Source organism: Prionailurus viverrinus, chromosome A1 (assembly GCF_022837055.1).
Source record: "Prionailurus viverrinus isolate Anna chromosome A1, UM_Priviv_1.0, whole genome shotgun sequence".
NCBI classification, from domain to species: Eukaryota; Metazoa; Chordata; class Mammalia; order Carnivora; family Felidae; genus Prionailurus; species Prionailurus viverrinus.
Window position 1 is genome coordinate 6,507,695 of NC_062561.1, and position 263,352 is coordinate 6,771,046.

Genomic DNA, 263,352 nt, shown 5'->3' on the forward strand with positions numbered 1-263,352 from the left:
CACCACGAAGACTTTAAACTTTCCTCCCAATTCTAGGTTTATTTGTGCATTTGTTAGGACTTGTGTTGCCAAAGGGCCGAAATCCAATTCAAAGTAACTGAGTTACAAATGGAAATTGTTGTCTGACATGGCTGGGAAAGATTCTGGAGTGGCTCTTGGAAAAGCAGAAGCTGCGGGAACAGAATTCTGTGTGCCAAGGCTCGCCGTCAGTCCCCGTCTCTGGCTTATTCCTTGTCTTTGTTTCTCTGTGTTTGGCCGCCTCAAACTGACTTTCCCCAGACAAGCATCTCTCATGCGGCCATGCAAGCGGCCCCGGGCAGCCCTCCCCACCCCCCACCCCCACCCCCACCGCCCCACTTACATGCTGAGACCATCTTCCAAGCTGGGACCAGGGGTTCCCATGGAGAGCGCTGGCCCCGCCTGGTGTGTGCCCAGCCCTGCACCAACCCAAGGCTGACGGGATGGGATGAATTAGTTGGCAAGGCCCGGATCACGCATAGAGTCCTGCGGTGGGGTTTCCACATGTACTTTGCCGAACGGGCATTTCCCCACAAGAAAAGTGAGCTGGGACCCCAGATGGCCTCTGCAGCTCGGAATCCGGTGGGCTGATCGGGAGGTTTTGCGTGGCCCTCAGTGACGTGGGTCGTAGAGCTGCAGTCTGCAAGGCTGCCTCGTCAATTCGTTCACCACTCGTTACAGGACACTGGAGCGGATGCCTTCCGGACGTGACATTTCTTGCCTTTTCATCGCTTACCGTTTTGGTCACCTCTCTCTATAGCTCTGGCAAGAAACGGTGAGCCTGAAGCACAGCCTGGCACCTTCACAACCTATACGAACAAGTACTGTTTAGCGAGAGAAAGACTGTGCCCGTGTTAATCACACACAGCATCTTGGCTACCTTCAGCCCCGTACCTACATTTCCTGGCCCTTCCTCGTCATTGACTTTGTAGACCGTGGGGCCGTCCCCACAGCGGGATTATTATTGGCGGGAGCAAGTCGTAAACTGAGCCAGTACTGTGGGGAGGGCACGGTGCCTACGTTACAACGCGACTAATCAGCTTCTTTGCTGCCCGTGTTAATGACTGCGAGTCAATTTCTGTATGTTTGATTAATTGGTGCACTGATCTGACCCAGATTGTTAGCCACGCTTCGCGCTGCCTAGCCAAGGGTCGTATCACACCTGAGAATAAGACGCGACTCCAAATTAACGTTTCATTTTTATTCTTTTTTATTTGACGGTCCTTTTTTTTTTTTTTTTTTTTGGCTGGGTGACCTACATACAGAAAGCGTGTATTTCCCAAGCACACGGTTTGATGCAGAGATGCCCAGTGGATATGCCAACGTCCTCTCTAGCCATCCTGAGAAAGAGAACATCGCCAGCGCCCCAGCTGTCCTCTGGCCCCACGCCAGTTAGTACCCCCACTAGGAAAAGAAAACCACTCTTCTCAATTCTCACCCCGTCGATTGGATTTGCCTGTTTTTGAGCTTTACAGGAACGGAATCCTACATTCTGTATCGTGCTGTGCCTGGCTCCTTTCAGTCGACATTATTTCCATGAGATTTACTGACTCGTTGCATGGAGCAGTAGCGCACTCTTTTTCATCGCTGCGTAGTATTCTATTGCATAATATGCCGCTTGTTTTCTAATACATTCTCCTACAGGTCCTGAGCACGTTGGGTGATTGTCTCGTTTCGGCTATCGTGAAGAAAGCCATGATGAACCTCCTAGAACATGTCATTTAATGCACATATGTTTGTATTTCTATCAGGTATACTCCTAATCCTCCATTGAAACCAACCCTGACTTCTCTTTAAAGGCAGTGAAGGGCCCATGACAAATCATAACACATCCCTCCTTTTCCCTTTCCCAGGCCCTCTACCCTTCTCATTTTAATGGAGAAGGAACCTGTTTCAGGGGACTATCAGGAGATAGAGAAAGGAAGGACGCATCACACAAAGACGACATTCGGGCTGAGATTCTGCGTGAGAAAGAATTCTGTCGTCCGTGCTAACATTGCCTTCTGTACAAATTTTTGTGTTTTCAAAAATGTGTTACTTAAAAACAATTTAAAAAGTCTTTTTCTGATTCTAAAACAATACATATTCATTACAGAAATCTTGCTGCCTGCGACTAAAATTAAAAAGTAAAATTACCCGTACTCTCAATTCCAGAAAGAGAGACATTGGGAACTTCTTTTTGTTGTTATATATACTTTTTAATGTTTATTTATTTTTGAGAAAGAGAGAGAGAGACAGAGTGTGAGCAGGGGAGGGGCAGAGAGAGAGGGAGACACAGAATCCGAAGCAGGCTCCGGGCTCCGAGCTGTCGGCACAGAGCCTGATGCGGGGCTCGAACCCACGAACCGTGAGATCATGACCTGAGCTGGAGTCAGACACTGACCTGCTGAGCCACCCAGGTGTCCCGTGTTGATACATATTTTTAATGCATTTGCTGGAGTGTTCTTTGTTTTTTGTTTTTTGTTTTTCCCCAGAGTAACTTGAGGAATTACAGTAAAACCTTGGTTTGCAAGCATACTTTGTTCTGGGCGCGGGCTTGTAATCCAAAGCACTTGTATATCAAAGTGAATCTCAAGAACCTTTGGCCCAGTTGTGATCATGTGACATTCGGTGTCACGTACTGCTCGTGTTGCAAGGCATCGCACGTTTATCAAGTTAAAGTTTATTACAAATGTTTGCTCACCTTGGGGAACTCTCGCAGAGCACGTTACTTGCAATCCAAGATTTTACTGTATTTTATTGTCATTACTGCACGGAAACATACCCTTCCTGCACCGCCTCCTGCTGTCTCTGTCCCGGTGGTAGCTGAATGATGAACGGCCCCCAAAGATATCCTCGCCTTAATCCCTGGAACCTGGGAGTATTACCTTATACGGCGAAATGGATTTTGTGACGAAGATGTAATTACACATCTCCGGATGGGCAGATTTCTCTGGATTAGGCAGGGGAGCCCTAAGCATAACCCAAAGGTCTTTTCCAAGGATTGAAGACAGAGGAAGCGGGGCCAGGAGCCAAGGGGTGTAGGCAGACTGGGAGCTGGAAAGGGCAATGAAATGGATTCTCCCTGGAGCCTCTGAAAGGAATACAGTTCTAGGGACCCACTTGTGATTTCTTGCCTCCCGAATACATTGATGGGTTTTTTTTTGCTGATACATACAATTACTAACTAAAGTCCATAGTTTCCGTTAGTGTTCACACATAGTGTTGTACGTTCTGCGGGTTTTGGCAAATTTATAATGCCGTGTCTCCATCATCATGGGTCATACAGAGCAGTTCCCCCTCCCGAAACTGCCTTTGCTGCACCTGTCCTCCCTCCCCACCCCCAATCTCTGTTCACCACTGTGTGGTTTGCCTTTTCCAGAATGTCATGTGGTTGGAGTCACACTGTACGGAACCTTTCTGAGCTAGCTTCTTTCCCTTAGTAACGTGGGCGCGGGCATTGGCCACGGGGTGGGGGGGGGGGCCGAGCCTTCACCTCGAGTCCGCACTCCATCAGAAGCATAGAGTGGCAGGAGCCGGGCACTGTGCCCATCCCAGGGCCGCCCCCTGATGGGCAGGGCCAGCGTTTCCTCCCGAGGTAGATGGGCAGGTGATGCGAAGGAAGCCGAACCTGAGGCACCTCTCTGGGGACTCCCCACATCACTAGAGGATGCTCGGCGCACGTCTAACTTTTCGCCATCAAGCCAGCGAAGGCCCGGGCCGCCACTGCTTGGGTATAAAGAGGAAGCATTCACCTGGACCTTCATTCAGCTTGTAAACAAGAGAGATGGCTCTCGCCCAGCTTTGTAACAAGGACCCCCGCCCCCCCATCCCGAGCTGGGCATCGTAGCTGTGAACTGTAGCAGGCTGCTGGCTCGAGCATGCCATGCTCCCCTGGGCAGAGAGCCTGGACAGTTAGCTTCTTGGGCCGTGGCCCCCTGCTGCATTTGTGCAAGAAACACAAGGCGAGAAGCGGGGTGATCAGGCTTGCTGTTGATTCTTCGAGCCACTAAGGAGCGAGCACCGTTCACACAACCTAAATGCTTTGTATTTGAGATGAAGAATTCAACGTCTTTGCAGGCCAGCTTGACAACACATACCCTCTCTGCAAAGAAGCCTTCCTCGGGGATCTATCACTTGGTGCAACATGAATCACGCGTTCTCCATCTCTCTCTTTCGTTGTGACCTACATTTCATCGTATCTGATGGATGTCCCTGTGAGGTTGGGAGGAAATGTGCACGGTGAGCAAAGATACAGCCTTCCCTGCTGATGTGGTTTTAGAATCGTGGCATGCGCCTCCTGGTTGTGCCTTCTTACTTTAAACGAGGAAAGGGAAGGATGCTCCGGGGCTAGCTGGAAGGAGGAAAACTGTGTGTTTGGATGATGTGTTACTTTTCTTCCAATTCTTCCTTTACTATGTCAGGAGGCCCAGGCGGACGATTATAATCAATAAATTTTAGCCAAAACGTGATTGTTGGACATGTCCCCCCTCCTGTGGTTCTTGAAATGCTGGTTTAAAGTGCTGGTGGATAAATGGGGCACCTGGGTGGCTCAGTCGGTTAGGCATCCAACTTCGTCTCCGGTCATGATCCCCTGAGGGTCAAGCCCCGCGTCGGGCTCTGTGCTGACAGCTCGGAGCCTGGAGGCTGCCTCGAATTCTGCGTCTCCTTCTCTCTCTGTCTCTCCCCACTCCCTCTCTCAAAAATAAATAAACATTAAAAAAAATTTTTTTTAATAAAAAATAAAAAAAATAAAGTGCTGGGGAATGAAATGAGAGAAGGAGAGGGGGCGAGAAGGAGTAACCCCCTAGGGTGCCGGCCCCGTGCGCTGCCCTAGGCTCGTGTAGAACACACTGTATCTTCCCCTCCATGACACAAACAGGTTGGGGACGGTAAATACACAGCCAGACTCCTGCAGGGTGTGTGCACAAGGTGTGACGCTGTGTGACGAGAAAAGCTTTGGCAGTGGTCTTGGTTAACAGGGAAGGAGAATTACTAGTTCTGTGCATGATGCGTACCTGCTCCGGGTAACGTGCGCTGGGCAGTTAATGCACGCTCTGCTCGGTCCCGAAGCTGAGCTGTCCTAGCTCTTGATCGTTCTCCCTGGAGGCTCACATCTCTGATCGCTTTACGGTCAACTGAGTTTATATCGCTCATGTGAGAGCAGGGGCCCCCAGAAATTTGGATTTCTTGGGTTGGTAAACTCCGCCAGCGGCAGCAACAGCAACAACAAAATGGAGAGACCGACATGGGGTTTCCAAGCTTTTATTTTGTCAAATAAGTTCATTTAAGCAAGCCAACTTCAAATTACCTTTATTATTCTTTTAATTTTTGTTAATGTTTATTTATTTTTGAGACAGAGAGAGACAGAGCGTGAGCAGGGGAGGGGCAGAGAGAGAGAATCTGAAACGGGCTCCGGGCTCCGAGCTGTCAGCACAGAGCCCGACGCGGGGCTCGACCCTCACGGGATCATGACCTGAGACGAAGTCGGACGCTCAACCGACTAAGCCACCCAGGCGCCCTGACCTTTATTATTATTTTATATGGCATTTTTAACACGCATGTGTGTGCACACTCACACATGGGTGTATGTCAAGCAAAAGGAGAGTGCTTTAAATGAAATACATCTGGTTCTATGAAGACCTCACTGCATTTTTCTGACTTTTCTAGAACACTCATGTTCAAGACGGATGGAAACTGTTGCAGCCCAGACTAGTCAGAGGATGCCTCTCCACTGATGGACGTGATGATCTTATAGCTACTCAAAGGAATCCTAGAAGACATTTAATACTTTCTGTCACATCAACAGAGAAAATGTACACAGTTTCCAATTATCCACAGTTTTCTTTTAGGCGCTCAGGAACATTCTCCGCCTCTCCAGACTCACAGCCCGCGTTTATGGACCCCTCACCTGTGCCATGAGCTCCACGTTTTATGGGAATTAGAAAATACTCAGTCAGGGCCGCAATGTTGTATGTTGTCATTGGGGAAATGGCCAGGCTTCCCCTGAAGGCCTACATAGTGACATTAATTTCTCTGCGAATTTACCCTGGTCTGGGGAGCTTTCCCTTAACCAGATTGATACGTTCCTGTCAAAAGCTATCACAGGATAAATATTTATTGTCTCGGGTGCCAAGTATGAGCAGACCTGTGTGGCCTTGAGCAAATAAACCCTTCACCTATTTGTAAAATGAGACGGGTAACAGCATCCACTTCCTAGGGCTGGTGTGACGCAGGATGAAGCACCCAGTCCGCTTATCCCAGCCCGGCACAATACACAATAGTTGTGATCACTGCCGTAGCCATTGTCAGTGCGTCATCTCCCCGTGCCCTGTGTGAGTGGGGATCCAGGTGGCTCCCATTCTCTCAGTCGCACTGGCCAAGGGCCTAGCCATCGTCCTTGGAGTCATCGCCCACAGACCATCCAAACTGTCAGGACATCCTGTGGACCCCACCCTCCGCATACATCCAGAATCGCTAAGTGTCGAAACTCAGAAGCAGCCAAGATGTCCTCCAGGAGGTGAATGGATAAATAAACCGGGTCGGGCACCTCCAGACACTGGAATATTACCCAGCTCTAAAAAAGCCCCACGCCCAAAACACTCTCGAGTCACAAAAAGACATCAAGGAGACCTAAATGCATATCACCAAGTGAAAGAAGCCAGTGTGAAAAGGCTACACGCAACCACATGACATTCAGGAAAAGGCAAGACTTGGGGGAAAATAGAAAGATCAGTGGTCGCCAGGCATCGCGGGGAGGGAGGGATGAGTAGGTTGAGCTCAGAGGATTTTTAGGGCAGCGAAACTATGCTTTATGGTGCTGTCATGGTGGATAGCCCATTATACACTTGTCAAAACCCATACAAGGTACAACACCAAGAGCGAATTCTAAGGTATATTATGGACTTTGGGTGATAACGACTGGTCCGTGCGGGTTCATCGATGGTAACAAAGGCACTGTCTGGTGAGGGATGTTGATAATGGAGAGGCTCTGTGCGTGTGGGGGAGGAGGCATACGGAACCTTTCTGTACTTCCTGTTCGATTTTGCTGTTAACCTAAGATCGCTCTACAAGATAGTCTATTAAAAAAAAAGTGAATAAAGAAACATCGTAAGAGATTAATGCAAACAATGCATCAAATATTCATCAAGCAAAAATCGTAAAAGGAAAAAAGATGCCACTTCTTACCTCCTCCTCCGCTGCTGTCACCCTGATGCAAATGACAGTCATCCCTCACCTGGATTATTCCAAGGATTTCCCAGCTGGTTTCCTACACGTGCTCTCGTTCTCATCCAGCCTGTTCTTGATGCACGTCTGTGAGGTCGTGTTTGTCCTCACCAAAGCCCTCAGTGTGGTCCCAGCTCACCCAGAGGGAAGCCAAGTCCTTCTGCTGTCCCCAACCACCCAGCCCTCCTGCCACTGTCCTTCCCACCAGCACCAGGCTCCTCCCGATGCCCTGTGACTGGCCCCTGCCTCCCCAGGTCTTCCCTTGAATGTCATGTTTCAGTGAGGTTTCAGCCACCCTGTCCGCACCACACGCCCCCAACACCCAATGACCCTCCTCCCGCTTTATTTCTCTCCTTAGCCCTGATCACCGCTGATGCGCCTGGAGTTTCATTTCTCTCCCTTGTTGTTTATCTGTGTCCTCCCTGCAACACTACCCCCTCCGTTTGGTTCCTTGTTGTAGCTCCAGTGCCTAGAATGTGGCCTGGTGCAGAGGAGGGCCTTCTTTCTGATGATTGGGTCGTGGAATTGAGACAGGAAGTTAGGGAGATTGGACGTTGCAAGGTTGGGCTGAGACCCTGCATCTCACTGTGGGGCACATCTTCCCAACGTATTGGGGACGTCAAGTGACTAATGACCAAGTGAGCCTCTCCCTCGGCAACGTTGGGTGGGCCTCAGCTGACCGAGGAAAACTCTCTGTCAGAGTGGGATGTTCTTTCCGACACACAGATCTTGTTCAAGTGACCTGCCTCGATGCCAATGGCAGATGGTGCTCTGGCTGGGACTGTGTCCCTCCAAAAGCCATCTGTTGCTGCCCTGACCTCCAGTGCTTCCAGAATGGGGCTGCCTTTGGAGACAGGGTCCTTGCCGAGATGACTAAGTCAAAGGGACGTCATGTGGGTGGCCCGAATCCAGTCTGCCTGGCCTCCTAAACGAAGAGGAGGTTAGAGCCCAGGACGCACAGAAAGGGGGGAGCCCAGGTGAAGACAGGGAGAAGACAACCATCTATGAGCCAAGGAGAGAGGTCTCAGAGGGATCCAGCCCTGCTGACCACCTGGACCTCGGACTTCCAGCCTTCAGGATGGTGAGACAATAAGTTTCCGTTGCTTCAGCCACCCAATCTGTGGCACTTTGCTATGGCGGCCCATGCAGAGGAGTCTGAGAAGATGGACAGATTCTGACAGGAAGTCAGGTTTTTCTGGAGGGCTCGAAATTGGTCTGGGGCACCGCCTTCCACACTGTGTCAAGGAACGTAATTCCACAGATGCTCTTACATGTTTGGAAAGGGTACCAGGTGCTGTGGGGGCCCGGACGGTCCCCTTGCCCCTCAGGGCACACTAGCTAACTCCCAACCAACCAGCACCTACATCTCTTTGCTGAGGACTTCCTCTGGTGACACCTGCACTGCAGATGGGAAGTGCCAGGAAGCGTATGCCCTTGGAGCAGCCATGTGCCCGTGACCGATGGGGACCGGGGTATCCGTACCCTGGCTCCCGCCTCCCTGGATCTCGGGGAACTGGACTAATCGCCATAATCTTCTCACACTGAAGGAGCCACCACAGCCGGGATGACGGGCAAACGGCCGTGGTTGTGTTGCCCACTCAGGTTCAGGGATGCCAGGGACTCCAGCTTGGACAGCTTGCCCTGGGTCCTATTCTCGTTTGGAGCCTTCAAAGTCAAGCTGTGCGGCTCGTTTCCCGGTGGGTGAACCATGTCCCTGGTGCACGTTTTTCTCTGACCCTTGGAAGGTCTAAGCTCCAGTCACTGGCGGTGGGATGGCCTTCGTCAGCTGGGGCTGTCACAGCGACATGCCACAGACCGGACGGCTGAAACAGAAGTTTATTTTCTCGCAGTTCTGGAGGCTGCAAGTCCAAGTGTAAGGTTCTGGCTAAGTTTGGTTTCTGGTGAGAATCCTCTTTGTGGGTCGCAGATGGCTGTCCTCGCACGGCCTCTCTTTGGGGCATGTGTGCAAGTGGAAAGAGCGAGCGAGCTCTCGGTGTCTCTTCTTAAAAGGACGCTAATCCTATTGGACCAAGGCCCCACCCTTATGACCTCATTTAACCTTGACTGCACTACAAAGGCTCTTTCTCCAGATTCAGCCACGCTGAGGAGCTGGGCCTTCAAATTACGAATTTTGCATTATGAATTTATTCAGTCCATGACAGGTAATGTGATATAAAATTTTTTTTAATGTTTATTTATTTTTGAGAGAAAGAGAGACAGAGACAGAGCACAAGGTGGGGAGGGGCAGAGAGAGAGGGAGACACAGAATCTGAAGCAAAGCTCCAGGCTCTGAGATGTCAACATAGAACCCGACACGGGCCTTGAGCTCACGAACCATGAGATAGTGACCTGAGCTGAAGTCAGATACTCAACTGACTGAGCCACCCAGGAGCCCCAAGGTAATGTGCTTTTAAAAACCTGCTTACTGGGGCCCCTGGGTGGCTCAGTCGGTTAAGCATCCGACTTCGGCTCAGGTCACGATCTCACGGTTCATGAGTTTGAGCCCCGTGCCAGGCAGGCTCTCTGCTGAATGCTAGGAGCTCGCTTCGGATCCTCTGTCCCCCTCTGTTTCTGCCCCTCCCTGGCTCCCACTCTCTCTCTCTCTCTCTCTCAAAAATAAACTTTTTTTAAAATTTAAATCTGAGTATTGCCTGGTTTCTCTTTCTTTCCTGCCTCACTTCTCTACCCTTACCAGTATTTCCTGGGCATATACCCAAAACGCATTACTTATACTAAATCTTTGTCTCAGAGTCTGCTTCCTGGGAAACCCAAACTGAGACAGAAAAGCTGAATGTTGCGTGCCCTTCTAGGAATATTGCAACACTTGGTAGCATATTGAGGCTGTAAGAAATCTTCCATAAAGAAACATTTCTTTGAGTTTTATCCAGAGTTTCGCAAACGTTCTAAGCCAGGAAACCCCTTGGAATGTTCTTGCATTTAGTTGGAAATGGTGCTGTAGGGTTGGCAGAGTGCACGTAGTCGGTCATGATCGTTGCTGGGTGAGCAGGGTGAGGTCCAGGAGGACCCACGGGCCACTGAAGACGTTTCGGGTGGAGGGAGAAAACAATATCTTCAGTCCAACATCGAATTGCACGTATTCATATTCCGACTATTTAACAGTGTTATTTGGGGGCTGATATTCTTCCTATTAAAATTAAATGGCATGAAATTTGAATTAGCTCAATTGAATTCATTTCCTTCTCTAACGTATTTATCCGTGACTCAGAGGAGTTCAGGAAAAGGCCGTCTTGGGCTCGTTCAATAATATACAGCTCCGTGCTCCCTAATCTGGACTCTGAAAGTACCCCCGGGGCCAGGAGGAGATGGAAACACCACAATTGCCACCCTTTGTCTACTCGGCTTGGAAACAGGGGTAAAAATGACACCAGCTTCATTGGGGTTGTATTTTGAGATTAAATTAATGCACGTGAAACTCTTGGAGCAGGGCCCGGCCAGAATAGAAAGGAGCTCATGAAATGCTCAGTGTCGTCATTCCTGAGAGTGTCCTTCCACTCAGGCCCAAGGAGTAAGTACTAGAGGGTTGGACTGGGATCCTAACTCCAGGGTAACCTAGGCCTCTTCCTTTTCTGTGAGTTTTAATTTTCCAATCCATGAAGGAGCCGTGCCTTTCCAGGTTGGGGGAAGTGACAGGCACGGCTGACACCCCGCGGTGTGAACCGGGCCGTGGGTCTCGCTTTTCAACCCCAGCACTGCTGAAGCTTGCTTAGGCCCCCCAGAGATAAGGACAGTGAGCTAGCAGATTTTCATATCATACACTTGCTCGAAGGTCTCAAAGACAAGGTCTCTGCTGGCTTTCTGTGGTTCAGCCCAGTCACCGAGCCATCCACGTTTCTGGTCGCGCTGCACTGACAGGAAGGTTCATTGTCCAGGGTGGGTGTAAAGAGGTCGGGAGCTCTCACCCGACGAACAGAACATTCTCACCTTGCTCTGCTGACACCCATGGGGCTCCAGACCCTTGATGATGCCAGGTCTCGGGGATTTCAGACCTAAGGGTTGTAGACACAGCAATTTCCTCATAGAAATTTGCGAGTGGAAGGAACCATGGCAGCCACCACTTCAACTTCATTAAGTCACAGAAGAGGTGACCCAGAGCTGAGGAAAGGGTTCATTTCCTCAATCCCCTCTGTATTCTCTCTTCGCTGACCACGCCTTTGACTTTGATTATGTACCACTGAGTGCCCACCCCTCATTGCCCTTGAGGTAAATCTTATGGTACCTTGGGGGAGGGGGGTTAAGTTAACCTTAATGAACTAGAATGACCACCATTCTAGAATTTTCTCTCAGTCAGAAAGTGGGAGGTTTTCCTGAGTTTTTTGAAGAATGAGTCAAATGACAAAGATAACATGACACTTAGTTTTCAAAACAAATAAATCCTGCACGTGCATGTTAAAGGTTTACCCTTACTCAGCCAGTTCTTTGTTGAGAATCAACAAATCTGGGGTGGGGGTGGGGACGGGGGTTTTCAAACTGCCCTTGCAATCCATTAGCAGATTATGAAATCAGCGAGCAAAATTTCTTAGAAAATAAAATTGGAAAAATGCATACAAAAGAGTAATTTTTTTTTATATAAAACTTTTGCATCAATTCTATATAAACATACGTATATATGTGTACTCTTGGGGTAGCAATTAACTCAACTGTGGGGTGTGGTCAAAATAATGTGACAAACACTGATGGGGTCCATTGCCACCATTTTTCAGGTGAAGGCATAACAGGCCCCCACGGATTAATCGCCCTGCTCTTGCTCACCAGCTGGATTTGTCCTAAGCTCACTGATCCGGAGTGTTCTCTGCTGGGTACCTGACTTTCTCCACTTCACCGTTAAAGCACTAGGTCGTCAGAACGGTCACCTCGGGTCCCCACAAGATTCTGTCATTACTAAACGATTAGATTTTGCTTAGCAAATCATATTTCCTTTTGCAGGAAAACGGACTAACCCATCTTAAAAAGATTTATTGTGAGGGTTGACATGCAAGAGGTTTTCTAGCAAGTATTTCCTCAGTTAGGAATGATCATCTATTAGAACCATCCCATCTCAGTCTCTGAGGATTCCAGTTGACTATATACACTTTCATAGCCTCCTGTCCCCCTGCCCCAACCCTTCCCAGTCCCATTTCTTAGCATCATGTTGAGCATACATGTCCACTTGAGTCTGTCTTAGAATTGTCTTGACTGGGGCTCCTGGCTGGCTCAGCTGGTAGAGAATGCAACTCTTATTCTCAGTGTCATGAGTTCAAGCCCCGAGCCCACTTAAAAAAAAAAAAGAATTGCCTGGGTGGGTGGAGGGAAAATTACTATTTCCCTGCTGCTGCTGTTCTGGAAAGGTCCCAATGAAGCCTGGGTGTTACAGGAGCCCATGCTTTAGTCTAGTTTTGGGGAAGCATTCTTACATGTGCACACCACGTTTTGTTTATTGCTTCCATTTTGTTTTCAAATTTCTTTTTTTTTTTTTTTTTTTTTTCAACGTTTATTTATTTTTGGGACAGAGAGAGACAGAGCATGAACAGGGGAGGGGCAGAGAGAGAGGGAGACACAGAATCTGAAACAGGCTCCAGGCTCTGAGCCATCAGCCCAGAGCCTGACGCGGGGCTCGAACTCACGGACCGTGAGATCGTGACCTGGCTGAAGTCGGACGCTTAACCGACTGCGCCACCCAGGCGCCCCTCAAATTTCTGTAATACATACACCCAATGTGGGGCTCACACTCATGACCCTGAGATCAAGAGTTGAACGCACTGTTGACTGAGCCAGCCAGGCATCCCCTGGGGCACCTTTCTTGAGCCCTGGTGCATACTGGCTTAAGCCAGATGTTACTGACCAATTAGATGGGGCAGCCTACCCAACTTCAGTCAGCAAATTATGATGTGTTTTGACCTTTGGAGTCAAACGTATGTGGGCTCACATCTCAGCTCTTCAACACATTGACTTATAACCTTGGGAAGTTCTGTAACCTCATTGAGCTTCAATATTTTCATCATTCATTCGGCAAATATTTCTCGAGAGTCGACTATGTGCCAGGCATTGTGCTAGGAGTGAGAACAGAACAAAGCAGTGCCTGCATTGATGGAACTCAAAGTATACAAGGAGATTCATTGCACAAATAGTCATTTAATTGTAATTGTGGAGAATCATCAAAGCAATGTTATAAATAGAAATATTAAATATCATAGAAATGTTAATAAAACATATTAAATATTGTAGAAATGTTAATAAAACAGAAATATTAAATATCATAGAAATGTTAATAACATAGAAATATTAAATATCATAGTCATTCAATAAAAGAATAAAAGACTTCATAAAAATATTTTAAGACATATCAAGATAGTAAATATTTAAGATAGTTCTTTGAGACCAGGAGACCCCAACCTGTTAACCCTGGGAAGACAGGAGAAACCACATTGAAGAAGCAATTTTTGAGGCCATCCCTAAAGAAGGTGACAGCCATTTACATTCAGAGAGGTAAATGTGGGGGCCAGGGGAAGAGCACTCTAAGTGGAGGAGAGCACATACCAAGGGCCTGAGGTTACTGAGGTCACAGAGTGGTGCAGGCAAAGAAGTGGAGAAAGCCAGTGCAGCTTTCGAGCTGGAGGAAGAGAATGGTGAGATGTGGAATGGGGGGGGGGGGGGGGGGTTGCTCTCAAGAACAGGAAAATAAAGCCTCGGTAAGGGCTTCTGTGAAAATTATTGAGTTAAGGTAGCCAATGCACCTAAACTACTTAGAACATGAAAAACGAACAGCTAGGATTAGGGGAGTATTTAATAATTTACAAACCAGAGTTGGAAGCCCTTATTTTGAAACACACCAGAATTTCTGTGGCCAGTGTTGCTCCCCACCTGAAGCTCAGAAAATAGCATCGGTGTCACCCCCTCAGGCCCCACCCCCAGGAGGCACCCCCAATTCCTCTTTTCCTTGGAGCTCGCATTTGATCCATAGCTCTACAGCCCACAGACCTCTTTAACCACTCCACCTCGCCCGTCTCCACTACTAACACCCTAGTATCCATCCCAGACTTGGGGCAACTTTCTAAGATGAGGGTTTACATGCCGGACATTTGTCACGTTCAACACATCCAAGGGTGGGGACAAGGAACGCAGTCCTGGGCAGAGGGGGAGCTGAGGTTCAGGGGTACCAGAAGCCTCTGCCAATGCCATGGGGAGCTCTGGATGGCTCTGGATGGCTCCAAATTGAGGCAAGGAGACCAGGCTTTTGCATTCTACTCATCAGAGATCAGTCACTGGCTGCAGGCCGTCACGGAGTGAGACAGCCCCCCAAGAGGGGGCAGCCGGCCCTCTTTCCAGCTGGAAGGATGAATGTTCGGGCCAAATGCCTCCTCTAGAAGGTGAGCTCCCAGGGGTCTGGCAAGTCGTCTTTTTTCCCAATGTGTCTCCAGGGTCCAGAATATTAGGTGCTTAAAAATATATGCTCACCGAAAGCTAATTATTAGTGTATAATTCCACCGATCATTTTGAGAAGTGGGAGTGGGATATGAGTTTCTCACGGGATTATTGGCGGGATTATAAAAGGAAAGAGCATAAGAGAGGACAGAAAACAGAGGATATATATATGTATATATGGATATATTTTTGGATATATAATATATATAATATAACATGTTATATTATATAACATATATATACATATTATATAACATATATATATATATATATACAAGTTTATTTCTATTTATTTTAAGAGAGATAGCAAGCAGGGAGAGACAGAGAGAGAGGGAAACAGAATCCCAAGGATTCTGTCAGTGCAGAGCCTCACGCGGGGCTCGAACTCACCAACAGTAAGATCATGACCTGAGCCGAAATCAAGAGTCGGACACTTGACTGACTGAGCCACCCAGGTCGCCCTAGAGGATGTATTTTTAAGGAGAAAACCTATATAGTTTTATTACTCTTGCAGACATCATATGAAGGATTAATTTTTTAAGATTCATTTATTTCTTTTGAGCGAGAGAGAAAAGGAGCTGGGGAGGCACAGAGGATCCAAAGCAGGCTCTACACTGACAGCAGGGAGCCCAATGCAGGGCTCAAACCCAATGAATGTGAGATCAGGACCTAAGCGGAAGTCAGCTGCTTAACCGACTGAGCCACCCAGGTGCCCCGACAGAGTTACTTTAAAATAGTCGTCTCAACTGTGGGTCTCAGCCTGGAGGACGGGGCATTTGGCTTTAATAAGTCTCCCAGCTGATTCTGTGTGGCCAAGATTGAGAACCGGTGCTAGAAAAGGTGAGAAGGGTAGACAATTGACTCTGACTCAGCAGAGATCCAACCGAGGAATAATCAGGAATAATCACGCGCCTTGTGAAGCATCACTTCCGTCTGGCCACAGAGGGGCTGCAGACGCCAGAACCAGCAGCATCCACGGGGCCAAGAGGCCAGGGTGCACAGACATTTGAGGTAGATTTGATCTTCATGGAATTTAGCAGTTCAGCGGCAGTGACCCACGTTCCCTGGTCCATTTGGCACGGTGTCTGCTTTTATTTACCCTGAAGAGAGTTGAGAAAAAAAATCACAAAGGAAATCAGTTGCACCTGTTTCTATAAATGATGACTGTGTCCTAGTTTTCCCGAGGCTGAGATTCACTTGCTGTTCCTTTTTCAGAGTCATCGCTGCTGTGAGTGCAAAGTGTTTACACCCAAAAACAAACTGGACAAGATCGTTTTGAAGGTTTTCTTCGTGGAGGCACTTGGTTCCTTTTTTTTTTTTTTTTTTTTTTTTTCCTCTTGCTTTCTAATTTTAGGTATGTTCTGTCGTGTGGGGCTCAGGTCCGAACTGGAAGCAGAATGCATTCCTGCCCAACAGGAGTTGTCTTTTTTTTTTTTTTTTTAAATTTTTTTTTTGAACGTTTATTTATTTTTGGGACAGAGAGAGACAGAGCATGAACGGGGGAGGGGCAGAGAGAGAGGGAGACACAGAATCAGAAACAGGCTCCAGGCTCCGAGCCATCAGCCCAGAGCCTGACGCGGGGCTCGAACTCACGGACCTCGAGATCGTGACCTGGCTGAAGTCGGACGCTTAACCGACTGCGCCACCCAGGCGCCCCATGGAGTTGTCTTTGTTAGTGTTAGAAATTCTTGGGAGAGCTGGGTGGCTCAGTTGGTGGAACGTTCAACTCTTGACTGCGGCTCAGGTCGAGGTCTCGTGCTTCGTGGGATCGAGCCTCATGTCGGGCTCTGCGCTGATTTAGGGGAGCCTGCTTGGGATTCTCTCTCTCCCTCTCTCCCCCTTCCTCCCTCCCCTGCCCTCTGGCTCTCTCAAAATAGGGAAATCAACTTAGAAAAGAAGAAATGATTTTTTTTTTTATCGTGGTAGACATACAGAATCTAAACTGTACCATTTTATCTATTTTTAAGTGTGCGTCCTATACATTCGCTTTATTGGGCAGCCATACACCATCCACCTCCAGAACCCCTTCATCTTCCCAAACAGAAATCCCTCAGACGAGTGCAATCGTGCAGTATTGGTCCTTCTGTGTCCGGTTTATTTAGCACAATGTCCTCAAGTTCTTCCTTTTTTTTTTTTTTTTTTGGTCAGTAGCTCTTTTTTAGTTTTTATTTTTAGTTGTGGTAAGACACACGTAACGTAAGTTTTACCATCTTCACCCTTTCTAAGTGTGTAGCTCACTAGCGTTAAGTAAATTCTCATTGGTGTGCAACATGTCTCCAGAACTTTCTCACCTTGAAAAGCTGCAACTCTCTGTCCGTGTGAAACCACCGCGCCTCCCGCCCCTCCCCCCAGCCCCTGGCAGCCACCTGCCTTTGGACTTCTTGTCTCTGGGGATTTGAGTGCTTTAGAGACCTCAAGTAAGAGGCATCCTACGGTATTCGTCATTTTGTGACTGGTTTATTTCACTTAGCATTGTGTCCTGAAGGTTCATTCATGTTGTAGAATGTGTCACAACTTCCTTTTTTTAAAAAAAATTTTTTTTAAATGTTTACTTATTTCTGAGACAGAGAGAGACAGAGCATGAGCGTGGGAGGGGCAGAGAGAGAGGGGGACACAGAATCCGAAGCAGGCTCTGGGTTCCGAGCTGTCGGCACAGAGCCCAACGCGGGGCTCGAACTCACAGACTGCGAGATCATGATCTGAGCCGAAGTTGGACGCTCAACCAACTGAGCCACCCTGGCGCCCCAGAACTTCCTTTTTCTAAGGCTGAATAACGTTCCCTCGTATGCACGCACCCCTGCGCACATCAGCGGACACCGGGCGGTTTCCACCTCTCGGCGGTTGCGAGTGAGGCTGCTTATTTGGTTGCACAAAAAGGTTAGTAACTCTTGAGTGGATGGCATGAGACCCGGAGCCACGATCCACGGCCGAGGCCACTCGAGAGGCGTCAAATCAGCATTTGCTGTTGGAAGCAGCCGATCACGTTCTGCGGGACTGTGATTTGAAGACTTCGGATCCTGGCCTAAACAGTCGGCTGTAACTCCGGGCTACTTCGGAAAGTCACCTGCAACCAGAACGCAGTTCTCGTGGAGTCTTGTGAGATCGGTTGCTTAGGAACCGTTTGACAATCTTCACTGATTTAACCAATAAATGAGGGGCGAGGGAGTTGGAGCACCTATCCTTTTTAGCGTTAGCTCATCAAACACCGGAGGCCCTATATATTTTTTTGCAGGTCGCTCAGGTTGTGTCTGCAAAGCTGCGCGAGACAGAAACCTGTTGTGAGAAGCCTCCGGTCCGAGTCTAGGCCACTTCCCTCCGTGCCGGAATGTTCTCTGTGCACAAAGGGCGTTGCAGCTATAAGACTCCAAAGTAAAAACCAGTTTGGCGGTTATACCTGAGGCACTCAAGAATGGTAAGACGGGGGAAGGAGAGGGGAAAAAATCCAAGGTCAGACCAAGGGCACGCACAAAGGAAGACATGAGCCAAAAGGGGAACAAAGACGCAATGATCGATTTTTATGGAGCGAGCCGAAAACATTGGGAATACCAACTCCTGAGGCCTTATCTACAATTCCAGTGTCCCCAGACTGAGGACTTGTTATTATTATTTCTTCTTTCTCTCATTTGCTGGCACCTGACCCGAAATGGGGCGAGGCAAATTAGGATCCCTCTGCATGACGCTTTGGGTGGCTGTTCACAGTCTTGGCCACAGAAACGTTAATGAGTTTCATTAGGGGGTACAGTCCTAGACCCCGGGAGCTGGTGCACTACATGTATCTTTGCACGCTATTACCTTCCCCAAATCTGCAGACTTCTGATGCCTGGAACACATCTGGCCTTACAGGCTGTGTGTGAGAGACCGTGGGTCTGTTCAGCACACCCAAGGGGCAGAGAAAAAAAGAGCTACCGAAAATGACTTAGCAAAGGAGGGCGCTTGGATTGCTCTCGGCAGGCTGTGTTATCTGCCTGGTTCCCTCTTTGGGAAAGGAAACAACCTAGTGATAACTAGATACGCTGCCTTGCTTATTTTCGGGAGGAAAAGGCGTCAGATGGGAGTTGTTTTCCTGTGGCACCGAGCCCTGAGCAGAAGCGTTGAAGGAAGGGAAAGAGCAAGGAAACGGAGCTGGCCCCGGAGTCCTTGTGTGTGTGGCCCCGCAGGGACCCACCGTGGTCCTTCCAGCCCCGCGGCACCTGTGCCCACCCACGCCCGCGTGTGCGCGCCCTCCTGTGTGTGAGCGTGCACGCGTGTGTGCACGGGGGCTGGCGAGTCCTGTCCTTTGGGGATGGGGAACAGAGCAGGCGCTGTGGACATGGAGGTGGGAGAGAGAGGGGAGGACCCGTGACTCATGTCTGTTCTGGTGAGCCATAAAAGCGTGGCAGGCGGACGCAGAAAAAGGGAAGTGCTGAGTGTGTGTGCACCTGTCGGTCGCCGTGTACCCTCCGCTTGCGGACACGGTCAGCGTCTGAAGCCAGACGCGAGGAATGCCCAATACGCGCCCCACACACAGACTAATTGTGTTTCAGCTCCGTTCTTTCACCGTCTGCATCGGTTTCCGACGACAAACCAGGGCGCTGCCTGTCTCAGAACCCAGGCGAAAGTTTCAAAGCTGAGGACCACGAACGACGAGAGCTCTGTATTCTGAAGGAAAGTTCTAGGGGCGCGAGGGTGGCGCCGTCGGTTCAGCATCGGACTCTTGATCTCGACTCAGGCCATGATGTCACGGTTCGTGGGTTCGAGCCCCGTGTGGGGCTCTGAGCTGACAGAGCACGGAGCCCTGCTTGGGATTCTGTCTCCCCCTGCCTCTATCCCTTCCCCGCTGGCCCTCTCTCTTGCTTTCTCTAAATAAATAAATTAACTTAAAAAAAAAAAAGAAAGAAAGAAAGTTCTAGACTCATCCATGTGGTTAAAATATGGCTAGGTCGGTCCGATAACCACGACCCCAGGCTTAACGAGGGGGCTGGAGTTTTCTTGAGGAGAGGTCTTTGAAAGGAATTCATGGGCACAGAGTAGAGCGGTGGCCCCTCTCCATGGCACAGCAGAGCGGAGACAGTGCCTCCCCCTGCGCCCCTGCCCCCCACCTCCTCAAGCCAGGCAGGGGAGCCCCCAGACAAGGCGTCATAGACTGCCAAACAGTCACCGAGCTGGGGAAACAACCCCTATGCCCAGCCCATGCCGCTTCCAGGGCAGACAGCTCTTGAGAGTGTGCGGCCTGTGTCCCTGGGAGTTTGGGGTACTCCTGAAGAGGGAGACTGGAACCAGGTAAGAGAGGAATCAGGCCCACGTCACCCTGAAGGATCCCACCCAAGAGACATTTTAACCAAGGCTGTAGGTGCATCGTAGGTCCAGAAGCTAAAGGAAAGGTCACAACAGACTAGCCCAGCAGTACAGCTCACACAAGGGAAAAGCAAGGATTCGAAAGTCTTTCAAAACCGAAGCCCTTTGCCAGACAAGTGGGAGCACGAATGGCACCTCGAAGCTTAAAGGCCCTTTGCCTCTTGTCTTGTGCCCCTCTCCCATCCCATCCCAAACCTGGAGGAGGCAGAGGGTGTGGGGAGGGGCTGAAGTTAAGGATCAGACCAAGCTCCCCCTCCTCTCCTTAATTCCCACCCCACCCCACCCCCTGGCCAGGCTGTGGGCGGGGCCCGAAGGAGAGGGAGACCGAGGTCGCTGGTTGCCCCTGCTGAAGGCTGTCCCTCTAATGGTCTTTCCCGGTTGGGGTACGGAGTGCTCCCTGGATCTGTGGATTCACGTTTTCCATCCATCCTGGGAGAAGAAAATTATCTCTTTCTTCTCTCTGTTCTTTCCTCCTGGAATTCTGACTAGATGTCTCATCCGTGTCTGTTATCTCTTTCATATTTTCCACATCCTTAACTTCCGGGTGATTTCTTTGGGTAAAAACCTTAGCGTCTGACTCTTTCTCCAGCTCTGTCTAATCTGCTATTTGACACTTTTGCTGAGTTTTTATTTCAGTTGTGATGGCACTTTTTTCATTCGAGAATTCTGATTTTTTTTTAACTTTTTAAATGTTTATTTATTTTTGCAGAGAGAGAGAGAGACAGAGCATGAGTAGGGGAGGGGCAGAGAGAGGGAGACAGAACCTGAAACAGGCTCCAAGCTCTGAGCTGTCAGCACAGAGCCCGACACGGGGCTCGAACTCACGAACCGCAAGATCATGACCTGAGCCGAAGTCGGACGCTCAACCGACTGAGCCACCCAGGCCCCCATCTCGAATTCTGATTCTTAACATCCCCTCTTATTATTCCTGATCATCCCTTGCTGATTGAGCTTTGTGGTTGAATTTATTCCCCTTATCACTCGTACGTAGCTCGTCTCGTCTGTATTCTCTGACAACTCCAATGTCTACGGTCCTTGGCCAGCTAAATCGGCTGCCTCTTGTTCCTGTTGACTGTCTGACTCCCAGTGCCTTGCTCTCTTGTGTCTGGTTATCTTGGGCCATGAGCCCATCGCTTGATCTTAATCTGCGTCGATACTGTGGGCCCACACTGGGGCGTATGGAAGCTCTCCTGCGGTGAGTGTTTGCTTTGTCTTTGCTCAGTCTACACGGAGAGCTTCAGAGATCTCTCTGATCTTCTGTGAGACAAGAGTATGTCTGTCATGTCTTTTCCAGGCTTCTGTTGTCTCCCAAGAGGAGACTTCTTCGCCCTCCTAGGCTGTTGGCCCAATTGACCTTTTTAGCCACTATTTACAGTCACAGAGAAGTGTTTTACATGTACGTATACATCTTAGCACAAAATCTTAGCAACAAAATCATGTTGTTTGCTATTGTTTCTTGCTGCTACTTCCCGTGATTTGGGGCCAAGTGACTTAACTTTTGGAAGCCAGAGGTTCCTCATCGGTAAGTGGGAATGTCCATACCCATTTTGTAGAATAAATAATAAAACAGCCCGAGTAAAGCAGCTGGCTCGATGCCTGGTTGGTTGAGCGTCCAATCTTGACTTTCGCTCAGGTCATGGTCCCAGGGTCGTGGGATCGAGCCCCGTGTCGGGCTCCGAATTAAGCATGGAGCCTGCTTATGATTCTCCCTCTCTCTCTCTCAAAACAAAAAACGGGGGCACGTGGGTGGCTCAGTGGGTTAAGCGTCCAACTCTTGGTTTTGGCTCAGGTCGTGATCTCACGGTTTGTGAGTCTGAGCCCCGCATCAGGCTCCATGCTGACAGCACGGATCCTGCCTGGGATTCTCTCCCACCCTGTCTCTCTGGCCCTCATCTGCTCTGTCTCTTAAAATAAACTTAAAACAAAACAAAACAACTATGCAGAGTCTAGTGTCATGGAGCAGGAAGCAGGGCTGTAGGGAGGCAGGGCATGAGTCTGAAGACCGGGTTGGGCGTGAAGGTCACCAAGGAGGCGTTGGGGGCGTTGTCCCTGGCTGCACAGCCTGCAGTCTCCGTCATGTGTGCTGTGCTGTTTTTCCCACCACCTGGCCAGGTCCCCAGCTCAGCGTTGCTGGGGCATGGGCGCCAGTAGGGCTGGGTCAGGAGCCAGGAAGCAGAGCAGACGCCAGGGAGGCTCCTGTGGTAAGGAGGGCACTGGGTATGCTCCGGGGGTCAAGTAAGCTCAAAGAACCAGGAATGTCAAATGTCAAGGCAGCGGAAGTCCACAGCCCAGACTGCTGAAGGTCGGCATCCAGGGAAGAGACCCCAGAGCCTCTGGTTTTTGGGCCAATATTCTCTGCACCGCTGGTGTATCTCACGGTGGGGTCGACCCTGTGACCGCCAAGGTGCAGAGCTGGGCAAGGTCTGCTCCTGCCGGGGCCAAGCTGTAGGAAGCCGCGTGCACGCCCGCCGCCTCTCTGGGTCCTGCCCTGCTCGGGCGAGCCCTGCTGTGTTGGCCTCACAGTATCCTGGGCAGACGGCACTGTCAGAGACTTGCACACGTGACCCAGGGGAGGCGACAGGGCTTGGAGACTCCAGGGCTGATGGATTCTCTTTGTCACCCAAGCAGGTCCACACCAAGTGTGGACACCTCGGCTCTGGAATCGAGGTCTGAAAACTGGCAACAAGAGCGAGACCGAAAGCATGGTATGGACTTTAAGTATGGCCGGTGGGCAATCGGAAAGAGAGAAAATGCATGAGCATATTTGGAAATATAGTTTCCTTGCATTATGACAGAGGCACGTGAACCCCCAGCTCCGACAACAGGGGGGTCAGCTCTCTGGCTTTAACAAACTCAGATGAGCAGAGGCCAGGAGAGTAGAAATCCTGGGAATTAAAAATGCAAGAGCCAGCCACTCAAAAGCATCTCTCTAAACAGCTGGGTTTTAGCTGATTTTGTATATATTAGTATGTCTAGTTTCCATTTACTGTTGCTTGCATAAAACATTGAGGCCTTTTTTTTTTTTTTTCTTATGAAGGCTCTAAACTAATTTTCCGAAGACAATTCTAAAAGCCTTGTTCCCAAATGCTTAGGGGGAAACTGCCGACCAAGGTAGTTATTTTGCAGAAAACAAGGTTCCTTTAGACACGTATTGTGCCTAAGTAGATGTTAAGCACCGTGGAGCTGAGGGGTGCAATGAAGGGGCCCCCTGTCCTCTTAAAGCTCATTATTTGGTGAAGGGACTGAGCATAAAGCAAATAAACACACAATCATTGCAATTGTATACAAGTGCTATTGAAGGAATTTTTTTTTTTTTTCTTAGAAGGAAAATTCTGTTAGAACAGAAGCTTGAGGTTGTTCCTGGGTGGCTCCGTCGGTTGAGTGTCCGACTTTGATTTCGGCTCAGGTCACGATCTCACGGCTCCTAGGATCGAGCTCTTCGCTAACAGTGGGGAGCCTGCGTGGGATCCTCTGTCTCCCTCTCTCTCTCTCTGCCCCTCCACAGCTCGAGCTCTTAGCCTCCCTCTCAGAATAAGTCAGCAAACATTAAAAACCAAAAGGAACAGAAGCTTGAGGATTCCAGAAGCCCTACCTCTTCCGTATGTCAGGTGCCTTATACCCGCTCCGTCTCCCGGAGCCGTGACCCTGGTGGTAGGGCGGGCCGGTGAGTGGAGGAGAGATGGAAAGCAGAGTTGAGAAGCCTGCATCGGAGTCCGGGACCTAAGACCGGACAGCGAAGTCAACTCGACACGGAGGCCGGTGTGGCCTGGCCTCTCGGTTGTGTGCTATGGTGGGAGTTCCTGCGTTTCTCTGGGCTTCTCTTTGGTCCATTCGCTCCCACACGCTGCGCTGGCTTCTGTGCTCCTTTGGGCCACTAGGACCAAGAAAACCCTTAGGTTGTCTGAGTGCTAGGTTTCGAGAGGGGTTAAAGGAAATGTCAACAGCCCTGTAGTGGCCTGGAGTTGCCAGGAGCCACTCAGCACTTGGCAGGGGGCTGGCGGCCACTGCCAGCTCTGAGCTCACGGGCACCCCAGGGAACAGGCACCCACTGCTCCCAACCCAGGCCCCATCTCCAGCCTAACTCGGCCATGTTGATGTCGCCACTGAGCAGCTCCCCTCCACCTTACGGCTCTGACTCACTGCCACATCTCTGTGCTCTGTCCTCGCATCAGTGTCTCTGTGTCTTTTAAGGTCCTGTGTTACAACATTCTAACTCTCCGGGACCCTCTGCCCTGCTTAGCCCTCACCGTGTATACAGGGTCAGTCTCGAGCAGAGCTTTCTGGGTCGAGTGCCCAGGGCCCCCTGCTACCGCCCGCTGTGCCTCTCTGTGAAATGGAAAAAGGTGCCCCTGCGGGGAAGACGATTACAAAGCGGACTGTCTCTGAGCGGATGAATTCAAAAAGGAGGCTCGGTCCCCAGGCTCTCGCACCTCTAGCCCGTGCATGGCTTTTTGCAGCTGAGTGTGGCCTGGATCCCAGTGCCCATTGCCCTCTGGGGATCGAGGCACGCCCGCACAGTCACTCGCGGTGGCCTTCGGGTGGGCGTCTTGGGTCCCATCAGCCTGACTCTCCTGAGGGGTGGTCAGGTGGTGATACCTGCCCTCTGGGTAAGAGAGCTGTGGGCACAGCAGGGACCCGTCCTCCCAACTGGGCTGTGGACTCTGTGACCATGGGAACTGTCTGACCTTCAAGGTATCCTCCTCAAAGGAAGGGGGGATGAGCACCCTATGGACCCAGGGAGGGCTGGATATAGTGTGACTCACCAATAAATTAATTAGCACCCTGTTTGGGGTTTTTGTTTTTGTTTTTTGGGTGTTTTTTTTTGGTTTTTTGTTTTGTTTTGTTTTGTTTTTTGCTGCAGTGGGAACGCATTTTCCATTCACCAGTAATGAAAAGAGGTATTCTTGTATTCTTTCCTCTTCCCCTGGGCTTTTGTTTTCAGAGTTGTGGGCTCCCCTGCCCTAGGGGATGTCACAGCTTTTCTGTTTCAGGCACGGTGGGGTAGGTGGCCCCCCCCCCCAATCACCCTCGCCTCAAATGGCACAGCTCTTTGTTTGAAATAAGGGTTACACAGTCAAGGGATGAAAGGTGAGGGTGTTTAGGAAAGGAGACAGGTTTTGTAAGGTCCAAGGGAGACAGAGGCTTGCCCTGTGCTTCTAGCAACGCCTGGGGAGCAGGACCCGGATGCCGGAGGCTACGGCACCCTCGTCTTGGGAGCCATGGTGAAGGTTCTTCTGCATGGCCAAGCGGGGGTGGGGGGAGGCGATCCCACCAGCAGAACTTTCCACTTCCAAATGGTGTGTGAAGGGCAAGACAGAAAACACAGACCACAGCGCCCTGGGCCGGTGGCTGTGCTGCCGAAAGGAGACCGCATGCCGAGTTGCAGGCAGGTTGTTTGGGTTTATTTTAAACACACAGAGAATGCCTTCCTCCGTCAGCAACCGTAAACGTTTATAGCAACAGAAAAGCTAGAACCTAGAAGAGCTCTAAGCTGCAAGCAATCTATTTGTGTGTGTGTGTGTGTGTGTGTGTGGCCAGATGTTCACATAAATGTTTCCAAAGGTCAGTGCCTCTTCTTACGGTTTTGACTTTTAGACAAGGACAGATGGCCAGCATTTGGGGTCATGTAGGTCCAAATTCATTTTATTTTATTTTATTTTATTTTATTTTATTTTTAAAAATTTTTTTTCAACGTTTATTTTATTTTTGGGACAGAGAGAGACAGAGCATGAACGGGCGAGGGGCAGAGAGAGAGGGAGACACAGAATCGGAAACAGGCTCCAGGCTCCGAGCCATCAGCCCAGAGCCCGACGCGGGGCTGGAACTCACGGACCGCGAGATCGTGACCTGGCTGAAGTCGGACGCTTAACCGACTGCGCCACCCAGGCGCCCCCCAAATTCATCTTAGAGTCAAGCGATTGACGCAGCTAAGTCTTTTCTAGGTGGGAAAAGACTGCAAGCCGCGAGCAAATTCTGACACCCCTGCCCCGTTTTTCCTGCCTGAGCACTAGAGTGACCCCAGGGAGGGGGAGGGGTGCCATGACATAGCATGGGGAACCACGGCGGTCAGATGAAACCTGGTCCCACGTTGTCACTCACTCCCCGCTTCAAGCGAGTGGTCACTTGAAGCCAACTATGGTTGGGTCTTTAAAAAAGAAATGGAGTATTTCCTGCCCCTAGGGGGTCATGGGGCAGTTTCTATCTGCCGCACCTGCCTCTCCACCACTGGCTCCTGGGTCCACACAGCATCGTGGTTTGCCTGAACCGCTTCCAAGAGCTCCCTTGCCAAGCCAGACATCCACACGGTGCCCATTCTCCACACTGTGGCCAGAGGGAACTTTTCAAGTTCACATGCGGTCATCTCACTAGACCCAATCTATTGGGAGCCCAATAGTGCTCCAATCTAGCATCCTTTTCCATGGCTTCCCATGGATCTGGGCATGAGGACCCAAATGCATAATCTGGCTTACAGGACCCCGCAAACCTGCCTCATTTTGCTCCACAACCTACTTCGTTCTCAGAGCTCCATCCATCATTCTCTTCCTTTCTCTAGAAAACACCAGAACTTCTCCCATCTTGAGCCATTTGCACGCACCATCCCTCTCCACGAATGCCTTCCCCACCCGTCTAATGCCCATTCCTCCTTCAGCCCTCTGGTCTAGCCCCACCTCCCCGGGCAGCCTTTCTGAACCTCCTGGACGGGGTCAGACCCTGTTTTTATCCATCACTCGTGCGAGGTGTACCTCTGCTTTACGCATGCGCCACAGCCATGAGTGTGCATCGGGGATATGGTTTCATTAATGTCCTTCCCCCACAGACTCTGAATGCCACATAGGCAGGGACCTCGGTGAGCATTCAGAGCTCTATTTTTTGCTCACTGCCGCATCTTCAATGCCTTGTGCTGTGGCTAGAATAAGTAGGTCTTCGATACCTTGTCAGAGGAATGAATGAGCATAGAACCACCGGGCATTTATCAACAGATGGCCCATGAGGCACTGACAAGAAACCTTTGGATCCTACGGTCTGAAAACAAAAAAGGCCATTGGATCTCTAAGGACCTGTCGGGTCATAAAATTCTATGACAATGAGGATTTCTAGCCCAATGACCGATGAAAGGAAAACAAAAGAAATAGGCTCTCAGCAGGGAAGAGAACAGAAAACATGGCTAAAAGGTGCTCTTTTCTCCCCAAGCTGTTTGTAGTGATTTCTGTCTTACCACTGAGGTCTAAGAGTATGTCTCATTTATCTTTATACCCCTGGTGCTCAGCATGTCACAGGCGGCAAATAGTAGGTACTCAATAAATGTTGAACGGAAAAGAGCAATTCATCACTTGGAAATGAACACAGTGACATTATTCGCCATTATTGAGTCAGATTTTACGTTCATAATTGATCGTGGTCATTGAATTCTTTTATTGTGATTTCATTAACTGTTCAGCAATCCGTGGGCTTGTATTAACCTCCCGGCCTTTTTCATGTAATTGAACATAATGGCTTGAAAGGGTTTGTGATAACAAGGTTAGGAAGGTTCCATGCCCTCGATTTGATGGTCTGCAGTTGTGGTGGGCAGTGTGGGTGGGTTTGCACATCCCTGGAAAGTTGACTCTCGATTCCCCTGCACTGCCTGTCTGCTCAGCTCCTTCCTGCTCCCTCGGCTTTTCCCTCAGCTCAGCTCCTGTCCTGACATTACGTCACGGATTGCGGCAACCGTTCCTGCCTGGATGTGCTCAGCTCCTCCCTGGGTCCTCAGCTTGGACTGTACTTCCTTCCGGAAGCCTTCTTGGACCCTCTAAGCCTGCGTGAGGCGTGGCTCCTCTGAGCTCCCAGCGCCTGTGGGTTCCCTCAGAACAGTTTTCAGCATTACTGTGTTACTTACTTCTGTATCCCCTTCCACCTCTAGTTGAGTGATGGCTGTATCTTAGCCACTGCCAAGTTCCCAGGACCTGGAAGAATGCCTGGCACACGGTAGGGACCTACAGAGGCTATTTGTTGACTCCCAGATGAACAGGCTCACTGACCTTGGGTGCAAGCCCCCCGGAACCTGGCTTTGTCTTTGGGGCCAGAAGTTCGGGACTAGCCTGGAGTCAAGGTCTGGCCTTGGAGTTCTCCCTACATGTGTATCTGCCTGGTTCAGCAGAAAGTGGCCTTTTTGTTTATTTCATTAGAAACCTCCTTTATAACAATTTTTTTTTATTTTGTCGTATACACCTTGATGACTATCTAAATGCTTATTCCTACAATCATAATAAACATAACAGAGAAAGTCAACGACGAAGACACAGAAACCAGTTAACTGTAAAATGTCATAGCAAATTTGATTACCGTAACCGTATATTCCCATAGCATTTCTTACTAGTTGTAACCAGATTTTTCTGCCTCCTTCTGCTCTTCAGGACACAGAATACACAGTGTTTCTTTCTTCTCTTTTTTTAATTTTTTAAATGTTTATTTTTGAGACAGAGTGTGAGTGGGGGAGGGGGCAGAGAGAGAAGGAGACACAGAATCCGAAGCAGGCTCCAGGCTCCGAGCTGTCAGCACAGAGCCCGACGCGGGGCTGGAACTCACGGACCGCGAGATCGTGACCTGAGCCCAAGTTGATGCTTAACCGACTGAGCCACCCAGGCGCCCCACATCGTGTTTCTAACAGTGTCCTCACCCTTTTAATGTCAAGGGATGATGACAGGATACATTTGCTTTTTTCACGTAAAAACATATTTCGTGTCATTTGTAAAAACTTTTGAAAATCAAGACGTGCATGGTTCACAGGCACATGAGCAAGAGGTAGGCCCCCTGATGAGCGAACACACTGCCTGCCGGGCCCCAGAGGACTCTCAGCCCTAGGATTCCTTCCAGCAATGCTATCCATCTTATCCCTGAGGAGGATGGAGTGGTTTTCACCGTAACAGGTAGATCTGCCAGAGAAACAGATTCAAAACTCACTCTTCCAATCTCGAAAACGTTGTTGTGGCTTCCCTGCCCTTAAGAAAAATTGACCTGTGAAAATCCACATAAAAGCATGGGGTTTGCACTACCAGAGATGAGCCTTTGAGGGCTCCTGGGGGGCTCAGTTGATTGAGCATCTGACTCGATTTCGGCTCAGGATCCTGGGATTGAGCCCCACATCAGGCTCCAGTGGAGCCTGCTTGAGATTCTCTCTCTCTCTCTCTCTCTCTCTCTCTCTGCCCCTCTCCCCAGCACTCTGTGCTCTCTCTGTCTCTGGAAAAAAAAAAAAGGAGCCTTTGCATTTTCTGAAATTCTTCAGAACTTCAGGTGCATTGCTGTGTGGGGGCCTCAGGTAAGGAGCCTTGTCACTCCCTGGGGGACAGGTACTGAGCGCAGGCCTCTGTGTGCAAAGACAGGGCCAGACACGAGGCTTTCAAGCCCTGGAAGCCCCTCTCTGCTTTCTAGGGCGGGACATGCTGATACACACTGCAGAGAACCACAGAGGGATGGGAAAATGTGAAGCTCAGATAAGGGAAGGAAGCTCCCATCGCAGGAAGCCAGGGTGAGGGGGTGTCTCACGGGTTCTCAGCGTCTTGGTGCCATCCCTGCCCCAGGCCCTCCCCTGGATGGGCCATCCCTGCCCCAGGCCCTCCCCTGGATGGGCCCTCCCCAGGCCCTCCCCTCCCCCTGCCCTTTGGATGCCACGCTCCTGCCTACCCTCAGATGTTAGCAAAAATGCCATTTCCTTAGGCATCCTTTCTCGATGACAGGCCTGGACCTAACCTAGGTCCCCTTACTGGTCCTTCCCGGTATCCACCTATCCCAGAGTTGTGCCAGGTTGACGGAAGCCCGAGCAGTGTGACTGCTACTGGGATCAACCTTCCTGGAATGTGTTTTGCACCTGTCCATTCCTTCTACCATTGTTTGGCATGCTCTTCACTTTCCCCAAGGAGTTCACCACCCTCCCCGACCCCGGCTAACACTGCCTCGTCCCTTGAGACAGGCCTTCAAGCAGCCCCATCTGTCTGTGTCACCCCGCTTAGCACAACGAAGCACAACCACAGTCTTCCGTGTATGTGTCTCCAGCCCCCTCGTCCCGTGAGCTCCGGCCTGGTCACCCAAGACCCACCACAGAGTCGGGGTTCGGTTACTATCCTTGGATGAATGACATCATCCAGTCAAAGTCCTTTTGGATCGAACGAGAGCATGAAGTGCAAGGATGGGTCCTTGAAGGTCAAACATGACCTTGACCATAGTCACGGCTAGTTTGTCGCAAAATTAAGACCAGAAGGCTGTTCCCATGCCTGTCCCACTGTGTCTGCTGGCACTTAACTTCAGCAAGTTTTAGTGTAACAACGTCGAAAGAGAGGCTTTAAATACCGTAGACGTATAATATAAATCTACAGCAGGCCCTAATGAGGACCCACACAAAGATTCATAATATGGATCTTTCTGAGCCCTAAGCCTAGCCCTACAGATTTGAGAACAGAGCGTTATTCAGGATTAGTGACTAGACTGTAAATAAAAGTGCAGAACGTCCTCTCGGGCGAATTGTGAACTTAGGGTGTGAGAAGGGGAGCGTTCGTTCTCTGCTTCGTTTATTCACTCGCTTTAGATTCATTGAGTGTCTATGATATACCCGGCACGTGTTAGGGGCGTGCGGCCCAGGGACAGAAAGTGGAGACCGGGACAGATCACGTAAGTATGCGTGGTAAGCGCCACGAGCACACGGTGAGGCGGGCACACAGATGGGGGGCACCCGGCGCTCAGTCGCTCTTTTTGAATAAACAAAACCAGCTGGAGGATCGGTTGGAGAACCAGGATGTGCGTGGCGGGTGAGTGGCGAGGAACGAGGCTGGGCAGGAAAGTGGAGACTCGAGCAGGAAAGGGCTTAATGCCAGTGAAGCTGAGGTCTGGTGACGTGGGGAATCTCTGTCACTCTGCTCCCGAAGGTTCTAATGCTGGAGGATAATCTCTCCGTGTGTGTGTGTGTGTGTGTGTGTGTGTATGTGTGTGTGTTTGCACGTGCGTGCATTTGCATGCAGGACGGAGTGGGACAGAGCGAGAATGCCAATACTGTCCCAGCTCAGTTTTACTATTCGTGATAATTAACTGTTCCTCAGCAAAGCCTTACCAAACCATAAGGCCACACTGTGGAAGAACAATTAAATGGCCGGATGGTTCCAGATGCACACCCTTCAATAGCCGGCACCTGCCGTGTTTGAACCTCATTCAGAGGGATTGAAACAGGCCTTTGCGTGGGGCAGGCACTGCATAATCCTCACAACATGTTTGTGGACATCCCAAACGTTTCTCCCTTGCTTTAGATAACTTTTTTCCTTAAACAATGAGTACTCACTTAGAAACTAGTCTAACTGGAAGCTCATGACAGAAGTCACTGTAAACCCCGGTCTTTCTAAGGCAGACAAGGCCACGTCAGTTCCCGAAATCAGCTCTTTCCAACGGCTCTGCTTAAGGGAGAAAGTGTGTGCTCCGGGCTGGTCTTGCGTCTTATGCTGTGCCTTTCATGCCTTCTGTATTTTGGTTTGCTTTTATTTTCCCAGGTCCAGGGTGTGTCATATAATTTATTTTCAAACTCTGAAAAGCTTAATTTTTAAATTGGAGCAAAATTGGGGCGCCTGGGTGGCTCAGTCGGTTGAGCATCCGACTTCGGCTCCGGTCACGCTCTCGCGGTTTGTGGGTTCAAGCCTCGCATCAGGATCTCTGCTGACAGCCCGCTTCAGATTCTCTCCCGTTCTCTTTGCCCCTTCCCCCGCTCACACTTTTTCTCTCTCTCAAAAATAAATAAACACATAAATAGGGGCGCCTGGGTGGCTCAGTCGGTTGAGCGTCCGACTTCGCTCGGGTCACGATCTCATGGTCCGTGAGTTCGAGCCCCGAATCAGGCTCCGTGCTGACAGCTCAGAGCCTGGAGCCTGCTTCCGATCCTGTGTCTCCCTCTCTCTCTGGCCCTCCCCCCATTCATGCTCTGTCTCTCTCTGTCTCAAAAATAAATAAATGTTAAAAAAAAATTGAAAAAAAATAAACACATAAATAAATTGGAACAAAATTTTCAGGCACTGATTTCTAGCTTTCTTTTAAAACTCTTTTCTTGATGTTTTATTTATTTTTGAGAGAGAGAGAGAGAGTGTGAATGGGCAGAGAGAGAGGGAGACACAGAATCCGAAGCCGGCTCCAGGCTCCGAGCTGTCAGCACAGAGCCTGACGCAGGGCTTGAACTCACGAGCTGTGAGATCGTGATCCGAGCCAAAGTCAGACGCTCAACTGACTGAGCCACCCACGTGCCTCTGATTTCTTTGCTTTCTGACAAAGGTTACCTATGTTCTCACGTCACTGTGATTATGTCTTTGGACAGTGGATGTTCTGGGTTTGCCTTTCCCTTTCATAGCCAAACAACATAACTCGCCACCCTCCCCCTTCAACTGCACAGAGCTCAGTGCCCGCCCCCTTGTTCTGCGGCTTTCCTGGGCAAGAGGCATTCACGTTGGGTGTCATCATACCTCTGATGTCCCGGCTGAGTTGGTTTGCCCCATGTCTCTGTCATTTTGCCCTAACGTGTGAAAGCTGCTTGGACCTCCTGCATTGTAACGAAGGCCCGTTAACATGTCGTCAGTTGGTGTGGCAAACTTTTATTCCAAGTTTGGAGATAATGGAGAATTATAATGAACAAACGAGTTAAACAATCAAACAAATGAGCCGAGAAGAAGGAAACAACCCGAACGAGGGAACAGTTGAGAACTCAGCCATCTTGATTGTTGGATGCTGGCTCTTCCATCCATAAGAGTAGTCTCTCAGGCCACCTAATCAGATGGTTTTGCTCTTTGACTTTAGAGAACTTTCCCCCTGGTCCTCTGAAATGATCAGAGCCCCAACCACTTCCAGGTCAGAGGGCAACTAAATACCTCTGCTAAGGATTCTATACCCACTTCCAGTGTGTTTGGGTCCCTCCCCCCGACTCACCACCCCACCCCCACCCAACAAGCAATTCTCTGGCACCAGCCAGGTATCCTAGAAGCCGACTCAATTCTGACACCATCTACCTGGAGACAACGTCAGATCCCACAGGGTAAGGGCTCAGTCCCACAAACCTGTCATCCACTTTATTTATTTTTATTCATTATTATTTTTTTTAAATATTCTGGTTTGGTGTTTTACTCATAGTGGACTCTTTTTAATGTTTTATTTTATTTTTGAGCGAGAGACAGACAGAACACAAGCGGGGGAGGGGCAGAGAGAGAGAGGGAGACCCAGAATCCGAAGCAGGCTCCGGGCTCCGAGCCGTCAGCACAGGGCCCGACGCGGGGCTCGAACTCATAAACCGTGAGATCATGATCTGAGCTGAAGTCGGACGCTTAACCAGCTGAGACACCCAGAGGCCCCAAGCCTGTCATCCACCTGAAATGCCAGTTGCACACTTCTGTGCTTCTGACGGCCATACATCAGAGACCCCCACCACCTTCTCCTGGGCTCACAAGACTCAGGAAACAAATTTACTCACTAGATTACTGGTGTATTGCAAAGGATGTGAAAAGATATGCGTCGACAGCCTGCTGAAGAGATCCGTAGGGCAAGGAACATGGGAAGGGGCTTAGAGTTTCCACGCCCTCCCTGGGTCAGCAACTCCCAAATCTCCATGTGTCAACTAACCCCAAAGCTCTCCAAACCCTGTCCTTTCGGGATTTTATGGAGGCTTCATTCCAGAGGCACAACTGATGAAGTCAGAAGTCAGGGACTTATGGAGGACACCTAAACACTTCTCTCTGGTGCTGGATGTCTGAGAAGACATGCGCATCAGACCACAATCCTCCGTGAAAACCCCAGACTCCAGGCAGAGACCAGGCTCTCTTTCCGGCTCCCTTCTGAGTCTCCCATACACTCCGCCGTATCTGCGCTCTCTCTCCCTCTTCAGTAAACTCTCCTCTCACTTCCTCCTGGCTTTTGTTTGGTTTCCATTCTGCACCAAGCCGAGGACCCTCTTGGCTGGTCCTGCGGGACCCCCTTTGGGTCCTCGGACCTGGCCAGCCTGTATCACCTCTGAGGTCTGGACAGCCCCTGCAAGCCCACCTGTGACCCCAGCCCTCCCCTTGCATAAGAAGGATTAGAGGACATTTATAGAGAGGTGCAGGGTGGCCAGACCTCCCGAATCCTAGTAGAAGAATTAAAATAAGATTTCAAGCAAAACACTAGTGACAAAGGCAATTGTCTCTCTCTTTTTTTCTTCTCTGTCAGGAACAAGTACTTGCTGATTTATCTCTACTAATGATATTTGGGGTCTGGAGGACATCCTGGGGCTGTTGACAGCCCTGGTAATGATACGGTCTGAAGGTTTTTAAGTGTCATTATTCACTTCCTGTGAAGAAAACAGTTAAGGTCAATTATTCAAAATAAAATACATCGAAAAACATTCTTACTATCAGAGCAGAGGTGTGGCTAATGAAAATGGTTCCTATCACAGAAGGATCTCTTCCTTCCTTCTTGAAGCCGTAGAGTTTGGCCAAGGGAGATGGACAAGAGGGAGGTTCAAAGCCTTGATGGAGAGACGGGTCGGGGGGCGGGGGGGGAACACCTCCTCCGGGAGGGAGGCCAGGATGGCCCTTCTTCCAGGGCTGAGAGGAGGATGTTGCCCCAAACGACCCCATCTCCCTTTGCTCCTTGGAATGGGAGTGTGTGTGTGTTGGGGGGCGGGGAGGGGGGGTTGGTCCTCAAGGAAGATGATGTTGCACCTGAGAGACAGTTGCCCCGGGACCAATGGATTCCAAAGAAGAAAACCCTTGTCAGGGACTTATGTTGCTCGCCACTCTGCTGAGGGCTTCCCGTTCCCGTCATTGCGACAAGGCGACTCTCTAGGTTAGTCTCCTCGCCACAGCAAGACACTCGTGCAACCTGTTCTAGGCAGAGTGAGCAGATACGGCGTCTGTGGGCTTGGTGCCTGCACTCTAAGACAGAAGGCAACACAGAAGAGGCCGTGAGAATATGCCATATACAACCACCCTTCCTCAGTGGCCTCATCTCTGGGTAAAGATTCTGCCTGATCTCCCCACAGGGATGGCCACAGAAATAATACTAAGTACTCTCTAAAAGGGACAGGTCCTCTCTAGTGACGCTGTGCAAAGTTTCTCCTATAAGACTTGTATGACCTGCTGTGTTCATTTGAGGCGTCCCACACAGCATTCATCCCTAGGGTCCCTGATCCCTTTTCCATGCATCTGTGAGAAATGGAAGTGTAACCTATAGGGCCTTGGGCTTGACATGATTAGACACTAAGACCTAGGAGACAGATGTCCAGGGCTCTTGCACAGAAAGGTTCATCATATATAGACTCTGGAGAGTGGGAACCTTGTCTTCGGTTCCAGCTCCAAGCAGAGGAAGGATGAGTTTTATCCCCTTCAGAGTAGAAACTGCTGGTCGTGGCCAAAGGGACCCATGGGCAGACCCAGGGCGCTTGCATGAGACTGGGACACACAACCTAGAGCATCTCTAGCCTTTGGAAGCTCGCATCCAGGCAAAACAAAGCCTTCCTTAAAATTCAATTAGGAAAGGGGCGCCTGGATGGCTCAGTCGGTTAGGCATCTGACTTCGGCTCAGGTCATGATCTCGTGGTTTGTGAGTTCGAGCCCCGCGTCGGGCTCTGTGCTGACAGCTCGGTGCCTGGAGCCTGCTTCCGATTCTGTGTCTCCGTCTCTCTCTCTCTCCGCCCCTCCCCACTCATGCTCTGTCTCCCTCTCCTTCAGATATAAAGGAACATTAAAAACATTAAAAAAAAAAAACTCAATTAGGAAAGACTCAATCAGGAAAGACTCAGTACTTCCAAATTTTACAGTAAGCGAGCATACAAGCAATTATGCAAGTTTAGTAATTAGGGCACAGACTCCAGGAGCATGTATCTTGGCATGAGAGCACCTAGAGATACAAAATCAAGGGTCCAGACTGGGTTACAACTATTTCTGCAGCCTTAGAGAGGACTGGGTACCAGAGGTGGAACGGGAAACAGTATTTACAATGCTCTGTAAGCATGTCACCTGTCAAATCTCCCTTAATGCCCACCCACATACGAGGTGGGTACTCTTTTCTTCTTAACTGAGGCAGACACAGGTTACCCAGCCCGCCCTAAATCTGGAGTCAGTCTGGATATGACAGAAACTGTCTGAAGACTATGACGCAGACAGTTTCAATGAGTCCCCTCACTCTCTCGATTAGGGAAGTGAGAGACGAGGCGGGGGACCTTCTAGGCACAGCTACAGAATGGGTCGTGGATGGAGAGACCCAGCCGCAGTATTTGAATCACGTATTTGAGCATTTGAGCTCTGGTCTGCTGGGTTTCTGCAGTAGCTTTTCCTTTCTGATGCACCACATAATGTCCAAATTATTAATGGTATTTCACCAGAATTTGGTACCAACGGGGTTTGCTTCCTCTCCCCGCTGAAGAGAAGCTTGTGAACTTCCACAGCCTGAAGCAGTTTCCGTTCGACCGGATCCTGAGTCCCTCGCTCCCTGTCCTGCACGTGACCTTCCCACGGGCGCCTGAAAGCTGTGGGTCGGTGATGTTGACAACTTCCGGCCAGGATGCATGAACGGATTCCCACCGCAATGCACACGGAAAAGTCCTCTGGGGCCTGGAGGGAATCGCCTCGCGCCATAAAGTCTCTTTTTCTAACTCAGAACAATGTAGAGAGCAATCAAGGTCTGGGGAGAAGGCCGTTAGATGCCATCCCTCCGAGGCTGGCGCGAAGGCGTCTGGTCTGACAGCAGCCGGTGTTTATCGCGAGTTTCAGGCAAGTCTGGGCTCGTGTGGCCATTTATAGCTCAGGCTGCCAGGGGCCTATTTCTGTGACAGAACAAGGGGTCTCCTGGGACAGAGCAAACCCAAGGGAAGGGGTTCCATGTGCAAGGATGAGGATGACTGCCGGGCTGTTGGGGGCACGGCGGGGCCGCTAACCCCCCTCTGTCCTCTGGCCTGGCCCCATGAACTTGTTCCACGCTGAGCCTGGGAAGCAGGTGTGGGCAAGGCCAGGAAGAAAAGCCTTCCCCCAAGTCACGGTGAATCGGGGGTACCAACACAGGAAGAACAAGGCTCCCCGAACTGGCGAAGATCCCAGTCTGATCTGATGCACTGGAGACTCCGGAACATTCTACGCAACGGCACTGGCCATCCAGAGGCTTTGTGTTCGCAGCGAAGGCGCCGATGGCAGCCCGGTGCCGACCCAAAGGACGGGGCATCCGCAGGAGCTGTGACTGTGATGGGAGGTGCCTTACCAGGTGACCTTGCAGGGGCTCTTGCTGGCCTTTTGGCGCGGGCGTAGCATCTGAGGCCCCAGCGGCAGCCACTGTAGGCACTCCCCTATGACAGGAGAAAAATGGCGTGGGGTGAGGGGAGAAGCCATGCTCTGTGTACAATTTCCGTGACCTTGATTTTGACCCCGGGCTTGGGGAAACCCACACGCTGTAGTAGTCTAAATCCACAGGTGGGGGGAGCGTTCTTTTCTCCCCTGGCTCCAAGTGAGAGTGGAAACCCCACAAAACCAAGCTACAAGGGGCGCTCACACCTCCGTAGGGTATCAGCAGTTTCAGAGACCCCTTTCTGGGGGTAACGGGGGTAAGACTAAGACACGTGCATGCCGTCAGCAAGGCTATAATTTAGCACGCCGGGGGCAGGATAACTTATCGTCCCCTCCAGCCAGCATTCTTCATGTACCTGTTCAGCATTCCCTTGGGAGAGAGAGCATCGCGTGAGGGATGAGTAAGCAGGTGTCACCGCTGGCAGGAGTCAGCACCCCTTGTGCGGGTGGGACGATTCTCCACGTTCCCAAAGGCCCCTAGGGGGGCAGTATCACCCTGTCAAGAACCAGCGGCAAACACTGCTGAGCAGAACAGAAACTCTGCAGGTGAAGAGTTTCCCCCTCTTACAGGGAAGCCTCTTAAACATCCGAAGAGGTCATAGCTTTTGGAGGTCTCGGCCCCTCCAACGTGACGTAGGAAAACACTCCTTCAGTTCATACCGAGTGCGTGCTTCAGTTAGGAGCGGGTCTGGAAAGTCAAGTTTTCTCTGTCTCATCACACTCAGTGCAGCCTCATTGAGCCTGGCTGCCTGGCGGGGCTCCCTTTAATCTAGCTCTGGGGGGTATTGCTCCCCGATCAGCCAGAAGGTGCTTTCTGGCTAATTTTCCGCTCGCTTGAATTCTACTGACTGATTTGTGAATCCGCGGCCTCACCCTCAGGTTTTGGTTGAGGACACACGTTTTTAAAGTCATCCGTTCGCCCTGTGTTCTCCTCTTCTTCCTTCAGTGCTTCCGCCGTCACCCCCGTCGATCACCTCCGTATAAAAGAGTCCCCTCGAAGTTCAGTTTCATAAGCCCATTGACTATTTGATTTTGTAGGAGATATTGATTTGATATTGATTTTGTAGGAGATATTGATTTGATAACTGTTTTTGCTGTACCTACTGCACCAATCGATTCCGAAAACAAGTTTCTAAAGTGAACACATGTCTCTCGATGCTTGTCCTCCTTTGGGGGCTCCCCGATACCTGTGTGACAGAGGTCTGAATTCTCTATCTTGATATTCAGGCCTTTTGTGACCAAACCTCACCTCTTTTTCCACCGTCCTCCCCATGATTCCCTCCCATGTACTTTGCCGTGTACCCACACTGAAAGTGATGAACATTCCAGGATGGCAATAAAAACCTCTGAGAGACAGACACCCAATTATCCAGCAGGCTCCTGAACATTGAATTTCCTGATCCATCTGGGAAAACAATGATGTGGTAGTTCTGGCCCAGCTCATAGTACTAAATACTTACCAATTCAACAGGCATCAGACCCAGTGCCCCGTTCAAACCATCCACAGTCTCCTCACGGCTCAGCTCCCTCCTATCACCATAGCAGTAACAAACAGTGAGGATCTCTGACAAGAGAATGAGGACATTACACTTCAGCGTTCGGGGCCCCCTGGGTGGCTCAGTCGGTGAAATGTCCCACTTTGGCTCCGGTCACGATCTCACGGTTCGTGGGTTCCAGCCCCGTGTCAGGCTCTGTGCTGACAGCTCAGAGCCAGGAGCCTGCTCTGGATTCTGTGTCTTCCTCTCTCTCTCTCTGCCCCTCCCCTGCTCTCTCTCTCTCTCAAAAATAAACATTAAATAAAATTTAAACTTCAGTGTTTGTACTCTACAGGCTCATGTAGCTGCCTAGTTTTTCTCTCCTCAGTCTCTTGTTACGCTGTGGTACACAACCTGTAAAAGCCCCGTCTGAGTTAGGACAGAGAAACTTCCCTGTCTTCCAAGCTGCCCTTGCTGGAGTCACAGAACCTCCCCAGGCTTAACAAGTGCAAACCTCAGCAAAATATATAACGTGAGAGTTTGTAATCATTGGCCAACAGGTAGCACGGAGCAGTAACCTCTGAGAGAAGGGAAGGAAATAAATGAGTCTTACCGTGGCCTCAGTTTATTGCCTGTAGAGTTTCCAGGCTGATGTTCAGAGATGCCGAGTCCGAACAGAGCTTGACATTTTGGCTGAGTTGAGTAGACAGAGTTCAAAGTTTAGAGAGGCCAAATTCTAGAATTTTCAGGGCAAAAGACCAGAGAGGAGGGAGCTTCACAGAGAGCTCCAAAAATCCGAAGAGGGGGCTTGTGGAGTTCGTGGATGAGGGCTTATCTGTGTATGTATGCAAGGACACTACCTGAGGCCAGGAAAAGAACCATCATAAAAGAGTGGGGGTGGGGGGCCTGGGTGGCTCAGTAGGTTAAGTGTCTGACTTCAGCTCAGGTCACGATCTCACCACGGTCTGTGGGATTGAGCCCTGGGTCAGGCTCTGTGCTGATAGCATGGAGCCTGCTTGGGATTCTCTCCCTCTTCCCCCTCCCCCTCCCCCACTCTCTCTCAAAATAAATAAACTAAAGAAGAACAAGAAGATGAAGAAGAAGAAGAAGAAGAAGAAGAAGAAGGAGGAGGAGGAAAAATGTGGGCAAAAAAAATCAATGGAGATCCCACAAGGCCAGGAATAATTTGTGTTTCCATCAGCCAGGATGGAAAGACCTCATACAGTGGGTATTGAGTAGAACCTTCAAAAGATATTGCCTTCGTGGTGGGACCAAATTAGCCCTAGATCTGCCCTCACAAAAGATGAAAGCCAGCCTTGAGAGAATTAAATCGCTCCCCAGAACAAACTCCAACAATATACAGAGGTAAACAACATAACCCATAAAATTTGTACTCTTTAGTATACAATAAAAAATTATCAGGAATGCAAAGAAGCAGGAAAATGTGACCTATAACTACAAGAAAAAAATAATAATATAAATAGTTTTGTTAACAGACACAGATATGATGGAATTTACGAAACAAAACAGATAAACATAGGGGAAGGGAAGCAAAAATGAGATAAAAACAGAGAGGGAGACAAAGCATAAAAGACAAATACGAAAAACAAACTGAGGGTTACTGGTGGGGTGTCGGGATGGACCAAATGGGTGATGGGTATTAAGGAGGGCACTTGTTGGGATGAGCACCGGGTGTTATATGTAAGTGATAAATCACTAAATTCTAGTCCTGAAATCACTATTACACTGTATGTTAACTAACTTGAATTTAAATTTTAAAAAATGATAATAAAAAGACACAGATATTAGAATTAGCACACAAGGATGTTAATCCGACTATTATAAATACATCCCTGGGGGCACCCGGGTGTCTCAGTCGGTTAAGCGTCTGACTCTTGACCTTGGCTCAGGTTATATCTCAGGTGGGTGAGATCACATAGTAGTAGAAATATTTAAAATGAAAGCAAGTAAAAAGATTACGAAAAAAAACTGAAAAAAGCATCAGTGAGCTGTGAGATCATATCAAGACTTGAACACATGTATAATTGGAGTTATATGGGGGGGGAGCAGGGAACCAGAGTGAGAAAGAAAAAAAATACTTGACTAAATAATGACCAAAAAGTGTCTACATTTGATGAAAAATATAAACCCACAGACAGTTATCTCAACAAACCCCAAGCAAGAGGAACACGAATAAAATGACACCAAGGTATATCATAATCAAACTGCTTAAAACAAATGATGAGGAGAAAGTCTTAAAAGCAGCCAGAGAAGGCCTATTACATAAAGGCCCTGAAGACTGCAGATTTCTTATTAGAGATCACGCAAAGCAGAAGACCACAGAGTGAACGTCGTTCAAACGCTGGAAGAAAAACTGCCAACATAAAATTCTATACAAATTCTATACAAATTCTAAACAAAAAACGTCTTCCACAACATGAAAGTAAGCTAAGACTTTTTCAGACACGCCAACGTTGAGAGAATTTATCCTCAGCAGACTGGGCATCGTAAGAAATGTTTAAAGGACTTTTTTAGGCAGAAGGAAAGCGATCCCAGATGGAAATTTGACATTATGCAGACGAATGAAGAGTGATGGAAATGGTCAACATGTAGGTAAACGGAAATACAGATTTCCCCCTCATCTTTCAAGTCTCTTTAAATGATAATGGACTGCTTCAAGCAGAAGTGATAACAATGTGTTATGGAGTTTATAACATATGTCGTCTTAGAATGCAGGACAATAATGAGAGCACACGGGCCCAGAGGGGGAAGTGGACGCATACCGTCTTAAGGGTCTTAAACCATACGCAAAGTGGCATAACATTATTTGCAAGTAGACTTTCAAATAACTTTGAAACGTTCAAGGAACCTTGATAAGTTAGAGATGCGTATTGTAAACCCCAGAGCAACCACTAAGACAAGACAAAACAAAGAGTTATAACGAATAAACTCGTAACAGAGATAAAATAGGGGAGGGACATGTTCAAGGTCATCAGTACTTAACATCCATATATCAGGGAGGAACAAACAGCACTCCAGAGAAAACACGGGGACCTGTGTCCACTTATGTAACTGTAGCCAGGTCATGAAATGCAAATGTCCAAGGTATTCTAAGATAAAAGATAATGTCGATGTCAGTGGCACCACCAATCTTAGATAAAGACACAAATGTTGTTAGAGAGTGCTATTATCTGTCACAAAAGGCATCATCCAAAGTCACACAAAGAGGGAAGCATCCAGGCCGAATCAGTGAGACAGGTGTAAGATATTGACTCCACGTTTTGCCCTTCAGCTGAGGACTCAATCTAATTTTTTTTAATGTTTATTTACTTTTGAGAGAGAAAGACACAGAGCATGAGCAGGGGAGGGCAGAGGGAAAGAGAGAGAGAGAGAGAGAGAGAGAGAGAGAGAGAGAGAGAGAGAATCTGAAGCAGGCTCCAGGCTCTGAGCCATCAGCACAGAGCCCGACGCGAGGCTTGAACTCAAGAACCATGAGATCGTGACCTGAGCCCAAGTTGGACACTTAACCGACCGAGCCTCCCAGGCGCCCTGTTGAGGACTCAATCTAGATCAACCCAATTCCATTTTGAGAATTCTTTTTTTGTTGTTCCCAAAGATATATCCTCTTTGTTTTGAAGGCAGAGAATTCTTTTTAAAACCTCTATACTATGACGGTCTTATACTTTCCCAAGTCAACATATTTTCACATGTTCTTGTCTTTCCTCTGCCTGCAACACCTTTCTCCATGTTGTCTTCCTGGCAAAGTCCCGATCATCCCGTAAGGTTCAGTTAATGAATCGCCTCTCCTGGGATACACTGCCTGCTCTCTGCAGGCGATTGCCACTGGGTTCCCGTAGTGCCTGGAGCACAACTCCAGTTTAGCATTTATCACACAGAACTGTGTTTTCCTATTTATTTCCTCCCTGACGAGTAGGTCTCAAACTTTATCATGCACTAGAATTACCTGCAAGTTTGACTGCCACCCCTTTCTCCAGAGTTTCAGATTAAGTCTGGGATGGGGCCCAAGAATGTGCATTTTTTAATCTAAGGGTGGGGTAGAGGCAGCGGGAGGGGGAGAGAGAATCTTAACCATGCTCTAAGCTCAGCACGGAGCCCGACGCGGGGCTCCATCCCACGACCCTGGGATCATGACCCGAGCTAAAATCACAAGTTGAACGCTCAACCGACTGAGCCACCCAAGAATGTGCGTTTGTAACAAGTTTGCAGGTGACTACCTCAATCAAGACAGTATAAAGTGTTTACAAGACACGACCAATGTTTATATTTATCTTTCCATCTCTCACACCTAGTATGGTGCTGGCACAAAGTAGACGCTTTATATACATTTTTGTAGCTGGATCTGAATACATTAATTCATTAAAATACAGTCTACTAGCACCCTTAGAAATCATTATTTGCCAAGTAACGCTGCGCGGCAGAGTACCTATGTAAAAAACAACAAAGAAATATTGAAATATTTATTATTTACACCTGGTGATATTCCTCTCCCACAAAATAACTTTGAGACCATTTTAAAAGTTAAAGCATCGGGGGCGCCTGGGTGGCTCAGTTGGTTGAGCGTCCAACTTCAGCTCAGGTCATGATCTCATGGTTCGTGAGTTCGAGCCCCGCGTCAGGCTCTGTGCTGACAGCTCAGAGCCTGGAGCCCGCTTTGGATTCTGTGTCTCCCTCTCTCTCTGCCCCTCCCCTGCTCATGCTCTCTCTCTCTCTCTCTCTCTCTCTCAAAAATAAATGAACATTAAAAAAAAATTAAAAATAAAACAAGTTAAAACACTGGTAAAACCAGACACTTAAAAATAAAAATTGAATAATAATCATAAAAGCAGTTTCAAGAAGTAGATAAGCAGAACACTGGGGTACATTTCTGAAACCAAAGACAAAAATTACCTCTGTGCTTCAGAACCTGAAGCGAAATGCTGAACACCTTGGGCGGCAAAGAGTTACAAAAAAGAAGTTAAGGGAGAAAATTGTTCCGAGCGCTTTTAATTTATCGTCTAAAGGCGGAAAATGGGAGCCTGTGGTGATGTCCTGACATGCCTCTTAGACCTTCCAAAGAGTTTTGAAGAATGCACATCCAATTATTAAACATTATTAAATATATTAAACATTATTAAGTAGATTAAATATATTAGCTCTCATATGCTGAAATTGGCCAGAGTGGTTCCTGTTTTCTACAGCTGCATCCTGTCGGGCGGACACCCACGAACAGTAAAATATAACCCATGTAGCTGTCAGGGTCCCTGGGCTTCTAGAAGCCCACCGCTCCTAGGATCTTACAGTTTTTCCCTGAGGCTGACTGGTGGGCATTGTCCCTAAGGGACTCAACAAAGTTCAGTTTTTGAAACCTTCCTGTAGGGGCCCAAATGGGGCTCTGCCGAGCTATCTCCTTAAATGACATCTTGTTCTTTCTTTAAAAAAAAAAATGTTTTTTATAACATTTATTTATTTTTGAGACAGAGAGAGACAGAGCATGAGCAGGGGAGGGTCAGAGAGAGAGACACACAGAATCCGAAGCAGGATCCGGGCTCTGAGCTGTCAGCACAGAGCCCGACGCGGGGCTCGAACTCACGGACCGCGAGATCATGACCTGAGCGGAAGTCGGACGCTTAACCGACTGAGCCACCCAGGCGCCCCAACATCTTGTTTTTTCTAACCACAAATAGTATGTGGTAGAAAACACGCTATCATGGACGATTATTTCTGTTGTTAACCCCGTTCACAGGTGAGACCACTGAAGCTGAGAGCGGTTAGTGACGCCTCCATCGTCTCAAAGTTGGTGCTTCTCCGAGTCAAGGGGGGCCCGTTGCTGCGGCCTCAGCTGTAACCCTGTAACCCAGTGTCTCTAGAAACTGTCAGCTCCAACTGGGTTTCAACAGCATTGTATTTCTTGATCTAAGAACGCTGCCTATCTATGTTTGTGTCTATATTTGCAAGCTTGACAAATGCCAGCATAAAAAAGAAAACACCCCGGGGCTCCTGGGTGGCTCAGTCGGGTAAGCGTCCGACTTCAGCTCAGGTCACGATCTCGCGGTCCGTGAGTTCAAGCCCTGCGTCGGGCTCTGGGCTGATGGCTCAGAGCCTGGAGCCTGCTTCCGATTCTGTGTCTCCCTCTCTCTCTCTGCCCCTCCCCGGTTCATGCTCTGTCTCTGTCTCAAAAATAAATAAACATTAAAAAAAAAAATTAAAAAAAAAAAGGTTTAAAAAAAAACCACCCCATAAAGAGAAGTGTATTTTTGAGAGGGAAAAAAAAAAAATACTAATCAGGGCAGAGACCGAACTTGGTAAATTTTCAATAGTGGCTCTAAATACAGTATTAAACTGCTCGGCTCCTTTGAGAACAATCCTGTGCTGGGACACGGAGAAAACCCTGTTTACCATCTGCGATGCTCTCACACCAGGCGTCTTAGGAGGTGTCACTTTTTAACAAAAGCGTCGTCATCAATATCAGGTCAGGAGAAGTGACGGGTCATTAACTCTAGCTTTCAAAGAGACTGTGCAATTTTTGCCTCTGATATTCTACTCCTAAGTGAATGGATATGTATTAGAAAGTAGAACCAAGCATTTACTTAAAAGTTGTGTTTTCCATTTCGTATAAAATATGCGCGGTATTTGGGCCTTTCTATTGTGCTTCTGTTAGGGACAAAGAACAGATCCTTTTGTCTCCTCCCGTGAAAGCAGACCTCATGCGCAGAAGCAAGCTCGGCAGCCTGGTTGGGTAAATCCAGGTTGTTCCCTGTGGCTCAGCCTGGGCCACCTCCCCAGTGATTAATGAAACTCTGCAGGGAACCAGCTCTGGGTCAGCTGGGTTGAACATTTCAGGACACAATCAATTTTCTTTGTCACTTTCTCTGGTTTATCTGATCACAGTCCCTTTCCTCTCCAAATTTCGCTTTACACAATAACCGGGCTGGAGATTCGATCATTCATCCCTCACGCCCTCTGCGGTGACTTTTATTCTGTAGTCTGTGATCCGGGTCATCGGTCCCCCTAGAACCCCTCGCTGTGTGATCTGTGAACTAATCGTCCTGCGAATGCTTGAAGCCATACTTCTAGAAAGCCCGGGAGGGTAGTGGTGGAGGTCAGCGGGAGGGCGTTCAGACCTAGACCGCGCTCGTATTTCCTTTGGCAAATAAACAGTTTGTTTCTCTCATGAATAGCTATTCTTGGTTGAGGGCCTCGTAGGTTCTAGGCCCGCTTCATATATGAAGTTGCTTTCGTCCCTTCCTGAGGTTTTGTGTTCTCTTTCTGGAGATCACCATGAACCTGCTCTCCTCAGCCAGCCCTAGGTTACCTCTGAGGGAAACTCCGAGCCCAGCAAGAGTGTCTAAACATTCATGCAGCTGCCGGACCGCAGGTCTCTGTCTCTGTCTGGCTTCTGCTCAAGGGGCCACCGTAGCCCGGACAGAAGAAGGGCCCAGGGTCGGTTACAAAGCGCTGTGAATCTCCTAGGCTGCTGAGACAAAGGACCATGAGACTGGAGGCCTCAAACAACGGAAATTTACTGTCTCGTAGCTCTGGAGGCTGGATGTCAAGGTCAAGGTGTTAGCAGGGCCCTGCTCCCTCTGAAGGCTCCGGGCCTCTCTCCTGGCTTCTGCTTCTGCAACCTTCATATGTGGTGGCCTGTGTGCCTAGCTCTGTGTCCAAATTTCCCTTTTATTATGGACACCGGGGGGAGCCCTGGGTGGCGCAGGAGGCTAAGTGTCTAACTCTTGATTTCGGTTCAGGCCATGATCTCACGGTTCACGAGATCAAGCCCCGCATTGGGCTCTGAGCTGGTGGCACAGAGCCTGCTTGGATTCTCTGTCTCTCTGTCTCTCTCTGCCCCTCCCTACCTCAAAATAAATGAATAAACATTAAAAAAAAAAAACCCAGATACCGGTTACACAGCATTCAGGGCCACCCCACTCCCATGTGACCTTATACATCTATAATAGGTTTATCTCCACGGAAGTTCCCATTCTGAGGTGCCGGGGGCTAGGAATTCAACATAGTAAGTTTGGAGGGGCACAATTCTACCCCTAACAAAGTCCACGTCTAGAGAGGACACTTTTTGAGTCCAGTGGTGAAAGTAAACTAGGGGTCAGGGCATGACATGGGCCAGGGAGATGGTTCAGGAATCAGGTGAACTTTCCAGAAGCCCCCCAGGACTCTTCCTCCGCGGCACTGGCTTCGGGACATAGCAAGATTTTAAAGAGGCAGAGAAGGGTCAAATACAGTCCTCCTGAAGGCCCGGGGTGCGCGGGCTGGCCTTGAAGTGTTCCTTCAGGTCAACGTCATTTAACACGCATGCTACGTGCGGGGAGCTCGGTCCGCTGTTTCCGCCCCCGAAAAGCTCACAGTTTTGTGGTTCAAAGAGGCAACACTCTTATCGAGTTCAAAAACAGTTGCATTATTTTTCTAACCACACGTACGTCTCAAGCTAGACAAAAAGCTAAAAAGCAGTGAAACCATCAGCTGGGTGCTAAAATCGCAGAACAAGATGTGTGAGCCTTCTGTGGGTTTCAGAACAAAGAGCAGGGGGCTAATAGGGGAGAGAGCGAGCGGGCAGGGGCCGCCTAGACATGGGAATCGGCTCTTGGGGTCCCTCTCCACAGACCATCTTACATTTAAAGAAATGCCTCTGTGCCTAGGCCCTGCAGATGCAAGTTTATGTGTCGCCTGAGGTTCAAGGCAGGGGCTTCTGCTCCAGGCTGCTCGAAGGTACAATCGTCAGCTTTATAGGAATTTACACAATACAGTCTCCAAAATGCAGTTGAGTCGAATACAGTGCATCTTGTTGCGAAAAGCATGGATTTGGGAGGCAGACACCTCCGCCTCCGGCCTGCCATCACCCCGCCACGGCGCCACCTGGTTGGGGAGGCCGAGCCTGCTCCTTCTTGGTGACAGCATGGGGGCCACATAAAGACTTCCTGGAATTACGATGACTCGAGAAGATCGTACATTAAAGACCCTCGCCCAGTCCCAGCACGTGGCAGGCACTTACCAAAATGTTCCCTGGGTTTGTACTCACAGATGCATCCGTCTCTGTTGGGGTTTCCCAAGGGTGATGGGCCGGAGCTGGGAAATGGGGGCCCAGGGCAGGAGATTGGCCAACGAGGGGTGCGGACGCAGAGAAGGGGAGCCACAGGGAACCTCCACGTGAGCAGCTCAGCAGCAGCATCGGAACCACGGTCAGAGCGAGGCCGTGAAGGCAGGGAGGCTGTGACAGGCAGGTGCGTCTGTTTCCAAAATCCCTTTTGAGTCCGTCTGTTTCTAGCCACCCCGCTGCCACCGTCTGAGGTCTGGGCACCTGGGATCCCCCAAAAGCCCGCTAACTCATTTCCCCACCTCCCCCGCCTCGGTCCATCTGGGCTCGGTCCTCCTGGGCCCACAGCCCTCACGACTGCTCACTGCCCTCAACATCAAGCCACGCTTCCTCCCGTGGCTTACAGTGCGTGCTGGATCTGATCCCTCACATCCCGCCAGCTAGCCTCCTTGCTGACAACCGTCTCGAAGACCCTCAGCGCCCCCACCTTACTTTGTACCCGGTGCTCTCCGGGCCTTTGCACGTCCTGGTTCCCACGTTTAGAACACTCCTACCCCTCAGCCTGTTTTCTGGTGCCTCCTATTTGCCTTTTCGACTCCTGATCACACATGCTTCTTCCTCTGGGAAGTCCTCCTGGCCTACCTGCCCGGGCCCAGACCGAGCCGCTAACCACTCGCGTCTCCAAGTTGCGTGAAGGCACTTCACACAGTAGAGGGCACGCGGCGGCATTCGACAAACGTTGGTTGAATAAGTAGGTTCGTGGCAGAGGAGCTGAAGGCTCACTGGCAGATAACGCTGAAAAAATTTACTAGAAGCTCTCACCGAGGTTTTTCCCACAGGATTCCAGCAGGAAACCGATGGCTCCAAAAAGACAGGGTGATCTAGACGAGTGTGACCAAGGGATTTTTTTTTTATAAAGGTATAGACAGAGTCAAGGGAATCCAACAAGGGAGGGCAAAACACCTGCCCTGGGACTAAGGACAGCGGGAAGTCACTACCCCCTCGGGCCTGATGGACAAAGGAGGAGAAGGAAGTTACGGAAACTCAGAGCTGTGAGTCGGGGGAGAGGCTTGCAGCGTATGAGCTGGGGCTCTTGGCAAAGGAATGTAGCCACTGCCCACCAGGGCCTCCCTCTACCTCCTCCCTCTCAGTAGTGCCGCCATTGGCCAAGTCCAACGGGTAGCCAAGGACAAGGAGCCCCGTCAATGTGGTCGTAGACCTGTGGGCTCCAAGCAGAGCAGAGAAAGATCGTGGGTGATTGTAGGGAGAAAAGGAATCTCCAGTTGTTCTAATAACTTACCTAATAGCCGGTCCTAAGCTTTTATAGGTAAAGGATTCCACCTGCTGTTGTTAACGTGTCTATCCCTTGGAATGGAATGATGTCAACCAGCCAATTGAGCACAGATTCAGTAGAAATGATTTTTTTTAAGATTTTTATTTATTTATGAGACAGAGAGAGACAGAGCATGAACAGGGGAGGGTCAGAGAGAGAGGGAGACACAGAATCCGAAACAGGCTCCAGGCTCTGAGCCGTCTGTCAGGACAGAGCCCGACTCGGGGCTCAAACTCATGGACAGTGAGATCATGACCTGAGCCGAAGTCGGACGCTTAACCGACTGAGCCGCCCAAGCGCTCCAAAAGACTCAGGTTTTTTTAAACTGAGTTCTGTCTTGGACTCAGTGTCTTATTTGTAATTTAACAAAAAGTTGACTTACAATTTTATTTTCAGTTTAAAAAACCTGCTTTGAGGTTTGTCCCATCCCTGAGATGCAACTCAGCTTCCAATGTGCAAGTGAACTTTTGCCCACCGCCAGATGGGCTCAGATCTGAGCAAAAGGGCCTTTTGCCTGCACCGAGAGGCATCTCTTCGTGGGGCGTGGCACATCTCAACAGGGACAGGTGTGCATTTCCCGCCCCCCCCCCCATCTGTCCATCGGTCATGGCAATTAGATGTCAGACCCAGAGAGAGCTTGCAATCTGACGATTAATGTCACATGGAAGATGTCGGTCCGGAGTCAGGACTCTTCCTGCTTGAACAGACGCATGCTTCTTCACTTGCGAATCCATAAATAGCTTCCTGTCTGCTGAACCCCGGTGTGCTGGGATAATTCAAAAGTCAGACAGCATGCAAAGGCTCACTGTGCGTACTAAGTGCTCACCACGCCGTCTGCTTTTGTCTGTGTTTGGGTGCCTTGGTTGTTAGCTCAGAGACCTAACAAGTTAAGGTTGCAGGGGCCAGAGGCTACCCAGGCATTATCCCATCTAATGGAAACCTAATATCCCAGCAGAACCAGAAAAACCACAGCTGAAAGACTTTGGCATTTGCCACCTCCTGGACTCTTCAGCAAGCTCACGGTTCTCTCCTTTGGGGACTCCAGCTTTGAATAGCCACACGTTTGGGTGACATAGCGCCTGCTCTGTTTCGGGACTGCTTTCGTAGACCGCAGACACCTCTGTGTGGGGCGGGTCACAGCTTCCCTCGCTGGGAGACGCATGCCTCGTGTGTGCGTGCTCTGGACTGCAAGTTTGCGTCTCCCCAAAGTCACAGGTCGAAGCCCTAATCCCCAGTGTGATGGTGTTAATAAGTGGGTTTTTTGGTGAGATAAGGTCATGAGACTGGAGTCCTCACGAGGGGATCGGTGCCTTTAGAAGAAAAGACCCGAGAGAGATGATCTCTCCCTTCCCGATGGGGGGACATGGCAAGATGGCAGCCATCCGCATGCAAACACTGTGAGAAATAAATGTGTGTCGTTTGAGCCAGCCAGTGTGTGGTATCTTGTTAAAGCAGCTTGAACTGATTAGAACAGTGGGCATGTGGGGTACATATATGATGGACATTAGGTTCAATTTATTTTCTTTCTAAGACTCCTCGAGTGAATTAGTTTGCATCTGCTTTGCTACCCTACGACCCTAAAGAAGCGGTGCATGTCCAGGAGAGCGGGCCCAAACATGCGTTCATGTTGGATCATCTAGTCCCCTGTTGGCTTTTCATTCCAAATGGGGCCTGTGGAAGAAAAACTTTGCATAAAGAAATGTAGGGAGCAAAGCTGGGGAAGGGAGGGGGAGGGAGAGAAGAGGGTTGTGTCAGGGCACCCACATTGGCCACGGGCGCAAGGTCCCTTTGTGTCATCGGTGCAAAGAGAGGCCAAGGCCACATGCATAGAGTCTAGAGCAAGGTGGATGTTACAGACGCAGAACAAGAGGGTGCAGTGAGCTTGGTCTCCCCAACCGACTGGGCAAGTCCAGGAACTGAGGGGCGGTGGGAGTTTGCTGTCGGGACCTACAGAGGTGCGTGGGGAGAGCGGGCACCGACAGAACCTGGGGAGCTCACAGGCAGTGTCTCTGCTGGGCTGGGGCTCCTTGTGAAGCCCCTCCCATCTGAAACTAACCAGCATGAGACAGAACTGGAAAGGGTGGGGGCGACGTGGCATTGGGGTCCTTGAAACTGGACTCCATTCCAGTTCTACACGGAACAGCTATGACGACAGCAGTTACCGATCTTTCCCGAACTTCCATTTCTTCGTAAGACAGCCTTCCTCAAAACCTTTCGGCATGGGCCAAAGGTGACCTCACAGTAGGTTCTCAGTAAACGGTAGCAGTTGCCATTATCAGTGCAGGAGTCTGTGAGCTGAGTAGGGTAGATTTTCCAGAATCCACAAGTGTTTGCTCATGCAAAAAAAAAAAAAAAAAAGTATAAAGGCTTCCAGTCGTATGTTCCAGTGACATTTATTATAAAGCATTGCCGTGTCTGGGGGGCTGTGACCTCAAGCATGACTAAGCCCCAGGCTTCCCTGGGGGAGCTCCACAGGCATGGGGAGGGTCCTGGGGGCACAGGGAAAACATCCCCGCTCCTCCCTGTCCCCAGAGTCGGGCAGAGTCTGGAGAGATAGGACAAGAAAGGCTATAAATAGCCAAGCAAATCAATAAGCAATGCACCCAATTAAAAATGGTTTTAATTATCTGAGCCTGCCTGGCCATCAGACACTCCAGTCAAACAGAGTAAATGTAATTTTCTTTAACCACCACCTCCCCTAAGGTCAAAAATGTTTACACATCATCTCTACGTGCCTCCAGAAAACGCATCTCAGATCACACGGGTCTGTCCCTGTCAATGCAGCACGCTGCTTGGTCTTATCCTGGGTCTTAGGGAAGCTCTGATTCTAGGGCAGTGGGGTTTCTGAGATGCCTTCCGCGGTGCCTTTAAGCCCACCCAGGTTTCTAGTCCTATAAGTATGGTGGGTGATGGTTTCCCACACTTGGAAAACTGCCCCCATCTGGCTCTTGAGAGTGAGAACCATGCCTCTCCATGTTTCCGTGGGGCAGGCCAAGGTAGTGCCGCTCTCGGACCTGGGCGAAAGGGGCCCCTGCCATGTGGCCCTGCTTCAGAGGGCTCTGCGTGTCACAAACATAGGGACAATCAACTCCTTAAAGAACATGACACCTCTGTCACTCAGGACCCAGTGCTCCCCCAAACCCAACCCCCATTCAGGCCCCAGCAAGACACTTTGCTCTCGTGTCCCAGGGCGCAAATACTGAGCAGATTCACATGCTGACGCCAGAGAAGGAAAGTTCCTCAGAGTTGGGGAAGCTTCTAGAGAAGAGAAAGGTTAATTAATGAACTTGGCCAATCCTTCCTCTTCGCATAAATACAATCGATACCTGCACAGCAAAATCTCATCTCCCAGGGGTGCTGATGCCCATGTCCTGGCTTCTCCTCACATTCTGATTGCTGGCTCCAGGCCACATGCTGGCTAGTACGGTGTTCACGGTAGAGGCTGTGCAGGTTCCCAGCAGGGAACATTTTGCACTCTGGAACTCTCCTAGGGCTCTCAAAGGTGTATACGCATAGGCGCAAAGTCAACATGCGCCATCTAATGGCACTGAGTCTCAACCTTGGCAATGAGATGGACCTTGAATGCTAGGATTGTAAATGGCTTTATTTTTAATATAGAATAGGGTTTAATCACTGTTTCGAAAATATAAATGAGAGTTGCAGTTTTATTTAAGTCATTTTGACTTACGCTTTTGATATTCATGAGTTGTAACCTATTTGCTTTTAAAATTCCTAGATGACTTTGCATACTTGAGGGGGAAAATGAGTGTTTTGAAGACACAAACTAATTTGAATTTACATTTTCTTATGAACTGACATTCAGATTCCAGACACTTTAAAATTTTTTTTAATGTTTATTTTTTGAGAGAGAGAGAGAGGCAGAGTGAGAGCGAGGGAGATGCAAAGAGAGGGAGACACAGAATCCAAAGCAGGTTCCAGGCTCCGAGCTGTCAGCACAGAGCCCGACGCGGGGCTTGAACTCATGAATCACGAGATCGTGACCTGAGCTGAAGTCGGACACTCAACCGACTGAACCACCGAGGCGCCCTTAAAATTCCAGACACTTTAAATACAATTCTATATATTTTTTCAGTCCTTGGAGTGAATCATTGCACATGACTGCAGTTGAGATTGAAGTAAGTAAAGTAGGTAAAGAAATACAAAAATCGGGGCACCTGGGTGACTCAGTTGGTTAAGCGTCTAACTTGGGCTCAGGTCATGATCTCACGGTTCAAGGGTTCGAGCCCCACATCAAGCTCTGCGCTAACAGCTCAGAGCCTACTTTGGGTCCTCTGTCTCCCTCTCTCTTGCCTCTCTCCCTCTCAAAATTAAATAAACATTATAAAAAAAAGAAGAAATATAAAAATAGAGCTCAAAAAAAAAAGATAAAAAATAGAAAATCTACAATCCGCTTAAATTTTTAAAAACTGGAACCAATGAAATTTAGCAGACCTCTGGTGAGCCTGCCTCACATCAAATCTACAAACAGTCTATAACCAATTCTTTATTTAATAAAGACTTAATTACTAATCAAAGCCACAAGACTGTAAATAGGCTTTCATTTCTACTCTTGTTAGGGCCAATAAATGTTCATGGTGGCCCTGGATGCTTAGATTCTCTTATTTTTTTTTTTAATTAATTACTTTATTTTGAGAGAGAGCATGGGGGAGGGGCAGCGAGAGAGAGGGAGAGAGAGAATTTTAAGCAGGCTCTGCGAGGTCCGACTCGGAGCTCGATGACCTGAGCCAAAGTCAAGAGCTGGACACTCAATGGGCTGAGCCACCCAGGCGCCCCCCTGGCTGCTTACATTCTTATCAGCAAGCCTGCCCCTGCTGGGGGGGGTCCATGGGCATAGCAACCCATGTTCTGACCCTGGGACTTAACCAGGTCACCAGGCCACCAGGCCACCACCAATTGGATCAAATCCTCCCTCGGACAGTTCCAATTCAAGCCTTACAGAGACTCGGTTGGCCAATAGAACACTCCGGTAAGAACAAGAGTGTAATATATAGTCTCAACGTTTCTGGCACAGTGGCTTGCATGAAACAGACCTTAATAATGCTTTTTAAACTTTCCTGGAAATCACCACCAGGCAGGCGATTTGCCCACTTGCACTCCATGGGCAGGCGGGACCACCCACCCTACTCTTTACATAAATGTACATGGAATGCCATTGTGGCAGGCGCTCAAAGGGACCAGAGGTGAAGACGAGGCCCTCGACTTCATGGGATGTGGTTAGTGGAGAAGGCAGATGTGATTCAAAGAATCAGGCAAGGCGACCGAAGAGAAAATGTGCGACTGTTCATCCCAGAGAGACCCATAGCGAGAGCCACCTGGAGGAGGGAGCAGGTGGTGATGGCATCCTCCGGCTGTCCCCAAGAACCTGACCTTCTTTATCCCTCCCTCCTCCTTTCTGATTGTCGCTCTCAAGGCTGGTCTGCCTTCTCCCCTCTCCTTCCCTCTGTAAGCCACCCCCGTGGTTTTCTGTGGAGCAAACGTGAAATTCTTATTAAGAAGTGTCAGTACTCAAATAAATGGAAATTCAGAGGGGGGAGATCGTATCACAGAAGCTTAGGTTAAAAAACAATAATAATAATCACGATGAATGTCCCTGTCCTCAGAGAAATTGGCTTGTGTCTCAGGGTATGAGAAGTGGCTGCCTGGGGAATCAGGGGTGTAAATGCGCTTTCCTGCAATTTTAGTCGGTGCTGTAAAAAAAACCAAGCTGTGAGAAGACAGAAAAACTCGGGGGTTGGAGCTGCAGATGGGTGGAAGTCTCACTGATTCCTATAGAAATAGAGCATTTAAAATTAGCTTGCTATAAAAATAATCAGGGAGGTGGCGTTGATTTACTATCTATATTCCCCACTGCTCGATTCAATTTCTGTTTTGAGAAATCCATCCTGTTTCCAGTTTCCCCCAAAGACTCAGTCCCAGCACTGGGCCTCAGGGACAAAGGCCGCTGTAGCTTGTGGGGGGTCTAGGGACCCTCGGACCTGGCGCCTCTGAGCCTGGCCTCCTGACCTCTGAGTCTCCCTGCTGTCTGTGCCTGTCCAGGCAAAATTCTGAGTTTCCTCCCTCCAGGCATCTTGTTACATTCCCAGAGAAGTCCAGATGCCCTCGAGCCTTTTTATTTCATTCTATTTTATTTATCTCCCAACCCCCCACCCCAAGACCAACTCCTACAGCCAGGCCCAGGTCTGGATCATCAAGAACTAGGGAGATAAATATTTCAGTACAGTTGACGGGGAGGGGCTCAGACCAGAAGGCCAATGGCCTTCCGGTAATCATGATCCCTTGTGTTTATAAAGTAATGTCGTGGGTATAAATTTGTTCCAAGAAGTGTGAACTACAAGAAATGTTTAAGTCCTTCATTTCTGGTCATCCCACACCTGGCCCAGCCCCCACCACCGGGGCTGTGACAGAGCAGACCCTGGTCACCAGGGGAACAAGAGGCTCTGCTGTCCTTTGAAGAAGTCCCTGCCCTTCCTCTGTGACTCTTGCCCGTGGCCTTGGGTACTGGCTAGGAAGGAAGGCTTGCTCAGGATCAGCGCTGAGGCTCTGGTCCCCTCGGGGGCCAGCAACCACTGCCCCAAGGGTCTGACTACCCCCAGGGGGGCGACCCTGCAGCAGAACGCAGACCCCGCTTCACCTCCCCTCCCCCAGCCTTGGAAAACCCTACTGTCCTGTCACAGGGCCTCTGCCCCTCACAACCTTCAGAGGCTTCTTTCTCTGCATTTATAAAGCCAAACTTGAAAAGAAACAAAAACAGAACCTAATGCCCACTCTAAATGCCCAACGTAGAGATGCCCAACTCCAAATCCAATGCAAAAGAATGAAGTTGGGGCAAGGGAAGAAGGCAGAGCCCAGGGTTTCCCTCCGGGGTGCCGAGGGCGAGGCTTTGCGCCCTGTTGGAGCTCCCATGACAACTTCAGTTAAGCTCAGGCATTGACTGAGTGAGACGGAGTGATACATCCTGTCTTGGCCCCTGTCACCCACCACCCAGTCACAGTCCCTCCAGAGGGGCCTCATCATGCCATGGGTCCCAGGGAGGTTCCTCAGGACCCTGGCCCTGGGGGCGGGAGTGGGTGCCTTCTGCGTGGTGGGGGAGGGGGGGTGTCCTCAGACAGTCCTAGGGACCCCACAGGGCCAGGAGGGGCTCCGAGGAACCAACGCGGGGCTTCCCTGGCCGAGCCTTGGCTCAAGCTTCAAGGTAAATGGCATCTGCCTTCTGCGGGGTCCAAGCAGGTTGTTGATGAAAATACAGGGAGTAGCGGACTTCAGAATGTTTTGTTTCTTCCCTAGAGGGAGCCGAGGGGTGTGTGTGTTTCTCCCCTAGCGGGGTGATAGGGTGTGTGTCTAGCTCTAGAGAGGAAGTGGGGGAGGGCCTGTTATCCGGGCCCAGGGCTTCGGGGTGAATAATCCGTAGCCACTGCCCTCAAGGATTGCCAGTGTGGCGAGGGTACCCCCGGCACTCAGGACAGGTGCACCAGGGCACAGCGGGCCTGGGGCAGGGGAGATGACAGGCCATGCCCGCCTCTGTCAGATGTCCAAATGGGGCGGAAGACGGGGCCCAGCTGTAGGGTCACACTCAAGCCCATGTCAAGAAACACCGAGTTGGTCATTGGCCAGGTACTTAATAAAAGTCAGCCGACGGGTAAGCAAATAACAAGCCTCACAGCTGAGCGGAGGCTGGGCCTCGTCCTAAGTTCCTTCCAACAGCCCCAGGGAGTGGGATCCAGCCCTGGCTTGCCTAAGTGATTCGGTGAATGAGGGAATAAGGCCCAGGAGCCCATGTCAGGGGGCCGGGTGGGCGGCTCACAAACAACCCCAAGGGAAGACCATTCTTTTCTTTTTCTTTCCCCTTTCAGTTTACGTTATTTCATCCTGTGTTTATTACGGTGATGGAATTCTTGCATGGAGTCGTGAAGGTTGAGAGCCAAGTCTTTGCGGATGGTGAACAGGCAAGCAAAGATGAGAGGTCAGAGGCGGGATGGACTTTGCATCAGCCTGTGGTCTGGGAAATCATAAAGGCCGTCATTCACGTAAGTCGCGATGGTGTGGTGGTCGGGTCAATAATAATATTATTGCCGTTGATAATCAGAAGGGAATGCTGCAGATGGGCTCGAGGACATCTTGGGGTCCGGGATGGCCTCCCAGGTGTGTGAAATCTGGACGTCTGGCCCAACATCCAGCTCCGAGAGAGAGAGAGAGAGAGAGAGAGAGGGCAGACGCACCCCAGGGGTCCCAACAGGCCCCAGAGGAAAGATGTAGAATAGACCGCAGGAAGCACGTGGCCAATAGCACTTCTCCCGTGGAAGTTTCTGACCTGGGCTTTTCTTTCCCAAGGCTGAGTCAGAGCTTAGGCTAGAGGGCAGGAGCCTTCCCACATCCTCGCTTTCTATCCGAATGTGTCTCTTAATGCTAGAACGTTCTTCCAACGCCTGACCGTGAGCGCTTAGAGAACGGGGGCCGAGGAACACAAATCCAATTTTGATTTCGACTGGTAAAATGGCGGGGAAAGCATTTAATCTCCCTGGGCCCAAGCTGACCCACATAACAAGGCAGAGAAAATCATAGTCACCAACAGTCTTTTCCAGGAGAACACCCTGAATTTGCGTGGAAGACGTATGTTGTCAGGTGCGAGACTTCAAGAAACTCTGTTCCAGGAAATTGCCTCCGAAAGCGAAGGGGTCTGGTTACTGGCAGCCGAGCTGTTTATGAAGCTGGGAGAGCACCTAGGCACGCCAATACCTAAGACATGTTTGGGGGGCAGGGGAAAAAATCTGGCTGGGAGAGAGCCCGGGACCTCCGCCACTCCCACCACCCCTCCCAACGGACATGGCTTCGGGGAAATTTTGTATGGAGTGTTCTGGGATGTTGGAGCGAAGTCCTCCTTCTTCAGTCGTCCCTAAGAAATCCTCAGCAAATTGTCCCTACTACTCGCTTTGCTATATGTGGATGGATTTGGTGGGGGGGGGGGGGGGATCAGGAGACCCTGAGTTCCGCGCCAAGGCTGGGGTGGAGGGAAAACTGAATTTTGTGCATATGGCTGCCGCCGATAACTAGTTACATCCATGAAACTTACAGGGTGAGTGCCCCATACATGGGGTCGATGAGCGTTTTTACCCCCACGAGAAAGGAATTGTCTTCACCCCGTTTCAGCTGCGCTGTGCTTCCTGTGCCTGTTTCTGGAGGGCTGGGAGCGGCCCCTGCACCCACGGCTCCTTGGTTAGGTCTCCCCTAACCAAGGGCCCCCTGGGGTCCCCACATTCTGCTTGCAAGGGGGGGCGAGGAACACAATGAGGGACCCGACACAATGAGGGACCCGAGTCTGGGTCCCTGCAGGGGGACTGCGCTGCGGTCCCACACGCAGCACAAATCGGTACCACACTTGGCCGGACTGCTTGCATGATGCCGCCGCCTCCAGGCAGTCTGCCCAGAGTGCCCAGACACCTGTCCGTGTTCCCTGACCTCATCACTCCTGGAGGAGCCCTAGGTTGTTCGCTGCATGTCCCGTGTGGCACTTTTTAATTTAGCTTTCGGTTACTTTTATGCGTTTGGAATTGTTATCGTTCCACTGTGTGCGGCTGCAGCTCCTCAAGGACAGGGCCCCCCGTTCATCCCCGCATCCCTCGCTGGCCTAGACGTGCCCTTCTGCCCGGACACCCTTCATATGCGCAGGCACAAAACTCCCCTCCCTAAAAGCGTCTGATAAGGGTTTTAGAAGCTTCGGTGCCCAGCCCACAGGCCTAAACAACCTAGAGCTGTTTAGGCCTCTCTGAACACACTTGGGCATGGAGGGCTAATGCGCCCTGTGCCCTGGTGGTTAGACTACATATAGCTTAGTGCCCAAACCCGGGCACCCTGAGTGTCAGATGCGGGTACTGTTCACAGCCGACCAGGACAGCAGACCTAGGATGGGGTCTTCCCAGTGCAAGGACACCTGTTCCTGTCACGCCTCGGGCCTCCAGTCTCCCCAGCACGTGCCATCACGCAGGGTTCTAATGGCAGCCCTACCCTCTCCGAATTGTTCCAGAACCACATTAGCCTCTAAAACAAAATAGTGTGCTATCCCTGGGAATCACAGAGTATTCGAAGTAGAAGGAATCTTTCAAAAGTTCTAATCTCATTCCTTTACGGATGAGGAAACTGGGGGTAAATTTGTGGGGTCAAGACCAGAACCCTATTTCCCAAAACTCCGGAGATTTTTTTTTTTAAGTTTATTTATTTATTTTGACAAAGAGAAGCGCACGAGTAGGGGAGGGGCGGAGAGAGAGACAGAGAGGATGCCAAGCAGGCTTAAACACAGAACTCTTGCGTCCGGTGGTGAGCTCTGGGAAGGTGACCGCAGAAGAGAGCAGCGGCTGCTCTCAGGGGATCCCAGCGCACAGGGGACAGGAGTGGAAGCAGAGCTGGCCGAGGCTGTGAGGAGCCGGGGCCAGGGCGCGGAGAGTGTCCCCGGAGGTGCAGGGACATTGAAGGACAATCCTGAAATGTGAGTGGCTTTTCCCCTGGCATCAGTTACAGCTTCTGGATGGATCTCAGAGCCACTCCCTCTGGAAGCATGAGGAAGGGGAGGCAGGCTAGGCGTCAGGAATTTTGGAAATCAGGGATGGTTATTTCAATTTTAAGAAACAGGAAGGGGAGACGTGGGTTCCGGTTCGTGGGTTCGAGCCCCGCCTCGGGCTTTGTGCTGACGGCTCGGTGCCTGGAGCCTGCTTCAGATTCTGTGTCTCCCTCACTCTCTGAGCCTCCCACACTTGCACTCTGTCTCTCTCTGTCTCTCTCAAAAATAAACATTAAAAAAAAAAGATTTTAAAACATAAAATAAAAATAAAACCAATATTAGGGGCACCTGGGTGGCAGACACGTTTCAAAACTATGCACCAATTAGACTCATACTGAGCTTTCTTGAAAAATCTAGAAAAATTGGGGCACCTGGGTGGCCCAGTTGGTTAAGCTTCAGACTTCAGCTCAGGTCAAGATCTCGCGGTTTGTGGGTTCGGGCCCCGCATCGGGCTCTGGGCTGACAGCTCGGAGCCTGGAGCCTGGAGCCTGCTTCGGATTCTGTGTCTCCCTCTCTCTCTTTGCCTACCCCCTGCTTGTGCTCTGCTTCCCTCTCTCAAAAATAAATAAACGTTAAAAAAATTAAAAAGAAATAAAAAATAAAAATCTAGAAAAATGTTAAAGAGCTGATTGGGATTGAATGCGGTTTTCAAAGTCAGATGGTCCCACATGCTTGTACATTTTTTTTGGTTCCACGCTCATGAGCAACTTCTTGAAGCTCAGTTTTTTGTCTGTAGACCGGAGATAGAAACATTTATCTCAAAGAGGTCATTGTGAGAATTAAGTTAAAATGTGAAAAGTCCTTTGCACAGGGTAAATATTCAATATGATGTACTATAATATAACTCATAAAATAGCACATATAATTTATAATGCAGTACGATGAACAATTAGGAGCAAATTGTGGTTCACTCACAACGTTCTACTAATTTAAAATTTTTTTTGAGGCAATTATCACTCTAGCCATAGTATATCAGAATTTTAGCAGAGACTTTGACAAAAATCTTTAGTAACATTGTTATGCTTGTGACAGGAATTCTGGTTAATGATTACAACTGGGGAGGGAGGGGGAAACAGATGAGCGACAGGCACATGGGGAACTTTGCCTCTGTCTGCAGTGCTTTATTAATTAAATAATTCTAAGGAAATACGGCAAAATGTTTGGGCGGGTGGGGAATGCTCACTTCTGGCCAATAGCATGTTTTTCTTTCAACAATGACTTTTCCCTTAGAAACTCTTAGAAACAGCCTGGATCCCGACCAAACCACCGGTCTGAGTCTGTTCCGGCTGCTCTAACACAACACCAGAGACGGGGTGGCTTATGAACGACAGAAATGTATCGCTCACGTTCTAGAAGCTAGGAAGTCCACCATCAAGGTGGCAACACGCTTGTGCTCTGGTGAGATCCTTCTTCCCGGTTTATAGCTGGCGCCTTCTCATCCACATGGGAGAAGGGGTCTCTCTGGAGCCTCTTTCATTAGAGCGCTGGTCACATTCAGGAGGACGCCACCTTCGTGAGGTCACGCCGCATCTCCAAATACCATCCCACCGGACATGAAGATTTCAACACAGGAATCTGGGGGAGGGATGCAAAAATTCTGACCTTGGCACTGCTGGTTGAAACTCCTTCCTGGGCAACCCTGGATCTTTTGTGAAAGACCATTACGTTTTGAACAACGCAGTTCAGCACGTAACGCCCTGGGGCCAGCAGTAGAGCCGGGATTGGGAGCTATGACCAGGAACCAGACGTCGCATTTTACGGCACCACCTGTGTGGCTCCTCTTGGGGGAATGAGGAGACGTCTATCAGAAGGCGACTCCTGAGCCCTGACTCGTCCAAGTCAGTTGAGATGCAGAACATTGCCTTCTCCAAATAACTGTGGGTAAAGTCTTTCCTAGAAAGCAACCAAGACTTTCAAAAAAACACTTTGTAAAATTGGACCCTGACATTTGAAAACAATTCCTTCGACAGTGAAATCAATTGTTATTGAGTATTTGTATCGCCAACCACATTAGACTGGCCCCTGGTTTTAGTTTCTTCCTTTTTATAAATAAAATGCAAGTTAAATAGACCTCAATTATATGAAAGACAGCCCTGGACTGAAATACAGTCCAAGAAGCCTTTTACTACACAGTGAGAAGATACGTTTCAAATCCAGTTTATGCCTGGTCTGACTTGATATGGCTGAGATAATACTTTTTTTTTTTTTGCAATAGGGCTGATATGAGAGGAAATAAGCTTTGTACCACGTCTGAGGGGTAAGGGTACACTTGCTGTGTGTGGAGCTGTACCAATAAGCTGTTGCTGCATAATAAACCACCCCAAAACTCAGTGGCTTAAAAAAAGAATAGGGGCGCCTGGGTGGCTCAGTCCGGTTAAGCGTCCAACTTCAGCTCAGGTCACGATCTCGCGGTCCATGAGTTCGAGCCCCGCGTCGGGCTCTGGACCGATGGCTCAGAGCCTGGAGCCTGCTTCAGATTCTGTGTCTCCTTCTCTCTCTGCCTCTCCCCCGTTCATGCTCTGTCTCTCTCTGTCTCAAAAATAAATAAAGCGTTAAAAAAAATTAAAAAAAAAAAGAATAATACTGGGGCGCCTGGGTGGCTCAATCGGTAAGCTTCCGACTTTGGCTCAGGTCATGATCTCGTGGTCCGTGACTTCGAGCCCCGCGTCGGGCTCTGGGCTGACAGCTCAGAGCCTGGAGCCCGTTTCGGATTCTGTGTCTCCCTCTGTCTCTGATCCTCCCCCGTTCATGCTCTGTCTCTCTCTGTCTCAAAAATAAATAAATGTTAAAAAAATTTTATTTTTAAAGAATAATACTTATTATCATTCGGAGTTTACGAATCAGCTGGAACGTTCTGCTCATCTAGGCTAAGCTTTGTCAACCTTGGCTGGTTCCTTCACTCTTCAGTTAGAGGGAAGTTGGACAGGGCGAATGAGTTAACCTAGAGTGACTTCATTCACGCAACGGTTGGTTAGCTGTTGCCTGGGGCATTGAGATAACTGAGGGTTTGTGCATGTGTACACATGTGTCTTGAAGGAGATAAAGAACAGGGGTCACCACCAGGGGAAAAAGGACGTCAGCAAAACAGGACTGTGGGGAGGCCACTGGGGACAAATGTGACCTGTGCTGCCTCTTTGCCCATCGCCGTGGTCTTTATCCTCAGAGGTTAAGAGGACAGACTTTGAAGTCAGAAAGCCCTGGGTTAAAGCCTCGATCTGGGGAAAGATCCTAACCCGACTGCAACTTAGTTTTCTCATCTCTACAGCGTGAATAGCGTTAACGGCCTCTCAGGGGTAGGAATAAGTGAGATAATGTGCCTGAATTCGTGAGCATGGCTCTTGGCACGTAGTAGATGCTCAACAAGTGGGTGAAAATGTCAGATTCTCAACCTTCTGGGGATGTAATTGCCCCCACGACTCTAGAGGTCCCCAGATTCTTCCTCTTCGTTTGCATATCGACACGAACAACTTGGTGTGGTCCCGGTGAGGTGGGACCCACCTTCTGTTTATACTATCATTAGCAAAAGGCAAGGGGAAAGGGGTCCTTGTTAAAGTCTTGATTGGAAAGACACTGGTGCCATCATTCGCCCGTAGATTTGCCCCTCAGAGAGAGATGGAAGGGCGGTATTAGCTGTGCCTGCTCGGTGAGATTCCAGCCCTAATTCCCTGGTGTCTTTCAGGAAACTGTCACGAATTAGGGATCCGATTGATCCCTACCGTTGTTCACCAGCTGTGCCCAGAAGAGCAGTGCAGACAGTGATGCCCAGGGTGAGTTTTGGACAGAAGCGTGTGAGGCATCTGTCCAAGGTGACGCTCCACGGGTACTGGGCCCTGTGGCCCTTGGACTCCCCCCACCACCCTTGCCTGTTGGCTTACAGGAAGCCCGCCACTGACTACCATTCCTCTACTTAAGAATGTGGCCTCTGGTTCAGTGCAACGATCCTTGGGAAAGGTCATATTGGAAGTGACAGACACGTTCCATTTGCGTAAATAAAGGACTAAAGATCTGCCCCCACAACCTCCAGGGAGCTGTGAGCACAGCTTGAAAACTGCTGGAAAAATCCATCTCTGAGATTCAGCTGAAAAACCTAGCCTCCCCTCTATCCACCTCGCTGAAGCAGATCCCAGAAGTAATGGCCCCAACGCTCACTGAAGAATATACCCAGTGTCTACCCACTACCCGAGGCCACATCCTGGCATCCATACCCATGTTGGCCAAACCTCAGCCCCTTAGAGTTTTCCTTCCCTACGGAGCACTTCCGAGTGGACCTGAAGCCATTTCATCACAGCTGGAAACAGGTGCTGGAAGCAGTCTCTCAGAGAATCCACAGTACACACACACACACACACACACACACACACACACACAGCCTGGAAACCTCCACAGTGCCATCCTGGCTGGCACATGGCCTGCCATTGAGCGGGAGCAATGCGAGTTGTGAGCACACGGCAGATTGGGGGTTATTTTTAAACACCCTTGCTGGGAGGCAGCAGTGACCTTAAAGTAGGTTGTCTCTCTTTTTCTGGCATTTCAGTTTTATTGTAAAAGCATTTATTTGCAGAAATAGAGAAGGTTAAGCTGCAAAAGCACACATGTTATGCAAATGGCAGATGTTGGATGTTTCCCATACGGGCAAAGGGAAACGGGGTGGGGAGGGGCCAGCGGTGACACCCCCTTGGGGTGAAAAAGGGGAACAAGTGGGCACCCCATCCTGAGAATGACCATCCTTATGAAACGTGTTCCTCCTCAGACCCGGGGACCCCAGGGGTACCAGGAGCTTCCTGAACACAGAAAGGATCACTTCCAGGACCTTCCAGGAAGAGAAAGCAGGTTTTTCCGGTGGGACGGCACCACCAACCCCCTCCCAGAAGTCCCCTTGTTGGTGGCGATTGCCTGAGAAATTTAGTGGCATTCCTTGCCAACCCCTGGCTGACTCCATCCCATCAAAAAAGAGAAGACATGGGGCACCTGGGTGGCGCAGTCGGTTAGGCGTCCGACTTCTGCCAGGTCACGATCTCGCGGTCCGTGAGTTCGAGCCCCGCGTCGGGCTCTGGGCTGATGGCTCAGAGCCTGGAGCCTGTTTCTGATTCTGTGTCTCCCTCTCTCTCTGCCCCTCCCCCGTTCATGCTCTGTCTCTCTCTGTCCCAAAAATAAATAAACGTTGAAAAAAAAAAATTAAAAAAAAAAAAAAAGAAAGAAAAAAAAAAAGAGAAGACATAAAAAAGAATCCACTTCTACTCAGAGAGCCAAGAAATAGGATGAATGCCTGAAGATTTGGGTTTCTTTAAACGTTTATTCATTTTTGAGAGAGAGAGAGACAGAGAGCAAGCAGGGGAGGGGCAGAGAGAGAGAGGGAGACAGAGAATCGGAAGCAGGCTCCAGGCTCTGGGCTGTCAGCCAGAGCCTGATGCGGGGCTCGAACCCACAAACCGTGAGATCGTGACCTGAGCTGAAGTCGGACGCCTAATCGACTGAGCCACCCAGGCGCCCCAACCTGAGGATTTAAGTGTTCTGCAAAGTTAGATCCCTGAATAACAATAATCATAACACAGCAGTATACTAATATATTATACTAATATATTATTACCGTACTAACTAGATAATATGTGGATTGAATATAAAGTGAAATAATAAGTTGGTATAGTGTCTAATACTATTATTAATATATTATTATCATTTCAGTAAGTAGCTCTGCAAACATTTATTAGATGCCTTTTATATACATCACCACCATACCAGACATTGGGGGTCCAAAAGCCTCGGGCCATTACCGTGTAGGGGGGAGAGATAGATGCATAAACAGATAACCAGTTAAGTATCAATGGAGCCATGGAAGTGAGTAAGACAGAGGAGGTGACCAGCCAGGGGACAGAGGCAAGGGGGTGAATTCACGGAGGAGCCTCCTATGGCCAGTGCTTGTGGGAGGTACGGGACTAGTGACGGGATGGGAGATCGTGTCAACAAAGGTCTAGCACCTGGACCGTCCTCCAAAATAGCAACTATTGGGGCGCCTGGGTGGCTCAGTCGGTTGAGTATCCGACTCTGGCCCAGGTCACGATCTCACAGTTTGTGAGTTCGAGCCCGGCATCGGGCTCCCTGCTGTCAGCACAGAGCCTGCTTTGGATCCTCTGTCCCCCTCTCTGTCTGCCCCTCCCCTGCTTGCTCTCTCTCTCTCTCTCTCTCTCGAAAATAAACAAACTTTGAAAAATAAATAAATAACACAGCAGCACCGGTTAATGCTTTGCCCTAGGCCTGGAACCTTCCTGCTGAAGGCCTTACGTGAAGACGGGCGCGACTCCCCCAGGAGAGGAGGGGCCCCTCAGCCACGTGCCCGCGGCCCTTTCCAGTCACTTCTCTTAGCACATAGCACGTTGCAACTTCCTGATCTCTTCATGCGACTCTTTCTCTCCCACTGGGCCACGGGCCCCAAACAGTGTGCTTGCCACCTCTGTGTCCCTAGAGCTGGGCAGAGTGCCTATCACACAGCCAATCATCAATAGACGTTTCTGGAATGCATGAGCAAATGACGGAATGAAAAGCATTACAGAAAGTTAGCTTGCTCCTCAATTCAACTAACTAAGGAACCTTGAGTTATAGAACAAAAACCCAGATCGCCACCCCCTCCATGCCCCGCCCCTGATTTCAGACCTAGCATCAGGCTAGAATTTTATGCTTTCAGGGGCAAAAAAAAAAAAAAAAAAAGGAGCAAAGGGAGTGAAGTGATTTGTTACGATGATGGTTACAGTTCTCCTCTCAAGTGGCAAGTCCACGAATCAGAAAAGCTCACTGGTCTCATTCCGTAACAGGAAGCGTTCCGCAGAGAGACCAAAGAAAGAGTCACCTCGAGACAGACAAACCCAGAGCATCCTCTTAACTACGGAGAACACACGGACGGTTACCGGGGGGATGGGTGAAACAGGCGATGGGGGTTAAGACGTGCACGTCCCACGATGGGCATCACCCTCTTGTACGCCTGAAACTAATATAACGCTGCATGCTAACTGGGATTTAAGCAAAAACAGCGACAACAAAAAGTTTGCCAGACGGATCTGCTCCCGCTACCACTCTCTTCCCAGCAAGAATCCCTCCCACCTCTTTCCTACCATCGATCCTACGATCGTCTTCCGACCCAGACATCCCGGGCCTGCTTTCTGGAGGCAAACCAGAAGGAGGTGATAAAAACCGAAGCGAAAACACAACACTTGCAAATAAAAAGCAGCATCGTCTCTTTATTCTCTGGAGCCGTCACGAGCCGGGATCGGCACGCAGGCTGCTAGTTTCTGAACCGTGAACTGAAGGGTCCCGGAAATGCTCCTTTTCTTCCCCTACAGAAATTTGCTAAGCGCAACATGATTCCGGCAATCTAATCCTCTCAACCCTCATTTTCTGAAGATTCCCTGAGCATTATACTGCGAAGCCAGACCATGAGTGTCGAAATCAGGGATGGACGGTTACGCTCTTTCTTCCCCATAAAGGAAAAGAGAGTAAATCAACATATTTAATTATGCTTATCTCTACATGTGACTGCGCGCTTCCCTTAAAGAGATGGGATTTGCGTGAGTCTCTGAGGATTTAAGCTAAACTTGTAAGGCTCAAGACGAGTGTGTGTTTTGCCCCCTAAAGAAGACTTGGGCACATTGGGAAAGCCCTTGTAACCCTTGTCACTTCTTCCCATTTGCTCCTTCTTAACGAAGGGCGAGGAAGGATTTAAGTAGCCGTTCGCACCGTTTTTCACTTAATTGTGTTGGGTTTTCTATCAGAGGAATAAATTGTCCACAAATATTTTTCTTCTGCCTTTCTAATATGTATACCTATTATTTCTGATACGCTGCTTTGAGCAGACGAAGTTGCCAGTAGAGGTGTTCCGAGGGGAGCTTGGTAGGCAGAACCTGACACTTGGACTGCTGGGACCCGAGTTCAAATCACAGCTTGGAACCTTCCTTGGCCGTGTGATCACCCAGGGCCCCTGTTTCCTCCATGGAAAGGGGGAGGTGATGGTGCCTTGCTCATTGTCCTGGGGCCTCGATGCAGCCTCTGGTGTGGAAGGGGGTAAGCAAATGGCAACAAATCCCGCTGTCTTCATGGTGATTGCAGTATGCACTCCCCTCTGTTCCGTTGCCCTTTGGACAACCTTTAAGATTTCACACTAATGGGGTGCCTGGGTGGCGCAGTCGGTTAAGCGTCCGACTTCAACCAGGTCACGATCTCGCGGTCCGTGAGTTCGAGCCCCGCGTCAGGCTCTGGGCTGATGGCTCGGAGCCTGGAGCCTGTTTCCGATTCTGTGTCTCCCTCTCTCTCTGCCCCTCCCCCGTTCATGCTCTGTCTCTCTCTGTCTCAAAAATAAATTAAAAAAAAAACGTTGAGGGGTGCCTGGGTGGCGCAGTCGGTTAAGCGTCCGACTTCAGCCAGGTCACGATCTCGCGGTCCGTGAGTTCGAGCCCCGCATCGGGCTCTGGGCTGATGGCTCAGAGCCTGGAGCCTGTTTCCGATTCTGTGTCTCCCTCTCTCTCTGCCCCTCCCCCGTTCATGCTCTGTCTCTCTCTGTCCCAAAAAATAAATAAACGTTGAAAAAAAAAAATTAAAAAAAAAAAAACGTTGAAAAAAAGAAAAAAGATTTCACACTAACGGTGACGGCCGTCGGGGGTTCTGTGTGGCCGAACCACTCCTCCTGTTGGCCTCCCGATTTCAAGCCAGTTGGTAACTAGACACAGATCCCAAAGGAGAGTCACATCCAATATTCATTTAATTGCTGTTACGGTTATATTGCAGAATGCAGTCTGCACCTGCTGCCAGGGTGGGTCCCCTTTCCATTTGTTCTGTCCCTGCAGTCTAGACCTTGAGACGTGCACGTCGAGGGAGCGGGGTTGGCCTACATTCACGCAGCCGAGGAGAACTGCAGCCTGACCCCTTTCTCATGGTGTCTGAATAACTAAGACTCTGAGAGCCGAGCCAAGGGGCCAAGAATGAGCAGTTACATTCAACGTATTGCCACCAATCATTTGGGAAACAGAGATAAACGAATGTCAGATTCTCACTATTTTCTCACGGGGAAGAGAGAGGGGGGGAATGAAAAGGAAACAAACAACCAAAGAAAAATAACTAATTCTTCTTCACTGAGACAAGGAACACTGACGACATCCCCAGGTTATGGACCAGGGCAGGAATATGAAGGGGAAAGAGAATGGCTTTCTTTCTACTGGCTCTTTAAGATATTCCTCTTTTTATTTATTTCAAGATACGGTCCCCCAAACAACGAACTCATAAAATTCAATTTAATACACCCGTCTTGCACATTTACTCTATGTAGGTGCACCTTGGCAGAGTTCATTGTATTGCTCATTCGCTGTGCATACAACGGTGTGGCAAAGCCTCCTTCAAACTTGGAAAAGACGGCGTGATGCCAAGGTAACTGTCACAAGACTTCTCAGAGCCTTGAATGTTCTAAAGTGCTCCGTGGGGTTCCAGTTCCCCTGAAGCGACACAAACCCATTACAGCCATCTGATTATGTCTGATCATTCGCTGGGTGGTCAGGCTGTGCCCCGGAATAGAAAGTAGAATAAGTGTGGCCAAGGTTAAAAGGCAGATAAGTGCATCCAGGGAGGAAACCGGTGCGTGATCTAACGTCGCTGAGCACAGACCGTGCTTACACCAAGCCCACGTGGGGCAGTGTTTACTTCCAGCAAGAGGAGACAGTGCCTGACATCCAGCCCCGTGCGACGCATCGGTCCCCCGCGGCTGGTGGATGGATCGGTCACACAGCCGGCACAGGCAGCGTGATTGCACGAACCCCACTTTGTCTGCCGCGGAAGGCCCCCGACTCCTTCTCTGGGGGGGGTCTGAAATACAGAAAGCTGGGGCTGTGCCTGGGGGCCACTGACACAGGTGTTCCAGCAGGGCAAAAGAGCACACACTGAGTCCGCAACAGGGAAAGGTTCCCGCTCACAAGGACAAGCCCAGCACAGGCCGTGGGAGCCTGACTATCTCACAGCACGGGCATGTTCTGATGCAGCCAAGTGGGAGTCAAGGGCCTATGCATGACCCCCTTTCCCAACAAATCACACCCGAAAATCCTGGATGGGGAAAATAAGAATAGTAATACCTGAGGACTCTGACTTCAAAAAGTAAATCAAAGCAAGAGGTTTGTGGAGAGGAGTCAAAACTTCAAGGAGGGTCCACCAAGGCGAGTCTCCATTCCTCCCTCCCTCTCATAGCTTTGCTCTGAGGATGGCCTCTAGCCACTGAGCAATGTGGCAAGCGTGGTCCTGTAGGCAGCTGAAACTCGCAGAGAAATTGTATCTTTCTGGTCGGAGGACCCAGAGACATCTCCTGAGGGCTGGAATGTGGAAGAAAGAGGGCAGAGTGGAGGAAGCCAGAAACAGGGGCTCTCCTAGGTCCGTATATAAACCTTCCCAAGTCCTAACACTACTCCCCACAAGCAATACGCACGCACAAGACAGACACACACCAGCACCGTGAAGTTTCTGAGAACTAAGCTGGGTCGTGAACTGCGGCCCACAGAACGCGAGACAGAACGTGTGGTCCGAATCGAACTGAGTTGGTTTCCTGCTAAAACAAACTCCAGCAACCTCCTTAGCGTCATGACAGGACGGAGTGTCCACAACATAATATTCACAATGTCCAGCGCACAATCCAAAATTACCCAATATGCGAAGAACCAGGACGATGTGACCAGTTCTCAAGGGGAAAGGGAAGAGCAGATGTCAATCCCAGATATTGGGATTATCAGGCCAAGGCTATCAAGCAGCATTAAAACTATGCTCCATGAAGTGAATCAAAACACACCGGAAAGGAATGAAAATACAGGGGTTCTCATCAGAGAAATAGAAACCATAAAAAAGAAACAAGTGGAGAAATTTTAAATACAATATATGAAATTTTAAATGCAACATCGATATGAAAAAAATTCAGTGGGGGGCCGAATAGCAGAATAGAGACGATGTTGGAAAGTCAGTGAAATCTTATCCCAGACGAAGACAGAGAAGAGTGAAAATAAGTGAACGCTCAGGGTTCTGTGGGACAATACCAAACGTGGCAACATGCGTTTCACAAAGTCCAAGAACGAGAGAAGAGAAAGATTAGACCAGAACATTACTTGAAAAAATTATGGCTGTCAATTTCCCTAACCTGTTGCGAGACACAAATTTACAGATTTGAGAAGCGCCGTGAGCCCCGAACAAGACAAACCCTTTCAAAAATACCTGCACACATCGGAATCAGATAGTTAAAAATCAATGATAAAGGGGCGCCTGGGTGGCGCAGTCGGTTAAGCGTCCGACTTCAGCCAGGTCACGATCTCACGGTCCGTGAGTTCGAGCCCCGCGTCAGGCTCTGGGCTGGTGGCTCAGAGCCCGGAGCCTGTTTCTGATTCTGTGTCTCCCTCTCTCTCTGCCCCTCCTCCGTTCATGCTCTGTCTCTCTCTGTCCCCCCAAAAATAAATAAACGTTGAAAAAAAATTTTTTAAAAAATCAATGATAAAGACAAAAAAACTCTTGAAAGCAGCTAGAGAAAAATGACACAGTGTGTACAGAAAACAATCATTTAAACTTGTGGATCTGTCTTCAACCACCAAGAAGACCAAAGAAATAGCATCCTCCAGGTGCTTTAAAGAAAAGAATTGTCAGCTCAGAATTCTGAATCCAGCAGAAATATCCTTCAATAATTAAAGCAAAAAAAAAAAAAAAGACATTTTCAGATGAAGAAAAACTATGGAAATTCAGCAGCAGCAGACCTGCTATAAAAGAAATGCCAGAGGAAATTCTTCCAGCTCTTCTGGAAATGATACCAGAGAGAAGCTTGGGATTGAAGGGAGAGCCTCAAAATGGCGGATATGTGAATAGTATAAAAGGCCATTCTCTGGGGCACCCGGGTGGCTTTGTCGGTTAAGCATCCGACTTCAGCTCGGGTCATGATCTCATGGTCTGTGAGTTTGAGCCCCGTATTGAGCTCTGTGCTACAGCTTAGAGCCTGGAGTCTGCTTGGGATGCTGTGTCTCCCTCTCTCTCTCTGCCCCTCCCTTGCTTGTGCTCTGTCTCTCTCTCTCTCAAAAATAAATAAATGTTAAAAAAATAATTTAAAAAATAAGATAATAAAAAAAATATGTGTGACTGTTCAAAGCAAAAATTACCAGATTATCTTTGTAGTTTACAATGTATTCAAATGTAATACAGAAGACACCGTACACACAAAGATCAGTGTGCGAAGATTAAAGCTTACCAAGTTTCTAATTTAAGTTTCAATATTAACTCTAAATAGACTTTGAAAGGTGGGTTTGTATATTTCAATACCTAGAGAAACCACTTAGGAACAAAACGTAGCTCCAAAAAAATCAAACAAATAAATTACAATGGAAGACTAAACATTTTCTTAAGTAATCCCACAAAGGCAGGAAAAGATGAAGAGAGGAATCAACAACCGAAGAGACTAAGAGAAAACAAGCGATAAAATAGTAGACTGAACCCCAATCATATTAATAACTATGCTAAATACTAATGATCTAAACTCTCCAATGAAAAAAGATAATTAACAGAGAGGATTAAAAAGCACGACCATCCTATATTCTGCCTACATGACACACACTTTAGATAGAAAGGCTCAAACAGGTTGAAAATAAAGGAGGTACCATGCAAACAGTCGGCATTAAAAGGCGAGAGGTGCTATTTTAATATCAAGTAGAATAGACTTCAAAACACAGAGTATTACCAGAGATAAGGATGGACATGCCATAGACATAAAAGGGAAAGTTCTTTAGAAAGATGTAACAATTACAAATGAGCGTGCAGCTAATAACACAGCCTCAAGGTTCATGAAACAAACATGGACACAATAAAAGGAGCGATCAATTCCAAAACGATCTCAACAACTGATAAAACGACTGGACCAAAACAGAATCAGCAGTGACGCAGAGTATCAGAACAACACTACTCACCACCTTGATCTTACTGACATTTCTGAGCTACCATATCTAACGGCTGCCAAATAACCTTTCTTTCCGAAGGCGCGTAGTATGTTCACCATAACGCAAGCTCCAATACGTCGAAGAGCATTGAAAGAACACAGAGCGTATTCTCTGAGCAGAGGCAGATTACCTTGAAAATCAGTAACAAGGTGATATCTAGGAAAACTAGTATCTGGAAAGGCAACACCACACTTGTAGATAATTCAGAGGTTAGAGCGCACCGTGGGTGTTCCAGAGGAGGTATAAAGTGTGCAGTGTTTGCTTAATTTAATCGAGCACAAAGTGTTTGCTTCAGTGGAGTGCTTCGTAAGGCTAGTGCTTTATGGAGCTCATGCTGGAAAGCTTGCCTAAGAATTCGCCCCTGAAACCATGGTATCTTTTCTTTTAGGGAGAGAGTGATGTTTTCATCTGTACGTGTAGAGAATGTTCTAGCTGTCATAAACGCTTAGCAAATTCATACTGATGGGAGATTGCCTCTGTCGTCTGTCCACGGCCATCTAAAATTGTTGACTTTTTTGTTGGTGCTTTTCCTGGGTTGAGATTCTTCTACAGAGTTGGCTTGCGTCCCAGAAAAAGCAATTCATCAAGTAATTGCTGAGGGAGCAAGCCGCGGCTGGAGCACCGGGCGCTGCAGAACCTGGTCCTTCTCGGGAATTTGTCACCGAGCTAATGACAGCGTGCACCGCGGCACGAGGGTGGAGTCCCTCTGGTGGCCCCCACCGAAGAGTGATTGTGTTGCAGATATATTAGACGAGCTCTTTCTCCTTTTTTGTTTTCTTAAAAAAAAAAAAAATTCCTTTGAGCTGCTCACCCTGGGGAGAGTGGCTTGGTCTCATTTAAAAGTAATGATTTGCTGGCGATAAGCTGTGAAAGGGGATGGTGGGCGGCACGAAGGGTTGAGAGAGGTCTGGGCGGAGGGGAGGTTGGGAGAAGGGCCCCCGCGTTCTCTGGCTGAAGCTGCAGGTTCCAAAGAGCCTCCCAACACCTCCGGTCCCCTCTGCCGCCTGGTTCCCTCAAGACCATCCCCTGCCGAGCTAGCAGTGACCTTGCGCCTCTCCACCCCAGGCATCGCGGCCCAGACAGCCGCTTTGTGTCTGCACCTGTGCTAGGTCCTGAAATCAGTCTGTGTCCCCTTAAGAGATTTCTGAAAACGAAAAGGTGGGATCTCTGGACAGATCCAGAGCTCTGGCACATTATTCCAACGGCAGTGTTTGTCAGTTAAGATCCCTCGGCCCAGAAAATAGCACCGACAGCTTGGAGGTTGCCCAGGATTTCAATATTCCTGCTTAAAGAGACACCGCCTTCCACGAGGGGACTAAGGCAGATTTCCTCCCTATTATCGCCTCAGGTCGGTGCCTGGGGACTGGAGCCATGCCACCTCAGGATCACTGTGTCCTGACACGCCTGTGATGGGTCCGGGAATCTGGGGCTTTGGCAAACTCCCCTGGGAAGCCCTGTCTGCAGCCAGGCCGAAGGAGCCCGGTTTCTTACTCTCTCCCTGCAGGGGCGTCTCATCACCAAGCCCTTCTGGCTCCTCAGGCACCTGTCCCCCGGCTGACCGGTCGTACTTCCGACAGGAGAGTGCGTCTGTGTCTCGTGTCCCCTCTGGGCTCTAACGACTTGGCCTGCAGTGCTGGGGGCTCTGTGAGCTACTGGCCACAACTCTTTGCCTCTGGCGTCCACAGGCCCTGAGGCTGCCTGCCTTTGGGGAAGGTGGTGCAGGTCCCCTCTTCCGTGGGCACCTCCTTGCTCCAGATGAACCTGTTTTCTGGTATCATGGCATCACCTGATGTGAACGGATCTCCCGGGGATCTGAGGTGAAGACTGTAGTATATTTATAATTTTTTCACTTTCGTTTTTAAAATGTATACGAACTTCGCATTCATCTACATAATAAACCTACATAAAAAACCTGCCAGCCTACCCAGTCCAATCTTAAAACATCTGATGCTTTTTTTTAATGTTTATTGATTTTTGAGAGAGAGAAGGAGAGAGATATGGCACGCACGAGCGGGGGAGGGGCAGAAGATCCAAAGCAGGCTCCGAGCTGACAGCACAGAGCCGGATGCGGGGCCCGAACTCGCGAACCGTGAGACCGTGACCTGAGCCAACGTCGGAGGCTTAACCGACTGAGCCACTCAGGCCCTCAAAACATATGATGCTTTTCATGTGGTGTTCATCTGGTGGGTTTGGGTGACCTGGGCAAAGTATCGTGTTTCTGGGGCACACGGGCCCCAGTGTGAGATGCACAAACCTAGGAGAAAGGTTTGCTCATCCTAGGCTCTGTGCTGAAGAATGTTGAAAGACTGAGCATAGGCTCCTGCTGGAACTGAGGAGGTCTACTTCAGGCCCCGAACATGGGCCCAGGATAAGCAGCTAAGGGGATATGTGGAGGAAAGGGCAAGGAGGAGCCCGGGGCCCCCAGGAGCCCGTCTGGGACTTTCTCTGACTGTCCTCGCGGGTCACTCGACGGTAAAAGCAGAGAGAGGTGTTTTGCACGATCCTCCGGACAGCCTCGCCCAGCTAACGAGGCCGCTGGTTTTCCTTCTGGTAATCGATGGTCAACGGACGGTCCAAGCACACCTTTCTCGGCGTGGTAGGACCGACGTGAGGACTTGGCATCAGTAAGCCGCTCCCCCGGGTTTTGAGAGGCTTCCGGACGATGCACGCTGTTTTCCGGTTTTGAATGGTCCTGTGTTTCCAGCAACAGGATGTCATCTGGCTTTGAACCGCATCCAGTTTCTCAGCTAGTCTGCTTTCTCCTTTAAGCAAGTGGCTCTCAATTCCCTCCCGATGGATAATTTATTACCGTGTCTTGGGTGGCCTTGCTTTTAATTGCCAGCTACTCCCCTCCGCCCCCAACCTTAAACATCTTGGGCTTTATGACCCAGCCCTCTGTCAGGGCCGGATCACGGCTTCCAGAGAAGGGCCGGAGCCGAGCTCTGCCCATCTAATTACGACAGCCCCATCCACAGAGCAGCAAAGGCCTGCGAAATAAACAGTCCCCGCTGCCCTTTTGTTGTTTATTTTAATCGCTTAGAGAAAAGTCACAGAGGAGAGTTCCTGCACTTGTCATCAGGTTCGTGCAGCCGCGTCTGCATCTGGCAGTCGTGCACGTAGACAAGATTGTTCATGTTCACCTTTTAAGACAGAGGAGTAAAGGGAGGTGACAGGCAAAGAACTATATCCAAGTGATGCAATCTGTTAAAGATGTCTTCCCTGTCTTCCATTTTCAGCAGGCTGCCCTCAAGTCTGTGAACAGCCTCCATAATTCGTTTGCTCATTCGGTTCCTCCTAATATGTGGCCCCAAAATAGATTCAGTGTTCTTGCCTTGACTATGGCGTGTTGCACCAACGGGATCCGGGGCAAATTCTCTGTGCGCTGGAGAATTATTAATGCGAAGGAAGGCTGGTTGACAAACCCTGCCTGAAAACGGAGCAGAAAAGGATTTCCAGACTCTAAAAGCAAGATTAAAATCTCTGTTTCACTCACAGGACACCAGCAGCTGAGGATGGAGGCTAGAATCTGTGGGGAGGCACTGAAAAAAATTCTTATAAAACGCTGAACATTTTGATGCAGTTGTGGTATTAGGAAATCACGGAACAAGTTCCTGAATTTTTTTTAATTGCTAAGAAATATAGAAAATTCATACCTCACCATTTCTCAGAACTCAAGAGTGAAATAAAGGGGCGCCTGGGTGGCGCAGTCGGTTAAGCGTCCGACTTCAGCCAGGTCACGATCTCGCGGTCTGTGAGTTCGAGCCCCGCGTCAGGCTCTGGGCTGATGGCTCAGAGCCTGGAGCCTGTTTCCGATTCTGTGTCTCCCTCTGTCTCTCTGCCCCTCCCCCGTTCGTACTCTGTCTCTCTCTGTCCCAAAAATAAATAAACGTTGAAAAAAAAGAGTGAAATAAAGAATTCAGTTTTGCTTCGAGGCTTACTGTGCAAAGCAGTCTGTTTGGCAAAGTGAGTTAGTTGGGATTTTTTTTTTTTTTTCCCCTGGGTTCCAAGACTAAACACCAGCCACAGGGAGTTACATCTTATGTTTTTGCTACAGGAGGCTCTGTCCTTGGTCCTTATCCAGCTCAGATGGTTCTGAGCTGGGGTGTAATAAATGCAGAGAGTTATGGTGAGGTCCCGGGCAGGGCCATTCTGGGGCCTGGGTGCAGGTGCTAACTCAGTCTCCTCACTTGTGTTAACTTGGACAAATCACTTAACATGTCTGCAGGCCTCAACACTCCCACCTGAAGTGGGTAGAAGACTCCCTCACGGGGGCGCCTGGGTGGCGCAGTCGGTTGAGCGTCCGACTTCAGCTCAGGTCACGATCTCGCGGTCCGTGAGTTCGAGCCCCGCGTCGGGCTCTGGGCTGACGGCTCGGAGCCTGGAGCCTGTTTCCGATTCTGTGTCTCCCTCTCTCTCTGCCCCTCCCCCGTTCATGCTCTGTCTCTCTCTGTCCCAAAAATAAATAAACATTGAAAAAAAAATTTTAGAAGACTCCCTCACGGTGGGAGAGAGGATTAAATGGGGGTGACCCACGATAAAGAAAGCAGGGAACTTCCGTAACCCCAACACGCCGTGACTTTTCACACGGTTACCACTCCTTCCATTTGGGGACATTTTCCTCTGAAAACTCAGGGCTTTCCACATGACACTTCTGTTCCCTTCTCTTTTTCTGCGTGATACTTTTATAGCGTGATTTGACAGCATTGTGTTGGTGGTTTACAATTTTTCTCTTCCTAAAAGAAGTAAGAGGTGGGAGGCAGAGGGAGAGGAGTCAGAAAGAATACCGCGACCTCTGGCCCCAGGCGGCGTGGGGAGGAGAACCTGAGAGTCCTGTTGTCTGGGTTAGTATCTGGTTCTGCCGCTTCCTGTCTGTGTGACTTGCAAAAAATATCTGTTTGGGGCTGAGTTTCCTCCTCTGTATGACGGTGGTTCTGGTGGTACCTGCCTCATAGAGCTTAATGCAAAGTAAACAGACGGGGCACAGAAAACACTGAGCACAATGCGTGGCTTACAGCGAGCTCTCTAGAAATGTGCACTATTCATCGCTCTGTCTACCTGTGCCCTCAATAAAGATTTGTTGAATAAGAGAACTCATCAAGTCATAAATAAAAAACCAAAATGGAGGAAATTAAAGGATGAATTCCTTCCAAACATCTTCTCCGAATCCCAATAATGCAAGTTTGCAAGGCGGTCAACAAGCCTGGATTGATCTGGCCCCAAGCAGTCTCTTAAGCCCTGTGTGTTTCTCCATCCATCCACCCCGTTCCAACCTCACCAGACTCGAGAGCCGTTCTCCAAATGCTCCGGGGCATTCCGTGCTCTGAGATTTTAGCTTAGAACCCTGCCCTCCCTTTATTTCCTGAGGGAGTCCTAATTCTTCGAGGTTCCATTCAAATGCCACCTCGCCTGCAAGTATTTCCTGAAGCATCTGGAGCCAGATGTAATTGATTTTTGAAAACAGGCCAGCAGAATTTTATTGCTGTTACTGAAGGTTGTTTGTTTTACCAACTGGGACCTGTCCTCTTGATTGCTTGTCCCTCAACAGTCCCTTTGGTCCAGCTGCGGGGAACCAGGAGATCCATATAAGCAGGAGACTTTCCCCAACACCATGAGGGGACACTTCCACATGCTCCCAGGCTTGGTTTCTTCCTTGCAGTGACGCCAACCACTGGGGGAACACATGGGTTATTTGTTGTCTTGTGTGTATAACTAAGGGGCTGGAATCGTTGGTTAAGCCTCCTCCAGCTTTAAAGTCCCATCGCTCCTGGGGTTAGACGGCCCTCACGACTATTTGTCACAATTCCGGCCCGATCTCTAGCTCTCAAAGATAGCACAAAAGACAACAAAAATTCCCACCCTCCTCCCCAACACACACAAAAACTGTGCAGTTTGTCCCCCAAGGGGATTCTTGATTGTCCCTTAGAACTGCCTGGCCTGGGGCACACACAGCAGGGTCTCAAGCGTATATAGATTCTTTGGGACCCCTGGTTATGATCTCATCTCCCATATCTTCAATGTGATCATGGGACTGAAACCAAGTGATTTATCCTAGAGAGGGGCTGTGACAGACAACAGGTAGGGGACAGACACGTGAGCTCTGTGACATCTGGAGGGGTATGTGTTTAGATGCAGTGGATTCCAAGAGTCACGCTTCGTTTGAAGGGAAGCATTTTCCATTCCCTGGTATCATCCCTCACCTCTACTCACCGTAGACAATGTGTGGAGGAATTTTCAGTCTATACTGTCCCTTCGTAGAGGTAGAGTGGGTGGTTACGGCCAAGTCCTCATTCCCCCTGTAATTCTTTGCAGGATAAAATGCCATTTTGTTACACTGTGATGGAGGTTATGATTACACGGCACGCTGAAAAAGATTGATGGCTATTGAAACTACAGAGACTGAAATCCAATCTCACGATTTTAGAGGTTCCATTATTCCAGGCCAAATGCTATTCTCAGGCGTTCGGCTTGACGGGCTATAACCATTGCCTCAGACTAATTATAACCCATTTGACTATCTAATTCTAGCGGTCTAATTTTATCATTCCGTAATTAAGCTTCTCCTGGCAGCCTGTATTTAGCCATAAAAGGGAAGTATTTCCTTCCCCGTTTTCAAAATTGGTTAAGCGAGACAAGGAACGGTAACTTTACCCACTGAGCTCCACGTTTCTTTTGAGCAATGGTTTTTCTCATTGACTTAAAGAGCTCATAGATTATCCAGGAAAAAGCTTTTCAGGTATAAATGGTTTGAAGCAATTTTTTTTTTGAAGGACAAGAGGAAATTAGTCAATATTGATCAGACGCTTTAATCACTGCTTTGCAGCCAAAGATCCAAAAGGAGAATGAACAGCAATATGTCCTACAATGGATACTTCCGTGTATCTGAGAAGCAGATGCTGTTTATTGTTTATACAATATCCAATGTACTCTGACTGCACCACCAATGGAAGGGATGCAGCTAAAGAACTACATTTCCCAGTCTTCCGTGCCGGGAAGGATGGCCACGTGACAGACACTGGCCAGTGAGATGTCGGCAGAATCGTCAGGCGGGGCTTCTGCAAAAGATTATCATAAGAAAGGTGGACTCGGCGGGAGGACTGTTTGGGGGGCAGCTTCTTTCTTTCTTCCCAGAAAAAGAACTTGATTACTGGCGCTGAAGCAACCTCCAGTGATCCAGAGGGAAAGGTCAAGAGAATTGCGGGGGACTTGGCCCTGACATCCTTAAACCAATGCCAGCACCTGCCGACCTCTGGACTTTTTATTGTGATGGAAAATAAATCCCTGTGTGTTTCCTTTAAACTATTCCGATTTGCCCATTTGGTTACATTCATGCATTTATGTATTTGTCGCCGACTTTATCGCTGTGTATAATGCCTGGAAGGGAACAAGCGCTTGGTGAGAATTTGCTGACCACTGAAGGAAGGCGGCAGATTCGTTTGCGGATACAATCTGCAAGCTGGTAAAAGCCTAATTTGTCACTGGGTCTTCTCCAAGGTACAGCCCACTCTCAGAGGGTACTAAAAAGCCAACTTGCCAAAAAAAAGCACATTTAAAATTCTTCATTTAAACCATGAAGTCTTCACGATATTTCTACGCGGGTGTAAACTTTTGGTAGCTGCCGATGACCTTTCATTAACATCGTTCCCAAATCATGGAGCAAAAGGGGCCCTTTAGAGATTCCTCCCAGAATATCCCCCTACCCGTGTCTAAGCCAGAGTCCAGTCTTGAGTCAGGTAAAGCCCTCCTGACAGTGGGAGGGGCTGATCACTGCCCTCGGGATCCTGGAAGCCAGTCCGGCCCTCTGCACGGTGACCCTTCCGGGACTTTCATAGTTGGAGAGGGTTGTCATAGTTGCTCCTGAACAACTGGCCCGGTGAGAGGCAGACACACTCGGAAGGCTTCTCTCGCCTCCTTGGCTAAAATGAAGGTGGGTGGGCCAAGGGTTAGCGCCTCAAGGTGCTTTCCCTCTTGAGAAACCATATTCCGGGGATTTGGACCGTTCCGTGCTCCTTCTTCGTAAAGTTTCTGAGTAGCGTGTGTCATGTTACTTACTCAGTAAATGTGTTTTCCTTGCTTAATTCTGCCCTTTGGGTATGTAGTCCCAACTGGAGGACCCGGCTCCCTTTGCCCTCAAATTGTCCCCCCCTCAGGACTGCTGCATCTAAATCATACTGTACGTAGGAAAAAAGAGTGGAGATTCTTTGGGATACTCCCTACTCCCACGAAAAACCTGGCTGTCCTCTAGAGACCAAGTGGCCCACGAGGATCCTTTGTTTTTTTAGAAGAGGTTTCCTTGTTGTTTGCCACCAGATGTCCGATGGGCTGTGACTGGCACTACTGGCTCCAAGCCTGGATGGGAGGGGTGGGGAGGACAGGCCTCCGCACTCCCACTCCGTGGCAGCCTCTGGACAGACCCCCGGAAAAGCCCATTAACTATTAATTTAGGTCAAATCACTGAATTATCAACTCATCTTTATACACAAAGAATGGGACTGAATAGATTTTAATAAAACAATGAGGAGCTTTCTATTGTTAGCGCATATCGTTTCCCCGGGCGATCAACGCAAGCATGTGCTGTATTGGAGGTTGTTTCACGAAAGCCAGTCAGGAGGAAAAAGCATACCTAGCGATTACGCATCGCTTTATGGATTTACAAAGCATTGTCACAAACATCACCCTTACCTCTTCACTGAACTCCTCTGTTTCTTCGTTTACTTAACTGTGAGCTGGGCTAATAAAACTTTCCCCAGGAGTCGTTCTGAGATGCTATGTCTAAAGCTCCTAGCCCAGGGCCTGGCACACAGGAGGCCCTTGGTAGGTGGAGGTTAGTGTTTTCCCATTGGATCCTCGGCTTTTCAGGGTCCACGCACTGTTCTTCCGTATCCTCTCCAGCACGCAAGCCAACGTCTCCCAGCACCCCCCGAGGAAGGGCGTTCTTCTTGCTCTGACCCTCCGATGCGGGGCCTCTGGTGGGCCTGCCCTCTCCATCATGGCCATACGTCCTCCACAGACGCCCTCGTTCACTGTGGAGTGTGGCTCACGGTTGCCATCACCCTGGCCTTGCCAACCTCCTGTGGCTTCAGGGCAGGGGCTACCAACACTTGGCTTCTCATGTCCTACTCATTCTCTCCATATCGCTTGACCCTTTGGCCGCTCTGGCTGTTCTTTCCTGGAATGGACCACGACACCTTGAGTTCAAATCTGTCACTCGTGAACCCTGACTCCTCCACCCCCGGTCCCTCAGGAAATCCCAGCCCCCACGCTGGCCCCTCGGCCCCAACTCTCTGATTTTGCCCCCTGGACACACTCCTCCTTCCCCGCATGTCCTTGCCCAGCCGGCCTGGGGTTGGGCACAGCCATCGATCTCTTGCCAATATTCTTAACTCCCCTTCTCCATCGCACGTCCGGCCCCCAGCAACCCACAGAGGGTTTCCATCCATCCAATCTGTCCGTAAACACCGCAGTGCTTTGGGGGATTGCCACCCGTGGACTTGCTCTCCCTAGAGGGAGTTTCAAGGTCTCCATCAGGGACAACATCAGCCACCCCAACGGGGCCCCCTCAACCTCACCCTCATCCCACACGCTCAGGGGTTTAGATGTCGCCTCCGCGCTTTTTAACACCTGGGATCAGGTGCCAGGGGCTGCAATGCAAGGAAGTGGCAGAACCCCAAAACAGTCTTCCTTCCACTTATTCCTCATAGAATGGGTAGCCCCCGCTACCCCCCCCCCCCCCCCGACCAGGCACTTGATGGTGATTTCCGGACGTGCTGGGACCAACTTTGTGCCGCATGCCCTGTCGCCTTCCACCAGCTGCTCCTGGGGTCATTGCACCAAGATACCATCACCCCATGTGTTGGCTGGCTTCCAGCCCCTGCCCCTCCCCAGGCATGGGGCTTCCCCCCGCCCCCCTGCACGGCCGCTTAACTGCATCCTCTCGAGCCCCACTTCATGGCGGCCTGCTTTGTGTCCACTGCTGCCCCGGAAGGGCTCTCTGTCTCCTACCCGCTTCGCCTTGCAGACCTCCACCCTTCCTCAAGCACAAGTGTAAACAGCCCCGACCTCGGGCAGCCGTCCCAAGTCAGGTGTTCCTCGTGGCTGTAGACCCTGCCAGCGGACTGTCCTTTGTGCCATCTAGGCCTCCTACTGGCGGGGCTCAGGGAAGGCGGAGACCTAGTGTCATTCATTCTACACACACGTGGAGCGCCGCTGGATGCCAGGATCTAAGGCCGTCACTAGGGGGTGGCCATGAGCATGAAGGACAGAGGTTCCTGCCCCCCGCGGAGCTGGTGGTCCAAGGAGTGGAAGACCCTGCAATCAGCAATATACTAACAGGCAGGTAAATCCTAGGGTGTTTTAGAAGGCGATCGGTGCCCTGGAAAGAAGGAAAGATTAGAACAGAGTCAAGGAAGGGGTGCCCTGGTGGCTCAGTCCATTAAGCATCGGACTGTTGGTTTCAGCTCAGGTCATGAGCTCAGGGTTTGTGAGTTCCAGCCCCCCATCAGGCTCTGCTCTGGTGGCACAAAGCCTGCTTGATTCTGTCTCCCTTTCCCTCTCCCTCTCCCCTGATCACTGTCTCTCCCTCTCAAAAATAAATAAGTAAACATTAAAAACAACAACAACAACAACAACAGGGAAGGGACACCTGGGTGGGTTAGTCGTTAAGCATCCGACTCAGGTTGTGATCACACTGTTGGTGGGTTCGAGACCCACATCAGGCTCTGTGCTGACAGCTCAGATCCCGGAGTCTGTTTCGGATTCTGTGTCTCCCTCTCTCTCTGTCCCTCCCCTGCCTGCACTCTCTCTCTCTTTCAAAAATAAATAAAACCATTAAAAAAAGAAAAAAAAAACAGAGTAAAGGAGAGTAAGAGTGCCCCAATGCAGTCCCTGCCTTAGAGTATTTGTTTTTATTTCCATTTTTTTAAGTTTATTTACTTATTTTGAGAGACAGAAAGACAGAGACAGAGAGCACTAACGGGGGAGGGGCAGAGAGAGAGGGAGAGAGAGAATCCCAAGCAGGCTCCACGTTGTCAGTATGGAACCCCACAAGGGTCTCCATCCCACGAAAGCGTGAGATCATGACCTGAGCGGAAATCAAGAGTCAGACGCTTAACCGACTGAGCCCCCAGGCGCCCCAGTTTTCATTTCCATTTTAGTCATTTTTTTTTAATTAGAAAAATGGCACATGTTCCTTATACAAACATCAGTCATTGCAGAAACCCCCCCATCACGGGCTCCAGGAGAATCTGAGCTTGTTATAGGAGCAGCGGGTCCAGGAGGGCCTTCTGGAGGTGGCGGATCTGGGGAGGAGCGGCGAGTCCCCGTGCGCACCTGGGGCTCAGTGCGCTGCCTGTCCTGGGGAGGTCTGGACAGGCAAACTGCGGCCTCAGCGGTCAGGTGGCCACCAAAGGCCACCTGCCCACTCTGCTGTATTTGGAAGAACTTTCCGTGCTTTGATGACACCTGGCAGTGTGAATGGAGAGCCTGGAATTTTCCACTTGTGAGCGTCAGTGTAATGATGGTATGGAGTTATGGGTTTGCTTCTCTGCACAGAGGCATCTGGACCTTCACCAGGATGCCAGGTGCCCAGTTATATTCAGTGTCACCTTGGGCCATGCAAGATTTGCATGGTCCAGAGACCAAACGGCTCTTTCTTTACTACATTAACTGGAAGTGGACCTTAGGGATCCTAAGGGGGACATCCTCTACACCTTAGTATCTACACTGTCCCTGAGTTGAATTCCCCGGGGCCTCACCAGCTTGCGGTATCCATGAGATCACACCAAGAGTAATGACAAGACCGTCACTGCTCCGGCCCCACCCTGTGCCCCTATTAAGGTTTTAACCACTCCTTCTAGGGCATCCCTCGGGATATCTCACTTGGCATAACCAATTCTTCATCATCCTTCATCCCAGGGCTGCTCTCTGCTGTCCCCAAGGCCTCACCCTCGACACTCCCCTGGGGTCCTCACTCCTGCATTCTGATTCTCCAACTCTAGAGGGCAGTCTGCATTCCCTGAGCCTCACTGGGCAGGAGACCTCCCTTCCATCCTTGCTGCTTGGGACAGGCCTCTCCAGAATGGCCCCTGGAAACCACTCCTTTGGTGTTATTCTGTAGCCACTTTCCCCAGAGCTTGGATCCAAGTCGCTGGGCCCTGTTGCCCCTTCTCCCCACCCTGGTTTTCTCAGGCACCCAGGCACAACCTCCTCTCGTTCGAGCGGAACATCTCCATGGTGCTGCTTCTGGGCGGTTCTTGCTTACAGCTCCACACACAGGTCTGGATCATAGTTTAGAAGCAGAGGAGGGTTTTCACTGTGTGTGTGCACGTGTGTGTTTGTGTGTGCACATGCATGGGCTGCACAGAAGAGTTCCTTGTTTCGTAAACTGTCAGATTGCCTTTCTTTGAATAAGTTCCACCTAATCATTTGTAACCATTTCACAATTAACGAAAAGAAATAAACAAGAATTCAGCTCTTTGTACTGAAGCTGGGTCACAGGCCCCTGCCTGGCCAGGCTCCTCTGGGAAGGTGTTTCATAAGCATTCTAGCACTTGGAGTCTGGTGGCTTTTTGCTTTTTCTTTTCTACTCTTTACCTATTCGCCTTAGTTCGTGTTATGGGCTGACTTGTATCCCCGCCCCATGCATATGCTTCCGAATATGACCGCATTTGGAGAGAAATTGATTATTTAAGAGGTAATTAAGTAAAAATGAGTTCATCTGGGTGGACCCTAATCCAATCTGACTGGTGTCCTTTTAAGAGGAGGCAATTTAGACATAGATGCACCCAGAGGAAAGACCGTGTGAGGACACTGGGAAAAGAAGTGACATCCAGAAGCCAAGGAGAGATGATGCATCAGGAAAAATCAAACGTGCTGACATCCTAATTGTAGACTTCCTGCTTCCAGAATGGTGAGAAAATGAATTTCTGGTGTTTAAGCCACCCAATCCGTGGTACTTGTTATGGTCACCCTAAGCAAGCTAATACGGTACTTTTAAAATGTTTTGTTTTGAATTTAATTAACAAAAAAAATCATTTTTAATTGTAAAAAAAAAAGCATAAGTTCTGTAGGTATCTTGCGAAAGGACATAGGCTACTTTGCTCAAAATTAAGGGATTTACTTATAATCGCTTCTGACTTTAAATCTCTAAGTGCCCTTTTACCTTGATTCCTTATTGAGTCTGAACCCTTAATAATAATAATATCTTCTCATTGCCTATCTGGTCTTATACTTTTATCAAGACAAGCCCCATATCTGATCTTTTCATTCAAGGTAAGTAGATTAGCCCCACTTTGCAGATAAGGAACCTGAAGGCAGAGGGTTCCCAGGGCTCATCCTGTCCCAACTCACCAGAGAGCTCTAGAGAGAACATATTCCAGAATTCTGGCCAGACCCTGACAGCTGCTTCCCTCAGCAGCCATCCGAACGTACAAACTAGACAACAAAGATCCCAGGCGTTGAGAACATAGCGAAGCTGGGTGTGGTGCCTGACGCAGAATATTGCCAATAAATACTTAGTGACTGGCTTGGCTTTTGACCCCATAAACTCTTGTGGATGATTCTCCCCACCAGACTTTTGTTCAGATAAAAAAGCAAATTTCAAGGTGGTTCCCCCCCACCCCCACCATTGAGAACGCAGCATAGCGTAGTGGTAAGACAATTAAGCTGGGCATCCGAACTAGGTTTGGATTCTGACTCTGTCATGGTCCAGTTGTGAGACCACTGACAAGTCCGTTATTTCTCTGGCCCTTGGTCTTCTTACCTGTAAAATGAAATGAAAGTGTTGGATCAGAACATTTTTAAAAGCTCTTCCAGCTCAATAATGCAGAATTCTAAGAATTTTGATAGGAGATGCTTGTAGGTTCTCAGCTTCTCTAGTCTCTGCTTCTTCCCACTTTTCGTGCATATAAAGTGAGCTTGACCTTCCACTAACAGTCAGTCGTCTCTCAATTATCCACGGGGAAGAGGGGACACTTCCTGTTGACCAGAGTTTTGCTAGCCTGAGGCCAAGGTCCTACTTCCTAGGGCAGGAAGGAGCCTCGGGGCTCCCCCGTGGTCCAGTCTGACCAGTGGGGTGGCCGAGAGACTTGGCTGGTCCTCAGCAGTCCTTTGCCTCCATTGAGGGCTCCAGACTCCCAGCCTCACCGTTCCCTGAGCCGAGCATTGTGGGGATGGCTAGTGTGCAAACCCATATCCTGGGGCCGAAATGGCTGAAAACTGGGCGCGGTCCCTTAGCACCACACACGACAGAAACTCCACACACCTGGAGCTTATCAAGGTTTCCCTTCTGGCATCTCTGTTACCGTCGCCTGTTGCACATTCGGATCCCAGGGTCCCTGAGGGAAGGCACTGTGGCTCGCGTTTGCACTCTGTATCCCTAAGGGCTCAGTGAGTGCCCCTGAACAGGGATGTTGCGAGAACACACAAATGCTCTCCAAAGGGAGAGCCGTTCCTTGTCCCTGTTTTGGCCTGTCCCCGTTTCTGTCTCCTGCTTTGGCCGTTCAGTGCTATTTCTAAACTGGATTTCTCACCAGCTAACAGATCTTGCTTTCAAGAGCGGAAATAAATGGGACTTAATTCCCCAGTCCTCTTCCAGGTGATTGGGGTTACGTGACCCTGAAGAAAGTCAACATGTGAGGAGCTTCCGGATGGCGTCCCCACTTCCTAAAGTAGGACAAATGTGAAAAGCAACAGGACTGAAGTAGCCTCCATCCGGGGGGGGAGCCGTGGCCGCTGCAAGGTGCAGGTGAGCTCAGCCTCCCCTCCCCGCTCCTGCCCACTTTACTGGAGCCGCCGAGTGTGAGGGGAGTTTTCGTGAGTTGCCTGGCCCTATAGCACAGCCCTTTGGTGGGGGCTGTGCTGCCCAGCTGATGTTCAGGTTATGGCCTCACAGACGTCAAAACAAAATGTTGGCTGGTCTGCCAGTTCGATCAAATAGCCAGAGTTTGAAAACTGACCAGACTGGTTGCTTCACTACATCACGAATCAATGGGGTCCTTTAACTACAGAAATGGCCTTGACCCTGAACCGGCCAGTTTGAAAAGGATTTATCCCTTCTTTGTTCCTTGTCCCCATTTGCCGTCTCGAGCTTAAACATCAGGCTAGCCTCTGCTTGAGAGAGTGGCTGCGTCCCTGTTCCGGACACAAACCAAAACCGCTGTGGGCCCGTGGACCAGTCGTGCTGAGGCCGGGCATGGGGCTCTGGAAGCAGAGCACGCTCGTTCACGCTCATGTGCGAGAAGGGAGAACGAGGGGGGGGGGGGGGGGAGCGTGTGGGTAGCATATGTGGAATGGGTCAGAGTGCAAATCTGTGTGGGCTAAAGACCTATTCGAGCTCAAGAAGGGTTTCGATGCCTCTCTAGATGCTTGAATTCCCACTTGTCTCGAGCCAACCCCGTTTCTAGAAGCTGGTACCGCGGCACCCTCTCCCTCACCTCCTTTGGATAGACTTCCCTGGACACGATCCAGCTCTGCGTCAGCACCCCATCACCTCTGCCCCGGATCTCTGAAGCCCGGTCCAATCTTGCTCCCTCAAGCACAGAATCTCACTTTCTGCCCAGGGCCTGACTGCGGTTGTGCGGTGCCCCATTTTGGGCTTGATTTATAATGGTAAGCCCCTTCCTAGGATGCGCCTCCTTCCTGCACCCCACCCTCAGCAAGCCCTCAGCCTCGGGCTGAAGGATGGCTTCCCTTCAGAGGGCAGGGGCCATGCCTGTATTGGTCACTGAGGTCACTGGAGACGCCAGTACCTGGCAAAAGGCAACACTCTGCACGCGTTTGCCGAATAAAGAGATGCCATTTGCCTTGTGGGAGCTATTTTTGGAAGTCATGAACCGAACACTCAAGTGGATTACTTTGGGCTGACTCAGAAAATTGCGTACGTCCTCGAATATGGAGGCCGCCTCCCTCTCTACGCAATTCGCACCGTCTCCACGCCATTGCCAGATAGCATTTCCCAAACACGTCTTTCTTTCTGCGGTTCCTCTGCAAGCAACCTTGGCTCCCCTTAGAAAGCCACACTCCTTAGCCCAGGAGCAAGGCCTCCCCGCGAAGCCTGCCTCTCTTCCTGTCCCGGCCCTTGGCTCTGCACCACCTGCCCAGCTAGCCTGGCCCTAGCTGTCTCTGAGCTCTCATGCCCATGCAACCTCTGTGTTTCTGTCACCCCTCCCAGTCATTTCCCATAAGCCAACTCCTCCCCATAACGCCAACACTGTACCCAAATGGAGACTTTATCGGTAGGTCCCCCTGGAGCATTCAGTTCACAGTATCTGTCCTTCCGTGGGCTTACGGGACTGACAGCCTCTGCTATTCATGAGACGCTACAGTTTTATGGCCTCGTGGGTGATTCACCTCCATGTGTGGAGTTCCGGCCCACACTGACTAGATTGTCAGTCCTCCTGCTGCTTCTCTGTGCCTCCCACATGCCTCTAGGGGTGCAGCCTTCTGCTTCCAAAAAGTTGGTTGAATGAATGATTGAAAGGCCAAGACTTCTCCTCCTTCTCTAGACTGACCAAGGCCTCCCAGGGCTGCTAGAAGGAAGAACTAGAAAGACATCCTCTCCCGGCATGCCTTGGGGGCAACACAGGGTGGTAGGGTGCCTGGGACTGTCCTGGGCTGAGGAGGGTGGGAGCCAGCTCACGGGCATCTGGGACGGCCCCCTGTGAGTGCTGAAGCAGGCCGCACAGGCTGGGGACCTGCGTGGGTGCCTGAGAGAGTGGTGAGTGCCCCCACGGAAGGGCCCTGGAGCCCAGCCAGTTGGCACACATGCTGTAACCGTAGCAGCCACCGGGGCTCTTTTCCATAAGAATTAGTGAATTATATTGTAGCGAGTATCTTGTTAAATGCAGATTTATCCTTCAACTCTGAAAACACGATCTGTTGCTTCTGTGTCAAACCATCTGGCTTCGTAATGTCTACGGACAACATATTTTCCACGAATGAGTCTTTAAATCTCCTTTGGAAAATATCTCTAACGGGCATTTCTCCATCGGATGTGCATCATCCCTGCATAGCAAAATTGATATGCCCTTACAAGTTGGTATGAAGGTAACTGCCACGTAGTGAGGGCACATGCGATGTGTCATGATATCCATTGTCATTAATGTGTTCACTCCTTTGGCTATTACAAAATGGACAAGGCGCAGGCTTAGTCTCGGGCCACCCAGGTGCCCCATCGGGCTCCGTCTTGAAGTATCTCTAGTAGATCATGGGCTTCCCCCCCCGCCCCGAAATTGTAACAAAGAGCTGGTTGTCCTCCAGTATCCAATCCCCGCCCTTTACTTAAGAAGACCCTTGATATTTAGCTGCACACAAAACTTCTTGGCATAGGCCACACATGTCTACCTCCTTTGGCGGTAGGTGTGCTCATGTGACTAAGCTCCGGACGATTAGATATAAATGGAAGTGTCATGTGTGACTGCAAGTAAGAAAGTGTGCCCTTGCTTCTTCCTTTTTCTTTCATCTTCTTGCTGGTTGGAATGCCAACATGATATCTGGGGCTCAAGCAGCCACCTTGCACCTTGAGGCAATACGCTAAGGAAGGGGAGTAGCTAGATAGAAGAAGCCTGGGTCCCCACTCACTGGGAGCCGACATATTAACCCTGGACAAACTTCTAAATTTACATGAGACAAACTTTTCAATTGTTTAAGCCATTGTTATCTTGGTTGCCTGTCTGTGCAGCCAATCACGATTCTGTGATGATTGTTTTATGTCTGTTCCTACCCAGATCCTATCGGACTGCATCTCTTGTCTCCCTTGCCCTCTGGCTTTTGACTACATCTAGCCAATGGGAGACACTAGCAAGAGAATGGAGGGCAAGAGTTGAGAGAGAAAGAAGGATATTTTTCTTCCATGCTTACCCCCATGCTTCCATGAAGCTTCCCTGCTTCAGTGCCTCGATACAGCAGTTTGTTCCTTCTCACACTACGCTTCTTCCCAGGGGGCCCCACCTTTCTGTCTCTGTTTTTCACTGGGCTCTAGCCATCCTGTATTTTCCTATTTTCCCTCTAGACCAGAAGTAGTGATCGTTTCTCAGTACTGCTAATCTCTGGGATGCTTAGCAACTTTAATTGTGCTTACAGCTCTCTAAATAGTTCTTTTATTAACTTTTTGGTTATACATTTGAGTAGAGTTCTCTTTCCTTCTAGGTCTCTGGCTAATGGGCCAGTGAGTCAGAGACCACGGGGACAACCGCAGTGGTGCTAGTCAGTCCCTGACTAGCAAATTAACATTTTACCCATTTACTTTACACAGACTCTTATCTGTGACCCACGAGAACCACAACTATGAGCTCACATGGGCTTACCTACTATTAGACATGGTTCTACACTCAAGGAGTTTTCGGTCCACTCAGGGACTATAAGGAACAGAGATAGGAGTTAATTTTCACATGGCAGGAGAGTGCAACGGTTGTCATCGTTGGGGTAGAGCTGATGTGTTGGATAGTAGGGAGAAACTAGGTAAAGACCTTCAAAACCAGGCAGCAAAAATTGAATTAAATTTGGAGCAATGGAAACTGATGAACATAAGGTGACATGATAAAAAGTGCTGTTTTCTCAAAATTTATTTGGCAAAAACCCGTTGGCTTATTCTCCCTGCCTTCTGTTTGCTCACTCTTCCTTTCATGCCTTGTAAGTGCTACTTGAATTAACTCCATGAGTCTAGATCTCCTCCTGTCCCCTTTGGCTCCCAGGTGCCAAAATGGATAAGTCAAGCCTACCCTCCTTTACAATGACTTAAAATGTCTTTTGCCACCCGGCTCCAGCTAATCTCCCTGGTGTCATCTCCAGCCACTTCCACCCACCTGCTTTCTGCTACAGCCCCCACGGCTAGTCATTATTTTTTGAACGTACCACATGCATGCAAGCTTCTGAACCTTTGCATGTGCTGTTTCCTCCGACCCAGCACTGTCCAAGAGAACTTTGTGCAATGATGGAAACGTTCTAGATCCACATCGTCCCACATGGTAGCCACTAGCCATATGTGGATGCTGACCACCTGAAATGTGATCAGTGACTGGGGAACTAAATTTCTAATGTTACTTAATTTTAATTAATAAAATTTAATTTTTTTTAATTTTTTTTCAACGTTTATTTATTTTTGGGGGGACAGAGAGAGACAGAGCATGAACGGGGGAGGGGCAGAGAGAGAGGGAGACACAGAATCGGAAACAGGCTCCAGGCTCTGAGCCATCAGCCCAGAGCCTGACGCGGGGCTCGAACTCATGGACTGCGAGATCGTGACTTGGCTGAAGTCGGATGCTTAACCGACTGCGCCACCCAGGCGCCCCAATAAAATTTAATTTAGATTTCAATAGGCACATGTGGCTAGCAGCTACCATATGGATAGAACAGCCCTCATCAAATTATTGTCGAATCTTCTCTCCCCTTATCCCCATGGGGAGATCCAGAAAGCTCCTACGTACTATTAAGGACAAATTTAAATGTTGCTGCCTCGCTAGAGCTTTCTGTCCCCTCATTCTCACCCCACAATAATTAATTACTCCCTCAGCTGTGTTCCTTTAAGCACCGTACACATGCCTATATCTATCACACAGCACAGGGCCTTTCTTCCTTCCTTCCTGGCACCTTATTCTTCCAACATTCTAAGTACACAGTACTAATTGCATTTCTCTAGGTGAGCCATGTCCTCTTGCCCTGAGGCTTTTGCATACGCTGTTGCCTTTGCCAAAAGCACTCTTCCTTACGTATCTCCACTGGCCAACTAATGCCTTCAGATTTCAACTTAGATGTCTCTTATTCCAGGAAGCTTTCTCTTATACCTTCCTGTATCCACTTAGGGCTTTCCTTCCTAGATACTCTCATAATGTTCTATGACTACCTATCATAGTTCTCTATATTTTACTTGTGTTGGTAGCCCGTTTCCCCCTCCCCTTCAAATCTCTTTGAATCCAAAGACCAACTGTTATTCAAACAACTATTACAGTACCTAGCACAGAGAAATATAAGCTGAATATGACCAAAAAGCTCCTTTTGGGATGAAGTGGAGGGAAGGCGGGGCAGGGATGGGAGCTGCTGTCCGTGGTGCTGAAATAGCCCAGCTGGCTAGCGTGCAAACTACTGTATGTCCAAACCTGGAAAGGTAGAAACCAAGTTATGGGGTATGTTATGGGGAGAGAAGAGAAGATATGAATAATGGGAGAAAGACGAGAGAGAGAGAGAGAGAGAGAGAGAGAGAGAGAGAGAGAGAGAGAAAGAGAGAGAGAGGCAGTGACACAGCCACTCCTCAGGAAAAAAGATTTTTTTGCTATCATAGCCAAATCATTGGTATTAGCCGAAAGAAACTACAACCCCAGATGAGCTAGTGAACCCATGAAGGGAGTAAGGATTGTGTGTGTAAGTGTCAGCTTGAACAAATACATTCACACAGGCTGGCAATGCCAGCTAGGCAGTAATAGAAAGACTGAAGTGACATTCTCAGCTATTCTTAAGTGCTAATAGTTTGTCTTTGTTTTTATTTTCTCCTTCTTAAAATATCTGTTTTTTTCCACTGCCCAAAACAAATAACAATTTATGTTCTTTATGTTTCATAATTTGGGGGGCTTATTTTCTGTGGGTGTTTTGTTTTTTGGGTTTTGGGGTGTTTTGTGGTGGTGGCGGTGGTGGTCATTTTTATCATGTCATTGACATCAAGTTATCCTAATCTCTCAGATGTTATTCTTCCCTTTTCTCATTTTTTTTTCAAATTTGCAACACTCTTTATCTACTCCGTCCTTTAACACTCTTAGGTGATGACCTCATTTCTTGTTTCACGGAGAAGTTGAAACCAGTAAGAAAAGAACTTCCTTATTCTTCCAATAAAAACAAAAGTACCAATATGAATGTCTTTTCATCCTTTCTTCCTCCTCAGGGGAAGATCTGTCCACATGACTATTAAAGACCAAATCCTCCAGGAGCCATTTCCTCCCATCTGTTTAAGGACTTTGCTCCAGCACTCACATCCTGTCTGCCTTGAATATTTTCCCTCTACTAAATCTTTCCTGTGCATACAAATGTGCTCTAATACTTCCCATCTTTTAGAAACCCTCCCTAGCCTCTATCCTATAGTGACTGCCCCAATTTGTCTGTTCTCTTTTAGAGCCAACTTGAAAAGGGTGGCTATGCTTTCCATCTCCATTCTCTTTGACCCATTCCTGCCAGGGATTTGCCTTACCACTCTACTAACATCACTATTCTAAAATTCACCGATGATCTCCACATTGCAAACCCAGTTATCAGTTTTCACTCCTCTTTTTCCTTGACTTCTCACCCATCATTTGATATAATTGGTCAATTCTGCCTCCTTGAAACCCTTTATTGACTTGAGTTTATTTGTTCTTTTTCCTGGCTTCCCTCTACCTCACTGCATGTGCCTTCTCAGTTTTCTCCACTGGATCTTCTGCTTCTTCCAAACCTCTAAGAGTAGGCTCCATTTTGGTTATTTTCTATTCACTCCATATATTCACTCCCCTGTGATCTCATCCAGGTCCATGGCTTTAAATACCATCTACATTAGAGCACCTTCCAGATTTAATTCTCTATCCCCCTCCTCTCTCCTAAACAGAAGACACAGCTCCTGACATCTCCAATCCCATGACAGAAGAGTAGGATGGCCTCATATCTATTTTTCCAGGACAGTTTTGACTTGTAACTATTGTCTCTGTTAAGTATTAATAGAACTTCTTCCATTCAAAATTGTCCCAGTTTGGACAACATATCATTTGGCCACCTGTGTTTAAGTTTCCATGGCTGCTATAACAACATGCAACTAACTTGGTGGCTTAAAACAACACAAAATTATATTTTATAGTTCTGGAGGTCAAAAGTCCAAAGTGGATCTCACTGGGCTTAAAATCAAGGTGTGTCAGAAGGCTGAATTCTTCTCTGGAGACTGTAGGGGAGAATCCATTTTGTTGACTTTTCTAGCTTCAAGAGGCTCCCCACATTCTTTGGCTCATGGACCCTTCCATCTTCAAAGCTATCAGTGGCTGGTCAGTCTTATTCATATCACATAACTTGGACACTGATTCTCCCTACCTCTTCCACATTTGGCTCCTACAGTGGACCCTACCAGATAATCCAAGATAGTTTTATTTTAAGGTCAGATGATTATCAGCCTTAATTGCATCTGCAACCTTAATTTCCCCTGGACATATCAAAATGCACACTCACAGATTCTAGAGATTAGGATGTGGACATCCATAGGGCACCATTATTCTGCCCATCACGCCATCCAATAGACTTCTCAAACTTAGCATGCCCCCAAATTGGCTCTTGGCTTTCACCAAATCTTCTCCCTCTGCAGCTTATCTCAGCAAATTGTGTACCATTCATCCATCTGCTCAGGCCAAAAGTTTTGCTGTCATTCTTGAATCTTTCTTGCTCTTAAACTATATATCCAATCCCTCAACTAATCCTGTAAGTTCTTCTTTTACCTTTAAGACATATTCAAATACATTTCATCCCCCTCCGACCCATTACCATCTTACTCCAAACCACTGTCTTCTCTCACTTAGACTATTGCTAGGCCCTGTGTGGTCTCCAGCTTCTGTTCTGCTTACGCTGTTTCCTGCCCCAGTTTATTCTCCACAAGGCAGCCAGAGGAGTCCTCTTTAAACATAAATTGTATTATGGTCACTCCTCTGCTCAAACTGCTGTGATGATTTCCCCACACTTGGAATAAAAGGTCAGCGTCCTCACCATGACCTGAAAGGTCTTTCCCAGCATGGCCTTACACCCTGTTCTGCCTCATTTGCTACTTTTGGCTCTAGGACACTGTAAATGCTAAATCTCCTACCCCTTTGCTTCCTGTGACTCTAGGGAAAACTTTAAGGTGATCGTCAGTCTAGCAAAGCCGAAGCTGGGTTAGCGTTATTATCAAAAGGGAACATATGGAACTGTTTTGTTCTTTGTTTGTATTTAAATATTTTCATGACCAAAAAGAAAATGTTACTAAGGCTTAGATCCTTTCTCTGGGCTTTGTGAAATAAACCACCAGTGACCCAATAGGGTCAGTTTTGTGCCAGACTTTTGGAGAGGATTAAAGCATGACAATAACTAGATTTAATAATAGCCTTTGCACTAGACCTTGGGGGATTTCTGGCAGCCTCAATTACTCCAGTTCTTATTTTCTTTTGCCCTGTATTATCTTTAGTCGCCCTTGAATGCAGAGAGACTTCTAGCTGGAAAATTTTAATTTCCCATTTGAAACTTGCCACAAAAAATGTCCCCCTGTTCCACCATACATTCTGTCTACATGTACAGATATTCTATAGAGGGTGTAGACTGTATTTCATCTCATGTATTTCCACTTGCTTAATTATTGTTTTCTCCTCTTAATTGCTCACAGTAATCTAACTCTACTGTGCTTGCTAATGAGCACAGCTTAGACGTTCCACATGTAACGAGCTACAAGAGTCGTTCTCTCATTATCGTCACTAAATGTTCCCATATATATTCTCACTTGACATGTGCAGAAGCAAAAATAATAAAAACTATAAAATTCTTTGGAGATATGAGGAAGTGTAATGTTCATGAACAGAAAGTTGTGGTTTTATCATATACTTATAAAATGCTACCTTTGAAAGGACCTGGAAAGATCACTTACTTAGACCCTTTGTTTTATGTATGAGGAAACTGAGGCTCAGAGATATGGCATGGCTTTGCTGGAGTCACACAATCACAAAGTGGGACCAGAACCCAGGCCTCCCAATTCCCGGTCCTGTACGGTGCCCGCTCTAGAGTCTTTGTTCTTAAGAATGCATTTGCTTAGCCTGCTATTTAAATGGACTGGCATGTCTACTGGGTTATTATTTATAAAAGTGAAAATTTGAAAACAATATAGATACCCAACAGTAAGAAAATCATAAAATAAATGGTGATATGCTTAGGTAATATTACCTAAATATTATGTAATTATTGTACTTTGCTTGTTGTAATTATATCACATTATGTAGATATTAAAAATCATTTTTAAGGATGCCTGGCTGGTTCAGTTGGTATAGCATGTGACTCTTGATCTTAAGCCCTATGCTGGGTGTAGAGATTAGTTACAATAAAATATTTAAAATAATCATTTTTAGAAACCATGTAATGACCGTTTGCGTCCTCACAGCATAATGTTGAAAACCAGGCTACCAAACTGAATAGATAGAGTGTGACAGCAATTTTGTTTTATATACACAGTAAGAATAGAACACATCAAAGAGTGGCGTTTTGAGATGACAGGATTACAAATTACTTTTGTTCCCTTTTAAAAACATTCCTGTTTCGCAGATTTTCTCCAATTTGCATGTCTTAATTAAACTTATAATTAGAACAAAATTGCGGTTTTGTAAAGAGAAGAAGATGTGATCAAGCCTTAATAACTTGAAAGAGATTTTTCTCAGACTGAGAGATGGCAATTTTAGAGGATTATGAAGAAAGTCATAGAAGCTAGAGCTGTTGGCACAACTGCCAGCCATTACATCACTAAGTGGCAAAACTTAGGCTTAGTAAAGAAGACATGTCAGCACCTGATGTTCTTACATTTCTTCCAGTTTTTTCTTTCCCCGAGCAATATCTGCTGAGGGCTCAGAGGCCATTGCTGTGAGCATGCGTTGCTGTGTGTGTTAGCAGCACTAATGAGGCAGGATGTAGCTTTCCTTCCAATGTATGTGTATGAGTATAAATGATGCGCAGGGACAGGCTACCCTAGGATGCCGAAAGAATCATGGCTCCCCACCCAGATATTCCACGGACTAGAAATAAGACAAATTTAAATTAAACCAACCTCATATTCTTTGTATATAAAATAGAAAAGAAATATTTGTTGATGCCCAAGGCTTGAAAGGATATGGTGAAAATACCATTGGACATAAAACGGTACTCTCAACTTGGAATTCAATTAGCAGTAAGTTTCAAACACCATAACTGATTTAACCTTCATTCTAATAATCTATACTATCTCCGGAATTTACACAAAAAGAAAAATAAAAAAGAAGAACACACTATATGCCTCAAGATGTGCGTTCCTAGATTATTTCAAGCAGCAGAAAATCGGGAGTAACAAAAAAGTCCCCAAATAAGAGGGTTTGCAATAAAATTAGAGCATATTTGAAATGATATTATGACGGAAAGCAAGATGAAGAAATGCCTATGATATAATACTTAAAAATCAAAACATAAAAATGTATAGTTTTTATTATTTTGAACATAATTATATAAAATATATGCAGAAAGAAAAAACCACTATCTATTCTGTTAGAATGATAGGATTGTGAGTTACGTTCTCCATTTTCCAAATATTTCTTTAATACTGAAATAAAAATGACACCCTACTCTTTTAGTGGGGTCACCTCTTGCTGGTCTTGATAGTTTAGAGTTGTCATGTGTTGCGTCTATATGTTGCAGTGGCAGAAAGGCAGTTTCTGGAGTCAGTTTGCATTCACAAGGCTAGTTCTATCAGTCCTCTAGTGGTGTGGCCTTGGGTAGCCTACTTAAGCCTCTGTTTTCTCATTTTTTAAATAAGAGATCAAGAAAGCTTCTGAGCTTTGTAAAGAATGTTTCAATTGTTTAAATCTCCCAGGGTGAACGAGACGGTTTCTGCTACAAAATTTTGTGGAGAAAGGCATTGCGCTCTATGCTGTGGGCAGAGCCAGAATATGAGGTTCAGGCAAAACTTTAAGTAGAGGCAAAATCCTAGCCAAGAAGTCAGAGAAGCAGGTCCAAAGGCCTCACCCACTCCAGGAAAAGGACTAAACCCTGTCAGAGAGCAGCAGAGAGGACCCTTAAGGAACTATAAGTTGAGAGAGGGAAAGAGTGTGTTCCTGGGGCAAGGGCCTAATGCTGATTTTTTTTTTTTACCTTTATCTATCTGTCTGTTTATCTATCTGAAATTTTTGGAAAATTCCGGACCTATCTTAAGTAGAAAGAATGATGTAACAAATCCATATATATCCATTACCGAGCTTCAACAAAATGAAGGCTTCATCTGTTATTTCACCCATTCCCCCTCTCTGGATAGTGTTGAAGTAATAATTTTATTACCACATCTGTAGGTACTTTGGTATGTGTCTCTAAAAGATACAGACTCTTTTATTTAATATAATCACAACAAGATTATCATACCTAAAAAGTTAGCAATAGTTGTTAAAGGTGTGGTTTGAGGACTTGTCCCACAGAGAAGTGAGCGGGAGGGTCTGATGCACTTGAACGGTCAAAGGGGTGACCCAGAAGCCCAGGCCCATTAGTCTGACATCACCCCTTCCTCCAGCAGGGCAGAGCAGGCTGTTCTGAGAACGACCTGGGTGACCACCAACCAGGTGGGAGGTTGGCAGATTCAGTACAGAGTTTTGCACTATGGAGGTACTGAAGACCAAAGTCAGGACTCAAACTCTGGAGGAGTCCTTCAAATAGACCCAAACAAATAACCTAGAAGGATCCTGGAGGGCGTGGTTTTCAAGCAGAGTACACAGGGTCCAGGGATCACTGACAAGGGAGGAAGAGGCAGAGGAAAGAATGAAAAATTACACACACCCCCACCCACGGCTCAACCAGTGAATCCACTTTTATCTCCTTCCTCTACTGAGGTTCTAGAACAATATCGCATGAAGAAACCATTTCATGCCTGAACAAGTTCTCTGCTAAGGACGTTCCTTTGCTGATCAGGGAGGCATCCGTGAGGAGATATGTGGAGGTGCAAGAACAGAGGATGGGGACCCCAACACCCCCACCTCCATCTGACCTCAGATCAGCCACTTATCCTCAGATGCATCATCTGCTAAAGTTACAGGACAACACAGGTCTTCTCATGAAGTAAATGAAATTAGGTACAGGACAACACCTAGCACAGACTGATTAAAATGTATTGAATACATTTTAGTTGATATGATCTAAATATATCTGCCAAACTGATAGACTAACATATTGAGAAACTGACAAGATATTATCTGTCAGGAATTTGGGGAAAATGGATTGTCATATTTCTGCATATCGGTGTATGCTAATTTACATAGATTACTTTGTGTTCTCCCAACGACCTAACTCTAAGCCTGTGGAATAGGTTAACCTCTAGCCAGAAAGTTCCAGTCCAGGACTGACAGTTGCTGCACCAGGTGGGACAGTGGCATTCTTCAGTACAGGAGGGACATCTGAGGAATTATCCTCCCGAGCATGATGTCACCAGAGGTAAGGAGACCAAATGACAAGTATCCCAGATCCTGGGACCATCTAGTGGCCCTAAGAATGAGATTCTTCCCAAACATAGATTTTTCTTTTATTGTTTTCTCTTGAGAAAATGAGACTTAGAGACATCTTGAAGGGTGATTCATAGTGGCTCCATTTGCATAAAATCAAGGCTCAGAGCTTTAGTCTCCCAGGGGAAATGTTATGTGATGTGACATTATTTGCTATGATTCACCACTGCATATCAAAGAGGAAAGATGGGCGGTGAGAGGCCCCCAATTTTGCAGGGAGCAGAAAGGGAAAGGGTGAAGAGGTCCTGTCAGGGCAGCATCGAGGAGTCAGCGGGCTGATGCAGACCGAGGTCCTGGAAGGTGAATTTGTCTTTTGCTGAAACACAAGTGAGTTCAGCTGGGGCAAACAATAACCTTTAATGTATCTGAGTGTCTTTCCCCTTTTAGCTGTCCCTGGCAAATGCAGCTTGCCTGGCGGCAGGGATGGGAGTTTCTGGATCTTTACCCAACCTTCCTGCTCCCCAGGAGGGCCATTCTTTGCTCCCCCATGGTGATGGCTGTGACTTTTGCCTGATGAAATTGCCATTGCTTTCCAGCTCACCATCCACCGCCAGTTATGAAAATAGGAATGCAATGTTTGCCTGGCACTTGTCAGCCCAGAATTGTGACTGAGTGAATTTCTGTAATCCTCTGTTGTCATGGAGACGTGGAAATAGAAGCCTCCATATTGGGTGCACCCAGGCAAAACCACAAGAATGGGGCAGTTTGAACTAATGGTTTCCTCTGGCTCCTCTGACATTAAAATTCAGGCTCAGGAAGGCTCTTGCTTCGCATAAATCACACCCGCAAGCAGGCTCAGATGTGTTGAGACCTTACCACTATGCTCACCGGCCCAAATGTGCCCATCCCAAACCATCATAAATCCTTCTTTCTCTTTCCCTCCACTCTTGCCTTCATTTCCCCCAAACACACTCTGTTGCATTCGACTGCCTTTAAGAAAGGATTGTTTTAATGGAATCCCAGTTCCCTGAGAATTCCAGGTCCCTGATATTAAAGGAGCCCCTGGATCTCTCTAACCTTTTCTCAAACAAAAGATGAAATGGGAATCCCAAGCTCCTGCACAGAAGCATCCTCTTGGACAATTGGGATAGTGGATGTAAAAAACACATTCCTGAGAGCAAGGGTTGGTGGAGGAACTCTGTCTTGGGAAAAGAAGGTACCATTTATCACCTCTTTTGTTTCTGAAGGACAACGGTGTTACAGGATACCAGGGGGAGAGTGGCAACCGTGCTCAGGTTGAGATTGGACCTGGGAAATGGAGGGGAGTAAAAAGACAAACCCCAAAGTCTGAATAAGCCAGAAATGCCCACTGGAGATAATCGGGGGGAAATGGTCTGGGGTGAAGGCGGGGAGGTGCCCATGTTCATCACAGGTAGATAATCTGACAAGTGAGAAGGTAACAATAGGAAACAAGCTGTCTGGTTCGTAATCTCCTAGCCCAACTGAATTGAAATGTAGCTTTGCTCCTATCAACTGCAAGGGGTCACAGGGACAAACTTGGAAGCCATGGGTACATACAGGCTGGTGGGCTTATCCTGGCACTCCCAGCTCTCATCCGGTGTGTTTTCCCTTCAGTGGTACTGCTCCTGAAGCTCTAAGTGACATAAGAAAGGCACCATGGCCCTCAAAAGAGCTTACAATGTAATAGGGTGGTATAGACAATCAGTATCCTGGAGGGACGGAAAGAGGGCAGGGAAATGCTGGGGATGTTTGACGTGCTGTTCTGTGTCCACACTCAACCTCGGCTCCTGGGTCTAGTCTCTGCCCTGAAGTCCTCCATCTTCTTGGAAGGATTCTTTGTCCACAGGACACCCACACCCTAAAAGTTCGGCTGAACTTCAGCAACCACTGGAGGGCCCTCCCTCCACCAGGGACCTTACCCACCAGGACCGGTCCATCTGTGAGCTGTGACTCCAGCATCCCGTCCTCCCCCTTACACCCTCCTTCTAGCCCTTTCGCTTTTGTACTGCCAATGCCTTTCTTCTTCCATCTCATCACATTGTGGGTCCTTAGACAAGCTGTGTTCTCTGTCTTCAACTGCCCCCCCCCCCGCCTGCTTCTGTTCCTTCCCTGTCAACCCAGAGTCTGTGTCCACCACTGTGACTTTCCTCTCCCCAACCCCCAGCACTCTCCTGGCCTCCCATGGCACCTGACCTGAAAAACCACAACCTTAAAGCAACCCAGCCATTGGACTCCTTCAGCCCTATGCCCTGGCCCCTGAGCCCCGCTGGAGAAAATCATGCCCCGGGCACACCCTTGCTGCCACAGATGGGTCTCAGCGCAAGCCCTGCCCACCTCCTGCGTCAGCTCCCTTCTCCACCCACCCCGACCTGCTCATTAAAGTTATCTATGTGCCCAAACCCTCCAACCCAAGTTTTCCCTCTCTTCCCTCTGAGCAGACAATTTTGCTCCCATTTCGCTGAGAAAATGATCACCAAACAAGGACTTTCCAAGCAGCCCCCTTCCAGGGAGTCTTACAGATCTGTCCCCGGTGGGCACCCGCCTCTGACTCCCTCTCCCTCTCCCCGCCCCCAGTCAGGTGGACATGATCTTCTGCTGCCAGAGTTCATCTTCCCATCGGTGTTACTTCCTCCAAGATCTTGTTCAGTTAACCACTCCCATGCTGTTTGCTGAGGCTGCACCTGTAATCCTCCCTGAAGATTCTTTCCTTAAAGCCACATAAATAGTCTTATCTCTTCCATCTTTTAGAAAAACCAAACAACCTCAATCCCCAATCCGCCACCCCCCACCGCCCCCCACCCTGCCAGCTACCATTCATTCTTGAGTGTGTTTCTTCCCAACATACTGCAAACCACTCTTCTAAAATTGCTCCTCTTAAATTTATCGATTGTTTCCATCTTTTATTTTGCTAAAGCCATTATCCACTCTCTCTCCTTTTCTTACTGGGCATTTAACACGCTCGCCTTGCATTTAGCGCTGATGATAGTTTCCTTCTTTTGAACCTACTGTATTCCTTCCTGTGGCTTCGGAGATGCCTCCCCTCTCTGGTTTTCTTATTTACTCTCTGGGCACTTATTGAAAGTGCTTTTTATGTTATCCTCTTCCTCTGTTTACCGCTTAAATATCAATGTCCATCAAGTTTTCCTTTGGCCCTTTGCTTTTCTTACTCTACACATTCTCTCAGGGTGACCTTGCCAAGCCTGTGATCCTAGCTGATATTTACATTCTTTGACGCTCCTGAGCCCTTGCCTCCACTCTGATCACTTGTCTGTGATCAGGACCTATGATTTATTCTTGAATGCCTATGTAAACCTCCACTGCTTCATAGGGCCTGGATTGGATTGTGGGAAGTGAGAGAGCTCTCCTAATTATTGGGTCAGCAATGACTGAGTTCATATTGTTTTTTGATTTTCTTTAGCCATGCTCGTCTGATATACTTTGCCATTGGTTAATGGATCCCATTTTAATTCCACTTTTTTTTTTAACAACCATGTCCCAAAAAGCAACAAGAAACCTAAAAACTATATCAGAACATGTCCTAGGTCTTCCGGAATACTGATCTTATGCCATAGGCAATGATAAACAGGCTGGCCATATTCACTGCTCTTTCCTACTGGCACTAAGGGGGCCTGACATGGGCTTGGCAAAGCCCCCCAGATTAACTAAAAGAAATCAGGATCAAACATGCCGCGTCTGAGCCCAAAGAAGAAAGTGATTCTACAGGAATCTGGACAGACATGAAACCTTGTATATCAGACTCTGAAGAGCCATTTCTCATGGAGATTATCTAAGGATCTTCTGGGAGTTTCAACTTCTGTGGTCTCTGTCTGCCCACCAAAGGCGCCAGACAGAAGAACAGTGCCTGGTTTGTAGTTCTAAGAACATGGCAGCCTGCTCCTTGACTTTGTGAAGAGAAAATGCGTTTGTGTGTGTGGGGGGGGGGGGGGGGGGGGAGGATGTGAAAAACTAATTTTGTTGCACAGAGTTTAGTCCTCAAGTACGGATAAAAAGATGAAGGCGATTTTCTAAATCCTCCTACTGGAATATTAATTTCAATCATGAAAACTAGCTCGGCACTGAAAAGACACTGTTTTAGGCGGGATTTTTCTTCCCACTGATTTTCTTTTTCAATGTCAAGCTTATGGAGAAAGGAATAAAATAGTTTGACGAACACCTGGATACCCTTCACCTAATTTCCCCAATTTTTAACAAGTTACGGTGGTCTGGGTTGTTAATATACGTGCTTTTTTTTATAGTATTGGCAGCTTTGTGTTCATTTGTGATGTACACAATTGAAAACAAAGGGTTATTGAGGACAAGCACACAGGGGCCAGACACTGCCCCAGGCAGTGGGGACACTGGGGACAAAGACACACAAAATCCCCATCCTTGTGGAACTTGGGTTCTCGAGCCCCGAGTCAGGCTCCGTGCTGACAGCTCGGAGCCTGGAGCCTGCTTTGGAATCTGTGTCTCCCTCTCTCTCCGCCCCTCCCCTGTTCATGCTCTGTCTCTCTCTGTCTACAAAATAAATAAACATTTTTTAAAAATAAAAGAAAGAAATATAGCATGAATACAATGTAATTTGAGGTAGTAAAAGCACTTAACTAGGTTTTGAATGCCTATCAGCCAATTAGCCAACCTACGAAATTTGATCATGTTATTCAAAATATGTGTGACTCCCTTTTAGAACCGGGTCAGAGGGCAGTTGGGAGCCCACGCAGGGCCAGCAAACACAGGGGCTGCAGAGCCCCAGGGCCAGTTGATACTTCCTTTGACAAGTTTGCTGAGAAGGGCAGACTGAGGGCCAGGCTGGCAGTGGAGGGGGGTTGGGGAGACTCTATCCAGCGTGGAAGTGGATCCCACATCAACACTGGGTGTTCCTGAAATGCAGTGGGGATTGCAGTGGAGAGGAAGCTATGGCGGGTGGGGGAGGAAGGGAAGAGGGAGGAGGAACAATCCAAGACCCCAGGGCCCTGAGAAAGTACAAGAGACTGGGAACCAAAGCCAAGAGAGGCAGTCAGCCTTTGTGCCCCCATGGAAGGAGGAGGAAGGGGAACCAGCTGGGAGCGCTGGCAGCTTCCCTGACTTAGGAATAAAAGCTTTGAGAGTTCCCAACTAGCTTCTCCACAGACCAGGAAGCGAAGATGTCACCCGAGGGTAGGAACAGAAGAGAAAGCCTGGGTGGTTCACCTTGAAGAATTGGAGAGCGAGGTGACAGGATTTCTGCTGGTGCTTGGGGAAACTTTTTGTGATCGAATCTGCATGTGTCATTTTAGAAACTCCCACCTGCATTTTGATGGAAGGGAATCAAAAGTGCCAAACCCCGCTCCCACCTCCCTGCAGCCTCCGTCAGAAGTTGCAATGAACTGGGTCCTGCTCTTGTCAGACATATAAATGGGTGGTTTTGCAGCCCCGGCCTGCCTTTCAGGCTCCTGGATCCCCTAGCAAGGAGGGGGCAGGGTTAGGTGGCTGGGCTCACCAGATGAGAGATCAGTGCCAGTCCCTAAACTGGGCAGTGAGTGAACATAGGGTGCCGGGTGGGGCAGGGACTGGCTTCGGTTTTCAAGTAGCGTGGTGGGGTCCCTGGGGCTTTCTCCCCTGCAGCAGTGAAAGTTGTAGCTTATTAGAAAGGGAAAGACCTGGATGAATATTGAGTACAGCCCATGCAAATGCTTAATTAGAATGAGTTTTTAAAAATCCTACTGTAGCTGGCTGATTCAAATGTAGGAGAAAAGCTATATTTATCACCCCCTCCAGTCCGAGGTAGCTCATTAAGAAGAAAACGAAAGGTTCTAAATTTTAACAATCCTTCCTTCGGCAAAGCTCTGCAGATTGATCACTAAAGATATTTCCATTTAACGTATAGCAAAGCCTTTCCTTGGAAGCCATGTGTAAGGGGCTGAGGGAGAGGGGAAGTGGGTGTATGGTAATGGATTTGCGGATGAGGAAGGGAAAGAGAAGGGAACTGGGGTTTTTTTAGTGACCTACAAGTGACATTCTAAGTTCATCCTCGTAACCACCACAGACCGCAGCAGCCTCTCCCCTACCACTGTCCTCGCCTGGGTCCCCTAGAAGTGACCTGCCTCACACGAGAGTCAGGCAGTTGGGTCAGTTGCTTGAAGATCCAGAGGTAATAAGAGAAGGGTCTTCCTGTCTCCAAAGCCAGCCTGTTTTGAACTGACTATGCCACGTGGAGCCCTGGAGTTGAAAGGACGGTCTCAAGAAAAACAGTGTATGTCTGATCTTCTGGTTCAGATTGACGTGAAATTCTGTCATGAGGTCTCTGCTAATGCCCCCAGCATCCTGCTGGGTTGGTTGGTGTTTGGGGATGAGTAAGATACGTTCCCGCCTGCAAGAGTGCAGAGAGCCCCAAATATATCTGGCCCCCACTTCGTGGAGCCAATGCTCCACGAAGGAACGAGAAGAAGAATGTGAGTCCCTGCCTTCAAGGTGCTTCCCTGGGAAGACATGCAGAATTGTCCAAGAACAAGCCAACACCTTGTATGCCTGTTAGTTTTTGTAGATGTTAGAGCATATGGGACAGGTACATGCTCCAGGGTGACAAGGGAAGTGGGCGACGGCAGAGGACCCAGCTGCTGGGACAGGGTTTCTGCAGGAATGAAGTCACAACTGGACGGTGTACCTAGTGGGGCCATGAAGGGCCCCTGCTGAAGCGGGGCTTCCCTCCGGGGCTGTTCACTTGATGTAATAGAAAAGTAAAATTGGGTGATCGAGCCCTGATTCTGCTACTCACTGCTGGATGACCTTGACTAAGTAGTTAACCCCTTTGGCCGAGGCTTTGTTATTGCTTTCTCATCTACAATGAGGAAATGGAGTGTGATAGGCCTTTTTTTAACACCATAGTTAAAGAAAATGGAGTAAGGACAAAAATAACTAAGAGGAGAATGATTTCCTGAGGGAGCGTAGGAGTTTCCACATTGAAAGGACTCACTGAAAATCAAACCATTTTAATAAGAAAAAAAAAAACACCCACATCTACCTTCATCCTGGTAAAACTCCAGGACTTCAGCAAAGAGGGATGAAAACACCTGGCTTACATAAAAACAAGACTGAAAAGATGACATCCGTCTTGTCGATGACAACAAAAACATTGCTTAGTATTCTGAAAGTCACGTGGGGCTCGAACCCACAAACCACGAGATCGTGACCTGAGCCGAGGTCAGACGCTCACCTGACTCAGCCCCCCAGGCGCCCCAAAACCACGCAACTTTTAACGCACAACCTACTGGTACACACGACAACAGGGGATAATCGCAGAGTCAATATGCTGAATGAAAGAAGGCAAACGTGGAGTAGACACTAATCGATTTTTATGACTTCAGAACAGGCAAAACAAATTTATGGCAATGGAGACCACAATAGTTTTCTGAATTGATGAGGCAATAGCATTGACCCAGAAGGGAACTTCCCGGGTAATGGAAATAAATATTCTGTATCTTAATATGGGGGGTGGTCACCTACAAAAACCCATCCTGCTGTACACTTATGATGGGTTTTCCTTACTGTATCCAAATGATACCTCACTACCCCCCCCCCAAAAAAAAAGTTAAGGCAAAAATAAATCGTCAAACAAATCGAAGTGAAAGATAGACATATGCATGGGCTCAGATAAAGTTGTACATTTTTGCAAACTATGCCAAACAAAATTATCCACCGATGCACACCAGCAAAAGAGGAAATGAACCAAAGACAGGGAAAGATACGGGAAATAAGCAGTAAACACTGAGGTAGCTATGGATTAATTAAGGAAAACCATTTTAACCTGATGCTTGGATGATTCTTCTTTGAGAGGAAAGGTTTCCGTGGCAAAAAAAAAAAAAAAATTCTATTTCCTTTCTTAGACATTCAGTAACACTCTCATTTATGAAATTGTTTTTAGCAGGCGATTAACTATTACAAAGAATCAAAGTAACCTCATCATACCAAAAATCGGGGAAGAGAGGAGATGATGAGAAGTCCTATGAGACCCAATCCCTTATCTTTCAGAGCAGGTTGTTTACGGATACTGTTCTCTATCTGTGCACAATCTGCTGTGAAAGATAAGAGAGTTATAAGTAACAATCAGAAGAGCTTTAGAAAATAAGCAAAGAGAGAATAAGGCAGTCAGCTTCCCAAGAATGAGTCCTGAGATGGAATTGTAAGGACAGAGGTATTTACCTTTGATTGTGTTTATGCCCTCCTGTGGGCTTAGTTATGTTGAGTATATCCATAGGTTATTTTGGGAAGGAAGGAAGGAAGGAAGGAAGGAAGGAAGGAAGGGAAGGAGGAGGGAGGAGGGAGGGAGGAAAGAGAGGAGAAAGAGTGGAGGCAGGGAGACAAGGAGAAAGGAAGAAAGACAGACCACATCTGTTCTGCCCAAGGAGCTCTGAGATGAAGTGTTAAGCTGGCAGAAGTGGGTCAGAGCTGGAAACTAGAGCTTCTTAGAAATGCATTTGAATGATCATTTCGGTGGAAAGGCAAAAACATACATAGTCTTCTACCTATAAGGATCCATGATGGAGAGAGTCGAAGAAATTGAGGCTCAGGAGGTTTGAGAACTGAGAGACCAGAGGAGACTGAGACCAGAGGTGGAAGGGTAAAGAACGCTGCCTTACTTCTGGGGACCAGTTTTCTGGACAGGAGGTGAATCTCTAAGGTCCTCTACGGTTCAGATGACACTTTTAGACATTAGACACCATCTGAGAGAATAAAGTCCCTCAACACCTGTCCCCCCTCCCGCCCCCCGCCCCACCATCATTCATTCTACAGAGACTTATCGAGTCCGCCCCTGGCCGGCACAGCACAGCCTTGGGATGAATAGTGAGAAAGCCCTGCAGTGGTGCTACCCTCATGGAGCATGAGCCAGGGCGATGCCAGTGAGGATGGAAAAAAGACCCAAGAGGCCTGTGCACAGGAAGGAAGAGATAGTGCGTGGCCAGGAGAGCGAGAGAGGACCTGTTTTCCAAGCCTGGCTTAGCCACGTGCAAGTTAGCTGACCTCGGTCTCCTAACTGTGAAATAGGGACAGCAGTGGTAAAGGGCTGAGAACAAGGCCAGCCAGGCTCATGGTAAGCGCTCCAAAAGAGTCAAGATATACATGACAGCTTACTTAGGACACGAGGTAGGACCACGAAGTGCCAGGTGCCACCGCCCAGGGCTTGGGGATCCAAGGAGGGAGCAATCAAGTCAGGTCTGAAACGCTCCACGGCGAGGTGGGTGGCCCTACCCTTGCTTTTAGAGAAGTCAGCTGGAGCCCGAAACTGCCCGAAGGCAGCTGGGCCAGGGCGGCAGAGGGTAAGGGATACGGAGGGAGGCCTGCTGTCCTGAGCCTCGTCCTCCTCTGGCTCATCCACGGGCGTCCCACTGCTGGTCCTTTCTCAACAACCCCCCCCCTCCTGTTTCCAGGACACAAAGACTGTGTCTCTTTCAGCCGGGCCCCCAGCTCCCCCACTGCTGCAGGCCAGGCCGGGGAAGGTGCCTGAGCTCCAAGGGGACACCCCGGGGGCTCAGAATCAGAGGAAGGGAAGGCTCTGTGATGAAGCGGTGCTGCTCTGGACAGATGGTCCCGGCTCTCCATGCAGCAAAGGCTAGCTTTTGTCAAGGTCAGGGTAGTAAGCATGCCCATCTTGCTCTGGAGGCTATATGCCTACTGATGAGTGGGGCTGGCTCGGGAGAGACCCACTTCTCCCTGTAACACCGCGTCTTCCTGTTCAGAACCATCTCTTCCGTTCCAGGAGCCTCAGTCCCAGCTCTGGGTCCTGAAGGCCTGGTGCCTGGGCGCACTGAGGACCAGACCTTCTCACCCAGACCTTCTCAGAGGCCCTTTTCACCCAGACCTTCTCAGAGGCCCTTTTCACCCAGACCTTCTCAGAGGCCCTTTTCACCCAGACCTTCTCAGAGGCCCTTTTCACCCAGACCTTCTCAGAGGCCCAAGAAACATCTTAATTCAAGAATCATCCCTTTCAGGGGCACCTGGGTGGCTCAGTTGGTTAAGCATTCCAGTCTTGATTTCAGCTCAGGTCACCATCTCATGGATCGTGAGATTGAGTCCCTCGTAGGGCTTTGTGCTGATGGTTCAAAGCTTGCTTGGGATTCTCTTTCTCTCCCTCTTTCTCTGCCCCTCCCCCATGCTCTCGTGAGCTCCCTCTCTCTCAAAATAAATAAATAAACATTTTTTAAAAAGGAGGGGGCACCTGGGTGGCTCAGTCAGTTGAGCGTCCGACTTCAGCTCAGGTCATGATCTCACAGTTCTAGGGTTCGGGCCCGCGTCAGGGTCTGTGCTGACAGCTCAGAGCCTGGAGCCTGCTTCGGATTCTGTGTCTCCCCCATCTCTCTGCCCCTCCCCTGCTTACACTCTGTCTCTCTCTCTCTCTCTCTCAAAAATGAATAAACATTTAAACATTTTTTAAAAAAAGGCTCATCTCTTTCAGACTTCTCTAAGCATTTTCAAGTGCCGGGAGGGATTTTCCCCTTCTGGGGTAGCAGGCTGTTCTCAGACACCATTTCCTGCTTCCCCATACACCATGTCTTGCAATAACACTCAACGTTGACAGGGCCAATGACCGATGGTTGTTCTTCTCATATAAATGGAAGCTTTTGAATTTGGAACTTTTCTGCATCGATGAAGTCTGGCTTTCAAGACTACTGTTTCTTTGGATTGAAGACTCTCTAATTGGAGACTCAAAATGCATAAGGATTTCTTTCTTCAAGGTGATATCCACCTTCTACCCCCACCACCACTAAATCGCATTGCTTCAATACGCGAAAAGCCACGGAAAAATACACAACACATCAGTGTAATACTTTAAGAGTGTACACACCCTCTTCCCATTACACAAACTACTTCAAAGCAGATTATTTAGCAGTTGAAATTAAAGTACCAGTTTCCAGGTCCCAGACCCAAGATGGCCGGCAAGCCCACTTAGGTATTGGCCTGTGGATCCCTTTGTCCTCTGCAAGAGGCTGAAGTCGATCTCTGCTGCCCCCTATGGCACAGGAGACCCTGCCCCAACCATATCCTGGGCTTGCTCTGTGAGGTTTCAGTCACCCGAGGTCAACCACGGTCCAGAAACAGATGATCCCTCCTCTCACTCGTGGTCAAAAGGCAGCCTAGCACTAGGTCACAATGCCCACACCATTCACCTCACTCGTAGCCTTTGTATCAAAGGAGGAAGGGTGAACGCAGTACAATAAGATATTTTGAGAGAGGGAGAGACCACATCCACATAAATTTTATTATAGTATAATATAATCGTTCTAATTAGTTCTTGTTAGTGTAGTGTTCTAGTTTAGGAATTACACTTTATCGCGGATTTGTGCTTACAGAAAAAAATGTAGTCCATATGGGGTCTGGTACTCTCCATGGTTTCAGGCATCCACTGGGGGGTCTTGGAACATGTTCCCCGTGGATCAGGAAGGACTCCTGTGTGCGGGGCCATTGTCATTGTCAAGAAAGAGCCCTGAGATGCAGTGGGGCGGGGGCGGGTAGGCAGCACACTGATGGTAAGTGAGACCCGCCACGGGGACAACAGCTAACTTAACAGCGTCCCCCCCCCCAAAGGCAGGCTGCTGCAGCAAAGCTGTCCCCTCCTGTATGACAGGGTGGGGCATTTGTACAAGATGCCAGGAAAGCTAGTAATTCTGGGGGGAGGGCCCTGGATGACGATAAGGTTGGAAACGGGTTTAGCGGTGTAAATGGAGCCCCAGTGCCTCTGCTCTGCAAGCCCGGCTGCCACCCGAGGGTCGATATTCCTCCAATGCACAGAGGCCAAGAGGAAGCAGAACCCATCAGATTTCACCAAACTGTGGACCGCAAGACTCAGAAACGCAAGTTCAGGCGGGTGGCCCAGAGGAGAGAGAGAGAGAGCCACGTAGGCATCAGCCTGAGCCAGGGCTGGGCCACTGGTTGGCAGAGGAGGGAGTCGCTCACAGGCTGGCCTCCACCCTGCCCACCAACAAGCTTTTCATTGTAGGAAAACGTTCATACCATCTAAGCCTAGACAGACGGTGCTGGGGGCCATAGTCCCTGAGCCATGGGCTACGCCCTCCAGTGTCCAAGGCTGCCGGACCTTTCCTTGTTTGGATCCTCCTGGAGGGCGGTAGGGCAGGCATCTGTAAGTTGACTGTAGAAGGGACAGAGGTTGGGGGGTCTGCGCACCCAGGGAGTGGGAGAATTAAGACCCAGACAGGGAATGTGCTGGGGACACAGTGGCCGCTGCTTGCCAAGGACCCCGGAGGTTTGAATGAAGGGCTCACACCAGGATGAGAGTAAACCCCAGTGCTCTCCTCTGCCCCAGTGCCCACCTAGTCAGCCTGGCCTGCCATTACTGCCCTGTCCACACGTTCTATGCTCATTTGCAGCATCAGACTACGCTTGCGTGGCCCACAACCGGAGGGCCTACTTACAAGTTCAGCCCATGCCTTGTGGGGTAGAAGCTTGACTTGGGGGCTCTGCCCATGATATTCCTCGTTGAGCAGGGCACTGCCCCCAAATTTCCAAGCACTTACCAACCCAGAAGCTCTCCAAACCCTATTCTTTTGGGGTTTTATGGAGGGTTCATGACATAGGCACGACTGATTAAGTCGTTGGTCGTTAGTAATTGATTCAACCTCCAGCCCCCCTCCCCTCCCAGAGATCAGGGGGAGGGACTGAAAGTCCCAGCCCTCTCATCCCTCCACCAGTTTTCCTGGGAACCAGCCCCATCCTTAGGTGTCTTCCCAAAGTGACCTCCTTAGCAAAACAGAAGACTCCTGCAGAGAGAGCTCTCTTAGGCAATTCTAAGGGTTTTTGGAGCTCTGCCAGAACTGGGGGAAGACCCAGCCTACATTTCTTATTATAAATCACAATATCACAGCTGCCTGGGTCCCTGGATCTAATCCCGCAGAAACTCCACATCCAAATATCTGAGATGTGTATGGCTTCAAACTGATGATTCTTCCAAGAAGGAACCAGAAGATCAGGCATCCCTGGCTTCTGAAACCAAAGACAGAGCTCAAAGCCTGGGGTCAGCGCTTTGGCTGTCCATGTAAAAACAGCCCGTTTATTTGCTGCCTCATGTGCTTGAACACATCACACACACTGGCCTCTTTCGCGGGGAAGGGACTGCTAGTGGTTTGTGTCACCTTCCGCCCAGGGCTGCTTGAGCAAGCTATCCAACCTTAGACGTCCCTCCTTAACACTTTTGAATTTCGTTCCATCAACTCTGCCTGCCCCCTCCCCCACCACTCGCTCATTTCTTCGCTTTCCACGGAGACAGCTGGGCAGGCTTACGACCATCCCCATGGAGGCAGGTCTGCTCTGGCTTCAGGATTAAGCACGTACAGAACAATCTTCCAAGGAGGACTCCCCCGTGTTATACTAAAAATATCTTGGTCACTTTATCTGCTCTTGAGTTGTGTTATAACGGACATTGTAGAGCCCTCTGGAAGTATTCTCCTTGGGGGAGTGGAGGAACTGGGACTCCGGCCCGGCGCCCCACCTCTGGAGCTGGCGTTCTTGGCCACGGCACCAGACTCCTCGGGGCCTGGATGGCCCTTGGGACGTGTTTGTTCACGTATTCCAAGAGCAGCCCAGAGGCAGGAAAACCAACCTACCTCTAGCGTGGAATACAAGCCAGATAGAGCTGCCCTGGGTCTTTGACAGGGACGTGGGCCCTCTCTGTGGGTGCCCGCCTTGCTCCCTTCCTCTTTTCAAAACAAACCATTTCAAGAACTACCACTACGGGCCAACTGGGGATAAGGGGCTTGGGAGATATAGTCTTGCCCCCAAGGGATGCCCTTCTTTTGCTGCAGAATGTTCAGCAGCCGACCCAGGTGAATATAAATTCTGAATGCCACATCTTCTGCTGAGCCATGGCTGGGTGTCCTCAAGCAGGCAGCATTAGGGGTCTCGCTCCTGCCATATCCTCTCCTGTAAATGCCACGAGCGTAGGTTACCTCCAAGGCCTTACACCGCAGACCAACAGGGACACGGGCTCATCTGCAGAACAGAAGTCTTCGGGACGTGGTTGTGGCGTCCTTCACCTCCAGACAAGGATGGCATTGGGTTCACCTCACGGGGCAGCTCCAAATGATTGGTAGGGTCTGCAGCAGTGAGGACATGAGGTCGCCCCAGGACCAGGACAGATTAGTCTTGTCCTCAGCGGGCAGAGAAGGGAGGCGGGTGGTACAGGGCCGTTCACGGGGGCACTACCTGCGTTGGCTAGATGCAGGCTCAGCTGTGTGCGACACACGCCCAGGAGGGCAGTGGCTCAGATAAGGAAGAAGTCTGTCACTGCGGCTCAGAAAAGCCGAAGCCGGTGTGGCAGGTGCTCTGCAGAGGGGGGCCCGGTGCCACGCCTTCCCCGGGCTCACCGCCAAGCCCACTCCTCCCGGGCGCCCCCCTCCCCGGGACCCTTGTGCAAAGCTATGGAATGCCTTCGAAGGGGCCTGCCTTTGGTGGCGGAATGTGTCTCTGATGTAAAAATCCAAGGAAAGGTGATAAACTGGCATTAATAGGCTTTGTTGAATTAGAGAGAAAGGGTTGGATAATAGGAGTCAGAATCTTTTCCGGAGCCTCAGGAAGCCGAGTGATAAGAGGGGAAATCACAAGTGTACGGACGACGCACGTTAATTCACTTTATGTTCACTTCACCCAACCGGGTCCGGAGACTGAAGGAGGAGAGACACTCCCTCATCAAGGATCCAACGGTGTAACTGGAAAGTTCAATCAGCCAGAATCTGGGTCCCTATTTCTGTTCCAGACTCTCATCAGAAAATGCTGTAATGGAGAGTATAAGAGAAGTCCCACAGGCCTAGTTTTGAATTCTGGTTCTTCGAATTGCCATCTGTTTGGGCAAATAGCAAAGTACTCACTCTCTTCGACCCCACTGCGGATTTGTGGGAGCACTCAATAAAGTGCAAGTGCCTGGTCTCACTCGGTCTAAAGTAAGTGTTCAACTAACACCCACTGCTACTTCAACCTGGGCTCAATCTCTGCATGTTCCCGCCTGTGTATCTTCTGCATGTTCCGCAGCCTTCTGGAGGGTTCCCGGCTCCTAAAAAAACGACCCAAAGAGCCCAGAGTAGCTCCTTTCTGACTCTTAAGAAAAATGTACCCGTGGTTAGTAATTTGGCAATATGTAGTTGTTACTTTATTTTCGTCACTGAAAAGCTTGAAGATTCACAAAGAAGCACATGAAGAGATGTAAGGAAACCCAAGTTCAAAACCAGAGTGCGGTATTCCCACACATTCACCAGAACAGATAAAATAAAAAATAGTGACACCACCAAATGCTGGCAAGGATGCAGAGAAACCGGACCACTCAGACGATGCCGTCAGGAATGGAAAATGGCACAGCCATTCTGGATCAGAGTTTCTTTTAAAACTTAAAATGGGGGACGCCTGGGTGGCTCAGTCGGTTGGGCGTCCGACTTGGCTCAGGTCACGATCTCGCAGTCTGTGAGTTCGAGCCCCGCATCGGGCTCTAGGCTGACAGCTCAGAGCCTGGAGCCTGTTTCGGATTCTGTGTCTCCCTCTCTCTGACCCTCTCCTGCTCATGCTCTGTCTCTCTCTGTCTCAAAAATAAATAAATGTTAAAAAAAATTTAAAAATAAAAAATAAAACTTAAAATGGATTGTCTCCCCTCTCCCCGCCTGCTTTTGCCCCTCCCCCCACCTCTCAAAAACAAATAAACATTTAAATAAAATAAAAATTAAAAGTTAAAATGGATGGCCATATGACTTAGCCATTGTGCCCTTGGGCATTTATCTCAGAGAAATGAAAACTTACGCAATAAATAACGTGTACACAAATGGTCACAGCAGCTTTATTCAAAATAGTCCCGAGCTGGTAACTACCCCAAGATGTCCTTCAACAGGGGATGATTAAACTAATTGTGGGACAGCCATGGCATGGGACACCGCACAGCAATAAAAGGCATGAAGTACTGATACACACAATAGCCGGCATGAATCCCAAGGGAACTGGCTGAGTGAAAATAGCCAATCCCAAATATCGTTCATTGGGTGATTCTATTTACATAACGTTCTTCAAACAGCAAAACCACAGAGATGGCGAACAGATTACTGGTTGCCAGAGATTAGGGATGGATGGGGTGGGGTGGGGGGGATCATTATAAGGGGAGTCATGTGGTAATTGTATAGTCCCTTATCTTGATTGTGGTGGTGGTGGTTACAATTAGCTATAGATGTGACAAAATTGCATAGTATCACACACACACACACACACACACACACACACACAAGTGCATGTATAACTGGAGAAATCTGAATCAGCTCTATAGATTGTACCCATATCAGGGGCGCCCAGGTGGCTCAGTCGGTTAAGCATCCAACTTCAGCTCAGGTCATGATCTTGTAGTTCATGAGTTCGAGCCCCGCATTGGGCTCTGGGCTGATGGCTCAGAGCCTGGAGCCTGCTTCAGATTCTGTGTCTCCCTCTCTCTCTGCCCCTCCCCAACTTGCACTCTGTCTCTCTCAAAAATAAATAAACATTAAAAAATGTTTTTAAAATAAAGAAATAAAAAATACAGATTGTATCAATATCAACTTCCTGGTTTTTATCTTGTTGGGGAAAATGTTAACTTTGGGGAAGACTGGAGAATAGATGCATGGGATTTCCTGTGCATTTCTTTGCAATTTCCTTTGATTCTATGATTATTTCAAAATAAAGAGCTAAAAGACATCTCGTAGGGTCAGAAACCAAGGACATGTTTTAAAAAGACATACACTGATGATAGCATGTCAGAGGACACAGAGGCCAACAGAAAGAGCTCTCGATGGCCAAAGCTGGAGCCATTTGAGTAACAAAATAAATAAAGTAGTGTTGGATTATGACTTGAAGTATGAAATTAATATCCATTAGTTCATATTAATATAAATAAGTGAGTGCAAAATAAATACATGGAGAGAAGAGACAAATCTCTAAATAATTTATGTAGATAGGAGAAGTCTGAGAAGCCGTCACAGCCAGGAGGAGCCTGAGGAGACATGCCAAGCGAATGTAACGTTGGGATCCCGGAACGGCAAAGGGTCATTAGGTGACAGGTAAGGCAACCTGAATGAGTCATGAACGTCGGTTAATAATAATAAATCCAGGGGCACCAGAATGAGGCAGCTGGGTGGCTCCCTCGGTTAAGCATCCAACTTTGGCTCAGCTCATGATCTCACGGTTCATGGGCTCCAGCCCTGTGTCGGGCTCTGTGCTGACAGCTCAGAGCCTGGAGGCTGCTTTGGACTCTGTGTCTCCCTCTTTCTCTGCCCCTACCCCCTCATGGTCTGTCTGTCTGTCTGTCTCTCTCTCAAAAATAAATAATAAACATTAAAACTTTTTTTCAAAATAATAACAACGGGTCTACATTGATTCATTAATTCTAACAGATGCACCACACCATTGTAAGATGTTAATAATAGGCAACACTGTGGGTTGGGGATATGGAGACTCTCTGTACTCTCTCCTCAGTTTTTTTAAATAAATCTGAAACTGTTCTAAAAACATTAATATGTATTACCAAACGCAAGCTTAAAAAAGTAAAGCTTTGATATATAGCTTTTGAGTAACTACTATGAAGCAGGCACTTTCCTAACGATTGTTTGGTCGAAATCGTCCAAACAGTGGGAATGTTAGCTTTCGCTACGTTTCACTGAAATGAGACCTTGGAGCTCCGAGAGGTTAGTTTTCTGGGATCCCCCAGTTGGGAAGTAGCTAAGCTGGAATGGGTGCTCAGGTCTTCTGACTTTCATCCCATGGCTTTTCCCATTATGCCACCCAAGGATCTGAGGAAAGGTGGTTATTCAGTTATGGTGTGGAGACCAATTACCAGAATGCTCTGTGAACCAGAACTCCCCATCCCTCAACCATGCACAGCTTTGTCTTCCCTACAGGACTCAACCTAATTCCCTAATCTTTTCATAAGCAAGTTCGAATGATCACATCCATTCAGGACGGGAGGCATCGTTTGCTCCACGCTAGGGATGGAGAAACAGACTCAGAGAGGTAAAGTAACCTGCTCACGGTCACTCAGCTAGTGGGAGGTCAGGATTCAAATACAAAGCTTGCGTTCTTCCCTGTAAGCTTGAATGGCCAGCAGGCCCCCACGGAGGAATTTCACACAATCCCAGATAGAGCCTTGATTCCTTGGTCTTTCCTCTGGCCGCCCTTTGTTTTCCAGGGACAATTAGGGAGGACGGACTCAGTTTCATCTAGTGAGGAAAATCTTCGCAATATTTTTGTAAAAGGGATGAGGAGAGTCGGTGCACTGCCATTACAGGGGGCATGATAGAATCCCTCTCATAAATCCACATTATAAACCAGTCGGCAAAATGTTACCAACAACCCCACTGTCCCCACGCCTGCTCTGACGGCAGACGTGGTTAATCAATCCCTAGCGCTTGCCATGGGAGCCTGGGCTCAGCCTGACAAGCCCTCCGGGCAGTCACCATTAATCCTCAGAGCCGATCCTGAGATGAAATCCCTCTCCCTCCCAGCGATGGGCACCGGCACACTTTTACACTGTTTTTTGACATTCGAAAAACAAGGTGAGAGCGTGCAGCTACTTGCTAATTGCATTGGCAGCTGGTGCTACAGTCACCGCACAGAATCATTTCTTTAGCCTTTCGTTAGGATGCACCATCCCGAGCACATTCCCGATCGCAGCCCCCCTGTGCGCAGGGAAGGGGCAAACCACCGAACGTCAAGCCCGCTGCGCCATGATGCCCCTGTGCCTCCTCTGGGCAAAACCAGGAGGGAGGCTGCCCGTGGGCTTTGTAGGCCAGCCACCCATGGGAAGCATCACTAAGGTTTATCCTTGCTAGAACACTCTGGCAATTGTAAGAACTGATGCCTGCAGGATGAGGCTTTCTGTTTTGTTCCGGACTGTGGCCTTGTCACAGCAGCAACCACAGAAAGCAATCACCTACAGGCTCAGGAACAAGCCAGAAAATGACCTTGTGACCCCTGCCCCCTTGCCGACCAAATCAGGCCCAGGGGATCAATAACAGTGGGAAGTCTGGGGTGTTGATCACAGACAGCACACATTCTTCTAAAATACAAAGCCAAATTACTCAAGACTAGTACTGATGGGAATTTGCCAGCCCTGATGGGAGCTAAAAAGAAAATCGTTAGTCCATAATGCTTCGAAGTAGCTCCCAAATTGTGTGGTAGCTTAACTCAAGCTTACTAACATTTTTGTTCTGCTTAGAGCCATGTTTCCTCCTTCTGTGGGTTCCCACAGCTCAAGACTGAGGCCCCACGTAACATAAATGCATAAATACAGGGACGTGCTCTTTGCTACGCAAGTAAACGTTTCCCCAGGGCAGCGGGATGGCCAAGTGTTTGGAGACATAGTGTCCCACATCTTTTCATTCGCCAAGATGTTATCGCTGTTCTGCCACAGTCCTGTGTCCCTGGGAAGCAAAGAATGGGCAGTCATTTCCCTCCCCTTCTCCACACGCGTGCGCGCGCGCACACACACGCACAGAGGCGTGCGCGCGCGCGAATACAGGGGCACTGAATTCTCTTGACCAACTGGAGAAAAGAAGCAGATGGACAGACTGGCTGGCCCCTGCCCTCCCCCACGCCCTTCTGCTGAATGCTTTGGTCCACCTAGAACTGCACAATTTTCTCTACCAGGCTGGATAAGTCCTGGAGATGCTCGTTAATGTTCCGAGAAAGTGAGCATCTCAAATCCCCTTTGACACTGGGGGTTAAGTGAAAGATACCAGAGACCTGAGCAGCGGAGAGAGGACACCGGCCCCTGTCCTGTGCTGTCCTTCTGGCTCCCTGCACTCGCCAGCCTGGGACGTACAACGGGCTTCATGGAAAGGACACGCCCGCCTCAGAGTGCACCTGACTTCCATACTTTCCAAAGACCCCGTATCGTCAGTTTGTCACCAGCCAACGTGGACCATCCGTTAGTAAAGTTTTGGTCCACCTTAGAGATCTCACATTTTTATAGCCTAGACATGGCTGCCTGGTTGAGGCACCAATTTTGGATCCATCCATTCATTTACTCATTCACTCAACAAGTATTTATTCAGCATCTACTCTGTGCTAGGTACTGGGGGTTCACCAACAATTAAGAGACACTGTTCCACTCTCACAGAGGTTGGTGGCCCAATCAGTTGCAGTCAGGGTAGCAGGACTCGTTTTGATTGACACATGGTGCATGCCATGACAAATTGGGGCTAGACACCCACCTGTGGTCACTTTCCCCAAAGGAGGTCATGGCCAAGGTGGGGATTTCAGGCTCATGAGCATCTCACCTGTACGCCAGAGAGGAAGCTCTCTACTCTCCTTTCCACCCACTCCAGAAAACTAGGATGCTGTGATGTTCTGGGGATGGTGTGGGGGGGGGGCGGATCTTTGGAATCACACAGCCTTGGCCCAAGTCCCAACTCCCCCTTCTCTATCAGTGTGCCCTTGGACAAGTCATCTGGCTGCTCTAAGTTTTAGTTTCCTTGTCTGAGATGTGGGGGTGATAACCACAGCTATTTCGTAATGTTGAGAATTAAAGACATTGATAAAGGCACTAACAGACAGTGAGAACTCTGTAAATATTAGCTTTTATTCCCACAGTCAAACGGGCAAGTGCTCAAGGCTCACATATTCCTGGATGTGAGCCATAGAAGAACAACAGGAACATTCATGGAGCGAGGGAGGAAGGCCTTGAGGTAGCAGGAGTCACCTAAAGCAGCCAGGTAGGGCTCAGAGTGTCCTGTTGTCCTTTCCTGTAGGCGGCTGGATGCCCATGGGACACAGCAGCCCAAGGGGCCTCACGCTGACATAGCGCTTACCAGAGACACAGCTGAGCGTTGAGACCACAGGAGGAAATACAGAAGCATGACTCCCCCAGACCACATCCGGGCAACTGCCAGGCGCAAAGGTTGGTATGTAAGGGCAGGCGGCCAGCAAGCAAGACCCTGGGGGCTATGTTTCTGGACAAGACCACTGATTTAATGAACATGTTTGGGGGCGCCTGGGTGGCGCAGTCGGTTAAGCGTCCGACTTCAGCCAGGTCACGATCTCGCGGTCCGGGAGTTCGAGCCCCGCGGCAGGCTCTGGGCTGATGGCTCGGAGCCTGGAGCCTGTTTCCGATTCTGTGTCTCCCTCTCTCTCTGCCCCTCCCCCATTCATGCTCTGTCTCTCTCTGTCCCAAAAATAAATAAACGTTGAAAAAAAAAATTTTTTTTTTAAATGAACATGTTTGTTCGCGTTTGGATTTTACTGGTACAGTCAGAAATGAGAATAATTCTTAGGGCACCTGGATGGGTTCATCGGTCAGCGGCCGACTCTTGATTTCAGCTCCGGTTGTGATCCTGCAGCTGGTGAGTTCGAGCCCCGCGTCGGGCTCTGCGCTGCGCTGTTGGGATTCTCTCCCTCTCTCCCTCTCTCTCTCTCTCTCTTCCCCTGCTTGCGCCCTCTCTCTCTCTCAAAATAAGTAAAGAAATAAACATTTTTTTTAAAATGAAGATAATTAGGGGCACCTGGGTGGCTCAGTCGGTTAAGCGACCGACTTTGGCTCGGGTCATGATCTCGAGGTCCGTGAGTTCAAGCCCCGCGTCAGGCTCTGTGCCGACAGCTCGGAGCCTGGAGGCTGTTTCAGATTCTGTGTCTCCCTCTCTCTCTGCCCCTCCCCCGTTCATGCTCTGTCTTTCTCTGTCTCAAAAATAAATAAACATTTAAAAAAAAAAGGTTTAAAAATGAAGATAATTAGATTCGCGTTTTATGGTGAGGGGGCAAACAACTCATTCTTACTCTGTGGAAACTCACGACTCACGTGAAACACCAAGACAGTTTCCAAATCATTTTGCCACCTCTGCCTGTGAGCCGACTCTTCCCAGGACATATCACGGCAGGCACGTGACAGAACACCCCACACCTCTAGGTCGTCGGAAGCCAAAGGGATGGACGGGCTGCCTCCCCCTCGCTGAACTGGGGTCCGTGGGGTTTAGCCCTTTGCCTGGGACCTGCCCCTCCGCTGGCGCGTTTGCATCCCTCTGCCCAGCTCTGTGCCAGGATCCCGAGCCCTTGATCTGGTCCAGCTTCCCGGGACATCCGCAGGGGACAGCCACCTCTCTCCCCTCCCCGCACTGCACCGGTGGCCGGCCTGAGCAGGTGGCCTGGCAGAGTTCCCTAACAGGTGTCTCTGTCCACGGTACTCACAGTGGCTGTGAGTGGAGCAGCCACGTCTGTTAGGGGCCTCGGCAGAGAAGGGAAAAGCAGGAGGAGAGCTGAGACTCACCCCAGATTTCAGAAGGACCATCGCGTCTCCTTCTGCCAACTGTTCCCCTCCTGCACTCTTTCTGCAGCCAGCGGGCCCCAAGGCACAGTGTGTGAAGTTCAAATCTGTTTCTGTGCTGTCAGACCAAGCCTGGGAAGCCGACGAGTGAGAGCACGCTCTGAGCTGTGTGGTGCTTTACAAAAGCACCCAGTCAAGTGTCCCCGGGGCCCCCGGGGTAGATGAAAGCCGATGTCAACCATTTGTGTGAACTGAGTCTCCGGCTGGAGACAGGAGCCGGGGTGTTAGGGACACCTGGCCAAAGCCCCGCTCTCGGAAAAGTAGGGCCAGGAGTTGAATTCGGCGCCCCACGCGGCTGCAGCAAGGGCCCTCCATCCGGGCCGCCCAGGCCGGCCACAGGGGACAGGCAGGTCCCCCATGGGTGAGTTCTCCCACCTGGTCAGGTGGGCTCCTGACGATCTCACACACACTTACTGGGAGGTGGCTGGGTTTAGTGCCACATGAGCGGTGGGCAAGAGGAAGCCGCTCAGATGTGGGGCATGAAACACGTGCGGGCTTGCAGACCCCTTAGACACGTGATTTTCCTCTGTAGCAGCCACACTGAACTGAAGAACCCTTACTATTCTTTGGAGTCACCCTTCTCATCCCGCGAGCACGTTCGAGACACAGAGGATCATTCCCAGCTGCTGATGCGACAGCCGTAGATATTCTCTAAGCCCGGTTCTTTCTTGGGCAGGACTCGGGGCCCTCCCCCTGAGTCAGCGGAGCCCTTCCCCTCCCCCCCAACAGAGAGGCCCCTCCTCCTTTTATTGTCCCACGTAGGCAGGTGTAAAACCGGGGGCTCTTCCCTCTCAGTGTTAAAAGGGCCTCCTTGGCTTGGGCCTCCTTGGCTTGGTTTAGAAGGAAGTACCCGGGTAGCCAGGCGGGTCTTTCACCACAGATAACGAATAATGAATGTTATTCAGTGTGAAAATGACAGCAATTCTTCACCTGTCAGATTCAAAGGGTTTAAAAATAGCAGCGACCCTCAGGGTGTCATGGGGACAGCTGGGACCCTGAGAGCCATCTTCGTTCAGGCAGGGAGGCGACAGGAGGGAGCCAGCCAGGCACAGCCGGAGAAGTGCTGGAGCGCCCTTGGGGTGGAAGGACTTTCTCCTTGGGGCCCTGACCTTGGAACAAGGCCTTGCTGCCTGACTTCCTTTTCAGAAGGGCACTGGCAGGCCCACCGTTACCCACTCCCGCGAGGAAGAAAAACAGAAACAGCTTCTCCACACACAGCCCGGTGGAAGTGTCTGGGTTTCGGAGAGTGTTCAGAGACCATTTGTAAAATGAAGGGCCGGAGGGAGGTTCTGGAAAGAACACGGGATCTGGAGTCAGATGGCCCGGAATTGAATTAGATGGCACCAATAATTTTCCGCACGGTCTAGGTGGTTGACCTGGCCTCTTGAAGTCTCAGCTTCCCTGTGCGCATTTGGAGGATGGGACTTCTCCCCTCATGGGGATTCGGTGAGACAATTCTACAGGAACCCCCTGTTTTCTTTACTGTTTCTCTACCTTCGACAACCACCAGCCTGTGAGAGCAGGGGCTGTTTCTCTTTAGCACCACCGTTGCCCTGCGATTGGAATGGAACCCAGTGCCTGCTCATGGCTCACTGTATGGAGTAACCAGTCTGATCTTCCCTAGGTAACTCTTGGCTTTATGAAAACAGGTACAGATTAAAAAAAAATTTTAAATGTCAGTTCAACCAATGCTTAGGCTCCTTACTCGTTGGCACCTGGAAAGACACACTCAAAATCTCTACTTTAGTGGAAACTCATAGTTGCTCCCTCTCACTGAGGACCCTGCTTCCCAACCTTGATCAGACACCTGGTCTACCCGACTGCGGCACACTTCCGGGGACCAGTGTTCCTCAATGGGCTGGTGCTCCCACCTTTGAACGTGCAGTTGAGGTGCCAAGGGAGCACTGCGGTGGCTTCCAGAAAGCCAGACCGCGACCGCCTGACCCTCAGACCCTCCCTGATGGGTCTGGCCCTTCTTCCTAGATCCCACTTCCAGAGAGGAAAAGAAGGTAATCGTCTGGTCGTGTGTAAATCACTTTGTTGACAACACATCTGGTTATTGGGATGATGAGGGCATTTAAAAATTCTCAAGAGAGCGTGTGTGGCTAGATCCCAAATCCTCAGCTCAAACTGAGACCCTTGGAGTGGAACCAAGAATGGTGACCATACAGGCCCTGACTCTGGTCCCTGAGGACTACACCCAAAGACTTGCACCCAAAGACTACAGATAGGCTTCCAGCATTTCATTGGTTCTCGACCTCATTGCCTCCTCGCCAAGCCCTCTGAGGGGCCTGGAGTAAGTCTCAGGGGGCGCTTCCTGGAAGCATCTCCACCATCAGCTACCCAGCTGAGAGATGAAAAGGTCAAAGGGCTCCCGGTACAGAGCCCGGGTAAGAAGTTCCCATTCCAAGAATTACAAGGTGGTTGGCTTTGGGGAGGAGGGCACGTGAGGAGGAAAGGTCTGTGCCTGGATTGAACGGACACTGGCAAGCCCAAGACAAAAACATCAACACCTCCAGATGGGGTTAGGAACTGTGGCTTCTACAAACTCAACCAAATTCGCACCTCTTGTGTCTCAGAGTCTTGTGTCGTTAAGGTGCAGGGAGAGCAGATTATCTCTCCCCCTGCGGTGTACCAGCTATACCTACCCCCTGCTCACCTAAGTGGGGGGCTCAGATGGACTCACGCTCTTAACCTCCACTCGAGTTTTCGGCCTCACCCCAGCAGGCTGCTTATTTGTATCCAGGGCCAACGAGTTTTCAGGGAAAAGCAATTTTCTCCCGGAAGCTACACACGTTGACCTGTAACAGGCGAGTAACACACCACAGTGTCTGGATTAAAAAATAAAACAGAGGGGGCTCCTGGGTGGCTCAGTCGGTTGAGCAGCCGACTTCGGCTCAGGTCATGATCTCACGGTTCATGGGTTCGAGCCCTGTGTCGGGCTCTGTGCGGACAGCTCGGAGCCCAGAGCCTGCTTTGGATTCTGTGTCTCCTTCTCTCTCTGCCCCTCCCCTGCTCGCACTCTGTCTCTTGCATTGTCTCAAAAATAAATAAACATTAAAAAAAATAAAAATAAAAAATAAAACAGAGAGTCACATTTCCATCTTCAGTACTGTCCTGTCAGGGTGCCAGTGATTCTTTATTACCAACCACTGAGGACGACCAGAGTCTGTCCATTATCTTTCTTTCTGGAAAAACTAGCACCGTTCAGACACAGATGGGAGCTAAAGAACAAAAACAGCTCCCCCCCAAAAAACTGATGGAGACGCTTAAAAAGCTGAAGATTTTCCGTCGATCTTTCTCAGTTTCTTTTAAAAATCAAAGCACAATCTGTTTGCTTCAAAGGCGGCGTCTCCATAGCTTTCTCAGTGTCATAATCTGAGTGTAGATGAAAGGAAGATACTAGATTTGTGCTCTGTCTCCTTCCTTTCTTGAGGTAATAGGTCACTACTGATAAACAGATGTACTCAATGATTCTGTCAAAGGTAAGATGTTGAGACTTAACATTGGTAAAATGGCGATATTTCCCAAATTACTCTTCCGATGCAAAATCCTAGCTGGCTTTTCTTGAAGAAATTGACAAACTGATCCTAGAAGTCATATGGGCCCAAAGAGCCAAAATAATCATGAAAAGAACAGCTGGTTGGGAAGACTGACATTTCCTGATTTCAAAACTTACTACAAAGCTGTCGCGATCAAGACAATGCTCTACTGGTATAAGGACAGACACATTAATAGACTAGAACTGAGAGTCCAGAAATAAGCCCTTATGTTTATGGCCAATGTGCTTTTGACAAAGATGACAAGATAATTCATTGGGGGAAAGAATAGTCTTTTCCACAATAATGCTGAAGCAACTTGGTATCCATATACAAAGGAATGACCTTGGACCCTTACCTCACACCATACACAAAGAATCAACTCAAAAAGAGATCGTTAGAGGGGCACCTGGGTGGCTCAGTCAGTTAAGCGTCTGACTTTGGCTCAAGCCATGATCTCACAGCTCATGAGTTCAAGCCCTGTGTCGGGCTCTGTGCTGACAGCTTGGATTGTTTCAGATTCCTTCTCTCTCTCTCTCTCTCTCTCTCTCTCTCTCTCTCTCTGCTTCTCCCCTGCTTGTGTGCACTCTCTCTCTGTCTCTCTTTCTCTCTCAAATATAAATAAAAAATTAAAAAAAAAAGAGGTCATAGACCTAAATGTATGAGCTAGAACTATAAAACCCTTACAAGAAAGAACAAGAGTAAGCCTTAATGACCTGGGTTTGGCAATGCTTTCCTAAATATGACACTAAAAGCACAAGAAACAAAAGAAGTAGGTACATTGGACCTCATCAAAACTAAAAACATTTATAATTCAAACAATACCAACAAGAAAGCACAAAAAGGGAAAGACGACAGAGAAAGAGCGAAGAAGCAAGATCCCTTTGGTTCTAGAAAATCTGGAAAAAAAAAAAGGAAGGCTTATCAAGCCTTCAAAGCCACTCAAGCAAAGCAGACACTTTTGAAAAAGAAGGAGCAGAAGAAGGGAAAAAGGAAAGAGGTCAAGTTTAAGTGACTGGAATTGTTGCTACACAATTCCTGGCAGCAATAACGTGACAAGGCGCACCGAAGATGACGACTAAAAGTGAAGCTTCATGTCTTCGAAGTGCCAGATAAGCATCCTGTGGCCTTTGTTGTTGCATCCAGAGGGTTAATGGGGTGATTTTACTGGTGCGGAGGCTCATTGCAAGCCTTCCCCTTGAAGAAGATTTTCAGTGATGTCTTGTCAAAGTGATCCCACAGACCATAAAAACGCTACAGATAGTGGAACCTTATGTGACCTGCGGATTTCCAAATCTGAAGTCTGTCTGAGAACTCATCTTGAAACGTAGACGGGCCAAGGTCAAGGATAAAAGCATCTCTCTGATAGATTACAGTGACCGGGGAGCACCTGGGAAAGTTTGGTGTTATTTGTTTAGAAAACCTCAGTCATGAGATTGCCTTTTCAGGGAATAGTTTCCAGGTAACCTCAGGCCTCTTGCACCCTGTCCATCTCTCAGTGGCCCATCATGCTATGGAGAACAGAGGGGGCTTCCTCAAGGGGATGGGCTCACCTGGCTCTCAAGGTGAACACATCAGTCAGCTCATTCGGCAGCTGAACTAGACCCTGATTTTCTGAAACAGTGAGTTGGAAGCATGCGTTTTTGCTTTGGGGAATTCTTACACAGTACCTTCAAAGAATATTGTTTTCTGCTATGTCTTCAGAAGCTGCAGGGAATGGGTCAGGGAAAAGACGATGACGTCCCTAGCATCTTCTTCCATCGGCTTCCCATCACAGCCCAGCTCCAAGGGAAAGTTCCAGTGTGTTTTCCATATTGGCTGCCACTGGCACCTCTGAAATCAGCAAAGGACTCCTGCCATAGAGGGGGGGGTCCTGCTTTGTCACATCTCTTCTCCTGGGGTTTAATGTTGGTGGATGAATACCCAAACATGAATTCAAGGAAGCAGTGGACCAAGCCCAGGGGTATGCTTGGAAGCTGGGGGTTCCTAGGGCCTTGTTTTGGAGAGAACTTGAAATACAATCAGAAAGAAGAGAGAGAGAGAGAAAAAAGACAGCCCATGGATTCAGAGACAATACTTGCAAATCACTTGTTAATGGACTTGTATCCAGAATATGTAAAGAATTCTTACAACTCAATAGCAAGAAGATGAATTTGTTCATCAAAATCATATGCCACTTCAAAAACGGGCAGAGGAGGGGTGCCTGGGTGGCTCAGTCGGTTGAGCGTCTGACTTTGGCTCAGGTCATGATCTGACTCGTGGGTTTGAGCCCCACGTCAGGCTCTGTACTGATGGCTCAGAGTCTGGAACCTGTTTCAGATTTTGTGTCTTCTTCTCTCTTTGCCCCTCCCCTGCTCATGCTCTGTCTCTCTCTCTCTCTCTCTCAAAATAAACAAACATTAAAAAAATTTTTTGGGGGGGCGCCTGGGTGGCGCAGTGGGTTGGGCGTCCGACTTCAGCCAGGTCACGATCTCGCGGTCCGGGAGTTCGAGCCCCGCGTCGGGCTCTGGGCTGATGGCTCAGAGCCTGGAGCCTGTTTCCAATTCTGTGTCTCCCTCTCTCTCTGCCCCTCCCCCGTTCATGGTCTGTCTCTCTCTGTCCCAAAAATAAATAAACGTTAAAAAAAAAAAATTTTTTTAAATAAAAAATAAATAAAAAAAAAATTTTTTTTTAATAAATGGGCGAAGGATATGAACAAACACGTCTCCAAAGAGATATATGAAGAAGGTCAATATATACATGAAAAGATGCATAATATTATTAATCATTAAGGAAATGCTAATCAAAACCTCAATGAGGTACCTCTTCACACTTAATAAGATGGTTATAATAAAAAAAGAGACAATAGCAAGAATGTGGAGAGATTGAAACTCTCCTACGATGCTGATGAGAATATAAAATGGTGCAGCTACTTTGGAAAACAGCAATCCCTCAATAAGTAAACATGCAGTTGCCCTGTGATATCATCATGAGAACTCACCTATGCACCTATTGAATTGTTTTTAAATTCGGGGCACCTGGGTGGCTCAGTCGGTTAAGCGTCTGACCTCGGCTCAGGTCACGATTTCTCAATTCGTGAGTTCGAGCCCTGCATTGGGCTCTCTGCTCTCAGTGCAGAGCCTGGAGCCAGCTTCTCATTCTGTGTCTCCCTCTCTCTCTGCCCCCTCCCCACTTGTGCTTTGTCTCTCTTCCTCTCTCAAAACTAAATAAACATTTAAAAAAATTTTTTTTTCATTTTTTTTTCAACGTTTATTTATTTTTGGGACAGAGAGAGACAGAGCATGAACGGGGGAGGGGCAGAGAGAGAGGGAGACACAGAATCGGAAACAGGCTCCAGGCTCTGAGCCATCAGCCCAGAGCCTGGCGCGGGGCTCGAACTCCCGGACCGCGAGATCGTGACCTGGCTGAAGTCGGAGGCTTAACCGACTGCGCCACCCAGGCGCCCCCAAAAAATTTTTAAATTATATTTTAATGAGAATAAGTTTATTTACTATGCATATGCATACATACATATATGCATATGCAACCCTTTAAAAATGCCATTTGCCAGTGTATTATACATAATCTAAAAGTAATAAGTGATTCAGAGGGTGATTTCTTATCAGTCATTATTATTCCATCCATGAATCCATTAATTCCATTAATCCACTCCAATCCGTTCCATTAATCACAGACACGTCCAGCTCTTCTCAGGCTCAGACAAGAATTGACATAGACTGACACTTAACAAAGAGTCTACTTTCTTATGCATCATCTTTTAGGAGGCTAAAACGTGACCCTTGAGTTTGAAGGATTTCTCTTAAAATTTTTGTTTTAGTCTTTATTTTTGAGAGAGAGTGCGCGCGCAAGCAGGAGAGGAACAGAGAGAGAGGGAGACACAGAATCCGAAGCAGGTTCCAGGCTGTGAGCTGTCAGCACAGAGCCCGATGCGGGGCTGGAACTCACGAACTGTGAGATCAGGACCCGAACCGAAGTCGGCGGCTTAACCGACTGAGCCACCTGGGCGCCCCTTGAAGGATTTCTCTTAAATCCTTGGTTTCCTATTTATGTTGACTTCCTGCCACCCTGATGTTCACCAATCTCAATGGCTTTCCTCATTACGGCTGCTATTTCCGTTACCTGGTCAGCCTGGGCTCATAATATCTTAGAATGATGCTCATTAAATTTCCTTATTATACCAAGGTCATCCTTTCGACTAGCCATTAGCAACCTGAACACCTGAACAAGTACTGCTCTCAGTACTTGCTCCTTGTAAGTCCCAAAGCCTACTGATGTTCCTCCAGTGATATATGAAGTTCTCTGTTCTCTTGCTGCCAGCCTCTGCCCGACCCCTGCTGTGCCTCGGCCAACGTCTTGAGCCTTCATTCAGTTCTTGAATGTCTTCTTAACACTGCTTCACTGCAACATACCTCCAGTCCTCTTGAGAGCCATGGTTTGCTCATGAGGAGATTTTGTTGCTTCGTCATGGTCTTTCAATCCTTCAACAGGGGTTGTGGCATCAGCAAAGGTCTTCTGATCTTCATTCTTTGCAGCCAGAATGGTTGGTTGGTGGACAACATGATCTATTTAACCTCCGATGGTGCAGGGACAGCCAGCATGACTCCTCTTAATGAGGGGAAAGTAAGGTGCCAAGAGGAACCACATCCAAGACTTTGAGTGGGGTTGGCTACCTAGCCCCCCTCCTGGATCCCCTTATCGTTCTTCTGTGTCCCTCCCCCTTTGCCCAACATTCTTTTGCCCAGGACCATGTGTGATAATGTGCTCTCTCCCCATAGTTAGGGTGGTTAATGATTGCCCAGTGAAACAAGGAAACAAAATGCTAATTCTTAACTCAAAACAAGATGACTCCTCCCTGAAGCAGATCTGCCTCTGCTTTTGTTTAGCGTGGGCCTATTTTTCTATTGTCCAGGAGGGCACCTGAACACATCCCTACTATTTTAATCAGCTTGGAAACCCTGGTTGTGACGAGGGAGTATTCATGGAGTATCCCACCTATACGACGTCCCTCAGGTAGAACCCCTAGGCAACCCTCCATCTTTGGAGCTTCCCTCTCAGACCACGAGGGGCCCAAGCAAAGGTGAGCCAGGATTCCAGCTGCTCCATGCCCCCAACCTCAGGTGGAAGGCTCGGGAAGGCTCTCAGCATTTCTGACAGCGTTCCAGATATGGGGCTGCCTTGGCCTGTGGAGTGTAAAATGCTTCTTGATGGGCTGAAGCTATGCATGGAGGTGCCTGCGGTTTTGTGATATATGAAGACAAACCTTTTGGGACATCCTCGGCACTCGCTCTAGACAAACATTGAGATTGGTGCACTGGAATTGATTTTCCTCCCTCCAGCTTCCATTAAACTGTAAATTCTCTTCACCCAGGATGCTGATAGGGTGCCTGAGAGTGTTCTTAAGAAAACCAAATACACCAGCCTTCATCCCCTCTCCCTAAGTCAGTATTTCTCAATGTGGGGCCACAGATCATATTTGTCACCTAATCACCTGGGGAGTTTGTTGGTTTGTCAGACACGCCTTTTCCAGGATTCATCTAGAAACATTAGTGCCTTCAAGTCTTTAGGCCCAGAGATGGGAACTTTGCATTTCAAACAAACTTTCTTTGCACGTAAGTTTAGAACTGTTCCTACGAAGCTGAAGCCTGGTCCCACAATCTTAAGCCCTGGCATCTAACTGTCCCCCATTTACTAAGTATGTGTCATGACAAAGGCTGATGGATGCAAATCGCATCATACTAAAGAAGTGTATTAGGTGACTCACAACCCAGACCCATCGCATCTGAATCTCTGTGGGGTAAGATCCAAGTACCAGTATGTTTAAAGCTGCTCAGGCAATTCCAGTGGGCAAAGCCGAAACCACAGCTCTGAGGGAACTTTGAACCCATTTCTCATAGGCTCCCAGCCCATCCACAGTTGGGCCAATGGTCCTGCCTCTGCATTCTTCACATCTGGGGGAATGCACTTTCCCATGACTCCATCCATCCCCCGGGCTCTCTCACTCCAGGAAAGACCGGCGTTGACTCTGTGCACACTTCCAGACCCTCTACCGTCAGTAAAGTTGCACCATTTGGCTCCTTGCTATGATCTGCCTGTTCTGTTCTCCCAGGCTGCCAGTTTGTTGCCTAGGGATGCCTTCCCTCTCTCACTCAGACTTGGCTTCTGCCCTGACTCAACCAAGCCACACGGATCCCCCATTAGAGTCAGACTTGAACGCCTATCACGTCAGAAACATGTACTCCTCTCTGTTAACCACTTACATCAGTTCACCTTCCTGGCCAAGCGTTGATGGCACTGTGGGCAAGAGAAGAGAGAGGCAAGATAGCCTCTGTAAACCCAGGCTCCTGGTCTGTAAGGTGAGAATAATAATGCATAGCTCCTAGACTCTGAGAGCCCGTGGATGAGGTTGCCCTGCCTCTAGGATAGCCTTGGGTATCTTCTGAGCCCTTCTGTGGACTGAGGGCAGGTCTAGAGCCCCCTGAAGAATGAACAAGATTATGTCAGAGGTTGGTTCTGCTGGGGTCCTATTCTAGAACCATGTCTTGGGCCCTCAGGTTATCCTCCAGTCTACTTGGAGCCTGGACCTTCCACCTGCTCTGTCAAGGGGTCCAAGCAACGGGCTTCCATGCTTCACACTTCTGCCAGGTCCAAGCTGGGGGAGAGGGGCAGGGCCAGACCAGACCTAGCCTACAAAACATATCTGGCAAAACTATGCTGTCGTTCTGTCCTCAAAGACCAGTCCTCCCTGGGGTACTTTCTCCACCCCCCAGCATCCATAGCCCCACCAATGTGACTGGCCACGTCACGGTCTCCCCCCATCCCCTGTCCTGGCAAAGCTTCTCGAGTGGCCTCTGCATCTCCTTGTAGACTCTGCTGCTGCCACAGTCCTTTGGGAGCCACACTAGTTCCTGTGCAAATAATAAAACCAGCCAGCAGGATGGATGTGAGGGTTAAATAGACAACATATGGAAAAGGACTTCTCACTCTAACGAACCGTGGTACCAATTTGAGGTGTATGGCTGCCAAGGAGAGAACTGCGTTCTTCTACTGAGGGCCACTCTGGACAGCGGCAGAACTGTCCCAGGACGGTGGTGTCTCCCTCTCCAGCCGTCTTCACAGCCAGACATACTCCGGGTGTAACTCCCAGCTCTAAGCTCTCTATGTATGACCTTGGCCATGCATGGCAGGTTTCTCGAGAACCAGTTTCTTGATTTGAAGTATGAGAATAGTTCAGAGTTGTTGTAAATATTACAAAGGTCATGATGATTCAAGATTGGAAGTAACAACACATACGTGTGAAACATCTGGCTTATCATACACACCTATTAAATCAGGGCTTTTACTATTAATATTGCTATGACTGAGAGCCAGGAAGTGTGGGATCTCATTTTGGGGGAAGCAATTTTAGAAGGGGACTTCATTAGTGTCCTCAGTAGCCCCCTTGAAGGGTAACTTTCCCCTCCCTCCACCTCATCTGAACCTTCTGCAATATGCCCACTTCTGCACCCCAGTTGCCTGAGAGCTCTCACACATGCAATGACCAGGGTCATGGTCTCATGCCCCTTTTAAGAAGTGAGGAAATGAGTCCCTTCTGTTCACAGGTGGCAGAGCCCAGACCTACACTCAGTAACCTCTGGCTCTAGACTCGAGGCCCATCCCTCTGCCTGCTTGGCTCTCTCTGTTTGCAAGAGTTACACTTGGTAGCGGTTACTGTGCTTTGTTTTGTTTGTATAAAATCATGATTATTGCCTCTTCTATCTATAGCACCATAGAGTATAACACAATGAAAAGAGGAATGAGAAGTTGCCAAATCCCGATTCAGAGATGGGTTTGGTGTTTTCTCATGTTGGTTCATTTCTGTTTCACTGTAGCCCTATGTCTCCTGCCGAGGGACAGCCTGGAATGGATCCAGAGTTGGCCTAGATCCCAGGTCTCCTATTCTTGGTATTCTTGATACCCAGGGTAATGAGTTTCTGTCTCCCAAGCAGAGTGACCTCCTGGACGTCTGGACATCAGCCCTTTGTCTGAAGCTGGAGTTTGATGTTTCCTCCCAGCCCATCCTGTCACAGTATTTCCCTCGTTGACTTTTGCCCTAAGGCTCCCATTCCATTCATCTGGGTCTGTTCTTATTCACAGTCCCCTCCTGCCACCCACCTGGCAAGCTGTCTGGCTCACTGGGTGGTGGGGAATGGCACCAGGTAGCGGGGGAAATGGACTAAGGTTAAATGTGGAGACCCCCAATAACTGGGAGACCCACCGCCACCACCACCATAGAGTCAACATTCGGTGGTGGTCTTTGTGGACGTAGCAGAGGCAAATACCCAACTTCAGACCATCCAAAGGATGAAATAACAGCAAGGAGATACAGGGCACTTACCACATACGCCATATTTATCAGATAATTTAGAGAGTGCGACCTGCTTGCCCTTGAGGAGACAAGACGTATTTACTTGAAATTCAGTGCAGTTGTATGTGTAATGTAGACTAGCAATATATACTCGCAGTTAAGCTACAGCATATAGACCAGAGGCATGTCAAGAAGGGTCTGAGATTTTACCTTGCTTTCCCATTAAATTAGCTGTCACGGTTCTATGGATGTGGGTAGAAGACATGAGACTCCTGGGTCAGAGACAAAGGACTTTATTAGTCATGGCACATCAATAGCATGTTCCCCTGCACACACCCTCAAGTTCATAGGGCACTGTGGAGCAGTCCAGTGGGTGGTGAATTCACAGTGGGTCTTTGTCACAGCTCAGGAGCCCTGTTAGTTAGGAAACCCTCAATCCTACAAGAGGTTCTTGACAAACCTGTTCAAACTCTTCCCTGGATAGAGACTGGTCGGGAAAATAATCTGCTTTGTGCCTCCCCCAACTTTTTCTACCTTTCAAAGTTGTTTGCTGTATAAACCTCCTTGAAAACTCATCCAGAACAAAGACCATCATTGCCTCTGCTAATAAGACACACAAAAATGCAAAAGACCGGGACATCTGGGTGGCTCAGTTGGTTGAGCATCTATCTGACCCTTGGTTTTGGCTCAGGTCATGATCTCACAGGTTCGTGAGATAGAGCCCCATTCAGGCTCTGCACTGACAACGCAGAGCCTTCCTGGGATTCTCTACCCTCCCTCCCCCCGTCCCTATCCGGCTTGTGCGCGCTCGCTCTCTCTCTCTCCCAAAATAATAAGTAAACATTTTTTAAATGCAAAAAAACCATAGAAAATTGTCTCCAAAAAGCTATAAAAATCTATAAATGAGAAGTTGCAAATTGAGAAAGACTGCATCTAACTAAAAAGATAAGAAGCATTTCCAGTTGATTAAGGACACAAACTGATTTTTTCCCCCAACATTTCTCTTGTCTGATTCTATTTAACATTATGCCAAGTGCATGGAGAGGTTTCTTGAACATACGCCTAGGAGGAAGGACCGCCCAAAGGATGCAGGTGCAAGGGGCCAATCAGCCTGGAAGGTGTTATTTTCTTGAAAGTAATCCAAAAGGCAGCCGATGCAGTGCAGGAGATGGAAATTTGGCTAGAAAACGCACTGGGGCACAGACCATGAAGGGGGCCTCCTTCAGATTTGCTCACCTAGGGAGGGAGGGGTTGCCGTGAATGCTCTTCCAGGGGCGGAAATTTTGTTCCTTCTGTTCTCTGGGAGGTCTGGGTTGCTGATGGTAATGATCATGAACCTATCCCTCAGTTATCTGAACTCCTAGAGAGGTGTGAAATCCCAAGGAGACAACAATCGGAAAGTCTTGCTTCCGTTGGCTTTGGGAAGCATTCTGTGACTCAGAAAATTCTTCTGTCTCCATAAGGAGGAGAGAAACTAACCGAGCATCATGTTCCCTTCGAGTTCCCAAGACTGTGTTTTTCTTGGGTCTGTGTACCCAGCATCGTGCCAGGAGATGCAAGATGCCACAATATTAAAAAGGTGCACTTTTCTGGAGCATCAACTTCTTAGTCATTCATTCATTCATTCATTCAATAGTGAATTTGTTCATTTGTTGAATAATTAATTTTCTCAATTTGCCATACACCAAGCATTTTCACTCCATAGGTAATTTAAAATATAGTTTTAGAGTAAAGGAACATAAATGTTCTCAAGTGGGCTGACGATTTCATGTTAAATTTTTAAAATGTGGCTACGGACATTAAAAACATCTCCCACTAGTCTTTTCCCTGATTCGTCTATCGAATAAAATTTTATCAGTGAATAGCTAGGCACCAAGCATGGTTCTAGGTGTGTGAATAAGTGAATAAGATACATTTAGGGAAAGGTAAGTGTTGTAAAGAAAATAAAATTGAGCAAAGTATAGATAGTGACCAGAAGAAGGGAGGGCAGAATTAGACAAACAGTCAGGGAAGAGGTGACATTTGAACCGAGAGCTGAATGACAACACAAAGCAACAAGATGTTAGATGACCTGTGGGTGGTGTTCCAGGCATAGAAAACAGCAAGTGCAAAGGGCCTGAGGTTTGAAGAGTTCAAAAAGTAGAAAGGAGGCCAGCGTGGCCGGAGGGTCGTGAGCAAGGAGGTAAAAGGTGCAAAATGGCAACAGAGAGGTAGAAAGAAGCCAGCCTCTACAGGCTTCTATAAAAACCCATGGCAAAGAGCACCAGGATGACAGGAAGCCTTGGAAAAGCTTTCAACAGTGGGGCTATTTGATCCGGTTTATGCTTTAAATAGCAACCTTGGGAAAGAGTGAGGTGGGGAACCTGTTGGAAGACTAATGTTGGCTTCCGTGCAGTCTCCCCTGGCCTTAAAGGTACAGGCATGGAAAAGCTGGATGAGAAGCCCAGGCTTATGTGAATACCGGGGCGCAGGCGGGAGAACGCCCCCAGCTTGCTTCTGGAGTACGTGGGGCATATGCCAGAACCTTCAAGGTATACCATCAATGTACAGACCATCCAGGAGATAGCAACCGATGTGCATGCAGCAGCCTGAAGCCAGGAACTGGCCAGATAGAAAGAAAAAGGACATCCAGCTACGAAGCCCTCCTCTCCCTGCCATCCCCAACCTCAGAACTTCGGACGGGAAGCAATATTCTGGCCTCACATGTACTCTTCCAGTTGAATCCACCTGCCCAGTAGCATGGCAATTTGTTTGTTTGTTTGTTTTAACGTTTATTTATTTTTGAGGCAGAGAGAGAGAGAGCATGAACGGGGGAGGGACAGAGAGAGAGGGAGACGCAGAATCGGAAGCAGGCTCCAGGCTCTGAGCCATCAGCCCAGAGCCCGACGCGGGGCTCGAACTCACGGACCACGAGATCGTGACCTGGCTGAAGTCAGACGCTTAACCGACTGCGCCACCCAGGCGCCCCAAGCATGGCAATTTGGAAGCAAGCGTCAGCAAAGAGGAGAAGGAGGAAGCCGATCACATCATTGCCAAAGAACATTGATTAAAACCCACCGTGCGCACGGTGTACGAAAGAGATGTAAGAATTGGCCCTGAGCTCCTGGAACTCACAGCCCGGATGGAGAGGCAGAACAGAGACATCGGCGATGAATATCGCAGTCCTCAATCCTCCCAGCAATGGGGACTGAGTTTAGCACTCTTTATGGGGTAGCCAGACAGGTGCAGGGCGGCTGAGGGTCAGGTTCAGGATCAGGAGCTGAGCCAGGTCCCCGGCTGGAGGAGCTGCCAGAACCTGGCTGCCCCGAGAACACTGATCTCCACAAAGGCGTTGGAAAAGACCCAGAGAAGCTTCCCAGGAGGGGAGGCCTTGACAGGGGGGTACTCCACGGCTTCGTCCACGGTTGCCCAGGCCAGGCTCAGTCCACCGGGCCGGCCAAGCCAGGTCGGGGCACAGGCCCAGCCTCTGTCCGTGTCAACCGTATTCCATGCATTGTTCTCTCCCTAATTTGTTTCTCATTGTTCTCTCCCTAATGAGTCCTTGCAAGCCTGTTAAAGGGCCTAAATTATTATTTTACTTTTTCAGGAAAATTGCACACAATTTAGTGAGTACCCTGAAGCATTGTTCAGCATCCGTTGTAGCCTCCCTGGGCAGGAGCCCGAATCACGCCAGGTTTCTGGGTCTGAAACACAGCCGTCTCTCAGCTGAGTCTGCAGCAGAGGAAGGAGCAGCCCCCTGGCCCCCTCAGGTTCTCAACTGCTTGGCCGCCGAATTAGTCACGACCATGACCCACGGTTGCAAACAGTAAAAACCCGATCTGGTTAGCTTACGCAGAACAGGGATGGATTGAAAGGGTGTCAGATAGGGGCGCCTGGGTGGCGCAGTCGGTTGAGCGTCCGACTTCAGCTCAGGTCACGATCTCGCGGTCCGTGAGTTCGAGCCCCGCGTCGGGCTCCGGGCTGATGGCTCAGAGCCGGGAGCCTGCTTCTGATTCTGTGTCTCCCTCTCTCTCTGTCCCTCCCCCATTCATGCTCTGTCTCTCTCTGTCCCAAAAATAAATAAACGTTTAAAAAAAAAATTGAAAGGGTGTCCGATAACTCACAGAATTGAAAGGGAACCAAAGGGCCAGGTCAGGTGACTACCAGGACCGCCGGAATCATGCACAGGGACAAATCTGGCAGGGATGCCATGGCTCCTGCTGCTGGATCAGAATCAGTGTGACCACCTCCGTCACCAGCGCTGCGATGAAGTCTGCGGGGTCCCCTACACCTCTGCCTCACTCACTCTAGATGCAAAGTCCTGGTGGGAACTGACCAAGAGTAGGTCATGTGTTTGTAAAGGGAGAAGAGCCCAGGCCCTGACTCCTGTTCTCCAAACACAGGATGGGCTTTGACATACCGAGCTGAAGAAAGATTAACCAATGCCTGCTTGAGTCACCGACTGCCGTGTGAAATTAGGCAAAACCCTTTAGCTGCCCTGTCCTTCCATTTGGCCCTTGGCAAAGATACTTCAACGTTTATTTATTTTTGACAGAGAGAGAGAGAGAGAGAGACGGAGTGTGAGCGGGGGAGGAGCAGAGAGAGAGAGAGGGAGACGCAGAATCTGAAACAGGCTCCAGGCGCCGAGCTGTCAGCGCAGAGCCTGACGTGGGGCTCGAACCTGGGACCGGAGAGATCATGACCTAGGCTGTAAGTCGGACGCCCAACCGACTGAGCCACCCAGGCGCCCCTGGCAAAGATACTTTAAATTGAAATAACAACAAGTTTTGGAAATATAAACCAATCGGAAACCATCTGAGTATAATATTAGAAGAAATTAGTGGCGGCCTAAGAGACTTGAAATTGCACAGGCAGTAAGGCCTATTGGCGCTCTGGGCTGGGGGGATAACATATCAGTCTGAGACAGACAACAGCCATGGCCTTGACCTCCACAACCAGACCACAGCAACTGACCCACAGGAGATCCAGGCGCATGGTGGAGGCTTCAAATGCGCATCTTTAAATAATCGTGATTAAATGCGCAAGGAATTAAACGCTAAGACGGTGAGTTTTAGCAGTAAACCACAAGGCTTAAAAAGAAGCGTGTGAGTTCGAGCCCCACGTTGGGTATAGAGATTACTTAAAATTAAACAACAACAACAACAACAAAAACCACCTTAAAAAAAAAATTAAGGTAACCTCAAAATAGTTCCAGACATCAAAACCTGAGAAAATTGGTTTCTGGCATACACAGACTAAAGACTATTCTTTAGACAGAAAAAATAATAATCTCAGTGGAAGCATGGAAATGCAAGGAAGAATGAAGAGCCCTGGAAAGTGTGGCTAGAATAACAGTAATCTAAGAAATCTAACATCACCCTTGCCTTTCCATGCTTCCACAATATGCCTGGAAAGAAGGCTGTTGGTCACTAAATAAAACTTATAATTCGTTATTGGGTAATGAGTGGTCATTTATCACATGGCTTTTTACACTGCCTCCTCAGGATGTTTACTTGGGAAAATGCCACATTGAAAAGTCCAAGAATCGGCATATTTACAATTTTTCCTAAAGAAAAAAAAAAACGTTTCGTTATAAAGTTTTCCTTCATAAAAAAAAAAAAAAAAAAAAAAAATTGAGTTCAGGAATCACAAAGGAAAAGAGCCTAACGGCACCTGCCCCTCACGGGGCTGCGGTAGTGAATAAAAAGTCTTTATTCCACTACCTGGCACGCGGTTATTAATTATTGGTTATTAATGACTGTTTCCCAAACCCATTTTTCCAAGCCTTCCCTGGAGGGCAGAGTACAGCAAGGGTATGAACAATTAAGACGTGAAATGAAAAGGAGACCACAGACTTGCAGGCTTTTAAAATGTGCACTAGAACAGGACAGTAGGTCACATCCTCGTGTGCGTTTACTTTCCGGGGAGAAAGTTCTTGAAACCTTGGTCTCCAGCGTGGAAGAGGGGGCCTGCGGCGAAGGAGGGGGTTGGGCGACATCAAGAGGTGGCCGTGGGGCACCCTCTAGTGGTGGATTCTGGTAACTGCTGCCTCCTCGGCGCCCGAGCCCAGAGTGGAAACCGAATGCATTGAAGGACCACTCAAGGGGGAGGGGCCGAGATGACGGCGCCGCGGGAAAGTTCTCCGCTTCTCTCCTCCCTGAAACGCAGCGAGATCAGCACCAAGCCGTTTTGCACACCTAGAAAGTTAATCTGGGGATGAGCACAAGAATCTGCGTGACTGGAGCCACAGAACTCGGCAGGAATACTCAAGGATATCACCTTCCAGAGTTGGCGGTGAGCTGTGTGGTTTGGGGGTGCGGGGGGGGGGCTCTTTTTCAAGAACCACGGGTGGCCTGCCGGCCTCTTGGGGACCACCGTCTTGCAAGACGATCCAGAGGAACACCACGTTGAGGAGAAAGGCCACAGCACTGCTGAGTGGACAGCGGGCATTTGGGGACCTACGGGGGTTTCTAATGAAATTACATTCTTTACACACATGGGGGCAAGGACACCTTTGTCATTGACCCAGGGCAAGGTCTTCATCCCCATAGACTGGCGGGCACAAGACACCAGAGGGCACAAGATACCCTCATAGGAGCTGACAGGCCATGAGGTGGCATCCGCGGGGAGGGTTACGTCCATAATAATGGTAACAAGAGGGGCAATTAGCCGCTTAGCAGGCCTTCAATATGGGCCGGACCCTGCGTCAGCACCTGACCCGGATTTGCTCACTCCCCAAGACAGTGCCAGTGCCGTATCACCGAGGTACCATTCATCATCAATGCCACTTTACAGATGAACATGCCGAGGCAGGGAGACGCTCGGTCACTTGCCCCAAGCCACGTGATCGGGGTGGCGCAGCGGGCACCTGCGTCCGGGTCACCCTGGCCGAGTGCACACTGTGTCCCTTTTAGCTGACTCTTCTTCTCCTCACCCTCATACTTCCTACTCGAAGGACCTCCAAAGAAAGGAGAGGGCCGTCCTGAAAATTTCCCTGCCGGCAGATGATGAGGCCATGGCTGGCTGCAGCAGTGGTGAACCAGCCCCTGGGGTCAGGGTTCCTGGGGCTGGGCTCTGGCTGGGGGGCCTGGGGGAGCTGGAAGCTTTCCCCCCGCTTCAATTTGTGTGGGCACAAAAGGCGGCTGACAATCGCTCCCTCAAAGGATCGATGTGAAGCGTGAATGAATTCCTGCATCGGGTTCACGGTAAAAGGTCAGTAAACAGGGTTCATTGTCCTGCCCTGGCAGCCAGTGCTGCGGGGAAAAAAAGAAAAAGACAAGGCAAGTCTGAGTTGAGAGTCAAACGACGCAATGGGCACGGGTGGACAGCTTCCCTGTCCTTAAAGACAGATTCCACAGAGGAAACAAAGAGAAATCTCAGGGGCCCAGTCTAAGCGGGCACAACAAGAACCATGAGCCATCAATCAGACTTTAACACACGGTGAACCTTAATAAAAGGACCCTCTGTTATGATATCGAGTCCTCAGGGTCTTCTAGCCAGGGCAGTAACCACTGGGGGATACAAATGTCAAATATTTTTCCATGTCAGGGCCTTGGAGCAGCAGCAGCTTTCGGGGTCGACACATACAGTTGTGCAGTCAGTGCACTGCACAGTGGCACCCAGTCGAGGGAAAATGTGAGGGCTGACATTGGACCCATGCCAGATTCCATGCCAGTCTCCTTGGCGAGAGTCTGTATCCCACTTGGAGGGAGGGGGCCCTTTATCCAGTCGTTCTGCCCAAAAGGCCATGTCTTGGAAATTCACACACACCCAAAAGACGTAGAATGATTGAGGTTCCTCATGGTTGGCATCTTAGGGATTCTTCCAGATGCGTCTGTGGGGCCTAGGTCTTGAAAGAACATCACCCCTGGGTCCTGCCCCGTCTTCATGGAAGTCTTGATGGAGGACTGCAGGACTTGGTGGGGACAGGGGCACGCCCCATCGGAGGTGCACAGGTGACCGGGAGAGGGAAGGGTGGGGGACGGTGTGGTCATGAGGAAGAGGTGGGCCGGAGACAGGGGCCCTGATAATCATGATGATTATAACACATCATGGACAGTATGAATGCCAGCAACGCCGATTCAAACAAAGCAACAACTATGAGGGAGGTCAGTCACATCTTCTTGAGCAAGTTGCCATTGCGATATGACAGCTATTATAATAAATGGGAAGATATTTTGCTTAAGCGACCCGAGAGAGAAGAAAGAAAACTGCCAGTAGGGGGTGGTAGTGCGCCACGAACCAGAAGGAAGGATGGGAGGGTTGTGCAGGACCCTCCTCTCCCGAAATCCCCAGCCCTCCCGAGAGCCCCCAGCCCCAGACCCCAGGTCTCCGGGGCGCCTCGAGAGGGAAACCCCAGCCGTGGCTGTCGGGCAGGGAGGAGTTGGCCGAGCGCATCCACCAGCAAAGGGGAGCCGAACTGTGTGGCTGGGAAGGTGGACGCTGGGACCAGCCTCGAAGCCTTGTTTCCCTGCGGGCCGGCCTTCGAGCTGCAGGTGCTAATTCCAGAAAATGAGAAAAACCCTAATAGCCACTTTAAAGGGTCATTTCAGAGACCAAAAAATAAATATCTAACACAAAGGGAACACTCGACATAGGGTAGCCATTGTTGTCATTATTTGCTCATGACATCATCCCTTAAAAATTGTAAAACATCCCCTTCTTTGGCCTGAAACCTGATAAAGTTGGGACGTCGCGGGAAACAAAGCCCAGGCAACTGCCGGTAGCCTGCCGAAGAGAACGGCGGCCTAAGATGTTGCGACAGGGCAGGAACGCAGCCAGAGGCAGTGAGCAGTCTGCTGGCTGTTGGTGCTGGGCGCCTATGTCTCCACCCTGGTGCCTCGTATTACAAAACGGGCCAGGATGGACCCTGAAGCCCGAAGGTGACGATCAGGTCAGGGGCACAGGAGCAGAGGTATAATAAGTTTATCGGTAGAGAGAAGCTTCTGGGTTCCGGGCCGGGGGCACTGCGGATTGGAGGTGAAGTTCCGGAAGGATGAGGCCGTTCCCGAGCACCAGCCTGGAGCAGGGTGGCCAGGCCCAGTTGCTGGTGGTGCTCACTCCCCACGGCAGTGCCTGTCTGTCTGAGCACAAGGAACATGACCCTGGCCTCCCCGGTCTGTCTGAGCACAAGGACCATGACCCTGGCCTCCCCACTGCTCAGAGAAAGGCCGAGAGGGACTGGGAGAAAGCCAGTCAGAGGCTGTGGACATGCAGGAATGTGGGGCTGGGGGTCAGCGGTGCAGGGGGGCACCGGGGTGTACGGGGTGGTGGGGTTCCGGTCACAGCCACTTCTGCCTCTGGTTTTAGGAGGGGTCACTTAGCAACCAAGCAGGCTCCCTCTGGGTTCTTTGGGCCTGTGCACCTGCCACACCAGGCCCCACCAGGGCCCCTTTAGAAGAACCGCTCCCCCCCCCAGGCAGCTCCCCAAAGAGAATGGCCCCAACCTTCAGTATGACACATAGGGCCACCAGGTGAGCCTTCAGCAGGCCCCAGGTTGACACCACGTAAGTCTCATCTGAAACAGCTGTCCCTGGGCCCCCTCCTGCCGTGGCTAAGCCTGCTCACCCTGCCGGGTCCTGCTCTTTTGAGCAGGATGCCCCTTGGACCCTGAGCTGCCTGAGGGCAGTGGCTCAGGATTTAGACGACAGCTTCTGCTTTCTTCCTCTGCGGCTGCTTCTGCCAGTAACGGGCCGGCGCTGAGAGCTGACGGCCATCTGACAAACGCCATCCTGTTTCCAGGCAGGTTTCCCTTCCTAAGGCGACAAGGCACGGGCTGTAAGAAGCGCGAACACGCTCTGTGACAACGGTCCCGGCTGGGGTTTCGTTCGCTCCGTCGTTCCCTGTCGTCCCACGGCACGAACTGCCACCAGGTGACCATCAGAACCATGTCTTCTCCTCGCCGCGTGACGACGTGATCTCCCGGGCTCCTTCCCGGTTAGATGTGGTCCTGGGGGGCGGGACTGAGGCACCCGCTCGGCCGGGCCCGTCAAACCATCGTGTGGACCGGCCGGCTGACACACAGGAGTACAAATCCCTGGTGCAGAAAAATGAGAAGCCACCTGACAGGAGGCTCCTGCGACCTTGAATCACCGCTTGCCGGAGGGCGCGTCCTCCAGCTGGAATAAACCATTCTGGAGGCGGAAATAAACTTCTGCGACGTTTGAGCCATAGCAGATTTGGGGGGGGGGTCACCGAGCAGACCCTTAGAGTTGCGGAGGAAGGCCACGTCACCAGAGGCAGGGAAGTAGCTCCCTCTCCTTCGTGGAGCCTGCAATGCCCTCTGGACACTGACCGCCTGCACACGAGATGCCAAGGGACTAGAAGGCAGGAGCCGCCAATGGTGTGGTCAGACCCAGCAGCCCAGAATCCCGTGAAGACACCTCAGCCCCGCACTTCACCATGGCGCCAGCCCATCCAGACACTGGTCTCCCTAGACCCGCAGAGCCGCCCCGCCGATCGAGATCCACCCTGTGAGCGCTGTTCCTGAACCATCGGCCGCACTCCTCATTCTCGTCAAATGGCCTTGTGTGTAAGCGTTTCCCCTCTTTCCTCGTTTCCTATTCACTCCGAACCTACCGCCACCTTTACTCCACCCCAAGCTCCACGAGAGTGGGAACGGCTTTCATGAGCAAAGGCCCCGGATTTGCAACCCCCCCGACTTCGGTCTCCATCCTTCTTGACCCCTTGGCAAGACAGCGGCGGGGGGAGGGGCAGCCTTGCTGTTGGACCGTTGGTCTTTTGAGGGTGTTGAACTCTGGTGTCCCTCATTCTCAGCACTGTCTGTATGACTTTCAGTCTCGGTGTATCATCTGCTTGGAAGGCTCGGAAGAATCTGCACCACGCTGGAGGGAGGCCCAGAGCAGTGGCACCAAGAATCAAGGACCCTGGGAGCCATGGTCTTTAAGAAAAAAGAGAGAAGAGATGCTGTTCAGCCCAGCTGACTAGGGTAGGAAAGAAGCAGCGATAAAGGGAAAATCGCATGACCAGGAGAAGCAAATGTGAGTCGCGCACGTAGCCGGATCATCGCAGGGCACTCTCCCTGAAAAATCTAAGCTACGTAGGTGGGTCCTAGAGACCGTTTTGGTTTTTTGTTTTGGTTTTTGAGTTGTGATGGGAACCCCTTGTGGTTGCAGGTGTTTTTGTCTTTTTCATCTTTTGAGCACACCCCTGCTTTGTTATTCTTTTAGCCTCTCTACTATCGGCTCTGTTTCTTACGTTCACGATCTTATGAAAATGGTATTTATTATTACCTACTATGGGTACCACCAAGCGGGGAAACCGTAATGCTGAAGAGGGTTGACGTGGTCCCTGCCCCTCTTCCTTCTCCCGCCGAGCTCCACTCCGGAGTCCGTCTGGTTCCATTTCTACCTGCCACCGCCCCAGCCCGTGATCCTCCCCCTAACTATCCCTCCCTGTGTCCAAAAAGCCCCTTTCGCTCACTCCGTCAGCAACAGATGACCCTTGAACGACACGGGTTTGAACAGCATGGATTGACTTCTATGTGGATTTTTTTTTTTTTATAAATACAGTATCGTACTGTCAATGTATTTTCCCGTCTTAATGATTTTCTTCATAGCATTTTCTTTTCTTTAGCTTGCTTTATTGTAAGAATATAATACACATAACATACAAAATACATATTAATCGACGGTTGATGCTGTTGGTAAGGCTTCCAGTCAACAGTAGGCTACTAGTAGTTATGTTGGGGGGAGTCAAAACTTATACACAGATTTTTGACTGAATGGGGGTCAGCATCCCTTTTTTTTAATTAATTTATTATTTTGAGAGAGAGAGAGAGAGAGAGAGAGATTGAGCAGAGGAGGGGCAGGGTGGGAGGGGGAGAGAGAGAATCCCAAGCAGGCTCCGTACTGTTAGCATGGAACCGGACGTGGGGCTCGAACTCACAAAACTGTGAAATCATGACCTGAGCCGAAACCGAGTCAGGCACTTCACCGACTGAGCCAGCCAGGCACCCCAGGGGTCCGCATCCTTAACTTCTGTGTTGTCCAAAGGTTGACTATATATAATGAGTACCATCGGTGTGGCAAACCCTCTTTGGGGTCTGGAATACAGAAATGAACAAGACTGATGAGTTCCCATCTTTCAGCGGCCTGGCATGTTAATGATCTTGAAGAACCTCAACATTCGCACCAAATACGGCGCGTTCTATATTCTGATTAATTTGGAAACTAGAATGAACAGACCTTCCGCTGAAACTGATCCAGCTTTGGGGGACTGGAGAAGGCAGAAGGGAAGAGTATGTGGGCTGTGTGTGTGTGTGTGTGTGTGAGAGAGAGAGAGAGAGAGAGAGAATTTCCTGAGAGCCTATCAAGTCACTGGGCTGGTAGACGTGAATAAATGCAGACATAATGTTTGTGGTTTTCAGGAAGATATTTGACGACATTTCATGGAGAATATTTTTGGTCAAAATGAAGGAATTCAGGATAGTGATACAGGTAGGTGTATTAATAACTGTTTCTGTCATACTCAGACTGTTGATTAAAAGTTTCATTAGGGGCGCCTGGGCGGCTTAGTCAGTTAAGCATCCAACTTCAGCTCAGGTCACGAGCTCGTGGTTTGTGACTTCGAACCCCGCGTCGGGCTCTGTGCTGACCTCTCAGAGCCTGGAGCCTGCTTCGGATTCTGTGTCTTCCTCTCTCTCTGCCTTTCCCCAGCTCGTGCTGTCTTTCTCTTTGTCTCTAAAAAATAAATAAACATTTTTTTAAAAGATTGATATACACCTCGTAAGCAAAAGCTTTGGCCATTTGACTGTTGGCCAGTCCTTGATCCTGTTCCGATCCACTCAATTCCCAAAGATGCCACATATCAACAGGCAACAAAGAGTTGGATGGGGTCACAGGTAGGCCTCAAGAAAGATTATTGTCCCATTTCTACTCAATAGCATGGGGCCACAGGTAGGCCTCAAGAAAGATTATTGTCCCATGTCTACTCAACAGCATGGGGCCACAGGTAGGCCTCAAGAAAGATTATTGTCCCATTTCTACTCAACAGCATGGGGCCACAGGTAGGCCTCAAGAAAGATTATTGTCCCATTTCTACTCAACAGGGTGCTGAAGGTTCTAGCCAGGCATTTGGACAAGACAACGAAGGCAATGTAGATTGGAGAGGAAGAACTAAAACTCTCTGGGCACAAATGACATGTCTTTTACTTATTTTTTTTTATTATTTAAAAAAAAATTTTTTTAACATTTATTTATTTTGGAGACAGAGAGAGACAGAGCATGAACAGGGGAGGGTCAGAGAGAGAGGGAGACAACAGAATCCGAAACAGGCTCCAGGCTCTGAGCAGTCAGCACGGAGCCCAACGCGGGGCTCGAACTCATGGACCGCGAGATCATGACCTGAGCCGAAGTTGGCCGCTTAACTGACTGAGCCACCCAGGCGCCCCATGACATGTCTTTTATGTAGAAAACCATACAGCGTCAGCTAAAATCTACTAAAACTAATAAACGAATTCAGCAAGGCCAACAAGGCGAATAAGCAACAAATTTAATCAAAATAGTGCAAGACTTCTATTGTAAAAACTATGAAACATTATTGGAAAACAATTAAGATATATATACCTGGGAAAACATTCCACATTCATGGATCAGAAGACCTAATATTGTTAAAAGGGCGTTAACTCCCTAAAGTGATCTATAGATTCAATAAAATCACCATCAAAATCTCAGCTGGCTTCTTTGGAGAAACTGATACACTGATCCTAAAATTTATATGGAAATTCAAGAAACCCAGAAGAGTAAAAAAAAAAAAAAAAAAAAAAAAAAAAACCACTTGAAAAAGAAGAACAAGATAGTAGAACTCACACTTTCCTATTTTGAAACTTACTACAAGGGGCGCCTGGGTGGCTCAGTCAGTTAAGCGTCCGACTTCGGCTCAGGTCATGATCTCACAGTCTGTGAGTTCGAGCCCCGCGTCGGGCTCTGTGCTGACGGCTCAGAGCCCGGATCCTGCTTCGGATTCTGTGTCTCCCTCTCTCTCTGCCCCTCCCCTGCTCACATGCTCTGTCTCTCTCTGTCTCAAAAATAAACAAAAACATTACAAAATAAATAAATAAATAAATAAACTTACTACAAAGCTGCAGTAATTAAGTTGGTGTGGTATTGGCATTGGAAAGATATATACATCAGTGGAAAAGCATTGATAGTCCAGAAATAAATCCTCACAATTATAGTCAGTTGATTTTCATCAAGGGTACAAGACGATTCAATGTGGGAAAGAACAGTCTTTTCAACAAACGGTGCTGGGACAACTAGACATCCACATGCAGAAGAATGAAGTCGGCCCTTTACCGCACACCGAACACACAAAAAATAACCCCAAAGGGGTCAAGACGCCAAATATAAGGGACAAGATTGGAGAAGTCAGCATCATGGTGGCATAGGACGTCCCTCCCTTTTGTCCCCACTTCAACACCTAAAATTCAGCATCCGTCCACGAACAAAAGTGCCTCTGGGGGACTTTGGGGGACCTAGCACCACATACCAAGGGTCCCAGGAAGGGTCTCCCCCACATGTGAATCAGGTCACAGGCAGACGGAAGAGTACAGGCTGTGGACCTGGCAGTTGCCTTTAAACTGCTTCAGCCCCTCTTGGCCGCAGATTGGGAGGAATTGGAGAAGGCTGCCTGGGGCAGGCACCCATGAACAAGAGATCCTCTGTAGAGGATCCAGGGTTCCTGTAGAACCCTGTAGACTCTGTAGAAGTCCAGGGTTTACAGAAGATGCCTTCCAGCACTCCACTGTGCAAAGAAAGAGGAAAACACATCTGGACCCACTGGAATAGGTAAGAGGAAATTTGCTAGAGCTTACAGGACAGCAGGGATCTCTCCGGTGGGGAAAAGGGGAGAGTGTGAGTGAGAATCCAGCTTCTCGGCTGTGCAGGAGAAACCCGTGTCTTTCCCAAAGTATTAACGTAGAAGCTCCGAGACGGGGGTGGGGGGTGGGGGGTGGGTAAGAGGTAGGGAAGAGACTGGGAAAGAGCCAGATACAAAGATCGGAGGGCTCTAGAGGAACACAGTTCCTGCCAACTGCATTTTGGACTCCAGCGGAAAGCCCACCCGTGAGCTGCTGAAAAACACCTCACTCGCCCGAGGATCCCCCCAACTGGCCCGTGGGCATCCCCACACCCACCCTTCCCACTCTGGAGCCAGCTGTTCGTGGGCCCTCGGGAGGGCGGCAGGGAGAGTGAGCCGGAGCAGACCAGGAGGACACCCAGGAAACAAGCCAGAACCTACGAGCAAAGAAGAAAACTACGATCTTGAGCTGTAGCGCCACCTTCTGGAGAACAAAAAAAAAAGGTTTGTCAGTAGCCAGCCCGGGGTGTTGTAAGACGCAGAGAAGACACACGAGCTGGAGAATTCAGACACAAGAGGGAACGCGTGGCGTGGAACAGGTGTACCCAGACGAGGTCAGAAAAAGCTCCAAACATCAAAAGGAGCAATGAAAAGTATCTCCCACTTGAAGGCCCTTAGTAAAGATTGGAGGAGGGGACTGCTACTTGAAATGCAAAAATCACAATGCCAAACCCCAAAGAACCTGGGAATCCAGGAAACAGGGCATCACCAAAAGATCATCCTGCAGAGGCCAGACCCAAAGACATGGAGACGTGTGCTTCACCCGATAAGAAATTCAAGATAGTTGTTCTGCAGAAGCTCGATGAACTACAAAGAGACAGAGAAAGACAATTCAACAACATCGGGGAAACCGTACAGGAACAAAAGGAGAAGTTTTAACAAAGAGATAGAAATCATAAAAGAAGAGCCAACCAGAAATTGTGGAGCTGAAAAACTGAATGAATGAAATGAAAAATGCCATAGAGAGCATTAATATCAGAACGGGCCAAATAGAAGATACGATCAGCAAGGCAGGGGATAGGAACTTTGAAATAACCTGGTGAGAGAACAAGAAAAAAAAGAATGAAAGTGGGGGCGGGGGGAGAAAAAGGATTTTAACCTCCAAAAAAAATTGCCTCATTAGGCAATTAGATTTCTCAGTAGAAACCTTCCAGGCCAGAAGAAATCGGAATGATATATTCAACGTGCCAAAAGAAAAAATATGTCAGCCAAGAATCCTCCATCTGAAGGCAAAATTATCCTTCAGAAATGAAGGAGAAATAAACACCTTCCCAGACAAAAGCTGAGGGAGTTCACCACTAGACTAGGCTGACAAGAAATGGCGAAAGGAGCTTTTCGAAATCAAACGAAAAGACACTAATTAGTCGCATAAAAACATATGAAAATATGCAACACTTTTACTTTAAAAATAAAGGTACAGTACATAGAGATATAAAAAGAAGTAAATTGCGACATCAAAAACATGAAAGTAGAGGGAGTAAAGGGGTAGAGTTTTTGTATGTGGTTGAAACTGAGCTGCTATCAGCTTAAAACGGACTGTTCTATCTATAAGATGTTTTGGGTGAGGCTCGTGGTAACCACAGAGCAAACAGCTATAGCAACGTTTCAGAGGATAAAGAGAAGGGAATTGGAGCATAAGGAAAATTACCAATTCCTGGGCAGCAAGGGGGAAAAAGGAACAATGGAACTACAAAGGAACCAGAAAGGCATTTAAAAAAATGACGTTAGGAAGTCCTTACTTATCAATAATTACTCTAAATATAAATGGATTGAATTCTCTGATCAAAAGGCACAAAGTGTCTGGATGGATTAAAAAAAAAAAAAAGACCCACCTATTCGCTGCCTACAAGACTCACTTCAGCTTTAGGGACGAACACACTCTCAACACAAAGGGATAGAAAAAGATATTCCATGCAAGTAGAAACCACAAGAATGCAGGGATAGCCATAGTTATGTCGGACTAAATAGAGTGTAACCAAAATGGTAACGAGGGAAAACGCAGATCATCGCATAATGATAAAGGGGTCAACTCATCAAGAAGATATAACAGTTGACGGGGCGCCTGGGTGGCGCAGTCGGTTAAGCGTCCGACTTCAGCCAGGTCACGATCTCGCGGTCCGGGAGTTCGAGCCCCGCGTCAGGCTCTGGGCTGATGGCTCGGAGCCTGGAGCCTGTTTCCGTTTCTGTGTCTCCCTCTCTCTCTCTGCCCCTCCCCCGTTCATGCTCTGTCTCTCTCTGTCCCAAAAATAGATAAACGTTGAAAAAAAAAATTTTTTTTAAATAAAAAAATAAAAAAATAAAATTAAATTAAAAAAAGAAGATATAACAGTTGTAAATATATGCAAGCCAAAGTCAGGGCGCCTAAATGTGTTAAGCAAATGCTAACAGATCTGAAGGGAGGAACAGAAGCAACAAAGTGGCAGAGGACTGCAACACCCCGCTTTCAGCAATGGATACATCATCCAGACAGAAAATAAACAAGGAAACATTGGGCTGGAGCCATACTTTAGACCAAAGGGACCTAACACACATGTATATAACATTTCATCCAACAGCGGCAGGATAGATACACATTCTTCTCAAGTACACACGGAACATCCTCCAGCCACAAAACAAGTCTTAGCAAATTGAAGAAAACCGAAATCATACAAATATCTTTCCTGAACGTAATAGAATGAAACCAGAAATCAACAGCGAGAGCAAAACCGGAAAATTTAGAAACTGGTAGAAACTAAACAACACAGTCCTGAACAATAAGTTGAAGAAATCAAAAGAGAAATTGAAAAATCACAAAACAGGGGCGCCTGGGTGGCTCGGTCAGTTAAGCATCCAACTTTGGTTCAGGTCATGACCTCGCGGTTTGTGAGTTCGAGCCCCGCATCAGGCTCTGTGCTGGCAGGTCAGAGCCTGAAGCTTCGTTCAGATTCTGTGTGTGTGTGTGTGTGTGTGTGTGTGTGTGTCTGCCACTCCCTCACTCACGCTCTGTCTCTCCCTCAAGAATAAATAAACATTCAAAAAATTTTTAAATCACAAAACAAATAAAAATGAAAACATAACACTCCAAAATATATGGGTTGCTGCAAAAGCAGTTCTTAGAAGTTTATAGCAATTGGGGCTCCTGGGTGGCTCAGTCGGTTGAGCATCTGACTTCGGCTCACGTCGTGATCTCATGGTTCATGAGTTCAAGCCCTGTATCAGGCTCTGTGCTGACAGCTCAGACCCTCGAGCCTGCTTCTGATTCTGCATCTCTCTCGCTAGCATTGTGTCTTTCTCTGTCTCTCTCTCAAAAGTTAAAAAAATTTTTTTTAATTACAAAAAAAGAAGTTAGGGGCACCTGGGTGGCTCAGTCTGTTAAGCAATCAACTTCGGCTCAGGTCAAGATCTCGCAGTCTGTGAGTTCGAGCCCCGCGTCGGGCTCTGGGCTGATGGCTCAGAGCCTGGAGCCTGCTTCAGATTCTGTGTCTCCCTCTCTCTGACCCTCCCCCGTTCATGCTCTGTCTCTCTCTGTCTCAAAAATAAATAAACGTTAAAAAGTTTTTTAAAAAGGAAGTTATAGTAATGAATGCATAAATTAAGAATAAAGTAAGGTCTCAAATGAAGAACCTAACTTTATACCTCAAAGAACTAGAAAAAGAAGAACAAGCTAAGCCCGAAGTTACCAAAAGGAAAGAAAGAACAAAATTCAAAGGAGAAATACGAGAAATAGAGAACGGAAAAAACAATAGACCATCAATGAAACTAATAGCTTGTTTTTTGAAAGGATACACAAAATTGACACACTTTCGGTTAGACTGACAGGAAAAAAAGGAAGACTCAAGTAAATGAATCAGAAATTTAAAAAGGAGAAACATTACAACTGATAGCCCAGAAATACATAGATAGGATCATAAGAGACTACTGTGAGCAATTATATGCCAATAAATTGAATAGCCTAGAAGAAATGGATAAATTCCTGGAAACATACAACCTACGAAGACTGAATCATGAAGAAATAGAAAATCTGAAGACACTAATAACAAGTAAGCAGGTTGAATGAGTGATCAAAATCTCCTAGCCTAGAAAAGTTCGGGACCAGAAGGTTTCACTGGTGAATTCTACCAAATATTTAAAGAAGAATTAACATCAATCCTTCTCACATTCTTTGACAACACTGAAGAAGAGGGAGTACTCCCAAACTCATTTTCTAAGGCCAGCATTACTCTGATATCAGAGCCACATAAGAACACTACAAGAAAAGAAACATACAGACCAACATCCCTGATGAATGAAAATGCAAACATTCCCGACAATACATTCGCACGCCAAATTCAACAACACGTTAAAAGAATCACTCATCGTGATCAGGTGGGATTTATCCCTGAGATGGAAAGAAATAAATATGATAGACCACATAATAGAATGAAGTTGAAAATCACGTGATCGTCTCCATAGGTGCAGAAAAAGCATTTGACAAAAATACAACATCCTTTCATAATAAAGGCCTCAGCAAACACCATAAAGCCCATATGTAACAAGCCCACAGTTCACACCACACTCAGCAGTGAAAGGTTGAAAGCTTGTCCTGTAAGATCGGGAAAAAAGCAAGGGTCTCCACACCCGTCACTTACAACTAAGAAAATGTTGTACGTCCATTGAGATCTCATTTAAAAAAAAAAAAAAGAGAAATGTAATTTGTAGGCAACCGTAGTTTTTTAGTACAAAAAGGAAAAAGAAAACCATTTAGTGGTTGGCAGGGCCTCAGAGAGACGGATCGGGGTTGGGGGGGTGGGGGGGGTAATGGCTAAAGGGTACGTATGGTGTTTCTGTTTGGGGTGATGAAACCATGGCGGTGGGCCACCCAACTCTGCGAATATGCGAGAAGCCACTGGTTTGTACGCTTGAAGTATGTGGATTGTGTGGTGTATGAATTGTATGTCAATAAAGTAGTTACGAAGAAAAGGAGGAAGGGAGGGAGGGAGGCGGGGTAGTTCTTGCTCCTTCTAGACCTTCTCAAACTAAAGACGATTGGGGTGGGCATTCCACCCGCAGATTTGTCCTCCTCGTCTGCGTGGTGGGGTGGAAGCCTGGTTCCTGGGGAGTTAGCCTTCCTCCCTCCTGGGCAGTAGAGTCTGCGAGTGGCAAAGGGAACAAGGACTAGAATCTGCCATCGTGCCATTGCCCCTGTCACTGGAGGGTATGATTCTGACTTCGGTCCTCAACAGCATGAATTACTTTTGACAGAGCATGACTTTTTCCACACACCACCGCCACCCCCTTGACTAGAAGCGGATCTAGACAATCCTGGGCACAGAAATTCTTTACTCTCACTCACTTGAGGGTGAAGTTGCTGTAGGTGTGAACAGCCACATGGTAATTGCCCACAAGATGGCAGCATTGTTATACTCTGATTCTAACGCACGGCCCTGCTCTAGGCTCTTCCCCAAGTACGGGAGATACACGCGGAATGGAGTCTGGTTTTTGGCCCCTCTGAAAACACATAAGCCTGAGTATTATTAGAATAAAGGAGGGTCTTTTTTAATGTCTATTTACTTTTGAGAGAGAGGCAGAGCGGGAACGGGACAGGGACAGACAGAGAGGGACACACAGAATCCGAAGCAGGCTCCAGGCTCTGAGCTGTCAGCACGGAGCCCGACGCGGGGCTCGAACCCAAGAACCTCGAGAACACAACCTGAGCTGAAGTCGGCCGCTTAACTGACTGAGTCACCCAACCACCCCTTGAAACTAAATGAGTTTAACTATTAAACTATCAGTTAAGAGAGAAAGAACTATGATTACTTAAAATTAAATGCTTTTCTTTATTAAACCACCTTATTTAAAAAAAAAGGGGGGGGGGAGTGACTTGTGAAATCAAGTTCCCCGCAAGAATAAAACCCAGATTTCATGCTGATAGTTGTTTTTAGATGGTATTGACCCCACGCAACCTGGAACGACCCGCCTGTCCCTTGGCACTTTGTCTTCCTGAAGAAGAAGGACCCCTCAATGAGCTCATTTAGCCAAGAGCTAAACAGCAACGTGGTGAAAGCCAGGAGCTCTGGGGACCAGAAGATCGGGACTTGAACTGCAGCCCCACCACCTCCTACCTGAGTGGTCTTCGCCTCCAGGTGCTTAATTTTCTCGTCTGTAGGAAAGAGAGAGTCTCCCGCCTCACTGAGTTGTCGTGGGGGATAAGTGGGGACTCAGAACAGTGGTGTCTAGCAGATAACATGTGGTCAACAAATAACGGACATTTACTCAGTAGATCTCCACTCTGGATGCTCACTAAACCTCCTGGGAAATGTTTACGAGTATGCATCGTTGCAACCTTATCCATAGCAGCCAAAAGATGGAAACACCCAAATGTCTATCAACAGATAAACGGATCAACAAACGGGATATAAGCATACGGCAGTATGATTCAGCCTTAAAATGGAAGGATATTTTGACACGTGCTACGCAGATGAACCTTGAAGACGTGACGCTAAGTGAAATAAGCCAGGCAGAAAAGCACAAATACCGTGTGATTCCACTCTTTTTTTTTTTTTAATTTTTTTTCATGTTTATTTACTTCTGAGAGACAGAGACAGAGCACGAGCGGGGAGGGTCAGAGAGAGAGAGGGAGACACAGCATCCGAAGCAGGTTCCAGGCTCCGAGCTGTCGGCACAGAGCCCGGCGCGGGGCTCGAACTCGTGAACCGTGAGATCGTGCCCTGAGCCGAAGCCGGGCGCTTAACCGGCGGAGCCACCCAGGCGCCCCTGTGTGATTCCACTCTTACAAGGTACCTGGAGTGGTCAAGTTCACAGAGACAGAAGGTAGAAAAGAAACAGGAGAACGAGGAATTGGAACTTAATGGAGACGGAGATCCAGCTTTGCAAGGTCAGAAGAATTCAGGAGATGGACGGACGGTGGGGATGATCCCCAACCGTGTGAATGCACGTAATGCCATAGAAGTGTACGCGTAAAAACGGTTAAAATGTAAATTTTACGTTGTCTGTGTTTCCCCACAAGGTTTTAAAAGCTAACGCTTACAAATTTTCAAGAAACATGTTTTTTAAAAAAAAGAAATTACCAAAAACAAGAGAAATCCACACTTCTGGGGTGGAACTGAGGCATCAGGGTAAAAGCTCCCCTAGGAATTCTGATGCTTTGGAAAGTCCTCAGATCGGATGGTCCTTAGTGTGAAGCAGAGAAGGGACAGCCAGGGACAGCCTCTCGGAGTGGCTAGACTCTTCTCCAAACGACTCCTCTCCGCCCTCTGCTGGCGACTCGGGTTCTGACTCCCCTGGCCTCCCCATTGCTAGGCAGCCAGGAGTCCGAGGCTGACAGGCGCTCAGGGCAAACACAAGGAGTCACCAAAATTTGGATAGTGGCCTTGAGACCACAGGTGGTGAAAGCTTCCCTTAGGACTGAAATCTGGAAATGAGCCCGTTCGCCAGGCCTCGTCTTCCCCTCTGCAAGGCCTACTGTGGATGAAAACCAGCAGGTGCCACCTAAAGGGTGGCTCGGCAGCCTGGACCTGGGAGTTTCCATGTCCCTGCGGGATGGTGCGAGCCGTCCTATGCCCCAGGGGGACACAGGCCTCCCACGGAGCTCACCCTCTTGGTCTCTAGGTCCCGGAGCCATAAACTGACGCCTCCAAGCCTAGTGGCCTCCTGGGCCCTGAAGAAGAGAGGTTAGCCCTGGGGTCAGGGTGACGTTTCTCGGCTGGGATTGCAATTACCCCAGAGTAGAGCGAGGCTCCGAGGAATGCAGAGCTGTGCGAGGAATCCTTCCGCAGGAGGTGAGCTTCGCCGCAGAACAGCCGATGGGGCGTGCAGAACGCTGGGAGGAGGGGACAGACCAGAAAGAAGTGCTTAATAATTCAAGAGTGACAGGGGCTACCCCGGGAGCCTCCCAGGGGTCTCTGCTGGGACTCTCACCTCCTGGCAAGTCTCCCTGCCACATGAACCGGGTCGGAGTTGAGGCTGATGGGCAGAGTTCAAAGTTCCCTCCCAGATCCACCAGTATGCACACACGCGCATAAACGCACACCCCTGTCCACTCGCACCCGCGCAGGCGTGTATCCACACAGACACGCTACACGAGCGGGAATCTATATTCTTAACATACGCATTTGTATTATGCATGAATATGCACCTTGGAGCAACTATGAAGCTATTCAAAACTAGCTCTGATTAGCTTGCGTTTTTATCCGGGAGCAGCAACGGTGTCACGGCCGCACAGAAACACCGCGAACGGAAGCCGTCGGGGCTGGCTGGGGGGGCGGGCCGGGGACGTCTGTACAAGATGCTCCGGGTACGTCTGGGCCCAGGCTATTGCTAATATGTAAACACCCAGCGCTGGAATTACCAGGCGGCAAAGGAGAAGGGAGCTCATTAGATAAACCCTCGTGCTTACAGCCCCATTAGTTAATTAAATTATCACTTTACTGTGCCCAAAGCGAGCTGTAAGATTAATCCAAGTGTCACCAGCTTTATGGGGTCTGCGGGATCTTTACAAGCTTCCCCGGCTCCCAAGTGTCAAATTGGGGCTGTATCGATAGATAAAGGGAAAATAAGCCTTCCAATTGCAGCCTTTCCCTCCGATATCTTTATACTGTGCTATAAAAGCCTATTATGCTTCGTTTAAAGAGTGAAAATTGTTGACATCCCTTTTAGTTGCTAATCTTTAGGAAACAATGAGTGGCGTATTATTTGAAATGAATAACGCGCTCACTTTATTGGTGAGCGGTAAAAATCTAATAGTTGGCAAAACAGGACGGTGTTTACTCTTCAAGATAGTTTATTAGCTTAAGCGTGGAGAGCATTCTCCGAGTCAACTCCAGCCCCCACCTGGGAGAGCTTGGCTTGGGTCACAGCACCCGAGGGGCCGTCTGGTCTGTTCCTGGCCGTCATTGTTCTCCTTTTTTGTTGTTGTTCTCTCGGTTCTTTCTTTCTCCCCTCCCTCCACACCCTCCCCAAAGGGCGCACATATTCATTTAACTGGAAAATATCCTGCGAGAGGCAGAAAAAGAAAAAAAAAAAAAAAACGTTTGCCAAACGCTCAATTCTTAAAAGTCATAGTTTGTCAAGGGCAAGAGGCAGGGAGTTCAGGTTTGGGAGCAAGCCTGATGGGTCCGTGTGTCCCTGCCGCATACACACACACGCACGCACGCACGCGCGCGCGCGCGCGCGCGCGCGCACAGCAGGACTGGCGAGTAGAGGCTGGCCTACTGTGTGTCCCTCTACTCAGCTGTCTCCTGGCTGTCTCCTCACTCTCCTGGGAGCGCTAGAAAGGCCAAGGGCAGGGTCTTGCTCAGTTATATCCTTGGCGCAGAAGCACTGAATAAGCACCTACAGAATGCGGTGGCAAATGACTAGACTCTGAACCAGAGAAATAATTTTTATTAGAACCTTTCGAGAACAGCCTTTTTTGTGCTCATGGCACCAGAGCCGTTTTTCTCCAGGCCTCACCTGGGTTCCCAGACTGGTGATCTCCGTGCTTCCTCCTGGCCCAGGACCTCTGTGCTTCGATCAGTATGTGCTTCACGCTGTGTGTCTATTTCTACACACTCATAGCACACACATATGACACAGCTTGTCAGAGCAAAACACTCGACTATCCAAAGCAGGGGAGCACAGCTCTGGGTTCATTCATTAGCCCCTGACCCACCCTTCCTTTGTCAAGTACAACCACCGGTTTGTTGACAGACATAAAGCTATCTTGCCCACATCAGCCTTCACCTCTGCGCATATGGTTCCTGCTTTTCACACTCCAGGGTCAAGTTCCCCAAGCTGAATGGACACAGGTCTCTGCAAGGCGGCCCCTGGGGAGCGGCCCCAGGAAACGGCATTTTAACAAGCACACCAAGGAATTCCAAGTGTTCAAAATGACTTCGTCCAAACTGAGACCACTTTTCTCCGGAAGCACCATAAACACAGGCAGGATTTATGAGCTTGCTGTTAAGTTCCGCTTCGGGCTCAGAGCTCCCGGCAGGAAGGCCTTGGACCCGAGGAAGCCTCTAGAGCCTTGGGGCCCGGCCCACAACAGGACCCTCAATACTCAGTGCCACCCTCTGGAGTGGCCCGGCCTGCCCTTGAACTCGGGGACAAAATCATGCCAGTGTTGTGACACGCTGACAGGGTCTGGCCTGTCTCGCAGCCACTGGAGATTATGAAACAGCAAAGGGGAGTCAGGTCCCGAGTTCAAAAGGTGAGGCCTCCCAAAACAAGACCCCGCTGCTGGGCCTGCTGAACACTCACGCCAAGAGAAGCTGCTTATCTCTTGAACTTTCAGCCTGCTAATTCCAACCAAGGTACATATCGCTTAGCTTTAGGCCATAAAAAGGAAAAAAAAAATCGTGTTTATCTGCTGCGGGCAAATCCAGTCTCTCCCAGATGACTCTTCTGTGGGACTATTTCCTTGTTCATGTTCCCGTTTCTGCAGTCAAGGCCAGCCAAAGATCGAGGCTCGCCCAGGGGCCCGAGAACTTGGCCTTGTCAGGCAAGGCGGTCAGAGGGCCCTGGGCCCAGTTACCCGCAGCCTCGATTCAGGGTCACTGCCAAGGTCAGGGGCGGGTACGCAGAGGAGTATTGGCCCCCAGGGTCTCTGTTCCCTACATAATGGGGTGCTGGTTCAAAAGGCATTGGAAACATCTGAGTAAGTCCCTTCTTTAGGCACCTTGGGCCTCCAGGAGGTCCAGAAGGACTAATGCCTAAAGGGACCGCCACCTGACTCTGGGTGGCACCTGGACCCCTGAGGGTAGCGGCCAGAGCCGATGCAGGCCAGGGCAAGGCCAGAGTCACAGAGCCCACCCCTGCCGCTAGCTGTTCCTCTTGGCCATGGTCACAATCCGGGTGCCAGCACTGCCTTGGAAGGGAGATGGGCTGGTGGCAAGAAGCAGATGTCACTTCATCCCAGTGGCCCCAGGGGGAAGGGACCCGATGGAGGCCGAGCCGGCTTCTGGCAGACTCGCGGACTCTACGTTCGGGAGCTCCGCCCCGGCCCAGAGTGGATCCCAGGCCCGCAGGCTCGGCCCAGGCCTTGGCTCTCAAGGATTTGTCGTTGACTGAGACTCATTAGCCGGCGGACGTGTGGGAAGGGTCCTGTTCCTCTACTTATTCCTCAGCCCGACAGCCCCAGAGGCGCATCCTCAGAGAGGGTGGGCCCCGTGGCTGTGCTGCCCCAACACCAACCCCTTGGCAAAGGCAGAAAAGACTTCTCCTGCCTCATTCCGTGAAGGGAAACTCTTTGCTGGGACTGAGCCTCTCACATTCAGGCTACGTCCAGGGACCCTCCCTTTCAGCGAGGCACCTATGAGGAGTGTATGCGTCTTTCAGCTGCCTCCACCGATTCAGTTTGGTAGTTTTATCGTCCTTAGGAGCAGCAATCTTTGGTCCCGTAAGACCGTCTCGGCAGAAAGCAGAGGCCCCGTAGGAGCTTCTTGGACAGCGTGGCATTCAAGGGCACCAGAAACGGTTTCAAAACACCCAGGGCTCCCCACTAAAGAGCTGGCAGGCCAGATCGGGCAATGGGCTGGAGGGAAGGCCCTGTTCCCTCGCACCTGCTCCTGGGTTGGGGACTTGCGTCAACAGCTGCGCACTGGCAGTCGAGAAGGGAAGGGAGGGGACGGCCCGCAGAGATTCAGGGGGTACATTTGAGATGTCGTACCGTCTCCTCACTCAGCAGATAGCAGCATCCACTTGGGGCGCTGATTCTGCCAGGGCATTAATGATGCTATAAAATAATAAGGCTTGAGACCGCCCGCACGAGAGCGAGCACTTGATAAAAGGGAGATTTACAGCCACATCCATCAATTTAATTATCTTTTACTGGGGTTTAAACTTAGTGGTAATACTAATCTCTCTTCAGTGTGGTTTACGGGATCTATGGACACTTTACAATTGTCCTCTATCCAGAAGTGTCAAGTTATAGCCATATTGATAAAACACTAGCATAAATGGGAGGTGAGACACCCCAGAACTAGTTAATACGCTTTTTACTGCCCCGTAAAAGCCTATTACTCTCTGATTTCAGGTGAAAATTTGTGGCCAATAATCTGAGTTGATAGTGTTTCGGAAACAATTCCCCAGATAATAAAAGTTGCCTCCTTTGCCTTGTTCGACACCCCCACCCCAGCCCCAAGCCCGGGCCCAGCCTCCTCCACGGACTTGACCATAAAAAGCAGGGGCCACGGGGCCGAGGTGGGGCACACGCAGCCCGTCCACAGACTCTGCTCGCTCCTGGGGCCTGGGGCCAAGCGAGGCAGGTCTGGGGGGGCCTCTGGCGGCCACACGACAAAAGGAAACCACACTGCCCACGTCCTGTGCTGCTCAGCTCACCGGTTTCCTGCAGAGGAATAATTCCTGCCTTTGCAGGATGTGCTGCTCTACACTTTTCAGACAAGAGGAGGACAGTGTTAGCCCAGGCCATTGTCCCCTAGAAACTGCCTCCTGGAACGTCCCTGGCCAACCGTGTGGCCACCGTGAAGGGATCTACGGCCAATATTGTGCTTCTGAGCCCAATACCCCCCCCCCCAAGGAACCACCTCACTCACAGAAGTACCTCCGTTTCTTTCTAATCTGCTCCCTTGTGCTCTGAGGCCCATCAGGCTTCCCTAATGCCCTTGGAGTGGTGGTCAACTTGGGTTCTCCCTACGTAGAGCACAGGGTCAAAACCTTTGGTACTTTCTCACCCAACTTGCTTGGAACTAAGACCATCGGGCATTCCAAGGCAGCCTGGGGCTCATTTCAAACAGGATCCCTGTGGGACAGGGGGACCGCATCAGAGAACCTTGCTGGTTCTGGATAGAAAGGGGAGATGGCCTGTGCCCACCTCTCAGCCCCTAGAACTCCCCCCTCCCCTCCTCAGGGCCCTGCGTCACTCAGAGGCTCCCAGGGGCTGATTCAGCCTGCACTGCCTCAAGCTCCAGGCAGGCGGCCTTGAGCCCACATGATGGTTTTGTCTCATTAGAAGAAGCACCCCTTTTCTCAAAGATTTCAGCCCTGTGCCCCATGTGCAACTCTGATTGCCAGGGCCCAGGCCGGAACTCAGCCCCAGTGGAACTGCTGACTCTAGACCGTAGACACTGAGTTTCCCAGTGTAGCAATTCTGGCTTGGAGTCCTTCCTCCAGATCTGCCTTCCCCCCCCCCCCCCACCCAAGGTCACCTGCTTCCTGGTTCTACTTCTCTGCCTCCCTCCTGATCTGAATAGGGAATTGTGGCCCCAGGGAGGCAGGGACAGAGGGATAGGGGAGGCAGGGACAGAGCACACTGCAATCCCGCCAGCCAGCCCACAGAGGACACCCCCTCCCCCCGTGTCCTGGCTCCTAAGACAACAGCACCCACTGTCACCACGGCTCCCACAAACGCTCAGTCCTGTTGTGGGCACAAAACACTTTGGTAACCATGAACCCTAATACTTTCAAAACAGGGGGACTCGATCAACACAAATGAGATACTACCGTTGTGAATCAGAGATAGCCCGGGCTTGGAGGCCGAAGAAATCAGCACTGTGACCATCGGAGTCACCGTTTTTTGATCTGCGCAGTGGAGCTGACCCCCTCCAAGAGACCTTACGAAGACCGCATGAGCGTGTAGTACCCATGGAAGCTCTTTGTAAACTGTAGAGCGCTGTAACTAAGACATCAGTAACAACTGTACCTAACAGTTACTCACCATGCTAAGCATTTCGTGTATATTAACTAATTCCTTCAAATAATCCCCCGAGCCCCACGAGGGAGGTCTTATTCTTGTCCCCGTTGTATTGATGCAGAAACGGAGGCTGGGAGAGGCTGATGGAAAAGGCAGAGGCGGCCAGCTCTAGTGTCCAGGCCCTTAACCGCGCGATGCTGTGCCTGGAGTTGTGTGGGAGGGGCCGTGCAGCTGGGAAAACAGAAGCGCCGTCAGGGTGGCCAGCTGGGCTTGTGGGTCGCAGGAACGCAGGGTCAGGCTGGCATATGACGCCATCAGGGAGAGGTGAGAGCCATTCCTCGACCAACGTGGCCTTCATAATCAAAGCACGGACACAATGCTTTTCAAAGCTTCGGCTTTCCCCAAAGCTGATCCAACAGCATGACTAGATACGAGCCCAGGCTCCCCAAGTCCTAAAGCTGGTGTCGGGGGGCGTGAGGTAGGGGCTGCGAGGACCCAGCAAGGCAAGGTAAACTTGTCCGAGGCCACGTTGCAGGTGAGAGGCACCTGAGGGACCGGAAGATGCCTCTTCTCGTCTCCCAACTCGGGACCTGTTCCTTGCACCAGATCAGCCTTTGCAAGACGCGAGCTGCGTCCTGCATCAGAACTATCTGGGTGTCTGGGTTCAAATGTAGATTCCAAGGGCACCTTCATTTGCTGCTGACCAGGAATCTGCATTTTAAACAAATCCCCCTTGTTCTCAAGGAGATGGCCTGTGCCCGATGCTATCTCTGAAGGTCTGTTTTTGCTACACAGATAGGGGGGCGGGGGGCAGAGGGGCTGGGACTCTTTTTTTTTTTTTTTTTTAGATGTCGCACAAGAAAAGAGACTGAGACACCACAGTGAGTTAAATCTACCTCCTAGGCATCACTGTTGCTTTTGAACTTCCAGATGTGACTTTTAAAACTGCCTTTCCTGGGCCGCCTGGGTGGCTCAGGCGGCTAAGCGTCCGACTCTCGGTTTCGGCTCAGGTCATGATCTCACGTTTCATGAGTTTGAGCCCCGCATCGGGCTGTGCACCGTCAGGGCAGATTCTCTCTCCTGCTCTCTCTGCCCCTCCTCTGTCTCTCAAAATCAATAAAAAATAAAAGTTTAAAAATATCAATAAAAAAATAAATAAGACCCACCTCTCCTGTTTTACGTTTTTCCCCCAAATCCTTTTCCCTGTGTCTTTTCCCCTCTCTCTCCAGGCCTAACCCCATCCAGTCCAGATTGTTCAGTCCCTGTGACAAGTCCCCACTCCCCTTGAGAAGCATCTGCAAAACTTGGGTGTGCTTTTGTCCTTCCAAATGCTAGTTGGAAGATGGAATCTGGCCGGAGCCTGGGCCCGGAGCTGGGGAGGGGGTGAGCTCTTCAGCCTGGACCCGGGAGCAAAAGCCTGAGCCAGAGGTGGCTTGAGGCATTTCATGGAGCAACGGTCTGGACCAACATGCGTGGTTGGGGGCACATGGCAGAATCCCTGACTAATGGTGGAAATACCACCACTACCACTCAATACTCCGCGAATTTACAAATTTGAGGAAGGGGCGTAGCTATAATAAATTAGACCCGCGCGACATTCTCACGTTCAGGGGAGTTAGAGAGCAAATGCACTTAGAAGAGCGGATGAATGATGAGACCCTGCCCTGAAGGAAGGCAGACTTATGGGCGAGGAGGGATGAAGGTAAGCAGATCTATCTTGACAAGTGTTCTCGGGATCTGCTGGACAACCTTCCAGAACAACGTGGATTACAAAGTAGCCCCCCTTCATGTGTCGCCGGGGCCAACCATAATGAATTCAACAGCTGTCATGAATTGCCTGGATGTGTGCCTACCATTGCCAGAACAGACAGAGGTCTCGGGGCCCACCCACGTGACCCGACACCAATGGGGCAGCAAGGATCAGACGGGCCGGGGAAGTTAGGGGGAAGGTGAGTAGCATGGATATTGCTGGAAAATCAGAGAAACTTTTGACTCGGGAAAGAACTCTCCCCTCTGTTTCCAAAAAAAAAAAAAAGAAAAGAAAGAATTTTCTAGTGTTAAAACAAGTATCCCATTTCCAGTAATAATGACTAGAGATCAAAAGAACATCCTCAAAGATTGTCAAGGCAATTATAGCAGAATGTCAACAATGGCTGGGAATCAAGTCGAGACAATTTCTCTACCTGAAAATATCAATATTCTAGCGATGATTTCTCTGGCCATAAATTATTTTCGTGCACCCAGTTTTTCTTCTTTTCCGTTGTACGTATTTTAGAGACAGAGTCGCTCGGACGAGCGCAGATCGGAGCGCTCAGATAACTTCAATCTTTAAAACATACGTTTTTTTGTCCCACCCCCAAAATAACATATACTTTTTTTTTTTTAATTCTAAAATTGTTCAAGAGAATTAGCAGTTGGCTTTCAGGGGGAGGAATGGCTTGGGAGGTCCGGATGGCTCTACAAATGGTGTGGAGGACTCCAGGCAAGGGAAGAAAACGGCGTCAGATCAAGCCCATGTTGTTTGCCCGTGTGCATGGAGGCAAGAAGTCAACTCGGGATTCCGCCCTATCTTATCCACCCAATCTCATGAGGTGGTAAATCTGTCCTTTGATCTTGTCAACAATGTGGAAAGTTGGAGACAGCTGCCACCACCCCTCGTCAGCAGGGCCTCACCATTCCCTCATAAAACATTTATGAAACCTGTAATAAATGGGCCTGATAAGGAAGAGGGCTCAAGATTTCAAAAGTCAGCAGCTCCACTGAAAATGCCCTCTCTGCCTCCAATGTTCCTTTATTTGAAGAGCAAACACAAACTATCAATTCCCACTGGCTGTAAAGTTTCTGAGTAAAGAGTTTCACCAAACCCTGAGATTAGCAGAATGTGTTTGGAGTCTTACCCATATTCAGAAACCACCTCCCTTCCCCTGCCCAAAATTCACTGCACTGATATGCGTGGGCACAGAGGGCTCGGGCAAGACAAAGGCCTGGGCCGGAGGGATAATAAAAGCCCAGTCACGGAGAAATAGAGAGTCATTTGATGCAACAAAGTAAACTCATAGTCTATAGTTGAGTTTAGAAAAAGGAGAGAAAGGAATAGCTTTTTAGTAGCACATCATAAAATATGACTTTGGAAATATTTATTTTAACCTCTGTCTTATTTTCCGGGGAAATTAATTGGGCTCTCTGAGTTTAGCAGAAGTAGACAGAGTCCTAACTCTGCCCCTACTCTCCACGAATTTTCTTCATTGACTTTCTTGGGCAAGTGTCAGATGAGTTGAGTTGCTTAGGCCAGAGGCCTTCAAAGAATCAAGAAATAAAGAGAGCCACGAGAAAGAGAGGGAAATACGCTACACGTGGAGGAAACTCTTCAGGGGAACACGATTTGCTTCGGGGCCGGGAATGTTGTTTGACCCACAGGACAGGAGGGGGAAATGTATTTGTCGGATGAGGGACAGGTGAATGAAAGAAAGACTGAGCCATGGGACTGACTTTCGAGGAGAGGGAAACAGCACACTTGAGTGCAGAGAGAGAGAGAGAGAGAGAGAGCAAGAGAGACGGAAGCCCGCATACCACTGGACACATTTGTCTACCTTGTGCCTTGCATTCAAGGTGAAACAGGTGACAGCACAAGGATATTTGAATTGATCGGATTTAAAAAACAATGTCCAGGGGCACCTGAGTAGCTCGGTCGGTTAAGCATCCGACTCTTGGTTTTGGCTCAGGTCATGATCTCACGGTTCGTGAGTTCCAGCCCCATGTCAGGCTCTGTGCCGACAGTGGGGAGCCTGCTTGGGATTCTCTCTCTCTCTCTCTGTCTCTCTGTCTCTCTCTCCCTATCTCAAAAACAAATAAGTCAATATCTTAAAACAAAAAAATTTCCGGGTCTTTCCGTTTTTCTCCCCCGTGGACCATGATGAAGTGACGAGAAAGGAGAAGAGGGGCCCTCTGGGGGGGCCTCCTGGACGAACCGCGCCGGGCTGAACAGCGCCTCAAAGAGAAGCACAGATCCCCGAGCTGGGAGAGAGAGACTTCCCCTTGGGCCCACCTCCTCAGCAGCCACCTGCTGGGAAGCTCGGCGCATTCTCCACGCTCGCTTCGTGGCTTAACGTAAATTCTTACACAACCTTACACACGGGCCCTGGAGTGGCGTGAGTGTTCTGTGTGTCCTCTACGTGGATTCCATGACACTTTCCTGTGGTCGGGAGGGTGGAGGTCACCTTGACCAACCTTGTCAAGCCCCTGCCCCATCTCCGGGCACCTGGAGCTAATGAGAACGGCAGTCCAGGGCGTAGTGCTCAAGGATTCAATCCCAGAGGCCCTCTCACCCCCAGGATCAGTGTCGGTGCCTATTTAAGCCGTCCGGAACAACAGCCAGCAGCTGGGCTCCAGGGGCGGCTTCCGTATTCCGGTCACTGGCGGGGAGGGTACCTGGGCCGGCGGAAGAAATAGAGACGAGGCTCGGCTGTAACTGAGGACCAACGATACGCAGCGGGCAGCGTCCGAAACAGCCCAGCGTGGCAGTCATCACCACCGGTCCACTGTGGTCTGGCTAACGCTCACCGAGATAGGCAGAAACGAACCGATCATTCTACCGTTCTGTTCAGGTTCGGATCTGAAGGTTCCCCAGATGCTTCCAGAACAAGGGACCAGAGCTGGATTTTCACGGAGAATTCTGCCCGAGTGAGCAGCGGTCTTTCACGAAGCCCCAGCAGACGTGTCCTCCCGTCTGCTGCTGTCTCCGGGCCCGAGAACTCCAGCGCCGTGAGCCACCACCTCGGGGAGGGGAGGGGACTGGCCTCTCAGGGAGGGCTGTGTCGGGGAGAGGGGTAAGGAGGAGGCCGCCCCGCAGAACAGGGGTGCAGGGGCCCGCAGGACAGGGGGCGGCCCCAGCACTTTCCGCGAGTCCAGAGGCAGGGAAGCGCGATGGCGAAGGGCACGTCGTTCTCTGTCACCTGCCCACGCTCCCTGGCTGGCTCCCACACTGACTACCCTTGTGACCCGGAGCGTCAAACCCTGCGCGGTTAGCCATCATCGTCGTCATTTGGCCGGTGCGTTTGCTTCCTGGTGCTCAAAATACATAGCTTCTGATTTTTATACGCTTTTCACGCCCACAAAACACATCGTGTGAAGCTGGGTTTTGCCCTGGAGGCTGGCATGTGATGCTTCTCCTGCCGATTCTCATCCACTCCCACGTCTCCCGCCTCGATGCCTCGAAAATTGCAACTCTCTTTCTTACGGTGTTGCCCATGTAATGATCACAAAAAACACATCAAGTGAGGGTACTTTTCCCTCCATTTTACAGGTGGGGCAACGGAGGCCTGGCAATGTCTAGGGTTCCAGAGCATGGCTGGTCGGGGCTAGGAGCCAGGGATGGGGAACCAGGGTGTGAACCTTGTTTCCGAGGCTCCCAGCCCTGACCCTGCTTGAATAGGACTGAGTGAGATGCACTGAGAAGGGCCGCACGATGGGAGGTCAGAGGCAGGGGCCGTGATGAGAGTAAGTAGATGCTGTTACAACGGGTTAGGCCCGGGGCTGTCCTGGGAAAACCAGAACGCAGGGATGCCTCAGTTAGGGTAACAAAGACCCCAGCCTGAGAATCCCAGGCCAAGGCCAAGGTGGGCAAAGCTGCCATGAGGTTATGGCACGTTCCTCTGTGTGGGTGAGCTGGGGACACGGAAGGGCTGCCGCCATTGACCCCCTGTGGTTTCCCGTCTTCAACCAAATACCCTACTCTGGGGCTCATTACCCAGCCCCAGTGTGTCACCCAAGGATCCCGGCACCCCCTGTCTTCCTTCCACACCCGTGTGGGAGTCCCCCATGCTGGCAAATGTTGCACCAAATGGCTTAAAAGTTGGGATGTTGGTAGGGTGCCTGGGTGGCTCGGTTGGTTAAGCATCACCTTTGGCTCAGGTCACGATCTTGTGCTCCGCGAGTTCAAACCCCACATCGGGCTCTGTGCTGACGGCTCGGAGCCTGGAGCCGGCTTCGGATTCTGTGCCTCCCTCTCTCTCTGCCCCTCACGCTCTCTCGCTCTCTCTCTCTCTCTCTCTCTCAAAAATAAATTAGCATAAAAAAATTTTTTTAAAGTTGGGACACTGGGTATTTGTGGAGTGGAAAGGTAAAAGCAACCTAAATGTCCCCTGGCAGATAAATGGGTAAACAAATGGGTAAGCCACACAATGGAATATTCTTCAGCCTGAAAAACAGAGGACACTTTGAAACAGGCTGCAGCACGGAGGAGCCGTAAGTAAAACAAGCCCGTCACGAAAAGACAAATACTGTGCGGTTCCACTGATGCGAGGTCCCTACTGAAGTCAGATTCATAGAGACAGAAGGGAGGGTGGTGGCTGCCCCGGGGGCGGTGGGCGGGGACGTGGGGAGCTGGTTTTCAATGGGTTTTGCCAAACAAAGAGTCCTGGAAATGGGTTGCACAACAGTATGGATGTCCCTCACCCTACTGGCCTGTATGCTTAAAAACGGATAGACTGGGAAAGGCTATGTTAGGTGTGGCCGTATCACAATTAAAAAAAAGTTTGAGGGTTAGGTGCCCGCACCCTCAGACACGGCAGGCTGCCATCCCCCACATGCGGGGAAGAAGCTCAGTGTGCTCCCTCCCCCCCCACACCCCTCTGCCAGGCTGTGCCCTGAGGGGTTGCCCTGGCCTCTCCGCACAGCTCAGGGGCAGGGGCAGGGCTGTGTCTGCCCAGAGGGGTGCCTTCCCCCAATCCCACGGGCTCCGCGTGGGGTCAGGGGTGCCCTGCGTGTCTATTTCTCCCCTCGCCTTGCTGGGAATGGCCCAGAGCGGGGACCGTGCTTACTTTCCTTCCTATTCCCAGCTGCTCGCTCGGGGCCCTGCACACAGTCAGTGCTTAATAAATACTTGCGGAAAGGAGGAGAGGAGGAAGGCAGGGAAAGAAGGAGAGAGAGGGAAGTGGAGGAACGTGGATGTGTCTCAATGTCTAGTTTATGTGCATCTATAGGGCCCGAGAACCAAGGGGGTTCTTCTGGGGTCTCCGAACTTGCCGTGGATTACTGGGGTTTTATTTTATTGCTTAATGTGCCCTCCCTCATCTCACAGCCCAGGATTCCGAGATCCGTGGCGGGCCGGGGGGGGGATTCCACTTGCCCGGGACACTTCAGAGTCATGCTCTGACTGCACTGGGACGCAGCTGCCCCCATGGTCAGTGTTCACGACAAACGTCCAAGCGGCCGCAAAACCCTTGTCACCCTACTCCCACCGGGGCCCTTAGAGATGGCTATTCCTCCCTTGCTTCCCAACGGCTGGTGCAAAAAACTCAAAAGGCCCCTCTCCGTGAAGATGATGCGCATTTCTCCTTCCCTCCCTCCTCCCACCCCTGCATCTCCTCCTCTCTCCCCTCCTGGGCCTCCTACATCTCTACAGCCCACCCTTGGTGGGCCCCATTATCAGCAGAAACTGTTCCCAGGCGATAAAGCAGCTCAGGTCAGGCGGAGGGGAGCTTTGTGGACCTGCTGAGGCGAGGGGATTTTCCTAGCTCCGTCACCCTGCTGTTTGCCCACCTGTCACCTCAGCTCTGTGACAAGGCTGACATGAAAGGGGGGGGGGGGAGGGCGCATTTTTGCCAGGAGAGGTAGTAGGCTGCTGGCTATAAACACGCCCATTCAGTTTTAGATTGCAGCCCAGGGCTGGCCACGGGGCCCAGTCCCCGGTTAATTCGTAACCTGTAACCTGTGAGCGCCACTCTTGAGGCAGGTGCAGAACCTTGGTTTCGCCCCGGATCTTTCCTTCCCACTCCCCCACATGGGGCCAAAAGTGAAGTCTTGGAGAGCGCCCCGGGCCAGCCGCTGTGGCCCTTGGCCTGCCCCGGAAGGGTCTGCTCCCTCAGGCCTTGGTTCTCCAGCTGTGGCTGGGAGCAGTCCCCGGGCACGGGTATGGCTCAGGGCACGTCCTCTGACTCTGCAGGAGGACGGGGCATCAGGATCGAGCCTGGTGGCTCCGCGCTGCAGAAAAGAAAGGGCACCTTGAAGATTAAGGGGCGGTGGTGGAGAGCTGAGCCCCATCAGCTCATCGGCAGCTCCACGCACAGCCCCAGACATACTTCCTGGGGGAAAGGGGGGACGCCGGTTACCAGGGCAAACGGATCACATGGCTGCAAGTCCAACTTTCGGAGTCTGTTTTCTTAGATACACAAAGAGTGAGAAGCCAAAGAAAGGAAAGCCAGGCAGATGTCTGGAAGCCAAGCGCGGCGTGCTGGGGTTGGGGTGCAGGCAATGAGAGCCACAGGGGAGGGCAGAGGGCTCTCTGATGCAATCCAGGGAGATCAGGTGCCAAGGGCTCCTCCTGGAGCGCCCACCACCCACCCAGAGGCTGTGACCAGCAGGGGGCAGCAGAGAGCCCAGGGGCAGTAGGAGGCTAGGGGAGGGGGATGCCCCTGGCTTCTTTGGATAATTCCTGCCTGTCTTTCCTCGTGTCGATGGTCCAATTTCCCCTCCTTTTCCTCCTCTTCCTTGTTCCTTGTCTTCTGGTCGTCCTCGCAGGTTGTGTTGTCAGGGTGAAAGCCAGACCCCCTAAAACCATGTGCTTAGTCATCACATCTGGGAAAACTGTCTCCCTGGAGAAGACCTCACTTGACATGGGGTCACCGAGAGCCTTTCTGAGAGCCCTGGAGGGGCCACGATCCCCGTAGACCCCAGGCTCCTCACCTCAGGGCGACCAGCCAGGCACAGGATGGCTGGAACGGCCCCGTTGGCGTGAAAGAGCCCCACGGGCCGTCGTGATGAGCATCCTGCTGTCTACCGCCTGCCCCTTGGCTCCCAACAATCAAGGAAGAAGAGAAAATTAATGCCTTTCCTGTCAATCATGCCAGTAAGTGCTGCCAGGGCTTTGGAATCACATGAAAAATCGAGAAGTTGCTACATACAATGGCGTGGGTACAGAAGCCATCGGGGGTTGTGTGTATATCACAGAGCAGTCCTCGGGAACAGTTGAAGAAATCGGCCACTTAGATGACACATAATTGGTTGAAATGACAGGTTCCTAAAGGGCAGCAGGTCCAGAGTGGACTTGGCTTGCGGGGCGGGGGGGGGGGGGGGTGGAGGGTGGGGAGGGGGGTTTCCGGGACACTGCGTCTTTGAAATATCACATGCACCCTGAAAAACGCATGAATCACAAGATTAACTCTCACCACGTGAACCTGCCCGTGTACCCTGTACCCAGACTACAGGACGGAGCGTGGCCAGCTTCCCAGAAGTCCCTCGTGCCTGTTCCAGTCATTCCCTCCCAAGGGGACCAAACACCACACGAGCTTTGCCTGCTGTTCAGTTTCATCCACACGGCGCGTTCTCTTTTGTGCCTGCCCTCTCTCGTTCAACGTAACGCGTGCGCGGTTCATCCGTGCGGTTGTATGTGCTTGTCATTCGTTCAGTCCCCAGTGCTGAATGGTATGCCACAGTGGGACCGTATCACAGCCTATGCACCCATTCCGCTGGTAGTGGGCACAAGGGTTGTTGATGGTTTGGGCCATTACAAGTAAGATGTCTGTGTCGAGACTCGTAGAGGGCGTATGTCCACACACCTGTTGGGTACACAGGGGCGTGAGGAACGAACTAGATGCGGGGGAATCTAGAAGTCTCTTTTTCTCTTTGAGTTAGGCAGGCCATGAGTATGAGAAGGGAATGTTTGTACTGGCTTTTAAGGGAAGTGGGTATAAAATCCGGGCAAGAGGGAACATGCTACTGAAATGCAGGCTGATGGCTCGTAAAGTCTCACGGCCCCCCGCTGGAGCCACGCAGGTAGCTGGCTGGCAGAAATTGTGTGGGTGCGGGAGCCCGGGGCAGCACTGACTGGGGAGGGAGAGAGGCACTGGCGTCACTGGGCTGGCAGTGGGCCACTTGCCCCCGTGGGACCCCCTCCCACGAAGCAGGAAGCACAAGGGGGTCTGAGAATGACACCAACGCCCCCAGCCCTCACCTCCTGGGTCCTGGAGGCTGCGGGCATTAGTCTGCACCTCCCTCTCTGGCCTCCCTCCCCCTTCCCAGACAACAAACGATTTCCCATTACACTCCGGCTAGCTGGCCCTTCTCCCGCAGCGCACGCCCTGGGCATCGCCGGTGAACCTGAGATCAGCCGATCCCGATGGAAAGCGTGGTCCTTTAAGACCCTCGCACCCCGTGCAAGTTCCCATAAAGGTCCTCCTCGTTCTTTGTAAATGAGAAAGGAGCTAGTCTCCGGTAGGAAGGGCGCGTCCCTATGAAGATCGGGAGTCTCGGAGGGTCAGAGGAAGGGGCTGGAGAAGAAGGAGAAAGAGGCAATGCTGGGGGCACATCGCAGACACAGCCCCCTCTGGCCACCTTAACGCTCAGCGCGAAAGACAGCAGCCAGGTTGCGGGGCGTCCACAGAGGTGGCATTCTGACACCCTGTGACAGCTGCCTGCTGGCGAAGTCAAAGCAGCTAAGGCCACTCTATCATGTCTCGTGTGTGTGAGCCCCGCGCCCAGTTGGAACCCGTCCGCTGAGCCGTAGTGGGGCATAAACACGGGGACAGCTGAGGCCACGCGCTCTCTGTTCCCAGCAGCTCCCACAAGACGTCAGCCCGTGCTCTGCAGGTGGCCCTCCTCTAGGCCACACAGTGTGGCAGCGAGGCCAGCGCGGGGAGGGAGGGAGGGATGCTGAAGGATAGACCGTTCTGGAATCTTAAAAGCCAAGTCACAGGGCAAGGTGAGTTCTGAGGAAAATTGGGGCCTGATCTCACAGTGGGGTGCTGGGTCCCCGTCCCCTGGCGCTGTCCTGAGAGATCCGTTAGTCACACGGGCTCCACCATCCCTCGGCGGAGTGTGCCCAGATCCCCCGTGGGAACGCGGGCCGTACGGCGTCTCTCGGGGAGACGCTACCCCCAGTTTCTTCCCCATCAGCTGCGACTGCATCAGAGCCCTTGGGCTGTGGAGTTTATGCGTCACAGAGGGGCCTTCTCTGCACTCACACTGCTGTAAAGCACCAGGCACGCTGTCGCAGGACCCAGACCGTCCCCGTAAACAGCCGAGGTGATGCCGAGGCAGGCTTGTACCCGGCACCCCCCTTTCTCCAGGGAGGAAAGAGACGTTATCTAGCTCATCAAAGTGGGGCCTCTCAGCAAGAGCTCAGTTATTATTTAATGAGATCCTTAGCACCGGCAACCACAGGATTAATAAAAATTGAGGGTAATAAAAGAAATCACAGAGGAGGCTAATGCTATCAACTATGTAATAAAAGGGAGGAAGCAGGCTTCATCTGCAGTGACAAATCCTCTTTGTCTCGCAAAGCTCAGAAACAAGGCCCGGGAGGAAGGGACCACTGGGCAGCTTTAGAAGAACGCTGGTCCCAGCAACCACGACTCAGGGGTGCCCTTGGCTGTGCAGGAGCTGGAAGGGCTCCCCTCCGAGTGAACTCGGCGGCGGAAGAGTCGTCTGGTCTCGTCCACGCTTAGACCTTCCACACCCCCCACCTGGAGGACGATGCTTCTGTCTCTCCAGCTGGGTTCGCGGTGCCGCAGCCAAGGCCCTGGGGGTGCCTGTTCCACGTCACCACTGCCGTGGCGCGGCCGGGGACACTGGGGCCCGGAGTCCGGCGGCCGGCCTCTCTGCGCTCAACCCCGGTCACCCTTCCTCCTATCTGCTCACAGCAGCCAGGAGGACACCCACTGCACCAAGTGGGGCCGCCCGGGAGGCTGGGCCCCAGCATCCGGCCCCGTCTCGTCAGATGTCCCAGAGCCTCCCCGGCGGGGGGCTGTCCGGCCTCTCCAGAGGTCTACACAGCGGGGCCCAAGAAGAATGACAGCAGCCAGCCGGTGGAGTGTGGGACGAGAGGCGGGGAGCTGGAGGGTACGCCCGGGACACTCTTGCCCAGATCGGCCCTGGTCCCCTCTCTTGACCTCATGCAGCAAGCCCTCGGGCCAAAGAGGTGCCAATTCCCGAACCCGGTGGTGGCACCTCCGAGTCCTGCCTCCTGCACGTGGGAGGGGGTGGGGGTGGGGAGCAGCTCCTGAAGTGCATCCAGGAGGGAAAAGAGGTCGCTGTGAAACACGATTGTCCTCTCGCCCTACACGTTACTAACCCTAATCCTAACCTGACTTCCCAGTGACACAAGTGTGGCACTGAGGCCTGCTTGGAGCTCAGTGTGACCCACTGTGGCCTCCCTGTATTGGGGAAAGAGCCCTGTGCTCCCTGGAGTGATAGAAAAAGAGGTTGGCGGGCAGGGGGGAGGGGTTTTCCCAGCCCCAGCCTGGATGAACTAACCTCAAGGGCAACCCAGTTAAGTCAGAGGAAGGAAAATGCGGGTTCGCGCAGACCCCAGATCTGGCAGGGTCTAGGAAGTGGCCAATTAGGGGAGGAGGAGGGAAAACAGACATGGGGGGAGCCGGCTGGGGGGTGGTGGGAGCAGGAGGCATGGGCAGCGGTGTCCCTGTGGCTAAGGGGCACGCATGAGATGGTTGGATGGGACAGGTGGCCAGAGAGGCATATTCACTCGGCACGTTTTGTTGAGAGTGGCCCCCCTGTAAAGCCTGGGTGGTTCTGGGGGAGACATTTGGGCAGATGACTCTGAAACCCTCCCCAACTTTATTTAATCACTAAGGACTTTCTTGTGATTATCAGAAAGCTAGAAGGTGTTTCTGGGGAAAGTCAGCTTGCTTCCAAAACAATGCATTGAACACCCCACCCCCCACCCCCGCTTGTCTCAGCTCCTATGTGGACAGAGAGAGAGAGAGAGAGAGACCACGAAGAAAGAAAGGACTTCACAACAGGATGCCCAGTCAGCCCCCTCGCCATTTGGACCCTGAGCAAAGAGTCCCCAAGGGGAGAAACACGGCCATGACTCAGCCTGGCCTCTTTGCAATTTCCGCCTCAGAGATTTCCCACTCCAGGCCTAGACTTCTGATGTCCCAATTTCATTTCGGGGCTTTCTCCAAGAGGACAGGTGGGTGCTCCGTGTCGGGGCCTCTCAGCAGCCCGAGAAGGGCGGGGGGCTAACGACCCAGATGCCCCAGTTTCCCAAGAGGGGCCCGACTCCTGTATCCAGCAAGAGATGAACTAGAGCCAGTGGACTGCCTATCAGCCCGCAGTCCAAACACCAGCCAAGGCCCCTTGGCCAGTAATAAATCCAGCCGGCTGCAGAAACAGGTCAGAGAGCCGGAGGAATACAGCCCTGCCCGGGGAATGATTAACCAGCAGCGAGGGGCCCTGGAGGTCACAGTGATAATGAGAAAGTTTCCCTGAGCTATCTCAAGTGCAGAGGACCCGGGGAGGGGCCCTGGCTGGCGCCCTGACTCCTGGGCAAACGCTTCCTGCCCCATCCAGGGCGTGCTCTTTTCAGTGGCCAAACACTGCACCTCCCCAAGGGAATAGGGGAACTGACATCACAGCCCCCAGGCACTCGGCCCCCGGTAAAGTCCATGGCGAAGACGCCAATGAGAGCGTCTTCCTGGGAGGTGGCTTTTCCCCAAACGCGAGACTTGATAAGCCCTTCCAAGAAGAGGAGGCTTTAGCGCTTATCTTTATTGCCTGGCATGTCCTAAGACATTGAGGGCCGCTCTGCTTGAGTGAAACTCAGGAAGGGTTTTCCGCGAGATTTTCTGCTCTCTTATCTTTTTCAGTATTTTGGCATCTTGCAGTGGAGTTCTCCAGCAAGCTTCTCCAAATGCGGGGCTCGCGCCTCATTTCACCGAATGAGGATTGCTAAGCCCCTGCTACGGATCTATTGTGAGGCGCAGCACAGACTCCAAAAGAATTCTTTCACTGGGGAGGCAGGACCAACATAGAGAAAGAATAGTAATAATAAGCACTGTAAGGTGAGGGCTGTAGGGAGCCTCGGTGTTCTAGAAAATTCCCAGTGTCAGCTGGGAACCAATGGAGTCTCCCAGTTTTCAGATAGAAGTGAAAACACAAAGAAGGTGTGTGGTTGTCCGTTAGCAAGATGGCGCCACGAGCTGGTATCCCGGCTCTGGCTCCTGCACGTTCACGAAGCTACGCAGTGTGTTCTCATTCTCTGCCAGGGTCCCAACTCGCAGACACTTTCACACTGTCTTTCCTTTATCTTCTCCATTTCCCTCCCTGAACTGGAGGTAATGATTAGTCATCATTTTCTTTTCTTCTCTTTTCTTTTTCTTTTCTTTTTTCTTTTTCTTTTCCTCTTATTTTCTTTTTCTTTTCTTCTCTTCTCTTTTCCTTTCCTTTTTTTTTTTTTTTTTTTTTTAGAGAGAGAGCCCATGTGCCTGGGTGTGAGAGCTGGGGAGGGGGCCGAGGTAAAAGCAGGGAGAATCTTAAGCAGGCTCCATTCTCAGCACAGAACCTGACGCGGGGCTCAGTTTCACGACCCTGGAATCATGACCTGAGCCAAAATCAAGAGTCGGATGCTCCACTGACTGAGCCACCCAGTGCCACTAGAATCGTCATTTCTACCTAACACTGAAGCCAGGAGACTCTTCCCACACTTTCCAAATTCCTCTTGTAGAAAAGAAGCCATGTATGGTTCCTTGAGAAACCTGGTACTGATTCGTAGCGACACCCCCATCCCATATTAATTAAGGCTGTCCCACGATGTTATCAAATATTGACATCCTGCCCCAGTTGAGCAGGTAGCCATCGTGAAGTAAGACCGGTACTCAGTTCTGGAATCTTCTTATTTCAAGAGGCCAATCACTGAGCAATGTTCTTATATTCTCTCATTCGTTATCGGATTTACCAATAACTTCTGTTATGACACCACCCAGAGAAAACCGTTTCCCGTTCCAGTCAGTGTCTCTTGGCTAAGTCAGTTTTCCCATTTTTCAGGGGTATATGATAATACTGATCTACTTTTAAATATAATTTAAAATGTCCACAACAGTACGTGCTCCTGGTGGAAATAACACCACCACCTGTAAAGTGAGTATTCTTAACGTTTATTTATTTTTGAGACAGAGAGAGACAGAGCATGAACGGGGGAGGGGCAGAGAGAGAGGGAGACACAGAATCCGAAGCAGGCTCCAGGCTCCGAGCCATCATCCCAGAGCCCAACGCGGGGCTCAAACTCACGGACCGCGAGATCGTAACCTGAGTTGAAGTCGGACGCCTAACCGACTGAGCCACCCAGGCGTCCCCTGTAAAGTGAGCATTCTTGACAGAGAAAGGAAGGAAAGAAATCAAGCCAAATCAAAGCTTCTAGATCTAACTACTAGTTTATAGGAAATACAGGACTCAGGGGAAAAAATGTGAACATCAGGTTTGCACTGAGCAGAATCCAGCAGTACGTCAGTTGATGCCTGGGTGATGTATACGAGGGTCGTTGTATTGTTTGCTTTGGCGAATGTGTGAAAATTTTATAGCATAGGGTTAAAAATACGTACAAGTGTTTTGCACATACACATAAGCCCTCCTTTCCCTGCGGACCATGAACCAGCACAGTTCCTGGGCACGAGCGGTGAGTCACATCAAAGGCTGTGTCATCCTTCAACTGTCCCATCAGACTCCAAACCAGAGATGTAACATTGTTCTATGGAAACGCTGAGTGTGGATAATGTGGACAGATGCAGTGGGTGATGCCAACCCGTGTTTTCAGGTCTGGGTTCTAGCTCTGACCCTGCTACTCACCAGCTTCAATGACTCAGGACAAATCACTTACCCTCTCTGAGAGCCAGTGTTTTCCTCCACCAAAAGATAACCGCTCATTCGACAAACACTTGCGGTGGACGTGAAAATGAGGTAGACCACAATCCCTACACCCAAGGCACAAGAACTGTGCACAAGGAATATATTATTCAAGGTTGGAAGGGAGAAGAAACATCCGAAATAATCCCTGCTCTCTGAATATCGGAGAAAACTCCCTGGGATTCGCCAGCTCTTTAAAATTTGTAATTTGTGTTTTAATTTTTTCTTTTTAATTTCTTTTTGAGACAGAGAGAAACAGAGCGTGAGCAGGGGAGGGGCAGAGAGAGAGGGAGACACAGAATCTGAAACAGGCTCCAGGCTCTGAGCTGTCGGCACAGAGCCCGACGCGGGGCTCGAACTCACAAACCGCGAGATCATGACCTGAGCCGAAGGGGCTCGAACTCACAAACCGCGAGATCATGACCTGAGCCGAAGTCGGACGCTCAATCGACTGAGCCACCCAGGCACCCCTTTAAAATTTGTAACTGGATGAGATCTTTCCCTTCTCGTTCTAAAAGAAATAGGAATAACGACTAAAGTAAACTCGGTATTCTTTCTCGGAACCCCCAGGCTTCTCCAAATCCTCCCCCAAATCTGAGGACTCTCTGAGAGTCCTGAATTTGCACTTTGATTGTCCCCTGGTCAAGTAAAGATGTTGAGGAGCTCTCTTCCCCGGGGCTCCCCACTCCTCGTCCCCAGCTCGGCTTGACCGCTGGCCGCGGGGCGCTGTAAACACCACCGGGCTCTCCTCCCCAGCGGGGCGCCGTGGGCATCCCTCATGCACTGTGGCAGCTCTGTACCCCAGGGCCACCAAGCCCCGCTTCCAGGAACTGCTGGACGGATGTAGAAATGCCCAAGGGAGTAGGTGAGGGACCCCCCCCCCGCCCCGGGGTCTGTGTTGCTGCTGTCCTCAGGGCAACCCAGGCCTGGCCCTCCTTGCTGGTGCTGATCCCACAGCTGCCTGCCCAGCCCTCCACACTCACGGGTCTGGCCTGCGCGCGATCCTCCCCAGTTTACCAGTTTACCAAACCCCCAGATTTGTCAGCAAAGGCGGTTTCCTATTTTTTTTAATTAAAAAAAAAAAATTTTTTTTAAAGTCCTCTCTCTTTAGAGTAACCAATTCACCCAAACAGTAGGGGACCTGGTGTAAATGTCAAGAATTTCAGGTGCGGGAGAAACCGGTGCCCTGCCCTTCGCCTTCACAAAGGTCCAGGAGCAGAAAAGCGCTCGCGGCCCTGCTGGGTAAGCGGGCTCACTGCAGGGAGGTGGCCCCCGGGAAAAGTCCATTTTGGGGGGGGAGCCTGGCCACTGCTTGGTCAGCGTCACTCCCCAGCTCTCTTCCGGGAGCCCCTGCAAGGGTCGTGTGGGCGCCCCCTGGGCAGTGAGAGTGAAGGGCAGAGGGACGGAGGAGCCCAACTCCCTTCCTAGTCCCGCCTTCCGGCACCCGCCCTCGCTCTGCACTCCGCAGTCAGGCCTCGTCCCAGGGAACTCCTGGGGTGTCTCAGACCCCCGTGGGGCCAGCTCTGTGTTTTGCAACAGGGGATAATAAATATTTGCTCGAACGGTAGCACTAAAACTCAGGGCACCTATTTACTGACAACAAGCAGCCCGGCCACGCTTCTTGGGAAGGCCCCCAGGCGCCAAGCCCAGGGGACGCTCATGCTAACTATCCTCAGGAGTGTGCCCGGAGGCCAGAAGAACAGCAAGGACTGAGCCTTCTCCCTCCCAGCCCACCCAGACGAGCCTTCTTTCCAACGGCGTCCTCACTCTGCCCGGACTCCAGATGGCACGGGGCCCTGAGTTTGCATCGACACGTGGGCATCGCCTTCGACCTGGTCTCAGAGCCACGCCTGGCATGGGGGGAGGCCAGGGCCCTGGGCCTCCGGAGAGACCTCCCGGTTTCGCACCCGGTGCGAGGAGCGGTTTTCACCTGGGTGATCGTTCAGTGGGTGCAGCAGGAACTGGCCGTTTGCTTTCATTGGGGCCTCCTGGAGCAGCTGTTCAAACGTCCCCTGATCCCCGCCTCCTTCCGACACCCTGCTCCCCAACGTTCCCCCGCTGTCCCTTGTCTTCTCATACTTCGAGAAACCCTTTTTGAAGTTCAGACGGCAGGGTTGCCTCTCTTGCCGTTGTTCGCGATCCCAGATTTCCACTCCTTGGTTTTTCCTGGGGTTTGGCCCCAGAGCCTTCATCAGTGGCCTGGAGGGCTGATGTGGGATGTGTTCCCTCTGGGGGGCCTCCGGAGCCTGGTGTCAGGCCGGGATCAGGTATCGTGGGACGGGGCCAGGAGACGAGATGCCCCAGGAGATGGAAGGGACAGAAGGGGTGCTGTTGGTACCTCACTTGACTCACCATCATTGCAGTGGGGAGAATCAGAAGTCACGGGTTCCAGGCCCACAGAACCCAAGGCAGCAGCCAAGGAGGGTGAGAGGGGAAAGCCAGGCAGACGTGGTAGCCAGGTGGTCCCTAGATGTGTGAGCCCAGGCTGGCCATGAACCTCCCGGGGCCTCAGCCTCCTCATCCATAAAATGGGATAACAATAGTCCCTATCTCGCAAGGTTGGCCCAAGAATTAAATGAGTGTCTACAAAGCACTAAGACATACAGGTTAACATAAGACTCTTAGGTTTGTTTAAAGGTATATTTCTGTTTTTAATGTTTACTTGGGGGGGGGAGGGGCAGAGAGTGAGAGAGACGCAGAATCCGAAGGCGGCTCCAGGCTCCGAGCTGTCAACACAGAGCCCGACACGGGGCTCGAACCCACAAACCGTGAGCTCGTGACCTGAGCCGAAGTCAGACGCTTAACCGACTGAGCCACCCAGGCGCCCCTGTTTAAAGGTATTTCTCAAGCTCCTCCTCCTGCCAGAGGCATGGGGTGGGGAGAGGGGAAGGGGGGAAGGGAGAGTTAATTACTGACAGTATGTGATATGTCCCACAAACCTTCAGACTCCTCCTTTAGTCCCGAGGCTCTGGGCGGGGGTAGGTCCAGATAGTGTCCTGCTGCCTATCTCGGTTTGGGTGAGCTCAGCTGATCGTCCTCAACAGGCCTCCTGCCCTCCCCTGGAAGGACATCCCTGCCCACGGGCCATGCTGACCCGCCATCCTCTCTCTTTCTCCAATGAAATCCGCCTAGATGAATAATACATATGTATTTTTTCTTCCTATCCACCAGTAAGGTCCTGAAAGCCATTTAGTGGTCGCGTCATTTTTACTTAAGTGTCTTCGGATAACAGTAGAAAGTGGAAAAGTTTATGAATTATCTGGAAATTTCCATCTTGCTGGTGGGGGTGGTGAGGGGCAGGGGAAATGACTCCTAAACCGGGTAAAGGTTTCTGCTTCTCGGCTCTTTGGATAAAAGTGTGGAGTCAGCTTATCTGACCAGCGAGGCAGGAGGAGCTTGTCCCTCTTACGGATGGAGAGGTGAAGTCCTTTGCCCACAGTCACATCCTGCCGAGCTGCTGAGGCCCCAGGTCCTGGGCTCCGGGCCACCACGGCGCCCGCCCCATCGGCCACCTCGCCGTCTCCAGTCTGCCAGGAACGTGTCCATCATGTGTAACATCTTCTCTCCTTGCTCTCCATAAATCAGCCCCTGCACCCCTCATGGTCTCCATGACAAGGCGTGACAACAGTTTGGTAGCTGGAAAACCTTGTCATCAGTCTCTTGAGCCAAGAGCTGGCAAAACTGGGTTGCGATGGCCATCCTGCCCATAGTCAGTCCTGACTCCTGGGAAGCAGGAACGACCCAGAGGCGTGAGGACTTGATCCGGAAGAGATCCCCCTATACCTGGAATGTGGAATCACCCACCTTCTGCGGGGGGCCCGGGGACTGGTGCTCAGCATGCTACAAGCTTTATTTTATGTAACTGGCACCTCAGACCCATGAGGTCGGTGCCCACGGTTCCACACCTTGTGGAGGGAGACGTCTAGATCTCATTAGAGCCCCCCGCCCCATGCCCCGAGCTGTGGTTCTTACGGTCAGCCCGAGGGCTCACTAGGGACCAAGCCCCCCGGGACCACTGACCGCATTATATCCTCACCCAACCACCCTCCATGGGGAAGGTGCAGTGACTGTCCTCATGTCAGGGAGGAAGCAGGGCTTGGGCAAGTGGCTGGCCCGAGGTCACAGGGCCAGGAAGTGGCAATGCAGGGTCCACACCACCCTGCTGCTTCCAGAGAGCCCCCGGCTACCGTGGCTCCTGCCTCTGCAGTTACCAGAACACTCTTTCCCTCCTGCTCAATGAAGGCCGTGAGGAGGGCCAGTCAGGTCCCGGCCTCTGCAGGAAGCGGAGGCCAAAGAGGCCCGGGGCACTTGGAGAGGCAGGCTGCCTCTCTCAGCCCCCATGGAACGTAGAATTCCTGGATCAGGTCTGGGAATCTGTGTTTTACAAGCTCTCCAGGCGATCCTTCTAAGCACTAGAGTTTGTGAGCTGGGCCATGGCTGTTTAAAGAGTCTTTCCGAACAGCCTCCAATGCCACCTGCTCCTGCTTGTTTGCTGCCTATCAAACATCAAAGCAGAAAAGGCCGGAGATGGGGAACAGGCAGCCAAGACGTGAACGGGCGTGACCTCCGGAGGGTCAGCTGACAGGTGACACGTGCTTCTCCGTGGCTTTCAGGACACTGTTGGGCCCTTGAACGGCTCAAGAGAAGCCTGCATCGTTAGAAGCTCTGGCTTGTAGCGGACGAAGAAAACAGCTCGAGGATCGCACGGAAGGGCGTTCACAGCCAGGGCCACAGTCGCTCATCACAACCGGGTTCACAGGGCCCTGTGCACGTGCCCAGGAAGGAACTCTGGTCTCTTTTGTGTGTGATGGTGAGAAACGCTTTTGAGGGGGCAGAACCTGGTCTGAACGCATTGGTGCGTGTTTGGATTTTCTAACAACAGAGATCGAAAGATAAGGCCCCTGTTGGTGGGTCTGCTGCTGCCACGCGAGGGCTGGGTTTGGGTCCTGAGGACTGTGGGGGTGACGAGGGACTCCGCTTTGTGGCGGGGGGGGGGGGGGGTGGGCATTTATGTTTCTTCTTCAGCAAGTCTTAAGAAAGCCTTACTTCCGCCCGCCATCATTCGAGGGCTCTCTTCACGGAGCAGGGAGTGGGTGAAGTGAAATTTGGAGGTCTGTTCCTGGCTTTAAGCCCGTGCTGTGCTGCCCCAGACCCAGAACAGGAAGACGACAGCCCTTGCTCACGAACGGGGCGACGGGCCCGGTGAGGTCATGACGTGGTGGCTCACCAGCCTTTGGGAGCTTCTCCAAGGCTGCTCGATAAGGCCGGGTCAACGTCCACGTCGACAGTTGGGGCTGTCATAAAGTGAGGTTGACTGATGGCCCAAGAACACGCGTGACCCTGGCTCCTCTGTGGCGGGCGGGGCGGGGGGGTTGTCTCTGGCCACCTCTCTGGCACAGAGAGGACCCCGGAACCACACCATTCAGAGTCTCCCTCTCAGGATCTCATGGCAACTGTTGGCTTAGACTAAGGAAGCAGAGCTCTGCAGGACTTGAGGCGACACTCATCCTGACCCTCGGCCGCGAGTGGGGTATCTGCTCACGTGGGGTGAACAGAGTCAGCGTAGATACCAGGCTCTGAAGGGAAGGGCCCTCCCCCAGGCTGTCCCCTGCAGCCCTGCTCACTGGCAGGGGGCAACTTCTCAGAGCACGCCATTGGGGGGGGGGGGGGGCTCACAATCCATTGCCCAAACTCCCTTGGCTTGCCGGTTTTTCCTATTGGCAGCCACATTCCAGTGAGGAAGTCAGCTTTCTAGAACTTTCCAACTCTGCTCCCACTCTCCTCTGCTTCCCCTCCGCGGTGCCCCACAGCAGGGAGCCTGGGGGAGGGGAGGGAAGGCAGAACAGGCCTCCTGCTTGCTCCCTAGAAGTCATCACCAGCTTTTCTTTCTTGTCGAGAAGCGGGGAGCCGGCGAGCTCAGAAGGGGTGACCAGATGGGCTGTGAGCAGCAGGCCTGGACGGGGCCCAGTCACCCCCGCTGTTGCTGCGGGCCATATGCAGCGTCTCAGAGTTACCCTGAGTTATGACAGCAGAACTCTTGCTAGGCAGGGGCCATACCGGGCGTCCTAGGCAAAGACCCTCGCCTACGCCCTGCAGCTCCTTTCCGGGGAGATCTCCTCCACCCAACTCCTAATTCGCATGATAGCCAAGGAGAAAGAGCTCGGTGCTCTGAAGCCCAGAGATAGTAATAAAACGGAGCGAGATACAAATCTGGAGGAAATGTGGTTTCCTCTGATGTGTTTTTCACCTTACAAACTGCCACATAAACAGAGCACACATAGCCCCGAGGTGTTTTATTGCGCCTCTCGTGTGTGCTTCCTGAAGATGTTTCCCTGCATATCTCAGCTTCCCTAATTTAGCTAAAGCTGCCGAGGTAAAACGTAGCTGGACCATCTGTCCTCACGCCAACCTGGGAGCCGCGTGACCGTGTCACCTGTGCTTCCGGGAATCGCAGCCCTCCGGAGCTGGCGAGGGGACTCTGGGGCCAGCGGGTGGCCGGCCAGCTCCTGTCCCTGGCTGGAGGGACGCCGCTCGTCCTGGTTTGGGCCACTGGGAGTGCATCGTTTCCACGTTGTACCTGCTGATTTTGAGGAAACGTATTCCACCCAGTGGAGTTCGGTGGCTCTCAGACTCACGTGCACATTGGAATGATCCTGCAGGATTGTGGAACCAGAACCTCTTCGGTGTGCTTTCTGAGAGCTTTAAGGGGATCTCAAAGGTAACTTTGGTCGGACGTGATCTTTACCTCTCGCGCTCATGTCAGAAATGAACCCACATGCAGATAGATGCCCCTCCCGCCCAAGGGATCCGCGGAACGGCTGAGTGTGAAGTCTCTCCTCGATCCGCTCTCCTGGCCCATACGAGGCCCCCCACGCCTGGACTGTCCATCTTGCGTTTTCTTCTACCTCCGGCGTCAAATGCAGAGGAAGGGGAGAAAAAAAAAGCAAAGGAAAGAGCAGCAGGATTCTCATGCCCTTAGATTCAGGGGATTCTTTTTCTTTCTACACCTTGCATAAATAGCTCGACGTCAAAAAATAAGACATCACTGTGCAATTTAAAAAAAGAAGAAAGAAAGAAAGGAAACCCTCGACGCGGGAACCGTGTCCTGGGCGCCACTCAGTCTGAGGCTGACCCACGTTTATCTCTGCCCTTCCGCTGGCAGTTTGAAGCATCCCAGCTTGCTGATAACCAGAAATGAGTAAGTGCAGCAGCCACTCCGAGTGTCACCCTGAAGCACCCATAAAGAGCCCAGGACTTCTGTCCCCGGCGTAGTCTCGCGGCCAGCGTGCTGACGAAGGGAAGTTTACGTTACGCGTCCTCGGGCCACAAAGTGGTCCTGCTCCGTGATCCTGCTCAGTTTAACCAGCATCCTGTCCTCCTAACTTGGGCTGCTTGGCCCTCGAGGCCAGGCCAGCCGCCAGGCCTTCCAAGTCCTGGAAAAGGGAATTCGGGAACCGACGATGTTCTCCACCCGGTTTTCCCAAAGCCCAGCCCCACAAACACCGCATCAGAAGCTAAGTTGTCGGTGTCTCGGATGATCTCGGGTTCTGAGTGGAACCCTCTCAACCTGCCCCCGTGGGGAAGGAGGGCCTGAGCACTTCCTGGGAAGTGAGAGCCCTCTAGAGAGACTCACAGCAATCAGAACCCCGGGAAGGCAGCCACAGCTAGATTAGCCCGGCCGATACGGAATCGCTGCCATTTTAAAAAGTGATGCCGTGGGGCGCCTGGGTGGCGCAGTCAGTTAAGCGTCCGACTTCAGCCAGGTCACGATCTCGTGCTCCGTGAGTTCGAGCCCCACGTCGGGCTCTGGGCTGATGGCTCAGAGCCTGGAGCCTGTTTCCGATTCTGTGTCTCCCTCTCTCTCTGCCCCTCCCCCGTTCATGCTCTGTCTCTCTCTGTCCCAAATAAATAAATAAACGTTGAAAAAAAAAAATTTAAAAAGTGATGCCGAGGCGGAGATTTTTGAAAAGTAATTTTCGAGTAAAGGACCCCAGGGGTGCCGGGGTGGCTCAGGAGGTTTAGCATCGGACTTCGGCTCTGGTCGTGATCTCACAGGTCGCGAGTTCAAGCCCCACGCTGGCCTCTGCGCTGACAGTGTGGAGCCTACTTGGGTTTGTCTCTCTCTCCCTCTCTCGCTGCCCCTTGCCTCCTTGTGCTCTCTCTCTTTCTCTCAAAAGGAAATAAACATTTCAAAAAAAAAGAGGTCAATGGTAAATCAAGAGAAGGAAGGGAAGGAGGGCAAGTCTTTCTGGTTCTCAGAATCCAGGGGAAGGAAAGGACCAGATATGATAAGTGGCTGGTAACAGGGAGAGACTCGATTTTTTTTTTTTTTTTAATTAAAAGCAATCACGGGTACTGTAGATTTGTGTGTATGTGCAAGTTAGGATACAAAAATGTAACAAACCTGTAACTACAAGTGTGACCAGTAGGTGTCAGGCTAAGCCAATCTATTCTCTGAGGCAAAGCCACCGGGCTGATTACTTCTCGAAGCCCAGACTTGCACAGCGATTCAGAGAAGGTGTGACCCCCTCCCCCCCCCCATTGTGGAATGAGGCAAATCTGTCATTACTCCAACATTCTAATGAGCAAACGGCCCTGTAGGAATCGCAGCTCCTTTTCTCAGCTTTCTACTTTTCTTCTCTTATCCCCAGCTGGATACTGGATATGGGGACAAACAGATACTGGAAACTGGGAAGGCTACAGCTAAGTTGGAATAGCAGTAATCGCTTGAGAGGTGGTGCTTTTGAGACTTAAAAAAAAAAGATGGGGCACCTGGGTGCCTCTGTCTGTTAAGCGTCCTACTCGGGATTTCAACTCAGGTCAGGATCCCCTGTTTTGTGAGTTCAAGCCTCAAACCGGGCCCTGCCCTGACAGCACGGAGCCTGCTTGGGATTCTCTCTTTCTCTCTGTCTCTGTCTCTGTCTCTGTCTCTCTCTCCCTCTCTGTCTCTGCCCCTCCCCTGCTCGTGCTCACTTTCTCTCTCTTTCAAAATAAATAAATAAACTTTAAAAGAAAAAAAAAAGCTAAGAAAAGTAAACCGTGGGACACTATCTTTGCAGCGAGAAAGTCCCAAACTGCTAAGATATTACCTTCACTGTATCATCAGGAAACATTTACTTGAGATCCCTCTGTGTCCTAGGGACTGTGCTCTGTGCTGGAGAATATGAAGTATAAAGGCCACCGGAGGCATGTTTCTGCCTTCTGGCTATGAATTCCTCACTCATGATTTCCCTGAGTGTCTGGATCACGGACATTCACGACTGGGTGGGTCCTTTGCACCCGGGACTGTGCTCAACAAATGGGTATTGTTTCTGTCATCCTGCATATGTGAGAACAGCTGGCAAGTGGGGGATACGGCCCCGAATCCAGGATTACAAGATTCACTGCCGAATTGTGCAGTTCGGGCACCCAAAGCTTTCCCCGTGCGCTAGACCCAGGCTCCCGTGACGTCTATACCTCTTCCCGAGCACATCCTCGCTCCTGGCTCTGTGATGACTAGGGCGTGCATTCCCTCTCTCGGGTTCCACAACAGTTCTGGGAGGCCGTTATTAGAATTCTCCCCATTTACAGAGTTAAAAACTGAGGCTTGAAGAGCTTCAATCTGTTCAGTTACAAAATCATTGCATCTGTCCTTTTTTTTTTTTTTTTTTAAGGAGGCTCCACACCACTCAGGGTGTGAACTCACCGGGCTTGAACTCACGACCCTGAGATCAAGACGTGAGTTGAGATCAAGAATCAGATGCTTAACTAATTGAGCCCCCCAGGCACCCCTGATTTTGTCTTATAAACAAGACCACGGCAGCAGATTCTGTCGAGTGCCTCATGTTGCATAAGGCATGGGGTCAGCGGTGACCGATGGGTCAGCCCCTCCCCTGAAACCACCGCTCTGTGTTTTGGGGAAACATCCCCGGATTGTGCACTGCTTACAATCTCGAGGATTCCCAGAGATGATCAACCGAAAAGGACACTCTTCAACCAAAGCTCTGATAACAAGCCAACGGTCAGACCTTAGGTGTCACCTAAGATCTCAGCTCAAGGCTGAAGTATTTGTAATGAAGCCCCTTTGAAATATGGGCGTTCTCTCGTATTTTCCTCCCCATCTCACATAACTGTGCTCAGCTCTTTCTTACTGTCAACCTTTGTTTTCCCTTCCTTCACCTCTTCTGAGCAAAGGTGCTCAGCGAACCCCGGGAGGTCGCCGGCAGTGACGCAGAGCTCACCCTCTGCTTTCTGAGAACTGATGATGCCCGGGACGTGAAAACGGACCCACGGGGCCAGTGGCTTTGCACAGTGGCTCATTCGATGCCTGTGGACACCACAGGCCGCCACAGTGGCTCATTCGATGCCCGTGGACACCACAGCCCCGGAGGACGGCGTGGGCACGTTCTTAGACGGCCTCTCCTGCGTGCCCCACCTGCTCCTTGAATCAGCTTGCAGTTATAAGACGAGGCCACTGAGACCTCTGAGCATCAAGTTTACATTTCATTATGAGTCACAAGGAATGCTTACAGGCAAGGAATGGGCTCTCTTCCTGTGTGGTGAAACGAAAGACGTCGCAAGGTGTTGCAGTTAAGAGCGGGACTCCAGATCCGGAACGTCTGCGACGTCTTCTCGGGTCTGCCCCCTTGAAGCTGTGTGACCTTGCACAGACCGCCCAACCTCTCTGCGTGCCTCAGCTTTCTCGACTTGAATTTTCAACCAACACCATACCTTATTCACGTAACGCCGATACAAACCTGTCGACTCCTGCTTTGAGCTCAGGAACCGTGGCTCCCGGAGAGCGACGGCTGATGGAAATACACATTTCACAGCACAGACTGAATATTGCATATTGAGCTGAACCCACTTCACTAACGCAGAGAAGGCCTTCTTTCCTTCACCTCCGAGGAGAGGAGCCGTCTTTTGTCCTCTTGGGACCCTGTCACTTCTTGGATCCGGGCTGCCTATCAGCCATCAAGGTCACTGGCCTTGTTGGCCCCATTTCTAACAATCTCCGTATTCTGGCTGCTCTTAATTTCTTCCAGTAAACGCCCTGGCCCTTGTTACAGCTTCAATTTAGTTCAAGTCAATAGACATGTATTTAGCACCTACTAGCCCAAAGCACTAAGAGTGATGCAGAGGTTCCTGTCCTCGCTCTCAGGTGACGTGCACGCCTGGCACGTCGAGTGACCACGTAAACGGACCAAGCTCTGGCTGGGACCCAAAGTTCTGTGGGTGAAAAGGTGCAGGGGAGGAATTCGAGGTGGCCTCACGGAGGAGGGGACCCTTGAGCCAAGCTGTAAGTGGTGAGAGTCCCTCGAGGAGAGGCTGTTGGGGAAGGTCGTCAAGAAGCCGTGACCGTCTGCTGACCCGTGAGCTGGACCCAGGCCATCACAGGCTCCTCACTCCGTCCCCTGTCCTTGGAATGTGGTTCCGGCTGCCTTTCTTGCTCCCAGAGGTGCCCCAAAGACGTGGCCTTGAGATAGTGATGTGACACCAAGAACACTGACGTGGCATGCATGACTGAGCCCAGGGAGGGTGTCTCTCTGGGTAAACTTTTAACATCGGCCGTGGAGTTGCTGCTGTTCGAGGCAAGCACCATACGTGAATTCCCTTCGTTCATGACAACTGTCACGTACCAATCTGGAGTGGCCTGCCTCTTTCCGCGACCTCCCCCTGCCCTCCGAGTACAGGGCCAGCTCCAGATTTGAGCCCGAGAGCTCCCAAGGGGGTGGCGGACCAACCGAGGTGCAGGCTCCAAGCTTTGAAAGTGCAAGGTGTCCATTCATTCGTTCATTCGTGCAACAATCATTCATCAAGTGCTTACCCCGTCCGGGTGTCGGGCTTGAATCCCCGCTCCGCCACCGACTAAAAAATGACCCAAGATGGTCCGCTCAACCTCTCGGTGCCCCAGTCTCCTCAAGTATAAAATGACACGGCACAATAACACCCATGTCGTAGACCTGAGTGCCCTTGGAACGGCACCTGCTGTGGTAAGTGCTCGGTAACGGCTTAGTAACACTGTTGTCATCGATACGTGTTGGCAGTTGCCTTAGATACGCTGTCTCCCATCGAGAGGCTCACGAATATTGCTAGAGCAGCAGAGACACCAACAAGCAGTTACACTCCGCATGCTCTCCCGGGAGAGACACCCAGTGACTCCTTTTGGCGTGACCCCCGCCAAAGGCTCGCAAATGAAAACGTCTTCGCGGGTTCCTGGCTTTCTCATAAAGGACATGAATGACATCTACCGGGCATTTCGGAGGCAGCCGGGGGGGGGGGGGGGCCTGCCCGCTGACCCCCCCCTCTTGCAGCACCCACAGGGATTCAAATCACCCCCTTCGTTTGCTCACTCGTCCTCCGAACACAATAGATGCCGCAGGTCCACATCCGGACGCGGGGGCCTCCACATTTATTTCTTTTTGAAGGACCCAGGGCAGAGGGTGAGAGAGGCAGATGGGAAGGGCAGTTATAATAGAGAATGGCCGAAATGGAAGCGAGGGCGCGTTAGGACAAGTTGCAGTGGCGGCTGACTCCTCGTGTGATGCCCTGCATGGGAGCGTGTGGCTGCCATTCACGCATTCGTTCCCCCGTTGAATGTTGGGCCCCGCCCTGGACCCTCTTCTCTTGTCTTCTGCCCGCCTCCCTCCCACCCCATCCATTGTCGTTGTCACTGCACTTATCATTAAGTCCAGATCCATCTGTGAAGCTCCACGGGAATATTAGGGTCACCCCCAAGGCCACATGTCCCAGATGGCGTGGCTTTGCCATGGGAGCCTGGGGCTCCTTCTCCGCTGTTCCCAGCTACCCAAGCTGGAAACCCGGGCCTCCTCCCCGCCTCGGCTACCTCTGCCTTCCTCAGGGGCCGGTCAACGTCAGCCCCTCCTTCCTGCGCCCCCACCCTCGCTGAGCGCTCCCCACTTTACCCCCCACCCCCCACCCCCAACACCCACGTTTGGCCTCCTTCGCCTTCTCTACAGGATCTTGGGCAACCACACATTCTCCCACGCTTCCCTGCCCATATTTTCCCTTCATTCCAATTGGATTTATCTGCTTTTTGTCCTGTTGCAAACACCTGTCAGTCACTTTGGGGACTGGGCACGTCCCCTTGTGCCATCACTAAGGTCCTCGATCTTCCCAGAGAGCCTGGGAGATGGTTGGGTGGGTGGTGTTAGCACCCTGTCACAGACGAGGAAACTGAGGCTGGCAGGTGGAGTAGGCCACCTACCGATGGCTCAGTAACCGAGCAGAGCAGGAAACCCGGCTGCCTGCTTGTCACTTGGGCGCGACACTCGGCACCGTGTCCCAGCCCCCTCTGGGGGAAACGGCGCCCCTGCTCTCCACTTTATTATCTGTTAAGAACAAGAGAAAGCCACCTCCTTTTCTCATAGCGTAAGTGGGGCTCGAGTGGACAAAGCGGAAATATGTAACTAGAATAAAATAACCAAGCGCCCCCACCCCAGGTCTTTCACACTGTGGGGTTTATGGGAACAATCGCTCTCCCCAAACTTGAACCTTGTTGCCGGTCCCGTTTGAACATTTCTCTGGGCTCATTCCCCCCCGTGTGACAGAGAAAAGAAACCAGGGTCTGTGGTTGAAACAAGGCCCGAGCAATAACCCAGTTACGTGAAGCAGATTAGCTGGGCTCTCCACCTCTGCCCCCTCCAGCGAGGGGGTCTGCCCTGGTCCCTCTCGGGCCAGCTGGACCCGGGCCAGCTGACAGGGACCAGCGCCCCAACACCTGGGACTCCTCTCCCGCGGTCCGTGGAGCCCAGAGGCCTGGGGACAGATTCGGGATGTCTGGGAGCTTGGGTGCAGGAAAAAACTGTGCCTTTGTATCGACTCATCTCTAACCACAACTTCACGGGTCCTTACGTGATGAGGGGAACCAGTGCCGGGCGCGCAACGACAGCAGGAACAGACGTGGCCGTGTCGCTGTCGCCGGTAGAAGTCAGTCACTTACGCGTCGCGTTATAAATGTCGCAGGTGGCTCAAAACATCATTCGCACGCAGCATCTTCCCTCAAAACTAGGATCGCCTGTAGGCCCGCTGCCAAAGTGTGCCATTTAATACGCCGATAAAGAAGCACACGTATGTGCCGTGTCATAGATTCGTTTTAAAAACATCTTTACAACTACAGCTTAATAGAATTAGCTTGCTTTGTCATCCCGCGCATTGCGTCTTCTGCATGCAAATTCGTCATCGCGGAAGGGGCCCGTGGGCATCACCGAGCTGGCAAACAGGCCTGCGGCACAAGAGTTGAGACCCCTGCTTGGAGCCCCTCCAACCTGGCATCCCGCTGGGAACCCTTCTCTGTGCCTGACTCTATCGTGCCTTGATTTGTTGGCTCTTAAAGCGTCATCATGGGCAGAATGAGGTGAACTTTCAAAAGTGGGGGGGTCCCCCTTCTGGCTGCATAACATGGCCCAGGATCTCTGGGGGAGAGCCCCCCCTTTTAAAGTTTATTTATTTATTTTGAGAGAGACAGAGACGGCGTGAGTGGGAGAGGGGCAGAGAGACAGAGAAAGAGAATCCCAAACAGGCTCCGTGCTGCCAGCACCGAGCCCGATATGGGGCTCGAACCCACGAAACCACAAGATGATGACCCAAGCCAAAACCAAAAGTCGGACGCTACACAGGCTGAGCCACCAAGGTGCCCTAGGGGACAGCCCCCTTTTTTGATTCTGCAAGAGGTGAGTTTGGTGGTGACAGGGCTCAGCATGTCGAAGTCGAGTCCTGGGGAGACTGGGCCACCTCCTGGAACCTCAGGGGTCTTCGGTGAGGTTTGGGGTCGCAAAAGACGGCTGGAAAAAGTCTCTGGAATCAGCAAAACTTCAGATAACTTTGAAGGCCTGTCCTCGTGACTTGTACCAGCCCCAAGTGTTGCCTTAAGCCTGTGGGATGCTGCGTGCCGTCCCACTGAGGGAAGAAATTCCCACCCCTAGCCCATTCGCGGGGTTGAGGAGTTAGGACAAACAGGTGCATGTTCCAACATGCATGTGTCCCTGTCCCCTCCCCTCTCCAAACAAGCACACGCCCTGCCATCTGGGAGCCCTGGCCAGCAGGCAAAGACCCTGGGTGCAGAGCCTCATCCTGTGGGCAGGCCAGACAGAGAGCCACGGCTGGCCTGCGTCCCTCAGAAAGGAGTGCTCGACATGTGCCTCAGTGGCCACTGCCAGGGTGTGCATCCCAAGATGCTAGAGCTAGCTGGTTCCCAGGGACCAATGGCTCCACCAAGGTGGGCCTTCCCAATGGACTCAAACCCCATTCCTAAAACTCATCTAGCTTCTCCTAGAGATTCTAGAGGATTCTCAATACCCTTGGGTATCATTTGTTAGTTTTAACACACGGTCAAGGGTGTAGAGGAGGGCATGGCATTCCATCGCTTCTCCATAATGTCACCAATACTCAGAGCCCGCCCACGAAGCAAGCGACCTAAGCCCCTCAAGCACGTTGTGTCAGTTAGCAACGCAGATTGCATTCTGGGCTGTGTCGGGACTTAAGACAGCAAGGATCGGAACACCAGGGAAATGTACCAGGTGAGAAAGGACTACAGAGCAGCCCTTGGTGGGTCCTTCCAGCTTTGTTCAGGTCGAAGTGACTGCACCTGTCAGCCGTCATGCCGATTCATCGGGGGGGGGGGGGGGGGCTGTTTCGAGACCTCCTGTCAACTCAGCTCAGGAAGCTTCACCTTTGCTAATTGTGAGGTTTGGATGTGGGGACAGTTTCCGACCGGGTGATATTTCCTTCCGTCTTCAGATGGATTGAATTAGACAGCCGAAGGCTGGAGCTAAGGTTCCTGGCAAATCGCCCCGTCTCTGGTGTGTTCCCAGGGCAACAGGCCCGGGGGACGTGACGCTGGCGGGAGAGCGGGCCCCACCCGCCTGTCGGGGTGGGTGTCCGGGAGACTGACTCACCTTCCGCCCCTGACTGAGGCAGGTGCACCTCCAGGAGGGCTTTGGAGGTAAGACAGGATGCCCGCGGTGGTCTTCAGACACAGAAAATGTGACTCTTCCAAAGGAGCGGCTTCGGGACTCTGGGAAATCCTGTTCAGTAACGCAGCACATACATGTGCTGAGTGCCTACTGTGTGCGAGACACCGTACAAAGCCCAGTATCATCTGGGTGATCCGAGGCGGGTTCCGCTCTAGGGACGAAGCAGCAAAGCAGACGTGGTCCTCGCTCTGGGGGATCCTACATTCTCACGGAGGAGACAGAGGAGAAGTAAAGTAACAATCACAAAACAAGGTCATCTGAACCATGGCAAACGCCATAGAGAAGGTAAACCAAGAGGGGCGGCCGGTTAAGCGTCCAACTTCAGCTCAGGTCACGATCTCGCGGTCCGTGAGTTCGAGCCCCGCGCCAGGCTCTGTGCTGACAGCTCGGAGCCTGGAACCTGCTTCAGATTCTGTGCCTCCTTCTCGCTCTCTCTGCCCCTCCCCCATTCTGCCCCTCTCTCTCTCTCTCTCTCTCTCTCTCTCTGTCTCAAAAATAAACACTTTAAAAAATCTTTTAAAAAAAAGAAATAAACCAAGAAACAGGATCAGCCTTGCCTGGTTGTGGAGGAGGGCTCCGAGTGCTGTGACATTCAATAGAGAGGCCTCTCTGAGTAGACAGTGTAGGCCGGTTCTGAATGACGAGAAAGGACCGATCCTGGGAAGACTGGGGAAAAGTCTCGGGCTGTGGGGTCAGCAAGTGCAAAGGCCCGGCGGTGGGAGGACGGAGCGGCGGCTACCAGTGCAGCTGTAAGGCAGAGAGCAAGCCAGACGAGCTCCAATACAGGCAGAGCCCAAGGCCAGGGAGACCCCGACAGGGGGCTCGCCTCGTATTCTTGATGTGATGGGAAACCACAGGAGGGTTCAAGCAACGAACTGACACCATCTGACTAGCTTTTTTGAAAAAATCCGTCCGGCTGCGGTACAGAGGCTCCAGGCACGGCCATGCTGTTGAGACTTGGCTGGGCTCCAGCCACCGCTCTTCAGTCATCGGACTGGTCGAGGTCACCGAATGGGTCCCTTGCGCCTCTGCTGTAGGGTCTTCACGTGTGAACTGCGGGGGTGAATCTGGTTGGGTCACGACGGAGAGTTGATCTTATAAACTGGGGAACCCGGCCGGAAGAGCCTGGTGATTAATGCGGACCCCGTCACCTCTGCCCCTGTGGCTCGCCCAGAGTCGGGTAGACAGTGGGCGGGACGCTGGGGGGCAATGCTTCCCTCGGGCCCCTGTGTCCTCGATGGGGGTGACAAGAACCGCGGGCCCTTGGGGCGCCTGGGTGGCGCAGTCGGTTAAGCGTCCGACTTCAGCCAGGTCACGATCTCGCGGTCCGTGAGTTCGAGCCCCGCGTCGGGCTCTGGGCTGATGGCTCGGAGCCTGGAGCTTGTTTCCCGTTCATGCTCTGTCTCTCTCTGTCCCAAAAATAAATAAACGTTGAAAAAAAAAATTAAAAAAAAAAAAAAAAAAAAAAAAAAAAGAACCGCGGGCCCACCGGCACGGTTTACCCTCAGGGGCTCCCCCTCCTCGCCAATCCCATCAACCCCTTTACCAGTGGCCTTCACGCCCTTTCCCGCTGTCCCCTCCCCCCGGAACCCCAGCCCTAGGCCCGGCTGCCTCCTCGGCTGCTCGCAGGTGGCTGAGCTGTGTTGGAAGAAGCCCACAGACTCCGAAGGTCACGGTAAATCCACGGCTGCAGGCTCAACTGGCCCTCAGCCCTGCCCCTCCCCCCAGCCATCGTCGGTTTCTCAGAGCAGAGCAGGCGTCCTCCAGCAGAGGACGAGTGTCCTCTGACCACACAGACTGTCCTTCAGGTGTGGAAAAGCTCTCCAAGGCCAGAGCTGGCCCATGTGGCCCTCACGTGGGGCTCCCTCAGCCACGGCTGGCACGACGGGCGGTCCCGCCACTCAGGGAGCAAACAACTCAAATCGAGACTTACGTGTTCCCAAGTAGAATCTGAGGGCTCGGGGAAAGCTCTTGGAGAGGTTGTTTGTCCTTCCGCGGGGACATTCTGTCTTCAGCAGACAGGGACTCTGCCCCCCCAAACTTGGGGTGTGGGGGTGGGGCCGGGGGTGGGGGGGTGGGGGGTTGGGGTAGGGCAGGGAACAGGAAGGTGGGAAATCAAAATTCACCTAGGAGCTTTCCAGCCAAAACTGCCTTCAGGCCACTGATTGTCAATATGAAATATTGTGAATCTTCCTTCTTTCGGAAATCCACATCCGAGAAAGGCCCGGGCCAGCACTTGCGATATCAATAACCCAGAAGGGGAGCCTCCTCTAGACGCTGAAGGGGCAAGGCGGACCTGAATGTTCTGAGTATGCCAGGAGCCTCTGTCCCAGAAGCTTCTTCCTCAAGACGAGCCCTTCCCTGGGCGCCCCTTACTTACCTCCGCCCCCTGGCCAACTCTCTCCCTGAGGGCCCGTCCAGTCGCCAACCTCAGGCCCCTGCCCGTGTCATTCCTCTCCCTTCCGTGTGGACCAGGGACGATATTTGCCCGCCAGACCACACACTGCACGTCCAACCACCTGGGGAGGGAACGTGCAGAAAAGACTGACCTCAGTGCCAAGCCAGACCTGGGGTCCAATTCGGGTGTCTCCAGTGGCTAGCTTTGGACGTATCACGAAACGCTTCCAAGCATCAGTTTCATCATCTATGAAATGGGTATAACCACTTCGGCCACAGATCCTTGGCTGAACGTAACAGAAATCCATTTAAACTGACTTGAGGGGACAAAAAAAAAGTAGCTTATTGAGGGGATTCGTGAAGGTGAGGGACGATCGAGGAGGGTGCCAATAATGGGCCATCACAGCACCTGGCACATGGTAAGTTTCAGTGAATATCAGCAGCGATTATTAATAATAGCTTGCACCCTATCCCAGTGTCTGTACCTGAAAAGCAAAGGTGATGAACAGAGATAGAGATGTTCTCACATTCGTGAACTTGGTACCTGTTCTGTTAGCATCCTTAATAGTTCTACTTATTCCGTAGAATTTTCCAGGCCCGGTGAGGGACTTCTATCTCATTTGTGTCATTTTTTCCAACCAGGTCTTAATTTCTTTCTTATACGCTCTGCAGCAGGGGCAGAAGACATCACGGCTGAGCTACAGAGAGAGGGGAGCTGGGTGGGGGGGAGGGAGGGTGTCCTCAAGCTCCACCCACTTCCTCCCCACCGGCCCCAGGAGACCAAGCCATGGGGTCGTGAAGCTCCATCTACGTGAGGGGAGCACAGAGGGCATGGGGACCTCCAGGACATGGCCCACGCCCCCCCCCACGTTTGCCATCCCTACGGGTTCCCGTAAGGGCTCGACAGACTTCCCAGATGTCCCCCGCTCTCTCTGCTCTGCGGGTGGTTGTTCTCCAGGGTTCTCAGGCTAGCGTGCCACAAAGCCAGCCGCCTCAACTGCAAAATATTCGATCAAGCACGATATGATCAGGCTCAGTCACACAGACAGACCCACTGCGTGGTGTTTAGTCAGAACCTTGGAATCTGCAAGAGCCAACTTGAAATCCAGACTCCGTCCTTAACTGGTTGAGTCGTGTGGCTGAGGGCCAATTGTGCACAATCCCTTTTTCCCGTCAATTTTTTTTATTATGGTAAAATACCCCTGACATAAAATTTACCACTTGAATTCTTTTTAAGGGCACAGTTCAGTGGCCTTATACACCACCCAGACATCCCCGCCGTCCATCTCCAACCACCCACCGTCCTACTCTGTGTCTCTGTGAATCTGACTACTCTCAGTCCCTTCTTTAAATGGGACACGATTGGCCCAATCTTTACACGATTGGCCCTTCCGTGCCTGGTTGAGTTTACTTCGCCTGACGTCTTCAAGGTTTATCCCTGTTGCAGCATGTGCTGGAATTTCCTTCTCCTTGAAGACTGAATAATATTCCAGGGTGTGACCCGCCACATTGGCTTCTTGGACACTTGGGTAGCTGGCACCTTCTAACTATTGCGAATAACGCTGCTGTGAATGTGAGTGTGCAAATGTCTTCCGAGATCCTGCCCGATCTTTTTGACACATATCCAGAAGTGGGAATGCTGGATCTCATGGTAAGTCTCTATTTAATTGCGTGAGGAACTACCAAGTGATTTTCCACAGTGGCTGGAGTGCGCGCCCACCAACAGCGCACCGTGTTTCAACTTCTCCACATCTTCGTCTATATTTGCTACTTTCTCTTGTCGTTGTCATTGGTTTGTTTTTGTTTTTGTTTTTTTTTTAAGTCCCTTACATTCATTTTATTTATTTATTTTTTTTTTTAACGTTTATTTATTTTTGAGACAGACAGAGACAGAGCTTGAATGGGGGAGGGGCAGAGACAGAGGGAGTCACAGAATCGGAAGCAGGCTCCAGGCTCTGAGCCGTCAGCGCAGAGCCCGACGCGGGGCTCGAACTCACGGACCGTGAGATCGTGACCTGAGCTGAAGTCGGACGCTCAACCGACTGAGCCACCCAGGCGCCCCGGTTTGTTTTTGATAATAGCCACCCCTCCCAGGTGTGAAGTGTTATCTCATTGTGGTTTTGATCTGCATTTGCTTACTGATTTGTGGTTTTGATCGTGCATCTTTTCATGTGCACAGCAGCCCTTTGAACACCCTCCTTGGAGAGACGCGTCCACACAAGTCCTTTGTCTGTTTATGACCTGGGTTGTTTGGGTTTTGTTGTTGTATTTTGGTTGCATATATGTTCTGGACACTAGTCCCTTATCAGCTATGATTTGCAAATATTTTCTCCCATTTTATGGGTTGCCTTATGACTCCGTTGAGAGTGTCTTTCGATGCACACATTTTTTTTTTTTTCATTTTCACAAAGTCCGATTTGTATGTTTCTTTAGTTACCTGTGGCTTTGGGGGTCGTGTCCAGGAACCCGTAACCAAATCCAGTGTCACGAAGCTTTTATCCTGTTTTCTTCTCAAGGTTTTATAGTTTTAGCTTTTATGTTTAGGTCCTTGATCCATTTTGAGTCAGTTTTCGTACATGGTGTTAGGTGAGGGCCCAGCTTCATTCTTTTGCAGGCGGCTGCGTTTGTTGAGAAGCTGGTCTTTTCTCCCACTGCGTGTCTCTTGGCTCCCTTGTCAAAAGTCATGTGACCAAAAATGCAAGCGTTTGTCTCTGGGCTCTCTATTCTATTGTATTGGTCGATATATCTACCTTTGGACGGTACCGTAGTGTTTTCATTACTGGAGCTTTGTAGTCCTCCAATTTTGTTCTTTTTCAAGATTGCTTCGGCTATATAGTATTTTTTTAATGTTTTTATTTATTTTAGAGAGACAGAGTGCAAGTAGGGGAGGGGCAGAGAGAGAGGGAGACACAGAATCGGAAGCAGGCTCCAGGCTCCGAGCCGTCAGCCCAGAGCCCGACGCGGGGCTCGAACTCACGAGCCGTGAGATCATGACCTGAGCCGAAGTCGGACGCTCAACCGACTGAGCCAGCCAGGCACCCCTGGCTATCCAGTATTGAAAGTCCGAACTTTGCCACTTGTAAATTGGGGGTGATACTTACATCTGCCTCACGGGATCCCGTTTGTGTGTGTGTGCGAGATAAGGCATAGAAAGCACTTAGCACTTAGCATGGAATATAGTAAATTCTATATTAACATTTTCCATTAATACAAAATGATGGAAAAATTCCTCGGATGAGTTATGGCCCCTCCCAAAGTAACGGCTGTGGGTACTTGCGTGTGCCGCCCGCATCTTCGGGAGGGAGGACTAAGCCAGGCTCTCAGTACGTGTGGGCCGTGCCTCAGCCTGAACAACTTTAGACGGGAGTCGTCAAGCCGGTGTTCAAACCACGGCTTTGCCACACAACAGCCTCCGTGACCTGGGGAAGAGACGCCCCACCTCCCTGAGAGAAGGATCCGAACTCAGAGTCTTTTAGGCTGGTGTGAAATGTACATGCTGCGTGTGAAACTCCCAGCCCCGCGCATCGCGCGCCTAGCAGGCACCAAATAAATTCTTTATTCCTGCTTCTCCATTTCTTCTCTCTCGTTTCATCCCTGCTCTGGACAGCTCGTTTCCCGGCTCTTCCTGGGAAAAGGGTACCCGCCACGGTCGCTGACACGAAGGAATTAACTATCGCTTTCAAGAAACAAGAAATACCTGTTTGCCCAAAATGGGGACAAATAATGCCAGATCCCACTGTCGGGAAAGCCCTGAGTCCACAGCCCTCGAGGTACTGTTAGGTCTGAGTCATCACGCCAGGTGGCTCTGCCAGTCCCAGAAGGCAGCGGTGCTCTATGGACGGGTGCAGCACAACCCAGGAGGTTATTTCTGTACTTTTCTGTATTCATCAGGAAATATTAACTGAACGTCCACCACCCAGGCTTGTGCCCACCACCACTGCCGGTCTCCGGGGAAGAAAGTGGAAAATTCGCAGCAGTACACGCAATGAAGATGCAGCCTCGATTCGCCTCTGTTTCCTGAACTCCCTTCAGAAACCGCACTACAGGGGCGCCTGCGTGGCTCTGTCGGTTAGGTGACCGACTTCGGCTCAGGTCACGATCTCGAGGTTCGTGGGTTCGAGCCCCGCATCGGGCTCTGGGCTGACAGCTCAGAGCCTGGAGCCTGCTTCCGATTCTGTGTCTCCCTCTCTGTCTGCCCCTCCCCTGCTTCATGCTCTGTCTCTCTCGGTCTCAAAAATAAATAAACGTAAAAAAAAAAAAAAGAAAAAGAAAAAAAAGAAAGAAAGAAACTGCACTAGAACAGAAAGAAATTCCCAGGGAATTAAGTCTAAGTGACAGAGCGACGTCTGCCAAGCACCTTCCTATCGTGTCCGGGACCCCGCTGCAGGTGCAAATTGGCAGGGAAATCGCTGAACTCCCTGCCGTAGGGCTGGGTGTGAGGTGGACGGTGGAGTGATCCCAGGACGCGGGCTGGCGTGCGGTTTCCTCCTGTCTGCTGCCCAGATGCTAGACTAGGAAAATACCATCAAAATGTGCCAGTGAGAGTTCAAGGTCAAGGGCCAGGCTCAAGGTCCTTCTTTATGTGTCCTTGTCGCTTGCTCTACCCAAGTGCTCATCTGTGTGAAAAAATGTGCGATTGCTGCTTTGGGAAACACATCTCCTGATTCTGACATCAAAGGACACGTTGGGTGCCTTGCTTGGCTTCAAAGGTGAAGCCAATAAACATGGGCGATGTATGCATCGTGGGCAGAAATAATGCTCCCCGGAGCCTCTTTGTCCTCATTGCTGGCTGGTAAACTTTGTACTACACCTTGAAAAAAGGTGAACAGAGGCGCTCTGTTAAATGGATTCAAAAGCGTCCTAAGTGTGAGATCATTGATAAGTTCTCGTATATAATATTTTAAGACAAAGCGATGAAATCATGAAGAAAAGCACTTCAAATTTCAGGCTTTCCTCTCCACGGAGATTTGTTTTCCCACTGCTGGCAACTGACATCCTTGTTTACCCTGAGTGTGGTAGGATTCATCATTCCCTGGGAATGTGACGCGAGGTTTTCCCAGCACCAGCCCTCCCTCAGACAGGAGGAGGCTGGAAAACAGAGCAGGCAAGAGTTCATTCTGAAAATCAGTCTTGAAACATGGATTAAAACCTAGACCTTCAGGGTATTCCAAATTGGTGAGGAAAAAGCTATTTACAGGCTGCAGTTAACCTCTGCTTTCCATCAGATGCTTCAAAATACAACTGATGTTTCAGATATATTGATATATCAGCACACTTAAAGTTATAAGTTTTTACCTACCAAACAGAAAAAAACAATGTTTATGAATCATTTTTGGAAGCTCTAGAGAATTCTGCAAAGTGGTAGGATTTTTAGCTGCAGGATGAGACAGCCCTGGTTCTGTTCTGCTCCTTACCTACCAGCTTCCGCCCAGACAGGACCCACAGATGTTTCATCCAGTCACACCAGCATGTGTGGAGAGTGAACATGGTCTTCACGGCCAAGAAAGACAATAAGCAACAAAGTATGAACCAGTGCGGGCACCTGGACCCTGACCATTCCGTCCCCGGAAAGAAGACCAGTCCCTTCCTGTATCTCGGTTCCTTTTCTCTCATCCTGAGTTACCAGGTCTAAGTCTGAGACCTTTCAAGATAAACAGAACCAGAGAGGTGCATGGACAATGATGTAGACAGTGGCCCAAAAATGTTTTAGGGGCGCCTGGGTGGCTCAGTCAGGTAAGCGTCGGACTGTTGGTTTCGGCTCAGGTCATGATCTCAGAGTTCACGAGGTTGAGCCCCCCTCTCAGCGTGGGGCCAGTTGGGATTCTCTCTTGCACCCTCTCTCTGCCTCTCCCCTGCTCTCGCTCTCTCAACATAAATTAACTGATTAAGAAAAAAAGACTAAAGAAATGTTTTAAAATGAAAAAGCAATTTGCATACCGTCATAGAGTGTGGGTTTCTTTCTGCACAATGCTTATATGTTGTTACTGTATGCATCTGTGTATATTTAGAGTAAATTCTGGAAGAATATTGCCATGAGGTAACACAAGATTATTGTAAGAAAGTGAATAAGAGCTTAAATTCTACTTTACTTTGATATTACATTGTTGATGATAAGTGTGTATTCTAAAGTCAGAAAAAATTATTTTACTTTTAAGGAACAAACATGCATGGCACAAAAACAGACACATAGACCAATGGAATAGAATAGAAACCCCAGAACTAGACCCACAAACGTATGGCCAACTCATCTTTGACAAAGCAGGAAAGAACATCCAATGGAAAAAAGACAGCCTCTTTAACAAAGGGTGCTGGGAGAACTGGACAGCAACATGCAGAAGGTTGAAACTAGACCACTTTCTCACACCATTCACAAAAATAAACTCAAAATGGATAAAGGACCTGAATGTGAGACAGGAAACCATCAAAACCTTAGAGGAGAAAGCAGGAAAAGACCTCTCTGACCTCAGCCGTAGCAATCTCTTACTCGACACATCCCCAAAGGCAAGGGAATTAAAAGCAAAAGTGAATTACTGGGACCTTATGAAGATAAAAAGCTTCTGCACAGCAAAGGAAACAACCAACAAAACTAAAAGGCAACCAACGGAATGGGAAAAGATATTCGCAAATGACATATCGGACAAAGGGCTAGTATCCAAAATCTATAAAGAGCTCACCAAACTCCACACCCAAAAAACAAATAACCCAGTGAAGAAATGGGCAGAAAACATGAATAGACACTTCTCTAAAGAAGACATCCGGATGGCCAACAGGCACATGAAAAGATGTTCAGCGTCGCTCCTTATCAGGGAAATACAAATCAAAACCACACTCAGGTATCACCTCACGCCAGTCAGAGTGGCCAAAATGAACAAATCAGGAGACTATAGATGCTGGAGAGGATGTGGAGAAACGGGAACCCTCTTGCACCGTTGGTGGGAATGCAAATTGGTGCAGCCACTCTGGAAAGCAGTGTGGAGGTTCCTCAGAAAATTAAAAATAGACCTACCCTATGACCCAGCAATAGCACTGCTAGGAATTTATCCAAGGGATACAGGAGTACTGATGCATAGGGGCACTTGTACCCCAATGTTCATAGCAGCACTCTCAACAATAGCCAAATGATGGAAAGAGCCTAAATGTCCATCAACTGATGAATGGATAAAGAAATTGTGGTTTATGTACACAATGGAATATTACGTGGCAATGAGAAAAAATGAAATATGGCCTTTTGTAGCAACGTGGATGGAACTGGAGAGTGTGATGCTAAGTGAAATAAGCCATACAGAGAAAGACAGATACCATATGGTTTCACTCTTATGTGGATCCTGAGAAACTTAACAGGAACCCATGGGGGAGGGGAAGGAAAAAAAAAAAAAGAGGTTAGAGTGGGAGAGAGCCAAAGCATAAGAGACTCTTAAAAACTGAGAACAAACTGAGGGTTGATGGGGGGTGGGAGGGAGGAGAGGGTGGGTGATGGGTATTGAGGAGGGCACCTTTTGGGATGAGCACTGGGTGTTGTATGGAAACTAGTTTGTCAATAAATTTCATATAAAAAAATAAAAAATAAAAAATAAATTAAAAAATAAAAATAAACTATAAGAATGTGAAAAAAAAGGAACAAACATGCAACATAAGTTCAAACCTATCATTTCTACATATAATCAGACATATTTTATTAATGGCAGAATGAGAGACTAAAAATAAGACTGTCTTTGCCCAGAGAAGTACGATCAAGGCCCCCATATCCCCATTTTTATGCCCCAAAGAATATAGGATAGTGAACAGGATCCGAACCATTTTTTTAGCTTTGACAGGAAGGCACTGAGCACATGAGGCAGAAGAGTTGAATAAATCCAATGTGGAAAATTACAAACCTGACCAGAATTCGTATCAGGGTTTCCAGTTAGTGCGAAGGTCAAGGCTGAACCCCAGCTCGTTTTCCTCTTCTTTTTCCAAATAATATTGCGTAAAGTTACATTCTACTTTGTCATTCAGTTGCAAATAGTAAGCGTTTCCCGACATTGTTAAAAATTCTCCAGCAACGAGTGTTGGGAAAGATGTGGAGAAAAAGGAACCCTTGCGTGTTGCTAGTGGGGCAGCTGCCGTGGACGAGGGTATGGAGGTTTTGCAAAATGTTAAAAATAGAAACACCATGGGATCCAGTAATTTCACCCAAAGAATGAAAACACTAACTTGAAAAGATACATGCAGGGGCGCCCGGGTGGCTCAGTCGGTTGAGCGTCTAACTTCAGCTCAGGTCATGATCGCGCGGCTCATGAGTTCGAGCCCTGCGTCGGGCTCTGTACGGACAGCTCAGGGCCTGGAGCCTGCTTCCGATTCTGTGTCTCCCTCTCTCTCTGCCCCTCCCCCATTCTCTCTCTCTCTCTCTCTCTCTCAAAGATATATACACCCCTATATCTATTGCAGCATTATTTACAATAGCCGAATTATGGAAGCAACCCAAGAGTCCATCCATAGATGAATGGATAAAGAAGATGGGGTACATATGTACAATGGAAAATTACTCAGCCATAAAAAAAAGGAGATCTTGCCATTTGCAACAACCTGGATGGATCTAGAGAGTATAACGCTGGGCGAAATAAGCCAGTCAGAGAAAGGCAAATACCATATGACTTCACTCATATGTGGAATTTAAGAAACAAAACAAACAAACAAAGAAAAAAAAAGAGACAAGAGGAAAAAAAACAGACTCTTAAACATAGAGAACAAACTGATGGTTACCAGTGGGGAGGTGGGGACAAAAAGAGGAAAATAATTCTTCAGAAACAGACTTTAGTAGCCATGTAATCAACAACCATAATAGCTATGTAATAAACTTTATCTTGGTTGATTTGGCCATGCGCCTATCGTTAGCCTTTTAGGTCTTTCATTAGCTATTAGAGAGAATCATGATTGATCAATTCATTAATTGACTAATTTAAGGAATCATCTTTGCTCACTTCCCATAGACTAGTCACTGCGCAAGGCACTGGGGACACGACATCAACAGAGCAGTCTCCTGACTGATGGAGTTCGTGGCCTGGCTGCAAAGCATTAACCGACCAAAGGCCTGCACTGCCGTCCTGACCACTTTGCTGAGGAAGCGGAGTTTGATGACAGGTTATAATTGGGAACCTGACTGCCATCAGCTGAATTGTGTCCCCCACACACACACACACACACACTCGTACGCTGACGTCCCGTCCCCTAGTCCCACAGAACGGAATTCGAATTTGGAAATAAGATCATGGCGGAGGTAATTGAGACAAGGTCGTTTCGGTGGGGCCCTGATCCAATAGGATGGGTGTGCTTATAAAAAGGGGACATTTGGATTCAGAGACACACAGGGGGAACGCCACACGAACACGAAGATGACCACTTCCAAGCCAAGGAGAGGGAACTGTAGCCGACTCTCCCTCACGGCCTTCAGAAGGAACCACCCCTTCCGGTACCTTGACTGAAGACTTCTGGCCTCCAGAACTTGAGACAGTAGGTTTCCGCTGCTCAAGCCACCAGGTCTGTGGCACTTTGTTAGGGTAGCCCTAGAGGGAGGCTTCTCGGAGGAAGTGACATTTAGCTGTGACCCGACAAGGATAGAGGAAAGGAGAATGTGCCAAAGTTAAGATGAGGGGCCTTATCGGCATTGGATGTTGGGGTGTATTATTTGGTCAACGAGCAGGGAAGTGATGTGATCAGAGTGGTCCTTTTGTAGTCCAAGGTCCATGGAAGATAAGGGAAAACACTCTGGCTGTTTTTTTTGTTTTGTTTTAATTTTTTTTTTTTAATGTTCATTTATTTCTGAGAGAGAGACAGAGTATAAGCAGGGGAAGGACAGAGAGAGAGGGAGACACAGAATCCGAAGCAGGCTCCGGGCTCCGAGCTGTCAGCACAGAGCCTGATGCAGGGCTCGAACTCACAGACGGCGAGATCACGACCTGAGCTGAAGTTGGACGCCCCACCGACTGAGCCACCCAGGTGCCCCAGCACTCTGGCTGTTTTAAGCAGAAAGGAATCTAACCCAGGGAACTAGTTGCTCACAGATTATTGGAAGGGCTGGAGGAACAGCCTGGAGACTGGGCCCAGACGAGGGATTCCTAGACCATCACCGCAGAGCTTACCTGCCAGAGGAGCCCCTGCCTGTATTGCAGTCAGGGATCTGAGGGGTCAGGAAGGTGGGGCTGCGGCTGCTGCTTTCGAACACTCCAGGGGGGCAGCAATCCCATGTTCACAGCTTCGACCGTAGCTGCAGGGTTGACATTGCACCTGCTAGACCCACGCCTGTCTCTCCCTGGCTCGCTCCGCGCTGACCCACATGGTCCACCTGCAAATTTGACTTAAGCTGAGCCTCGACTTCCTCTGGAAGCCAAGATGCATGGGGTCTGGGAAATCGGGTGTTCAACTGTCCAGCCTCTGCAGGAGAGGAACGTACGGTGGGAGGAGGGTGGGACACGTGTCAAATACGCCAAAGTACTGCATCTTCTTTAAAAGATCCTCTGGCTGTCGTGTAGAAAATGGATCGGCAGGGGCAAAGGTGGAGGCGGGAGGCCAAGAGGAGGGCAACGCCAGTGGTCAGGTGAGAGGCGACGGGCGGTCAGGTTACAAGGGCAGAGTGGGATGGCGGCACGAGGTTTGGGCCTCCTGACAGTCACATCCACGGGACATGCTCTGGTCCACTAGCCCTGCCTTCTCCTCTGGCCACATCTCTCTCTTGCCCTGATCTCTCTGTTCTTCCAGCTCCTTGAGCAGTATAAGCTTGCCCCTACCGTAGGGCCTTTGCACAAGCTGTTTCCCCCACCTGGGTTGCACTGCCTTGAGGCTTTTGCATGACTGATTCCTTCTTATCAAAGCCCAGATTGAATCCTACACCCTCAGAGAGGCCTCCTCTGACCACCCATGCTCCGGCCCGTCTACACATCACGTTGCCTGTTTGATTTTTTTTAAGCATTGAAGCCTATGTGGTATGTTCTTGTGTGTTTGCCCTCTGAGCGGAGCCCCCATATGTCCCCTCATCTCTGTGTCTTCTGTGCCCAGAACGGTGCCTGGTATACAGGTGACATTCACAGGGGGCAACGGGATACGGGAGATGAGAGAGGGAAGAGCCAGGGTTCACACTCAGGTTGCTGGGCCGGACAACTGTGCAGATGACGCTGTCACCGAGATCTGAAGCAAAACGGGGACAGTGTTTGGGGAGAAGAAGAGCACGGAATTGAAGTTTCTGATATTTAAAGTTTGAAAAGCCTACGTGGTGGACAGAGCAATGCCCCCCCCCCCCATGGTGTCCACATCCTAATCTGCAGAATCTATAACTCTGTGACCTTACACAGCAAAGATGCTCTGCAGATGTGATTAAGGGCCTAAAGGGGCGCCTGGGTGGCTCAGTGGGTTAAGCATCCGACTTCAGCTCAGGTCACGATCTCACGGTTGGTGAGTTCGAGCCCCGCGTCAGGCTCTGTGTGGGCAGCTCAGAGCCTGGAGCCTGCTTTGGATTCTGTGTCTCCCTCTCTCTCTCTCTCAAAAATAAATAAACTTTAAAAAAATTTTTTTTCAGTTAAAGACCTAGAGATGGGGATATCATCCAGGTGAGCCCAATGTAACCCAAAGATTCTTCTAAGAGGGAGGCAAGAAACTCAGGGATAAACAGGGAGCTGTGGCCACAGAAGCAGAGGTCGGAGCGACAGGAGGAAGTGGCAGGAGCCAGGAACACAGGCAGCCTCTAGAAGCTGGGAAGACAAGGAAACCGATCCTCCCCTGAAGCCGCCAGAAGGATCCCTCACTGCCAACGCCTTGATTTTAGACTTCCGACCTCCAGAACTGCAAGCTAGTAAATCTGCGTTGTTTTAAGCCACTAAATTTGTGAGAATTTGTCACAGCGGCAAGAGAAAACAAAAGCAGCCTGTAAGACATTCAATGTAGAGATGTCGAGTAGACAGTAAATAGATCTTTGTTTGCATCTCTGATTCTTTTCAGCAGTAGGAGAGTGAATCAAAGAGGTATTGTCCCATTCCGTCTTTTACATCCTCAGATACGTCATTAAACTCCTTTACCGACACGTCATGCCAATGAGCTCTCTCATCAGGTATAGACAAGAAAGCCATCTCACCACACATCATTATGTTTGCAAATCTGATAATCAAATCATAATAATAGCGTCATTCTGGTTTGCATTTCCTTTAACTGTTAGCGAAGCGAAACATTATTCATATCTTTATTAGCTGATGGTAATTTCCTCCTCTGAAAATTACCTATCTCATCTTTTATTAGTTAGGATGACTTCATCCCAAGTAACAGAATACCTAACCTAAAAGCGGCTGAAACAACATAAGGTTCTTTAAAAATCTCGCATGGCCAACAGTCCGGGGTAGGCTGTTGGAACCTGGGTTGCACTTAAAGCGACCTGTGGGCTGTGGTCGAATGTTCCGCTTTCCGTAGCCCCCTCTGGACCATCTGCAGGGATCTGCCCCCAGTTCACATTGCTTGGGCTTTTACAGCTATAGAACAGATCATCCACAGATGTGTTTATTTCACCCCGGAAATGCCTGAAGGTCCTTCCCATAGGGGCGGGCACCTCCACTAGCCTGGAAGTTCCTTGGGAATCAGGATCGCATCCCCTACTCTGGGATCTCCCAAGCACCGAATCTTGGAGAGGCTTTTCCACTGTGGCACCATTTGCTATTATGATAAAATTTCTTTGGTACCTTTTTACCCACTCACCATATCTTTGTACACACACTTTTTCATCTGTCAGTCTGTTGGGAAGCTGCCCGCAAAGCACCAGGGCCTCGAGGTCGGTTCCCAGGGCCCCACACATCACACCTGGTCCCCGTGTCAGGGCTGGAAGATTCCTACAGCCTCTTGGGAGCTGGTGCGGAACAGGAACCTGGCCCGCTCCTTCATCCCCAACCAGCACACGGATGTTTTCTCTTCTTCGTCAGTCATTTGGGGCCGGTCTGACCTTTGAGTGTTTGTGATTCCAGAATATTGGATGCCTGCCCGATCAACCTCAGATTACAAATCGGAATTCTCTGCCTCGTTGCAATTGTTCTGCTCCCAAACAGAAGCTTTCCCAGGTCCTTTGACCTGGAGGCGGTGATTTTTTAAGTGATGGTGGACAAAGAGCATCTTTGAGACCTCTGTGTCGAACACGGTAGTTCCCTAGCTGGAACATGTACGGAACATTTGTTCTCTGCCGCATGGATATTTGCAGTTCTGGGGACCAGTACCGGAAGATACATAAAACTCCTTCGGTTAGGTTTTCCGTTAAATGTTTGTGAGAAATGTTTAACAAGAACCAGTGACGAAAAGATAGATGGGTCTGACGTTGTTGTTTAAGAGGGCAAGCCTTGGATGTCGCTCTCATCTTCTGCTTTTGTCCTCTCCCCTGCGCCCTGGATCCAGAAGCCCAGTGGTCTGTGTATGGCTCCCATCAAATGGATGTTCGAGGTGGTCAACTCGGCAGTTCCAATCTTGGTAAGAAGCCACCACGGATGAATTTAGCTGCCAAAACTCATGTCCTCCCAGCCCGCATCCTCACCAAACCAGTCCCCAAACTTTGATGATTGTCTCCTCGGTGGCTCTTGGGTCTGTCCCCTCCACTCCATTCCTATCAATATGGCCCTAGGTAACTCTCCCTTCCTGTTACACTGGGATTACTACACAGGGTCCCCATCTGTCTCTCTCTCTCTCTCTCTCTCTCTCTCCTGACTGTTCTCGTGACTACTGAGGAAGGGACTGTGATATAGAACCATCTGTCTCCCAACCTCAACGGCACCCTCAGCACCCCTGGGTGCAAGGCTAGTTCTCAGCATTTTAAATGCAGGTATTATTATTATTCAGGCATTGTCAGGCCGACAGATGGGGGATGGCCGCCACCGAAAAGACATTCTGTTAGTCACAGTTTCCAAGAGCAGGGGGCATGCCACGCCACGCGGGGAGGCCCTGGGTCACTCTGGATGCAAAGGGCAAAGGCAAAATGTGGGCAGGAGACTTTACTGCGGTTTCTGGGAGAAGGAACAGTTGAGGCAGGGCAAAGGATCGGCTGGTTTGAGTCCTTTCAGCAGGCTCTGGGGGCCTAGGGCTGCCCCTACTTGTCTGGTCCCTGGCCCTGGGGGGATTAGAGCAGGTGGCTAGGGGCCTTGAGAGTGAGCACTGTTAAAAGAGGTGGTGAGGTGTGCGGGGGCTCTAGATTGGGTGGTTTGTGCGCAAAAAGTGAGCTCCTGGGCCCGTCTTTTGCTTTCCCTACGAATTAGCTAACACTGGGAGGGGTAGTCCCTCTCTGGTCAGCAGGGCTCTAGACGCCAAAACATCAGGTGCAGACACCAGAAAGTGTGGTTAGTACAGCCTGGAGTGCTCCTCCCTTCATTGCTGGCATAACTGATGGGCAGCATGTCACGGCATAAGGCTCCAGAGGTTTCCATGTGGCCTCAGGTCAGCCAGAAAGCTTCCCTGAGCCTTGGTTCCCCATCTGTGGAGGTTCATGGGACAAGATGTGGGTGACGCTGGGGCACCTGGGTGGCTCGGTCGGTTGAGCATCCGACTCTGGCTCAGGTCTTGATCTCCCGGTCCGTGAGTTCGAGCCCCGCATCAGGCTCTGTGCTGACAGCTCAGAGCCTGGAACCTGCTTTGGATTCTGTGTCTCCCTCTCTCTCTGCCCCTCCCCCACTCATGCTTCGTCTCTCTCTCTCTCTCTCTCTCTCTGTGTCAAAAATTAATAAACATTAGGGGCGCCTGGGTGGCGCAGTCGGTTGAGCGTCCGACTTCAGCCAGGTCACGATCTCGCGGTCCGTGAGTTCGAGCCCCGCGTCGGGCTCTGGGCTGATGGCTCAGAGCCTGGAGCCTGTTTCCGATTCTGTGTCTCCCTCTCTCTCTGCCCCTCCCCCACTCATGCTCCATCTCTCTCTCTCTCTCTCTCTGTGTGTCAAAAATTAATAAACATTAAAAAAAAAAAAAGATGTGGGCGACGTGGCCAGCACTCTTCTCGGTCTGTAATCGGCTCCGAGTGGATGTCAGTTTCCTCCTCTCCTGCCTTGTCTTTCCCAGAAACAGCTCAGTGTCCCTTCCCCACGACGTTCTCTGACCCCTCGGCCTGCGTTATTTGCTCCCCTCAAGCCCTGTGAGCACCCGTATTTCAGCACCTGTCCCCCTTGATCGGATGTGTCTATCCATCTGGACGGGTCACTCTCTCGGGGCAGGAACGTGTCGTCCAGATCTGAATCCCGACCACCCACCACAGGCCCCTAAGCTCCTGGTCACAAGGGCTTGCTCAGCACACGTTTGGAAGGTAATTCATCATGGCTTTGTCTGCTGCCTCCCAAAGGAATGTTCCATGCGGGTCCCTCTGCGGTCACTCGTGCTGCCGCGTACTTTCCTCTGCTCGAAGCCAGGCCAAGCCATTAGCACGCTGGCACGTCGGGCCAGGCAGGCACCAGCTGGAGGGGTGCAGCTCAGCTCAGGAGTTGATTTCCCAAGCGTACCCTCACATGTGTGCCCGCCACGTATGGCCCGAGTCTCCCGCTAATGAGGGGCAGGCATGGGCCCTGCCGTCCCCCCACCTCTGCCTCGCCCGTCGGGTCTCCCGGCTGCAGCCCGGACTCTGGCTCCGCTCGCACCCCTGGGAGCCCGCGCCTCGCCGGGGCCCCCACGCTGGGCCCAGCTTCAAGCCAGGCCGCTTCTGCTAAAAACCTCAGCTCACAAAACACGGATGGCATTGACGCTGGCAAGGGAGACGGGGCACATTTCTCATCAGTTCTTCACAGGAAAGTGCCAGGAAATGCACTGAGGCTCTCACTGCACAACTAGCAGACTGCTGTCCCGGCCCTGTCCTCATCAGGTTTTGTCACCCCTCCACTCGGCTTTCGAGAATGACAGCCGAATGACAGCGGAGCCCCGAACAGCTTGGTGGCACTCACAGGCGCGGGCAGGCCGAGCGCGTTCGGCTCCGGGAGCCCTTCTCCGTGGGGTCTTCCTCTGGCTCAGCTGCCAGCTGGTTGCCTGGCGACATTTGTTCCGGGGAAAGAGAGCAGCTGCTTCTGACGTGTGCGCTCCCTGGAGGGCGCGGGGGAGGGACAGGAGGGTGACACAGCTGCTGGGCCAGCAGGCCCCCTAATTCCCTCATCCCGCCCGGGCTGCAGGCCTTGTCAGCGCCTTGGAGCCCCGGGGGGAGCGGGACACGGTGGCGAGCAGCAGGCCAGCAAAGCACGCTTCATTCCATCTTCCAGAAACGTCTTCAGCGGTTGTGCCAGACAGAGGAGAGGTGTGGAGGGTACAAAGAGTAAAAAAAAAAAAGAGAGAGAGAGAGAGAGAGAGATTTTCCTCAAGGCTGAATTGAGGAGTCAGGTAAGCAGACACGCAAAGAAAAGGCGTGACACTAACAGCTCTAGGAAGTGCTCCTGATTCAACCCGGAGGGAGTCAGGTGGGCTTCCTGGTGGAGGTGATGCCTTTGCTGAGTCTTGAAGGAGACATGTTAGCCTGTGAATAAGTGGGAGGGGGAGAGACAGACCAGATTGTCCAAAAGAACAAGCAAGAGAGAAGGGGGCACCCCATGGCCAGAAAACCGCACGAGCCAAAGAGTCACAAACCTCAGTCAGTAGATCCCAATGAGGTCGCAGCAACTATCTTAAGTGTTCAGACGTGAGAAAAATAACACCCAGCTAAAAGTCACTCGAGCCAGGGTTTTTCAGACTGCAGTATGCATGCAAATCACCAGGGATCTCGTGAAAATGAAGATACTGATAAAAAAATAAAACATACAAAAAATGTTTTTTCAAAAAACGAAGACACTGCTTGAGAAGATCTGGGGTGGAGGCTAGTTCATTAGAAATGCAGAATATGGGGCGCCTGGGTGGCTCAGTCGGTTAAGTGTCCGACTTCGGCTCAGGTCATGATATCACGGTTTGTGAGTTCGAGCCCCGCATCGGGCTCTGTGCTGACAGCTCAGAGCCTGGAGCCTGTTTCGGATTCTGTGTCTCCCTCTCTCTCTGCCCCTATCCTGCTCATGCTCTGTCTTTCCCTGTTTCTCAAAACTAAATGAAAGAAGAAAGAAAGAAAGAAAGAAAGGGAGGGAGGGAGGAAGAAAGAAAGAAAGAAAGGAAGGAAGAAAGAAAGAAAGAAAGAAAAGGAGGAAGAAAGAAAGAGAGAAAGAAAGAGAGGAAGGAAGGAAGGAAGAAAGAGAAGAAAGAAAGAAAGAAAGAAAGAAAGAAAGAAAGAAAGAAATGCCTGAGTGGCTTAGTCAGTTGAGTATCTGACTTTGATTTCAGTTCGGGTGGTGATCTCAGGGTCGTGGAATCAAGCCCATCGCCAGGCTCCCCCTGAGTGTGGAGCCTGCTTGAGATTCTCTCTCTCTCTCTCTCTCTCTCTCTCTCTCTCTCTCTCTCTCTCCCTCTGTCCCTCTCCCCCACCCACACTCTCTCTTTCTCTCTCTCAAACCAAAAAAAGAAAAAAGAAATGCAGAATGTAATGGATAATATAATCAACATGAGCTGTGGGCCACACTTTAGGTAGCAAGAATTAAACATCAAGGGGAAATCTCATCACACAGAGCAAGATATCTGGACCGGGTGGTTCCGTGCTGGCTGTGGTGGCTCAACGAGGTCACCAAGGGCTCAGGCTTTTCTGTCTTTCTTTCATGCTGTCCTCATCTTACTTTCTGACGATCAAAAGTTGGCCGTTACAGCTCTAGACATTCATCTTCCCATAACAGACTCAAAGACGCAACAAAGGGTGTCTCTCCTCACGGGGCTTTCTTTCCACCAGGGGGAGAAAATCTCTCCCAGAATATTAATCACATCATATTAATTATATTCTATTAAGTATAGAATATTTATTCTATTTATTTATTATATTATATTTATTATATTACATTTTTCTCCCAGAATATGTATATATTATATGTACATAGAGAGAGAGAGAGAGAGATTCCCCAATCTACCTATCTAGCGAGAGCGAGAGATTGAGGGAGAGAGAGATTATAAGGAATTGGCTCAGACAATCACAGAACCTTCCCAGTGCCAACGTCTGCAGAAGCTGGAAACTCAAGAGAGCCAATGGTGTTCCAGCTCAAGTCCAAAGTCCTGAGAACCAAGAAAGTCAATGGTGCAAGTTTTGGTTCGAAGGCCAGCCGGGCTCTTAAACCCAAGAAGAGCCAATGTTGCGGTTCAAGTCGGAAAGCAGGAAAAAGCCAACGTTCAAGTTCAAGTCAGCCCTTCGTTTCCATCTGGCCTCCAGTTGATGGAATGAGGTTCGCCCGCATTAGGGAGAGCCATCTCTTTTCCTTAGTCTACGGAATTAAATGTTTATCTCTTTCAAAAACACCATTATAGAGTAACGTTTGGCCAAATACCTGGGGGCCCCATGGCCCAGGCAAGTTGACACATAAAATTAACCATCCCACCCCCTGGAAGTCCCTCTCTTTGTTTCATTGTCCAGAATGGGGTCGTGTGCCCACTCGTGAACTAGTCACGGCCAAGGGAAAATGGGGTACCATGATGTCTCAAACGAGCATGACTAATCCCCAAGGGGTTGAACTTCCGTGGGTATACTACCCCCAGCGTTGGACTGAACAAAACCAGGGTTCTTTAGCACAAAAGAAGAGAAAGAGTGGCTTCAGGTAGGCAAGCAACAGCGTCACAGAACTAAGATGCAAGCAGGCATGGCTCTCAGCTCCCACCTCCACCACTAGGCCCCTTCCGTGCTCCCATTCATTTCTGGCAGTCCCAGAGGGGTGTCTTTTGTTTCCTCATATGCGGTCCAGAGTGCCGCTCACTACCCGTACCCTGGAGCCCCCGCCCTGCTGTGTAGCCTCCACTGCTCCATGCCGTAGATCTCTGGTGATGGACCCCAGACTTCATGGGACCCCAGCGTCTTGGCAGATGCTGAGAAGCGAGAATGAGAATGGCCCCCATCAGGTTTGCTTGGCCGGGAAGTGCTGAGACCCAGGGGGTTGTTCCACAGGCCAGCACTCATGGTCTTTTCCTCCGCACCAGGGTCGGGTCCATGTGCCAGCCTCAGGCTCTTCCTAAAGACATTACCCCCCCCCCCCATTTGTCTTGTACAGATCCCCTGGTGAATTTTCTCAAATGCCTCACAGCCCTTCCTCACATTGTGACTCCCTTCCGCCAGCACAGGCTCCGCGCCCGGGTCTCAGCCTCATGACTGAACGCTCCCGAATTGTGTGGAGCCCAGTTTCAGATGTATTTTGAGCATTTTCCACAAGGAGCTTCTCTGCCCTCATTTCGATCAGCAGCCATAGATAGTTGGGGTGGGTGGGGAGAGAGATCACTTGTTCTGTGTGCTAGACCTACCTCATCTCAGCTGTCTCAAGATGATATGTGACTCTGTAGTAATTTTTAGCGTAGTTAAAAGTGGAGTGGGGGCTATGTTACGAAATGAATTTGGAGTGCTATGCAGGGGCTAGAACATCCATTCACTCAATAATTCACCAAATACTTACTGAGCACCAGCTATGTGCCTGGTGCTTTCCTGGACACTGTGAATACAATGAGATAGCCATGTTCCCTCCCCTCATGCAGTTGACAATATGGATCATAGAGGGGGTGTCTGGGTGGCTCAGTCGGTGGGGCGTCCAACTTCAGCTCAGGTCGTGATCTCGCGGTCTGTGAGTTCGAGCCCCGCATCAGGCTCTGTGCTGACAGCTCGGAGCCTGGAGCCTGCTTCAGATTCTGTGTCTCCCTTTCTCTATGTCTGCCCCTCCCTTGCTCACGCTCTGTCTCTCTCTCAAGAATAAATAAACATTAAAAAAATTTTTAAAAACACACAATATAGACTATAGAGGTCTCCGAGATACCTACTGAAGAATTCAAAGTTATCTAAAAGGTCACAGGGAGCCAAATGATACAGGATTTCATGACATAATGGTATAATTAATTAATGGCATAATATGCCTTGCATCTGTAACAGTTCCCTCTGGGACCCACGTGGAGGATAGTCGAGAGACAGCTATAACTAAAGGCAAGATGACCATTGTCCGTGCAGTAATTTAGGTGAAAAGTGATCGAGGCGTGAGCCAAAGCAATGGTCATGCGGTTGGGGAGCAGCAGCTAAGTATAAAACACATAAGGGAGACTGAGTCCATAGGGTTTTATGAGCCCACAAATGACATGACATGGACGTAGTGACAGAGGGGGAAGGGTCCATGGAGCCCCCTCCGGATAGGAACGTCAGGATGGACGCCAGGTTCAGGGAAATAGCTGTCGTTCTGATGTTGATCACACTGAATTTGGATCATCAGGGGGACATCTAGCCAGGCCCATCATTGTTAGACTACAGTTTTAGATCACGAAAGAACTTTAGGCTGCCCAAATTCCAGAATCAAGAGTCGTCACTGTGTAGTTTATTTATACGGATGAGATTCCTAGGGAAAGAGTAACAATGTAGTTTGAGGACAGAGACCTAGATAAAATATTTCAGGCCACTTAGAGAGGAATGTGTCTGGGAAGGACCCTGAGAAGGAGTAAAAAAATCAGTAAACAACAGAGACTTTCAAGAAGGAAGTAGGCAATTCATTCGGGACATTTTTATTGAGTATCTGCGACATAACACGCACCGGTCTAGGCCCCGACAGTGAGGGACAAGGCGAACCTTCATGAAGCCAGCAGTCTACCAGAGAGATGGGCATACACCAGGAGGTAGGAGTCCTGACAAGATGGTGAACCAGTGCAGGCTGCTAGCCCCTTCACCATGCGTAACCCTGGCGAGGTCAAAGACCTACAAGGAAAATGTGTAAATTTCAAGAACTAAAGACAGTGACAAGCTCTGAGGGAAGAGAGAGGGGGTGCTCATCTAGTAGGGAGTGGCCTGGGGAGAGGCAGGCATGGTGCCTCTACTGGTGAAGAAGCTACTTTGTGTTCCTTTCTCCTCCATAGGACCCAGGACCCAGGTGCTTCTTGCCTGCCATACAGCCCCTGTGATGAGGAAATACCGTAGTAAATGTGTAGCAATAGTCGCAGCCAGTGGGTTGAGTGGTGAGCAGATAACAACCAAGGAAAGCTGATTCGCCCCTGAACTTTCCCTCTCCCTCTGCCCCCGAACACCCACACTTCAAATACTGGGTAACTATAACAAGGAAGGTAGTTGTTAGAAGGTCAGGGGAGACTACAGTAAAGATCTCTCTGACACAAGAGCACTAAATGGGTGTTCTCAAGAACCGAACATGGTACCATGAGGTCTCTGTCCTGAGGCACACATCGCCACCATAAGCTAAGAGGTTTATCCCCAGAAGCACACGAACAGGGAGCAGTTACTAAACAACACCAACAGTCCTTATATTATCTTTAAAAAATTGGCTTTCAATAAAGAAAAAATTACATGCAAAAAAAAAAAACAACAACAGGAAATTATGGCCTGTACTCAAGGGAAAAAATACGGTCAATAGAAACTGACTCTGAGTGGAATCGGATGTTGAATTGAGTAAACAAAAATTTCAAAATGGCTAGTAAGAACGCAAAGACGTAAAGGAAACCATGTCAAATAATTAACAGAAAATATTCTGTCAATGACTGTTATGGACTGAATGTTTGTGTCCCCCCAAAATTCATATATTGAAGCCCTAAGCCCCAACGTGGCTGTATTTAGAGACAGTGATGGCGAGGAGGTGATAAAGGTTAAATGAGATCATAGGGGCGGCCTTGAACCCTTAAAAGAAGAGAAAGAGGTATTCGCTCTTTCTCTCCACCAGTGTGAGGACACAGCAAGAAAGCAGCTGTTTGCAAGCCACGAAGAGAGTCCTCACCAGAAACCAATCTTGCGGAACCTCGATCTGGAACATCTAGACTTCAAACTGAGGAAATAAATTTCCGTTGTTCAAACCACTTAGTCTATGGTATTGTGTTATGGCGGCCCGAACAGACTAATACAACGACTTCACAAAATCTCAGTAGAGAAGTAGAAACTATTAAAAAGATTCAAATGGAAATTTTACAGTTAAAAAACATAACTGAAATTTAATAGTCACTAGATAGGCTCGCGGAAGATTAGAGATGGCAGAAGAATCGGTGACACTGAAGATAGATCAATTGAAATGATCCAACCCGAAAAAAAAAAAAAAAACTTACCCGATCTGAAGAACAGGAAGAAACAAAGGACTCAAGAAAAATGAACAGAGGACAGTGACACAAGTGTGCCAACATACCAGCCGTGGGAGTCTACGAAAAACAGGAGAGGAAGAGAAAGAACAGAGAAAATGTTTGAAACAGCGATGGCCAACATTTTTTGCAACTATGATGAAAAATCCATCAGGGAGATACAATAGTGAAATGGCACCTGATAACAGAGCCCCAAAACACATAAAGTAAAAACTGACAGGACTGAAAGGAAATATAGACAATGTGACAATTAGACCCAGAGAATTCATTACTCCTTTCTCAGAAATTGATAGAACTTGACAGAAAATCAATAGAGATATAAAGACTTGAACAACATTCCTCCCCAAAACAGCAAGGTTACATATTCAAATACACATTAGATTCTCCAGAATAGACCATATGCTAGACTCTTAAACAAGTCTCAATAAATAGAAAAAGAATTAAATAATAGTATATATGTTTTCTAGCCACCACAGAATTAATCAGATGTCAGAAACAGAAAGAAAATTGGGAAATGGCCAACAATTTGGAAATTAAACAATACACCTCTAAGTTATCCCTGGGTCAAAGCAGAAATCACAAGAGAAATTTAAAAATATCTTGACCTGGATGGAAGTGAAAACACAAAAAATGTTTATGAAATGCAGAAAAAGCCATACTTAGAGAAAAAAATTATAGCTTTAAATACATAACATTAGAAAAATTATATATCGAAAACCAACAATCTAAGTTTCTGCCTAAAGAAACTAGGAAAACAAATCATGCCCAAAGTAATTAGACAGAAATAATAAATATCAGAGACCAATTCAATGAAATTAAAAACAGAAACACAATCGAGAAAATCAAGCAACCAAAGCTGGTTCTTTGAAAATGTCAACAAGATTGATAGACTTTGGGGACGCCTGGGTGGCTCAGTCAGTTAAGCGTCTGACATCGGCTCAGGTCATGAGCTCATGGTTTGTGAGTTGGAGCCCCGCATCAGGCTCTGTGCTGACAGCTCGGAGCCTGGAGCCTGCTTCAGATTCTGTGTCTCCCCCTCTCTCTGCCCCTCCCCAGCTCATGCTCTGTCTCTCTGTCTCTCTCTCTCTCTCTCTCTCTCCCAAAAATAAACATAAAAAAATTTTTGACAGACTTTTGTCAGACTAACCAAGGAAAAGAACAGAGTCTACAGAAATTAAAAGATGATAAGGGAAAACTATGAATAACTTTATGTCGAGTCTAGCGTGTGGTTTTTCTCCCCCATGCCACCAAGTAATTCTGTATACCAGCTGGGTATCCCACAGATTCATCTCCATTCTGACATTATCTACCTGGAGATAGCATCGGGTCCCACAGGTTAAGGATTCAGTCCTTCCAGACTGCTTAGCCCCCCAACTTCAGGCACCAACCACAAATGCAGGTTGCCACCTGTGCTTCAGAATGACATTATAGTTTGGGTTTCTTTCTTTCTTTCTTTCTTTCTTCCTTCCTTTCTTTCTTTCTTTTCTGAGAGAGAGAGAGAGAGCACGAGCAGGGCAGGGTCAGAGAGAGGGAGAGAAAGAATCCCAAGTAGGCTCTGCGCCAGTCCAAGTAGGCTCTGGCCAGTCCAGAGCCCAACACTGAACTTGATCCCACAAACCTTGAGATGGTGACCTGAGCCGAAATCAAGAGTAGGACGCTTAACCAACTGAGCCACCCAGGTGCCCCTAGAATGTCTGACTATAAATCAGAGCTTCCCAGACCCCTCCTTGGGTTTGACTAAATTGCTAGAGTGGCTCACAGAACTCAGAGAAACATGCTACTTCCTAGATGACTTATTATGAAATGGTATAAGGCAGGAACAGGAACAGGAAGAGATCCACAGGGGAAGGGGTGGGGCAAGGGGCGGGGTTTCCATGCTCCCTCCGACCTCTACTCTCCCAGGCCACTCTCCATATGTTCATCCTTTTAGGTTTTATGGAGGCCTCTCGCACAGAAGCATGATTGATTAAGTCATTGGCCATTGGTCAAACTGGGTCTCCGGCCCTTTTCCCCCTTGCCTGAGGTGGTGGTGGGGGACAGAAATTTCCAATCCTTGAATAACAGGTTGGTTCCCTGGCAACCAGTCCCCAACTTTGGGTTCTCTAGGGGCTTTCCACACGTCGCCTTATTAACATAACAAAAGACACCTTTCTCACTCTTTTTAGAAAATCTCCAGGGTTTTAAGAGTTCTGTGCCAGGAAGAAGACCAAATATAGCTCTCTTATTATAAACCAAAATATGACACCAACACATGATACACTGGAAAAATTCCCAGGGAGACACAGATTACCAAGACTGACTCAAGAACAAATAGAAAATCTGAAAAGACCTGTTCAGAAGTGAAGAAATTGAATTGTTAACTTAAAATATTCCCGCAAGGAAAACGACAAGCCCAGAGGTGGGCAATTCTGGTGGTAAATTTGGTGATTTCTATCAAATATTTAAGGAAAAAGTAACATACATTTATATAAACTCGCCCAGAAAATTGAAGAAGAGAGAACGTTTCCTATCCCATTCTAGGAGTTCAGCATTATCTGATACTAAAACCAGAAAAATTATAAGAAAATAAAGCGCAAACCAGTATACAGAATTTTACACAAAGTATGAACACATAGAATCCAACAATATATCAAATGGATGAGGCATCATGGCCTAGTGAGATGTGTCCCAGAAATGCAAAGTTGGTTTAACATGAGAAAATCAATCAGTGTAGTTCACCATGTTAGTAGAATAAAGGACAGAAACTACATGATTATCCCAATTTGCAAAAAATTTTTTACCAAACCCAACATCCATTTCTCTTAAAAAAAAGAAAAAGAAAAAAAGAAAAAAACCCAACCAGGAACAGAAGAGAATTTCCTCAATCTGCTAATAGGCACCTACAAAAATCCCTAAACTACTACCATAATTAAGAGTGAAAAGCCGGATGCTTTCAGATGAGGAACAAGGCAAAGACATTCCCCCTTACCACTTCCATTACACATGGAACTGAAGGGTCTGGCCAGAGCAGTAAGGCAAGAGAAACAAATTAAAGGCATGCTGATTAAAGACAAGAAAACATTATTATTTTTCACATTATTCTATATGTGGATCCTATATAGGAAAATTTTTTTCTATTATTTTGTATATAAGAAACCTAAGAAATCTATGAAAAACTATCAGGATGAATAAATTTAGCAGGGCTGCAGAATCCAAGATCAATATGCAAAAATCCACCACGTTTCCCTATTTTAGCTAAGAACAACCTGAAAATGAAATTAAGAAAAAAAGTTCAGGGGCACCCGGGTGGCTCAGTCAGTTGAGCGTCAGACTCTTGATATCGGCTCAGGTCATGATCTCAGGGTTGTAAGATCAAGCCCAGAGCTGGGCTCCTCACTGAGCGTGAGCCTGCTTGGGATTTTCTCTCTCTCTCCCTCTCTCTCTGCACCACCCCTCTACCCGCACTCCCTCTCTCTTTCTCTCTCAAAATAAGTAAATAAACATTTGTGAAAAGAAGAAGAGAAGAGAAGAGAAGTTCATTGACATTTTAATTGTTAGAAAAATATGAAATAGGGATAAACCTGACAAAAGATGCTCAAGGCCTGTGTATATTTTGCTAGTGCCATAGCTGCAAACTATCAGAACCTTAGCAGCCTAGAAATACACTCACAGTTTTTGTGAGTCAGGAGTCTGGGCACAGCTTATCTGAAACCTCTGCTTGGGTCACCCAGGCTGCAAGCAAGATGTCACCTGGAGCTGTGATCTCACCTGATACTTGGGGACCTCTTAAAAACTCAAAACAGGGGCGCCTGGGTGGCTCAGTCGGTTGAGCGTCCGACTTCGGCTCAGGTCACGATCTCGCGGTCCGTGAGTTCAAGCCCCGCGTCGGGCTCTGGGCTGATGGCTCGGAGCCTGGAGCCTGCTTCCGATTCTGTGTCTCCCTCTCTCTCTGCCCCTCCCCCGTTCATGCTCTGTCTCTCTCTGTCTCAAAAATAAATGTTAAAAAAAAAAATTAAAAAAAAACCTCAAAACAGCTTGCAAGCAGAATTCAGTTCACTGCACCTACAGAACTCATGGGAGCTTTTGTTCTTGAGGCCAGCAGGAAGGTCTCACCAGTGTTTCATCCTCTTTCAAGAACTTCCCTAATAAAGTCAGGCCCACGTAAGATGATATCCTTTTTTATTTGTTTTAATTTTTTTTTGACATTTATTATTTTTCAGAGAGAGAGCACTAGTCGGGGAGAGATAGAGAGAGAGGGAGACACAGAATCCGAAGCAGGCTCCAGGCTCTGAGCCATCAGCACAGAGCCCGACGCAGGGCTCGAACTCACAAACCGTGAGATCACGGCCTGAGCCAAAGTCAGATGCCCAACCGACTGAGCCACCCAGGCGCCCCTATATCTTTTTTGATTAACTCAAAATCAACGGGCTGATTGGTAACCTCATTACAGGCATGAAATCCCACGATATACTATACTCCTGGGTCCCACCCACACGCAAGGGGAGTAGATGACACAGGGCACACATCCCAGGAGGAAGGAATCTTGGGGACTATCTTTGAACTCCATCAACCACAGCGTGCACACTGAAGGCTACAAAACATGGCCAGGAGGAATTAAAGAAGACCTAAGTAAATGGAGAGATACACCATGTTCGTGAGTTGGAAGACTCAATATTCGTGAGATATGAATTCTTTCCAAACTGACTGATAGATTCAGTGCAATCAAAATTAAAATCCCAATAGGCTTTTTTGGTAGACAATGACAAATTGATTCTAAAATTTTTAAGGACATGTAAAGAATAATAGCCAAAGAAAGCAGATGAGCCAAAATGACATTTTTTTCAACGCTTATTTTTTTTTTGAGAGAGAGAGAGAGAGAGAATGAGCGGGAAAGGGCAGAGAGAGAGGGAGACAGAACTCGAAGCAGGCTCCAGGCTCTGAGCTGTCAGCACAGAGCCTGACATGGGGCTAGAACTCATGAACTGTGAGATCATGACTTGAGCCAATGTTGACCACTTAACTGACTGAGCCACCCAGGGGTCCACAAAATGACTTAAAAAAAATTTTTTTTTTACATTTATTTATTTTTGATAGAGAGAGACAGAGCACAAGTAGGGGAGGGGTAGAGAGAGAGGGAGACACAGAACCCGAAGCAGGCTCCAGGCTCCGAGCTGTCAGCACAGAGCCTGACGCGGGGCTCGAACTCACAAACCGCGAGATCATGACCTGAGCCGAAGTCGGACGCTTAGCCAACTGAGCCACCCAGGCGCCCCCAACATGACTTTTAAAAGGATGACTGGGGTGCCTGGGTGGCCCATTTGGTTAAGTGTCAGACTCTTGACTTCGGTTCAGATCATGATCTCACGGTTCATGAGATCAAGCACAGTGCAGAACCTGCTTGGGATTCTCTCTTTGCTCTCTCTCTACACCCCCCACCCCCATTCACGTAATCTCTCTCAAAATAAATACATACACTTAAAAGAAAAAAAAACTTTTAAAAAAGATGACCAAAGTTGAAGAATTAACACTACTCCATTTCAAGTCTGAGCATAAGGCTATACAAGTGAATGCAACCCACAAACAGATCAATGAACGGAATAGTCAAGAAACAGACTCACACACACACATATATATGGACAACTGATTTTTAACCAAGATGCAGAGGCAACGCTGGAGAAATGATCCGTAAAAGAAAAAGGAATACGTTAGATTTTGTCAAAACTGAAACCTCTGCTTTTTGAAAAACATTACTAAGAGAACGAAAAAAAAACAAGGCACAGATTGGGAGAGAATATTTGAAACTCATATATCTGATAAGGAACTTGTATCTGGAATACATAATACCACATGGCAATACAGTCATCATATTGTACCTTACACCCCTAGTGTTTATTTATCTTATAACTGGGATTTGGACCTTATTTTTAACTTAAATAAATTTTTTAAATGTTTATTTATTTTTGAAAGAGAGAGAGAGTGAGGGGAGGGGAGGGGCAGAGAGAGAGGGAGACAGAGAATCCGAAGCGGGCTCCAGGCTCTGAGCTGTCGGCACAAAGCCCGACAAGGGGCTTGAACTCACAGACCGTGAGATCATGGCCGGAGCCAAAGTCGGACACTCAACTGACAGAGCCACCCGGGCGCCCCAAGGAATTTGGACTTTTTGACCACTTCCCTCCACATCCCGTTCCCACCTCAACCTCTACCCCCCCACCTCTGATAACCACAAATCCTATCTTTCTCTATGAGGTTGGGTTTTTGTTTTAGATTTGACACGTAAGTGAGACCATGCAGTATTTTCCTTTCTGTCTGGATTATTTCACTTAGCATGATGCCCTCACACTCCATCCATATTGTTGCAAATAGAATGTACTTTTTTCAAAACCTCTCAAAATTCAAGAATAAGAAAACAACTTCCTTTTTTTTCCTAATGGGCAAAAGATGTACAGATGGCAAAAAAAACCCACATGAAAACATATTCACTATGTTTTTAATTGTGGGAAAAGCAAATTAAAACCACAAATACCACTAGGCATCTATTAGAATGGCTAAAATTAAACACACTGGCCATGCCAAGCGCAGCAAGGATACAGGTGACACCTGGACATTTGGAAAGCAGTTTGGAAGTTCCCTAAAAAGTGAAACATCAACCTATCATACGATTCTACAGTTCCACTCTTAGACCTTTACGCAAGAGAAATAGAAGCACATGGCCATACAAAGACTTCTTTATGAATGTCCACAGTAGCTCTATTTGTCATAGCCCCAACCTGGAAACAACCCAAATGCCCATCGGCATGTGAACGGGCCCTGCACTGACAGCAAGGAGCCTGCTTGGGATTCTCTCTCTCCCTCTCTCTCTCTCTCTCTCTCTCTCTCTCTGCCCCTTCGCCGCTCAGGTGCACATACACGCACAAGCGCTTGCTCTCTCTCAAAATAAATAAGTGTTTAAAACTAACCAAATCAAAGGGCGCGATCAAACTTCTGTGGGTGTAGATACGTTCGTTATCTTGACTGTGGTGGTGGTTTCACCCGTTGGTATAAAGTGTCGAAACGTATCAAACCGTGCGCTTTAAACACGCGCGGTTTATTGTCCGTCAACTCCGTAAAGCTATTTAAAAATTGTCAGGTTAGGGGCGCCTGGGTGGCGCAGTCAGTTAAGCATCCGACTTCAGCCAGGTCACGATCTCGCGGTCCGTGAGTTCGAGCCCCGCGTCAGGCTCTGGGCTGATGGCTCGGAGCCTGGAGCCTGTTTCCGATTCTGTGTCTCCCTCTCTCTCTGCCCCTCCCCCGTTCATGCTCTGTCTCTCTCTGTCCCCAAAAAAATAAATAAATAAACGTTGAAAAAAACATTAAAAAAAAAATTGTCAGGTTAAACGTTTAGCAAGAGTACTTCCGAGGTGATGCAATGGACTTCATATTGCCCCACACCAGCAGGTACGGACTGTCAGGTTGTTCCTCTCTGAGGGATGCTAAATGTTGGTAACTTGGTAAGGTGGTGGCCACAGACCTTCCCATGACAAAGTGCATTTTTCCTTTTGCAATTAATTTATAGATGCAATGATTTATAGAGCGATACGTCGGCCCCGTGCGCACACCCTCTGCCTCGATTCCCTTTCTACGAGTGGTCGTGGCGCAAGTCGGCAAAGTATTTCCGTAAAGTTCCAGATCCGAAATACTTTAGGCTTTGTGGGCCACATGGTCTCTATCTCGGTTGTCTCCAATCTGCCGTTGCAGCACAAATGCAATCAGAGGCGATATGCTGGTGAACGAGCATGGCTTTGGCCCAGTAATATCTTATGGACGCTGAAATTTCAACTTACATAAATTTCGTGTGTCGTGAACTATTGCTCTCCTCTGAATTTTTTTCAACCACCTAAATTTTTTAAAAACATTTTCAACTCACAGGATATACGAAATCAGACAGATGGTTTTGACTTGACTGGTGGATGGTAGTTTGTGGAATCCATTTATTGTCCGAGCCAATTATTTCAATCGGTTTCACCAAACGGTCATTTTCTAATTCAATTAGCTTTTCTATTATATATGTATTAACTGACGTTTTTCTGTAAGGAACTGCCTCTTGTCAATGAGGAATGCAATGCATTTTTTCCTCAAAAGGCAGGATACATGTTTAGCTTTTTCCCTTTAATTACAAATATTCAGGGAAAGAAATTAGTGTAACTGCCATAATCCATTACATAACCATTGCGTCTCTCTTTGTCCGTAGAACTATGGAGCCATGGGTTTTTATTTATTCAACCACTAATAAAATATTTATTTATTTATAATCAACCTTAGTCTTCTTTTTTTTTTTTGTTTTTCCTGATGCTCAAATAGTCCCAAATTTGGCTAGTAGGAGACCCCTTCAGGTCTGTATGTTTTGGGTACAACTCCATTAATCTTGGGCAGTTCCCTTACTTTTTGACACATGATACACCAAGGTCACCCTCATGCCCTTCCTCTACCCAGATCTGGAATCAGCCATTTCTCCACAAGTCCTGAATCCTTTTTTTTTCTTCTTACTGTTTATTTTTTGAGAGAGAGAGAGAGAGAGACAGAGCATGAGCGGGGAAGGGGCAGAGAGAGAGGGAGACACAGAATCTGAAACAGGCTTCGGGCTCTGAGCTGTCGGCACAGAGCCCGACGCGCGGGGCTTGAACCCACGAACTGCGAGATCATGACCTGAGCCGAAGCCGGATGCTTAACCAACTGAGCCCCGCAGGTGCTCCTGAGTCCTTTAGTGAGGGTCAGTATTAGACTTAATTGTACTATATATATTATACAGACACTTGCCCGGCTTTCAACCGAATGCTAAGAAACCAGGGTTTGGACCCAAATGTGCTCGTTGCTGCTGTATGTCAACAGTTTCGATGCCTGTCCGTGGACAGAGCTAGGAAATACTTTTTATTTTTAATCGTGAATTCACACCAATCTTATCAGTTCAAAATTAACATGAAAGGGTTTTTTCTTAACTTCAATATTAATATTTAATTAGTATTTAATATTTAATATGTGTGTCTTTTTTCTCACCTTGACAATCGTGACTCATTGCGTCAACAAATCTACCCATTTTATGCTACAGTATACGTCGTGCGTTTCAAAATTACCGTGCCAACATTACTACAGATAATAGAACCGAACGCAATTCTCTGTTCTTTTTGACCCGAGACGATCTCCCACAGTCACAGAGACGCCACAGTTTTAGAGAATCAGACATGCAACAAGGTCTTACCAGTGAAGACACGGTAGTCACCTCATGGGACGCAAAAGGAACCAAAGGAATAGAGGGATCACTTCACAGGTCCACGCGTGCAGGGTTGTAACCGAAGACATCTTTCACCGTCTTGGTGTTTCAGCCGAGGCCCCATAGCTGAGAATAACTGGTCACACGTGCCCACGTATTCTAGCGATATTGGACCATCTATGTCGACATCGCTCGGAAGGGCCCCGGACACACTGTCCGTCTGCGAGAGCGGTTGGGGTAGGGGGGAGAATGGATGCAGGTGGCTAGTGGGTAGGATCCCTTAGCGGAAGACTGTCAGGGCAGCGGCACCACCCACACCCTCCTAGAGGAGACGTAGTGCTTCCAGACAAGCGAGGGGACGACAGCCTCAAGACCAGGGCAGGAAGCAATGCCAGAGGGTGAGGTCGGACCCTGAGGAATGTGAGGGATGTTTGACATCCCCGGCTGCTGAACAATGGAATGGGTCACGTTTGGACCTGATCGCTTCCTGGCCCCTCCAGTCCCTCGTGTGGGAGAAGCCCAGGCGGTGAGGCAGGTCCCGGCGTCCCACCCCATTCTCTTTCTGCCCTTCCCGCCTGGCACAGCTTCTCCCTGATTCTTAAAACTAGGTGTCCAGTGAAGCAAGGAGGCTCCTGCGATCCACGTACGTCACCGCAGATGAGTTATGCCCTCTCTCTCTGTCTCCCTACTCGCTTCAAGGATGGATTTGGTGGCTTTTACCAGGGCATTTCTAGCAAACGTTAATGCATTCCCTTTGGCTGCACAGGCCAAGAACAGCAGCCCGTTTTGGTTCTGTCTGAGACCTCGAAGCAATGCGGACGTCATCCACAGAGCCTGACTGGTTGTCAGGAGCCCAGAGGAATTACTGGTCGTACGGGGGTGCCGTTTGGTCACCTCCTCCTCGCACCCAGGCCTTCGAATGTGTGGCTTCTCTTGCTTATAAGCCCCCACCTCCCCCCTCTTCCCCTAGGCCCCTCCAGACCTCTTCCCCTAGGCCCCTCCAGACCTCTTCCCCTAGGCCCCTCCAGACCTCTTCCCCTAGGCCCCTCCAGACCTCTTCCCCTAGGCCCCTCCAGACCTCTTCCCCTAGGCCCCTCCAGACCTCCCCACCCCCCATGTCCCCAGGATAGCCCTCTCTGCCAGCACCAGCCCACACTTTGAGCTCCCATCTCTGACCCTGCTGCACGAACAGAGAGTCTGCCCAGGTCACCCGCCACCCACCACAATTTCTCTCGTGGTCCTCGGTTGGTTTCGCGGGTAGGTCCCCCCCCCCCACCCCCCGATGCTTGCTCTGGTGTCCTTCCAGTTCCAGAACTCTCTGACGTGAGAAGCTCCAGATGGCTATTTTTCAACATTTCAAAAAGCAGGAGCACTTGTGTATGTTTGGAGACCCATATAATAAAAAGTAAATAAATGTGAGGTGCTCCGAACCTTCACCGGCTCGGGCCCCCCCCACCCCAGCCCAGCCTTCCCCCCACACCTCATGAGTCACTAAGGGCCATGTGGCAAGATTACTAAGCCTAATTAAGTAAGGCAGCTGACAGGCCACTTCCAAATACAGTCCATTGTGCCTTCATGTGACGTACGTGTTCCTAAAAATCACCCGACTACGCAGAATCACTCAATAAACAGGGCTAACGGGAGTAAATGGGGTTGAGGAACAACTTTAAATGTCATCAGTGACATGTCCCAAGAAAGAAGATAGGACCCTAATGAAAACGGGAGCGGTGTGAACACGTGAAGTGGTTAATAAATACAAAAACATTACAGTGGACGGTTTTCCCCCTTGAAACTGGGGTTTCATGCCTGTGGAGGGGGCTGGGGAGGGTTGGGGGGGGGGTGACCCTGAGTGGTGAAAACAGCGTTGCCTGAAATTGAACAGAGTTGTTGGAGCCATGGCCAAGGGTGGGGTTTATTGTCCTTGGTTTCCCTTGGCAACAAGTACCAAAGGTAAGCAACCTTCTGGAACCTTCAATCCCGAGGCGTGTTTTTCTGCCTTGGCGATCAAGGTCCTCCGTGGCATGTGTTTGTGATAAACCCTGAAGTTGCAAATCGACTCCACCATTACAGGCCCCTCTCAAGTCCGTCTCCCCGCGGGAAATTTGTCTTCAACTTTCTCGTTTTTCTCATCTGCCCTCAGCGCTTTGGGAGACCCGAGACCACGAAACGAGCCATTACCGGCACTCGACGGCGTCGCTTCTGCGGGACTCGGCGATTTCCGTTAAGATCTTCATGTATGAATAATGCTCGCCTCCTCGAGCGTACCCTTCGCGGTTTGGAACCAGCGCACTGAGACGTGCTTGGGACGTTGGAGGAATGTTTGTTCGTTCGTTTGTTTGAATACAGAAAAGCTCACACGTGCAAAAACACAGCAGAGCACGACCTTTTGGGGTAACACACGTGGTGACCTGAAGTCGCCGTGTGAGGCGTGTGCGTGTGGCTGTGCGCGCGTGCGCGCGTCTTGCGCGTCCCTCCCCAGTTCAGATCAGCTGGGTGCAGTTCGATGTTCACGGGCAAACACAGCATGCGCGTTATGTTCAAACTGCTCCCTGATCTTTGGAACGGATTCACGAGTGTTCCCGCAGAACTGACTGTAAGTGAAAACGACTGTTCCCGCAGAGCTGTCCTTCCTCCGGAACACCGTTGGCTGTTTCTGCACTAGAGTATTTATTGATTTTGATGTACTTCGGTTCATAAGCACAACACTCCTGAATACAGGTTTCATGACCTAGAAAAAATGGACATTAAAAGGACTTTAAAAAATAGGGGCGCCTGCTGGCTCAGTTCATGGAGCAGGTGATTCTTGATCTGGGGGCTGTTGAGTTCAAGCCCCACGCTGGGCATAGAGCTTACTTAAAAAAACAAAAAACAAACAAACAAAAAACCTTGGGAATGCAAGCTGATGCAGCCTCTCTGGAAAACAGTATGGAGGTTCCTCAAAAAACGAACAATAGAACTACCCTACAACCCAGCAATTGCACTACCAGGCATTTATCCACAGGATACAGGGGTGTTGTTTCAAAGGGACACATGCACCCCCATGTTTATGGCAACATTATCAACAATAGCCAAAGGATGGAAAGAGCCCAAATGTCCATCGATGGATGAATGGATAAAGAAGGTGTGGTATATTTATACAATGGAGTATTACTCAGCAATCAAAAAGAATGAAATCTTGCCATTTGCAACTACATGGATGGAACTGGAAGGTATTATGCTAAGCGAAATTAGAGAAAGACAAAAATCATATGACTTCACTCATATGAGGACTTTAGGAGACAAAACAGATGAACATAAGGGAAGGGAAGCAAAAATAATATAAAAACGGAGGGGGACAAAACAGAAGAGACTCATAAATATGGAGAACAAACTGAGGGTTACTGGAGGGGCTGGGGGGGATGGGCTAAATGGGTAAGGGACACTAAGGAATCTACTCCTGAAATCATTATTGCACGATATGTTAACTAATTTGGATGTAAATTTTAAAAAATTAAAAAAAAAAAAAAAAAAACTTTAGGGGCGCCTGGGTCAGTTAAATGTCCAGCTTCAGTTCAGGTCATGACCTCACGGTTCGCCGGTTCGAGCCCCGCGTCGGGCTCTGTGCTGACAGCTCAGAGCCTGGAGCCTGTTTCAGATTCTGTGTCTCCCTCTCCCTCTGACCCTCCCCCATTCATGCTCTGTCTCACTCTGTCTCAAAAATAAATAAACGTTAAAAAAAAAAAAAAAAGAATTCGTCTAAAGTCACATTCAACATCAGCCCTAAAGTTACCAACTCGATAAGGCAGGGAGTCAAGAGAGAATCTAAGTGGCTCCAGATGAAAAAACACCCACCCAGGACAGAATACAGCTCTTAGGAAATGCTGGCTCATTTGTGCGGAGGGCACACGTGGGAACTCGTGGCCCAGAGCCATGTTGACCAACCCCTGACACACACACACACACACACACACACACACCAGGCTGACAGGCTCACAGATGTGGCCACACTCAGTGACTCACTCCTCACGGCCACTTTCTGTCTCAGAGGACAACACCAGCTGCTGTCAGAGTGGAAGGTGCCAGGCTGAACACCTCTTTTTCCATTAGACGCCTTCCCTCTGCTGACTCAGTTTCCATAACCAGCCCCTCTTGTAAACTGCTTTCAAGTGGTAATTCTAATGAGGCCAGTTCAACAGTCTGCCCGTTGAGGGTGGAGGAAACAGATGCGGCTCAGAGGGGCGCCTGGCTGGCTCGGCCGGGGTTGGGGCGGGTGGGGAGTGTGCGACTCTCAATCTCGAGGTTGTGGGTTCAGGCCCTGTGTTGGGTGTAGAGATGAGTTAAAAATAAAACCTTAAAAAAAAAACAAAGGCAGCTCAGATGAACTGGTCTGCAGAAACCCCATGGCGGTCCCCACAGCAAGGGGCAGAGAGAGGGACAGGGCACAGAGGAGAAGGGGTAGCAGCAGGTATAATGAGAGAACAAGAGACAGTGTGTGAGGCAGACACGTGGGGGGAGAGCCACAGAGAGGGACAGCAGACATCTACTGAGTGCCTGCTGTATACCAGCCATAATGTCAAGCACTGGGAATCCCATAGAGAACCTCCTAGACCCTATCCCCCCACCACAAGACCCAGCAACTGGCCTAGCCAGGCTCTGGGAAAACACAGGTGAGGACGGTGAGGGTGGGCGAGGGGGATTCCTCCACGTCAGGTCAAAGAGGACTAAGCGAGAACTGAGTGAGAATCCCCTTCCTGGTCTCAACCACCTGCCCAGCAAGACTCCCCAGGAGGGCCCGCCATGCACCTTCCCTCATCATCCGAGCAACTCTGCCTTTCAATTCCCAGAATTCCCAGACTGCCTGCCTCCCTTTCGTCAGGTCACTGGGGAGGTCTCGTCGGTCACCACAAAACTTCTGGATGGTGACACAGCCTGACAGCGCCAGGATCGGCTGGGAAGGATGGGTGTGGCGGGGGGAGGGGGGAGGAGAGCCTCCGAGTGGGGGCAGATGGGAGCCACTCAACAGTGGAGGATGGCTCGCAGCGCACACGGCCCAGCCGCACGTTCGAATCTTGCGCAGTCGTTTAAAACAAGAGACTCTGAGAGTTTTTATAGCAGGGGAAAGCGTCATGATATACTAATAGGCCACAGGTCAAGAAATAAAATTGCGTTATATTCACACACATTTATGCAAAAATACCTGGTTATATGGGGCGCCTGGGTGGCTCAGTCGGTTAAGCGGCCGACTTCGGCTCAGGTCACGATCTCGCGGTCCGTGAGTTCAAGCCCCGCATCGGGCTCTGTGCTGACCGCTCAGAGCCTGGAGCCCGTTTCAGATTCTGCGTCTCCCTCTCTCTCTCTGACCCTCCCCCGTTCATGCTCTGCCTCTCTCTCTCTCAAAAATAAATAAACGTTAAAAAAAATTAAAAAAAAATACATGGTTATATTAAGGCTACTTGTTACTGTGAATTCTTTTCTTCCCTTGACATTTGACTCATCCCTCCATCCATCCGTCCATTCATTATTTGGTATCTATTAGGTACTAGGTTCTGGGGACACAAGAAAACTATATTGGCTGGCCCTCAAGAGCTCCCATTCTTCTGGGAGAGACAGAAAAGGTAACAGGCGTTATAACACAGCTGGCATGCCACCGACAGGTGTAAGGGAGGGTTGTGTCCTTAAATTTTGCATTTGGAAAAACATCAGCGCTTCTTTTTGCCAAAGCCCAGTCTCTATTTTGCACTCGAAGGCGTGCGACCCAGTGCTGACCTCTGGCTGCGGTCCCCTCAGGCTGGGCTGGGCTAAAGCTTTGGGCATCTCGAAGCTAAGAGGAAGCCCCGAGCGGGCTCTGCAAACAGCATCCGCGGGCTCTGCAAACAGCGCGTGCGGAGGCGAATCACCAGGCTTCCAGAGAGCCAGCTGGAGACAAGGAGCAGGTCCTCCAAAAGTGGGTCCTGTTCACGCTCGTTCTCCCTCTTCGGTTGTCCCGAACCCGGCTCTCTTGCCCTCGGCCCCCACCAGCACTTGTCAGGAGAGCGGACGGGCTGGATTATCCACAGACAAGTTGACGCAGAAGTAAAACTCTTCCCAGGAGACACGACCTCTGGGCGCTGTCCGAGCCTCTTGCCTTGACAGTGGGAACCGCACCGATGTTGCTCTCAAAGGACTGATTATTCCTGGTAATTATAATAATAATAATGATAGAGCCGGCCATCGTGCGTTGAGCCCATCCTATGTATTAGGGTCAGAGATCAAGGCATCTCGTGCTCATTATCACATTTTATTCATACCGCAGCCCTATGAGCCAAGTGAACCCTTATCCCAACTCAACAGAGGGGAGCAAACACAGACTCGGAAAGATTAATTCCCTCCCCCAAAGACACACAGTTAACAGGTGGGAGAGGGTAGAGCTGGGTTTGGAACTCAGGTCTGATTCCGTAACTAGTGGGTTGCACCCCCCTTCTGTGTCAATGCCAGACCAAGTCCTTCATGAGCCCAATAGTCACCAAGGACATGTCTACTCCCTGCCGTTCCCTCTGCCTATCCCAGATCCCAACCCCGTATCCACACAACTCCTTGCAGCATCCTTTCTGGAAGGGTACCTCTTCCTCTACCTTTCCTTCTCCCTTCCTCTGCTTAAAGAAATAATTTAATTTTTTTTTTTTTTGGAGATTTCTTTTACTGAGATATAACTGACATATAAAATTGTATTCGTCTCAGGTATACAACGTAATGACTTGATACGTGTACATGTTGTAAATGATCTGCCGTAATAAGTCCTGGTAACAGCCGTCACCACACATAGTTACAAACTGACCACGACGTCCTCGGGGGGTGGGGACTTTTTTTGTTTACTGCTGAGTTTCTACCACCCGGAAGAGAGTCCGGTCCACAGAAGATACTCCAAAAAGATCTGTTGAATGAATGAATATATGTCATGCTAATGAAAACTATGCAAAGCTGAAAGGGTCCCATGTAAAATATTCATAAAGGCTCACTTTGCTTGCAAAATTCGAAGTGATTCAAGTGTTTCCAAATGCTAAGAATTCATCAAGAGTCACAGGACTTCAAAGTTGGTAGGACAGGGAGGTAATAAGCTGTGTTTCGGCTGGTAACCTTGGTTACGAGAAAAACCTGTTTCTGTGTTCCTCACACTCTCACACCAAACGTGTGTGTTTTTCTACATCAAGCAAATTTCCGTTTCTTAGGGGACACTGACCGGGTGCCCTAACTCACTTCTGGCCCTAACTGCCCAGAGTTACCCAGACCCCACAGGCTGAGGCCTCAGTTCCACAAGAAGGCCTCCCAACCTCAGCCACCGATCACACGGAGTGGGTCTCCAGATTTCCACCACTTTGGCTACACATCAAAGGTTTCCACGACCACCACCCCCCTCGGGCCCCCTCAGGTTCAATAATTTGCTAGAACAGCTCACAGCCCCAGGGAAGCAGTTTACTTGCTATTACTAATTTATCATAAAGGATTCAGCCCAGGAGAAGCCAGATGGAAGGGGTGCATCCGTCAAGGTGTGTGGGAGGGGGCACGGAGCCTCCACACCCGCTCCAGGAGCACCACCCTCCCGGCACCTCCCCGTGTTCACTTACCTGGAACCTCTTCAACCCTTTCAGTTTCCGCCTTAGTGGAGGATTCATTACACAGATCCCTCAGTTGGCCATGGGTGATGGATCTCCAGCCTCTCTCCCCAAGAGGAGAGGTGGAGGGATGGGGCTGAAAGCTCCAACCCTGTAATCATCAGGTTGGTTCCTTCGGCAACCAGCCCCATCCCCCACAAGAGTCACCTCATTAACATAAACTCAGTGTGGTTGGAAGGGGCTTGTTATGAATAACAAAGGAGTTCTTCTCACTCCCATCCTTCAGGAAATTCCAAGCTCCTAGAAACTCTGTGCCAGGAACCAGGGAGGAAAACCAAATAGTAATTTAGTGTACTATGTGAGGAGCTCTGTGCCAGGAACAGGGACGAAGATCAAATGTATATTTTTTATTGTACACATCAGTATATCACAACAGTGGGTGCCATTTTAGTGGGAAACTGGGTTCACAATCCCCTCAGCCAAGCTGTTCTTGAACATTGCAAAGCCTGTGAGTGATTTTGATGACTAGCGTGCTATTATTTTATCATTGGCTAACATCATAACTTAAAGTATTTTTGGTACCTATAAAAATGTCATCCAAGTATTCACTATGTGCAGGTGGTGAAAAATTTGCCTGAAATTCATTAGCTTTGGAGCAGAAGTTAAATGTGAAAAAACATGCTGTAGAGAAACCCCAGCTGTACCCTATTTCCCCCCACTCCCTGTTAATTTAGGAGAGAGAATTTTGCAAACGATTAAAAGCCAACGATTGAGAAGATTTAAAGCAGCTCCGAGCCAAAAAATAAAATAAAATAAATAAAATAAACAGTAATCGTTAAAGACATGTGAAGAAGCCATGGTCTTCCTACTTTGTATTTATTTCTGTGGCAAAATAGATCTTGAATTACACGAGTCAAAAGTCACTTCCTGCCTAAAATGCGGCCACCCCTTACTCTGAGGTTCCAAGCCTTCCCGTGTTTGCAGCTCCTGTCCCCTCCCCAGAGTGGCCTAGAGTCTCATCTCTCCACTGAGAGGGTTTGCCGCAGGAGAGAAGAACCCGTCTGTCCCGCCGGAAGGACGGTCCCCCAGCCTTGGGTCCTGTATGGGTGGTCCCCCATACAGGGTGGTCTCCCACACCTCGATTGCAGAGGCTTTTATCGGGGACCCAGACTGCACAAGCTTAAGCGAAGGCCTTTGCTTTCGCAAATAGAAGACTCCTCTATGGGACACAACCATACATCAGGCCCTGGCTGATGAGTAGGCCATTTCTCCTTCCTTTGTTCTGGAACTGCCTCTCCCTGGCTCATGCCCAGCTTAGCTACGTCTCTCAAACATAGGACAGTCAACTAATACGGAACAGAAGCTACCGGCGCTGACGCCCCATACGGTCTGGGGCCCCGGCACAGCTCTGTCTTGAAGAGACTAGAGTTGTGTTTGCAACCTTGACGCAGATCGGTCCCACCAGACCCCCCTAGATCTCCTTCGACCTTCCCATAGTGCCCGGGCTCCCGTGCACTGACCCAAACTCCCCCAGCTCTTGCTTCCCTCGGGCCTGCGTATTTATTGCACCTCTGGAACTCTCCTTTCATGGTAGAGTCCCCTGTATCCTGAATCTCACCAAGGAAAGCTTCATTTACTTGCTGGCCTTGACTTATACGTGCGCTTCTAGCTTGCCATCCCTGTCTCCATGGCTGCTTTAAAAAAGCACTTCTGAACTCCTTTCCTCCACCCTTGCTTAGCAAAATGAAACCCTGCCACCATAAGGCTTGGGTGTGCCCCAGCTGCCCGTCCACCTGTGCTCTCCCCCAGGGAGCCTTCCTTCCGGGGCAGGCTAGCCGTGAACCAGTACCGCCAACCGCCAAGCCCCCTGTCCTGGCAAAACGTCCGCTGTGGACAAGGTGGGCTCTCTGTGCCGTGTTCCCTCCCTCCCGCTCTCTCTTTCTCTCTTGCATACACACACACACACACACACACACACACACACACACACAGAGGCTACTTAAACTATCAGAATGTGTCCCTCTGGGGCGTGAATTTGGCGTCCCTACAAAGCTCCTGGCCTCTGTGTTGCTGGTGGCAACCCTTCTCTGGGTCCCCAGTCACTTTTCTAGTTCTCTCGGAACTTACTGCACATTCTCCTTACTCTTCCTGGGAGCCCTTTCCGACCACTCACCCCCGACTCCTTTTCTGCGCGCCCGAGTCCCAGCTGCCCCCTGCCTCTGCTCTGACAGCGGTGAGGCCCCTCTTGCTGCCCACCTCAATGCCCTCACTTGCCCTTTGGACCCCTCCCTGCCCGTGCTTCAAGGACCGGGGTCAACCGAACATTGGCCCCCAAAGACAGCAAGTCCCGATCCCTGGAAAGGGTAAATATGACCTCACTGGAGAAAGGTCTTTGCAGACGTGACTACATTAAGGATGCTGAGATGAGATCACTCACGGTGGACCCTGAATGTCATCGTGTGTCCTCATAAGAGAAAGGCAGAGTTCACAGAGAGACGAGGAGGAAGCCTTGTGACTGGTGCAGCGACTTTGGAGACAGGCGACTCTAAGCCAAGGAACACCTGGAGCTCCCAGGGACTGGAAGAGGCAGAAACCAGATTCCCCTCCAGAGCCTTCAGAGGGAGCGTGGCCCCACCGACACCTTGATTTCAGACCTCTACCTCCAGGACAGTGAGAGAACACGTTTTGTTGCTTTAAGGCCCCTGGTTGGTGGCCATCTATTCCAGCGGCCGCAGATGTTCTGGAGAAGGCCTCTAGATAGCTAGAGGGAGCGCTCAGGACCCTGGGACGTGGGAAGAAGGGTCGGCAGGACATGGGTCGCAGGAGGTGAGGAAGGAGGGAGGTTATGTCCATACCAAGAAAGTACCGTGTTCCAGTCGGGACTCAGCCCAGGAAGACAAAGATGAACCAGACCCAGGCGCTGCTGACCAGAAGCCCACAGCCTGGCACCCGACGCTCCCCGGGGCACAGGAGCAGACGGGGAGGGATCAGAGGCGCCTAATGGGGCTCTCTCGGTACAAAGGCGTTTGGCAGGTGTTTGGGTTTCCCAGGACTGCCAGGAAAGTATCCCTCTGAGCGAACGAGAGACTCTTCTCCCTAGCTTCGCTGGAGAGCAGGGAAAGGGGCAACAGAATGAACGAGATCAAAGGAGTGATGGAAGATACACTGTGTGGGGTATCGGGGAGATCGCAAGCCCCAGGTGAGTAACACCAGGGTCTGACACTCAGGTCTGCTGCTAGCTAACTGGGGGCAGAATTCTCCGGGCTCAGATTTTCTTAGCCATGAAAAGATCCGGCTTGATTAGCCATCAGCCTACCGTACAAAAGGCCTGACCCTGAAGACAGTCATCGAGCGGTAGCTTGAGTGTTACTGAGACTCACAAAAGTCCTCGGGCTCTGCCTCAGGACTGTCGGGTGTGGGGCGTGGACGCGCCAAGAATCCGTCAACTTCCAACCTACAAGTGACCGATTTCAATGCCGCCTTGGCGTTATCCCCCCACAAAGACGGGCCGGACATGCTCAGCCAAGAATGCTGACTGGAGGTCTTGGTTTTTACCAATCTCTGTAATCCCGCGAGCCAATTCCTCATAAGGAAGAATTGTAAGAATTCAGGAGAAACCCTCCCCAAGAATGGTGGGGTCCTTTGGTGCCACAGGACTGTGGGCATTTTTGCTTTTGTCCCTAGAGCCCCCTTCAAAATTACAGAAGAACTTCAGCTTTCTACAAGCTCCGTGGAGTTGGGTCAGTCTGAGTAACCCCGATATTCACCAGCCACTTTCAATACCAACAGTTAGCTGTAGGCAGCACCCTTAATGATGTGTAATAAACGTTTTGGTGCGCACGAGCGTATCTTCACACGCTCTGCTTTGGAAGCCAATGGGTGTTGGGGGCAGTGTTCCTACATCTCTTAAGAGAAGGAGCTTCTGCGGCCCGATCCAGGATTATACCATGGGCTGACCGTGTTGGAGGCCAGCACTGACTCCTCTCCTCTGTCACGTCACACGCCACTTTGTGTCCCGGGTGAAGCGCACAACGTGTTGGGGGGAATCCAGCTCTGTGTCGCTGGGAAAAACACATAAGGAATGAGACGGAATGTTCTACGTAATCGGCCCATGAACCCTCCCAACCTGTTTTGCTGCCCTTTTCTGTTTTATAAGCATCTGTCAAAACTCTCTCCTGCCGTCACCACCCACGGCCCTTGGGCCTGGACAAGCCTTCCGACACTTACACTGCCCTGTCTGGACAGGTGCCCGCAGACTGGTCTTGACACACCCAAAACGAAAGCCGAAACAGGTTCTTGTTGTTTTATGTCAGCCTGAGGACTTTAGATACTTCATCTAAAAGTTCAAGATAGAGAGTAAGGCCTAGGGCTGTTAACCTGCCAAAGAATTTCTAGCTCTAGAAAAGAGGCACGCAGGCTTCTTATTCTCTTCTCCAAGGACACCCCCCTCCAAATGCGACTGAGTGACGGGAAGGGGCCAGGTGGAGAGAGAAAGCGACACAGCGCACACTGAAAGGGAATTTAAGGCCCCGCGTGGAGCTGAGATTTTGAAATCTTGTCTGTAGCGTCAGAGAGATGATACATGTGGGAAACAAATTCTGTTATTACAGACAGAATGTTATGGGGGCAAGGAGTAAAGAGCCCTCAATCCAACCCTTTGGTCAGGGTGCTCCGAAAAGAACGAACCGATAGGAGATTATGTATATTATAGCAGCAACAGGTAGATAGATATGTAGACGAGGAGAGGTAGAGATAGGTTGGTTATGAGGAATTGGCTCGCGGGATTACGGAGGTTGGAAAAAACCAAGACCTCCAGTCAGCAAGCTGGAGACCCGGGAGGGACAGTGTAATTCAAGTCCAAGTCTGAGTCCGAAGGCAGGAGACCCATGACCCAGCTCAAACGAATTCACCCTTTCTCAGCCTTTTTGTCACCTTAGACCTTCGGTGGATTAGATGAAGACCCCCCACACACACACACTGGGGAGGGCAATCGGCTTTATCCGATGCACCGATTCACGTGTGCATCCTGTGCTGAAACCGCATCACAGAAACGCCCAGAATAACGCTTAACCTAATGTCTGGGCATCCCCGGGGCCCGGTCAAGTTGACAAAATTGACGGCCACAGATGGGCAGAAAGGGTAGAGCCCGTAAAGCCGATGGAGGGACAGCTAGAAGAACAGGAGGAGGTTAAGGAGAGGTGATGGGGGGAGCCAAAGGGAGGGAGATCTTCAGCAAGGAAGGAGCGGCCAACAAGGGTGGAATCTGCAAGAAGGCCGTGCGGCAAGGACAGAGATCGACGTGGGGTCGGGTGTAAGGTTACTGGTGGAGGGGGGACGGGGCAGAATGCAGTTCACGGCAGGTCACGGAGTAAAAGGAAAGCAAGCGGGCGTGGAGAACCCAGACAAATTCTTCTAGAAGTTTAGTGGTGGCAGGAGAAGAAAGGGGAGGTGGAGGGAAGTGGGTTTGGCTTCCAGACCTTTTTCACGAGGGACTGGAACACATTTTCTCGTGACGGGAAGGACCCGTTCGGGAGGGAAAGGCTGAGACAGGGCCAGGAGGATGGTCCCTCAGACAGGCAGGCCTTGCACAGGTCGAGCCCCCTCTTCCTTTGTCACCGGTCAGAAGGGGGAAGGACCGGGAGAAGCCGAGGGGAAGTCACGGGCTTCGGTGGCGGGAGCCCAAGGGGACTCCCGTCTGACCCACTGTCATCACTCTCGTGTCCTGCGCGTCATGGAGGCTGTGGTCTCCGCCACTGCCACTTCCAGCAGGGGGATATCGGTGAGCAACTTGCCCTCCCTCTGCCTGTTTCCCCATCTGAAATATGGGACGGTGACACCAACCTCAGGGGGCCACCGTGAGAACTCACTGAAACCCTGCACTTGGGGCGCCGGGGCGGGGCTCAGCCGGCTAAGTGTCTGACTTCGGCTCAGGTCACGCATCTCACGGTGCGTGGGTTCGAGCCCCGCGTCGGGCTCTGGGCTGACGGCTGGGAGCCCGGAGTCCGCTTCGGATTCTGGGTCTCCCTCTCTCTCTGCCCCTCCCCCGCTCACGCTCTGTCTCTCAAAAGTAAATAAATACACATTTTTAAAACTCCTGCGTTTAAGCGGGTTCAGTAAACGTTTGCTACTGTTTGCTGCCATCGTTAGGACCAAAACAACTATTAGGATGACTCTCTAGCTGTAAGGACCAAAGGGCAAGTCTATTGCCTTGGTCTCCCCGGGTTTTCCTCTTGTCGTTTTTCGAAACCAAAAACGCAGGTGGAATCTTTCCCCGGCGCCGTGCCCTCAGCCTAGAGGGTCAGGCAGCGCCCCCCTCCTCGTCCGCAGCCACCGGCTCTACCGCTAGGAGCCCCACGCCTGGAGCACCTCGAGAAGGTAGGATACCTGGTGTGAAGGTGGGACACACGTGGTCTGCCTGATACTCAGGTGGGGGCTGAGACACGCCGGGTCAGCACCGTGCCAGCCCCGCAGGGAAGCCCAGATGCTGGAGCCAATCCCCGCCTCTGGTCTACCTGGGGGCCTGCCTCTCAGTTGAAGGGTTTAGGTCCCTGTCCACCTGTAACAGCCCGGGCCCTCCCACCCCCCGCCCCGAGCCCCACTCACGTCCCGAATGCCATCCCATCCCGAGTCACCCGGAACAGAGGCCCAGCCAGCGATGTGGCTGACTCACTCCACTGTCATCAATGCCTCCCCGTTGGCAAATATCCTCTTCTAAAGTGTATTTATTTTTGAGAGAGAGAGAAAGAGAGACAGAGCGCGAGCAGGGGAGGAGCAGAGAGAGAGAGGGAGGCACAGAATCCGAAGCCGGCTCCAGGCGCTGAGCTGTCGGCACAGAGCCGGACGCGGGGCTCGAACTCACGGACCTCGAGATCACGACCCGAGCGGAAGTCCGACGCTTAACTGACTGAGCCACCCAGGCGCCCCGAGTTCTTCACTGCAGACCGTTTCTGAGAAACTCCATTCTAGAGAGAGTGACCAGATGCCTCAGTTTGCCCAGGACGGTCGTGGTTTACAGCTGTTGTTATGGTGCGCGTGCTAACAGAGCTCCTCGTCATCCTCGAAGGTGTCCCAGTGTCCCCAAAGTCTGGCAACAACTTTACATAGTCACCTTCAGTCCGGGTGACGGCTCCCGCGCGTTCAGGCTTCGAGAGCCCCCGTGGCAAGTGGCAGAGGCTTTACACCCGAATTGTCTGCTGGGGTGAAGCCTAAGGAAGAGCTTGTCCAGTTGAGGACAAAGGATCAGGGACAAGCACGCTCCTCACTTCGTGGCACCCTCAGGCTGGAAAACATCCAGCCAGTTTGGCAGGGCATTTCCCTGTCACCGGCCCCTCTCGGGTCTTAGGAGCCTAGAACTGTCCTGGAGCAAGGAAACGTCCACACCAGAGTTTCCAACCCGTGAGGAGAGAGCGGGCCCGAAGGAACGGGAAGGCTTCGTCTGCCGTTCTCGGCTGCTAACTGGCCAAAGCCTTCCTGGTCGCCGAAGGACCACGGAGGGCCGCCCGGGCCTTTCGAGAATGGGAGGTTTTGCCCGCTGCCCATGAAGCAGCGACCAGGAGACTCAAGGAGAGGAGTCTGGATGGGCCCAGCATCTGCACACACTTGATAAGGATTTGTTGAGTGGGTAACTCAACACGAAGAAGGGAATGACGAATCAACAAAGGTCTTGGGCTGGCAGGGAGTACAACATCCTCGCACACGCGGGCCACGAGCCGCCTGGAGCGGGGGTGTGAGCACGTGGGGAGGCCCCGTTTGCACACAGTCGGGTTTCCCAGCTCCTGCCTCCTTCTAGTCCCCCCAAGGGAGTGAGCGGGGGCTCCCTCCGCTTCCCTGAGCCCAGAGGGGCCAGGCGTTCACTGGGGAGCCGTTTTATTCTTCTCTCTCCGGCCCTCTTTGGCTTCCTCGTAGCGACTTCACCTTGCCTGGGCCTCCCTTTCTCCCAAGATCCTGGAGGCAACAAGGTTAGAAGTACAAAATAGGCTTCGACACAGAAAGCATTAGCAGAGGTACTGAGGGTCATTTCCTCGTGATAAAATAACATTTGGACAATTTCCCACCGGGGATTGTTGTTCAGTGCAGTTGGCAATGCACAGTGGGTGCCCTTAGAAGTGTTCCGGAATAGGGGCGCCTGGGTGGCTCGGTCGGTTAAGCGTCCGACTTTGGCTCAGGTCACGATCTCACGGCCCGTGAGTTCGAGCCCCGCGTCGGGCTCTGTGCTGACCGCTCAGAGCCTGCAGCCTGTTTCCGATTCTGTGTCTCCCTCTCTCTCTGCCCCTCCCCTGTTCATGCTCTCTCTCTGTCTCAAAAATAAATAAACGTTGAAAAAAAAAAGGAAGTGTTCCGGAATAAAAGTCCAAACCGTTCTGACTACGATCAGCTCACCCAGAGGATACAACGATTGTATCTCTATCTAATAACCTAGCTTCAAATGTATACGGCAAAAACACCCCAGCCGAACGCAGACGATAAACAGATGTACAAACCCAGGGAGAGATATCGACATACTCCTCAGGAATTGACAAACAGACAAAAACAAGCCACGCCCCCTTTCTGGAAACCGGTAGGGCATTATCTTTAAAATCACGGATACGCACACCCGGAACTTCCAAGTCTAGGGACGCACCGCCGAGGTCCCTGTGCACATGCCACCACCCCCCCCCCCATGGCCACAGTCAACGATATCCATTGCCAACGGCCCCGCACCACAGCCCGTTTCCCATCTGCAGCCAAGTGAATAAGCGATCGAGGCATATTCATACGAGAGGACCACACACCTCAGTGAACATCAGGGCACAGTGAACATCAGCTCAGTGAACAACAGCACAGATGAGTCTCAAAGAAACGTGTTGAGCGAAAGAGGCAAGACAAAAGAAGCCGGGTGGCATGGTTCTATTCCCATAGTGTTTAAAACCAGTCAGAGCAAGGGTGTGTCGTGTAAGATACATACATAAGCGATCACACCATAAAGGAAAGCAAAGAGCCAGGACGGTCGTCACTCTGGTGGGGTGGGGGTGGGGGGGCTCCCCAGGTGGGGGGGCCTGGGGTGCACCTTGCCCTCCACTTCTTGACTCAGCAGGGATTCCCCGGCGGGGGGGGTGGGGGGGGGGGGGGCTAGGGCACGGCAGGCTACAGGTCCTGTCGTGAAGGCTCCAGCTGTGGCTTCTCCCCCGGGGCGCAGGACCTTCCCGGGGTGCCTGTTGGAAAGACTCGGGTGTGGGCTCGGAGGGCATGACCACTCAGCCTGGTCTGGGTCGGGGCCTGGGCCCCGGGCCGGCCTCCAGCCCAGGCACGAGGCCGACTCCCCCGAGCCAACACTGGCTTTAACTGGGGTCCACGTTAGGCGTCGTGGTCCGAAAAAGCCTGTGTTCGCCTCCCTCCCTGTGTTGGGCACATCAAGGGGAGGATGGGCTGCGTTGGGGCAGAAGTCAAAGACTGCGGATCTTCAACCCCTTGACCCCGGCTGTTCCCAAAGTCCGGCACCTAAGGGTGGAGGCGAAAATGGCGAAAAGGTAAGGCGAGGCCTTTGGGGTATAAAATCTCTGAGCCAGTCTCCTTCCATCCCTCAGTCAGAAATATCTGATCCTCCAAAGTGACCTGATGCCCGGTCGCTTCCAGTCCACACTGGGGTCCCAGCCAGGTCCCGAGGTTTCCAGAAACGTCTTCTTCTCCAGTCCGATTGCTGACATCGATACATAAGGTAGATTCCCAGAAACAGACGTTTTTTTCTAAAGCTGACAAACCACAGAGAGTCCACATAAAGCCTGAGAAATGTAAGCCTTGGGCTTACTTTTCCTCTGCCGTGGGAACCCTGCCGAGCAGCATTCCCCGGCGGTGACTGCCAAAAATGGGCAAGATCACCCCCCTCGGGCACCGGGCCATCTCCCTGATGCTCTGAAGGCCCCACCACAGGCCTCCAGACCCCCCCACCCCCGGTCAAATCTACTGCAAAGACCTACAAAAAGGAGCCTTTGGCCGGCTTCCTGGCGCCCCGCCCCCTGCCCCACCAGACCCCCGCAGGGAGAAGGCACCCAGAGCAGAAGACAATAAGGAAATAGCTCCCAAGTCAGGAAAACTGCTTCTCGTGGTGAAGTAAATCAAGTTCTGCCCTGTTACCTTACGGCCATAAACAGTTATCTCTCTTCTAACTCACAGGAAGCCCCGCATCCCGAGGAGGGCGAGGTCCAGGCCACCTCCCGGCTCCTGCCTGCCGGCCTACTCCCTGCCTTTCTTCCCAGCACAGGCCCTCTCCTCTCCACGCCTCGTGCCTCCTGCCCTTTCCCTTCCAGCCACTCGAAAGGGCTCAGACTCCCAGCTCTACTTCTTGTGCTCCCATGAGTCTTTGCCCCTGGGCCTCGAGGCTTCTCCCCAGGGGCCTCGCCAGGCCTCCGTGGCGTCCTCCGGTCCTTCCCCGGCTTTGCTTTCCGGGAGCGCCTCTCCACTGGGCCCCCTCAGACGTCTCTGGCTCTTCCCTGTCTGTCCCATTTGTGGCCTTTAGCTTCCACTCTTGCCCCCTCATCAAGTCTCTATACGGCCCCAGGGTGACCTTTGAAACATAGAAACCAGACCTTGCCCGTGTCCTGGTCAGAACCCCCCCCAGTGGCTTCCTCTCGTTTTCAGGTGAAGACCCAAAGTCTCTCCCAGGGTCCCCGTGCCCGGACCTCAACCCTTGGCTCTCGTCTTCCGACCCCCTCCTCCAGGCAGGCTGGCTTTCTTGCTCTTCCTTAAATACCAGCTCAGGCCCAACCCGGGGTCTTAGTTCCATTGGCCCTTCTGCCCCAGAAAATGTCCCCTGGGTCTCCACACGGCTCCCCGCTGCCCACGGAGTTCCGTCTCCGCTCTGGTTTCCTCACTGGCAAGGCCTGTCCGATGGCTGCCCGTCCACCACGAGTGTGCTTACCCTGCCATTCACACATGTGCACGGTGGTCTACATTATATGTTCACCGTGTCCCCTTCACCAGAGTGATCATCGGAGCACAGGGACTTTGGTAGCCTGATTCATTTCTGCATTCCTGGAACCTAGAATTCTGAAGCACGGTAGGCACTCAATAAAGATACCTTAAATGGTGAATCCATGAAAAAAAAAAAAATATATATATATAGGAATACTTTAAACGTTTTAACTGAAAACACATCTATCATTTATTTGCCGATGTTTTAAATATGTATATACACGTATTTTTTTAAGTAAACTATATGCTCAACATGGGTCTCAAGCTCAACCCCAAGATCAAAAATTCCCTGCTCTACCAACAGAGCCAGCCAGGCGCCCCTGTTTGCCAATATTTTGACATAGGGCCAAAGCCTTTCCTTTGAGCATGGTGCCCTCACTGGGGATCCTTGCTGTCTCTTTCTTCTTTTTGCATAAATCATGCCTATACTGTGTTATCCACAATTTCAACTTCTTTAAGGTGGCATGAGGGGCACCTGGGTGGCTCAGTCGGCCGAGCGTCCAACTTCAGCTCAGGTCACGATCTCACGGTTCATGAGTTCGAGCCCCGCGTCGGGCTCTGTGCTGACCGCTCGGAGCCTGGAGCCTGCTTCGGATTCCGTGTCTGCCTCTCTCTCTGTCTCTCCCCTGCCTGCACTCTGTCTCTCTCTCTCTCTCTCTCTCAAAAATAACATTAAAAAAATAAATAAAATGGTGCGAAATCTTAAAGACTCTTCAAAAGACTTCCAGTATAGAATTCTTCCATATTCTTCTTATTTTCTCCCCAAAGAATTGCCCTTTTATTGAGAGTCTTTCCAAATCATTTAACTGAGTTCTCAAAGAGACAACTCTTATTTTCTACACTCTTCACCGTGATTTACGTAATATTAAGTTGGTTGGCAGAGTAGGTAATTAAATTACTTGATCACTATAACATGTAGTGTGCACTTAAGCTGGTTTAGGAATAGACGCCACTCAACTCAAAGGGGTTGGGTGAGCTGGAGGGCCGCCATGTTCACTGGGCCGTGGGCACCCGCCAGGGAGTTTGCTCTGGCGAGTCGGCTTGGAGGAGGTCGGAAAAAGAAACCTGTTCTGCGGTATAAGAATCCTGGCACGAGCCCATGGCCACTCTGAGGGAAACCAGCGTGGACCCCACCCAAGAGAACGGGCGAAGCCAAATCAGGTCAGCTGACTGCAACAAGGATCCAAGCGGAACCCAGGCAAGAAATCTCCTTCTGCCCCTCCCGGCCAGGGAAATACCCAGCACGCAAAGGAACTGAGGTTTAAGCCATGATGAAAGTTGGACTTTGATAAATGTAATTATCCTGTATCATCGATTAATAAGCCAAACATAGTTCTCACTCTCTAGGAAGAATGACTAAACGGTGATTCTCAATCCCGAATAAATAAATCATCCCCTTCAGGGATAAGACTTCTGAGCCCAGAGTGACCCCGGCTTTTGACTCTTGCTTTCCTCACTTGGTAACATTTTTATGCCAAACCCAGGCGTCTCAACCACCCTGTTCTGCCCGCTTGCCACGCATGTGCTGATGAGACCGCTGATCGGCCTTGGCTGTGGACCCTGTCCCGGCCACACACCCCATCCCATCACTCACGGAGACCCCCCTGCCTACTGGCCCCACGGCTGGGGTCCCGCCCTGCAGGGTAACTCTCACGCACACACTGTTCCCGGCGAGTGTCACCCTCCCCCTCGGATGCCCAGGCTTCGAAAGCCCAGCGACTTCTCTCTGCTGAGCCCTGCTCTGTCACGCCTCACCTCCGTCCCGGCAGGCCGGGCCCCTGTGGCGTCGGTCCTGGGCTCTAAAAGCGATGTGACACGTCTACGACCCTGCGGGCATTTTAGCTACAGCTTTCAAACCCTCCTTTGGAACGAGAAGGATGAAGGTCACAGCCAAAATCCTTTCCTCTGGGGCCCTCTCACGGACGTTTAGGACCCTCGCTGACATCAGACCACGGCTGAGGTCACACCCTCCCCTCTCTGGTTGTGTTAGCAAGTCGGTTTCTTAGATGCAGAGGTGAGCTTGTTCTACTGCTTTGACTCACACTACGGGGCCCGCTTCTGAATGACCTGGCGTTGGCAACACGCGAGGGGTTCAGCGGCAAACCTTGGACGAGCCGCGACAACGCCACTCGTGGGTGAGAAGGGGCCGGGAAGAAAGTTAGGGCTTCCAGCCTGCCTCAAGGGCGCAAGTGTTGGCTGGGCCATCCGACCAGATGCCAGGCAGCGTTTCGATTGTGTAACCACTTCTGCCCTGACTCATTTCTCCATTATTTGGCTTCCTCCGGCGTTTGCTTAAGGGGGGGACACGCTGTGTAGGCCTCACGGTCCCGTAAGGCAGGTGTTGCACTTGGCCCTCCTGGCAGGTTTATTTTTAATTATAAATTAACGGCTTCTGCATTTTCTTTACAGCGTGGGTCTGAGACCGACGACCTTGAAGGTCTGACAAGATGGTTTCTGAACTCGCGAGGCTGAAGGCCCGACCCCAGATAAACGCCTCTGCGAGGCTTCCCGACGTGCGGTCGGCCAGCCCTAGCTGACGAGCGCGCAGGGCACGGGTCCTCAGCCCGGGCACTGCGGTAGCTCCAAAACCCAGCCTCGGCGCAAATCAGTTAAAAGCAGAATCTTGGGAGGCGAGACGGGGACAGTGACTTTTCTTAGAAGCTCCCCAGAAGAGGGGCGCCTGGGTGGCTCAGTCGGTTAAGCGTCCGACTTCGGCTCAGGTCATGATCTCGCGGCCCGGGAGTTCGAGCCCCGTGTTGGGCTCTGTGCTGACAGCTCAGAGCCTGGAGCCCGCTTCGGATTCTGTGTCTCCATCTCTCTCTGCTCCTCCCCTGTTCATGCTCTGTCTCTCTCTGTCTCAAAAATAAATAAGCGTTAAAAAAAAATTTTTTTTTTAAAAAAAGAAGCTCCCCAGAAGATTCTGAGCTGCCAGGGTTGAGAACCACCGGCTTCGTGGATCTCTCGAAGAGAGAGCCCTCAGGTTCTGGAACCAATTTAAACAGTCTTGATCTGTATTCTACTAAGCACTTGTAATATCACCAGTTACCATACACTGAGGGCCTAATATGTGAATACAATGTACTTTCATATACAGTAAAACTGAAACCCAAAAGCAATTCTGTAAGGTAGATATTGTTAGCCCCATTTTTTTTAAGAGGAAGAGTGAGAACAAGCATGTGGGGGTGGAGGGAGGGAGGGAGGGAGGGAGGGAGGGAGGAAGAGAGAGAGAGAGAGAGAGAGAGAGAGAGAGAGAGAGAGAGAGAGAGAGAATCCTAAGCAGACTCCACATTCAGTGCGGAACCCGGCTCGAGCCTGGATCCCACAACCCCGGGATCGTGACCTGAGCCAAAATCAAGAGTCAGACGCTCAACCGACTGAGCCACCCACGTGCCCCTGTTATTTCCACTTTTAAGTGTTTTATTTTATTCTGTAGCTCAGAAAGGTTAACGTGAACAAAACCTGCGCAGCTGGTTAAGTACAGAAGCCAGTGTCTCAGCCCAGGTTTATCTGATTCCAAAATCCGAGCTTGCCCCATCAGGCCATGTCGTCGCTTAGCTCTTAATGCCGGTAAGATCGGCGGTTCCAATGTTTGGGCTGGTAATGCTTTTTTACCCCCCAAATTCCATCCATAGAAAATCTGGACCGGGAAGACCGTTCCTCCAGAGGCTGCTGGGTGAGAATAACTGTCCGTGTTCAAGAGGCCCAACACATCTGTTACTGTAATCTAATTTTGTAGAACAAGGAACTAGAGGATAATTTGGCCGTAAATCATATTTGTGTCTTTAACCAAGGGGCCAACGTCATTGATTATGTAAGAACCTATCCTCTTTGCTTATTTTAATCCTGGAGAAAACGATAGCCTCCCCCGCTGAACTCACTCTGGCCCTGATTTGGGAGACAAACTGCACTTCCTGAATCTGACCACACTCGTGCACGGGCCAGTGGAATTAGGCGCACGGAACACCGAGACAGAGAGCCCTTCTAATTGCAGAAGTAACTCCCGAGGGATAAGGAACCCATAGCATTACCCTAAAAGCACTCGTGGGGACAGGCCTCCCGCCTGTCCCCACACCCCCAGACCGACAGCCCTGTTCGGAATCATCCCAGGGGTGGCGGCACCGGCATTGGGTTCTGTAACAACCGCGGGGAAACCCGGAAGCCGAGCTCAGTTATCCAAACGCCAGCTCACGTGGGACCTTGATCAAATCACTGCGCGTGAAGGCATCCCCTGGGGAGCTGGAGAATGAGGGGTCCACCGCCAGTGGACGAGCACGGTGTTGGGGACATTATCCACAGCACAGGGGCGGGGAGTATTCTCATGACGACACAGACATTTTTCTCAGCTCCACGAGTTTCCGACGATCGATCCGTTCCAGCCTGAACCGTGAAATGCTCTTCCGCAGAAACAACTGGTAAATACAACGGGTAGGTTCATAAATATTTGCCGAGCAAATGGCGGGAGTTGGGGATGGAGAGTGGCAGGTCCCCCAGGACCTTTTGCATTTATGGCCCTAGCACATTATATAAAACGCACAGTTGCTAAGTGAGGACCCCGAGCTCCAGAGAGCACGTCGCCAATATGTGGCGGGACTGATCTTCAAGCCAGTTCTGCCCGCCTTTGGGCCTTGTCCTCTTCTCCGCACCACTCTCCGAGGGCATCGCAAGAGAGGACTCGTCTGTCCGGGATGATGGCCTCCAACTTTGGCCCAGCTCTCATCCCTAGAGAAGGTCTCGGGTTTGGCCCCTTGAGAGAGTCAGCTCAAAACATCCGATACGTACCCGTCTGTCCGCAGGGCCCGGTGCCACGTGCAGTCAGGGATGAGCCAGACGTGGCCCCGGAACCTCGGGCAGGTTGCAATCTGGAAGCCAGGCAAGCCCGCCTGCCAAGCGCGGCCGGTCAGGGGGGGCGAACGAAAGCAATTGCATCCAGCTGAGCGGCGGGTGAGGCTGCACAAGGGCTGGTGTTCCAGATCGGCCTCGAAGGATAAACAGAGGCGGCGGGAATGGCATATACTCAAAGGCCTCCAAGTGGGAAAACTCAAGACTCGGGGCAGGGGAGGGAGGCGTACGGTCCACGGGGCTGTCCGTGCGCTCCGAGCCTGTCCTCCAGGGTCCAAATCCCGGCCTCGCCACCTTGTCAGCAATGTGACTTTGCCAGCGAGTGAACCGACCCTCCACACCCTCGTTTCCTCTCCTGTAGGATGGGAAGCGATCCCGTCTGCCTTCAAGCTTCCTGCACTTTCTTCCACGCCGCTTATGAACAAGCTAGGGTTCCCACAGGAGAAAAACATCCGGTGGGGGCTGGGGGAGGGTACCAAGGTGCGCTGTGATGATGCGTGTGAAGGCCTGGGCTCGATTCTCGCCCATAGAAGGGCTCCCCAAATATGAGCTGCTATTTTGGGTGTTTGGGGCGGCCCGATCTGACTGCAGGTCGGATACGGGCCAAAGGATCCTCCGCATCCAGAACAGGCGGCACCCTGCTTGGTATCCATCAGACACTCACCGTAATATCGTCCCTCAACCACGCTGACCCTTCCCAGTGAAACAGAGATCCCTCCAAAGGGTAGGCAAAGGCAAGGATTAAAGGGGATGTGACGCTCTCTACAACGCCCGACGCGTCGCAAATGTTACGTGAATCTGGCCTCTTCCAGAGTCAGCTCCAGGCCTTCTAGTCCTTTCTGACGCAAGAGAGTACAAGTTCAGTATTTCTCAAACTGGAATCGAGGGAACACATGCATTCCATGGGATTGCATGGACGAAACATCAAAAAAATCTTTTCTGAGATGGATCATAACAGCCACACAAGAAGAACGCTAGGCACCACTAAGTAGCTGTCTATGGTATTTTTCTTTTCTTTCTTTCTTTCTTTTTTTTTTTTTTAATGTTTATTTATTTTTGAGAGAGCGAGAGAGTGAGCACGAGCAGGGGAGGGGCAGAGAGAGAGGGAGACACAGAATCGGAAGCAGGCTCCAGGCCCTGAGCTGTCAGCACAGAGCCCGACGCGGGGCTCGAACCCACGGACGGCGAGATCACGACCCGAGCCGGAGTCGGACGGACACTCAACCGACTGAGCCGGCCAGGCGCCCCTACGCTATTTTTCAGTAAGGTGCGGCTAAGACTGAGGACCACAGAGATGAAATCAGGGCCAGACAGGCAGACCAACGAAACCCAAGAGAGGTTCCCCGAGAGCTACAAGTTCGTGTGGGATTTCGGCACGTGATGCAGATGGCGTTTTATCAACTCCGTGGGGAAAAGACGTTTTACTCCGTGAATGGCCCTGAAAAAACCAGCGAGCTATTTTGATTACCTCCTTCATCCCATACAGCAAAGATTCCTACGACGTGCACAGAAAACGGATGTGATCATTTTCAAGTCATTTTCAAAATGCCCACCTAACGACTGTTCAAGCGTCTGCACTCAGCAAAAGGCTCGCTATGTTGAAACACGGCCGATAAAGCAGGTCACGTTTAGGGCTGCCGGGGCGTCAGCCACACCGCCTCACTCTGCACCACAAACTCGTTCCCGTTTCGGGGCCTGTGCGTCTGCCGTCCTGCCCAGTGACCGCAACGCTCTCTACCCGGCGCGTTGCACAGCTGACTCGTTTCCACCCTTCAGATTCAGCTCAGGTGTGGCCTCCTCAGAGGCCTTGCCTCTTACCCCGATCTATGGCAGGCCTCCCTGATCGTCACGCCAGCCCATGGCCCTCTTCCTTCTCTTCCTACGCATCACGGTATCCAATGCTGTGTCCCTCATGGGAGCGTACCTTCCTTGAAGGCAGCCGATCTCATTCACCTCTTCGTGGCCTGGAACAGCACTGAGCACAAATTGCGTGCTTCACACGTATTTCTTGAATGGATCAACGAAGGAATGACCCCTTCAGTTTAAGTTCCTGTCCAGAGCGTCCGAATGACACTCTTTTTCAAGGAGGCGGACATGTGGTTCTTAAAAAAGTTTTTTTTTTTAATTTGAGAGAGAGAGCAAGAGAGGGGCAGAGGGACAGAGAGAGAGAGAGAGAGAAAGAGAGAATCCCAAGCAGTCTCCGTGATCAGGGCAGAGCCTGACGTGGGGCTCAATCCCACGACCCTGGGAGCATGACCTGAGCGGAAACCAAGAGTCAGACGCTCGACCGACTGCGCCACCCAGGCGCCCCGACATGTTTTCTCTTAACCATAATGGAACTCTTACTGATGAACCGGTTTTCAGTCTTCTGTTTTAGTTTTAAATGCCTACCCACCTGTGCTTGGTTTATCTCTCGTATATCTTGAGTTCAAGAAATTCTACCTATTAGAGCACTATGGCTTTGCAAAGGCACGGATTCATACCTACGGCAACTAAAGTGTTGGCTGGTTATATTTAATACTTTGACGTCAAAAGATGATATTGCCTCCAAACCAAAGCTTCTCTGTTGGCCTTCTGCTGCCTTCTCAAGCGGCTGGCCCCCCATTCAGGCGTTCATGGCAGACGTCCAAGGGCAAAGGAGCTCCATCGGCCAGGGTTCCGTCTACAATGACTGCAGACGGGGAGTGCGTGTGCCGCTTGCTGTGTGCAAGGCAACACCCCCTCTCCCCGTTTCCATTTCCTGCACACGTAGTGGCCTCAGACCCAGACTGATCCGTGGGAAGACTAATCGCAATGGGGTGAAACTCCCTTACGCGATGCGACCTGCTCCCCACACCTGTCCCTGTTGGCCAGCTCCAGGCCCAGAATTCCTTCCAGCTCTTTCCCTCTTTCCTCTGCACCTCGAACTTTTAGCAAGGGGCAAAACCAAAATGCTTTTACTAAATGCACGTGCTCTCTAGATGACAGCTCTCCCCAGCAGAGTCAAACAGAGAAGGAATGGGATATTGCCTGTGGCCGATCGTCTTTTCCAGAGATGGCCGCGGTCACCTCCTATCCCACCTGTTCTTGCAGGGTGGCCCAAACATCCCTCCCACCACAGGATGGGATAGAGAGATGCCCACCTCCCTTCAATCTGAGTGAGCCTTTGGAGCGGACTCAACCGATGCTGTAAGGCAGACGTGAGGCCACGTGGCTTCCGAAGACAGATCACCAAAACACCATCGTGCACTACCGCCTCGCTCTCTCGGGATACTCCCTGTTGGATCCCAGCCGCCATTCTGTGAGTTGAGTTTGAGGTGTCGGTGTGACGTCTGTGTGGAGCTGCCCAGGAGACACAACTGGACACATGGGCCTAGAACCCCAGGCACCCGGGCTAGCGGTGAAGCTCTGATAGGGTCTGGCGTCAGGTGATCATTGAAGCTGTGGGAGCGGATGGAGATGCCCAGGAAGGAGAAAAGAGCAAAGAGCCCGGAAGAGAACCCTGGAGAACAGCAATACCCTGGGACCGAGCGGAACCCCCCCTCCCACCGACTTCCGCAGCTAATTCTTCAATCATGCCCTCCAGGTTGTGTGTCAGCATCTTGTGTCCCAACCCCCCAGCTCGGTTCCTCCTGCCACCACCTCGTCCAGGCTCTCAAGCCTTCTTGATCGGATTACCACAAGCTCCTTGTTGGTCTCCCTCTTCCAATCAGGAGGGATTGACACCCACACGGCTACTAAAATGAGCCCCCCAGAATGTCATTCTGCGAAATTCGTCATCTACTTCAAACACTTCGAAGGTCCCCGGGGTCTATTTCCGTAAAATCCGAACTTGTTAGCTTCATACATCAGGCCTCTTGGATTTAGAACAACACCTTGCTTGCCTCGAATTGCCAAAGGTACCCTGCTCGAGCCATGTGAAACCCACGTTTCCCAAATATGCAGTGCTCTTCTGTGCCGGGGGCCTTCCCACATCCTTGCTTCTTTCTACCTGGGATGCCTCCCCGTCTCCTTTCCCGGATCCGGATAACCTTCCTTCTTGAAGGCTCGGTCCAAGTAGCATGTCCTCCGGGAGGCCCTCCCTGCCCGGCAATCTGATTTAGGATGCTCTTGCCCTGTCCCCACGTTACCTTATTTATGTGCCCATTATGGCTCTCAACACTCCGCATCACTGCAATTAATTCTCGATTTGTCTTGTTTCCTTCCTGAACTGAATATACGACGTCGCATTCAACTCTGTGATCTCGGCAACTGGCGCCTAATAGCAGACACTTTTCTTACTTATGTTTTCTTTTTCTTTCTTTCTTTTTTTTTTTAATGAGCTAATGTTCTACACCGTAAGCTCCACGAGAACAGAAATCACGTCTTGGTCATCCTGTCATCTTGACGTCCCACGAGACAATGGGTGCGATGTTTTTCCCATAATGCCTCCTTCCCCCAGTTCAGGAAGGAGCTAAGAAATGAGTGTTGGGTTACAGCCCACGTTTCTAGACGACACTATGGGAGCAACTGTTGCCCTGAACTAGGCGTTTCTCAACACTCCCACGTGACTAGTATTACTTCTGCCATTTTATGAGCGAGGAAATGTGGGTTCAGGGGGCTGAGTGACTTGCTTAAGGTCCTGAGGCCGGAAGGGTCTGCTTGCTGGTTCGGTGCATGCGATTTCGTGACATGCCAAGAGGGCAGTAAACATTACAGTCACGGAGTGATCAACAGTTCAGACCCAGACTGGGAAACACCCCAAGAAACCTCTGCCGGAGGGAGACACTTGGAGAAGATTCTCCGGCACAGACCACTGAGCCATCACACAGCAGCTGGGACTGAAGGATGGTTCCAGAGCCTCTTGGCTCCGTCTGGACCGCACCACCTGCATCCCACAGTGGGCAGCAGCCAACTTCCGGGAGTTTCTTCAGACCTCGCCAGACCAGGGTTTGATCTACCCAGCAGTAAATCCACTCTGCATAACTTCTTTCCAAAAGTTTTCAAGTTGCCCATCAACGTTTTTTTTTTTTTTTAATCCTAAGCCGCTCCAGGGTCCTTAAAATCGATCAGTTTTCCATAAAAGAAAGGAAGTATTTTGTTGTTGTTAATTTTATTTTACATCCAAATTAGTTAGCATCTAGTGCAACAATGATTTCGGGAGTAGATTCCTTCCCCATTTAGCCCATCCCCCCTCCCTCAACCCCTGCAGTAACCCTCTGTTTGTTCTCCATATTTATGAGTCTCTTATGCTCTGTCCCCCTCCCTGTTTTTATATTATTTTTGTTTCCCTCCCATTGTGTTCATGTTTTGTCTCTTAAATTCCTGAGTGAAGTCATATGATGCCTTTCTCTGGCTAATTTCACTTAGCATAATACCCTCCAGTTCCATCCACGTAGTTGCAAATGGCAAGATTTCATTCTTTTTGATTGCCCAGTAATACTCCATTGTGTATATATACCACATCTTCTTTATCCATTCATCCATCAATGGACATTCGGGCTCTTTCCATACTTTGGCCGTTGTGGATAGTGCTGCTATAAACACGGGGGTGCACGTGTCCCTTCGAAACAGCACACCTGGATCCCGTGGATAAATGCCTAGTAGTGCAATTGCTGGGTCGTAGGGTAGTTCTATTTTTAGTTTCTCGAGGAACCTCCATACTGTTTTCCAGAGCAGCTGCACCAGCTTGCATTCCCATGTTGTTGCTGTTTTAATGCAAGGGCAAATGATACAGATGTAATTATTTCCAGGAAAAGCTTTCAAAAGGCACCCGACATTCTTCAACACGAGGCTAATTTCATCAATCTGTCCTCAGTTATCAAATGCCTCAAAACCGCTACAGACTTGGTAACACGTCTGGCGGGCTCATCAAAACCGAGTAATTACCTCAGAAGTACAACAGTCCTTCCAACTTTGTACCGCATCTTAAATTCTAAAGTCAAGGCTTTGCGTGTGTGGCACGTGGGGGTACACGCTGAGCGTGTGAAGGCCAACGGTGCACACGTGACCACGGCGAGACCTCCCCAAACTGCCAGGCAATGCCGGTTTATGAAAGGCAAATGCTCGTAAACAAATTGTACCTCCACGCCTCGGAGCACCATGATCTGACCCCAAGCCCGGTCCTCTTCGTGGCCTCCCAGCAAAAGGCTCCCCTCTCCCCAGGTGTGCAAGCTAAGAGTCCCCCCCCCACCCCAACATGCCTTTTCCCTCATCCCCTGCCAGCCAGTTCAGTCCCAAGTCCCGTCCCCCCGAGGTCTCATCACACCCACGCTGGCCCCCTCCACACCCCTCTCCACACCACAGCCAGGAGTATCTTCTGAAAGCAGAATCTCCCCACCCCTGCCTGCTTTGGGCATAGGATCATAAACTTTAACCCCAGTTTGTATCTTTACTTTCAGTACATTAAATTATTTTATTTGAGAGAGAGAGAGAGAGAGAGAGAGAGAGAGAGAGAGAGAGAGAAAGCATGAACAGGGGAGGGGCAGAGAGAGAGGGAGACACAGAATCCGAAGCAGGCTCCAGGCTCTGAGCCGTCAGCCCAGAGCCCGACGCGGGGCTCGAACTCACGAACCATGAGATCATGAGCTGAGCCGAGGTCAGATGCCCAACCGACTAGCCATCCAGGCGCCCCTCGAACCAGTTGTCATCAAGAGCTGTATAAAGACTACATATGATGCACGGAAATCAGATACTACACTACCCATACTGTGTTTATGATAGGAATTCAAAAATATATCTGTTGGACAGAGTGCAACAGTTGATACGACTTTTCGAATGATAAATACACGTTAACACTGGGAAAGCAGGTAAGGCGTTACTGGTAGTTCTGTTTTCTGAAGCCTCCATTATTAGATCTAATAATCTAACCCACGGACACGCAACTTTGCAAGTTTACCTTCCTCATCGTTCTATCATCCCTGTTTTTTTCCCCTTAAAGTGCGTGCAAAAACTCTGGCAGGTTATACAAAACCAGCCAGTAGAAGTCAAGAAAATGTTCATTTCTGCAGCCTAAAATAAACAGCATTTGGAAACTGGGTTGTTTTTTTTTAAAGTTTATTTATTTTTGAGAGACAGGCGGGGGAGGGGGGAAGGAGAACCAACAGGCAGGCGGTGGAGACAGAGAGGGGGAGACAGAGTCCAAAGCAGGCTCCAGGCTCGGACTGTCAGCACAGAGCCGGACGCGGGGCTCGAACCCACGAACTGTGAGATGACTGGAGCTGAAGTCGGATGCTCAACCCACTGGGCCACCCAGGCGCCCCTGGTAACTGGTTTCCACCTGAAGGGAAAAGCTACCAGCGAACAAAAGTTTGTTAAAAAAAAAAAGCCCACACATCCAATCACCACATTCATCATCCCAAACTGTGCAGAGACAGCATGATTTTACTGCTCTGTTTTCTGGGCCTCGCAGCGGATGAAGACCTTGGAACGACATGGCTGAATCGAGCAAAATCAGGATGTCACTTTATATTCTCCTGCAATGTTACTTATAAATGACCCAACATGCATTTTTCCGCGTGCGCCTGGGGAGCAGCGCGTCCCTCCTGAAAAGCGAGGTTAGGGTTCAGGCCACTTTGCATGGGTCTTCTGTTAAGTCGGTCACAATTCCGCAGCCTCTAAAATCCAAAGGACCTGAAGTTTCTTCCGGAGAAAGCATTTGGAGCCGTGGTGGGAAGTGCTGTATTGAGCGGGGAAGGGGGCCCAAGGCCATCCTGCCTGCTCCACCTGGAGGCAAAGGGAGTCTGGAGGCAAATCCGGAGTCTGGTGTTTGTATTCAACCCACCGCGCTCCTCCCAAGTCAGGGACTGGGGACGGGATGCTTCCCATCCCAATGACCTAACCCTAACCCTAACCTAATGACTGAGTCCTAACGACTGTGTGTGGATACAGGGCAAAGTGCGAGCCCTGGGATGCAAACTAGGGCGCCGGGCTCCCCGCCCCCTCCGGGAAGAAGAGGACCTTCTCTAGCGCAATCTCCCGGCCAGTCTGAGAGCCCCACCTACAGTCACACGAAGATGAGCGCTTCATTTCTTAGTTGCTCGGTTCCTCACTGCAGCCGAACCACCAGAAGGCGTTCCCTGTACCTGATAGGACCTCTCTGCCCTGCCCACCCCTCCGGCTCAGTTCAGCCACCACAGCAAAACACCCTCCAGGCGGGAACCCTCCCCAGGGTCCCCTCCCCACCCCTCCCCTGAAATCTCCCGTGACCCTTCCTCACGTGATCGGGTTTTTTCGGATAACGCTCCAGGTCAACACTTGATTGGCGATAATAACCGTACAGAGAGACGATCTAGAACGTTCGAGGAGTTCCGCCCCAACGAGTCCCGAACCCAGATGATGAGAGTCTCCCGCGAGCTTGCCAAACCTGGATGTCTCCTCTCCAGTGAATCAAAAATCGCTGCGGGTGGGTCTCGGGAATCTGAACATCTGTACAACTCCCCCAGTGATTCTGCTCAGCACCCAGATATGGGAATGACTCGGCAAATCAATATACAGCGGGACTATTTTTCTTGACCTTAAAGCAGAACGTCGCTTATTTGAAAACAAATTAGGAGGTAGGAAGTTTTAATTAAGTCGTGATGCCAGGGTTTAATTATAGGGCAAATCATTGGCAACAGGTGAGGAAATTTAAGAAAGGAGTCAGTTATTATTATTTAATGATTATTTTTGAGAGAGAGGTCGAGCGAGGGAGGGGCAGAGGGGGACGGAGGGCCCCAAGCAGGCTCTGTGCTGTAGCAGCGAGCCTTATGCGGGGCTCGAACTCACGAATTGTGAGACCACTAACCCGAGCCGAAGTTGGGACGCTTAACCAACTGAGCTACCCAGGCACCCCGAAAGGAGCTGATTATTAAGGTGGATTATAATAAGAGGCCTAGGACACAGAATAGCATAAGCCTGTTTTCTCAGGAATCGGGTCCATAGTAGCAGCCTGAGTGAGAATTCCCGAGAGTAAGTTAGAGTTTCTCCTTAGGAAAAAGGGGAGCAAAGTGTGGGAAGCAGGCTTAGAAATTCTATTACCAAAGAATATTATGAGTGTTTTTCAATTCCTTTTACACTTCGTATCCCCAACCCCTTTGACTGTTTTCGATCCCCAGATCTCTCTGCGAGCCTAGCAGTCCGCCCGCATCCCGTGGAGGTCAATGATACCTTTCTACCCCATTCTTCTCCACCTGTTCTGTATAGCTGTGTACGTGTTCAGATGCACAGCTGACCTTCCTCACAAGCTACTTCCTGACTCCTTTCTAGGTGGTGGACTCCTCGGAGGCGAAAACTATGCCTTCACCTGTAGGCATAGTAATGGCCTACAGAGAGCGTATTAGTTACTTGTAAACTTTCTGTAATTAGTATTAGCTATCTGTAAAAATCTTTGGATAGTCTCCAACTCTTCCAAAAACTGAAAAGGAGGGATTACTTCCTAACTCATTCTATGAGGCCAGCATTACTGAGACCAAAGCCGGACAAAGGCAATTAAAAACACGTGACCAAAAAGAAAACAAAAAACCACAAAAAACCACTACAAACCAGTATGCCCTATAAACACTCAGGCAAAAATCATCAACGAAGTACGACAAACCGAACTCGGCAGCGTGTTAAAAGGGATCAGACACCAAGGCCACATACGATTTACTCCCCAAATGCAAGGACTGTTCAACCTATGAAAATCACTAACACATTCACAAAATGAAGCCACTCTCCCTCCCCCTCGCGACCATCTCAATGATACAGCATTTCACAAAATTCAATACCCCTTCTCGAGACAAACCTTCAAACTAGAGAGAGGAGAGACTAACCTCCTCGACAGGACGAAGGCCATACATGAAAAATGTGCAACGTGGGGCTGACATCGCACTCGATGGTGCCAGGTTGAAAGCTTTTTCTTCCGGGGCGCCTGGGTGGCTTGGTCGGTTAAGCGTCGGATTTCGGCTCAGGTCGTGATCTCACGGTCCGTGAGTTCAAGCCCCGCGTCGGGCTCTGTGCTGACAGCTCAGAGCCTGGAGCCTGTTTCCGATTCTGTGTCTCCCTCTCTCTCTGCCCCTCCCCTGTTCATGCTCTGTCTCTCTCTGTCTCAAAAATAAATAAACGTTAAAAAAAAATTAAAAAAAAAAAAAGAAAGCTTTTTCTTCTTAGACCAGGAACGAGGCAAGGATGCCAGGTTTCACCACTTTTTATTCAATGCAGTGTTGAAAGCTCTAGCCAGGGCAATGAGGCAAGAGAAAAAGAAATCAAGGGCACACAAATCTGAAAAAGATGAAGTATCTGTTTGCAAATGACAGGATCTTATGGGTAGAAAATCCTAAAGGCTGCCCCCAAAACTGTTAGAATAAACAAATTCAGCAAAGTTGCAAGATATAGAATACACAAAACTCAGCTGCGTTTCTAACTGCACTCACAAATGAACAATCTGAAAAAATTAGGGGAACAATCCATTGACAATAGCATCAAAACCAATACAATACTTAGGAATAAACTTAACCAAGGGTACACTGAAAACTATAAAATATTGCTGAAAGAAATTAAAGACGGGGGCGCCTGGGTGGCTTAGTCAGTTGGGTGCCGGCTCTTGATCTCAGCTCAGGTTATGATCTCTGTCTCTCTCTGTCCCAAAAATAAATAAACGTTGAAAAAATAAATAAATAAAAAAAAAAAGAACAAAGTTGGAGGCCTCATACAAAACTCACTACACTGTAAGTGCAATGAAAGCGTGCCTGCGGCCTAACAACAGACATACAGACCAATGGAATGGAACAGAGCCCAGAAATAAACCCTCCCATGTAACGGCCAATGGATTTTGACAAAAGAGCCAAGATCATTCGATGGGGAAAGGACAGTCTCTTCAACAAGTGGTGCTGGGAAAACGGGATATCCACGTGCTAAAGAATGAAGCCAGACTCTTACACTGTATTTAAAGATTAACTCAAAATAGATCAAAGCCCTAAACCTGAGAGCTAACATATATAAAGCTTTTAATAGAAAACACAGAGGAGAAGTCTCATGACACTGGATTTGGTGATTTCTTAGGACACCAAAGGCGCAGTTGATCAATTGGACTGTGTTAATATTAAAAGCTTTAAAAAAAAATATATATATATATATATATATATTTAATGTTTGTTTATTTTTGAGAGGGAGACAGAGTGTAAGCCAGGGAGGGGCAGAGAGAGAGGCAGACACAGAATCCGAAGCACGCTCCAGGCTCTGAGCCGTCAGTACAGAGCCCGACGCGGGGCTCGAACCCATGAAGTGCAAGATCGTGACCTGAGCCAAAGTCGGATGCTCAGCCGACTGAGCCGCCCAGGCGCCCCAATATTAAAAACGTTCGTGCATCAAAGGCCACTCCATCGGAGAGTGAAAAGACAAGTCTCGGAATGGGAGAAAATATCTGAAAAGGGATTTATATTCAGAACTTCTAAAGAACCCCCACACATAAACAATCCAATATTTACGGGGCGCCTGGGTGGCGCAGTCGGTTGAGTGTCCGACTTCAGCCAGGTCACGATCTCGCGGTCCGTGAGTTCGAGCCCCGCGTCGGGCTCTGGGCTGACGGCTCAGAGCCTGGAGCCTGTTTCCGATTCTGTGTCTCCCTCTCTCTCTGCCCCTCCCCCGTTCATGCTCTGTCTCTCTCTGTCCCAAAAATAAATAAACGTTGAAAAAAAAAAATTAAAAAAATCCAATATTTAAAAATACACATCCAATTAAAAAAAAATAGACAAAGACTTTGAATAGACATTTCTCCAAAGAAGTTCTAAAAATGGCCAGTAAACACATGAAATACTGCTCAACATCACTTATCATCGGGGAAATGCAAATCAAAACCACAGTGAGCTATCCCACCACCCCAGCTGGGAAGGCCACCACCAAAAAAACCTCGAGAAAAGAACAAATGTTTATACAGAAACCGGAATGCTAGTGCCCTGCGGTGGGGAATGTAAAGCAGGGCAGCCATTGTAGAAAACCACATGGAAAACAGTTCCTTAAAGAGTTAAGCCTAGAACCACCGTATGACCCAGCAATTTCTCGTATATACCTGGAAGAACTGAAATCAGGGCCTCAAACAGATAGTTGTGTTCATAGTGGCGTCACTCACGATAGCGAAGAAGTGGAAACCACCCAAATGTCCACCAAGAGATGAAGGTCTAAAAATGGGGTGCATTCGGGGCGCCTGGGTGGCGCAGTTGGTTAAGTGTCCGACTTCAGCCAGGTCAC

General features: G+C 49.9%; 1 non-coding gene and 1 pseudogene across 1 annotated transcript; both read left to right on the plus strand.

Moving 5' to 3' along the window:
- Positions 1-300: 300 nt before the first annotated feature.
- LOC125154370 (60S ribosomal protein L7-like 1) lies at positions 301-127,305 on the plus strand (annotated as a pseudogene).
- Positions 127,306-127,903: 598 nt separating this feature from the next.
- TRNAQ-UUG (transfer RNA glutamine (anticodon UUG)) lies at positions 127,904-127,985 on the plus strand. Its single transcript has one exon. It is a non-coding gene; the product is annotated as a tRNA-Gln (tRNA).
- The last annotated feature ends 135,367 nt before the right edge of the window (positions 127,986-263,352 follow it).